This window comes from Leptopilina boulardi, unplaced genomic scaffold, assembly GCF_019393585.1.
Source record: "Leptopilina boulardi isolate dan_hultmark-lab unplaced genomic scaffold, ZJU_Lbou_2.1 LbouV2_165, whole genome shotgun sequence".
Lineage (NCBI taxonomy): Eukaryota > Metazoa > Arthropoda > Insecta > Hymenoptera > Figitidae > Leptopilina > Leptopilina boulardi.
The window spans coordinates 1166845-1453901 of NW_026137713.1; the positions used below are offsets into that span (position 1 = coordinate 1166845).

Genomic DNA, 287057 nt, shown 5'->3' on the forward strand with positions numbered 1-287057 from the left:
CATGGATATTTTGAGGGAGTGAGTGAGCGAGAGAGAGAGAGAGAGAATCGCGTATCACAATGTGGGAGTGTGTTACCGTGGCACGGCGTATAGCACATGAAACGCATGTCGATACGGCCACATAATGGGAACATAACCACTGTGTAGATACCGGAGTATTTAGGTGTCATGGTGTCACAGGTTAATTGCACATGATTGGTTATTGTCCGTCTGCTCATATCCAACAAACAGTTCCCGTACTTTCGTTTTCAATTTAGAGCAGTACCATCGCATTCAATTTATTTTTTCTTTTTGATAATTGCCTATCTATAATTATGTGTATATATACTATTTCTGACCAATGGGAAACTTATCCGATGAATTAATTAGTACCTATTCTCATTAATAATGTAAATGTGTGCATTTCTCCTCCTTTCGCAAAATCGCGTCTCTCATTTACCATGTCTGTGTGTTTGTGTGTGTGTGTGTGCAAATGTCTGTTGCGTAATTCGTTGTGGAGATATCGTCAAGAGTATATAAATTAGTTCGTTAAGAGAAACGTCACAAAGATATTATTATGTATATATCAATGTCGATTTAAATGAAAAGGAAATCAATATTCGATTTAGAATGAGTTGCCATAAATTGACAAAGTCATTTTACAATATTATTGGCCAATATTCATGTATAGTATCTTACTTTATGCGTCTGCTGACAATTATTACTGATCCAAGAGAATCTCAAACATAAATGTCAATATTAATGAAAATATTTTCTAAAACATATAATTATATATATTTATTATATATTATACGCATTTCAGAAAGGTTAAATTGGGAAAAATTAGAGCGTGTCTCGACTATTGTGAAAAATTCATTTCTATTTTTCTATAAATACAAAAATCAGTCACAAAGTGTCGGATATACTTTTCATATGGCAATAGGAGAATATCGAATAAATAATGCAATATTCGCGAAACAATTTCTAAAAGGTTGTTCGAGACAGAAAGTAAAAAAAAAAAGGAAGCAATAAATAAAAGTATCGCGAGACGACAAAAAAGGTAATTTACTTTACTTTTTAAAAAATAAAATGATAAAGAGGCAAAATTTTATTTGTGCTAAATGGCATTTCTTTTTTTTTTTTTTTTTTTTTTTTGAAACCGAAATCTGAAACAAAATATTAGGGTCGTTGGAACGATATATTATATTGATGTGGTTGTATAATGAATATAACTGGAATCCGTACTGAATCCTCTTTTGGTGGCGAGTTATGTTCGATAATCGATGATAATGCGATGATGCGCGTGAGAGGTTTGACCTTGACATTGTACCAATTAACGCGCGTCGACCCCCAATCCATCCGTGGGACATTGCTACTGTACCGACTATATACACATGAGCAACCAAAACAGTACATATACTGGGAGATCCAATCTGGAATGTGGCTCCAACGTGTTCAACATACTACCCCCGATACTGATATTAGTGTCTCAAAGATTCGACCTCGATTGAATAGTTCAAGTTCATTGACATTATTGCCTTTGGTTCGATTTTCAAAAAAAAAAAAAAAAAAAAAAAAATGACAAACACTATCTTTTGTTATTGGAAAAAAAAGTTATATTTTATCTCCAATTGTTAAATAAAGCTGCAAGCAATTAAATTCTTTTTGAAATTATTTTTCTTTTTTTATGTCAATAGGAAAATGATTCTTTTATCGAAATGATATTCAAAATTATTAACAAAATAATTAAATTAGTAAATTAGTTCACAAATCTGTATTGCTGTAGTAACAAATTTCTTTAGTAATACTAACAATATATTCTTTGGTATAACAATAGAAATCTGTAGTGAGAAACAATAAAATTTTATTTGTAAAAATTAAAATTTTGTTTGAAACAACTAAAATTTTGTTGTAGTAACAAATATATTTTTAGTGCAAACAATACAGATTTGCAAACCAAACAAAATTTATTTCCAGGTTGAAGTATAACAATTCATTTATAATTATAATCTGAAACTTTAAATCTGCAACTAAGAAATTTAGTTTGGTTACTACAACAAATCTACTGTATTGTTGCACTAAGAATATATTTATTACTACAACAAATTTTTAACTGTTACAGAAATACAAATTTGAAACAATAAAATTTTGTTTATAATAAGTAAAAATTTGTTGCAGTTACAAATATAGTTAGTGCAACAATACCAATTTGTTGTAGCGACCAAACAAAATTTATTAGTTCCAGATTTTAAGTTAAATGAATTGTTGTACTTAAATCTGGAACTAAATTTTGTTTTATCGTTACAACAAACATGTATTATTGCACTAACAATAAATTTGTTACTACCATAAATTTTTAGTAGTTACAATAAAAATTTATTATTGTAAGAAACAATTAAATTTTGTTTGTAATAACTAAAAATTTGTTGTAGTAATATATTGTTAGTGCAAACAATACAGATTTATTGTAGCATCCATTTAGTTCTTAAAAGTACAACAATTCATTTTTTTCTTCATATATTTAATAATTTCTATCAATGTTTTTTTATTCCACTTGGATAGATTCCCCGGAAAGTGTCCCATGGAGGTTCTATCAGAATTCCGCCGGAACTTCCAACGTAATTCCGTCGGAATTCCATCGGAGTTCCAAAGAATTTCCGACGGGATTCCGACAGAATTCCGATTAATTTTTTTTTTTAATTTTTAGAGTCCTAATTCCGTCAGAATTCCGTAGGAACTCCGTCGGAATCCCATCGGATATTCTTTGGAACTCGAATGGAATTCCGACGGAATTACGTTGAAAGTTCCGGCGGAATTCTGATAGAATCTCCAGAGGGCACTTTCCGTGGAATCTTTTCAAGTGGGTAATAAATCATTAAAGGATTTTTGAAATACTATTTGTTCAAAAAGATAAGACGACACTCGGTACTAATGCGACCATGAACGTGAATATTCTCGGTAACGCTATTAATGTCAATGACCGATATTATGCAAAGCTATACACTATATGTATATAGTATGACGCAATCTATTTCAGGATACATGTCCTTGTGAAATTGACAGAACAGTAACAATCTAGTTTTATCGACTGTAAACAAACCAAGACAGTAGTATTTCGACTAATCCGTCAAACGTTATAATTTAACTATAATCCACACAATTATTAATATTTCACATAATTTTTTCAAGAACTACAAAAAAGTTAGAGATAAAATGATTGAGAAACAAAAAATTATTTAAAAATTTTTTAATATGTCGATTGAAAATTCATTGAAGAAATCACAAATGAATAAAGAGACCGCGTCTCTCGTTTATGTCAGAAAAAAAAACATGTCTTGAACTTTTTCCTTCCGGAAAATTGAACGCTATACGAGAATGTAATACAGTTTGCTCATTCAGGTCGACCAGCTTCCCTATATAGGTGTCAATCCAATCAATGGTTTATTAACCGCCGTGTGAACGAGAGGGAAGAGACGAGGGACATAGGAGCTGATGTGCTCATGGAAGGGTAGATGAGAGAGAATTGGCAGGAAAAGAGAGGTCTATCGAGACAGAATGAAAAAGAAAATCAGAGAGAAAAAGAGAAAGAGAGAGGCCATTTTATTGGACAAAGAGGGACCTAAGCACGTGGTCTCGCGGTGCACATGCATCGTTTGAGTACGAGACAACAGAAAACCGATAGAGAAAGAGGAAGAAAGTGTGAAGGACCGATTCATTGGAAGAGAAAGAGTGACTGGAAAAAATCCTCTCTCTCTCTCTCTCTCACACACACACATGGCTCTGCCACATTGTTTCAGTGTCCTATGCGAGGGAGCGAGCTATCGGTTATTGGAAATCTGTATTTTTGTAGGCCATAGCTCTCTTCCAATGGGTCACCTCCTGATCGTCTCCATGGCGTAGAGGTCATGGCATAGGAACGCGCGCGTTGCAATTCCAATCGCTCGTTAGATGAATCTACTATCACTTTCATTCATTACATTCCCTCTAACAATGTCAATCAACCCTTCTGTAAACACCTCTCGCTCTCACCTTATTTGACAATTCATTTCTTATTTACTAAACCACTAATCAATTTCCCAAATTCATTACTGTAATTTATCAGCGAATCTATATAATCTATGAATTTCTCCAATTTTTATTTAACAGAATCTTTATTTTCCAAAACATTCATTTAGAAATACTGTATACTCTAAATCTGAATCAGTTAAATTTTCACTGATTTACAAATCAGTGGACAATTTTTCTTTAATTCATCAGTGGAATTTCACTGAAAATCAGTAAAAAACCACATGATTGTCATGTGAAATTCAACTGATGAATTAAAGAAAACTCGTCAACTGATTTGAAATCAGTGAAAATTTCACTGATTCAGATTTAGAGTGTAAATATTTGAAAAATCAAGACACTATACAGTAAGAAATGAAATACTATTTTTTGAACTAACAAATTTTTTTTACTCCCTAATATATATTATCAGTGCAACAAATCTGTATTGTTGTACTAACAATATAATTGTATAAAAAAAAAATTTAGTTAGAACAAAATTTTATTGTTTCTCACAAAAGATTTGCATTGTAACAACTAAAAATTTGTTGTAGTATAACAAATATTTTCTTAGTGCATAACAATACAGATTTGTTGTTGCAACCAAACAAAATTTAGTTCCATGTTTAAGTACAACGATTCATTTAAATATAACTTGGAATTTTCAAACTGCAACTAACAAATTTTGTTTGATCGCTACAACAAATCTGTATTTTTGCACTAACTATATTTGTTACTGCAACAAATTTTTACTTATTGCAAACAAAATTTTATTGTTTCAAATTTGTATTGTTGTAACAGTTAAAAATTTGTTATAGTAATAAATATATTCTTAGTGCAACAATACAGTAGATTTGTTGTAGTAACCAAACTAAATTTCTTAGTTGCAGATTTAAAGTTTCAGATTATAATTATAAATGAATTGTTATACTTCAACCTGGAAGTAAATTTTGTTTGGTTGCAAATCTGTATTGTTTGCACTAACAATATATTACTACAACAAATTTTTAGTTATTACAAACTACTAAAAATTTATGGTAGTAACAAATATATTATTAGTGCAACAATACAGGTTTGTTGTAACGATAAAACAAAATTTACTTCCAGATTTAAGTGCAACAATTCATTTAACTTAAAATCTGAAACTAATAAATTTTGTTTGGTCGCTGCAACAAATCTGTATTGTTGCACTAACTATATTTGTAACTGCAACAAATTTTTACTTATTACAAACAAAATTTTATTGTTTCAAATTTGTATTTCTGTAACAGTTAAAAATTTATTGTAGTAATAAATATATTCTTAGTGCAACTATAAATGAATTGTTATACTTAAACCTGGAAGTAAATTTTGTTTGGTTGCAAATCTGTATTGTTGCACTAAAAATATATTTGTTGCTACAACAAAATTTTAGTTGTTGCAAACAAAATTTTAGTTTTCATAAATAAAATTTTTTTGTTTCTCACAACAGATTTCTATTGTTATACCAACGAATATATTGTTAGTATTACTAAAGAAATTTGTTACTACAACAATACAGATTTGTTCCGGTGCCAGTAAAATTTAGTTTCTAAGTAAAAAAAAATTCATTTTTCTTCGTGTATTAAATAAAAATTTACATTCCAAAGTTACTTTTAGTAATAAAAGTAAAATATTTAAAAAATATGACTCACTTTTTTTTACAGTAAGTGCACGTACGAAGGTCACGTTAGTCAAAGAGGTCCAATTTCATATAGTGTTAATCGTATTCTCTTCCTATACCTTCACCTCTAAACGAAAATTCAGTTCCTGTATACCTCCTGCGACAAGACACCTATAAAAGTGTCAACTTTGAACCGACCATCACATATTATATTTATAAAAAGTATAAAAAAAAAAGTCTTTCAACTATATTCACCCACAAAAATATCTATTCTTTGCGTAATCCTCACTATAGAAAAATTTAACAAAAGTTTTTCACACAAATTTTATAATTAAAAATAAAAAAAAAAAAAAACTTGACACGTTTATATTTTATAATATACACTTCTACTGTGGTAAAAACTCCAGTGACTGACGGTTTTCATTAGACTTTCTTTCAACTAAAATAAAATTCACAATTATTTATTAAAAATTTATGACAACTTTAATTAACAATATGTGGAACTAAAATATTTAGTAACAATACTGAAAAGTAAAATCAACTTTTCCTGTGTTTTTGCACCATTGCAATAATAATAATTGAACAAAGTAAATTAAGATTGATTTAAAATAATGTATTGCATCAGAACCGAAAAACATATTAATTTATTACTTAATAAAATAAAAATTAGAAAAAGTTTTACATATTTTATAATCTAAAATGTTAATTTTATTATATTTTTAGTATTTATTTATTTAAGATAGTGGGTACAACGATCGACATTACCTTTATTATTGTACATTGAAAAATTTTATTTAATTGAAATAATTGCTTATCAAATAAATATTTATTTTTATTAAATAATTGTTATTTGATTAAAACGGTATTTTGTTTTAAATAAAGAAAATATTGCCATTTATTTAATTGAAAGAAAAATAATTTAGAATAAAAATTATTCGGTTCAAGTAAATATTTATTTGATAATAATAGTCAAGTAACCAATTATTTAAATCAAATAAATTTTATTTCAGTGTAACACAAATTTATTTACCAATTATTAATGATTCTTTAAATAGCTTTCAAAGATTCATTATAATTAATATTTATTAAAATAAAAAATTATATAGAGCTCATAAAAAATAAATAGATCATACAATTTTTTAACGATTTTTTCAACAGTATAAAATACTATTAAGAAGAAAAAAAAAGTCTCATACAAAAAAAATATTGCTTTTCTTTTACCGATAATTCACTATTCATTTGAGGAGAGAGGAAAAAAAAGGGAAAGATATACCTTCCTCTATTAGGAAGCAAAATGTATAACCTTCAAAGAAAAAAGTTTTGTCAATATATCGATTACTATTATAATATCAAAAAGTTTCAATGAGACTTGTGTATTTTTACGCTCATTAAATAGTGGATTTATAGCAGGTACTTATGTTTATCGATCGAATATAAATGTGTTTTATAAATACGCAAAATTGACATGCAGAAATTTATCCAATAATATGTAAAACGTTTTTTTTTTTTTTTTAACAAGCAAACATCTGTAAAATTAAGCGTACAAATTAATTAAATAACGTCTCTCAAAAAAAGAGATTCGATTTCCTACTGTCTAAAAGATTTTAATTAATTCAAACAAGAAAGTCGTTTATTGAATTATTATTATCTGATTCAAATGTCTCTTATATATACGGAACTTCATTTACCGGAATTCGATAAACATTTTGACACAACTTCTTTAAAAAAAAAAAATTATATATCAAAAAATTTAAATAAATTTTTTTAATACTATGAAAAAATTTTAATTTATAATTTTTTTATCATCTGAACACTAAAAAAAAAAAACAAAATATTTGATTCAAATAGTCGATTACTTGAATATTATCAATAAATATTTAGCAAATAATTTTTAAAACCAAATAATTGAATTAAATAAATTGTATTTGAACCAATAATTTCTGTATTTAAAACAAATACCATCTTAAATAAATAATTATTTGATACAAATAAATATTTATTTGTATCAAATAAATATTTATTTATAAAATATTTATTTGATAATAGTAAAGTAACTGATTACTTGAATCAAATAAAATTTTTTTTTTATTTACTTTAAAGTAATTAAAAGTCCCCCCCCACCTATGAAAAATTTAATTCATAAGAGAAATATATTTTTTCTTTCCCTCATGGGGTTCACCTATATGGAAATAATCTTAAAGAGAATGCCTCACAGAAAAGGAGATATATATATATATTTATGCAAACTCTGCGCGCAAAAACGAACTCGTTTTGCTCACGGGATTCCCATTGGTTGGTCCCGTTGAGATAGTCTTGGGTCCCACGGATACGACCTTTGCCATAAGAAGACCCCAGTTAACCTGACCCTTCGCTCACGGCAACGCGATCTTTTTTTCACTCTAATAATTAGTCTCGAGTGTCAAATATAAATAAATATATAAACAAAAAATTGAAAATAGACCATAAAAAAAATTAAAACATTCCACTAAAGAAAAAAATTTATTTGATTCAAATACTCGATTACTTTGATTATTATTAAATAAATATTTAATTGAACCAAATAATTTTTTATTTGAATTAAACTGTATTTAAATCATTTTCTGTATTTTTGAAACAAATATTTAATTGTTATTTATTTCAAACACAGTTACAAACACAATTATTGGTTTAAATAAAATTTTTTTTAATTCAAATAAAAATTATTTGTTTCAAGTAAATATTTATTTTACAAGTTAAATAAATATTTTTTAGTCAAATAACTGATTATTTTAATCAAATAAATTTATTTTCAGTGTATCTAATCAAGAAAATAAATATTAAATATTATTTATAAATAAAAAAAAAACAACTTTATAATTCAAATCTTTTTTCTCGTGAAAAAAAAAATAAATTACCAATAACGAAAAAGGGTAATTGTGTCAGTGATGAGCAACAAGTGATTTTTCGTGCGTTTCGTGAAATAACCGATAAATAAATGAAGATCATATTTTTCGAGTTTTAAACGTTCTTTTCTTTTTATTGTATTTTTTTTTGTCTGTGCACTCAACGTAAAGTTAGTTATGACTTAAATGCAGAATATTCGCGTCATCAATTTTTCCGTTCGCGTCAAGTGATTTTACGTTCATAATAAAACTATATACACGCCCTTGTTTAAAAAAAAAAAAAAAAACGATCTTATCTGCTGTGTACTAGAAAAAAATAAATCAAATTTCGATCTCGATTGCTTGTCAAATGGAAAAAAAGAATGGTAAAAAAAAGGAAAACCGCACAAACAAAAAAAAAAAAATACTGTCAATATAATCAACGGATGAAAGTGTGTCCATGGGAAAAAATTGCCCGAGATGGATAAAATTCACCTACATTTTAAAAGTGACACACAAAAAAAAATATAATAATTGTGGTATGATCGTCCCTCTCTCTCTCTCTCTCACACACACACTCTTTATCCTCTTTATAAATCGTTCTCCGCTTGTTTTTTAATCCCTATTTTTATTCGACGAGTGTATCAACGTCCACGCGTAAAAAACAATGTGACATTGAGTGTCCTTTTCCAATACCATCACCCCCTCAATTTCTCCTCTCTCTCTCTCTCACTCATTCTCTTTTTTTTTTTTTTTTTTTTTTTTTTTTTTTTCATCGAAAGCAGCATTTCACTTTCACTTTCGACCAAAACTGAATAAAGCTTAATTCTGTTCAACATGACTATTATGGGTTCACACTTGCAACAGCTGTTGTAAATAAATGTCACGTTTACATAATTCATTTTCGTTTACGCATTTCATTATTAATCGTTTCGCAAACAATGAAAATAAATATAACATGTTGCATCGATGAAATTAAATCCGAGTTTATTTCATGCGCATTTAACATCAATCGACCTAATTTTCATATTTCTTTCCAAAGATTTTAAGTTTTCAACATTTTTTTTTCTATTAGTAAAAAACAAAAATTACAAAAAAAAAGAATTTCTAAACTTTAAAAATAGTTTTATCACTGAAAAAAAATATATTTTAATTCTATTCTTCTAAATTTAAGAATATATGTCTCCTATTTAAGAATATTTCCCTTGCATTTTATTCTTAAAGTTAGAATATAATAAGAAATAAAAAACTTTTTTTTAAATTAAGAATTTTTTTTATCATTTGTCCGTATAGAATATTTCTTAATTTAAAAAGTGTTTCTTATTTTAAGAATTAATTCTAATTGTAAGAAAAAAAAGAATGGAAAATATTTTTAAATAGACGCCAAAAAGATATTCTTTATACATTAAGAAAAAGTTTATTTGATTCAAATACTTATACTTGACTATTATCAAATAAATATTTACTAGAACCAAATAATTTTTATTTGAATTAAATAAATTGTATTTAAATTATTTCCTCTATTTAAAACAAATATTTAATTGACTTAAAAATTATTTTAATAAAAATAAATTGTATTTAAATTATTTCCTCTATTTAAAACAAATATTTAATTGACTTAAAAATTATTTGGATTATGTAATATATTTATTTGATTCAAGTAAATATTTATATGATAATTAAAGAAACCGATTATTTGAATCAAATAAATTTTTCTTTTTTTAGTGTAGAATATACAATTTTTTCAATGATGAAAAAGAGTAATTTGTTATTTCATTGATAATCGTAAAGATAACAAGTGAAACAAATAAATAATTAATGGGACAATTTATTTAAAAAAAAATTTGTTACTGATTTAACAAAGGAAAATATAGATCTCGCTTGATATAAAGAAAATTACCAGGTTATTGTAAAGCAAAACTAATTTATTCTGAATGCAAACAGATTCTGAGTTTATTTTATATATAAAGCAATCTTGTTTGTAATAACAGAAAAAAAGTATATGAGATGGTAATAATAAAATGCAAGTATTTTTTAAAGGCCACATTTTTTAACCAGAGAGAGAGAGAGAGAGAACAATTTTAATATTACTCATCGCTTAATAGGATTTTCGTTTTCATTGCCTTTATATTTCAATTACCATATTTTTCATTCAAATCACTTGAACTTTTCTTTAATTAATTAAGAATTTTTAATAAGTTTTTCATATTGCTTTATTCAGTAATTTGTAATTTTCTTCTATTATTTATTCAAAACGGAAAAAAAAAATTTACCTGAAACAGCGATATTTTTCTCTAGAACATCGATATGTTTCACTAAAATAAAGAAAGTTTTCGTTATTTTAGAGAAACATATCGCTGTTTCAGATAAAGATTTTTTTTCCTAAACAAATTTTTATATTGCCTTTAAACCTTTTTTTATCATAATATTTTTGAATTCCAAACATCAGTTTTAAAACAAAATCTAAACAATTTTTTTCCAAATTATATGTTTGGGAAAAATTCAAGAAAATATTTTTTTAAGCGACGACATTACCGTCTCGCGTCGGTTGAAATCACCGAAAAAAAAATTTTAGAATCACCTTTCACCCACGACGTCGCGAAATTCCCTTTTTATACGGATTCACGCTGCTTAACAAAAACAGGAGATGGATATTGAAAAAAAAAAAAAAAAAAAAAAAATTTACACGAATTTTCAAGCTAAGGGACCAGTGGCGCACGCACACAAACGCGAAATCCTATATACCTAGAAAATCCATTAAATTTTTTATGGTGAAAAAGCGCTTGATTTTGCCAATCTGAACGCGATACACGTATATCCGGGAAAATTTTCAACAACAGGAAGGGATGTTTTGAATTTTATAACTATTCGTTTATCGAAAGATTGCAATCCTTTTTTTTTTCTATTAGTATATATACCATCTAAAACTAACTAAAGGATAAAATTAAAATTTGTTCATGATCCTCTGAGTGAACTGGAAAAAAAAATTTATTTGATTCAAATAATTGGCTACTTTATTATCAAAATAAATATTTACTTGAACCAAATAATTTTTATTTAAGTCAATTAAACATTTGTTTCAAATACAAAAATATACAAATACAATTTATTTAATTGAATTATTTGGTTTTAAAAATTATTCGGTTCAAGTAAATATTTATTTGATAATACTCAAGTAAGTATTTAAATCAAATAATTTTTTTTTTTCAGTGTGCGAATAAAATTTTAATTTTATTTTTCAAAAATTAATATTTATAACTGAAAGGTTTTTTAAACTATATATGTACTAATAAATTCATTGTAGAATATTTTACACCTATATATATTTAAAAAAAATATTTCTAAAGAAAATTAATTTCCTTCTTGTTTTCTCTTAAATTTTTGTTATTTTACAGAAAAAAAATTTTTAGAAAAAATTATAGCAATTTTAATTTCCACAACTATTCGAAATTGAAATGAAACGTTTATTATTCAAACGAAAATTCTGATAAGTTTGTTTCGCAACTATTTAGTGAAGCAGTGGTTGAAAATTCCTCTTGTTTAATAAATAACACGGTATAATTTAATTTAAAATATATAAATCCCACTATTTATACTAATTGTTAGAAATAATAAATTTTTGTAATTTTTTAAAATTACACCACTAAAAAAAAACATTTCGGAGGAAAAATTGTCTACATTAAAAAGAAATGAATTAACAAATAATTAATTTTAATTTATGTTTCAAATAAATCAATTGAAAAAGAATTGAAAATTAAATAAAATTAATAGAATTAAGAAAAAAAAATCTAAATAAATAATTTTTTATATTTTTAAGTTTTTTCAATTAAATATTATTTGTCAAATGAAAATTAATTGATATTTTACATTTTGTTTAATTGTTGTAAGTTGAAAAAATAGATTTTAAAGCATTATAATGGCTTTTTTTTCGTTGACACGCCCACTCGTGAAAAAAGCTTTCCGTCGGACGTCGCGACGACGCGTAGCAATGGCCGACGAGAAATTACGCATCCACGTTTATTCTCTAAATTTCTCAACAACTCTTTTACATTTTCTTCATTAAACATTGAATTTTTTTTATAATTTTCCATGCTATTTTATGTTTAAATAAGTATAATTATTTTATAATATTAATAAAATTCAATAATTAACTAATTTTAAATTAAAAAAATATAAAAAGAACATTTTTTTTATTTATAAACATATATGTGAAATTGAAAAAAATTCCGCTTATTAAAAAAGAAAATCATAAAAATTAATTGTACACTAAAAAAATTTATTTGATTCAAATACTCGATTACTTGACTATCAAATAAATATTTATTTGTATCAAATAATTTTTATATGAATTAAATAAACTGTATTTCAATCATTTTCCGTATTTTTGAAACAAATATTTAATTGAATCAAATAAAAATTATTTATTTTAAGTAAATATTTATTTTACAAAAGTTTAATATTTTTTAGTCAAGGAACCGATTATTTGAATTAAATAAATTTTTTTTCAGTATATCTAATCATTCCAGCTATATACAAATTTTTGGAATAGTTAAATATTTATCCACTATAACTTACAGAAAAAAATTTATTTCATTCAAATAGTTGGTTACTTGACTATTATCAAATATAAATATATTTACTTGAACGAAATAATTTTTATTTGAGTCAATTAAACATTTGTTTCAAATACAGAAAAGAATTCAAATACAGTTTATTTAATTCAAATAAAAATTATTTGATTCAAGTAAATATTTATTTGATAATAGTCAAGTAATCGAGTATTTGAATCAAATAAATTTTTTTTCAGTGTAACAAATTGCTATTTTTCTAATTTTTATATCAAGTGATAAACGAAACAATTTATAAAGGAAAAATAAAATGCTGCAATTTACTGCAATATAAAAAAAAAGAAAATATTAATATAATTTATAGATAAACAGAAAAAAGTGAAAATCTGTCGATAATATATATATATATTTATCGTTTATGACTTCTATAAGGTTTCCAATATATTAGCTATATATATATATATATATATATATTGAAGTATATGTAATAAAGTTCACCGCCATATAGAGTTCTCCGTCACTTTGACAAATTTTTGCTTATTAACTACCGACTTCGGGGACGGGCATTGAATTTCATTTATTTTTTATATCGCGCCGGCTGTCAATAGCTTCCTCTTCCAATTTTTCTACCGTTTGATTAATCGGCGTGACGCCGCCCGTGAAAATAGACCGCGTTTCAAAATTGGAAATTTATATTTTTACTTGAGCCACAGAGTTGCGTCAAGCAAAAAACCCGATTTTCACTAAATTTGTTTTTATCCAAATTGTCATATAATTTTATTATACCAAAAAGAAGAAAGACTTTTAGTTTATCAAAATAAAATTTATAATCTGTTACTTTATTATCAAATAAATATATATTACATAATCCAAATAATTTTTAAGTCAAATAATTTGTTTCAAATACAGAAAATGATTGAAAATTCAATTATTTGGTTTCAAAAATTATTTGATTCAAGTAAATATTTATTTGATCGTTTTATTTGAATTAAATAAATTTTTTTTCAACTATTACTTTTTTTCTTCTACTTGAAGATCATATCTTCTTTTCAATTTGATAAAAAATATATATCATTTGTCGCGCGCGAACAATTTGTAGGATTCTCATTATATATATATATATATTTTTTTTTTTCTATCTCTCGTAATGCGAAACCAAATTCGAAAAGCAAATTCAAAGCATAACGTTTGTCATGCACATGCGCAAATGAATTAATTACTTAAAATTGTTATCACGTTGTTTAAACCAGCTTTCGTGTGCTCTAGCGCGAGCAGAGTTTTTAATTACCTAAAACAAAGCACGAGTTTCAGATCCCTCAACCATAAACGTCGTATACGAAACCTGCCGTCTCCCCATCTTTTTGCAATAATTAATTAAAATTGAGTAAAAAATAAAAAGCTATATGCCTAAAGTGTCAGGCGCCTTGAATATAAAAATTCACTGAATCTTATCTCTATTTTTTCGCAACAATCTTCTTTAATCGTTTTATCATACATATATATATAATTAATAACGCACCTTGTCCTACAAAGTAATTTTAGGAGAGCCACTAGGGACAGTTTTTGACAATTTTGAAAAAATCTTTTAAAATAGCCTGAGTTTAATTCGTTATTAAATTATATTATCTAGTTATAAAAAGGCACGCTAAAAAAAATTACTAAAAAAATTCTATTACTTGACTCAAATAAATATATTTCCTTGAACAAAATAATTTTTATTTAAGTCAATTAAATTTTATTTGTTTCAAATACAAAAAAAAAATATTTACAATTTATTTAATTCAAATAAAAATTATTTAGAATAAAAATACTCACTCTCTAAATTTGAATCAGAGTGTGAGATTTCACTGATGATGATGCATTTCCCAATTAAATTAATTCAGTAAGATTTCACTGAAAATCAGTAGAATTATTACTTATATTTAAACAGTAAATTCTGTTTTACCGATTAATGATAATAAAGATTTGACTGTTTAAATAGTCAAATCTGCATTATCATAATTAATCGGTAAAACAGATTTATCTGTTTCAATCAGTAAAGAATTCTACTAATTTTCAGTGAAATATCACTTAATTTCTATGAATTTTTTACTTAAGTGATTCATTTTCTAAATTCCAACTATTTCATCACTGAAATTTCACTCAAATTTAGAGATTAAGTATTTTGTAAAATAGAAAATTTTTTAAATTATTTACAAAAAGATCAAGTGGGAAAATTCATACTTTTGACACGGAAAAACAATTTTTTTACCCTGTGTAGGAAAACTATATTGCAACAGGTTCGCATATCAAAACTAATCATTTTTCCCATTCGACTCCCATCTTTATGATTAACCGTATTGGAGATATCTCTTGTCACAACCGTCCCTATAGTCTCCTCCACTGACTACCACATTTTAAATAATTTTTATTATCTAGAATATTAAATATTAAAATAAATATTAAATAAATTAAATTTAATAAATATTAAATAAATTAAAATTAATAAATATTAAATAAATTAAAATTAATAAATATTAAATAAATTTAATTTAATAAATATTAAATAAATTTTTTATTTATTTTCTTGTAAACGATATGAATTCAATTTAATTTTAATAAACGAAATGTAACTAAAAAGGGAATAATATTTGATTCAACATGATAAAAGAGAACAAAAAATGTATCTAATTTAAAGAAGTATTTTATTTCAATAAACTAATTTTATCGACGAATGGTAAGCTGCTCAATACGAGTAGTTTATATATAATAGGAAGTAGAAAACTATTATAGCCCAGCTTGCAGGTTAATAATTGATCCATTATTGCCCTAGAGGGTAATAATGTTTTCTTCCCAGAAAAAAGATTATATATTTCAAAGAATGTTTCTTTAAATCAAAGAAATTTTTTGCATTATATTATAGAATGAAAGAAAAATTTCTTTCATTTAAAGAAATTATTTCTTTACTTTCCTTGTTTTGTTGCCTCAAAGAAATATATATATATATATTTCTTTCATGCAACAATTTCTTTTAATGAAAAATATAAGTGACGCGATCTAAAGAAAGGGACCTTAGAAGCAAATAAATTACAGGTTATGTTTCCTTGTTTTACTTGAACTAAAAGTTCATTTTTTTTACTTTGAAATTTCAAAACATAACCTACAATTTTTTGCTTCGAAAAATCGCATTCTTCAGATCGTACCTAAGTTCTCCTATATTTTTCCTTAGTTTAAAAGTATCATTTAAAGAAAAAATTTCTTTGATTCAAACATATTTCATTTTTGATTCAAAAAGTGATGTTTAAAAAAACGATTTCTTTATTTCAAAGAAATCTTTTTTTTTTTGGTGTGATTATACTAGTCGAACTTCAAATAATTTTTACCAAGAATTATCGGATAGGATTCTTTTATGAAAATTGTAGAATTTCAGATATTTCATTCAAAAATGAAAAACAGTATATGAGGTCGACAAAACTAGATGTCTCCAACAAATTACCTCGTCAACAGAAGAGAGCGTAGTGTCCGGCATTTAATAATTTTTTTTTTACATATATACCTAATTCACATTATCTATATGAAAATCATACTCTCTTGGCGAATAAATTCTGCCAATTCTATCTCAAGAGAGAAAAAGCGCATGTGCAATAATAAAACAAACACGAGTGTATGGAAAGAGGCAAAACAATCTAAATTACGAGTCGTATACCTTAACCCCCCCCCCCCCCCCTCACTCAATTTCCTTTACCGAAAGCCCGAAACCATTGTTAATTATAGTTGCTTGACATTCTCATTTCTTGTGAACGGAACAGCGGTTTCGAAAAAGACCCCCCAAAAGGTTCGTTATAAAATGGCCGCGCGCGGAAAAGAGGTAATCTGACCCTTGATCCTGAGGCGCATGTCCTTCACACACATATATATATATATTCAGGCTGGTTCCTTCGGATAGCGACATTTTTTCAGGCGCCCAGCGAATGTCGTCAACGAATTAATTAAAATTATACATCTGAAAAAATCGTCGACAAAGGCAAGAGAAAAGAGAATATAACGTTATGGGGAGAGAGGACACGTAGAGAGGGATGAGATGCTCGGTGCGTTATGCGCCGCGATATCTCGCATTGTTTTTGCCGGACGTAACCGACGATACGGGCCGTAGGTATAATATTTCAAAGTATCTGCCCTCTGCCTACAACCAAGCCTGCCTACTTTACAATGGTTATATACATATAGCAGCCATCTTCCGAGGGGCTGCCCAGCGGCCTATCAGAGACGCCGTTATACCGTCAGGCGAAATGTGAGAGATCATTTAGCATTTTAAGCATTCGTCGTCGTTTGGCCAAGCTCCTCTCTCTCTCTCTCTCTCACTCTCTATCTCTCTCAACATCGAAAAGGCTAAAGCGTTTTTGTAAACAAAGGAAAAGAACATTCTGCTATTCACAAAAGCGCCCAGAATCCTGATCAGGATTATGGCGTACGAGTAATGCTTATTATACCAAGTCCTGCCTCAGAGAGCTCCTCTCTCTTTCTCTCTCTTTACTCTTTTACCCCTTGCACTGTGAACCAAAAATTGCCCGACTACCAGCCCTCATCTTCTCAAGGATTAGAGGCCGCACCCTTTTTGTATTTTGCATTTTTCTGAATTAGTTCAAAACCCGCAGTCATCTCGTACTACAATCCTCTATAACTAGATCCTCTGAAAGAGATGGAATCTTCTGGCTTTGTGACTTTTTTTTTTTCATGAAAAAAATATGCGGACTTGTTTGTTCTAAGAGACAATGCTTTTTTTTTTTTCTTCAAAAGCGACAAGTTTTTTCAAGATAATTTTTTTTTTTAATTTTCATATCTTCACTGCAGATATGATATAAAGAAATATATACGCGTTGGTGAGAAATGTAAATTTTTATGTGATAACAAAAAAAAAAAAGGGTAAAAACATTATAGAAAAATTAAATTTAAATAAAGATAAAAAAAGAAAATTCTTTACGAATAATAAAATAGTGCGCGCACTAAAAACAAAATTCAAATAATCTGTTACTTGCGACTATTATCAAATAAATATTTACTTGGCCCATATAAATAATTATTTAATTTAATTAAATGGCATTTGTTTCAAATATAGAAATTATTGGTTCAAATAAAGTTTATTTAATTATAAAAATTATTTGGTTCAAGTAAATATTTATTTGATATATAAATTTTCCTTTTTTAAAAAAAAAAACATTTGAGAGCAGACTTACCAATTGTTATTAACCAAATTGTTGCAGAACCACAAACCGAGTATAAACCGAAATCTGAAATCAAAAAAAAAAAAATGCACACTTTTAAGTCTCACTTAAAAATAAATAATTAATTTCTAAAAGAGAAAAATATATATTTAAAAAATTGTTTATTTAATGTTCAGAAATTATTTCTAAATGATTTAATCTTTCCTACCAAAAAAATAGAAAGTTAAAAAAAAATTTTTATTAAATCATTACTAACATTAAGACACCATATACATGTAAGATCAGAGTCTACAATAGAAGCATCAAAAAAAATTTGAACAAACTTAATAAAAATGACTGGTATCATTGTCTTCAGAATAATTTTCCAAAAAATTGATAAATTTTCCTTCATAATACGTCAATAATGAAAAAAGAAACGACAAAATGGCGTGTCTTCGTCTACAGCGTCCGTCCGACGGCGCGCACGATTCACTCCATTTCTGATGCGTAAAATTCGCACTCTTTTTCAGCAAAAAATTTCTAAATTACAAATGTAAAAAAAATTTTAAATTAGAAAAAATTAATTCAAATGTTACAATTTACATTCTTCATTCATAAAAGTAGAGAAAATATTTTTAATTAGCGATTTATAATGAAAAACAAAGTGCCGTGCATTGGTCTAATTTTGAGTAAGACTTTATAAATACAAAAAAAATCTGTCTAAATAAATTATTTTTCTCTAATTTAAATAAAATTTGAGTACTAATATTTATTGATTATTTATTAGTAATTTTAATAAAATAATTTGCAATTATTAACATATTGGAATCATATTAATTAATTAATTTACGAGTAATTTAAAATTTTTTTTTGCATCGTCCTGTAAAATAAAATAAAACATCACAAAATCATAGAACAATGACTATTGTAAAAATAGGTCAAAAAAATTATGGAAAAATCATTCTATATATAAAAATTCTTGGAATAGTTAAATATTTATCTAAAAGCCGCTAACTTTGTATACACTACAAAAAAAATTTATTTGATTCAAATAATCGGTTACTTGACTATTATCAAATAACTATATTTACTTGAACTAAATAATTTTTATTTAAGATGGTATATTTGTTTCAAATACAGAAATTATATTGGTTCAAATAGAGAAATTATTGGTTCAGATACAGTTTATTTAATTCAAATAAAAATTATTTGGTTCAAGTAAATATTTATTTAATAATAGTCAAGTAACTTATTAATGAAATAAAATTTTTTTTTCAGTGTATTTAATCCAGTATGTGTATTTCCACTAAATCAAATGTGAATTGATGTCTGAAATAAGAAACAATAAAAACTTTAAAACAGAGATTCAAAATATAAAAATCACATTGTAAATTAAAAAACTGACTTCCAACGCATAACCTACAAATTAAATGAAAAATATTCGAACTATAAAAATTGAAAATTTCACAATTCAATTAATAAAATTTCACAAAAAAATCAAGTGTTTTGGAGACAAGAATATGATGACCATGTGTGTATTCTTCTAATTTACTCAGCATTCGGAAAAAGCTCTTACATACATATAAATTATAGAGGGTTGCAAACAAAAATTCATTTTGAATTCGTCGCAATATATATATATATATACATATACAGCGAAGAGTTGTTATTTTCGATAACATTTTTGCAAGGCGTAATACCAGGGGAAAGTAATTAGAGTAAATTCAGAGGCTTTCGAGGACCCTTCCAGCAGCACAAAATGGCGGCGCGTGTGTGGAACCGCCCTTGCGAAAAAAATTAGGTCTCCTTCCGTTACCTCGTAAAATTTACATAAAAAGCCCCGAGCTCGTTCGACCAAAAATCGGAAGCCCTTTCTTCTTTTTCCTTCCTGCTTTTTTTTAATTACAATTTTTTTTTTTTTAACAAAAAAAAGAACCAACTCCCTCGAAACCTGTTTAGAATTAATTACTTTCGAGGTAATTACCGAAGAGTTTTGCATGTTAGAAGGCTAATAAAATTGTCTCCAAGTTGTAAATTGTAGTGCGAATTTCCGCTTATTGCGAAACGAACATTGTTTATATACCAGAGCGAAAAAGAAACGAAAAAAATTGTCTTATTACCATCTAAAACCGATAATAATAATCGGAGTGCCCGAATCAATGTGGCATTGTTCAATTTTAAAAAGCCTCCATACTTAAGTGAATGTAATCCTTCCCGTCAATCCAACGAGGCATTGAGCCAATAACCTAAACAATTTTCAATTACGTCAAGAGATAAAGAGAGAACCCTGGAAAGGGAGTGAAAGGAGTAGAAAAAAAGAAAAAAAAAAAAAACGAAAATTGAGAGAACCACACACAACATTCTCGTTAAATTCACCTCCACCGACAACCAAACAGACGCTCCCATTCCTATATACACATTCTGACCAATCCTCGAGTCGCATTCGGGTACCCTTTCTACCAGTCAAAGAAGCAACCCCTTTACGTACCCTCGTAGTCGAAATATCCTTCTCGCCCTTCATTCGACCTTCCCAACGACGCAGCCAGAGAGATGGAGAATCGATAAACTAAACTCCCAACGGAGGAGTGAGAGAGGATCTGAGACAGACACCAATTCAGAGGGTCGGCCTAAAATCAATTTTCACTTTCATTGTATAGATCCTCAAACTGTCTAAAAGGTCCGCTCTCTTTATTTTTTTTTTTGCCTCACACCTATACTTGTTTAACGATATTTTTTGTTCAACCCTCGTAAATATTCCCTTCAACCAAGGCATATTAGCAACCAGTACAGTTCTTGGCAAGGAGCCGCTGCCACTGACAGGACATTCATATTAGCAAAACCAACCGCCATATACATATATGTGTGTGTGTGTGTGTATGCTCTTCCTCATTCTCCACTTCCTTTCCATATGGGTCCTAAAACTCCCAAACAGTTGACGCTAGTTTCCAACAACGACAGTTAATTGCAAAAATGCTTTCTTGTAAAGAAAAATATATTTCTTTAAAGCAGATGAGAAAATAACCGATTCCAAGACAATAGGCGAAGCCATTTTCTGTATGGTAATGTCAGCAATATAATATAGGAGAACTAACGAATTATTTCTAATCATCATGATAAATCTATTAAGAATCTCAGAAGTTATTTTTAGAGTTTTGTGGACCAGGCCCGAAGGCATTATAGTTTCGCTTTGGCGTCTAACCGTCAATCGTACAATCGTACAGTTGCCTTGGTAAAAGTTACCATAGCAAACCGTTTCTATGACAACCGCTACCATATAGCAACTGTTTCCATGACAATCGCTACCATAGCAACTGCTACCACAGTTACCGGTACCATAGTAACTGGTACCATAGTAAACGGTTCCATATAGTAACCGATATCATAGTAAACGGTACCATAGTAACAGGAACCATATAGTAACTGGTACCATAGTAATCGGTACCATAGAAATTGGTACCATAGTAATCGGTACCATAGAAATTGATACCATAGCAACCGGCACCATAGTAGCCGCTACCATAGTAATCGGTACCATGGTAAACGGTACCATATAGTAACCCGTACCACAGTTACCGGTACCATATAGTAACCGGTACCATAGTAACAGGAACCATATAGTAACCGGTACCATAGTAATCGGTACCATAGAAATTGGTACCATAGCAACCGGTACCATAGTAATCGGTACCATAGAAATTGGTACCATAGCAACCGGTACCATAGTAGCCGCTACCATAGTAATCGGTACCATAGTTACCGGTACCATATAGTAACCGGTACAATAGTAACAGGAACCATATAGTAACCGGTACCATAGTAATCGGTACCATAGTAAACGGTACTATAGTAGCCGGTACTATAGTAGCCGGTACCATAGTAGCCGGTACTATAGTAACCGGTACCATAGTAACCAGTACCATAGTAACCGGTACCATAGTAAACGGTACCATATAGTAACAGGTACCATAGTAACAGGAACCATATAGTAACCGGTACCATTGTAACCAGTACCATAGAAACCGGTACCATAGAAATTGGTACCATAGCAACCGGTACCATAGCATCCGTTTCGATGACAACAGTTACCATGACCATTTTTTTCTTAGCAACGGTAATATTAATATTGGGAGTTAACGGCACTAGGAGTTAAATTTTTCTAGTTAAATATTAACTCAAAAAGGGAGTTAATAATTAAATTAACTCCTTAAAACTAACTCCCTAGGCATAAAATGAATTCTTTAATCATTAACTCCCTTCGCTGCAACTCCAAAAGGATGGGACTTTTATAGCATCCCCTAGGGAGTTGAAATTTAACTCCTTTTTTTCACAGTGTGTCATATTTTTTTATTTATTAAAATCCTGGGTTAATTTTTAATGCGTATAAAAGGAGAGAAAAAACACAAAATTATTAATTATTATTTAAAAACAATTATATTCATAAGCATCTTTTTAGTTGTATAATTAAGACAAGACTAGTAATTTTTTTTTTTAAATAATCAATAATTAAAATTAAGAATAAGGAAAAATTTTATCAAAAAAAAAAAAAATAGAGTTGACTAATTAGAAAATAATTTCTAAAAATTCTCATGGAGTATACACAAACGAGCCTCAAGAGAACAATGATAATCTGAAGAGATAATTTAAAAAAATTCGCTTAATTAAATTTGAACGAGTCTCTTTTCACTAAAGCAATTTATGGTCCTGACAGACAATATATACAGATTCGTGATATTCTTCTTGAATATGTCGCATGAAAGGATCGTTATTAAGTGCAGGAGTTATATATTGGTGAAAGAGAATAAGTGAGAGAGGGAGAGAGAGGACTATATTTCTGATGAACCTAATTCAATCGAGAAAGCTGTTATTCCCATCACTGCGAAACATGTGCCACTTTTGGGGTAAGCTATCAATATTTTAGGCAACATGAAGGAGACAGGACAGTCGATCAGGCTTGAATTAAATGGGAGGGATTCTAGTTTGTGCCTTGGGCTATTGATGATACCAGGGTCCTCTGAAGATGGAGTTTGCAATTTACAAAGGGGAAACAAGTGTCCTGGAATCAATAAGTACATTATATATATATATATATACTATAAAACTGATTTTTTCTTCATTTTTTTTTTATTATCGTTAAAATCTGAATAAAATAAAAGAATTCAAGAAAGAAAATTTTTTCTCAGAAAAAACATGGACTCATTTTTGTTGCAGTTCAAAATGAGCCAAACAACATTAAAAGTGGCGCCACCTACGAGGCGTCAATAATTTGACTTTATAATATAATATTGTTCTTAGCGCAATTGTTACTAAATATTAAATTAATTATTTAATTAAATTAATTAAGAACGAGTGATGCGTTCACGGCTATTACTTTCAAAGAGCGAATAGCAGTGAATTATAGAACAGGATTTCACCATAATTTCTGAAATATTTCTCAAGTGCACACTTTTCCAGCGTAAGATCTACCGACCACGATGGCGAGGTCGCAGCGGTAAAAAAAACGACAGCGTGGCAGGACATTAAGGGTAACAAATGAGACTGTGAGGTCCTCCCGCAGGACTCTCTTCCGACTGAGGTACCGCGAATGAAAATAAGTGTACCCAACTCTTCTCCTTCTTCCTTTTTTTTTGGCTCCATTCCCCCTGACTCTCATTTTTTTTTATTCTTTGTCAAAAGCCTCCACCTACCACACGACATTAACTTCATCGAGGATTTACATACCAACCTCTCTAGTGTGCAACACAAGGATTTTGCCACAATGAATTTTCATATATCTAATGCAGTCATAATTCTGAAATAATATGTGAGATAAATTTTTTAAGTTTGTTTTATTGATTTCCAAGAAAGAATCTTTTAAAAAATGATTTGATACAATATAAAAACGAAAGGAAGGATGTATGAAAATAGTGCGGCGAACGCAATGACGCGTATATCCACACGTTTTTGCACTTTTATGTGCAGAAGGTGGCACTCGACTTTGATGCATACATATATATATATAGGAACACCCAGGAAAACGAATGAAACTCGTAGAGAGCGCTTTATCCAATCTGGTGGCAGCATCGAGCGTCCATTCATTTCGTATATATATATATATATATATATATTGCGCTTTGTCCAAAGGAAAAACAGGGCCAGTATTTTTGCCATTACCACATTCCTTAATCCAGAAAACTGCTAAACATTTTCCACCGACTGCGTATAACTTTTGTTGGCGCCTCGAGGCTCTGCTACTTTATTTCTTTTTCGTCATACTCCCACAACGATTTTCAACTAAAAATTTTCTGTTCCTTTATATTTAATGTAGATAAATTGTTGGTATTTCCTTTCAAATTGCTTATATATGATTTTTATGAAAATTAAATTCAATCCATATGGAAAACGGAAAAAAAATTTATTGTGGAAACGACAACTTCAATTATTAGACAAATTCGTAGCCTGCTAATGTAACGTTTACTATGGTAACACAGAAAATTAAAAGGCATTAAAATAAGCTGCAACGCTTATTATTTTAATCCAATTTTGATTATTTTAATCCTTTTTTGGTATTAAAATAAGCAAAATTGGATTAAAATAATAAGCGTTGCAGCTTATTTTAATACCTTATAAGTGACCTTATTTTAATACCCTAGCAACCATACGAGTGTACAACGGACGGACAGACGGACAGCTTGGGCCAAAAAACCTTAAAAACTGTGCTGTAAACAAAGAAAATAGTGTTTCCCAAAAACAGATTTTGGGCAAATCACAAAACAATCTGCTTTTATTCACAAAAAATTTTGTTTTGTTCACAAGTAAGATTTGTGTATTTTCCAAAATCAACTGTTTTGTATGAGAGTCTTTTTGAATATTTTCCTCAAAAATATAGTTAATAGTACAATTTTCATTCAATATTTTTTTTTTTTTTTTATTTACTCAAATCAATTTAAATTAGGAGTTTTTTTTTTGTCTCCGTGATGAGAAATTTAATATGGTGTTATTTCACTTGAGTGAAAATAAGGTAAAGCCGACAGTGAGCAAAGTTTACTTTCCTTAGTTTTTATGATACAAAAATTTTCACGGATTGCTAAATAAACAATAACACTATATTGCGGTACCATATTAGTCCAAATAGAGTGAGTTTCGTCCAATGTTATGATTGGAATAGGTTCCGACTTCTTCTCTCATTTTCTGCCAACAAAGATATACAACAGATCGGGTTTTAATATACACAGCGACACAGAGAGAGAGAGAGAGAGAAAACTGGAAACGAAGTTGGACGAAGCAACAAAAGCGAATGAATCGTTGTGTATTCAATTGGATCCGGTCGATAAATCGGAGGCGCTTAATCCATCCGCAAAAATAAACTATCGTCGATTATTCGATGCTTTCTTCTCTATATCCTTTTTGCGGCTCTTATGCTTTTTCAGTTCGACGGCTGCCAAACCTCCGATTAATACACGGCAATTTTTTTTTCCGCTTCTTTACAGCCTCTTCGTATTTATCTTATTCACATATATAGACGTTTTACATCGGAAAAAGCCAAAAAAAATTTAAATGAAAACTATTTTTCTTTTTTTGGAAAATTTGTTAAAATCAAAATGAAGAGGGAAAAAAAATTAATTTTTTTTTTTCATACAGAAAGTACGCTACTACTTGATGTGCAACAAAAATGTGACTCGTAGGTGGCGCCACTCTATGTGGCTTATTTTGAACTGCGCAAGAAAAAACAGTGTCTGTGGCAAAAATTTGGTCCAAAATATGAAAAAATTAAATAAAACGAAATAAATGATTCATTTCACGATGGCATGTATGGCATCTCTAAGAGCATTTAGCTCTGGCGCGTCGAGAGGTGGATGTTGGTGTCTCTGGGATGCCACAAGGGGTTCGAGGCGGAGGAACGGAAACTGGTTCCCGGGGTGCTTTGCAATTTTTTTTTCTTTTTTTTTAATTTTTTTTTTCCTCGAGTTTAGCAAGGGAAATGACCTACGATATATTTCTAAGGGGTTTTTGCTGGCTGGTAAGCGGGTGGAGACACCGTTATCCACCCACTATAAACCACCCAACTCCTCCACCCGTTCGCCTCTGCTCCAGGGGTTAGCCGGACAATTTGCATTTCTCAACCATTAATCTAACCTTCCAGTTCTTTTTATATGCCCGAGAAAAATTCAACTACCAACCCCTACAGAGCACACACACCTTTTCTCATGCTCCGTTTCCTCCGAGTTTTCAAAAATTTCTCTCTCACTCTCTTTCTCTTCTCTCTCTCTCTCTCTCTCAGTCAGACGAACTGAATACTTAAAATTGGTGTAACGTCTCTATCGCAGAAGCCACTCAGAACGTCCACGTCGAGAGCTTCTCATTCTGACCATTAAGTCATTTTAAAAAATTCAGAGGAACAATTCTCTATTCCAGATCATGATTTAATTTATTTGCCGCACATCGTGGGGGTTTATTTTAAGTAAAGTCACTTTTCTGAAGATTCTCCACATAAAGTGTTTCTGACAGAAATTCAATTTCATTTAAATATAAAAATCCTCGGAAATATTTTTTTATAGAAAAAAGAAGCAATAAAAGGTTTTTTTTAAAAAAATTAATATGTACGCAAAGAATTTATACGTTTAAATCAAATGTTTAAAATAAACGTATAAATAAATAAAAAACAAACAAAAAAAAAACCCGTAAAAAATAGAATTAAATCAAAAAACCACACCCATCAGAAAAATGTTTTACTTGGACCAAATAAAATATATTTGAGTTAAATAAATGTATATTTATCTTACAGCCTACTAGTCTATTTATTTGGCGTAAATAAAATTTTTTATTTAAATTCAAATAAAAATTTATTTAAATCAAATAAATATTTATTTAAATCAATTAAATATTTATTAGTCTATGAGACAAATATATCATTTCTCTGGATGCAAATTGTCCGTATTTAATTCTTGATTCTAGAAAATTTTATGTATTTATTAAATTAAAAAAATTAGTGAATTAAATAGGGACAGGTATATCATTTTCTTGAATCAATAATAATTTTTTTCAGTTTATGTATTAGTTTTACAATTTTAGTTTATGCCTTTTATTATCATCAGGTTAAAGAATGCTTTATTAGTTTGTGCATAAAAAAAGTTTTTTCCTAAAAAAAAAAAAAATGTAATCCCAAAATAGAATTTTTTTTTTTTAACTACAATAGAACCCACTGAAAAATGATTGAATAATTAATCGCAACGAATGTATAAAAGAACGTGATATAAATACGCGCATAATGTGTATTAAAAAATTGCATTTTCTACGGTGAAAAGCACGAAATGGAGGATAGGGTTGGAATAGCGAATGAGAAGAATATATATATATATATATATATATATATATATATATAAACTGTATGGGTAGGGAGGGGGGGGAGGGCGTTCGGATATCATTTTTCAACAGTTTTACTCCGCAAGCACGTCCCAGGTATAAATGAGCTCGCTATCTCCAGACAGCCTCTCCTCTCTTGACACACGTTTCAAAATTCTCGATTTTCCCAAATTACTGATTATTATTCTTTTTCTTTACAGAAAGACTAGTAAATTGTTCCCGAGAATATGTTATCAAAAAATTAATTCTTATATCTTTCTTTCATCAAAACTATTTTTTATATTTGACATTTTTAAAAATGTTTTATTACAAAAAAAAACAATATATTAAAATAAAAAAAATATCAAAAAAATATTTTAACGAAATTAAACAAATAAAGTTTAATTTGAAAAAACATTGAAACATGTATATTTTTGTAATTTTAAGGGATGAAGAAAATCGTAAAAAAAAGCGAGTGTTTTGAAAAACGCCGATGATTTGTTATCTTAGCCTAGAGCCATTGCTTTTCCCCCTTTCGATTAAGCTTCGCCCTTTCCCCCCCCCCCCCTCCTCTCACTGCTACTACCTGACCTCCCCCTATTTGAAAAACCCTCGAGGTTTAATTGCGCACACACAGTGCAGATCTTTATACGCAATAATGCTTTATCCTCGGCTATCTCTTACGGATCCCGTCGGTTTTGGCCGCATAAAACGCGAATACTCTGAACCGTTTCAAACCGCTACCAAACCCCCCCCCTCCCACCCCTCCCAACGAACCGCACCTTCAACTGCTCTATACTATATATAGTGATGCCTGCACCTCTCTCTACCTCTTTTCGCATCCACATTTATAGACGTCGTTCGGTTAAAAGCTAGCCGTGCAGTGAATATATTTCGTTAAATAGAAGCCCGAGAAATAGCATGCGAAAGAAAAGAAGAGTTAAAAGTGGAAATGGTAAATTTTTTTTTTTTTTCATCTATAACCTCCAGGCATGAGAACCATATGATAGCGATCATTCTCAATTGTTGAATTTCATTTTTTTACACAAAGGTTTCATAGTCTTTCTCGAGAGAAAAAATAATCTAGAGTAAATAAATAAAATTATATATTTTGCACAGCAAACATTACAAAAAAAAAAAAATTTTAATTCCAATACTCCATTACTTGACTATTATTAAATAAATATTAACTTGAACCAAATAATATTTTTATTTGAATTAAATAAACTGTATTTAAATCATTTCTGTATTTGAAACAAATACCATTGAAATAATAAAATATTTATTTGATAAATAAAGCGATTATTTAAATAAAATAAATTTATTTTTTCCACTAATAGATATTCAAAAAAAAATATCATTTTTTAAATATTGATTTATAAATAATTGAATAAAAATAGAAAAATAATACAAGATAATATATTACAAATGAAAAAAATGAAAAACAAATTTCTAGTTTGATAAAAAAAAATATCTAAATAGTCCTCGACAATAATCGTTATTCATTTAAAGAGAAGGTGGAGATACAAAAAAAAAAAAAGAAAAAAAAATCGTTAAACGCTATATGAAGTCGCGAATTCGTAATCGTTATCAAGTTTCAGAACGATAGCGTCCTGCCTAAGAGTGGAAACGACAGAGACATGGAGAAACATGGAAAATGATATAAGCTTCAGGTTGAGACGTGGTATAAAATGACCTGTAATTTGTTAAAGGATTGACATCTCGGAAATTGGTTATTAAACGAATTCATGTTACTCTTTATTCCTGACATTCTTCTCATGTTCTCTTTTATTTTTTCCTATCTCAAACTCACGTGGATCTTTGTCCATTACTTTACAGACTAGTAAAATTTTTAAAAATTAATAAATTTAATCACTAGTTTAATAAATAAGCAAATAAATTATTAACTTATTATTATTATTATTTACTTAATTTAAAGTATAAAATATTTTGCTTTCTGTTTGACTAACATAACTACTAAAAACTACGAAAAAATTAAAATGGAAGCATAAACATAATATGTGACACTCCAAGAGAAAAGGGACCTTAAAGGGAACAAATTTTAGGTTATGTTTAACGATAATTTTAGCTTCATTAATCCGTTTATTTTTAATAACGTAAAATCAATATCAGCTTCTATTATAAATGTATAATAAAGATCAGTGGTTTGATCCTCTTTGTGTATTTTCAATTTAAAAATTACAAACATAACCTAAAATTTTGTTTGCTTCTAAGGTACCCTTTTCTTGTGAAACGTCATTAGTAAATTATTGAAAATAATAGATTTTCTGGAATTTCATTACTGAATTCAAATGAAGAATAATAAACCCCCATCCCCTTCCCGTTTATCAAAAATAGAGAAAAATTTTAAAGTAGATAATAATATATACCATTTACATGGCGTAAGAGTGGCTAAATAATACAAGTTTAACTCTACGTGTACAATAATTTTGAATCAAATAGCTGGTAACATAATTGATTTCATCGTTAAGAGGATTTGAAGTAGATTATCTGTGCCCGCGACATAATTGTAGACAAATTGGCCAATACATCAATGAATCGCTATCCTAATAATAGTACTCTTCACTATTCAATGTCATGAGCTTGTAAACAAGTAATTTACAATACCACTGCCTCTACATGCTATTATGTTATACATATTAATCACACCAACTTTGTTATTAGTAAACAAAAATAAATTTCACATCAATTATTCAGCCTAATTATCTAAGTCCTTAAAATCTGTCTTATTTTTCCAAAATAAGTTCAATTAAAAAAAGAAAATAATCCTTTATTTTATTATTATCAAATAAATATTTACTTGAACCAAATAATTTTTAAAAACCAAATAATTAAATTTTATTTGAACCAATAATTTCTGTATTTAAAACAAATACCATCTCAAATAATAATTATTTAATAAAAATAAATCTTTATTTGACAACAGTCAAGTATACGATTTTGTTTGAATCAAATAAATTTTTTTTTCATTGCACCCAAAGAAATATTTCATTTGAATCAAATAAAAATTTATTTAACTCTGAGAGACAAATATATAATTTCTCTAGGTCTATTTGACAAGAAAAAAAAATGAGAAAAAAGAAGAAGCAAAAATGTAAAATATAGGACTGTCTATGTAACGCGCAAGGGAAACCTATTAAACAAGAAGAAAGATAAAGGGCAATCGTTCTGGACCCTTCGAGAAGCGATATTTTCGCAGAAACTCCCCCTTACACACATTGCTACGCGGGTAACTCGAGCAATGTTCGCCAAAATGGCGAGACAGCCAATCCCCGGGTCTGACAGTTCTTCCCCTTTTTACCAACACACACATATATATGTATAGCCAGGGCTAATTTATTCATTCGGTCCTTTTTACACCACACGTAGAACGTACTTTCGGAACACCCTTTGTAAAAAGCACTGGCAAATGCTTACGGCGCGTAGCAACGTGCTCTCTCTCTCTCTCTCTCTCTCTCTCGTATATACGTTGCTTGGTTTCCCGCGCCTCGCCCTCTTTTTCTCCTTTCCCAACCCTTTCCTCATCAAAATCAGCCTTTCACTCCCACAACCACCCTTTTTGCCCACTTCCCTCCTTACCCTGCAGAGCTTTTTATAAGGAGGCTAATTTTTCAACGCCAAGCCGGAGTCCCACCCTCCCCTCACAGACTGACGCCGACTACTCATTAACCCCGTCCAGGTAACGCAGACGCAAGTAAATTTCCCCTGTATATGTGAACCTGTTGGTGTGCATGCACGATTTGCCTTGTCATACCTAAATCACCTAGATATGTGCCATTGGAGTACAAAAAAATCGACTACACACAAAGGCATACAATAGTCATTTTCATTATTCGTGTATTCTTCCGCTAGTTGTTAATTTGCACTGGTGCATTTTTTTTCAGGTGAAAAAAAAACAAAACAGAAAAGAAACGAAACCGTAAAATGAGGGATGGAAAATGTTATGCTAAATAATTTTCAAATATATGTAGAAATTTTGCCATGGCTCAAACTGGAGCCAAATTTGGCGTCTATTATAAGATTGGCCCTACTCAATCTTGGCCATTTCGAATCTTCTCAGAACTGGCCCATGTCGGGTTTCATGACAATTTTAGGGACGCCAGTTTTGGCCCCTGTTTGGACCATGGCAAAATATCTACACATGTGTATATTTGAAAATTATTTAGCATATCATTTTCTCTCCCTGGCCCTGACTTGGTTGAAACAAACCAGGCCCTGCTTGGGCCCCGGTTCTGATAGGACTTTCTTCTGTCGTTCTTGAAAGGTCCCTATTCAAAATTCCTGCACGGAAAGTTTATGACATAAATATTTTATCATCTCAACAAAATTTTAAATATGCCATTTTTGAATTTGAAAACTAATTTTGGAAAAATTTTAACGTTAAATGATTTTTCATAATAAATATATTTTAAATTCAGTTGATATTTAAACTGATGTTAAACGATTTCAGAAAAAATTAAGCTTTTACTCCTGTCAAAGATATAGTGTTATAAATAACTTATTGCCAAAGGCAGAGCTTGCTTTGCAAATAACGAGTTATATTTGACAAATTTTCTCCAGTTTTTATTTGTGTTAGGATATGTGCTCTTTTTCAAAAAGAGCCAGAAGCATTGGATGTCCAAATTCTATTTACAAGTGACTAATATATTTATTCAAAATTAAATTTTCGACCTTAAAAAAGAAATTTACAATATAAAAGTAAAAATGTGATGTCTGACTATAAACAAACCTTTTCTACTTAAAATAATCTACTTATTATAAAACAACATATTGAGGAAATATATGATTGAAGAGTTAAAATCCAAGTCTGACTATAAACATACTTATACTACTTAAAATTCACTAGTTTTAAACGATTAATAATAATAATAATAATAATAATATTTTATTTTTATAAACCGACATTGAGGAAGAATATGACTGAAATTCTTTAAAACCACGTCTGACTATAAACGTACATACACTACTTAAAATTCATTAATTTTAAACGATCATCAATAATTAATTTATAATAATATTAATTTATAATAACTAATACTAACAAATTAATAATAATACTAATAATAATAATAATAATAATAATACTAATAATAATAATAATAACAATAATAATAATAATAATAATAATATTGAGGAAAAATATGATTGAAAAATTTTAAAATCCACGTCTGACTATAAACATACCTGCACTACTTAAAATCCACTATATTTTAAAACGATTAATAATAATTAATAATAATACTATTTTATTTTTATAAATTACCAATGAAGAAGAATATAATTGAAAGGTCTCAAAATCCATGTCTGACTATAAACATACCTACACTACTTAAAAACAACTAGTATTAAAGGATTAATAATAATTAATTAATAATAATACTAATACTAGGTAAATAATAATAATAATAATAATAATATTCAGGAAGAATATAATTGAAAAGTCTTAAAATCCACGTCTGACTATAAATATACCTATACTACTTAAAATTCACTAGTTTTAAACGATTAATAATAATATTATTTTATTTTTATAAACCCTAAAAAAGATAACAATAAAAAAATTATATTCTAAATTTAAGAATATTTTCTTGGCGCTTATTTAAGAATATTTCCCATGCATTTTATTCTTAAAGTTAGAATATAATATTCTTAAAATAAGAAACATTTCTTAAATTAAGAATTTTTTTTTCTTTTGCCTGGAGAATATTTCTTAATTTAAGAAATGATTCTTATTTTAAGTATATTATATTCTAACTTTAAGATTAAAAAAGCATGGCAAATATTCTTACAAAAAGCGCCAAGAAGATATTCTTAAATTTAGAATACAATGTTTTCAGTGTATAACTATTTACAAACCTATACTACTTAAATTACTTATTAATTAAAAAAATAATTAAAATATAAGATTAATTAATAAATTATCTTAATTTCATTACTACCAAATATTAAATATAATATTAAATATAAATATAATTATTCATATAATATATAAATCCTACAATGGAAAAACATACGTAAATGACATAAATACATGTCACTTACGTATGTTTATAGGACAATCGAGGTGAGAGCATTTCTTAAAGTGACATTGTTTCTGATTTGACGTCATCAGCTCTCGATCGGCGTCAAATCACATGGCGCCGCAATATTTTTCTTCTGTGGAAAAAAAAAAAAAAAAAAAAGTCCACCCAACCGGAAATCGATCGTGTCTCATCGTCGAGACAGGAGTTGCTTATCGGTCAAAGTCTGAGGCTTGTTCTTTTCTCCCCCTCTCCCTCATTCCTACTAGGAAATATTTTTTTTCCTTCCCTTCTTGTTTCCTTCAGTTCCCTCTCTTTTCATTTCCCCTCTTACGGCTCTCTTCATCCCTTTCACAACCCCTTCTTTCCCGCATACAGAGAAATAATTATTCCTCTCTTTCTCTCCCTCTTCCTCAAGTTGAGCCTATCTTTCTTCAACATTTTCGCGCCGGGAACAAGTTCTGGCACCCCTCGCAAGAGGGAGTCACCGTCTGAAAAAAAATTTCTCGGAATAATGGCGCCGCTACCAAGTGAGACTCGAGCATTGAACAGAGAATAACGTCAACTCTCTCTTTCTCTCTCTTTCTTTCTCATGGAAACGGGCAAAGGGTGTCCCACACAAATACTCATCTAAAACACACGATGGAGAAATACAAGGTTGGTAAACGTGGGACTGGGCGGGATTTTGCACAAAGTTTTCAACGAATAAGGCGTCATGACGCAGATGCGTTGCCACGCCCACGCCACCTTTCTCCAACACGCCGGAATTTTCCCTCTTTCTCGCGTAATCAATGAGAAACGTAATAGATAGGTACGGCCAGTCGGCGACGCCGCACCCATGCCTTTGCGTCGTCTCTAAATGCCAAAAGAGAGGGACAGAGAGAGACAGAGAGAGAGAGAGACTCACACACATACACATTTACAGGAAACCGGTCGTACACTCACCCTTGCCCAGCAACCCGATCGCGTCTTTGGTTGGCACCCTCTTTTTCTCAACTATCGACCTTGATATATAGAATTTCGAGGACAGGGAACTGAGCTTACCAAAGGGCTCAACTGGTTATGTATAACCTTTAAGTTGATTTAAGACTGACCCCCAATAGACACTTATAATCCCACAGTTCTCACAGCATCATTCTCCTGCAGCCACATGGAATACACGAACGGATTGTCGAGAAACCTGTCCCTCGCAGAAATCAATTTATTTCCCACTTGAAAATTAGAATTACAAAAACCACCTTGCAAATTCAAAATGAGCTAAACGAGACAATGTGGCGCCACCTGCCTGAGGTTTTTTCTAAACTTCACTCTCTAAATTTCAATTGCAATTGAAAAAAAAAATTTATTTGATTCAATAAAAACCCGGTTAGAAATTTTGTCATGGCCCAAAAACCTGGGCCAAATCTGACGTCCATAAAATTGGCATGAAACGCCTTACCCAATTGAAGCCACATTTTGACGCTTCCCAGGTCTGGCCCATATTTTTGGATGAAGCGTTTCAAGCAATTTTTGTGCCAAATATGGCAATTTCTACACGGAAAAATTAATTTTTATTCAAATACTCGATTACTTGACTGTTATCAAATAAATATTTACTTAAACCAAATAATTTTTATTATTATCACCACCGTGCAGAAATTTTGCCAGGGTCCAGATCGGGGCCAAACCATACTTCCCTATTAGGAAATGAAACGCCACGCCTGACGTGGTCCTGATTAGGAAATCCACATTTTCTGGTCGCCCTGATTTGGCCCTAATCAGCGTTTCATTCTCTACTAGGGCCCTGGTAGCGCAATTTCTACACATGCGTATGATAAGGGCACAAAGTTGTCAATTTCTAAACAAGTGTAGAGTATAATTTTTTTTTCCACCCGCTAAACAAGCACAGTATATCCCGTTTATCGTCCATGTTTAAACGAGAAATAATTTTTTTTTCATGTATTGCACAAACAGATGGATTTTTTTTTTATTCATCTCCAACGACATATTTGGTTGAAGAAGGAAAAATGAGTGAGGGATATAGACAAGGGTATGCGAGAGGGGGGGGGAGGTGAGTGCGGGTGAGAGAAGGGTGAATTTCGACTCCTATAATAATATCGCACTCGTTATACTGCAGTGCTCTAGCTTCCGGCAAAACTCCTCGTCCAAACACTGCCGTTGCAGCAGCGACGTGGCAAATGGATTTGATATATCCGTTATTAACGTTATAAACCCCACCCTTAATTCCAAGCTTCTGAAACCCAATATTCATCTATAAACCCACCTGAGAGAAAGTTCCGTGATAAAAAAAAAAAATAATAATATGATTTTTATCAAACAATTTTTTAGTTATGCGAAACAATTTTAAAAAATCTTAATTTCAAATTATGTATCATGAAAAAAAAAATTTAGAAAAATTCATTTAGTTAAATTTTATTTTGCACAATCTCTCCTCTCTAAATCTGAATTAGTTAAAAGTGAGCTACTAATTTAAATTAATTAGAATTTTCACTAATTTTTAGTCACTTTTTACTAAAACATTAGTAAAAAAAAATATTTTAAACTGCTAAATCAAATAGTAATGTTTTATACTAAAAATTAGTAAAAGTTCTTACTAATGTGAATTAGTAGCTCACTTTTCACTAATTCATATTTAGAGAGTAACTTCCTTTTTTAAACATTTCTATTAATAAACTTTTTCCCTAAATAACTACCCAATGGGAAACTGCCACGAGTAACCATTGGCGTATTAATGGCCCAATGATGGGAGCCAATGAAAAAACCATTGGCACCCAATAATGGACCATTATTGGTAAAGTCATGGGCTGTCCACGCCGATGCCAATGATTGGCAACCATCATTGGCAAATTATTGGCAACCAATAATTAGCCAATATTAAAAATTTTAATAATAATTTAAAAAATCAATAATTTAAAAAAAATTTATATTTTTATTATTTTTTAATAGTTATTATTATTATTATTTTATTTTTAATAATTAAATTAAAATAAAAAAATGGTCATCAAAGTATTAGTGAAACTATTTCTTCCAAAAAAGAGTTTGTCTCAAATCCAATTAATAGAAGAGACATCGGGCAGAAAAAAATTTCGACGAGAAAAAAATTTTAGTTCACTGCTTATATACCAATCAAGTGGCATCTCAACTGCGAGAAACAGTGATGTTCGCCCTCCCTTTGCGGCGTTGAGTGAACTAAAGTCCAGAGCTGAGCCATCAGCGCAGCGCGGGAACATTTAAAAAATTTGATTTTATTAGATATTTTATTTTATAATAATTAACGAATTATTAAGTATGACATTATGTTATTAATAATTATTAATGACATTAATTATTTATTAAGTTAATTATTTGTCATATTTAAAATAAAATAAAATATCTAATAAAATCAAATTTTTCAAATGTTCCCGCGCTGCGCTGATGGCTCAGCTCTGGACTTTAGTTCACTCAACGCCGCAAAGGGAGGGCGAACATCACTGTTTCTCGCAGTTGAGATGCCACTTGATTGGTATATAAGCAGTGATCTAAAATTTTTTTCTCGTCGAAATTTTTTTCTGCCCGATGTCTCTCCTATTAATTGGATTTGAGACAAACTCTTTTTTGGAAGAAATAGTTTCACTAATACTTTGATGACCATTTTTTTATTTTAATTTAATTATTAAAAATAAAATAATAATAATAATAACTATTAAAAAATAATAAAAATATAAATTTTTTTTTAAATTATTGATTTTTTAAATTATTATTAAAATTTTTAATATTGGCTAATTATTGGTTGCCAATAATTTGCCAATGATGGTTGCCAATCATTGGCATCGGCGTGGACAGCCCATGACTTTACCAATAATGGTCCATTATTGGGTGCCATTATTGGAATTATATTGGCATCCCTGGCTCCCATTATTGGGCCATTAATACGCCAATGGTATTTTTCCCATTGGGTATAATTAAAAATCTAAAAAAATAATTGTTTTTCAAAAGAATGACATAAAACAGAAAAAAAGCTGCATGTGACAAAAAAAAATGTGCACGAAACGATGTATTGAAAATAAATGTTCTTCATTCGGTATGCATTGTATGCAAAATAAGCGTCTGACATAATACAGCAAACTGACGCTCTCCTAAAATTTACACTGAAAGTAAAAAAAAAAAAAAAAAAAAAAAAAAAAAAAAAAAAAAAAAAAAAAAAACTAAATTTTTACAACGCTGCAAAACCTTGATATGGATAGTGCGATTCAGTGTCATGCGTACGCAAATATCTAGCACCGTTTTCCAGCGATTGATTAACGATGGATTCAAACGTAAATCGAATTAGATCAAAGAAATCCGAAAAATATGTGTAACCATTTTTTAACGTTATCCTCTGACTTACTCAGTATTAATAAAACAAATTTCTATATATTTTTCAACTTTCGACATATTCAAGTTGAAACTTCTTTTTCAAACATTATTTTCCTTAAACGCATTTTTTAAATAAATTATTAACAAAGAAATTCATGGACAGAAAATAAACATATCTAATTTTTCGAATAGACAAAAGTTGAATGCCTAATCAAGGAATATCAATTTTAAATTTTTAAATCCTCAGATATTGGAAACATTTGGAAATTATTGTTTTCATCGAAATTTCTGTTAAATTACGAGTGTCGATAAATTTTAAATTTATTAAGAGAGAGATTTTATATGCAAAAACTTAACTATTTCATTTAAACTTTTTTTTCGTTTGAATGTCGAGTGACTATAGATCGACAAATTCTCGTCAAAGTCAAGCATCTCGTTAAAATAACAATTAAAACAATTGATTTTAATATTTTCACTTCTTTTACGAAAGCAGACGAAAAAACAAATAAAATCTATCTCCTCGACGTGCATCACTAACACAAAAAAATGTGACATATTTTCAAAAAAAAAAAAAAAAAAAAAATTTCAATAGTAAAAATTGCTTTTTACTATCATTCTCTAATAAAACCAAACAAATATCTTTTTAACGTTTGAAAAAAACGAAAATATATTTTTCAAATATATAAAAAGCTCAAAAACTTTACTACTTAAGTAAAAACCCTACCAAAAATTGTCAGAGTTCACTACTGTCACGGTACTGGTACCAATATTGCGCCAATAGTTAATTTTTGATAGGGTAAAAAGATTTCACTAGTATAGCGAAAGATTTAACTGAAACAAGTAGAGTAAAAACAAACAAAAAAAAAATTACACATAGAAGTCTATAGAAAAAGTAGATATCGTCTGACTATGAGTTGGTTCGACTACTGAAAATATGCCTTCTCTTTATGTCTGACTAAAAACAACCATTGACTACTTCCAACTTTAATAAATTTACATTTTTCTCATTTTTTCAACTATATGAAACCTGTCATCAATTTTATTAACTTTTTTTTCACAAAATGGTTAAAATAAAAAAAGAAAATATATTTGAACAAGTCCTAAAGTCTATCAAGTCCTAAAATAATTGTATCTAATGTGGATTACTCTACACAAACAAAACTTATAAAAATACAAAAAAAAACATTACACCTATATATAACTATATATCTATACTGAAAAAAGAAATTTATTTAATTCAAATAATCGAATACTTGAATATTATAAAATAAATATTTAATTTTTATTAATTAATTATTATTTGAGATGATATTTGTTCCAAATACACAAGTTATTAGTGCAAGTACAGTTTATTAAATTCAAATAAAAATTATTTGGTTCAAGTTAATATTTATTTGATAATAGTCAAATAATTATTTGATTAAAAAAAAATTTGCTGCCAAAATAAAAAAAAAAAAAAACAGGAAATGCCTCATTTTTAAAGTCCTTGTCCGTAATAGTCTTAAAGTCCATATCTGACTATAAACACACCTATACTACTTGAAATGCAACACTGAACCGATTAGAATCGTATACATATATACACTATATATCGTGCTAATTCAATTAATTAATGAAACCAACTAAGCTCTCCGAAATGAATATTCAGCGATAATTTAGCAAGAGCAGCGACGTTCAATATCTTTCATCAGCAAAAAATGTCCATTAAAAATTTCACGTAGTAAATTTTTCTGTGTTAACTTTAGAAATAGCCACTGCATTTATTACCGGATATTAAATCATATTTTATGCAATAAATAGTATAATTTTCTCATATATAGTGTTTTTGTACGATGTAGACAAAATTTTATTAAATGCTTATAAAATTAATCAATTACCAATAAATAATCTCCGTAAGGGCCAATTTATACAATTAAAAAATAATAATCATTTAAATCAGTTCGAATAATGATTTAATTTTTTCATGGAAAAATGCAGACAAATAAAATTTTAATACATATGCCATATTTCTCGAACAAACATTAAACATAGTTAAAAAATTTCTGTTTGGAAAATTTATTCTAAGAAAAAAATATTTGGAAATTATTTTTTAATATATTTCAATGTCTTCTAAATTTATCATAGATCAAAAATTCACAACTGGCACAATACTGGCGCGGTACTAGTATACAGCGCGAGTAGTGATTTCTGCCAATTTTTTATAGGGAGTTTCTTTAAAAATAATAAATTAAAAAATAAGAATATATTCACTACTTTCCGATACACGGAAAAAAAGATTTACCTGAAACAGTAAAACGTTTCACTGCACTGAAAAAAAAATTTATTTGATTCAAATAATAATTATATTATTATATTATATTATTATTATTATATTATTATATTATTATATTATAATAATAATAATTAAATTTATTTGGTTCAAGTAAATATTTCTTTGATAATAGTCAAAGTAATCGATTATTTGAATCAAAAAATTTTTTTTCAGTTTATAGTAGCAAGAGTTTTACTTGTTTCAGTTAAATCTTTCGCTATTCTAGTGAAACCTTTCGTTGTTTCAGGTAAATCTTTTTTTCGTGTATTATAAATTTATTCTCAATTTCAGAATATTTTCTTAATTTTTTTTTTTTTTTTAATAAATTCAGTTAAATTTTCCATTGAAAATTCGATGTTGAAAGGTTTTGCGGTTAAATGAGATCCTTTTTTTTGGGGGGGAAGGTATAAGGGGCAAAGATCACGCGCATATCCATTGGGATATACCATTGAGAGACAGTGGTGTTCACCCCTGTATGTCTCGTCGCCTCAAAAAGAGGGATGGTATCAACGAAACGGTGCTCGGGGACAAGAGAGGTGGCAGTTTTACGTCCTAACATTTTACGTTTTATCCACGGACCGTTTCGTCCTAAGGGATGATTTTCCTGCAAGTTTTATGGAGCATAGAATGAAATGGTTCACTATATCCATTCTAGAATAAAGATGAGGTTATCGGACTCACGTCGACTAAAATTTGAATTATATCACTATACCAAGAACCAACCTGCACAAATTTTCAAAAAAGACTTTGCCTTATTTATATATTAAACTTTTCTATTATTATGAGAGATTACAAAAAAACTTTTCCTTTTCATTTTTGTTATCATTTATTCTCATGTTAAACTTTTTACTGAGTCAAACTATATAAACAGAAAATAAATGACAATAGAAAAAAAAAACAAGTTCTTCTCAACAAAAGAACAATAAATTTAGATTCTTTACTCGTCCTAGAAAAAAGCAGTTTTTCTCCAACCAAAAGGTAGAAAAAAAAATTAAAAGAAAATTAGGATGAAGATAAAAAATTTTCCAAATAGTGCAGATTAAACTTTAAAAAAAAATTGATTTACTTCTATTTTTTTAGAATAATTTCCTTCTTCCGCTATATATTGTTGGAAAAGTGAAAGTTTTAATGTATTTTTCTATGACTTCGTTTTCAACAGGGAATTTTTTTATATATATTATCAGGAGAAACTTGCATAAACCGCGAGTACAGTTGCTTAGCAGAAAAAGAGTATTGAATAAGGATAAAAGGCGATAAGCCGATATTTTCCACGGTCATTTCACATTCCAAAAGCGGGGCGCGAGTTATAAGCCGGATAAAACGAACGCTCCATTTCCTCCAGTCGATGCACTTCCTTCCTCTATTTTCAAATCTTTTACACCCCCTCTTACCCCCTTTCAACTATCTCTGTTGATCACTTTTTTTTTGATGAATCACTAATCAAGTCGATAGTCACTGTGTAAAAAAAAAAATTTTTTTTTTCTAATTGTCTAATAATTTCCAATAAAAAATAATAACAATCCTAATAATAATCTCAAATAATAATAACTTAATCCTGCACTGAAAAAAAAAATTTATTTGATTCAAATAATCTGTTACTTGACTATTATCAAATAAATATTTACTTGCGCAAAATAATTTTTATTTAAATATTCAATCAAATACGAACAGGTTTTCTTGATTCAAATAATATTTTTTTCACTTAAGATAGAAAATAACAACATAATTTACCAATCGCATACAACGAAATGTTTCGATACTATTTTATATACTTTTTTTCTTTCCAAAGAATGACTCTCGGTTGAGAAATTAATTGAAACTATTAAACGATTAAATTCTAATAAATTGAAATACGCAATAAATCAGTTTTTCATGATCAAATTATTTTGCAGTATCTAACAAATCTAACCCCCACCCCTTTGTTATCGAGCGAAACGTATAAATACAAGAAGGAACTGATTTTACCGACCCCTTAGAATCACACGAGAACGACCTTAAATTCGATGAAATGTCGAAAGGGTCGCTGAAGTCTAAAAAAAATTCAGATCGACTAAAAAAATAGTCTTTAAAAAAAATTTCTTTTTAAATTTTCTGCCAAACGAAAATTTGGTAGCTAAAAATTTTGTTATGTAAAAATTCGTATAAAAAGAAATTCTTTTAAAAATGTTAATTCGAAAATTCGTCAAAAAAATAATTATTTCTAATAGAAAAAAAAAAAAATTAAAATAAAAATTCCAATTAATGATTTTTAGGGGAAATTCACAAGTAACCGATTATTTGGATCAAATAAATTTTTTTTCAGTGTTTAGTCATATAGGACGTATACGCGAGTTCCTGACCAAATAATATTGAAAATTATTTAGGGACCATATTAATTTTCATTCTCTCATCTCTAAATCTGAATTAGTAGTTTTTTACTAATAAAAGAGTGCGTATTCGTTTATCAATTGCATTAGTAACAGTTATGACTAATTTTTAGTAAAAAAACTACTATTTGCTAGTAGAAAACTACTAATTTATGGAGTAAATCGGCTTACTAAATTGAAATAGTAAAAAAGTACGACTTACTAATTATTTAGTAGTTTCCTACTAGCAATTAGTAGTTATTTACTAAAAATCAGTCAAAACTGTTATTAATTCAATTGGTAAATGAATACGCACTCTTTTATTAGTAAAAAAAACTACTAATTCAGATTTAGAGAGTCTAAATCTGAATTAGCGAAAAGTGAGCTACTAACTGAAATTAGCAAGAATTTCCACTAATTTTTAGTCACTTCTTACTAAAACATTAGTAAAAAATTCTTACTAATGTGAATTAGTAGAGATGCCCTAATTTTGAAATACATTACAGTAATTCGAAAATGAAGTTAGTTTGAAAAAAAAATTTTATAATTTTGTTTATAAGATTTTTAAATACTAAAAAATCTTTTATAGTATCTAAAAATCTACCTTTTTTTCCAAAATAAATCTTTCGAGAAATCCAAAATTTTTTTTATATATTCTATATTCAGTCTTTTTTTTCTTAATTTAAAATACCTGTAAACAATGTGCGCATGTTAATTCCGTCATTGTAACGCCCGTACAACGTGTGCCGGTCAACATTTTTTGTCTCTTGACATTTTTTTTTTTTTTTTTTTTAATTCCTTTTTTCATGTCACACGCATGCACTTGTAGAGGCATGAAAATGTGACCGCACGCGCATCAAGTATATATACATATACAAAAGAAGGATGAAACATCCCCGTACATGTAACATATATATATATATACACAGAAAGTATCATATAACGAACGACCCTGGTTCGATATATGTATATAAACATTGACGAGTGTGTCGGCACCCGCAGAAAAGGGGCGGAAAAAAAGAGCGAGAAAGAGAATCAAAAGGAACCAAACGTGTTAGTAAGAGAAACAACCCAGAGGAATGCAAATATTGAATCATTGGCTCCATAGAGAATAGCAACAGTGAGAAAGAAAGAGAGAGAGAGGGGAGAAAAAAGAGAAGATAAATTCCCCTTATGAATGACAGAGACAACAATTAAACAGAGAGAGAGAGAGAGAGAGAGAGAGAGAGAGAGAGAGAGAGAGAGAGAGAGAATGTGGGACAGGTTTGAAAAAGAGGAACAAGAGAGAAGAATATCGAATAGAGTGAGATGGAGTAGAAGCAGTACGAGAGAGAGAGAGAGAGAAATTCTGTGTTCTGAAACAAACGTTCGATCAGAGTGCCGATTGTTGCCAATCATACGTTGCCGCGGCATGCCCCTCTGTCCGCGGCTTCAGTTCTGTGTTTTTCCGCGGTGAAGCAACGACGTATCGTAAAACCTCTCTTCTTGTCTAAATCCGCAAGGCTTCTTGAAACAACCCTTTTTACGAAGAAAAAAAAAAAAAAAAAAAAAAAAATCAAAACTGATTCATGATCCATCTATGTGAGGGTTGATGATACATCGACTAGTATTTAGTGTGCGTGTGTTCAGGTCGGTGCGTGTGTTTTTGTGGAAAATGTCGACGCTGCCGGTGGCATTCAATGATTGATGACGACGGCGCGCTAGACGCAGAGTGCGCGTGAGGCTCTAACACGCGAGCCCGCAGGGCCTGTGTCGTTGCGCTTGTTCTATCCCAAATGTATGTGTGGGTGAGTCCATTCGTTCTGATACGAGAGAAGGCAAACACGTATTATCAGCCTGTGTGAATGTCTGTATATGTGTGTGTGTGAGTCGCAGTCGAGCGATGATTTCGGAAAACACGCTAGCTAGCCTCGACCAATCCCAACACTCTGGTTCGCCGACCCGGCAACCGGCGATATACACGATGATGAAATGAGACCAAGGGATACTGATAGGGATGGGGGTATTTTAGACTAGATCCAGTCATAATTAATGTTTCCTGCCTTCGCAGATGAATTCCATTTCGGCAGGTCTACGGCGATTCTGATCATCATATTATGTTTATTTTTTTCAAATTTTCAGATGTTTCAAAAATAAAAATAATTTTAAATTTCTCTACTGTTTCAGATTACTATTAATGAAAGCATTCTTTTTTTTATCCTCTAGCACCAACAATCATCAGCGTCATCATCTATACTGTCGATGAGTTGCTAATTTCAAAGAAGAGTAAGATTACTAGATCTATGATCCAAAATTGATTCGCGATGGGTCATTAAAATTTTCATGCATAATCAGTGAAGAAAGAACAGGCAATAGATGATCCACAACCAAATATAATAGATATTAAATAACATTAAATAATTGATCGAAAATCAAATTATGAAAATTATGAATTATAAACTGAGAAAAATATGCTATTGAATCAACAGAATTTATGCCAAAGGTATAAAAAATTATTGATTCAAGAGCATATGCTATGGAATTTGTAAAATATTATACAGATTCTATAGCATATTCTTTTGAATCAATATAGTTTTTATATACCTTTGGCAAAAATTCTGTTGATGAATTTAATTGATCATATATAGATTTTAGTTTACAGATTATGAATACCATTTTAAAGAGCAATGGCATAAATTAAAAATAGAATTTTTATTTCTTTTGCCTCAATTTCAATTATGTCATATTGGATGTACCGGATATCAACTTGAGTATTCGGTGAATGGTTGATGACTGTGAAACACATGGGTACCAGACGACTTATACTATAAAGCGACATCTGCATCAAGCTTTGACTTTGAAGCCCCTCATTATCCTAATGTACGTCCTGATTTCACCATCAGCCTTCCATATATATATATATTATATACTATAATTATTTCCTCTAATCCTTTACTTCCCCCTCACAACTAACTTTTTTTATCATTCATATTTAACCTCAGCCTGAGAAACAATATCGTTCAAAAAATTAATTGTACACCTATTTGTCTAAACTTAATAAAAAAATTTATCTTTCTTATTGTCCAAATCATTTTGTTGTTTATTCAATATTGTTCAATAATTTAACCCTTTTGTCTCACTAAACCAAATTAAAAATTTCTTTCATTAATTTTCTTTACTTTCAATCGACTTCATTTCAAATAATGTATTTTCATTCATTCTTTATTTATTATTGTGGAAAAAGGAACAATGATCAAAAAGCAATAGTAGATTTAAAGTTTTCTTAAAGTTGAAAGTAAAAAAAAAAAAAAAAAACAAAAAAAACAAAAATGGAGGGAGAGTTTATGACTGGAAACGAGAAACTCTGGGAAATGTCGAATCTTTACGATGACAGTGGGGTCGTAGGTGATAGTGCGGAGGGACATAGGAGCTGGGCGCGCACGCGCTTTTTCGAAAAATCAATAAAACGAAAAGCTTACCTAATGCTATGTTACCACCAAAGTAGGGGGTTAGACTCCGCCTTTCACCTACTAGCTGAAGGGGTAGTTGATCGTCGGCTAGATAACAACGTGACTCTACCAGATAATCATCTAGATAAACACCATCTCCTACCGTCTAAATCTCAGGGTGATGCATTCATTCCTGCAGCTAACGTAAAATAAATACCAACTTTTTTTCAACAGAAAAAAAAAAAAAAAAAAAAATAGAAAAACAATTTAAAAAAAAAACCTTTTTTTCTAAACAGAAAAAATTCAAGTTATTGAAATTTTTAACTTGAAAAAAAAAATTTAGAATTTTTCCAAAAAGATTTTTTATGTCCAATTCGATTTTGAAATTTTTCTTCTTCAATTTGTAAAATTTTCTCTAGATTATTTAATTTTATAAAGTAAACCCTAATTTCCACTTGTTTTCCCAGCATCCAACTTGTAAGACACAGGACTTAGGATCTGGATGAAAATGGAGAAATGCAAATGTGGCACACCGTGATCAGATTTGCGGTTTGCTCGAAGGTGAATTTGGTCTGTGTTTAATGTTGACAAGTCCCGTTTCCTTTAGCGTTGGCGATGTCGTTTTAACAAGCTTTAGAGAACCGATTAGAGTACATTTTCCTTTCGTCGATATATATAGAAAGAGAGAGATATCCGAATAAGGTTTACGTATGAAAATTACAGTAAAATCGATTTTCTCAAATTGTATTTTCAAAATACAAAACAGAAATATATAATTATTGACCCACGAAATATTTACTTTTTTTCCAATTTCCCATCTTTAAAAGTTATTGTTTATTTCCACAATAATAAAAGAAAAAATTATTTTCCATCTACTGATGTTGACATAGGTTCGACGTTGTTTTCGCGGCAATGTCATTCGCTTTTATTACCTCCTCGGGAGCATATAAACGTAACCATTTTCGAAACTTATACCGATCCAGGACACTTTGATAAAAAAGAACTACAAAAAATGACCTCTATAGAAAGAGAAAGAGACTTCGCATTATATTTCTAAATACCATTTTCTTAATTTCAAAAAAAATTATTTATTCTCCTTTTCTAATACTTAATTTCAAAATTAACTATTCAATTCCAAAAATCTGTTTCTTATATATAGTTTTTGTTTCAATCACAAAAGTTGGGAAAAAAAATGAGAAAAACAGTTTTCATAAAAGTGTTTTTTTTTTTAAATTAAATTCTAAAACAATTAAGAGGAATTAAAGAGAAAAAAAAATAGAAGAAGGTGTTAAATGTCTAAGATATGAAAACCAATGTAAACAGCGAAGGTCACGAAAGGGAAAGCAGTGGTAAAAGCTGGTTCAAAAATGCAATATAAAGGATGGTGAATTTTTCTCAGGTGAATAAGGGGTAGTTTTTAGGATTTTGCAAGGACTGTACGCCAGTAACCCCTTCAAGTATAACCACCCCTCCCAATGGTAGTCATGACGACGCGGACGTGGTATTCCACCCCGGCCACCCTTCTCACACGACTCCCTCCCCCCCCCAACCCCCAATCCTACCTCTAAAAACAAGAGAGTAGTTGCAGGATCACGTGGTACCAGGTTTGAAAGGGGGTTAGGTGGGAGGTCGTAGAGAAGTGAGGATACAGCCAGAATAGAATAGAAGGGGTAGTTCCTAATTGCACCGGGTGGGTGGGACACTAGAGGGGCTCCAGAATTGATGCTGGAATTTTGAGGTTAGGTTAACTCGCTCTTTTCGTAACACACATGCTCACTATCTCTCTCTCTCTCTCTTTCTCTCATACATACACCTTATTCACCCTGGTAATTCTCTCCCTCGATGTATCCCGGAGAACCGGAAGAGGGGAGGGGGATTTGTACCCTAGACTAAAAAATGCTGCGGTAAACCCGCCAGCCAGGGGTCATTTTCGAAATCCTGCCGAGCAATAATGAGAACAACCTGACAGAGATTCCTTTACACCATTTTCAAACCTCAGTGACATTGGGCTGACGGCTGAGGAATCATATTTCGTTTTACCAACTTTTCAAAAATATAACCATTTTCACCAAAAGAAAAAAAAAAAAAAAAAACTTTAAGAAAAAAAATTATATCTATTTTTTTAATTTTTATAATTTTTTTTCAAAAATTTAATTTTTTTTTTTTTTTTTTTTTTTTTTTGGTAACATTTTGGACACCGCCCTGAAAGTTGAAGACAAACTAGTAGTCCCTCTTGGGCAGTCGGGATATAACGAAGAGGACACAAGCCACACGTTTGTATAAATGGCGAAGCGGAGAGGGTTATAGTTGCCGGACACTACCCCCGATCAATGAAGGCGAGGCGCGCGCAGCATCACGAATTTTTTGAAAATCCAGCCGCCAACGGGACGTCCTCTCAATTCTCCTAGAGAAACACCTAATATGTTTTGAGGATTAAATCGAAAATTGTGAAAATGCACCGCAAAAAAAAAAAATAATAAATAAAAAAAAAATACGTAAAAAATTTTTAAAAATCCAAATTTAAAAAAAATTGTCCACTTAATGTAAATTTAATATTTAGAAAAAAATTTTGAGGACATTTTTCTCCAAGGAGAATACATTTCTAATGTATATTCACATTTTTTGAGGTTTTCCAAACAATTTTCAAAAAATTGTAACTTTAATTATATAAGGACCAACAATTCTATACATAGATTATTATAAAAAAAAAAAAAAAAAAAAAAAAAAAAAAATGTTCTATTAACGAAAAAGTTTTTAAGAATTCATTTTTAACAGAATTACTGGCGCCATCTGCACATATTTTTTCATACAATCTTTTCTCATTTTAGGGGATGAAAGTGCAAGACGGTTGGGTCACCCTGTGGAAGATGGCGCCAATAGTAAAATACTAAATATCCGCAGAGTTTCATGATGAAAAGGGGTGAATCGATTTTTTTTTTCACTAAAAAATTTAAAATAGAAAAAAATGAAATTTTTTTTTTAAATATTTCGAAAAAACAAAAAAAACTATAAATAATTCATACGAATAATTATTGAAATAGAAAAAAATTTCTTTTTAATTTTACAAATTCAATTATTATGATTTTGTTTGTTTATCAAATTTATTTTTATAAATTCTTCCCAGTTTTTTTCCAAACATTTTACCCGAATTTTTACTAATTTCAAATTTACAGAATAACTACTCTAAATAGTGAATAAAGTAAAATTTATACATATTATATATTAATAATTATTATTATGCACTGAAAAAAATTTATTTGATTCAAATAATCGGTTACTTGAGTATTATCAAATAAATATTTATTTGTATTAAATAATTTTTTTTTTTGTAGTCTAATAATAAAAATAATAATAATGAGTATTATTATTATAATTTTATTATTATTATTATTCTAAAGAAGAAAGTTTATTAAGATGAAAAAAAATTTTAAATACTTTACTCTAAAAAAATAGCTTTTTGTAGTTGCAACTTTTTTAATTTTGAAACCCGTTTAAATGTGTGAAAGACAATAAAAAAAAAAGTTTAAGTATGTGACAACATTAAAAAAAAGAAGTTTTTAAGGAAAAATAATAAAATTTACTTCTTCGATCGAAATTGTGCATAGTCTAACGCTCATTTCCTGTTTAGAGTTTCTGGTCGCGTTCTTGTCCGGATTTCGAGGACGCGCGCCATGCGATAATAAATTATTCGAGATAGATGATGTTGCAACGCCACAACGGTCTGGGCTTGCTCTGCCGGGGCTCGGCACTGTTCTGCAAACCGGGTATTTATGCCGAGTCTGGCCGCCATGGTTCATACAACCAGGATAGCAACCCCCTGAGTTATGTCGACCACGTTGGTCTTGATAGATTTTACAATTTACGATCCCAGAGCGCGCGTATCACCGAAATATCAACTCGATTTGCTACCCTCTTTACACTTGAGCAGATCCATCGAATCTCAGGTGTTTCTCTCACTCGCTCAATCCAATCAAAAACATGTACCATTTTTCTTCTCTAATTCTTTCCTAAACTTTTCTCTATATATACTTTCTTTCAAAGAATATGATTATTAAAAAAATTCTCTCAATGATGTTTTTTCTAAATTATCCAATAAGAACTTAAAAGAAAATAATAATCTTAAGTATAGTATTCAAAAGGACCAAGGACAACAGAAAACGAATTTCTCTGACAGAAATCAATTATTACACCTTAAATTAACTAATAATGTAAATAATTAGAAAATCAATGAAACTTAATTTTAATAAGAAAACTTGAATTTCAAACAAACAAAAATAAACTCGAATTTGATAAACTTCTCCCCTGAGTCTGTTAAAGGAAAAGTCACTGGATACAGACAGCGATGAAATACTAATGCAATTAAATGACGCCGACAAGCCCACGCCGGTTATTGGCACTCCTCGCCCAACCAATTCTATTATCCGTCCAACTCATCCCTTCTCACTGCGAAACAAAGCAAGTATCTCGAAATCGTCCTCCGACGTTGTAAAGTCCTTGAAACTCTCTTCTCTGAACCCATTCGAGTATATTGGATCCAATTTCATTATTATTAAAAAAAAAATTCTTTTTTCCAAAAAGAAATTATATATCAACAAATAACATTGTCCCTTTGCGCTTCATGTAAACAATTTTTTCTCAGATGCTAATCTTAAACTAATCCTTTTTCTCTTTATCAAACAATTGTGAATTCAACTCGCATGATTAAACCCCAAATTTCATTCGAAATAAATCTCATATGACATAAAATCAATTTGATGTAAAATTAATTTGACATAAATCTTATGTGAAATAAATTTTATTTGACATAATTCTCAATTGACATAAAATTCATAAGGCATAAATTTCATTTAACATAAATCTCATTTGACGTAAATTTCATTTGACATAAATTTCATTTGACGTAAATCTCATTTTACATAAAATTCTTTTGAAATAAATCTCATTTATGTAAAATGAGATTTATGTTAAATGAGATTTATGTCAAATGTAATTTATGTCAAATGAAATTTACGTCAAATGAGATTTACGTCAAATGAGATTTATGTCAAATGAGATTTATAAAAAAGGATTTTATGTCAAATTAGATTTATATCAAAAGAATTTTATGTCAAATGAAATTTATGTCAAATGAGATTTATGTAAAATGAGATTTATGTTAAATGAGATTTATGTCAAATGTAATTTATGTCAAATGAAATTTACGTCAAATGAGATTTATGTCAAATGAGATTTATGAAAAAAGAATTTTATGTCAGATTAGATTTATATCAAAAGAATTTTATGTCAAATGAGATTTATGTCAAATGAGATTTATGTCAAATGAGATTTATGTAAAATGAGATTTATGTTAAATGAGATTTATGTCAAATGTAATTTATGTCAAATGAGATTTATGACAAAAGAATTTTATGTAAAATGAGATTTATGTCAAATGAGATTTATGTCAAATGAAATTTATGTCAAATGAAATTTATGTCAAATGAAATTTATGTCAAATGAGATTTATGTCAAATGAGGTTTATATAAAATGAGATTTATTTCAAAAGAATTTTATGTAAAATGAGATTTATGTCAAATGAGATTTATGTCAAATGAGGTTTATATAAAATGAGATTTATTTCAAAAGAATTTTATGTAAAATGAGATTTATGTCAAATGAATTTTATGTCATATGAGATTTATGTCAAATGAAATTTTGAGTTTGATAATTCAAGACGTAAATTGAAGGTTTTTTTTTGAAAATTCTCTGATTGGGATAAGATGAAATTGCAGATGAAAAATAGTATCTACACGGAAATGGGTTTATTCTCCCTCTCTCTTTCTCTGTTACCAAAATGTTGGATACCAACACTTTGCAAGGGATGTTTTGACGAACTAGATATGGTGTCTGTGTGTGTGTGGGAGAAAATGGATGATGACTGACCAAGGGGCTGAAGAGATGGAACCGAATTTGTCAGACTAACAAGGTGTTAGCTTCTCGCCGCGATCCACCGCGACATCTGTAATGCTCAAAGTTAATTTTCAGTCACTCCGAAGACAACTTTCCCGGAGATGTCAAATAACCCTTCCTTGACATTTCCAAACCTCCTCGTTACTGTGACTGTAAAAGGTCAACAGAAAAAATGAAAAAGACTCTATTTTCAGTTTGTAGCAACAAACTGTTTTTTTTTTCCAAAATAAATTCCAGTTTATATTGTTAGCGCGATTTATTTTAGAATGTGTCAGCGCATTAACCATCCAAATAATATTATTCGATCATTTTTGAAGAATCGACATCTTTTATATTTTAATCAAAATAGTTGTTTAGGGAAAAAATATTTTCTTTTAAGGGGTCATCCATAAACTACGTTACCTATTTTAGGGGGAAGGGGGTTAAAAAGTCTATAAAAATTGCATTTAACGCAATGGTAATGAGGGTGGAGGGGGTCTAAAGAGAATGAAAAATTGGTAACGTATGGACGGCCCCTTATCAAGATTTTTCAAATTTTGTTTATAAATGCCAAATGGAAATTGATATCATTTGGCAACTTTTTTCCGTTTGTTTCGCAGTTATAATTATTTAAAACTTTTTAATAAAAATTAAAATATTCTATACTCACAGTTAAGGCCTTTTTTCATTTCTACAGTTTTCTACCCTTTCTTTTTCTTCATTGTAGTTCTAGATTCTTTACTATTGCTTTGGCCACGGCAAAATTTTCGTCCCCCAGAGAAAAGCCTTTAAAAAAAAAAAAATAAAAAAATAATAATTAAAATATGTAGAAATGAATAATAACAATGGAAATGAACAATAATAATGGAAATAATGATAATAAACATAATAATAATAATAATAATAATAATAATAATTTTAAAAAAACTGAATAATTCATCAATCCCTCGAGAAGAGACGCATATATCTGAGAAATGGATAGAGTCAAAAGTTAACGAAGTCGATAGAGTTTATCCCCTAACTCGTCGTCAATCTCACTAAAGGTAGTGTTGCTGAGGGATATAAGAGGGTTTTTGGGAGGTAGAATGAGGAGAAGGTCTGGACACCGGGTGGAGTCGACGGCGCTGCTGGCGTCGACCAGAATATTATGGACTTATCAAGCCATCCTAATAGTCTCATCACGATGCAAGCCTGCAGATCTCATCATCCTCAGCGTCCCTGATCCACGTAGCTACCTAGAAACGACCGAGCAATGGCGTTTCCTAGCATAGATAGCATTATGAGTATGATTACGTGCTATTAGAAGAGTGAGAAGCACGATTGCGATGCAAAACCCATTCAGTTTTACACTCATCATTTTCCTAAGGAATTATCCTTTTTCCTCTCGCACTTCTTCTTATCTACTATACCAAAAACTAGATAAAAGCAAATAACTCGAATTTATATATATATTTAAATTCTAGTTTTATTTTCATTTTTCTCAAACAATTTTCACTAATTATTTTTCTCACTGTGAATATATGAGAAACCTCCGGTAAACAACATGAAAGAATATTAAGAAGAGAAAAGAAAGAAAATTCCATTTAACTTTAGTCGACGACATATGCAGCAAAGGAAAATCGAAATCCATTCGCATACCATGTTATCACGCTTTGCATAACGTGCATGTGCGAGACGGAGAATTACATAGTTTTGAGGTATGTATTGTTGTTTAGTATGGTTTAGAATTTCCATAGATAACGGAGAATTATAACGCTCCTCCATAGCACGAGACAGAGAATCAGTTCCATACTAATATCGAGAAGCAAGGTGGCTAGTATTCTTATTTTATCTCAATTTTCTCATATAAACAAAACAAATTCGATAATTAGATATATAATAATAATACCGTGTCATAAAATTCATAAATATAATAATTTCATTTTAGAATTAAAATCAATTTGGTAAATAACTTTTTAACTTTGAATTGAATCAATTCTGAATAAACAAGCATTCAGAGTCTGTTGAAAAGGTCAACGTCGTCTTTCATCCCTGTAACCCTCGGCCACTACTAATAACTCGCTTTTTCTTTTCCAACAAAGTACGAACTAATCTACAACACGCAATGCATTGCTGAAATAATATTGACCCACGTTTGAAATATCCTCCTGCGACCTTTGATACAAGAAATGAATATACATGAGGAAAACTTGTAGAAACAATTTACCAATGTCATTTTTTATGGATTAACAAGAATTTGGAGATAAAACTGAAAAATATTTAAAGAAAGTTATTAAGTAGCATTCATGATGCTTGGACCAGACTTGATCGTCCTGGCGGTGAGACCAGGTTAGGTTTAAGCAACTCTGTGAAAGTTGCGGGTAGAGTCGGGTTGGCCCGGGGGCGGACGAAACGCGGCAACTATTATAAACTGTAGCACCTCGAACTACCGCCTCCAACCACCCTATACCTCCACCTCCTCTTTTCTCTTGCTATCCTTCCTCAGACTACATTCAACACCACTACCCTCCCCCCCCCCCCCAAATAACCCAGGGGCCTGCCGAACTAACCTCGTACTCTGCAGAACTCTGCCAAGCTCGACTCGACTCTCTTCTCCGTGAACCCTCTAATCAATCAACCCCCAGGCACGTACACCAGTTGGTCTCAGAATACTCAACTTTTAGGGTATATAAGTCAATTTTAGTCAATTCGAAAGATGAGTTTCTCTCCAAGAGTATCAAAGGAAATTGGAATATTCAAAAAAAAGTATTCCTCTCTCATGGTGGGCTTGAACAAACTGTAACTGAAAGATTTCATTATTCAGAAAATAATAATATCTTAAAAGAGCCAAGATAGGCCAGTACTTTTAGATTAAAATTAGTTCAAGCGCTCTATTTCAATTAAAAATATTTTTCAAATAATTATTTCCAATAAATAAAAATATATTTTCTCTATATGCTCATAAGGAGCATCTGTAAAATCCTCTTCAACGCGATCGTCTTTGTAGATGAACTCAACTCATTTGGAAAATAATTAGCAACCTTCTTCTAAAAATACGTAAAAGATATACATATTTGCGCGCTTGTTGCCACAGAACGCAAAGTCCAACACGCTTGACTTCCCCTGGGGGGTCTGGGCGACCATTTTGAACCTTAAATGGTTTCTACAAAGGGGTAACTCGCCTTCGCAGGATCGCACCCCGCATATAACCTCATGGAAAACGGTTGAACAGGTCCCGACCTCATTTTCTGCCTTAGGCTTTATATTTCCTTCCCATCAGTCAAGTGTAAACTTGAAAATAACATTAGTACTTGAGATCAATTACTTGAGATAAAAAATCGAAAATTTTATGTATGTATATTCAAAAATTTAAATATAATAATAATAATAATAATAATAATAACTCTCGAAAAAGGAATTATCTTCCTTGCCATTGTTCGTACAATGAATGTTTTATATGACAAAACCAAGAGAACAATGCAGTTAATAGGTAATTATCCTTGTTCGATTTTGCCCAGAGGCCAATCCTGTTCATTTCCGCGATATCTTGAAGCTACTGAAGTATAGAGATGAAATGCCTTTTCCCTTTGAATATATATATATATATATATATATATATATATATATATATATATATATATATATATATATATATATATATATATATATATATATATATATATCTATATACATATTGGGTTTGTAGTTGGTACATGTGTAGTTGTAAATTCTCCAACATCGATTCTCAAGCCTCATCCGAATCTCGAAAGCATGTGAATTAGTGAGCTAGGAAATGGAGTAATTATGAGGAAATGGCGGGCGTTGCCTGGTGGTAGGAAGCAAGGAATCAGACAAGTGACTATACGTATTGCCAAAAATATTCAAAGCTTAAAACTTGATATCAACTTTTCTATTACATATCAAAAAAAAAAAATGACATTAAAAATTTAATGTATCGAAATTATTTCGACTAATTTTTTTATTTCAATCTTTTACTCTCCTACTTAATCAAAAGATTTGAAAAATTTATCTTATTATTATCTTCCTTACAGAAACCTAGTCATTTCCTGCAGTTGTTAATTCGTTACCACTAAATCGTGCACTACTGACACTTGTACTATATATATCAAATCGAGAATGAGCACAGAATGAACCAATACCTCAGTTAACAGGTCCAGAGATGCACAATGCAATTAATATAATTACTTACGATTAAACACAGTCACAAAGAGAGAAATAGACAAGGATGAGGTAAAGTAACGATTACAGTAGTCGACTGTCTCTAAGTTGAGTTTCAATTTTACTAAAAGTACCAACTATAACAATTTCTGTTATGTAAACTAAATAAAAATGTCCTTATAATTATTGCAATTATTTCGACAATTTTAATAATTTAAAGAATACATTTATATTGTTCACTGCCGAAATTTATATTATTCAATGAGTATCCCAAAAACTTTTCAGCCCCATTAACCCGACACATTCACAAATTTCAGGAAACTTTCTAAAATATTCAACACGCTGAAAGATGCTCTTCCCTCATGGAGTGAAACCACACTTTCAGGCACTTGTGTAAACTCGTGGGTTTTAGGATGCATATACTATATATATATATATATATATATATATATATATATATATATATATATATATATATATATATATATATATATATCCATGAAAATTTTCCTTCTGGTCTGACATATCAAGACATTTTATCTTTAAAATTTTCCTAAAATTCTTCTGTTAAAATATCTAAATTATTCTAAATCTATTTTAGTTTGTTTTCTGATTAAAAAATTAAAATTTTCTTAAAAATATAAACGCCATTATCTTATAGAAAATTTATCTTTACTCCTCTACTAGTATTATACATATATAGTACTTTACATATCTCTCCTTATCTTTACATTTTCTCTTAACATACATGGTTCTGGGCATGCAACTTTGACTAAATTAGCTTTGCATTATTCAGTTAATTAACTGCTCTTCCCAGTGCGTCGAGATTATTTCTCTCGAAATTACATAGTTTGTCTACAAAGTAAGTATTGTATGCTGCCAAAAAAAAAAACATGTCACTAACCAGATATCTTACTCTACCTATATCCACACCCAGAGAAATGCAACGCTAAAAAGTAAATAAATGAATTTAAAAGAAAAATTTATAGATTTCAATGAAATATATATTATCGTAAGCTCTAAAACAAAAATTGAATATCAACTTATCGATAAAATTCAATTTCAAAGAAAACTAGTGCTGTGAATGAGTCGCTGCTTGAAATGTGGAATGAGAAACTACTCTCGATATTGGAAACCGGGTGGTTATCACCATCTTCTTCAAGAGAACAATACACAATTAGAGAATCGTGTAGAGAACTGTTCTCGAGCGACGCTTTCGAAACTTTGAGAGATTCAGAGAAAGAGAAAATGAGGGAGAGAGAAAGAGAGAAGTTGAGGCAAGGTAAGAGAAGGATATAATGGAAAAGGGAGACAAGAGAGAATAGTTGAATTGAATATTATTCCTTGAGGATGAAGCTGTAGCAGCGATGTCTAGGCGTAACCGGCCAATATAGTGGAGTCATCTTTATACTCCACATGTCTAGAGGAGTGCTATATATAACCATATAGTGCACACGTTGATGAGAAGAGAGAACTTGCACTGAGAGAAACGTTTAATTGAGACTCACTCGACCGTTTCTCGTATCAATTTAACTTCCTTCTAAATATATAACGCAGCAAATAGCACAAGTCATGTTTGTTAACTATTAACTTTACTTTCTTACAAATATATCAACAGGAAAAGTAACTTTCAAAAACAAAGAAAAAAGTTACATATTCCAAAATTAAAATCTTCTTTTCCATATAGAACACAAATTATACCTAAAATTCTATCAACTTAATTACCTCCTAGTGAAAAATTTATATTTTTATCTCGAATAACAATATAGTTGTAACTAAATGAAATGTTATATATTTGCAAAACGAAATTATAAGTGGAAAATTTATGAAATTCGAGAGAACCACCTCGATCTTGTTTAGACGAATATAGAGAGTTAGTATAGTCTTCTCTCTAGGGTTAACAACCATGCTGCAAGTAGTGCGATCACGTTATATGCCAACTTGTAGGTGTAGGTAAAGGCACACCCTTGCCACCAGCCCCCCTTTCACCCCTTTTACCCTCCTTATTGCAAGTTCCACGGTTCGTGCATTAAACTATGGAGTTGCCCAGGCATCGACCCATCCCAACCACCCACCTTTGCATATATATATTTTATATATATATATATACATATATATACATATATATATATATATATAGTATGTACATTTCTAATCAAGCGATATTGTAACTGCGGTCTAACCTCCAAACACCACTGGGGTACTACCACCTCCTTTACCAAGCAGCAAAACCCCCCCATTTCATTCCATGCCGTTCCGTCTCGATTTTCCTCCTAGCAAACCATAGCCGATCAAATATTCCCGCGCCAGCACTAAATTGCAACCTTGTATAACAGACCCCTGTCTCCAGTTTGGAGCACTCGATATCTCGATAGGATCGTTTCGCGAATCGACCAAAGCCATTTCGAAAGCAAATGCTGCCTCGAGCGTCTCTCTCAGATAAGCTAGTTCAATTGAACATTTCGAAAAGGGAGCTTATGTTCTTCAGTGCTCCCTATCAATAGGATTTAATAGAGATATATACACAGATATATGGATATCCTAGTCAAAAAATTAAACTAAACACTAAAATTTCCACATTTTTTTTTTTTTCTTATTAAAGATTACTACACATATAGAAAAACACGTTAATTAAAATTAAGAATTTGGCGTCTATGTTTATATATATATGGGCTAAATTTTAAAAAAGAAGATTTTTCAAAGTGAATAATTTAAACTAAACGAATTATACCATATTGGAAACAAGCCAGAAACGACAAGCAAAGAAACAGAGAAAGATAAATCAGTCAAATTAAAATAAAAGAACGGAACCAAAATAATTATAAAAAAATTTCGATTTATTAAATAAAACCCAAATTAAAAATTTTTTAATTGAGCTGCCGGATCAAAGAAGGGCACATAACTAATGTAATTCAAATGGGTTATGTGCCCTTCTTTGATCCGACAGCTCAATTATTTTGAATAAATTTTCAAAAACTGATAAATCCATTTTTGAAAATCTTTTTTTAAACATTACTTTTAAGAATAATATGTTGTATTATATACATAAAAAATATGTTTACAAAAAAATGTTTAAAAATGGATGTATCAGATTTTAAAAAATTGCTATATATATATATATATATATATATGTAAACTAAGCGTCGGCGTGGAGAATATCGACGTCTTCAAGTCACCACCCATCCTCTAAAAGCGTAGCCAACATGATTCTGTTCTCTCTTCACTCCCTCTTTGAGGGGTGTATTGCTCCCAATCTCCTTCACTCCCCCCTCGCAATCCCCAACCCACGCAAACATGGCTGCCAGAGCAGCGCCTTACTACAGCGGAGGAGATGCTCGCGCCTACCCTAAAACGGTTCAACCCTTAAGCTCAACCGCCCTCACGACAATGCGCGATTTCGCGAGCGATGGATCCATATAATTCCCAAAGAGCCCGAGAAACAGAAAGGACGATGGTGGAAAGCAGAAAAGACGAGGGTTGCCGGAAGTTATTCAGCCATCTCGGTGTGCTTATTCAACCCTATTAAATTCAGGGTGTGACGGAATCACCGCTTGTATTTAATTATTATCGTTTCAAAGCGAACTTCATTAACGCATTAAACCTCCCTTTTTCATATTAAATTAGGTTTCAAAATATTACATATTCATATATATATTAATGTTTACATTTCTTTCTGATCATTTTCAATCGAAACGGCAAAGTTCAATGAATATGAAAGTTACGAATATTTTTCTAATAAAAACCATAATTCTAAATTATTCAATCAAAAACGACTGCCTATAACTACACAGAAAATTAAAAGGCATTAAAATAAGCTGCAACGCTTATTATTTTAATCCAATTTTGCTTATTTAAATACCAAAATGGATTAAAAGAAGCAAAATTGGATTAAAACACTGTCCGACAAAATTCAACTTTTTTTTTGACCCACAAAAAAATCCAACATTTTTGGAAACTAGGACCCCAAAAAAAAATACCCGTGTCTGGCCGTTTTGCTAGATGAAGTCGTTTGTGGTTTTTAGGGGGTGAAAACAGCCCCTAAATAAAAAGTGACAAGATATCTTTTAAAAATTATTAATATTTTATAAAACTTGGTATCTGGGGGTTTTCGGGCTCGCTGATTATTAATCTGATGTCAGATTTTCAAAATTTAAAATAGCGGTTTCAATATGCCGGTCAAAATTTTAAAAAGTTATTAAATTTTTTTTAAACCTTGGTAACTAGGGGTTTTTTGGGTCGCTGATGACGAATCTGATGTTAAATTTTCAAAATTCAAAATGGCGCATAAAAAAAAAATTAATAACTTTTTAAAAATTTGATCGCTATATTGGATCCGCCATTTTGAATTTTGAAAATCTGACATCAGATTAATAATCAGTGACCCCGAAAACCCTCAGATACCGAGGTTTTAAAAAATATTAATAATTTTTAAAAGATATCTTGTCACTTTTTATTTAGGGGCTGTTTTCACCCCCTAAAAACCACAAACGACTTCATCTAGCAAAACGGCCAGACACGGGTATTTTTTTTTTGGGTCCTAGTTTCCGAAAATGTTAAATTTTTTTGTGGATCAAAAATTGTGTCGGAAGGTGAAATAATAAGCGTTGCAGCTTATTTTAATGCCTTTTAATTTTCTGTGTAATAATGGACTAATTTTAATAAAACATTTATTGTTTGTAACAGGAATCAAAATGAAATTTAATTTTAGCCGTCTTTAAATTGTGACAGTTGGAAATTTAAATAACTTGTTCAAATTTTACCAAGAAATATAAAAGATTTAAATACTCGAGAAATTAATCGTCTTTTATCGTATAGCAATAAATATACAGAGAAATGAATAAATTTTTATAGAAACTGGTTATTTTTTTTTAAATGGATTACGAGTATGATAAATATAATAAGCTTCTATTCCCTAATGCAGATTCTTAAAAAAAAAAAAAACCAGTCTTCGAGAATGCTGTGCATATATGGACCACGAACAGTTGTTTCTCACGCTACTGACCACTGGCTATCTCGCGAGATGATGGAAGAAAATCATCCCCTCAGCGAGGAACACAAGGGCTAAAACTGGTACAGCTAGTCAGTCACAGCTCTTTAATTTCACGGAGACAAAATTTCAGCACTTGTTTATTGCAAACAGTCCACAAAAGATGTATAATTTCAAACAAAAAAAAATTATTTATTTAAAAACATTAAAATATTCTAGTACTGTATGTAAATATTTTTCACAGTTTTCATCATTCACATAGTCAATTTCATCATTTCCACATCTTATAATTATTATAATTATTATTAATAATAATAATAAATAATTAATAATATTAATAATTAATAATATGAAGATTAATTATTATTAATAATAATAATATTTATAATAATAATAATAATTATTATTATTATTAATTATTATTATATAAATTACCTTATAAATAATAGTTAATTAATAATTAATAAGAAAACTTAAAAATTTAATAAAAATATAAAACACTGTGTAACAGGCTTAATAATTTTCAGTTAGTTGTAAATAATAAAAATAATAATTTAAGGATTGACAAAGATTTCGTCTAACGTTTTGCAACCTGCAGAAAGTGAGGGGGAAGAGATAAAACTTGTAGCGCTGGATTTTTGTCTCGCTGGACCATTCAAGTGTTCTCACGCTCCCTTGTATCATCTCCGTTCTCTCACTCTCAAGAGAATCTCAAAGTAGGGTAAAAAAAGAGGGTAACGTCAGAATTATGGGGAGTATTCTAAGATGAAAAATTCATTCTAATCATACTAACTCCTGAGAACCAAAGACTGGTTTTTTAAAAATATTGCTACAACTCAAAATCGAAATATTTTGTGTCAGTACTTAGGATGCTGCGGTCCGGAAAGCATTCCTTACATTTTACGTTGAAATAAAAATAGTTTATAAGTCACTTAGAAATTTTTCAGAAAATATTCTATATATATATATATATATATATATACTTATTTCAAAATTTTTGTCAAGTGTTTATTTATTATTCTCGCATAAATATTAAAGTAAGTAAATTTTTAATTATAAAAGGACCACATTTTCTTTCCGAAACTGGAAGTAATTTAAAAATCAAATTAAATGAAAACTAATAATTACTTATTAACATATACGCACAGTAAATAGTTATTTGACAAATTTGTTAAACTATCATATTTACAAATTTAATTAACTAGATGCATCAACCGCCAATTAATTATACCTTAGAGACATCTCAAAGATCAATACACATAACTGTCCATACATAATAATTTATTGATAAAATAAATAAGGATGCTAAAATGACTAATTTCAAATTCTCATAACATCAATATCTCTTGACAAAAATTTTTATCAGCAAACATATATATATATATATATATATATAGAAAAATAATGATAGCATACTGACGATGAGTGGAAAATATATATTAAACAGAAGGTAATTAAAAGCAAGACACGAAAGTAAATTGACACTGTAAATAGTAATTAGAATCGTTTCCTTTGCCAGTGAAAATGGAAGTCACCGCACCGCCGAAATATAATATAGAGCTTGAAAGGTATAGTGTAACATCATATTGCGTTCGACGTTCGTCGTGGTTCAGTTTGAGGTTAGAATTATTGATCTAATATTCGAGGAAGCTAAGCCGGGTGTATCTTATACTTCAAACCACCCAGTTTCACCCGACGTCCTCTCTCTCTCTCTCTATCTCTCACCCTCCACCAAAGCTACACCCTGTCGAGCTCAAAGCCGAAAGCATATATATACGGCGAAAGGAGCTCGATAATTAATAGCATCCCGAGCGAAACACCCCCAACACACTGTCCGCCTGTCACGTTCTATTCCAACTTTACTTTCCTTCATGAACGAAAAAACTTTTATAAATTATGATCCTCAAAAAAGGAGAGGGGGTGAAATTTTGATTTACGGATACTAATGATAAGTGCATATATGCATTTCCTTAATTCTCCTCTTAAAAAAGAAAGTTTTTCTAATATATAACATTGCGATGCATGAATTTCATTTGTTCGAATTATTATTTGATAGAATTTCCATATAAAAGATTTTTCAAACTAAACAATTTTGTACTTAACCAAAAAATTGTTTAACAGAATTTCTAATTAATAGAATTTTTATTTATCTAAAATTTCAAAATGACCCAACAAACAATCGACAAAAAGATTTAGGCGCGATTTTTAAAATCAACTCTAATCAAAAATTATCCACAAAAAATCGAACCTAAATCTTTTTGTCGATTATTTGTTCGGTGATTTTGAAATTTCGGACAAATAAAAATTCTATTAATTAGAAATTCTGTTATAAATAATTTTTCGATTAATTATTATTATTATTATTGTGAAAAAAGTATAATGATTCACGAAAACTTTAATTTTCGAAGACAATGCAATTGCAAGGGTCGTTGAGTCGGCTATATAGTGAATGCAATTCTCTGGCCTAAATTGCCGGTATTTATCCTCACGACAAAGTTCTCGACCGTTTGCAATGATCGCGATGTTTTCCGAGCCGAGAACAACGAACAGAGAGCTTGACAGAAGTTGTAAACTTTATGGTAAACCGTGCGACGTAAACGTAGTCAGCGAAAGGGAATCGTCAACATTTAATCCAATCGTCTTCCGCTCTAAATAAAATTTCTTCTAATATATGAAAATTAAAAAATTTCTTTTCCATTAAAAAATATCCATTCTAAACAAATGTGCTCTTCTCAATACTTGAAATATTTAATGTAAATATACACGACTGTTTGTTAATGCTTAATTTCAGTATATATTGCAGGGTCTAATCTATATAAACTGAAGGTGTCTAAGGAACACGGACAGTGAAAATGAAGTAATACACAGGCGTGGAAAATCTCTATTATAGTATTCGTGTACGAGAATAGCTGACTCTATAGAGACCCACACTTGTTCTCTCACTCCATATCCTTTTCCTCGGCATTAGTATAGTGAGGCTAAGGCCTTAGGGGTCTCCTGGCAACCAAGCCTATCAAACTATCTTATGGTCTAACCCTTGCCGGTCCTTGGACCATCCCCCGTCACTTGGAGCCCTTAACGACCGACCCCACGGGAGACACCGGGAAATTGAGAAAATTATCCTATCCCGCGTTATAGAGACGATGAGTACACGCAACTATCACACTTTAGCTGCTGGCACACCACTCTAAATGAAGCCCAACATCAATGTTTGTGTGTGTGTGTGTGTGTGTGTGTGTGTATGTGTCACTCACACACTCTACAAAAGGATAGCTGCCATCTTAGTTGGGAATTAAGAAGAGGGTGGAAATACGAACCCTCGCTAATACTCTCCAAATATATACGCGCCATTTTTAACATTTCCTATACTGTTAGTCTATTTTTCTTTGTCTATAGTTAGAATTTTTATTTTCAATAATTTTATTAGATGTATAATTATAGTTTTTAAAAGCATTTTTATTTTTTAAATTCTCGCATTTAACAGAATTTCTTTTTAAACGAATTTTTACTTTACAGAATTTTTATTTCACCTCCCCTACTCTCTAAATTTGAATCAGTGAATTTCATTGCTAACCAGTTAAAGGTATACCAAACCAGTGAAATTTGACTGATTGGTTCAGTAAAATTTCACTGATTTGGTAGTCAATTTTTAATAGGATATTTATCCAACTTTTTATTTAATAGCACAGAAAATTAAAAGGCATTAAAATAAGCTGCAACGCTTATTATTTTAATCCAATTTTGCTTATTTTAATATCAAAATGGATTAAAATAAGCAAAATTGGATTAAAATAATAAGCGTTGCAGCTTATTTTAATGCCTTTTAATTTTCTGTGAGAAATCCAATAAAACCAAATTTTAATTTTGCATAATTTTCATTTAATTGAATTTTATGTGAGTCAAATTTCCAATTTATTAAAACATCATTTATCCGAATTGTTATTTGTAAATTTCCGAAAAAAAACTCCGAATTTTCATTTGTCCGAAATTGCAAATGGCCGAACAAACAATAGTCAGTAAAATTAGCGCGTTTATTAAAATTGATCAATCACGATTTTCTTGATAATTTCTGATTGGTAAATTTTATCAAAATCGCACCTAAATGGCCAATTATTTGTTCGGTCAATTAAAATTTCGTATAAATGAAAATTCGGAGTTTTAATATTTACTGGAAATTGGAAATTATGACGTTTAAAAATTAGAATCACTTAAAATTAAATTAAATTCTCCTAAAAACTAATTATTAATAAAATTCTTTGAAAATGAAAATTCTAACTAAATTATTTTTATAGAATAATCATATGCGCATGATTATTCTAATATATTTTTTATTAGGATTTTAACACGGAGAAGAAAATAACGTTAAATTTACAAGATTAATTAAACCAATTATTATTATTTGTTGATCTAATAAGAACAATTGGTAAAATTTATTAGAAAATTTTATTCATCATTTATATCTACTATATAACATTGTAAATTTAACATTTTTCTTCTCCGTCTAAGTTATGAAGGAGCTTAAAGTTGTTTGTTATTGCAAAAAACCTGTGATATTTAAAATAAATAATTTTATTTTTGTTTTAAAAAAATCTTCATCCATAACAGAAATAAATTTCACTGAAATAGTTTCGCTATTCTAGAGAAACTTTTATCTGTATAAAAATTTTATTCCGACACTATATTTTTGGTAGTAAAAATTTGTATTAACTAAAACTAATATTAATTCAGTTTTTTATACATAAAATAATAGAGTTTCATTTATTTAATTATAGAATATTTAACGAAAAATGTGAGAAAATGAAAATTGTTATAAAACAATTATCTGAATTGTGAAAAAAAAGAGTTTAATATCGAGAGATAAGCAAATACTTAGAACATGATGTTAGGAATAGGATACCAAAGGCAGAGAGATACTTGCACCACGAATGGCTGGCCGGGTATCCTGTATAGAACAGTTTTACCGATAAGAGACGTCGTGTTTAACAGCCCCCAGCTAGTCTGTGTGTATATGTTATCCGGTATGAATCCTGAAACTCAACTACTCCTAGACGAGATTCGTAGTCTCCGACAAAGAGAAAAGGGAAGTGGATTTGGTGGTTGAGACACGAGAGTACTACTTCGATTAAACTGATTGGATGAAAGATAAATAAATAAATAAATAAATAAAATATTTTATTAAATTAACTGTAAATATAATACAATCTTTTTCTTTTCTAAAAAAAAACCTAATGCTTCTGTATCTTGATTTTGGAACATGTTAAATTTTCCACTCAAATAATCTTACTACTTTGATGAAAGACAAAATATTTCAACAGTATTATGAATGATAACAAACAGGATAAGGAATTGTCAACCCTATCAAAATATCTCCATTTCTATAATATTATCAGATTTGAAAGCATCTGTAACATTCGAAAAATGTAGAAAAATGTTTACAATACAGACTTTTAAACTTAAAAAAGAAGTATCTTAAAAATTTGTAGATTTTAAAACGTTTAAAACATCATCTGTAACCATCTTACATCTTCAAAATTAATTGATATTAGAAATAACTACTTTTTGCAGTGAATCAATGAAATTTTGCTAATTCGAATTAAGAAAATATATAAAAATATTAAAAAGCTTTTACCTAAGGCAAATAATTCAGAAAAAAAACTCGACTATTCCTACTCGCAGTTGGTGAGGAAAACATTTGCCGAAAAGAAAATAAGAAAAAAAAAAACGAAGAAAAAGAAGTTTACTCGAGTGTAAGTGAGAAGGTTTGAAAAGAGAAACACTTGGCACGACAAGAAACAACCCCTTAGTCCCGGATCAATAGAAGAAGGGGATCTCATAGTGGGGGTAAGAGATACGGAAGGGGGGTTTGAAAAATCTTAGGATTCCCCGTATATAGGAGAGGGCTCAAAGCCCAGTTTTGCCACCCCAAAAAGGTAGGGGAAACCTTAGACAAGAGGCGTGGTTTCAGTTCCGTATTTTCATCCCCTTACACCTCACTCTCACACACACTCTCTTTCTTCCTTCTCCTTCCTCTCTTAGTACATCTCACCCCCTTTCCTACCCCTTCATTCCTCCCAAGCCTTTTACCACGAGAATAAACCCTTTGAGAAGATCTCCGTCCACGAGAATTATAACTAGCAAACTTTACTGAACACTGGGATGCACTCGCGAACTTTTCATTCTTCCCTCTCTCTATCTTTTTTTTTTTTTTTTTAACCCTAGCCACTTCCGTCTAGCTCAGAACAAGAGACGCTAACTTCCGTTGGACCTTTGTCTACACTTAACAACCTGACCTCTCTAGCCATCAAAAAGGCGAAACTTATGAGAAAAGAGATTTGAAACTTTTTCTCTCTAACGTTCAGGAAAGAACGAAGCTTTTTTATCGACAACGTGAAACAAGCAAGTTTCGTGGCTTGGATGACGAAGCAAGCGTTGCGAAGCTCTCTTTTTTACAGCGCGCATGCGGTTACCACATCATGAAACAACTGCGAGTGGGAGTACAATCGAATATCTGTATAGATAAACGGAGAAAGTGAAATTACAATTCGTAATTGGTAATCGAATATCAATCAGGGTCAAGATTTCACTCTATAGCCTTATTAGAGAACGAAAAAAAGAAAACCGAGAGTAACGAGGTGTATTTTTAACTCTATTTCTAAATAGAAAATAAAAAAAAATATTAAACTTTACATTCTACGATATTTAAAATAATATGAATACTATTATTTTTTTTTTCCTATTATAAAAATGTAGCGTTATGCGTAACGCTTTTTAGTAAAACTAATAAAATCAATTAGTCGAATATAATATCAACATAAAATATCATATAAAACATCATCATTATACTACTGTTTTATTAATAAAAAATAATTTAATGATTAAAAAAACAATAATCAGCGCTTTAAAGTCTCGTAATAGTAAAAAATTAATTATAAAAAAAAATCTCAAACGAACTTATCTACGCAAGTAGTATAAGTCATTTTAGGTCAGCCATTGGTATTTTCGCTAAAGGAGAGTTACGGTTATTCAGAAAATAATAATTTTCAGTAAACGATTAAAAAAAAAAAAAAACACTTTTTTATCAATACATATAAAAATGCGTGAAAGTTTATAATTCCAAGAAATTTGTTTTTGTTCCCATAACTTGCAATTTGTTTCTAGGATAAACAGACGTAAATGCAAACGAGGGAGACGCATTCATATACATTTCAGTTACATTACTGTGGACATCATCGGATGTGTTGACGGGAAATACAAGCATAATTCAACCGAGACTACCTGCTGACCGCTATTTCACGAAAGTCACCCACTCACCCTCCCCTTTCCGCGTTTCTCACCCCCTCGAAACCCTTCAAATACCAAGTTTCCGTCTCTGTCTCTCTCTCTCACTCCCTGTGTGTCATTGCTTTTCGCTCTCTCCCACATTCACCCTCTCGAACGTTGCACTGACTGATGACGTCATTTCCTACCAAGCATTATACATCTTGCAGCGTATTTCCGTCAGCCGATTAAGATTGTCTCGTCGGCAGTAAAATACAAAACCTTTCAGACAGAAACCCGTTGAAATGAAATACCAAACAAAAAAATGTATAAAGATTTGCAATTAAAAAAATTAACATTATAAAGATTCGCGGTAGGAATAATTTTCCACTCTCTAAATCTAAATTAGTAAAAATGTTTACTAATTTGAATTAGTGACTCACTTTTTGCTTCTGAATTAGTTAAATTTTACTAATTATTAGTAACTTTTACTAACAATTAGTAAAATTTAACTAATTCAGAAGCAAAAAGTGTGTCACTAATTCAAATTAGTAAACATTTTTAGTAATTCAGATTTAGAAAGCAGAAAGTATTGTATTTTTTAACCAATCATTAGTGAAAATTTGAATTAATTTAAACTATAGTGACTCACTTTTTGCTATTAAATTAGTTAAATTTTACTAATTTAATATTAAAAAAAAATTTTGTTACTACTAAATACTTAAGTTTTACTAAAAAGCAAAAAATGAGTTACTAATTCTCAAATTAGTTAAAATTTTTACTAATTTAAATTTAGAATGCAAATCTATATACAAATCTAAAAACTCGATTCATAAAAATTATTTAAAAAAAAAAATAAATAAATAAATCAAATAAAATGAAGAAAGATTAAATAATATAATTTACATGAGAAAACATTAGGAACTAATTGGTATGTATAATTAACGATACAAGACAAAAACCTGAATGGAATCCCATCTCGTAAATTACAACTCAACCCTCACATCCTATAAATGAACAAAAAGCCAACTCCTGGTAAAGCGATTTAACTTGTGTTACACGGAAATCCATGATTGTTTTCATGTTTCCTATTTAGATGTTCCTTTGGATTAATTTTCTATAGTATTGATAATCATTTTTACCGAAAGAATCAAGTCAAAAATATATTTCCTTATTTTCCAATAATTTAAATCTCTATTTATACCATTGTAAATATCAAATCTCAGTTTTGTGAATTTCTAACTAATTTTAACAACTAATTCTAACCATTTTACAGCGCATAGTTAAAAAAAAGTCTTAAATCGTTATTCCCAGACAAAAAATGGGGAATTAGAACTTATTTTTAATTATAAAAATATAATATTCAAAATTAAACAAAAAAAATGACTCCAACTTGCTATTTCTCGGTATCTCTAGTAATTGTTGAAAATGTTTTAATAAATCATTGATTTAATTGGAAGTTCTTAGTCGGCAAACACTTTAATCTGTAAACAATATAAACCGTTCTTATATCTAATCCTGAAACAATGCTTTGCTCGAATGGCGTCAGCATAGAGAAGGCGATTTCGAGTTGCTGGAGAGGGAAACCAGGAAGAAGAGAAGGGTTGGGGGTGGTTTAGAAGAGAAACCCCTTTTGTATACCCCTCCTGAGAAACCTTTAGCGACTCCGTTGAGCGGATGGTGGCGGAAGGTGTATGTATGGTTTGGGTTCGAGACTGAGAGAGTGAGGAGGGGGGGGGGGGGGTGAAGGGGGAATGAATAGGGGTTGTGGGAGGGCGGTCACTTGGCGATTAAGAACACGTACTAACCCTGCCTGGTTTTCCACCCCTGCAAGCTTGGGATCAATACAACTTAGTTCCCCGAACCACTACCCTCCACCCTTTTCACCCCTCTTTCAGACTCTGCCACCCCGCAGTGTTCTTATGTCCCGGGGCAGTCCGCCAAAGCCATGCTTCTTACCGCCCTCGTAGCGAAAGCTTATACTATATCTGAGTTCACCAACCGAGAGATACGGAGGTCTGATAAAATTCTAACGGGTTGTCCTGTATATTCACCGATTTCATTTTTTTTTTTTAATATTTTTCATCCACTTCCTCTTGTTTTATTTAAGATATTGATATCTCAATTTTATTTAATGTCGATTCGTTTCGAAAAAAACTGATTTTGTAGTAAAAAAAAACACGCATTCGATTAGTAATTTCTAAATTATATTATTAATAATGGATGTCTTATTTTGAAACACTTTTGTCCTCAGTTTAAGACATCTTATTCTCTGAATCTAAAAAATGACTACACTGAAAAAAATGTTTGGTATTAACAACCAAACATTTGGTTGGTATTTAAACAAATTTTTTTGTTGAATCAACAAAATTTTGGTTGTCCCAATCAAACTTTAGTTAGGACAACAAAAATCCTTTTTTTCTAATTTTGGTTGTGTCAAAAAAATTTTGATTGAGACAATTAAAATTTTGTTGATTCAACAAAAAAATTTCTGTTGCTTAAATACCAACCAAACGTTTGGTTGTCTTTACCAAACCCTTTTTTCAGTGTAATTATCATTGATTAGTACAACTGCTAATTTGTATATTTTACTAATTTTACTCATTTTTAATAAAAATCTAATTCATAATTATTTTGTAATTTTCATCTAAAAATTAATTTTTACAGTGAAAATCTAGATTGACAATACTATGTTTGTTTAAAAAAAAGAAATTTTTAATGAAATTATTTTATTATTATAAAATAATTACTTTCTTGTCACCCAGTATGCTTTGAGTTTTAGACTACACAGAAGTGTTATAGGTAAGCCTTCTTACGATCGATAGAGGTTAGTCGCGCCCAGCACCGCGAATGAAGCACCAACTATACCTCTTTCTCTATATGGATAGCGATGATAGTGATTCCTAAGGAGGCGATCGAGTCAAAGATCATCTTTACACACACAGAAAAAAGATATCTTTGATAAATTTTTCTTTCATATAAAGAAAATTTATTTGTTTCAAACAAATTATTTTTAATTCAAAAAAAATATCTTCTTTTCAAAGAAATAATTTATTATCCAAAAAAATGTTTCTTTCACCCTATATAAATGTTAGAATTTTTTTTTATTTAATGTACAAATTTCTTTCATTCCAAGAAATTTTCTTTAAAACTAAAAAGATTTTTCAAAGAAAATTTTCCTCCTTTCTTTATTTTTATATTATTTTAAAGTGTAAAATTATTATTATTATTATTATTATTATTATTATTATTATTATATGGACTGAGACAAATATACGTTTATTTAATTTATAAATATATTATATTCAAGTTTGATAATAAAACATTTTTTTGGGTGATGAAAAAGAATCTTGAACCAATATAAAGGTATTAGAATCGGTGAGGAGAAAAAAAGAGACTTTTTCTAAAAGAATGTCTCACAAAACGAAAGTGCCATTCAATTTGACTGCAAAACGTTTGAAGCCCAGTGACTTTTACGAAAATGATTGAGAGCTTTCAGCAGCAGAAGCGGCAAATAGAATTTCCATGTAAATAACAAGTATCCAACTAGAATCTCTCAAAGGTTTTGATTAAAAATAACGTGACGTTGAACCCAATCCAATTTTCTAATTCAATTGGCTAATTTCTTGACGAAGAAACTCATGACTCGAATAGAGTGTCTGCAATCGAAAGTCCTTGTTCCTAATCAAGCGATTAAATATACTAAAGCGATCGCTGGGAACAGGAACGTTCCACCCGGTATGGCACTCAGGTGGAAAATACCTTCGGTCGACGGAAACTATCTCCCTTTCTACCCTTCGACAACACGGATGCTTGGTGGATGTATACAGCGGCGTTACAGGAAGTCACTCTGTACCTTCGTTCAACGATGAGGTATATATATATATATGCAGAGATATACATTGAACCCTCAAGTGTTTTGCGTGTATGCGTACATTAAAACGTGTTAGCACTTCTATGACTAAAATGTGTGTCTGTGTGTATATGTCTCGCAGCAAATGTGCACAAAACGGACAGCCAGACCGACGGATGGACAGAGAGGGTGGTCAGAACAGAGAAATGAGAATAGTGTCGGTCTACGAGCTGAGTGGAGTTGGTGAGCAAATTGCTCAAAGTAATTAATCGCTTTTGCCGGGTTGGCTTGCCACGCTAGCGGCTGAACCTCATCCAAGGGGGTAGGTGCCCCAAGACTACATTTTGCTTCGATTTTGGTCATTATCAAAATGACCATTACCTAATGGTATTGCCAATTTCAATGCCTCGCAAAAATCTAATTTCTAATATTCAATAATTCAGAAAAAATTAGATATTTCTAATTTTCATATCTAAAAATTAGAAATTATAAAATCGGAAAGAATGACAAATATCTTTTTCATTTTGAATTTTAAAAACATGACAAGATGATTTTGAACGCGGGAAAGACGAGATGGAATTTGGTTATATGCCAAAGTATTAGAGAATATTGTGCGTTGTGCCCTCCAATGCAGCCTCATAATCATGTTTTTATGCTAATACGATTCTACGCTCCATAATAAAGGATTACTGAACGGGTGATTATTAAAGTACAATGCCGTTATAAGCCGACGCTTCGGCGCTATATAAGCACTCGTTGTAAACGTCTACAATTTTAAATTTAATAAACAGCAAATTTTTAATATTTATCGATAATAATTAATAGTAAACATGTTAAATGTTCAGGTCAAAATTTTTTAAATTATATCCCAATATCTGATAAAAGTAAAAATATACATATAAATATACACTTAAAAATTTTTTTTTTAAACAATTGTAAATAATAAAAAAGGATTAAATAAAAAATAATTAAATTTAAAAAAAAAAATTTCCTTTTCTGAATTCTACATCTTAGCTCCCCTCTTCTAGTTATATTATATGAACCGCGGCCATCTTGTTCCTCGCCTTTCCTTTCATCCCTTGATTTCCCCTGCTCACGTTAGACCATCCCTTACCTCGTCTTACCCTCCCTAGAAAACGTGGTCAAACATTGCCAGTTCACCCTACTCTAAAGACTTGTCCCCACCCCTCTGCCAACTAAGGAATTGTTCCTTATCCTACATGTATGTACAATGGTTGAAGGAAACCCTGCCTACATTGTTTACAGTTTTTTTTTTTTTTTAAATTATTTTTAATATTGTAAAATTGAATAACAAGCAATCAAAAAATATTTTTCATAAAATAAAACATGTTCAACTTTATAATCACTGTTAATTTACTTTAATCCCATTAAATTTATTTTTAAAAAAATTGAACTGAAAAAAAATTTATTTGATCCAAATAATTGGTTACTTCACTATTATCAAATAAATATTTACTTGGAACTAAATAATTTTTATTTGAACCAATAATTTCTGTATTTAAAGCAAATACCATTTACTTGACTCAAATAAAAATTAATTGGTTCAATTAAATATTTATTTGATAATAGTCGCAAGTAACCGATTATTTGAATCAAATAAATTATTTTCAGTGTAGGAAAAATAAATTTTTCTGTTGCTTAAATAGGTACGAAATAAAATAATCTAATTAACCTCATTTAAAAAAGCAACGAATTAATTTTATCTCATAGTGTAGTAATCGCTTAAGCTCTGAGAAAATCGTTGTTACTCATCCTAAGTAATGAGTTTAATCACTTAAAAGATTTGATCGACCTGACTTCGACCGAAAAACAAACAAAAAAGAGGTAAAAAAAAGGGGGGGGGGAGAAAGTGAGGGAGATAGAGAAGGCCAAATGAAGGGAAGAGCATTCCGACAAACGCGACGATAACACAAGCTTGGAAGGACTCTGTTATATACATATATAGACTAAACGGTTAGAGTCCAATCCGGTTGGAGAGCGGAATGTCCTCATTTCCATCCTAGTCCTTTCGCTTCCAAAGATACGTGGAATTTTGCAATAAAGATAAGAACCTTTGAGCACCAAAAGCATTCTCATTTCTCACCCTTTCCAGCTCCTATTCTCTCCACATATTCGCTGCAATTGAAATCGCAATCATCGCGTTCGATTCGATTTACGCTATCGACTTAAGTTACGCCTTCATTTCAACTGAAATTGCATTCCCACTATTCTCCAATATAGATAATTTCAAGATTCTGATGATAGAATATACTTTAATAATGAGAATTAACATTTTATGTTTTATTCATTATATAAATAATATTTTTAGTAAATAAAATATTTTCTTCACGAGAAAGCAATCAAGTGCATAGAAAATGATATTCAATTTTTATATTAGATATAAATATAAAAAAATTTCTATCAGTATTATCGAACAAAATTATTTCTAACAAAGAAAAAAAAAGAAATTGCTTAAAGATGCTAACTGATGTTTACTATCGGATCTCTCAAAATTAATAATATAACCACAGCTAAATTTTTTGCTATGACAACGAACAAGTTTATTGGAATCAACTTAAATTTTCAAATTTTTTTGTTCTCACAGCAAATTTGTTCGCTGTCTCTATATATTAGCTAACATAATTTAATGTGACAGCAAATAGTTCGCTGCCACAGCAAACTTTTTCTATGCGTGTATTTCTTCAGAAATATACTATAATAAAAAATTATTCTGTTGAATCGTTTACGGAAAAAAATATTTACCTAGAGTAGCGAAAAGTTTGACTATAACAAAAAAATAGTATTGAATCAAGAAAACCTTACTTGTCTGCGTATGTGATTAAATATTTTCTTGATCCAAGAAAATTTTACCTAAATTTTCTCGAATTAAAATTAGTGGATCAAATACGGACAAGTAAATGATTATCTCGAATCAATTTTTATTTTATTGTAGAAAATGTTTTAATTGATTCAATTAAATCTTTCATTTTCTCTGTTCCAAATGAAATTAATTTTTCCATAAAGAAATTCTAGAGAATTATACTAGGAAAATTTTCTACAATTTTTTCCAACTGGATTGAGAAACTCATGAAGCAAAAAAAAAGACAAATTTTCAACACATATATCTTATATTCTGTTAAGCATGAGCTTCTTGTATATGAAGCGTGATAAGTCCTTGCTAACAAGATAGAAAGCACGTTAGTAAAAATAAAACTATATGTGAAGAGTGAGAGAGAGAGAGAGAGAGAGAGAGAGAGAGACAGAGAGAGAGAGAGAGAGAGAGAGAGAGAGAGAGAACCGAAGCGATATCCCTTGGATGTAAAGTTAGATTCACTGCAGTAACCATGGTGAATGTGTTTGAGCGCACCGAGATAGAGATTAGACGGTGGCGGTTTACGTCAGAGGGAGTGTGTATAAGGATGTGTAAGGATGCGTTACTGCAGGTGAAGGAGAAGTAGGTAGTTCCAGCTCCAACAACGATCAATACCCACCATGCTGGCACGTACAAGTCTGTATAACTATACCCACAACGTTATTCGGAAGAGGAGTACACGGTAAAAGGGGGGTAGTTGCTAGAAATAGGGGTAGAAACATCCCCAAGGAACCGATAGTAGTCCATAGTGCTGCCAACTCATCCCAACCGCCTCCGGCAAATGGATGCTTCCAATTGCATCTCTAGATTTCCTCTCTGACTTGGACTTACAATTTACTTTGCGCAATGTTTGAATTTCCTGCCATTCTCTCTTTTCAAAATAAACACCACATTCAAAAGTCACTTTACACATTTCATAAATACAACCAAAAGTAAATATAAAACAGCATCAGTATTCGCATAATCATTTAATTATTATATCATTAATGTTTAAAATTTTAGATATATTATATTTTGCCTATTTTTGTTTTTAGATGCGATTTCAATCAAATTGGCCCAATGAAAAATAAGAAAGAAATTCGCGTGTCAAGAGTTCCATACCTAGAAAGCACGTCATATCCTGGTTTCAGGTTTATTACCAACAACCGCGAATGAATGGAAGGTGGATGATAAAGCATGTTAAAAGAGGGTTGGAGGTGTGCTGCTGGAGAAAGAAGAGGATTGGAAGGGTTTTCATTCATAAAGGTGTTTTATTGTTTTAGGCACAACGCAACCGGCGAAGAGGAGACCGGATAATAGCATCAGAGGAACCGGAAAGCATAACCACTCGCAAAAGTGGAACCTACTACTTCCACCATTTTCTGCGATGATGACCCTTTACAAATTATCAAAATAACCTTCGAGACAATACATACAAAATGAATAACAAATTTATTCTAATATACAAAAAAAGATTTCTTTAGTTATTTTATTAATTACTTAAGAATAAGATTTTATAGAGGAAAAAAAAAATAATCATAACCCACGTCGTATTTTGGTTAAAACAAGACAATGTTTCTTAAAATTTACGCCACGCCCATATACATTCAACCTCTTAACTTCCGGCACCACCTATATTATATACGATGTAAAGACCCCCCCTCCCCATTCGAGACTGAACCAACCCTCCTCGACCTCTAGAATTCCCAACTTTCAGGGTTGTAGAAAGTTTTACCCTAACATGGACAATACTTTTTCATGCCAAGTTTGTCTAAAACCAGACGCATCAGAAGCGAAACCTGTCTTAAATGAAAGGGGAATGTTTAAGTATATCTAAAACTGAATATGTTAAAAATAACCAATTTTGTTCCAATTTCGAATATTTTTCTATTACAAGTTGAATTATTTTTCCTATATTTAAACAAGATGATAAAAAATTCAGTACTCCTTACTGATTAAGGCATATCTCTTTTCTCTAACAGTCCCTAAATATTATTATTCGTTTAGTTTTTTCTCTTATTCCATTTTTGTATATATCATTATTATGTTTATTTATTTAAATTTTATTAATATTGTTCTTTAGAGGACTTAATTTTTCTTGAATAAATAAAACGCTAATTCACTCACCAATTGTAGTTGTTGTTTTAAACCTCCAAATTCTGAGAGTAATCGCCAAATATACAGAAAAAGTTCACGACGACGAGCATCTTTTCAAATTGTAGACAATTTTTCCTGAAAATAAAAAACATTTTTAATAAATCGATATGATTTTAATATATCAATATTAATTAATTACTAATATTAATAGTTATTAGTTTAATAATTAATTAATTACTAATATTACACTGAGAGAAATGATTGGTTGCGATTACTATCACAGAAAATTAAAAGGCATTAAAATAAGCTGCAACGCTTATTAATTTAATCCAATTTTGCTTATTTTAATACCAAAATGGATTGTTTTATTATTTTAATCCAATTTTACCTATTTTAATCCATTTTGGTATTAAAATAAGCAAAATTGGATTAAATTAAAAAGTGTGGCAACTTATTTTAATACCTTATAATTTTCTGTGATTTTGTTAGTAAGAGTATTTATATTAGTTACGTGTTACCATTTAATTAGTCAGCCTAACCATTTTGTTAGTAAGGTAACTAATAAAATAGTTATTCCAACAAACTAATTAGTTGAACCAACTAATAAAATAATTATGCCAACCAAAAAAAATACAACTACTAAAATTAGCAGCAGTATAGTTTAATAAAAAAATGGTAAACCCAACCCATCTTTTTTCTCAGTGGAATAGTTATTAGTTTCACAGAAAATTAAAAGGCATTAAAATAATCTGCAACGCTTCTTATTTTTATCCAATTTTGCTTATTTTAATCCATTTTGGTATTAAAATAAGCAAAATTGGATTAAAATAAGAAGCGTTGCAGCTTATTTTAATGCCTTTTAATTTTCTGTGTTATCCCAAAACAATTAGAGATTTTTTTTTTATTCTAATCTTCTGAACTAAATTAAATGAAAAATTTCTTTTGTCATATAATTATTATTGAAACTATATATGTAGTTACAGTATACATGAGAAAAGTTTTGTATAATTGTAAACATATTTTGAACGTATGTAGAAAGTAACTATATTCAAATGAAAGAACGTCTAGAAAGAGAAGTTTTTCTTTAGTTAAAAAAGTCAAGAAAGTAAAAAGTAAAGCTAAAAGCCCTGGGCTTTCCAATTAGCATTCTTGCTCGTGTGGAAGCAAACACTGGGTTTAGTTTAGAACAAGAGAAGAGAGCAACATAAACCGCGCGATAAAACGCTATACACAGACTCTCTTCTATATATTCCCTCATCTCCTCAGAGCTTCTTCTCTTTTTCCTCTTTCTTTATGTTCTGTATGTTTTCTTTTTTAATTTTATTTTATATTCATTTTGTTTTCCCACCACGAGCGGTATACCAGCGGAAAAGAGATGGTGTTAAAGTAAGAGCAGTATAGAAGCGCAGCCAAGAGAAGATGAGTTCATATATAATATTCTTTGCACACCAACTACCATTGCAGGTTCTCAAATTAGTTTCCCGTCAAAAAATTACAAAATAAAAAAATATTTCTGTTCTACCTGACAAAAAAGAACATGGATTTGAAAATTTAAATAGCAATACATAAAAACAAATGAACCACTTTCTATTTAAAAATGAACTCAGATTTTTTTCTAACTGAATTAAAATCGAAATATAAGTTAAAAAAAGGTGCTTCTAATTGTTATACCTCTCTGCTACTGGTACACGTAAAATCAATAGTGGAGAAATAAGAAAAAGCGAGATACTACTAACAGGTGTTTTGGCATAGGTTTATCATAACCACACTGAGAGAAACGATTGGTTGCGCGATTACCATTTTGTTAGTAACACAGAAAATTAAAAGGCATTAAAATAAGCTGCAACGCTTATTATTTTCATCCAATTTTGCTTATTTTAATCCATTTTGGTATTAAAATAAGCAAAATTGTATTAAAATAATAAGCGTTGCAGCTTATTTTAATGCCTTTTAATTTTCTGTGAAGAGTATTTTTGCTAATTTATATTAGTTACTGTTACCATTTAATTAGTCAGCCTAACCATTTTGTTAGTAAGGTAAGTAATTACATAGTTATTTCAACAAACTAATTAGTTGAACCAACTAATAAAATACTTATGCCAACCAAAAAAATACAACTACTAAAATTAGCAGCAGTGTAGTTTAATAACTAAAAATGGTAACCCCAACCAATCTTTTCTCTTAGTGCAGGGCAAACGAATCTTAAAAATATGTAAACTACTTTCTACCCATACGGTGATAATTGAAAGTGAAATCTATAATTTCAGTAACTAAAAACTATGAGAAACACTGGTCATACCAGAAGCAAGGTGAGAACAGTATATAGAGAAACGCACGTATCTCCTTGCAGAACAAGTATGGTCCAATTTACTTGGTTAAATTTTCCAGAGAAAAATAGTCAAAAGATATGCTATCTCTCTTTGTTTTTCACACTTTCTACCCGCACTCTATGGGTTTAAAGTTGAGGGGGGGAGGGGGCCGAGAGCCACACGACCCGACGGCAATCACCCCAACTCCTTTTCTGAGTCTCTGCGCTCTCGCTAATTATTTAATTATTTATTTACCAAGTTTATGCTCGCGGCCAGTTTAATTTTTTATTGTCTCCTATTAGCGCACATCTCATCCAAATATGTTCCAGCCGGCTGGTTTATTGTCGACTAATTGTTTACGAAATTGCCTGACCTCTAACTTTTCTTTTATTGCCAGGAAAAAGGAAAAAATTTTTAAAAAAAACGACAAACGCCAACTCCGTATGTGTTATATTATGAAACGAGCATTTAGAGGGTTTATGGATTAAGAGATTATATATACACAGAAAAATAAACTCGAGAATATTTAACCCACTTTTAAGAAATATTTCTTTCTCATTTTTTATTGTTAAGAAGTTATAAAGGTTTTTTTATAAACCTATTTTTCAAATCAAATATAATTTCATTTTCAAAATAAATAATTCCTTTTTAACAAGAGGACCAATTTTAACGAATTACGAAGAACTTTAATGTAAATGAATCTGCAAATCAATCCGAGTATAAATTTTTTTTAAATTAAGGAAATAATATTCTCAAGAAAGATTTATTTTTCTCCGATTCTATGCTTGCAAACAATATCAAACATCGTCGTCGCAGCAGCTGGACCATTGCATTAGACATCTGCTGGACCGGTTGATCATCTCATGTAATTCCAGTTTTATGAACGGTTTCACGACCGGTCATTTTCATTGTTCACAACTGGTCCATCATTGTCCAGCAGCTCTGACTTCACGAGGATGCTGCAAATCAAGCTAGAGTATACAGAGAAACTGACCAGTTTGGTCAGCGTCCGTCGCCAACTAATATACCATTCTGTATGCAAAATATAAACTGAAAGTATATACGAGGACTGGTTTCCGACACTTGTCAGGGCTGTTCTTTTTCATCTCACACAATATTTTTTATATGTCTCAAAACTCTCTAAGAATCAGTAGTGAATTGTCTGTGGTGCAACTAGCTTTTATTTTCACAAACTATAATCGAAATGAAGTTGAGTGATCGAAAAGAAACGTGAGAAACGAAAATCAGAAGAAAGACTTATTTACATCGAATCCATTCAAATAATTTTATCCAATAAGTGCATCACAAAACTTAAAAATGTTGATAACGACTATTAAAAAAATAAAATAATTAAAACCAATAATATTATAAAACAATAAATTTTCTAACATGTACAAAAATAATAAATAAAAGTACAGTTAATACCTCTTATAATTTATAAATTAATTATTCCTTAATTTTAATTAGTTTATTATCATATATATTACAAATTTTTTAATAATTGTTTTTTTATCATAAATTGTAAAATATTTTTAAAATCAATTTAAAAAAAAAAAATTATCTCCTTTTTAATTATTTTATCAAGCAGATTTCTACATGACCGATTAATACGAAATTTTGCCTAGTGTTATAACCATTCAATTTTCGCTAAAACTTACGAGGAAAGAGCGTAGGTGGCTCTGAAGAACCCAAGAGAAGTTAAAATCAATAATTTAAATAAATCTCCTCAAAATGGCATCCTACGCCATCTCTGAGATAAGTGTTGTGTGTTTGTAACAAGTCTAAATTTTCGATAATTAGATTTTCAATATAAGACAATAGCAATTTATTTTGCTATGGAACAAAAATTTAAAGGAACTTTATCATATAGTAAGTAAAAATTTTATGAAATTTGTTTTCAAATTTATCTGCAAGTTAAATTATTAGTTTCTAATAAAAAAGAAAAATTAAATAAAATTTTTAAAAAATGACTAAAAACTTTTAAAACACTGAGAAAAAAAATTTATTTTCAACTGATTCAAACCATCGGTTACTTGACTATTATTAAATAAATATTTAATTGAACCAATAATTTCTGTATTTAAAACAAATACCATTTAATTGAGTCAAATAATTATTATTTGATACGAATAAATTTTTTCAGAAACTCTTCAAAATTTAAATTAAATTAAAAATCTATCTCTAAATATGAATTAGTGAAAAGTGAGCTACTAATTTAAATTAGTAAGAATTTTCACTAATTTTTAGTCACTTTTTACTAAAAATTTAGTAAAAAAAATTTTAAACTACTAAATCAAATATTAATATTTTACTGGAAATTAGTAAAAAAAAAATTCTTATTAATGTGAAGTAGTAGCTCACTTTTCACTAATTCAAATTTAGAGAGTTCAATATTTAATATTATGAAATGTTATTAATTAATTAATTATGAATTAATTACTAAATTAATTAGCTGTCCTAATATGTACTCCCTGAATTTGAAATAGTGAAAAACGAACTACTAATTTACATTAGTACGAATTTTTACTAATTTTTAGTAAAGTATTAATATATGATTTAGTACTTTAAAATTTTGTTGACTAAAGTTTTAGTAAAAAGTGACTAAAAATTAGTAAAAATTCTTGTTAATTTAAATTAGTAGCTCACTTTTTACTAATTCATATTTAAAGAATACTCTAAATAAATTTAAAAAAATTCTCTTAAATCCGTTTTTAAATGGCCTCTTAAAAATTATATGAACCAGAAATAATTATAATAAAATTTTGTTATTAAAAACTTAAGATTTTATAAAATGAAATAATTTAATTTCCAAAAACTTTCAACACAATACATTCCAAATATAATCGGTTACTTGACTATTATCAAATAAATATTTATTTGCATTAAATAATATTTATTGGAGGCAGTTAAATGTTATTTGTTTTAAATACAGAAAATTATTGTTTCATATACGGTTTATTTACTCTCTAAATCTGAATTAGTAAAAATGTTTACTAATTTAAATTAGTGACTCACTTTTTGCTTTAGAATTAGTTAAATTTTACTAATTGTTAGTAAAAGTTACTAATAATTACTAAAATTTTACTAATTCAGAAGCAAAATGTAAGTAACTAATTTAAATTAGTAAACATTTTTACCAATTCAAATTTAGAGAGTAATTCAAATAAAAATTATTTGATTCAAGTAAATATTTATTTGATAAATAAATATTTGACTTGATAGTCAACTAACCGCAATTATTTCAATCAAAAAAATTTTTAGTTTTTACCTAAATATTTGCAGAAGGACTTCATAAAACTTAGAATATTTAAAATATTTATAATGAGATATGGAAGAAAAATTAAAGAATTTCGTCGCTTTTTAAATAATGAAGAGCTTTTGACTTTAGTGTGCTCAAGACATTTAAATTAATTTGGATAATGTCGGTCAATTTTAAGGTGACAGCTGCCGTTGAAGGAATTCATTAATAGGCTTAGAAGTTGGGCATCTTTCGCTCAGCAAAAAGGGAATCCCTTTAAGGGTAGTTTGCAAGAGCAGATCTAACCTTTTGTTCGAGATAATAAGCTACCATTGTTATATAGGATAGGTGGATCCTCACGATGACCTTATTGTCAACGTCCACCCACAGCGTTGCTTGGGATTTTAGAGATAAGAGTCTGTTCTTCAACATCATAACCACCGTCATACAGGCACCGCTATATCAACTTTTTTTTTCATTCTCAATTCTAAAAGTCCAAATAAGCAATTGTCAAAGATTTATGCTTTTTTAATTCAACCAGTTTGTAATTAAAATTTTTAAACCAACAAAACTAAGAAATCATAATACTAACAAAACCTAATATTATCCAGATTTTTAATAAGAAAACAAACTTTGAAATATTTAATGAAAAAAGTTTATACTAATTGTTTTAATTCTATATTACGTGCCTATATATATAATTTGGAATATGAGACTAAGTTTCGCATATCGTAAGTGTATCGTCTCAGGATGTGGCAGGACTATTGGAGCTGCTCGGGAAGCGGTACTACCCCCCTAGGAGCAAAGTTATATCGGCTCCTGGTGTGGGGTTGTTCCTGAGGGAGCAGCGAAGTTCGGTGATTACCTTGGATTCTCCTAGGAGTGGAGAGTTTCATACTTCGACTATACTGGCTTCAGGAACCTAACAGTCTAGCAAAGTAACTAAGGTTATTCGATGTTGAAGGAGGAGGGTAGATGGGGGGAGGGGGGGTTGAAAGAAGGGAAGGAGAACACGCTGGACACTAAGCGACTGCCAACTTATGAGTCTGGGCCGAATGATTGCCCTCAAGGGACGGAAGATCCGTGATCGAGAGGTCTTCCGATTTCACTTGTATATACTTTAAAAGAAAATAACATCTTTTCTAAATTTTCTCTAATGGCAAAAAAAAAATTTTAAATATTATTTTCTTCGATAGAAAGAAATTCTTCGATACAAAAATTTTGTTAATTAAAAGAAATAATTTATAAAACTTAATTATAAATATAAAAAATTTAAAAGGAAATTGTAACGAAAATATACTCTTCCAAAATAATTATTTTCAAAGAGATTGCGAAGGAGAATGTGGGAAATTATTAATAAAATTATCCTCAAATAATTGGTACGTAAGACGAAACATTTATGAAGGTTCAAGAGACCGTTTGACCAAAGGGAGTAAAAGGAGAGAAAGCCCTTTGGAATTGCATTTGGTCGGCCATATTTTTTACATTGGGGAGAATAATTTTGCTTTCATCATAGAAGAGCCATGGTGCGAGAGAGGCTGGAGAGATGTGGGGTCTTTCGAAAGGGGGGTCCACCCAATCAACCCCCAGCATCGCCGTCTTACCCTCACTGGAAAGTTATCTTTCTTGTCCCTTCCCTCGAAATACAGTTAGGGTTGTCGAAACTCCAAACTATTGACCCATGAACGCACGCGCGCCAATCTTTACCATCAATTTATCGTCAAAATTTATGTCTTAACACTTTTCTAAAGTCATAAATTTCATAAATATGACACCTATCGAACGAAGCAAACAATTAATAAAAAATATTATACAAGAGAATAATTAAATTAATCATTTAATTTTTAAATAAAAATATTCAATGACACTCATTGTAAGGATTACTTTCCAAAAGTTATAATTCACATATATACATACACACACATACACATATAGCTAAAAGTACCTTAATCTCGAGCACAATAAAGTTGAGAGAAGCGATTACCGTCAGGAAAATGGAAATTCGATCTATTTCCCAGAGAAGGAAACCTTGATAATGCGAGTCGGAATTTGAAGGAGGTTTTAGACATAAAAAACTTTTCTCGAATCGATTTACATTAAATGAGAATTCAATTTAATTTTGTTAAAACGCAATGCAGGGCAAAAGTATTGACAACCATTTCTGACAAAAAAAAATTGTAACAATTACAAATAATGCTGAAATAATAGAAACAGTATTATAATTAGACAAACAATTGAACATGAAGAAAAATTTACAACAAAATATAATTTACATTGAATCAATGATTTAAAGGAAAGAATAATAATAGCATCTCATCGAGGGTCGATAGTTTTTCACTTTTCTCTTCCGCCAATCAAACAAAAAGTCTCAAGTGATTTAGATAAAAGCAAAAATTTATACGTTTAAAGTTAAAATTTTCTTGTTTAAAAAAAATTGATTAAAAGGATATTCACTCATCCATAAAAATATATTATTGAGCCAACCAATGTTAATAAATCTTCACTATGGTAAAAAGAAAGTACTAAAATAGTACCGATTTTAGGTATATCAAAATAGAACCAAATAAAACTTTAGTATATATACTTAAAGTCGGTATTAAATTAATACCTTTCGTTTTAAAAGAGATATAAAAAAAATTTCGGAAATCTAATTTAATGACAACTTTTTTTTTATCATAATTGTCTATACACCCTAAAAAAAGTAATTTTCAATCTAGAGGATTCCTCTAAAATAAATGCATATTTTCCTCTTAATTTTGGCATCAAAATTATTATTCTTCATTTAAGAGGATTTTCCTCTTAAATTAAATGTCGACATCCAAACCTCGTAAAATTGTTTTTAATGTCAAAGCCATCAATAAAATATTTATAATTTCAATCAAATAATAAAATCTTTGCAGAAAATACATTTTTAAATTAAAATTAAGTAAAATTATAATAGTTCATTTCAATATAATAATAAAAATTGTTTTTTAATATAACATTAACAATGTCATGTTTTTGGTTAATTATCAACATTTTATATTGATAATTAAAATACAAAAAATAAGTTTTCATTAATCAGTTGTAATGATCAACGAGATTTTCAGCGCAAAAATAATTTTAAAACATGATGATATGTTTAAAAGTTAACATTTTTTATAGGACAGAAAAAAATTTCATATATGAAATTATTTAACGTTTTAAAACTGTTTTAAAAAAGTAAATAAAAAGATTTAAAAAATTCGAAAGATTCAAAAATGGGGTTATAGTATTTCTATTTACCTGAGTAGTAAAATTTCACAAGAAATATCCAAATTTTTTTAAATCTAAAAATAGCGTTAAAAATATTCATTTAATTTGAATTTAACTATATTTTCTGTATTTTTAATAAAGTAAATCCATTTTTTTGTCCTTTTTGTTGACATTTTACCAGAAATATTAAAACTGAAAGGTTAAAAAACAACTTCACAACTATCATACCCAGGGAAAGGGATCAAACGATTACATTATTTTTTTCCGTTTCCTTTTTTTAAATCTTCTAAATTTAAAACGGAAAATCTTAATTAAAGAGGAAAATACAAAAGGAATCCTTTTGTCATTCTTCCATTAAAATGAAGAATAAAAATATTCTACATTTCAATTGAATAATCTTGTTTTAAGAGGAAATATTTAGAGGATATTAGAAGAGGAATTTTCCTCTAAGTATAAGATTACTTTTTTTTGGGTGTACTATATAATATACATGTTGGTGTTTACCAACACATTGGCACGCATAGATGTCTCCTATATCTAATTTCCTTGATATTCGGATCGAAGGGTCCTTCCGGCCGAGCGACCTAAGGTTCCCAGGAATGCCTTGGAATCTCGAGTTTGCGGCCAAAAAGCCTTGGAAACAGGCTGGACGATAGAGTTGTATTAATTTCATATCCCTATCCTGACGTACTGAAAGGGCCGTTTCTCAATCATCTATTTATTGCCGGCGACTAATCTCGCGATGAGTCTCATCGAAATCGAGATATCGTCTAGATCCGAGGGAGTTACTTATTAATTTCGATTAGAGAACATGCTTTACGGATATAATTTCATCTATAACACTTGAAACCAAATCACTTTATTTGTACATTAAATATTTCGATTAGTATAGATAATTTTTTCTATTTCTATACTTTAAAATTTTATTAATATATAAAAATATATTTTTTAAAATTAAAACTTTTAATAAGAAAAGTTAGCAAAAAAAAAATTCTAATGGATATTTGTATTATTATTGTCGCCTTGTGAGTTTCGAGAGAACTGTATATATACGCGCAATCATCTTCCTGAATAATGCAGTGAAAATGTTTATGAGAGATGAGATTCTGGGTACTATAACTTCTGGTTTATGACTGCGGTTCATTTAATAAGTGGCTAAGAGCCAAACGAGCCAAACTCTAATTCAAGTGATTAATTTGTTTATATTTATTTAAATACTTATTATAATAGAAACATAAAAATTCTTGTATTTGATATGAAACAAAAATAAGTGATTAAGAGAAACAATGCTTCATATATTTTTCTATGAAGAATAAAAAAAAATCTTTCACTCTCGTTTTTACAGAATATATAAAATTGTGAAATATACAATTTTTGATAAGATATTGATTAAACTTGAGAAATGCATTGGTAACAAGAAACGCGAAGCTTCCTGAACACGTCTAAGGAATTTGCGGTCTAAGTTGCTTGGTTCTCGGAAATCGAGGATCTTCTTCTCCCTGTGCCAATCTATTCCCCTCACATATATATACATATATATAAGCACTACCATGGAACCCCATGAGTTTCCTTGGTCCTGATCATATCCGTGGCCCCAGTCAACCCCAAGGCTAGTTTCTCCGAAGAGCCCAAACCCTTTAAGCTCAACTATCCACACAGAAGTTGGAATAGGAAGGTATGGAGCTTTCGCGATCAGGCAGAAAACACACTCCCCACTATTCAACTTCAGAAACCAATTCGTGCCTCCCATGAATCTTGTCACGCATTCATTATAAGCAAACAGAAATGGAAAGTGCGTCAATGTTTAAAGTTCCTGTCAATAAGCTAATAAGCCAAAAATTTACTAAGCTGAGATTTTTTTTAACCCTAAACTACTAAATCATATAAATATTCTACGATAAAGCAACTAATGAAAATTATTCCAAGATTATATAATTAAAGGCAAAAAAAAAAGACATCTTTATTAAGCAGTAAACGATTATTAAAACATTGTTTCTATTTATGAAGCAAGTTCTAAAAAATTAAGTAGATTTTGAAATTAATTAACGTTAATTCCAAGAAAAGCCGGTATATGATTTGAACGGTGACGAAAATCCCTAGAGAAATTGAGGAAGAGGGATAAGTCATGCGGTGAAGTTACTACAATTCCTACGATCAAGAACCCCTAGAAACCAGCGCAAAGATAAGACGTAATTAAAGTCAGTAAACATATATATATATATATATATATATAGCTTTAAGGGAATTATTTCTTGATGAAACAAAAATGTCAACGAGAAAGAATTACTTGAACTAAATTATACAAATTCTAAAAATTATTTGTTTTCTATAAGAAAAGAATTATTCTTTTTCTCAATGTTAATATATATATATATATATATATATATATATATATATATATATATATATATATATATATATATATCTGAGGGGAATACTTAATCCGACTAATCTTACTCTGGGTCACTTACATTGCGCAATTTAGGATACGAGTCAGTATAGAAAACAATGTCCTGATGGTATTACAAATCCTACAATCAATGTAATCATTGAATTAAACGCAACAGAGCCGTTTAGTAAACCTTTGGTTTTGCATTTAATTAAATCAAAAATCTGATATATACAAAAAAAGACAAAGCCTCAAATTTATAAAATATTGCAAGTGAGAAAAAGAAAAAAGAATACGAAAAATGCGTTTATTAGAAATAAATTAAAATAAGTTCTCTAATAATCTGGTTCTTATATAAATAAAACCCAAGGGGGGAATTGACGGTTGAGAATTTTGGTTAAATTAGTATTATTCACTAAGTTAGACTGACCATAAAGTAAGGTTAATCATTTTATATAATAATGATAAGAGACCTATCATGTTTTCATTATCAGAAACTAAGTAAAGGCCAGGCTGTTTTTGTCTTCAGTTAAAGCTGCAGACGACATGGCAAATTACAGTATTAGACAAGGAGCCTCAAAGTCTACTATAGCAGAAAACAGAATTTTGAGAATTAAATTGTTTTTGTCCTATATCCCATCCATAATTAGAATATTATTTTTTTTAAAATTATTTCCTAAATATTTCATTTAAATTGATAAATAACAGTTAAGACATTTAAAACCGATAAATAATTTATTTTCTGTCTGATATCAATTTTAATTACCATTATACATTTCTTACGCATTGCAATTATCAGTTTGAACATAATATCAATTGATTTATGGCAATAAAATTTAAGAAAAAATATCATTCAAAAATGGAGAAAATTTTGTATAGATTTTTTTTAAAGATTTTTATCTCATTTTAAAATTTTTAAGCAAAATTTATTTTACACATTTTGGTAATATTGTTTGCGAAATGGTTAAAAGTTTATCTAATCATATTTTTCCAGTACGTAATTTTCACAAATATCTTTCTATTTTTATAATACGATAGTATATGCAATTTGCATAAGAAAAACTATACGGTAAACTGAATTTAGTTTTACTAAAGTAGTTGAATTAATAATAGTATAAATGCTAACATCCCTGCGAGTCATTAAGTAAAAAATTAATGATATTTATATTAATTTTTCTTTATTTTATATTTTAAATAAATATTTTTTTTCATTATAGTCAAGTAACTGATTATTTAAATCAAATAAAATTGATTATTGATAAATTTTTTGAAACGATTTACCACACTGGAAAAAAATAATATTGAATCAAGAAAAACTAATTTTCTTGTCCGTATTTGATTAAATATTTTCTTAATCCAAGAAAATTTGACTAATTTGAAATAAATTTTCTTAAATTAAGAAAATTAGTGGATCAAATAAGGCGATAAGTAAATAATTTACTTGAATTGATGATACTTTTCAGTGTATAATATAATGCAAAGCTGTGAAGCAGTAAGTCTAAAGACAGGGGCGTTTCTAAAACTAAATTCGATTTTTTAAATACTGACATCTTTAATATTTCAATAAAAAATTATTTTCATGAACTAACACTATATCTATTATTTTGAAAGAAAATTTTGTAATTATAATAAATATTACATAAAATTGATATTCAAAAGTAAATGGAAATTAATTATGTACACATGAATTTAATCCAATAATAAAAGTAACTAAAAAATTCCATGTATATATTATAATAATATGCAAATTATTATAGTTGTACCAAAGAAAACAAATATGAGTAGAAAAATTGAAATTCGTGAAAAATTAATTGAATCAGAAAATTAAAATGGAAAAATTAAAATACGGCACTGGTTTCTCACACAAATAATAAGTATTTCGTCTTGGAGATACAGTTCACAGTTCAGTTTGGATTCCCTTACTCGTCAAACGACATATAATACCAAATTTTTCTAACAAAGAATCACGTTTTATCCCCCTTCTATTCTAAAGTAAAAGTACGACCTTGTGCTGTGTATTATAAATTTTTTTTTTCTAATTCTCAAATATCTATTTTCCATTAAATTTATAATAACTGTTCATAATTTTTATTCTGTATCTATTAGAGTGTTAATCAGGAGCATGGCTACTGATGTACGTGGAGTTTTGCTTTCCGGTACTCAATTAGCAAAGTAAGTGAAAGAAAGAATTTTTTTTTTATAAGTAATCAACTCGCTTTGATTAATAAATTAATTAACAACTAACAGAGACATATTAGCCGGCAATCAACATGTATACATTGAATCAACAAGTGCTTCATGAAATTATAACAATAAAAAAGGAAAATAGAAAGAAATATTCTAACATAAAAACAATTGTTTTTCATTTTTATAAATTCTTTTTTTTTAAATTAATTCAATATAGAAAGAATAAAAATCTTATTAAATGATTTTACACACAAAAATTTGTTCACGTGGGTATCAATAAGCAGATGCTGCGTAATGAATAGAGCAGGGACTTATTTTAGTGGGGTTTTCGGAGCCCTTTAAAAACTGTCTCTAATCTTTTGCTATTCAATTTTCATAATATTATTATTTAGTCAATTAAAAAAAATTGAAACTAATTTAAATATGTTTGACAGTATAATAAAATAATTTCTTTTTTGAATTAAACATAATATTTTGTTTGATTCAAAAATATATCTTTCGTTATAATTATTATTTTAATTTGAAAACTATTTTTTTTTTTAAGGGAAATTCGAGAATCGTTAAAAAAAGATGTAGCGGAATTAAAAACAAAGTTACCAAATTTTGAACCCGGTCTTGCTATAGTGCAAGTGGGTGGACGGGAGGATTCGAATGTTTATATTCGAATGAAGATCAATGCAGCTAATGAAATTGGAATAAAAGCCACTCATATGAAACTTCCAAACACAACGACGGAAACCGAATTACTCAATAAACTCAATTATCTAAATAATGATCCCAACACTCATGGAATTATTGTTCAAATGCCATTAGATAGTATAAATACCATCAATTCACATCTAATTACTGATACAGTTTCACCAAATAAAGATGTCGATGGGTAAGAATTTTTACACTCGCGCACACGCATTTATAACATCCAAAGAAAAGATATATTTGTCTCAGAGGCAAATAAATTTTTATTTGTTTCAAATAATTATTTATTTATTGTACAAAAATTTTATTTACGTCAAAAATAAAAAAAAAGTTATTAGACTCTGAGACAAATATTTATTTAACTCAAATATATTATTATTTGTTAGAAATAAAACATTTAGTTGTAAATACACCCCCGCAAAAATTTATCATTATGCAATTAAAAATAAATGCAAAATATTGTAATCGCTAACTTCTGATAAAATGATATTTATAAATTGATATAAGCCAGATCGACCTTTGACATTGACGACCGAAAGTTATATAGAGATTCTAATTTTTATCGAGAAAAATATTACATAAGCAAAAAAATATTGCTTCATTTTTAAATTAAAAAAGAAATACCAAGAAAATGGTTAATTTGCATTTTCAATTTTTTAGTTTTTATTAATTCGAATTTTATGTAGAAGAACTATCATAATTATTATTATTATTATAAAAATTCTAAAGCAGCCAGATTGAAATTACAATAACATGAATAAAATTTTATTTAGACAGTGTGGTTTAACAATATATTATCTCTTCACAGATTGAATACAATAAACGAGGGTAGAGTCGCAATTGGTGATATGACAGGATTTTTACCTTGTACACCAAATGGATGTATTGAACTCATTAAGAAGTTTGTAATTTTTTTTCATTTACTATTAATAATAATTATAATAGTAAATTAAAAATAAACTACGCTTTTTTTGAAATTTACAGAAGTGGAGTTACCATTGCAGGAGCGCAAGCTGTTGTTTTAGGAAGAAGTAAAATTGTAGGAACTCCAGTTGCCGAATTATTAAAATGGCAAAATGCAACAGTCACAGTTTGCCATTCAAGAACAAAAGATCTACCAAAAGTTGTAAGTTTGAAATTTTTTTCTATGAGAAAAAGTAATTTATTTCTAATAATAAATTTCTAAATTATCGAATATTTAAATTTATTAGGTATCACAAGCTGATATATTGGTAGTTGGAATCGGACAACCAGAAATGGTCAAAGGATCTTGGATTAAACCAGGCGCAGTAGTTATAGACTGTGGAATTAATCCAATTCCGGGTGAGATATAAAAAAAAAAAATTATCAGTTCTTTCATGAGAGATTCTTATTACAAAACAGAAGATTGTAAAAGAATTCTAGACTTTCAGTTGCTTATTTTCTTTCTTTGAGTGAAGGCAAAAATAATTTTTTATAATATTTCGAATGTTTATTATTTAATAAATTAGTGATAAAAAAAAAAATTATTCGACTCAAGATTAAATAGCGTTTAGAAAATTGAATTATAAAAAATTGTATTAATTCAGATTCGACGAAAAAATCAGGAAGTCGTCTCGTGGGTGACGTGGCCTTTGCCGAGGCTGTTAATGTAGCATCATACATTACTCCAGTTCCCGGTGGAGTTGGACCAATGACAGTGGCAATGCTAATGAAAAATACTGTAATTTCTGCTCAACGATCGGCAAAGCAATTACTTTCTAACGAATGGAATTTAAGAATTTTAAAATTAAAATTGGAAAAACCGGTACCCAGCGACATTACAATATCAAGAAGTCATGAACCAAAAGCTGTCGCACAATTGGCGGAGGAAATTGGAATAATGTCAAATGAATTAAGCTTGTATGGCAACAAGAAAGCTAAAGTGAGCCTTAAAGTTTTACAAAGATTGGAAAATCAAAAAAATGGAAAATATATCGTTGTGGCTGGAATCACACCGACACCATTTGGAGAGGGAAAAAGTACAACGGCTATTGGATTGGTTCAAGCATTATCAGCTCATAGGGGGAAAAATTCTTTTGTTACATTAAGACAACCAAGTCAAGGACCAACTTTTGGTGTTAAAGGTGGAGCAGCCGGTGGTGGATATTCTCAGGTTCTATTTTATTCCCTATCATTCAATTAAATTATAATAAAGAAAATTTTTGAAACTTTTTTCATCGGAGAAATTAATTTAATTTTATCAAAATATAATTCATTAATTCAGGTTATTCCCATGGAAGAATTCAATCTTCATTTAACTGGCGATATTCATGCGGTGAGTGCTGCCAATAATCTCTTAGCAGCTCAGGTGGATGCTCGATATTTTCATGAATCAACACAAACTGACAAAGCCTTGTACACAAGATTAGTGCCAACTGTTAAAGGGGTTCGTCAATTTTCTAAAATTCAATTGAGACGTTTAGAAAAATTGGGCATTAACAAAACTGATCCAAATACTTTAACTGAAGAGGAGCAAAGTAAATTTGTCAGACTTGACATTGATCCCGCAAACATCACATGGACAAGAGGTGACTATTTTTATTCACCATTAAATAATTTCTCATTAATTTATATGCATAACTAAAATGTAATATTTTAAATTTATATGTGAATTTATTTACCGATTTTAGTGGTTGATTTAAATGACCGGATGCTGAGAAAAATTACAATAGGCCAAGGACCTGCAGAGCAAGGTAAAACTAGAGAAACAGCATTCCGCATTTCTGTTGGTTCGGAAATTATGGCCATACTTGCTCTTGCTACATCTCCCGAAGATTTAAAACAGAGACTTGGAAAAATTGTCATTGGATTTAGCAAAAGTGGTACTCCTTTGACTGCAGAAGATTTTGTAAGTTCATTTAATATCTTCTTTGTTTTCTGAAAGAAGAAATATTTTAACAAATTATTAATAATTTAATTATTTAATTAATATAATCGTATAAAAATAAATATTATTAACATTTTATTTAACAGAATTTCTATTTTGCCGAATGTTTATCTAAATTTCTACAGATCAAAATTTAGCAAAATCTCCTATTTACAATTTATGTACTGTAGATAAAGTAGGTGATCGAATTGCACATGAAACTGGTACACTAATCATTTTATTAATCTCCTTACCAACTGTAAGTAGCAAAGAATAAATTTTCTACGCATACCAATTGAGGAAACTGACATTCGATAAAATGGAAATTCTGATAAATATGATAATCTGTTGGGGTCTGGTAGAAATAGTGTTGAATAAAAATTCGTTACAGGAAATTTTGTTAAAAATTTAAAAACCTACAAAAATCCTATTGAGAATGCATTCGATCAATATTGCCTTAACATTCACGGAAAAGTTTTTAACTAAAACATATATATTCAATGACTTTAGAAAATGTTCAACATTCGTCTCTTTTTATTAACATATAGAGTAAATTGAATATTAATTATTCAAGTGATTTAGAAAATTTTTTTAGGGTATGACCGGAGCGATGGCAATTTTATTAAAAGACGCCATTGAACCAACTTTGATGCAAAATATCGAAGGAACGCCTGTTCTGGTACACGCTGGTCCATTTGCAAACATCGCTCATGGATGCTCGTCCATCATTGCTGATGCTATTGCCTTAAAACTTGTTGGTCCCGAGGGATTCGTGGTAACTGAAGCTGGTTTTGGTTCCGATATTGGCATGGAGAAATTCTTTAATATCAAATGTCGTACCTCGGGTCATATACCAAATGCTGTTGTCTTAGTGGCAACTGTTCGAGCTCTCAAAATGCATGGTGGCGGACCTGTAGTTACTCCAGGAGCTACACTCAAAAAAGAGTATGTCGAAGAAAATCTTGATCTCTTACGTAAAGGCATTCCAAATCTTCAAAAGCATATCAGTAATGGATGCAAATATGGTGTACCAGTTGTTGTCGCTATCAATGCACACGCGTAAGTCTTCATTTCATTAATATTAACAAAGTATTTGCAATTTTTTCTAATTTTAAAAATTGATATTTATAGAACGGACACTGAAGCAGAATTGGAATTGGTAAAGAAAGCTGCTCTTGAAAGTGGAGCTGCAGATGCCGTAGTTTGTAACCATTGGGCTGAAGGTGGTTTAGGAGCTGCAAATCTTGCTGATGCTATTATTGCAGTAACAAGTAAATCAAATGACTTTAAATTTCTCTACGATATTAATGCAAATATTGTTGAAAAAATAAATACAATTGCAAAGGAAATGTATGGAGCAGGAGAAGTCATATTAACTGATAAGGTAATTATTTTTAAAATTCTTATAGGAAATCATAAATAAAATTCCATCCCTGTGTCAAGTTTTTAACTTATACTTTCAATAAAATAAATTTTTTTTTTTGAATTTTCCAGGTAAAGGAGAAAATTACCGAATACGAAAAATTAGGATACAATAATCTACCTCTTTGCATGGCAAAAACTTCTAATTCTTTAACTGGAGATCCTAACATAAAAGGAGCGCCAACTGGTTTTAAAATTGAAATCTCTGACATTTTTGTTTCTGTTGGCGCAGGTTTTATTGTGCCAATGGTTGGTGAAGTAAGTTAAAAAATTTTTTCAAAGATTTTTTTAACTATATATAAATCATTTTTATCACTATTTAAATAATTTATCAATTTTAGATAATGATGATGCCTGGATTATCAACGAGACCAAGTATTTACGATATGGACTGGAATTGTGAAACTGACGAAATAGAGGGTTTATTCTAAAATAAAAAGTTTTTAACTTTTTGAAAACAAAAACTAATACAATAAAAGTAACCTCAGGAAAAGTTAATTTTTTTTTTTTAAACAGATTGTTGCATTTTGTATTTTTTATTACTGTTATAAAGAATATTATTTCTCTACATAATAATCTATTGTTTTATTAATCATTTAATAACAAATTATTTTAACCTAAATTTTTAAAGTCGTCAATCGTTAAATAAATTTCAGAAATTCAATTTAGAAAATTATGTTAACTAACTTTAACAATTGATCTAAATCTCGCTGATCTACTACGTGGATTACTCTCAACCTCATCAGGTTCTGGTACTAAAACATGTGGATGCAACATATGCCAATTTGATTTAGAATATTCGTTAAGTTCACTTTCTGAGAAACATGTGTTATAATTACTAAATTTTAATGGTAATTCATTTATCTGAGAACCCATTAAATTACCGGAAATATGTCGCTTAACAATTAAATCTTCGAGCGAATGAAATGAAATAGTTATTAAACGACCACCAATTTTTAAATAAGCCTGAGCAATAAATAGTCCATAATTAATTTCATTTAATTCATTATTAACGAAAATTCTAAAAGCTTGAAACGTTTTCGTTGCAGAATGCTGTGGTCGACCAATCATATCAGTGTCATTTCCTTCATTTAAAACTGATTCAACGAGCTCTGCCAATTCACATGTTGTTTCAAGTCTCTTCAATGTAAATCGTGATTCAACAAGAACACGAGCAATTTTTTTCGCCTGCTTCTCCTCGCCATAAATTTTAATAATTCGCGCCAAATCTTCTTCACTCGCCTTTGCAATGACATCAGCAACAGTTGGTTGATTTGGAAATCGATTACCATCCATTCTCATATCCAGTGGACCATTTCGCGAAATAGAAAATCCCCTCATTTTAGTATCAAATTGCATTGATGAACAACCAAAATCAAAGAGAAATCCATCGATTGTATTGCCAACAACATTTTTTTCTTTCAATAATTCAGGCAATTCGGAAAATTTGCCTAAAAGTGGAATCACCTGTCCTGGATATTCAAGTGCTAAATCTTGTGCAAATTCATAAGCCAAAGGATCACGATCTAGTGCGTATATTTTAACATTTGGTACAGTTTCGAGAATTTTTCTTGAATGTCCACCAGAACCGAATGTCATATCGACAATTGTTTCCCCATGTGACAAATTCATGTATTTGAGCACCTCATTCACCATAACTGGTGAATGAACTGGCTTTTTTGGTTTTGCATATTGTAATTGTGAACAACATCTCTTAATCTCATGATAATTAAATTTAAAATTAAAAAATTTATTTTTAAACTTACTTAACGCTTTACTAGTCATTTTTTTTTTTTTGTTTACGATCCACTGACTCTTCTCTTGATCTTTTGCAAAAAGCTAAGATCTTCTTCTTGAAATTCTGACAATAATTCTGGCGTAAGCGCTATATTACATTGATCGTGCGTGAGTCCACTTGCTGTTGATTCAAATTTACGTTTATAGCGATTTCCGTATTCGTTTAAACTCAATCGTTTCAAGCTGGCGTAATAGCGATTACATTGATCTTGATTCACCTGAGGGACATCGCCTTTTGAGAATGCAATCTGTATCTGATCGCGAATGTGTTGACTTAGATCCCTAAAAAAAAAATGAAACTTGTTAAAATATTGAAAAATTATTTCAAAATATCCTTTATTAAAGTTTGGATGATAAAATTTTTTGACATAAATATCAAATTTAAATTAATTATAAACTGTTAATCATATGTTAAATAATCATGAAAATTAATTCATTTATTGAAACTTAGGTAAATTTTTAACATTAAAAAGATGAATTTATTTATGATAATTTCTAACGCACTTTGAGGTTAGGAAACTCAAAGTGTAAATGTCACTTTCTTTTATTGTTTAAAAAAAGAAAAACTTATTGATTTAGGTAAATATAAAATAAAACGTAAAAAGCAAACTTTGAGGAAAAATAATTCGAATGAAATAATAAATATGACTCAAATATTTTTGTTTTCAAAAATTAATGTTATAAAATTAAAAAACATTGTTCAATGTTAATAGTAAGTAAAAATTGTACCTTCCAGCTTTTGAAATATCCAGTGGCCAATTTTCTAATAACTTTAGGAAATTCCTATAATTACCACTCATGATAAACTATATTTATTTTATTAAAAACACATGGATGTACATGCGGCTTTTAATATGGTGAAGGCCTAAGCAGAATTGATTCTTGAACGGGAACGCAATCGTAAACGGAAACGTAAGAATGTATAAGAGAAGGATAGCAAATATCGTTATTCTTCTCTCACTCATTCTTACGTTTCCGTTCACGATTGCGTTCCCGTTCAAGAATATATTCTGCTTAAGCCTTTAGTCGGAAAATGTCGTCTGCTTGTCTGCTACTGCGCAAATACATCTACGCACAGGTAAACATCCTCTGAAATTGAATCGATAAATTCAAAAATTATTTTCTCTTAAAATTTATTTTTAATAATCCAATAAAATTGTACTCACACAAAATCTTAATAACTCTCACTGTAAAAAAAATAAAACAGTTTGCGATTTAAACGATCGCACTGCTGATTAATAAAATTTACAACAAAACAAATATCCAAAAAATTTGCAAATAGCAGATTAATAAAAAAAAAATATGTAGTTTAAATTCAATTTAAAAAATTCTAAGTATTCTCAATATACTCAAATAATTAACATTTTGTTTAATTTAAATATTAATTTATACTAAAAGTATAAAATAATAAATTAACAAAAATTACAATGTCAACTAATTTGAGTAGAGATAGGGGCATATAATTTAATTTGTTTAAACATTAATAAAATTTTCATATATAATAAATATAGTATAATAAATAATATATAATACTTAAAACATAATATTTATAAATATAGATTAAAAATATAATAAATTAAACAATCCTGAAAAAATAAATGATTAATACAAGGGGTCATTCATAAACTACGTCACGCTATTTTATTAAAATTTTAAAATTTGAATTCCCCTTCCCCTGAGGAAGGGGGAATAATAATGTATATAATTTAGTGCCATTTTTTCTACAGGTCGTCACAAATTGTTTGACCCCCCACCCCCCTTAAAGTGTGACGTAATTTCTGAACCATCCCTAATTAAAAAGAAAAATTTCTGCTCACCACGATGATTCAACTGAAAATAATGATAAATTAAAAAAGACATTCACAAAACACTTAGAAAACATACACAAAACACTTAAACATTTACAAGACATTAACATATAAAAGACAACATAGTGACAGAAAAAATGAAAAATAGAAATAAAGCAAATTTTCACTGGTACTCCAGTTACTTGCTTATTTTACTTACATTTTTCACCCGATTTCCCTACCTATTGCTATATTTAAAACGAACACAAATGCCTATTTTTCCCGAATTTTCTACCTATATTTATATTCTAAACGAAACTATACCGCCCAGGTGCAATTACCTACACTAGGGTTAACGTCCCGGGACGCAACCGTCACCTGAGCGATCTTTTCTGAAAAGAAAATAATTAATTAGTTAATTATTAAAAAATTATCAAAAACTTTTAATTTTCAATTCCACATGCATTAAATTTTAAGAATTAAATAAAAAATTTACTTTGTAAAATTAAAAAATTGTTTAACAACATTAATTAATTAAATTATTTAAAGTTAATAAAATTTTTTAAATTTAATTTAAATTACTTTTTTAAATGGAAAATTACTTTGACTCAATAAACAAAATTACAAAACATTAAAAATATTAAACATATACAGTAAATAACATATACATATATAAACAATGAAAAGAAACATTGACAAAAATATTAATTTAGGTAGTATTAAGGTAGTAATCAATAAAACATGTAATACTTTAGGATGTGGGGAGTGTTAGAAATTTTGAGGGGCTAAATTTCCAAAAATATCACACGCTTTTTTTAGATTACCCCTAAAAAATACTACAAAATAATAAATTTTGTCAATGGTGTCACCATGTTGTCAGATTTCCTTCCCTGTTTATTTTTAAATTTAAATATTTCATTTGGATCAATTTGATATAGCTACGTTTTTTGAAAAAGGCAAGAAAATTAAAAAATTTATAAATTAATATCGAAAAAAAATCATTTTCAATTCAATTTATAAATTATTATCTAAAAAAATTTATTTTCAATTTATGAATTTATTTTAATTAAATTTATAAAAAAAATACCTATTTTAAACAGGGAAGGGGTTAATTAAAAATCGACTCACCAATCGGCGAAACATCCCTCGTCGGGACAATAACGTCATTGCCACTCTCGAGCGCTTCAGGGCCAGCTCCCGAGGATCCCTCTTTCTTGGACGCACTTCTGCGTGAGGCCGGGAGCTCAAAAAAAAATATTATAAAAAAATAAGAAAAAAGAAAAAAAAATTTTATAAAAAAAAAATGTTGCAGGGGCCACTTTTCTTCTTCCACATCCTTCCTAGTCTCTTCAGATATTTGGAAAATTGAAAAGGAGCTGAAAAAAGAAAAAAAGAAAAAAATTATTAGATTAAATTATACAATTATTTTCTCAAAACATTATGAAATGCTGAGTTATTATTTTTTAATTAATTAGTTCCAAATTAATGTTAAATTAATTAATTGAAAAAAACCCACCTATATGAGGGGATTTCTGCGTAGTTAAGAGATACGATGACAGCATATCCTTTTTATAAAAGGACTTCCTTCTTTTGGACCTGAAAAAATATAATAATTCATGATGTTATATTTGTAAAATAATATATTGAAAATGCTCAATATTATCAATTATTGTAAAAAAAACTTACCTATAAGGGAAAATTTCTGCGTTGTGTAAAAAATACGATGTCAGCATATCCTCTCTTTCAATGGACAAATTTTTCTGCTACTGGACCAACTGCCTGAAAAAAAATTCATTATACATAATACATGTGTAAAATCAAATTTTAAAAATCCTGAATATTAACAATTATTTTATTATTCTAATAATTATTATTATTATACTTTTAAATATACTGGGACTTATTTATAAATTTTCAAGTGTATTTTTAACACTAATTATTATTATTTCCAAATATTTAAACAAATTATATCTTAAAATAAACATAAATTAAGGAAAAAAAATTTATCAACTTACATTGAACTGCGACTCAGCAATGCAAGATCTCCTCCAGGAGCAGCTCCGCAACAAACACCCATCCTTCATGATTGGACACCTTTAAATTAAAAAAAAAAAAATAATGTTACATAAAACCTTAAAATAATATTTTCTGCATTAAATTAATTTCATTATTTCTTAAATTGATTTTATAAAAATTAAATATTATCTTAATGTCAGTTTTTTTTGGTTAATTTTAATTAATTTTCAAACTTTGTGTTATTAATTGAGAATAACTTTAATGTAATAAAGTAATGTATTTTAATAAGTAAAAATAATAATTTTCTATATCAAAAGAGACTCACTTATTCGAAGATTTAGTAGAAGTTGTCATTTGTCATCTCATCTATGGATAAGAATTTCATCCAATTCTTCTCCAAGTCTAAATTCTGTAAAGACAAATAATAAACAAAAATTGTCTTAATAAAAATACAGAAAACTTTATTTTAAAAAATAGTTATTAAATAATTTTATCTTAAAAAGAAATTTTAATTGTTACACTCTCTAAATCTGAATTAGTAGTTTTTCTACTAATGAAAGAGTGCGGATTCGTTTACCAATTGAATTAGTAAAAGTTTTGACTCTTTTTTTGTAGAAAACTACTAATTGCTAGTAGAAAACTACTAATTCATGGAGTAAATCGGCTTACTAATTTGAAATAGTAAAAAATACGATTTACTCCATAAATTAGTAGTTTTCTACTAGCAATTAGTAGTTTTCTACTAAAAAAGAGTCAAAAATGTTACTAATTCAATTAATAAATGAATTCGCACTCTTTTATTAGTAGAAAACTACTAATTCAGATTTAGAGAGCACATGTAAACTGTAAAAAAATATTTTGCCTGTTTCACAAAGTTTCGAATTGTAAATTTAAATAAATCTGCAATAGTATATATTTAAATGTGAATTTAAACAATTTATTGTAAACTTAATATTTTAAAAGTAACAGTTATACAACTTTTTTGTAAATTTACCACTTTTAAAGATGTAATATTACAGATTTCTGTAAATTTACAATTCGAAACTGTAAATCAGGCAAAATATTTTTTTACAGTATAAAATTGATAAGAATGTTAAAAAATTGTATAATACAAAAATTTGCTATTAAAATACAAAATAAAATTTTTAGAGAAAAGAATATTTAAAATACTGTAAAATCTTAAATTTTTATAAACAAATATATTCACCTGAGTTGAGAAGAATTGATGCCGAAAGAATTAGAATTAGTGGCCTTTTTCCGGAGACGACTATCTTTTAGCTCTGTAAATAAATAAATAAAAATTAAATAAACATAATGCGAATTCTAATAAATAAATTTTGTTTTTAAATTTTATCTCCAAAATACGGCGGACAAACATCCGAACACATGTAGGATAGAAATATGAAATTGGTTCTGCAGTAATTTTTAGGTTAAATACTAAAGCGTCATCAAAATTGACAAAATATTAAAAATTCTTATATTTACCAAGAAAAAATAGTTGAAATCTAGAAAATTTATATCACACTGAACATAATTATTGAAATATACGTTTAATTTCTATTAAAATTGAAAGATGTTTTTTGATATTCACAAAATTTTCTGTAACTTTCAACCGCTCTTTTAACAATGTCTACTATAGTGAACAGTAGTACCAACCTCAGCGAAAAAAAATACCAACCAATTTTACATTACTACCAACGTAATGAAAAATTTTTTTAACTACTTTTTTTGAATTGTAATAACCTGCCAAAAACCTTGTTTATTATTTTCAATTTTATCATGGCTGCAATGTGAAGTCACACATGCAACAAGTCACAAGTTTTAATGCCAAAATTTTTGGTTTATTTTTGTCAAAAAAATTTTACCTAAATTTCTTATTTTCCTTCCCCGCTGCCACGAAACTTTTATGTTTTTCTTATTATTTGTATAAAACAATACTTAATTATCAATAAAATATATAATTAGCGTTGCAATTAAAAAAATACTGTTAGATTCAATTTTGTCGAACACAAAAAGAATTTCCTACACTCTAACGACGCCATTCGCAATGAGCAGTAATGCCAACCCAAGATAACAAAAAATAAACTTTTTCAATTTTACCAACATGAAAATGCTTTTGACAAAAGTCTATTTTTTTTATTCATTTTTTTGCAATTCTTATATTTATTATGGATTAACAAAATAAAAATGTTATATTATTACGATTTTACTTATACATTACCTTTTTTTTGTTTAACATTTCGATGCTAAACTTTTTAAGTTAGATTCCCGTGTCAAAAAAATTTTATAGAAATATCCTAATTTTTTTTTTCCTGCCACGAAACTTTTATTATTTATCGATAATTTACCAAAATCTAAACTTAATTACTGTAGAATATATTCAATTAACGTTATGATTTAACTAATATGAAAAGATTAAATTTTCTCTAACGAAATATGGTTCTTCTCTCTCTGACGACGCCATTTGCAATGAGCTCCAGAGGCCAATGCCAACCCAAACCATGATAAAAAAAAAACTGAACTTATTCAATTCTACCAACATGAAATTAATTCCCTTTTAATAAAAGCCTAATTTTTTTTATTTATTCATTCATTTCTTCGGAAATTTTAATTATTTATTATTAATAAAATAAAAATGTTATATTATTACGATTTTACTTATACATTACCTTTTGTTTGTTTAACATTTCGATGCTAAACTTTTTAGGTTAGATTCCCGTGTCAAAAAAATTTTATAGAAATATCCTAATTTTTTTTTTCCTGCCACGAAACTTTGATTATTTATCGATAATTTACCAAAATCTAAACTTAATTACTGTAGAATATATACAATTAACGTTATGATTTAACTAATATGAAAAGATTAAATTTTCTCCAACGAAATATGGTTCTTCTCTATCTGACGACGCCATTTGCAATGAGCTCCAGAGGCCAATGCCAACCCAAACCATGATAAAAAAAAACTGAACTTATTCAATTCTACCAACATGAAATTATTTCGCTTTTAATAAAAGACATTATTATTTATTTATTCTTTTTTTTCGCGATTTTGCTATTTATTATTAATCAAATAAAAAATTTTATATTATTACGATTTTACTGATACATTACCTTTTGTTTGTTTAACATTTCGATGCTAAACTTTTTAGGTTAGATTTTCGTGTCAAAAAAATTTTATCGAAATATACTAATTTTTTTTTCCTGCCACGAAACTTTTATTATTTATCGATAATTTACTAAAATCTGAACTTAATTACTGTTAAATATATACAATTAACGTTATGATTTACCTAATATTAAAAGATTAAATTTTCTCTAACGAAATATGGTTCTTCTCTCTCTGACGACGCCATTTGCAATGAGCTCCAGTGGCGAATGCCAACCCAAACCATAATAAAAAAAAAAAACTGAACTTTTTCAGTTCTACCAACATGAAAATAATTCCCTCCTTTTTCTTTAATCTATATTATAGAGAAATTTCTTATATTTACGTCAAATATCAGCAAATTTCTTTCTATTTATTTATTAAAATGATTAAATTTTCTTTCTGGAATTTAATAATCTTTAATGTTTAAATCTAAAAGTAAATTCAAACCTTTTTGGAATAAATCCGACCAATCAGGATTGAAATAATTCGATATATCGATGAAAAACATGATTGTAAACGTAACCATAGTTAAAAAATTTTCATCGTCGAGTTTAATAATCTTTAATGTTTGTAATCAATGCCTCGAATTAGTTTTTAATCGACAAACTTCATCATCAACTTTGTGCTGTCAACAGAAAATTAAAATGCATAATTTATATGCACAGCGTTTACTTTTTCGGTAACAATTCATTTTCATAAAATATAATTGTGCAATTATGTTACCTGGAAAGTTGGACATGTCTCGCGATGAATGCAGAAAGTATTTACGAAGCTTAGGTGAGGTTATGTCTCTATGTGATTATTGCTTTATTTTTAAGAGTGAAATTGTTTTTAGAATAATATTTCAATATTTTTTATAATGAAAAAAACCATTTAGTAATTAATTTTTTTTTTTCATTAATCTATTCAGAAAATTCAAATTATATTTGTTAATAAATACTTGTTTTATTTTTATTTCACATCGAATTTATAAAACATTTTTTCAAGTTTCTTTTGTGTCTTTTTTTAATTGTGAAAATAATTAACCTTCTTCTAGTTAAGTTTTTTTTATAGGCGTTTTATTTATGTTAAAAAAGATTATTGTTTAGAACAATTTTTTCTTAGAATTATCTTTTATTGGGTGAATATTAGCTTTGTTTGTATCGTTTTTTAAGCTATGGTTTATAGACATATTGAAGTCTATTTCTTTTTTTTTTCATTTTTAAGTATCGTAATTTAAAATAGTTATTGATTATAAATTTTAATATCTGTAGAACTAGATGCCTACGCGAGCATGGTTTCCGTTTTAAGAGCTCAAGGTCCTTTTACTCATGAAAAACGAAAATTATTAGAAGAATTGGCAGGAGTTCTTCATATTTCTAATGAAAGGCATCGCGCTGAAATTCGACGAGCTGTTAACGACGATAGGTTAACTAATGTAGCGGAACAGTAAGTGGATTTTAGAAATTTTTTAAATAATATTTTTAATATAATAACATTAATTCTGAAAAGAAATATTTTTTTTTTCATTGTTATAATTGAAACAGATTAACTGGTCCAAATACTGGAACAGATTGGGCAACAGAAGGTCGTCGAATAGTTCCTTTGATACCTCGTTTAAAAGCTCGGAATGCATTTACAACTCTTGCAAATACTTTATCGCTTGTCACGGCCATGGCAAATAAGAAGCAACCACTTCCTGAAAAAATAATTAAAGATTCGAATGGTCAGTAAAAAAAAAAAAATTTAAGAATAAGAAACTTGAATACTTTGATATAATTCTAATTTTTTTATTTTGTGGTTTGTTTTTTAATTAACATTTTTTTTTTCAGTGACAATGGAAACGGATGTTGATTCTCCGCAGACATTTTTATCGGAAGAGGAAACTTCTGCTTCTTCGTCAATAGAACCTGAATTTCATGATAAAAAGCGAAAAAGATCAATAACTGAGGTAAGTAGTGTTATCGCAAAAATTATTTAATTAAATTGAAAAAATTTTCATGTACAATATTTTTTTTTCAGTCATCAGATACAGAGGGAAGTACATGTTCCAAGGAGAAAATTGCAAATAAATCTGAATCTTTAATAGTTCCTAATTTAAATCTAGATAATACGAAATTTTCTCTGTTAACAAATCCTTCTTGTAGCAAGGTAAATATTTCATTTTTTTTTAAATGTATATATTTTTCTTTTTTTTATATTTTGAATTGTATTTAATTTAATAAGCATAAAATATTAGAATAAAAAATATACAATTTTTGTTTAGAATATAGAATCACCGACTAGTTTACCATCGTCGGACGCACATAGGCATAATATCAGTAATAAAAATTCACCTAATGAAATTAATGTAGATAATTCAACAACTGTAGTTACGTCTCAAAATATTACGGTTGTTTCTGTAGGAGTCAGTAGTAATTTAGCCACTAATTCAACAGGTATGTTACCTTTGTTTTTTATTGAGAATTTTTTCTAAAAAAAAAAAAAAATGGAAAGTAAAAAGAAAATTATATTTTCAGTATCGAAGGAAACGAATACTGTTCCAACTGCTCAAACTGTTCAATATACTAGTGCCGCTGTTTCTTCTTGTATTGGATCAAAAAATAAAGTTAATTTATTACCATCGCAAGTGAAAACTGCTGTTGTTGGTCCAAGACGAATTTCCGTTACAATGCCGCCTAATATTGTTCAGCCCACAACAAGTAAAGTTGAACAAGTCAAGTTACAAAATGTACAAATAAACAGTGACAAAGGTAAACGAAAAAAATAATTTAGTTAATAAATAAAATAAATAAAAAAATTTCAATTTTTTTAGATATAAAATTAATTCCAGTGACGAATAATTTATCTAAAATAGAAATGGAAAAAATTGATGACGCAAGTACAAGTAAAACGGTATTAAAAACAATTACGCATATAGTGCCAAGCAATGTAAATACAAGTACCGGTGATCAGCAAACAATACTTGGTAATTAGAGAAATTTTCATAATTATTGAAAACAATACATTGTTCCAATAGGCTCAATTTATAACACCTATTTAAAAAAAAAAAAATTACAGATATCAATGCCCGGTTAACAAATGTAACTTCGGGAAATGCTAATTCCAGTGGTCCTGGTCCACCATGTGTTACAGCATCTCCAACAACTCTTACATGTAAAACAATGACACCCGTCAAGCCAAATAGTCATCCAACTGCTAAAATGGTTAATTTTCTAATTTTCTGATTCTTATTATTTATTATTTAAAACAAAATTTGTTTTTCGATTATTTTTTAAAACAATTTAAAAATATAAATTTTACATTCATTCTCAGATATTGAATTCGAAAGCTATAAGCATAGATCCAAAATCAAAAACGAATTTCGGGGGAAAAAGAAGTTTAATTGTTCTTCAAAAAGGAATGAAAAAAATTATGTTGTCTCATGGTGGAAAGGTGAGTAAATATTTTTTTCTTCAATTATTTAAATCACAAAAAATAAAAAATTTAGAAAAACAAGTTCCATTAAATTTGAAATTAATTTTTATTATAATAGTAATAATTTCAAAATGCACATGACATTGGAAACAAAATTGATCTAATAGAATTTTAATCGATTAAAAAGAAAATAAAACTAGAAGGATTGTATTTTAGGAAGCAAGAGGCAAAGTGATAAGTTCAGTAGCCTTGGTTCCTCGCATACCATCCAGTAATGGCGAACAAAGCGATACGGATTGCGCAAAATTAATCAACAAAGTAAAAAAACGAAAAGAAAATTAATTTTTTTATAACAAATTCAAAATTTTAGTATAATTTAAAATTCAAATGATTCAATTTAAAATTAATTACAAACTAACAAAATTAATTGAGAATTTTAAGAAATATTTTTTTCAATTAAATTTAATTTTTTGTAATTTCTTTAATTATTGTTAAGGTGAATATGTTGCAGCCTGGTAGTAAAATGGTCGTTTTGGATATTCGACAAGATGTTCTTGATAAAAATAGGATTTTTCCACAACGTTTAGAAACGCCAAATGTGATTGAAGTTGAAGCTAAAACAGCAACTTTAATACCAGCTAATAATCTTATATTAAACGATCAAGGCAATAATAGAACGACTATAGTGGAGAATGATTCTCAATTAAATAATAGTTCATTGATTAAACTTGTCAATAATGATAATGAAGAGAGGTGAGTATTTTCCATTTCTTATTTAAAATAATACAAAAAAAAGAGAAAATATTTTTAAAATTTAATTTTCTTTCAAGTCACAAAATGTCTCCCAATAATGTTTTCGAAGATACGGATTTTGCGGCAATTATCGAAAAAGCAAGTGACAAAGAACCACTTTTCATTTATAATGATAAAGAAACCGTTATCGATGGAACATTAGATCCTCAAACTGGAATTTATGAAATTCATTCGTCAGGTAATAGTTAATTATTTTAAGTTCTTTTTTCACTTTTGTTATGTTTTTTTTTGTAAATAATTTCTTTTTTTTCAATTTTATTAAAATATGTGTTTTGTTCTTTATCATCGTTGTATAATTATACGTTCGTTGTAAATAAACTTTTTTTTTTCTATCTTTAGTTTCTGTTAATTGTTTTCTTATTATTATTATTTTTTTTTTAATCAAAAATTTAATTATTGAATTAATAATTTTAATCCTTAATTCTTTTCCCCTAATTAAAAAGAATTTATTTTTATAATAAGAGGGCATTTTAAAGCCTGATATTGTTTCAGATGACGCTATCAAAAATGTTCAATGTGAGGAAACACTGTCAAGTGAAGAACTTGGTCAATTTAGTACAACTCTAGAAACAGAAATTATTAATTCCGAAAGTTCACAATGTACAGAAGGTGACAATACAAGTAGTATATCAGAAGAAGTTAACGATACAATATTAGTCGTGGAAAAATTAGATAAACTGATCAATTCTTAATTTTATAAAATATGATTTTAGTTTCTTTTAGAAAAATTTCCCAATAAATTTTAGATAGAAATGTCTCACTAATTGGAAGTAAAAAAAAGAAAAATTAATATTAATTAATTTTAAAACAAAATTAATTATTTTTATACACGATCAGTTTATTAAAAAAAAAAAAATAGTTTTAAACATTTTTTGAGATGACTATATATTTAATATTTGTAAGTTTTTTTCGCAAATATTTTTTATATGTTTTTGGAAACAATTTATCATTTTAATGACATTTTTTTACAATTTGCCTGATATTATGAAAAAATAGTAACGTGCCAAAATATTCATTTTGGTTTCTTTATTGAGACACCGGAGTCAAATAAAATTTAACGTTTTTAATGCATAATAATTGAAATTTTTTTTTGTTGCAATGGGTTAATTGATATACTTAATAGTTGTTATTTATTCAATAAAAAAAAGAGACTGAATAAGCTTTTTTTCTATAAAAAAAAAATCTCGAGTTACATTTTTCAGATAACTCAAAGGGATTTGTATAAATACTCTGTAAAACACTGAACATAAAAAGAAAACTTAGTACAAGTTCTGTAAAAAAAAAAAAATTTTAATCGAAATATTTCCTGTAAATAAAATCATTTTAAAAAAAATTCAAATTTAGAGAAAAAGTTTATCAACAAAAAATTGTAAAGTCCCTTTTTTATAAATTAAAAATAATTTTCCCAATTTTTTGTTTTTTCGTTCTAAAACAGAGTTTATTGAATACAATCTTAATTTCCTAATGAAAAAAAAAACTATCAAAAAATTTATGAAAAATATTTTGATAAAATCAAAATCGACTAATATTTAAAATTAATGTATAGCATCTGTGTTATGTTAGAAAAATCTTTGTCCCACTTTTTTTTTCTTTTTTTTTTTGGAATTGTACATTCTTTAAACATCCATATGTTGTATATAAATTTTAATTATACATTGTGAAAATGTAACAAATTTTGGATTTATTAATTTAGTGTGAAAATAAAAATTGTTGCTTTGTATAAATAATTTTTTTTATCAATATTATTCTTAATTAAGATTCTGATTTATTGGTTTGAAGAGTGAAAAAAAAAAAAATGGTTGATAATTACAATTAATAAGGTCTTGGAGGTGGTCCACCGCGCATCATTCCAGGTGGTGGTCCTCTCATTGGAGGACCCATTGGAGGTCCACCTCGACCCATTGGAGGCATTCCTGGTGGCATACCTGTTAAAAAATTGAAATAATTTTTAAAATGATTTCAAAAAAATTAATTAATTTTTGTTTTAGAATAAAAAAATTTTTTTTCTTTAAGCAATAAACTTACCCATCATGCCGGGTGGAGGTCCCATCATTCCAGGTGGTGGTCCACCGACTGGCATTCGTGGAGGAGCACCAGGATGCATTTGTGGTGGTGCTGACACTTGTCCTCTACCACCGGGTGTCATTATTTGTTGTGAAGGACCGCCAACACCACGTACCGGTCCCTGTAATCCAGCTGGTATACCAGCGACATTTGCTGGCATTCCACGACCAGCGGCTCTTCCCATTCCTGGTCCAGGTGCAGCGCCTGGAATTGGTACTCTTGGTAAACCTTCTTCGGGAGGAGGTGGTCCTTCAACAGTTAACGAGACAATATTCTCCCCACGTAATAAAACAAAACCAAGAACACGCTTCTCCTCTCTTTCCGGTTGTTTGGTATTTTTTGGTTTGATTTTACGAAATTCCTCACAATCACCAAGAATTAAATTCATATGCTTGTCAAAAGCTTTGAATGTTCCAATGAAAGTACGAGAATCTTGTAGGATAATTCGCACTCTATAGTTGATGTGCTGCAGCATCTTATTATTCTTTCCGATCGTCTAAAAATAATTTCAATTAAGGTATTTATAATAAATTTAATTTTTCCATTTTCTTTTTGCTATGCCATTTTTTTTAGATATTATAAACGTAGCATCCTAACCTTATTCTTTAAAAAAAAAATTATCGCATTACGGACAAAAATAAAATTTCTTTTACAATTATTATCCTGCAAATTTGTAAATAATATTTTACTATTAAAAATAAAGTAAATTTTGTGTATATATACATAAAATTGATAAAAACGATGTCAAAATTTATAGGTTATGTCAAAGACGCCAAAAGATCATTAATGTTTTCACTGTTTTTGTAACTATATTAGAGAAAAATAATAACTTACCATTTTTGCGGTTTCTTCTTTTTTGGTTTTTAATTTAAAAAATTAATAAATATTCTTAGATTTAAGAATATTATTCTTTTAAAAACTTTGGGCCGGTCTGATCACGCCAAAACGTTTCACTTCCGACCAGGGTTGCGTACGTAATATACTTGACGTAAATTACATGGTTTTTTACATGTATATTACGTATGTAATTTACGTGCTTAGTTTTTTACGTAATTTACTTTTTCAAAATGGCCGCTTAAACTCCGTGATCCTGAAAATAAAATTGAGTGGCACAATTGCAAATTGCGAAAAATAAAATGCGTAGAGGTGGAAGGCCGCGAAATTCTTTTTGGAAGGAATTGTCGTATGTTTTGGTGAAACTCGATGGGAAAAATGCAGCATTTTGTCCTGGGTGCAAGAGAACTATGACAAATACTCCTTTTTCATCAGTTTTCAAGCGTGAAAATTTTAAACTTTGCCAAGGAATTGCTTGGCGTTTTCGATTTTGTGGATTCATATCCATATACTTATTTTTTAAAAGTTTTAAAATAATTAATTTGTTGCTTTTCTGTGATACTAATATTTGTTTACATATTTTTTATTGATCGCCAGACCGCCGCCATATTTTTTTACATTTATTACAGGTTTTTTACGTATATTACATTTTTTACGTAATATACGTCAAAAACCTCGAGTGACGCGTCACTGTGCAACCCTGCTTCCGACCCGACATAATAGAGTTTCCGTACTCTGCATTATCAACTGATCTTAAATTATATTTTATCTGCAGATGGAAAGTTCTTCTTTATCCACATTACTAGTAAGTAGTTTTCAAATTGTCCACCAATTTCCTTTCTATTCCCGCCAAAATTGTTCTTTGTTCTTGTCTTCTTGTGTTTTCCACAGTTTTTTTTTTAGTTGCACATTTTTTTTAATTACTTCAACTAAAACATGTTGAAAACAGTAAATAATTGTGATATTTATGTAAATATACGTGTTGAGCATAGAAAAAATTCATTGCAAAAGTTTTTTTGAGAAAATATATTCTAAAATTCTAAGATTTGGAATTTTTAGGTTAGGTTTTGTTTTATTATTCATTTTTTCGGTTTTTTTTTCTTTTATATCCGGTTTTCTACCTACTTTTCATTAACTTATAATCAGAATATATTCATTTTAATTGTTTATACATATTTTTTGGAACAAAGGAAAAAAAAAAATTTGTATTTATACCCATGGCGTCATGACATCACCTTGGTCGGAATTTTTCCAATTTTTAATTGAATTTATATATTATAATTATTTTTCTTTGAATTTCAGATATTCCAAGGACACTTTTTTTCATCATCAGGAAGGAATTAATTTCAAAATTAAAAAGTAAGCGCTAAAAATTGTGAAGTAGAAGAAAATATTTAATCAATCATTATTTTAGGGAGAAAATCTTTTTTTTCAAAAAAAAAAAAAAAACGAAACTGTTTTTCGTAAATTATATTTGAGTATATCTGATAATTTTTGTTACTTTGAAGCTTGAGATATTTGTTGAGAACGCAAGGGCCACATTTTTAGGAGTCAAACGAGTTCGATGACCGAGGCCTTATACTGTACATTCGAAACGTTAGGGCCTCAATTCTTAATATTTTTTTTTTCCTTTTTTTGTTCTTAAGAGAAGCTTATTCGAGGATATATTAAGTTGAACCTTTTTTAAAGACTTACATAATTTCCTGCATTCTCATACTATAATAGTTATTATAGTTACACTAGGACTTTTTTTTTGTTGCATCATTTAATTTCTTTTTTTTTTGTTTTTGATAACTTTCATTTATTTTTTCAACTTGAATTTGTTTTTTAAATATAAAAAAAAAATCTTCAATTTCATCAGCCAAAATTGAAATGCATATATTTATTTTGGTGAATAGAATATTTAAATAAATTCATTTCGAATTAACAACGTTGTAATAGGATAATGAAAAGGATTTTTTTACAAAGGGAATATTGAATAGAATGAATGAAGAGGGGAGCAATATTTGAATTAATGTTTAGGTCTAGTTTTTGGTATGTTTATTGTTTGAAAGGTTACGTAAGGGCCAGGAAAAGGGAGTTTTGAAAAATGGAGAAAGTTTTATTATATAGAAAATTTTTGTGCACAATGATAAATACGTCCTTGGGCAATGTCCAATGCACTGTGCTTGGTATATAGTATAGAATATATAGCTGCAGTTACACGTGGTACTCGGTCAGTGGCCTTTTTTTAACTTACAGTATAACCAGCTACGCGTGCGGCTCTCTTTACATGTATATTGAGATTTCGCGTCACCCACCTCGAATCTTCACAACACTTTTTTTTTCCCCTCCCCTTACTCATTGATGAAAGCCCGAGTATTTTAATCCCTATCCCAGATAGATCAGAATACACGCGCTTCATAAAGCCTGATAAAACTTACAAGATTTTTATGTATATATGTATTAGTTATTATCATAAAATGTCGACAAAACAGAATAGAACATATATTTAAAAAATACACATCAGATGAAAATTAAAAAAAAAAAAATGTTAAAAATTTATTTGAATTTTAAATGAGTTTTTATGATTTTTCCAAACTTTTGATTTTATATTTTTTTTTTTCGCAGGAATTGGAAATAGAATTTTCAAAAAATATATTATTTTTTATCTTTTTTGATAATCTGGAAAATATGGACTGTCTATACGCATACGAAGATAGCTCTGGTGACTGATTATATTTACTTCTGTAACGACCTACATTCCAGAATTAAAATACGCTTTTGGATTCGGGATACAATTTCTCGTTTCACGATGATGAAAGGATTCATGAACATTGTTTTTAATTCAGATGGTCAAGAAACAAGAAATTTTTTAGGAAAGTAGAAATTTCATATAGTAATTGAATATTTTAAATCTATTTTTTTCTTCTAATTTGCAAAGAAATTGAAAATTTCACTCTAAATTATTCTATTGTCAATTTAAACTATATTTTTTTAATATATTATAATTCAAATTATTTTTCATGTTTTGTAAGGGATAGTTTTATTTATGATTTGATTTCTTTCAGCATTTCTAATGACTTTGGAGATTGCAAAATATTCATGCCTTTTTGGAAGGAAAGAAAAAAAAGTCCTGCGTTCGACGAGAATAGTGTGACTAACAACTAACATCAAATAAAGGGTCCAAGAAGTAGGTCAACATTTAGAGGGAAGGGAAGATCGCCCAACTAGTTCTGCATTTGATGAGAAGGGTGAGTGAAGTGTGATTATTCAAACGCACTTATCATTTATAACGACGTATATCAATACGCTTTTAAAAAGGACAAAACAATCAAGATTTTAAATACTATTAAAATAGTTTGAAATAATTTTTAAATATAAAACTAAATAATTAAAATTTAGATTTAAAAAACAATCGAAAATTCCCAAAAGAAATAAATTTCAAATTTTCTATCAAAAATATAACGAAAAATAATTATATATACATATTATTGTTTGCAAAACAGTAATTCCTGATTTTATCAAAAAAAAAATTAATCAATAGTCTGAAACAAAATAACAAATAAAAATTGTTTTCAAAACAATTTCGATTAATATTTTCGAGCAGAGGTTAACAACATATGTATTATCTTTTTCCCAGAATACTGATTTCACAACAACAAAAATTGAATGTGGGTTTTCCTGAATATTTTGTATATTTATATCAGTGTGTGAAGAAGGTAATTTATTAATATATAAAAATACAATTCGAATGAAAGGAGTAAACGATGACAGTAGAGAGAATGTGTGTGAATAACACAATCTTGTGTCCACTCTGTTATTTTCCCTTTGCCATTTCAGTTTCATCATGATTGCGACTTCTAAGGTCGTTGCGGCATAGTGTATAGCTTAAAACAAGTCGCGTTGAGATTGGTCAAGGTACGACACCGCTCTAGACAGAACCCCACTCCATGCGTCATTCTCTACCTCTTCTCTCTCCCCCCTCGTTGTTTCCTCCGACTCTAACTTCAACAGAGTTTCTATATACACGAGCTCGATTATTCTTCTTCGTGATCACATACATATTAGACAGAATTCCCCTCTCGAATAAGAAAATAAAAAAAAAATTGTATATATTATGTCCACTGAATACAAAATTAATTTTAGTTTTTATTCACTAAATTCATGATTCAATTATTGATCAATGAACTTATTGGATCGCATTTTATTTTCCTTCATTATAATTCATTGACATCTGATTTTATTCATTTGGACAAAATTCTATTTGAATTTTTATTAATTTGAATTTTCATTTGTACACATTTTTAATTGATTCAAATTTTTCATTTCGCTGAATTATTATTGATTCGAATATTAATTTGCCCGAAATTTTAATTGTAAGAATTTTTATTTGACCGAAATTCTATTTGCACGAATTTTTATTCATTCAAATTTTTTATTTAGCTGAATTATTATTGATTCGAATATTAATTTGCCCGAAATTTTAATTGTAAGAATTTTTATTTGACAGAATTTCTATTTGTACAAATTTTTATTGATTCAAATTTTTCATTTTTTTAATTTCCGAATTTTCATTTGGTTGAAATTCAATTTGCTCAGAATTTTTATTGATCCGAATTTTCATTGGATTGAAATTCAATTTGCTCAGAATTTTTATTGATCGGAATTTTTATTTGTCCGAAATTTATGTGTTTATTTGTCATCTAAATTTTAATTTGTTCAAAGTTCTATTTGTCCGAATTTGTATTGATTCGAATTTTTATTTATCTGAACAATTAATTAATTAATTAAATAGTTAATTCATTTTAAAGTGAATTTTTTTAAAAAAATAATCCCAATTTGAAAAAAATGGTTAATTTAATTAAATTGTTATAAAATTCTTGAATTGAAATTAATTCGGATAAAAAAATTTCGGATGTATTGATATATTTCTCACGATGTTTGATGGAGAATTCACTTCAAATAAGTTAGGATTAGAGTTAAAATTGTTTTCTATTTCTGTTTTTTTTTTTTAAACCCGAAAGTCCTGAGAAGATAATGCGTTTGATGAATTCTTTTTTGGGGAAAGATACAGTATTGATTGTCTCAGGCCTCTCTCTCTCTCTTTCTCTAAAGGATCGTCTCTTTGGTATTGCGCATGTATATATAGGGCTATTCCAGTAGTGTTGAATTCTCTTTGTCTTGCTCAGCTTTCAAGTTAGAATGGATCACCTGAAATATAACTCTTCTTCAGTACTCCAATTGCATCGGCAAAAATTTTACACCTGATACACAATTTTCTGCCGCGCGAGAATGTACAGGAATTTATTATTGGAAATTTTCCATTTCTCGGCCCGTTTCTGTTATTTGTTTCTCTTTTTTTTTGTAAAAAAATAATTCTATATTTAATTTTAAATTAATAATTTAATAAAAAAAATTTTTTTTAATTAATTTTTTTTCAATAAAAAATAAAAAGAGTAGTTTTAAATTAAGTTATTTAAAAAGTAATATAAAATTAAGTAAACGGTAATTTTAATTTTACTGCGATCGAAAGGCATTCATATTTTTTTTTTTTTTTTGGTACAAAATTGCCCTCTCCGTTTATCGGGCTCTCTGATAAAATTTTTCGCTGAGCCTAAAAAAAGCGATAAAATGTATCAAATGCGATGTTAATTCAATCGTTTAAAATCAAGATTTTCTTGTTTTGATTACATATATAGTCAATTATAATATAATTCCTGTTTTCGTTTCTTTTTTTTCTCAGTACTTTTACAAATATATGATATAATTTGCAGCTTGTTTACCTTAAATTTTATCAGTTTCCGGGAATATTGAGGCATTTTGAACATTTATTCTGGGTGACTGCGGGAAATTAATATTGAGAAAACAAAAGTATAAACCTCGAAAACACACGCAAGATGTCGAGAGAGATTTGGGAATTGGGTTTTTGCTGAGTCATGAAAGTATAGAAAAAAAAGAAAGAAAAATTAATTTTGATTCGAAAAATAACTGCTAATTAAAAAATGTAATAATTTTTTTATAATTTCTCTTAGTGGCCTGAATTTAAATTAGAATAAATTTTTCTCTTTTTTGTAATCGATATTTTATTGTCTAGAACTGTTTGTTTGTTTATTGATTAGAAAATTGGTAGGGAAAAAAAAAGTACTTCGTTTTACATATTTTGCCTTGAGGTTTTTCATTGTATGTATGTTGTATTGAAAGGAAAAAAAAGAGGTATATATATGTATTATATGTATCGTGACCATCGCACGCAGCGTCCAATGTTCTGTTCTGAGGCTGCAGTCGTGGTTTCTTGCCTTACACGTGCAACATACGCACTGGGTCATTGCTCTGTACTCCCTGTTATAATATTGTTACACACACACACACCACTGAACATGTTCGCTGGATCACGAAATTTCGTAGCCTTCCCCAAGCATTGCGCGCATGGTCTTTAAAAAAAAATCACCCCGTCAAATTTTGTTCCATTTTTATTTAAAAACAAATTTGCATTGTCTCGCAGAAAAAATGGTTTCTAAAAATAGATAAATTGATTCATTAAAAAGAACCGGTAATTTAATTTTTTGCTCAAATTATTACATAAATTTAAATTTTGATCTTGAAAAAAAATAATAGAAAATTTTAGAAATAATTTTTACAATTAAAATATTGAAAAACGCTTTTGGAGTTTTTTTTCTCTCAAAATAGATTTTTTTTTGTCATTGATGGAAAAATAATGTTTAATTCAAGAAAAATATTTGTTTTGATGAAGATTTATGTATTACTTTTTAATGACTTTATCAAACTTCCTGTGATATAATAATTAAACTGACGAGAACAGATAATACATATATAATATTGTTTCAATCACTGTTATTGATTTTCTTTGACATTAATAATATTTCTCTATTACAGAATAAAATAAAAAATTTAATATTTTGAAATTTTGGAGAATGTATAGTTATTTTTAAAATTTTTACCATAAATAATGTTAAATAGATTAGAACTGTAATTATTGTTTCACGTGGATGTTTCTATATTATCTTATCTTTAGTTTTTTTATTTTTGTTGTAAATATCTTAAATTTTTATGAATGTGAAAAATACACCTGTAGTTTTTAACCATAGAAAAATATTAATTTTTATCATTATTATAATACAAATGTTACTATTTTTTTTTTTCAATGAATGAATGTTAAAATATTTTTACAAATTATTTATTTTTAATCATAAAGGAGTTTAAATAAAAAAAAATAGAAATATTTCATTCATAAATGATTTAAATGGGTTGTTGTTTTTCTAATCAATTTAGATTTGAATTACAAAAAGAGAGAGAAAGAGAGACGTAGTACTTATAACATGTATATTATCTGGTCTCTACGAAAAGGTATTTCTCTACTTAAAAAAGATGATGTCATCAATGTTTACTACTTCGTGCGGAAGAAATATTCGTCTGTTTAACACGTAACTGTGTTACTGAAAGAATCGAAGGTCGTTACTACTTCGTGATTTGTACCACTTTTCTACGTCTTATATAGAAATATTTTTTTTCTCCTTCCTTTTTTTTCTATAATCATCAAATGATAGATTACTTATTTATGTTCTTTCTATATATAAAACATGTGTGTAACATATTTTTGCAAGGAAAACAATTTTTCAAAAACATTTTTTTTTATATCAAAACGGTATTTTTTTTCCTCATAAATGCGGGTTGAATGCACTACTTTGTTGTTGGAAAATTGAGATTTACAATTTTTTTTTCTGATTTCAGAATTGAGAAGGGAAATTAAAAGTTTTGCCGATGATTTAATTGACAAAAGGCGGAAGTCTTTTTTGGAAATTTACCGCATGAACCCTGAACTTTAAACAAGGAAAATTTATCATGTAAGTCATTATTTCTTAATAATTTACATTATTATTGTTTACAATTATCTTTCGTGAAATCATTTTTTTTTCTCGATATTTTTTCCAATTTTTTGTTATTTAGAAAATCTGGAGTTTAAAATCTGAAAAAATTTTTAAATTATTTTAATTGTCAATTTTTTTTGGTGTTTTTAATATTAAATTAATTGAACTAACATTTGCAGACTAATCATTTTCGATGTGATAAGACATCGTAATATTGGGTGTAGAGATATGAAAATTATCATTTTTTTTTATCAAACTAATATTTCTTATCGTCATTGTCTTAGAGCGTCAAGTGATCATCGTCGGGAACGTCAGAACTGGAAAAGCACGAGGCGGATTTTGAAGGCGCGCATACGGTGAAAGGAGAAAATGATACTTATATGTGTGAATAATGTGAGTATATATACGTATATACACGTGTGGAACTAATACAGAGAAACTTGTTGTCAGTGATAGCGAGGCTTTACTTGATATACAAGACAATCATTATAAGCCATATACATACATATATTTGTGTGTCGGTGAAATGCACGCGCAAAGTCGACTTCGTAGGTCACCACGTTCTCTCTGCAGCACTCTCTCCAAAAAAACATTCTTTTCCTCTCTGTCACGCTCTGTTTTTCTCCATCAACTCTTCCCTCACTATCGGTTTGTTTCCTTCTCTTTTTCTCTTACCTCGATATCGGCTATACCTTTTTCTCTTTCTCTCATCAACTTGCCGCACTTGGCTCTCCCTCCATTTGGTTCACTTCTACCCTCCAGAGTCTCTCAATCAGGCTCCGAATGTTGTATTCTTTAATTTTAAAAAAAAAAAAATTTTTTGATTTTTCATCAATCATCAAATCCTGTCATTGTATGCAGATTCTTTTAAATCATTCACCATATTTAAGAGAAAAAAAAACCAAAATTTATATAGGGATTATTGACCTCTTAGAATCATTCTCAAACAATAGTGATTCAAAATAATTGAATAACAGAAAAAATGTCCTTTAATTTTTACTTTTAGTAAAAAACTTTCTTTTACTTAGTTAAATTTTTTATTTAGTAATTTTTTTTAAATGTCAAATAAAAATTCTGTCCAATCAGATAAAATACTTAAATAAAAATTTGCGAGCAAAACGTACAGTAGGAAATTCGCAAAAAAAAAAATTCGCTGTTTAAAATCGAATTGAAAATCCAATCCAAAAATAGAATAAATATAAAATATATATAGAAAAGTCAAAAGAAAATTTGCTAATTTTTAAATTCTTTTTGTAAATAAAAATTCGCGGGAAAAATTTACAGTAGAAAATTAGCAAAAAAAAAAATTCGCTGTTTAAAATCGAATTGAAAATCCAATCCAAAAATAGAATAAATATAAAATATATAGAAAAGCCAAAAGAAAATTGCTAATTTTTAAATTCTTTTTGTAAATAAAAATTCGCGGGCAAAATTTACAGTAGAAAATTAGCAAAAAAATTGGGTTTTATACAATTTACTGGAAAAATAAAATAATATCAAATATAAATATTCTGCCGAAAGAAAATTCTTATAAAATTTGCAAAAAATTTATTCCCTGTTTAAAATCCAATGGAATTTGAAATTATTTTTTTTTTTTTTTTGCTAATATTTAATAATTATTAAATTTTTAATTTTGCAAAAAAAAAATCAAGCGAGGCTATACAATAATAAAGGGCAATTTGAGAGACTCTGGTGTGACATTTGTCTTTGTCGGTGGTGGATATTGTCGTGTTCTCTCTCGCCCTTGTGTGTATCATCGCACGCGCGCCGTCGATGTGAAGAAACCACGTCGGCAACCTCCACGTGCCGTTCAGGGAACATTTGGGCGCCCCAAATTGTAGGTCGTCATTGCGTTTGTAAGGTGGAGGGAGAGTTTAAGGTTTTTTGGAGAGGGGTGATCTCTTGCTCGTCGCCCCTGACTTTGCCATTCGACAACGACGAGTTTTGTTCGGTTTCATTCGACGATTCTCGTATCAACTCGTATCGAGTAGGAGGTAAACATTACACAGTATGATTGGTTGTCCCGAGGCGGGTCCTTCGGATTTCGTCGCCTTTTACTATAATATACAACAAAATATATACACGTTAAATCTCGTTGTGGATACAAGTGAATTATAACAACCGCGACCATGCTAACAAGAAATTCAATGTGACATTAGTTTACTAAAAAAAAAAAAAAAGAAGAACAAAAAAGTGTTAAAATTTCAAATGGACCACTGATTTAAAACAATTTTGTGAACTGCCTATTTATAGTGTGTAACCGGAGGAGAACTGTCAAATATTTTTTCTAAACAATTGGTGAGTTTGACAACAAATTTTTTTTTTTTTTTAATAATTGTATTTTTATGTTTCGTATTTTCAAACGGAAAATATATCCGTGGAACGTTTGAAGGCGAAATTATTTAATTTTTTCATTAATCAAAACAGAAATAATATTTTTTTACAAGAAAGAGAAAAAATTACGATAAATTCAAAAATTTACTCCAAAAAATAGTTTTTGATAAACAACTGACATTTTTTTTAATTTTACAAGTATTTATAAAGTGTAAAAAATAGTTTACTCCAAAAACAAATTTTTTAATATTCAATAGTGTAATATTTTTGTAAAATATAATTGTTTTCCATTTTATTTATTTTTTTGTAAATATTCGTTTATTTACGTCGATTTTAAAATATTTTGTTCTTCAATTTGCACTTTTAAAATTTGATAAAAAAAAATATCAATAATAGAGGCTGAATTTCAAAAATGCGAAAAAAACCGAAATTTTTTGTAAAAAACCGTTAATCATGAGCGAAAGAAAAATCGAGTGCAATATTTGATATTAGGATTTTTTTTTTTTTTTTGGAGATTAGGGCGTATTATTAGAGAGACGATGTCTTTAAGATAAGTTGCGCATCAGTTTTAGCGCAGGCCAAGTTTACCCCTCGGAATATATGAGGGGTTCCTTGATACAGAGAGAGAAACCGTTTTGTAGGTGTCCGCTCTATGGGATCAATATTTTTTTTAATTCTGATTATAAATTTAAAAAAAAAAAAAAAAAAACAATCGATATTTAATTTTTTAAAAAAATGTGTATACTATTGTAAATTTGCCTAGAGAAACCGCTAGAGGTACTCATATATTCTTGTGATGTAACTCGACGTCCTTACCGCGGGTTGAGTTGCACGAGGTCGGTGATCGCTATAAAAAAATGTGGCGAGTACACGTGGAGGCAGCCGATCATGGTTTCTCAACAAGAGCTTAATGCATTGGCTGCCATCTCATCGTCGACTGCCTCATCGCGAATAACGACGCGCGTGTAGCCTCAGTAATAACGTCGTTGCGACTTTCACGACCGTATTTGTTCTTTTATACACACACGAGTCTCATCGACACAATACTCTACGTGTGGCTAATTGTCTCTATATTCAATTAATTTTACAATTTTTTGTTTAAAAAAAAAAAAAAAATTTATTCATATCGATATAATTTCAAAAGGGTATGTTTTTTCCTCTCATTTATTTAAAAAAAAAAAAAAAAAAACAATTTTTTTTATTACCTTTGTAGAAATTAGTACTTGCAGAAATTTTTCTATTGAGGAATTTTGAAAATCAGCACTTTTGCGATTTTTTTTTTCTTTTTTTATTTCTGAGTTGAAATTGCGCTGAGTTGGAGTTTTTAAGTGATAGTTAATCTCCGACAAGTTTCTTCGTCCGAGAACTATTATGACAATTTTTTTTTTTTTACTATGCAAAATTTTAAAGAAGTTTTTGTAATAAAAATTTTTTTAAAAAATTGCTATTAACGCGACGCGTGCTCTTTAAAGAAACAGGTCGCTGACCTATTTCGTACCACATTCTGTATTGTTTACAAAAAATTCTTACAAATTTTTTGGCTAATCTTTAGAATATGGATTTTTTTTGGGGGGAATATGAATAAAATTTACGAGTGATTTTACGCACCCTTGCAAGGAAGTAGTTTTTTGGAGTATTATAACTTTTACCCTAAATTGGCAGAGGAAAAAGTTATATCTATTGAAGAGGGTCAAAAGTGGAAGTCTGCGCTCGCGCGAAGGGTGGGCGGTTTTGGGTTAAAAAAAAAACAAGATTGAGGGGGAAATAGTGTCTGCAATACGTTTGAGATTCAGGTCGGTGCGTAATCAACAAAAACGTACGACGCATTTCATAGTGCACCGGGACAAACTTTTGTTAGCCTCTATTCTTGATATTCATATTTAGAAATTATGAATTCTACCCTCGGTATAATTTTTAATTTGTCAAAATAAAAAATATAAATTTAAAAAAGATGATTTTTATTAACTTGAAAAATTATATTATTTCAGATAATATCTTCTCATCGAGAATGGTAGGCTACTATCATCAATCGGAGACAATATTAAAGCGTGAAACAACGCCAAAGCCAGTGGCAATTGTCGCTTCAAAATTGGAACCAATAAAACCAGTAAAAAGTCTTGTGTGCAGTCCTGACTTGTCAGCGTTCACATCACCTGCCGCTGAACGTTTAACAACACACAATGAAAAGCCCTATCAATGTATGTTGTGTCAAAAAATATTCGATCAAAAAAACGTTTACCAAAGTCACCTGAGAACTCATGGCAAAGAGGGCGAGGATCCATACAGGTGTAATATTTGCAGTAAAACATTTGCCGTACCAGCACGACTCACAAGGCATTATCGTACTCATACCGGTGAAAAACCCTATCAATGTGAATATTGCAATAAAGCATTTTCGGTTAAGGAAAATCTAAGTGTTCATCGACGTATTCACACCAATGAGCGTCCTTATAAATGTGACGTTTGCGAAAGAGCATTTGAGCATAGTGGCAAACTTCACAGGCACATGCGAATTCACACCGGTGAACGTCCACACAAATGTTCAGTTTGTGAAAAAACATTCATTCAAAGTGGTCAACTTGTTATTCACATGCGTACGCACACGGGTGAAAAACCATATGTATGTAAATCATGCGGCAAAGGATTTACATGCTCAAAACAACTCAAAGTTCATACACGAACTCACACTGGGGAAAAACCCTATAAATGCGAAGTATGCGGCAAATCATTTGGCTATAATCACGTTTTAAAACTTCATCAAGTCAATCATTATGGTGCAAAAGTCTATAAATGCACACTCTGCAATGAGACATTTACGAATAAAAAAAATATGGAAGCTCACATTAAAGTTCATTCCGATTCGGTTCCAACAAATCAAGAACAAGAAATTGCTCCCAATAAGGAGAATAAGACTGAGGAACAAGAACAAAGTTACAATAATACAGGAAGGGATTTCTCCTATTATGTTTATCAAAGGGATCAGTATTCACAGCCAATTGGAGGAGTGAATCCAGCATTATTAGCCGCAGCGGCAGCCGCTGCCGTTGAGGAACGATCCTTTCAGGAGCCATCAACGCAAGTTTTTCTCTATCCCGAATTATCGCCTGCCTATTCACCTTATTCATCGTACAGTGGACCGAGTAGTGATTCATTGACTGAAAATGAATCGATACTCAATTTACCCGGTAATGATGCACGTCGAAGAGTTGAAGCTGCCCTTGAAGCAGTCGAGGAACAACGTCAACGTGAATGTGGTATAAATGTTGAGAAACATCCAATTCTCACACCGCCAAGCAGTAATCCCGTGAGTCCAGCACCATCACCAGATCCACTTGATCTCGTTATACCCGTAAAAGAAACACTCATTCTCCCACCGCGTAAACGTTGTAAAATGATTCTCGAATCAATGGAACACGAACGTTCTGGTATTAATGCACAGAGACAAAATTCTGTCATTCAATTTGCTCGCGCCTCATAGTCATTCACAATTTTTAGAAAAGCCAAGGAAATAATTAATTTTTTTTCCGATTTTTTTTTTTTTTTAAATTTTAAAAAACCGGTGTTTAGCAATGCTTTATTTATTTCGTCGATCACTTTTCCCATATTCAAAAAGCTCAATAATTGAGCGAGCGATCATTAAAGACTTTAAAAACTACCAAACAATTAATATCTCTGTGATAAGAATTTTTTTTTTAAATTCGTACAAAATTTACAGAAACATATTTTTATTTTACGAAAGAAAAAAAAGTTTCGTATAGTGTTTTCTTTAAAAAAAGAAAAATTAAATTTCCAAAATGTAAATTTTTACGAAAAGTACACTAAAAAAAATAATCTTTTTTTTTTTGAAAAATAATAATTTTTGAGGTAAAATTCAAATTTCTTTCATTTCTGTAAATTTTTGCGAATTTTTTCCATGTGTGTAAAGTGAGAGGGAGCTGCGAGCCCACTGCCAGTTTTTAAAAAAAAAAAGTGTTTAGCGTAAACGTATACGCGCGGGTCACATTTTATTTAGAGCATTTTTTTTTCGCGACCTACATTTCTAATTTTTAATATGTTATTATTATCTATTTTCATTTGTAGTATTTACATTTTAAAAAAGCGAATTTTTTTTTTTTTTTTTTTTAAATGTGTATTACAAATTTTATTTCGAAACCGCAAAAAAAAGCATTTCTAAGACTTTAAAAATCTAAATAGATTCTTCACAAAAGTCGATATTATAATGAAAGAAAAAAGAAAAAAAAATACGAAGGGCTCTAATCGTTGCATTATAGCGTATATATATATATATATAACATTATTTATATTTCTCTTAAAATATTCTATAATCTAATTTTTAAGGCGTACACGGCGGTGTGACATTATTCCTGTCCCCGCAAAAAACGCATAGAACTGATTACTTATAAAGTTATCACTTCATAATGCGATTCCATTCGATTTTTCATTCATTATTTCGATTTTTTCCCTTGTCCACTTTTTTGTCACTTAAAAAATTTACTGAAAATCAAATTTTTTATCTGGATTTGATCTAAAAAAATTTGTTTTTATTTATTAGAAAATTATTTATTGAATTGATGAAATTTTGTACTTAATTGTTTGAAAATAGATATTTAATTTACACTGAATAATTTTTTTTTTTTTTTTTTTTTGGAAAAAAATAAAAGTGGACAAAGAATTTAAAAATTCATAAATCGAACACTCGTACCGGAATACGTATAATAATAAGAAGTCATTGTCTTGTCAAAGTATTTGATCGTTTATCGCTGTTATTTGGCTTTCGATATAGAATAAATAAGAAACTTAAAAAAAATTTAGGTGGTGGATTTGGATTTTACAGAGCGGGAGCTTCGTGGCGTTCCGTCATTTACGAGCGTTAAAGTCACCAAAGTTTCAAATAGATTCCTCTCCACTGCTTTCTATATAAATATATATATATATTATTATTATTATTATTCTTTTAGCCATTAATTTTTAGAATATTATCGAAAATGTTGTATGCGCCAGGAAGCAAGGTTCTGTAATTTGAAAACATTTTTAGAGAAACAAAAATCTATGAATGGAGTTTTAAATCAGTTACAAAAATTTTTCTTTTTAAAAAAACATTTTTGCTAATATTTTTTTCTTAGAGTTTATTTATTCTGAAAAATTTCAAAAATTTACAGATTATTTATGAAAAAAAAAAAAAAAATTTTATCAAATCTAATTTGATTAATATTTTGTTTTTAGTCTTCATTAAATGAAGATTTGTTTTACTTTGAATCTTTTATTAAAAAAAAAAAAAAAAAAAAATTTCTTATTTTAAAAATATTTCTTTAAAAGAATTTTTATTTCAATTTTATTTTTCATTATGGTACGATGTTCGAAATCCATTTCATATTATATTGTCATGTTATATCTAGATGAAATATTTGAAACATCTCATTCATTCATTTACATCAATGAAAAAAAAAAAAAAAAAAAAATCAAGCGCTAATATGACACAAACCGCCTGCCATTAAATTTGTATATCGTATTGTTAAAAAATAAATATTATAAAACAACCTCAGTGTGAGTGAAAAGAAAAAAAAAGAACGAGTGCATATGTAAATATTATTTATAAATTAAATATCAAGTGAAACGCATGTTACATTGTACGTCTTAAGTTTATAATCAAGTTTGAAAATTTAAAAAAAAAATGTAGACAAGTTCATGTAACAGCTAGACATTTAATATTATTATTATTATTATTATTATATTGTGAAAAAAATGAAATCCGCAATATCCAAAAAGTGGGATTCGTCGTGACTGTGTGTTGTTATTACATTGTTTTTTTGTATATAGTCTCGAAAGCATTATATATTTAAATTTAAGAGAGGTTGTCTGTTGGAATGTACAATGATTTATTTGGTAAAAAGAAGAAAAAAAAAACTGATGATTTATTATTAATTTTTCGTAAAGTGCACTATATAATTGTGACTTTCACAGTCACTTGTCCTACAAATCAATAAACATTTTCAGTTAATTAACAAATTTTGTTATTATTGTCCTTTATTCCTTTTTCTATTATTAGTAATCTAAATTTTTCGCACACAGACAAGTTTTTCAAATTTCGTTAATAATTTTTATTTAAATTACATGATATTTTTTTTTGTTTTATTGATTTTGAGAATTTTTCGTTGTTTCAGATTTCGGCATAAGGATGTATAAGAAATTCTTTGAGCTGTTATAGTAAAAAAAAAAAAAAAAAAAAAAAAATTGCTGCCATTTATCTTCTACGTCTTCGCTGGACGCAGTGGGTTTACCGAAAATCGATAAAGCTGGGTTTGGAGATTCAAGGGACGTGTTTCTTTTTCTTGTTTTTATTCTTTGAAATCAAAAATAATATCTTATTTTAATGAAAAGTGACACTTGAGAAAATTTTTAAAAAATTTAATTTCTCTATTTTGTTGTCAAAATTTGCAGAAGATATTTTTTCTCCATTTAATTGAAATTAATTTTGAATTAACATTAGAATTGAAAATAATTTTTCTAATTTTGATTTTTGATTTTTTTTTTTTTTCATGCCAGTAAACATAACTTCGCCTGAGAATTTCTTTGCCGCACTGACCAGCGACAGGTCGACGAACCTTAAGCTTAAAAAGGAATTCAAAGAGGACCAAGGTTTTAAAAGATACTTGACCCTTCATTAAAAACGAATGAAATTTTATAATTTCTCTTTCTTTAAATTTGGAAAATTGCTTCAAACAATTATTTTTTCTTAAAGAAAATGTAAGTATAGTTATTATAAATTTTTAACAGACAAAATTTATTTATCTTTGAAAATATAAACGTAATAAAAAATTTAATTTTCTAAATAATCTTTTAATGTTTAGTTTCGAAAAAAAAGAATTTTAATTTTGAAAAAAAGAGTAAAATTTTGTTTATTCACAATTATTATTGTTATTATTATTATTATTATTATTATTATTATTATTATTATTATTACAAAAGTAGATCTAATTTTGTTTGTTTCTGTTTTGGAATTCTTTTTTTGGCTACGAAACTAGGTTATACCCTATATGCCAAGATACCAAAGAAGGAGAATATTGTGGAAAATCGCAAGGGGGAAAAATGTGAAAGAAATAAAGGAGGGTTGGCGCGCCTTTCTATATATATATATATATATATATATATATATATATATATATATAAGACACGTGTAGAATCTTTTGCTACCCTTCTGAAATTTTCACCCCTAAAAAGGACATTCCCTACGATTAATGGATTCCTTTGGATGCGCATGGGGTATATTATGACGATATACACTTACACACACATTTATCTCGTATCCAGGCGTATCACGATAACATCGAAAAACATTCTTTTAAGGCCAACACGTGGAAACCGTCACAACAAGATACTGCGTAGATGAACTTACAAAAAGGGCAAGTGAGAGAGGCGATTCCAAAAAATTACTCAACGCATTTTTTCGGATTTACTTTTTCTCCCTTTCTTCAAGTAATGCTCTATTCCCCGAAGGTAACTTTCATTTTTATATATATATTATTCTCTGCTCTCTTTTTTTCAAACCCCCCCTTAAAGAATTATCCAAACTTTTCCACATAAATTTTAGGGTCAATTTTTCTCGATATAATCAGAAAGTAGTTTGTTTTTCTTTTATTTAAATATTCAATTTTGTAAGATTACTTTTTTTTCGATAATTAGTAAATGTATTTATATTTTGGAAAAAAGAAATAAATTTTCTTTTTTGTGGTGAAATCATGTTCTAAAATTAATTCTCTTGTAATTAAAAAAAAAAAAAAAAAAATGTACTTAAAATTGAAAATCTTACTGCTGCTGTCATCTTTCGACAAATTACCGAAGAGAGTAAAGCAAAAATGAATTAATGGTAATAAAATTTTTTTTAAATAGAATTTTTGATATCAAATTAAATTCACATTTGTTGAAAATAAATTCTTTTAAGTTTTCAATTAAAAAAATTATAAACAATGGAAAATATTTATAATTGAATTCCGGATGTTGCTCCCACTTCTAAATTGACAAATGAAATGCTTACAACAATTATAATTAAATTTGATTGGTAGATAAAGTTTCATTATTTAAAATAAACCAATCGCTGTCTGTTATTTCAAATTTTTCAGTTCCGAAACAAAAAAGCAGGTGGCGCTGTTTTGTTTCGCAATCGATACGTGATATCCGGTTTTGATGTGAGTGTTGAAGACGCCATTTTCGGGTAAAACGTTTCTGCAATAAGGACGTGAGTGTTTTTTTTTCCCACAATTAATATATTTAATAAATAAGAAAACAAAAATCATTTATTTCTAATGCAAATAATATTTTATGTTAATTCAGAAAAAAAATCGAAAAATAATCGTATGTGAGAAAATTTATTATTATCTAAACGAATAAACGCTCGTAATTTTTTGTTATTTGTCGTGTGCTAATGCGAGGCATTTCAGAAAGTTCACCACACACAATGGCCGAAGATTTTGATGTTGAGGCAATGCTGGAGGCGCCATATAGAAAAGGGGTAAGTTAAATTTTGATATTTTGTTTTAATTTTGTTTTTTTTTTTTGTGTTCGGTGATGAAATTCATCGTCGCAGTTTTGTAACATGGGCCTTGCGGTGTTTGTCGTTTTAAACAAAATGGCATTCATCGCGTTGTCCATCTTTATTCTATAAAAAAAAAAAAAAGTTCGTATCTTCTGTTACATACTGCCTATTGATCAATACCACCATTTTCTGTACTTATAGATCATACGTAACATGTACCCTCGCGCTCGTACGATGTTCCACAGCGAGTTCCTAGAATGCACTTAAATATGAGGTACTGCGAATGACATCATATATCATTATCAACATATTTCCATTCGTGAGAAAGTTATTATTGTTAGGAATTTTTTTTTCTTTTTTAGATAAAAAAAAATGTACGTACTTTCCATGTGAGAGTCATTTGCTAGAACATTCAACTAGGTCGATGGTTAAATATTTCTATTTTTTTTTTTTTTTTAAATATATTTGAAAATCCTTGGAAAGCAGTTTTAGGTTTATTTTTTATTTTTTAAATATATTTGAAAATCCTTGGAAAGCAGTTTTAGGTTTATTTTTATCCAGGATTATCATTGATTGAGGAAAGAAAAATGTTGGTTAATGTACTTTTAATGACTTTAATCATTGGTAATCCTGTATTTGCTTTGTTTCTTAATGTAAATTTAAAATTATGAAATAATTTGATTAATTAAATGTTTGAAATAAATTTTACAAAAAATTTCCTTGGGTTTAAAAATTAAGAATTTTTAAAGAAAATGGGTTGAAAGAATAAAAAAAAAAAAATTGCGGAATTGATTTTTTGTTTTTATAAAAGTAGAATCAACGTTTAAGGTAAAAAAAAAAGGGGGAAATTGTCCAAGGATTAGAGATAGGATTTAGGGCCATCTCGTGTTACTTTGAAAACGTTCTATTCTTTGACGAGGGCTCTCTTTTGCAGAAGAAAAAGGCTGTGTGATTTGGCCATTGGTAGAATTTAAGACCAAGGCATGCTCAACCCGAGATTGCTATGCTTTCCTAAAACCCGATAAGCGATAGAAAAAGAATTGGTAAGTTTGAGCTGTGCGTCGCATAATGCGCCTTAGCTCAATTCATCTCTCCCTTACCCGAATCGTAATTCAAAATCTAGCTGATTCGAAATTTTGAGATGTCAACCACACAATGGGAACCTCGAGTTGTCGCCGATTGATGAGAGTGCAATAATTTCTTTTTTTTGTTTAAATATGCCAGAAAAAAATTTTCATTTTGTACTCTTGAGCCTTAAAAAAAAAAAAAAAAAAAAAAATCAAATTTTTTCTCGATATATTTTTTGTTACAATTTAATTAACTTTGAATGATTTGCTTTTTGTCCCCTTGTTCGCGCGTCCCCGACACCTTGGCTGTTTGGCAATGGCATTCAACTGTTTGGCTGTTCGTAGGAGCAAGATACTACTTCCAAAGACAAGTCATCCAAGGAGAATGGAACCAGTCGCAAAACATCTGGGTGAGTAAATTTTTTCTTTATAACATTCATCAATCATCAAGTTCCAAAGGCCACAAAAAAAAAAAAAATAATAATTTTGTCTTTGGATTTATTTTTAGATGATGATTTAATTTGTTTTTCATTTCGATACAATTTGTATATAGAATTTTTTTTTTGACTCACTTTCCCGTGGAAGAATTCCTGAAATCTATCAACAAATTACGATTTTTTTTATTTTTTGCTGAGAAAAAAAAAATTCTGCATATTTGTAGACCCGATGTTAGTAGTTTCAACTTTCATACGGGGGGAAAACATATGCTAGAGGAAAAATATCATCGTTACTTATTTTACATGATTATTTTTTTCTGTAAATGTTCTGGTGATAAACATTTTACAATTATTAAAGCGAGAGCTCCAATTACAATTTAAAAACATTTTTATTCGTAATTTGTTGAGAATTTGTTTTCCTAAACAATTTTTTTTTTTAAAGATAAATCACCGGTACTCTGCCATGCTTTGTATTTTGTATTCAGCTTATTATATTTTAATAATTCATTTTTTTTTTTTGCAATTTCTCTTAAAATACAAAGTTTAAAAATTCGGTAAGTCCATTTCTTGGTAATTAAAAAGAAGAAACTGCTTTTTTAAACGATAATTATTGTGGTAAAAAAAAAACAGTACTTGAATTTTTAGTTATGGCATCTACTTGAAGTTATATTCTCTTTGTTATAGACACCATACAAATAGTGTAAATGCCGCTTATTTTGATAATTCCAAAGGTTAAACACCTCAATATGGTGAGTATATAGGCAGAATACTTGTACAAAACCTGGAATAATTTAATTTATAAAAAAATACCCAAATATTGTTCGTCGATTCATTCGAATGAGTACCGTGTAAGGAGAATTCGCTAAGTTAAAAATTTTTTTTTTAGTATTTTTTTTTTTTAACTTCTCTATAATTTCTAATTATGTATAATTAATAATAACAATTAGTTATATATAGTTGAGATCATTTTTTTAAAAACGGAAATTTATTATTGCATTTTTTTTTTAAATAGTAGCATTTGTCATAAAAAAAATAATAATAATTGGAATTCTAATTAAAGAAAACAAATTTCTATTTATTTATTTTTCAGAAAGAGTAAACATCGTTCGAGGAGTCGTTCAAGGTCTCGCGATCGTCGGGACAAAGATAGAAAAGATCGCGACAGAGACAGAGATCGTGATCGTGAAAGGGATCGAGACAGAGACAGGGACAGAGATCGGGATCGAGATCGTGAAAGAGATAGGGATCGTGATCGTGAACGTGTTCGTGATCATGACAGGGATCGAAAACGAAGAACGCGATCACGTGAAAGACGTGGTGGCGATCGAGAGAGAGATGACAAGGATCGCGATAGAAAAGAAAGGGATCGTGATCGTGATCGAGAGAGAAGAAGAAAGAGATCACTTACACCAATCACACTTCCCAGAGCTCGTCCTCCATTTGGAAGAGGTGTCAGTCCATTAGGAATGTAAGTATCTTTTTTTTTTTACTGCTGCAATCTTGTTTTTTTACAATATTCTTTTTATACAGAAGGAATGATGAATTAACACCAGAAGAACGAGACGCAAGAACTGTATTTTGCATGCAATTGAGTCAAAGGATAAGAGCACGTGATTTAGAAGAATTTTTCTCAAGTGTTGGTAAAGTTCAAGATGTGCGACTTATTACTTGTAATAAAACAAGACGTTTCAAAGGAATTTCTTATGTTGAATTCAAGGATCCTGAAAGTGTTACACTGGTGATTATGAAATCCATTTTTAATTTTATTATTTATATTAATGAGTTTGTTTTATTTTTGTTTTCTCTTTCCTAGGCATTGGGATTGTCGGGACAAAAATTATTAGGTGTTCCAATTGTTGTTCAACATACGCAGGCGGAAAAAAATCGAATGGGAAATTCAATGCCTAATTTAATGCCAAAAGGACAAACTGGTCCAATGCGATTATACGTTGGTTCATTGCATTTTAATATAACTGAAGATATGTTGCGTGGGATTTTTGAACCTTTTGGAAAAATTGACAATATTCAACTTATAATGGATCCGGAAACTGGACGAAGTAAAGGATACGGTTTTCTCACTGTGAGTATATATAGTTTAAAATAAAAAGAAAAAAATGTGGAAAGGAAATAATTTTTTTTTTCTATTTTGCAGTTTAGGAATTCGGACGATGCAAAGAAAGCTTTGGAGCAATTGAATGGTTTCGAACTTGCTGGTAGACCGATGAAAGTTGGCAACGTTACGGAGAGGACAGATTTGATGCAAGGCCCGTCTCTTCTTGATACGGATGAATTGGATCGAAGTGGCATTGATTTAGGCGCTACTGGAAGATTACAGTTAATGTTCAAATTGGCAGAAGGAACAGGTCTAGAAATTCCACAAGCTGCCGCTAATGCTTTAAATATGGCACCAACTCTGTCAACTCCACAACCTCCACCACAAGCCGCGCCACCAATTGCTACTCAGTGTTTCATGCTTTCAAATATGTTCGATCCACAAAAGTAAGTTCTTTTTTTTTTTAATTTAATTTAAAAAAGAGGCATATTTGTAGACCCGATGTTAGTAGTTTCAACTTTCATACGGGGGGAAAACATATGCCAGATTAATTGTCATTATTATTGATTTTACTCGGAAACATTGTAAATGATATTCTGATGATAAACAGTTATTTTAATTTAAAATTTATTGTATTTTTGATAAGGAAAATTGAATTTAATAACAATTCTCTTTTTCTTTTTTTTTTTTAGTGAGACAAATCCAACATGGGCGAAGGAAATTCGTGACGATGTAATTGAGGAATGTAACAAACACGGAGGAGTTTTACATGTTTATGTTGATCAGGCATCAGCTCAGGGTAATGTTTATGTTAAATGTCCATCGATTGCAACGGCAGTGGCTGCTGTTAATTCATTGCATGGTCGTTGGTTCGCTGGACGTGTTATAACTGCCGCTTATGTACCAGTTGTCAACTATCATTCACTATTCCCTGATGCAATGACTGCTCTTCAATTACTTGTTCCCAGTGCACCGAGACGAGGTAGTATATGATCATAAAAAAAAGAGAAAAACAAATAACCTCGTCTGTGATTTATCGTAGTTTGACTAATCATTGATATTCCTTTCGCTACTCTAAAAATAAAATTCTAGTGTTAATTTATTTTTTTTTTTTTTTTTTTCTTCAAAAAAAAAAAAATGGTAAATATTTTCAAAATTCATTATAGCGAAAGGATTATTTACAAATTAACGCACCATTTATAAACTTCACATAAAACGTGTATCTCACGATTTTATAGTGAAATTTATTTTTTTTTCTTTCTCTCTGAAAAAATGACGATTCTTTTGTGTTATTTTTTGAAAAATTACACTATGTGTAATATTTTTTCTTTCTTTTTTTTTCCGCTAATATCATTGAAAAGCACTGGAAATTTTTGTTGACTATAACAGTTTTTTGTTTTCCTTTTTTTTTTTTTTTTTTTTTTTTTTTTTTTTTTTTTTTTTTTAGAAGTAAGATTACAAATGGTTCGTAGTTTTGTTACATTTCTACGATGATGAATTAGAATTGAGGTCTGCAGAAAAAGAAATTATTTAATTGTTGTGCCATTTTATGATTAAAATATATTTGCGAGAATAAACTTTGAAAAAAAAAAAAAAATGAAGTCTGTAATATAAAAAAAATAAGAAAAAAAAACTCTTATTGGTGCTCAATTTTATATTTTAATTAGATTTACGAAATGTCATTTATTTCTGCAAAAAAGAAATTTAAATAATTTCGAAATGAAAAAACTTTTTTTGAAGATTAATCAAAGGAATAATAATTTCGAGAATATTTCAAAGATTTGTATATTTGAATTTTAGAAATTTTATTTTTTTTCTATATTTATTTCTTAACTTAGTGAATTTTATAAAAATAAATAAAACTTTTATGTAAATACATTGTTTTGTATTTAAATTTGTGCACGATATTGAAAGATGGTGTACTTATTTGAATTTTGATTTAAAAGAAAATTCAAAACCAAATTTAAAAATAAATCTGCAGATCTCTCGTATATGTTCTCGAAGTACTGAAGTAAACTGTATATAATTTTTGTAAATGAATAAAAATAGACGAAAAATTACTTTAGGTAATGTATCTTTTAAAAAAAACACGGATAACGTGGATGTATTCTTTTGATTCTTCTATAAATCATGTTAATGTGAATATATCGAGTTTTTCACTAAGAAAACCTTGAGCCCTTTTTGTTTCTAGTAAAGGATTTAATTTTGATTATTTAAATATTTTTTTATTGTATAATTTATGAAAATTTATTTTTATAATTTAGTTCAATTAAATTACAATTTTTTTTTAAATAATTGAAAATATTGCTGTAAATTAAATTTTTAAGGGAAAATAAAGGTAAGTTGTTAAATTTATAATTTTATTAAAATATGTAATATAAATTTACTGAATTGTGTTAAATATTTTTTAATTTTAAATCAGCGCATAAAGAAATGTGATCACTGGGAAAAACAACTGAAGGAATTGCAATGTGTAGCGCTAATTCTTCGTTACTTGGCATTGGAATAACTTGTTCTACTTCGAGACGTTCCGTTTGATAAAAAATATAATCTAAACAATCGGAAAAATCGACGGTATAATTTGTGTATTCCGGAGTGCCACATGCGCTAGCAAATTGAATATTCTGCGATAGTGAAATATTCGTCACCGCTTCCTCTGGAACTGCAAAGTAAGTATTTTTTTTTTTATTAGTAAATTAAATTATTAATTAGGCATTAAAATTACTTACAACTATTCCAGTCTTTAAAATCGTTAGGTACAAATCCCGTGGTCATTAATTGATATATACCACATTCTGGTATACTATTAAAATCGCCGCATAAAATTAAATTAACATTTAAATCTGGATTCTGAAATAATTATTTAAATTAATAATTTCAATTAATGTGAAAAAAAATTAAATTCCAGGATATTAAAATGAAAGTACCTGTTCTTTAAATTTATTGGCAATATGTTCAACATATTTTACTGCAAAGAAACCTTGCAATAATCTTATATGATCTGCATTTGGATGAAAGTATAAATGTGTATTTCCAACAATGAGAATTTCCGATGGATTTTCTTTGAATTTTAACGTTGTCACCTGTTAACAAATTAAAACTTGTGAATTAATTCAATAATTAATTATTCTATAGGCAAAAAAAAAAAATCAATTTACTTGCACTGATGTATTTCTCTCCATGAATCGAATTTTTGTTTTTTCATTTTCAATTTTCTCCCATGTGGATTTAAAATTTTCTAAATCTAAATTTTGACTTATAATAACTGAATCAAAGTCGAGTTTTTCGAATTTTTTCTTATTATAAAATGTGCAAAGTCCTTCAACAACTTCGGCACCTTTACGATTAAAAACACTGTCGTAATTTAAAATTGACAATGTTGGCTCATAATCAGAAGTGTAAATTTTTTCATCAACCTCTTGCAAGCATATTATGTCTGAATTAAATCCTTTAAAAATACAAAAATTTTGAATTAGTTTAGTAAAATTTAGGATAACAATATATTTATAAATACAAACCTATTATTTCTTTAATAATTAATTGTTTTCGATAGTCTATATGTAATGCATAAGGTGGACAATAGGGAAATAAAACTCCCCTTGAATAATCCGAATCTGCATAAGTATCAGCTAATATATTATAGGACATTACTCGAAAACTGAAAAAAAAATTCAACTTAAATATTGTTCGTTTGATTTAAATTTTGAATTTATTATACCTGTTGTTAGTTAATTTATTTTTTGCAAATTCATGTCTATCTTCAAATGGACAACGACCTGGACCAGCCTCCACTAAATTTGGTGACACTATTTCTGTACATGGTCCAATTTGTTCTTCATTTCCAGGTATACAACTCATTTTTAATTTATATCCCATATCATCTGATTTTGGTATATAAAAATATCCTTTTCCTATTTCCTTCCAAACAGGTGGTTTATTTGGTGTGCTTGATAATAAATTTTTATACCATGTAAAATTTGAATTTTGAATATTTGTGAAACTTGTTAAAAATTTCGATGGATATGTGGGAAAACCAACTAAAATACTTTGTGGCAATGAAATAACTTCAATCCATGGTACATTTTGTTTAATTGAAAATTTTGATTCACAAATTTTTAATGTCAATTGAGAAACATTTTGAAATGCTATTTCACATGGTGTATCATCATCAATTGTTATTTCATTTCGTAAAAGTGATATTTCCATTGATTTTTGAATTTCATCATCGCTATCTTCCTTGGTTTCTTGATTTTTCTTTTGTTTCTTGAATTTTTTTATCTTTTTTTTAGATATAATTTTACCAACATTAACATCAACTCTTTTTAAAAATGACGATACGGGTTCACTGGCTTTTCTTTGAAAATTAAATTGTCTATCTATTTTTAAATCTTGATCAATATATCGAAATGTAAATTCAAAGGTTTCTTGTCCTTTGCCAAAACGTAAATATGCTTCATTCATGTTATAAGTACAAGATGAATTATATTTTAAATTAATTTGTTGCACTAATCGAGTAGCTGACGTAAACAATGTTGAGGTTAGAAATTGTTTTCGTGTATACCACATTTGTAAAAATAGATCATTCAATATATAATTAATAGTCGTATAAATTACAGAAATCAGTTATTCAAATTTAATCACTAACATTCTTTTAAAAAAAACAATTTAAATTACATTATTGTTATTTGTTTATTAATTGCACACGTTTTTTTTTAACAATTCCCTTTAATCATTACTAAAAACAAAATTCTCATATAGATGAATTTTAAAAAATTTGTAGACCTAAGGCAGTGGCGCTGTCTATCGAATAATAATACAAACTAACATTATTATTGTTTGTGTCTCATCTATGTCATGTTTCATGAAGTAGCAACAATAACATTATTGTTATTAATTTTATATTAACAAAATTTTATTAAACAAATTATTATACATCCATTGTGTATAGTTATGTAATTGTGTAAATTTGTCTATTCCATTAATTGAAATTTACAAATATGTTAAATGTGTTAAAAGAATTTGTGACACAGTTTTTGTGATTGCCCTCCTGTGTTTATAACCTGTAAAAAAAAAAATGTACACAAAGTTCTATATTTTTGTGTTCATTTTATATTATCTTGTTAAAATTGAAAATGCCAATGTTTGTTATCCTAATTATTGTCAAAATAAGGTAAGATATTTCAAAAAATAATTGTAATTGTTTACAATAATTTTTCTTCTTTTACGTATGAAATTCCTTTGTTGATGTCCTGTCAAGGACGAGTATATGTTTCTTTTTTTTGATAATTGTTTATTATTTGTAAGATTTACTTTATTATTAATTTCACAAAAAAAACAACAACTAAATACTTATGTGAAGCCAAAAAACAGACAGTATGTATGAATAAGGCTTCTGAGGATTGATATTGTAATTATCAATATTGTTGTGCTTCTTTGACAGCAAATGTCAAATTCAAATTATTTATTATGTATGATACAGGTTAATAATTATTTCTAATCAATGTTTTTTTTCAGTACTTTATACGGTTTTTTAAATTTTATTCCTCAGTTTTTATTTATTATTGTTTCTTTTTTGCACAATTCTAGTTTTATTGTAAATAATTTCTAATTATCATTTCTATTTTTCTTAGACCCTGTTAAAACCAGAATTGGAAATATTGTGCCTTTTAACACCTGTAGAGAGAGGAGAAGGTACAAATATTTCTTTTATTTTCCATTTTTCGCAATTTTCCGTTTTTTTTTTTTTATTGCTATAGTAGAAATCAGCCATACATTTTGTTTCCTCATGAGTGCTGGAAAGGTTACATTTATTTTAGCTTTCTCTATAGTCTTTTTTTTGCAAAATTATTTTGCTTAAAGGCTTTTATTGAAAAAAAAATATATATATTTAAATTATTTTGTGAAATTAAATTGTTTTTTAATGCAACTAAAACAAGAATCTGGAATGCTGTGCTTTCTGGCATCTCTAGGAAAGGAGAAAGGTAGAAATTTATTTTGAAAAAGAAAAATTAAGATTTTTTTCCCCCAATTTATTTAATAATAGAAAATTTTAATATTAAATTAATATAGAGAAATTAAGAAACTAGAATACTTATTTCGATTTATTTTGAATTGATTTTATTTTTTCTTTTTTAATTTAGAATGTGTGAATCTAAAATTCGATAATTTGGGACATTTGCCACCACATGGTGTACCTTTGGTAAATTTGAAATTATCAGCCTATGTTGTTTCGGGAAATTTGAAAGATAAAGCAACTGCTTTTAATCTTTCTATATCTGACATTAATTTTCGCAGTGAGTTTAAAAATTTATACATATTTATTTTTTAATTGAAATATAAAATGTTATATTGTTTTTTGTTATTTTTTAGGGCTCGTGACAAGATATCAAAGTGCAAGTCAAGAAAAATTGTCAGCTTGTCGTCATGTTGAATTTTATGGAAATAAAACACAACAATGGCCAAAAGATTTTTTTGTTTCGTGTCCATTTTCAGATGAAACATACGAAACAACTCCATATCGTTTGGAATATTTAATTGAATCATATAATTATGAATATAGTCGAAAATTGGTATTTATCGTACCAAGACATAGATTTATTGGTAAGATATTAATTTTTTGTGGTAAAATATTTTATTTTATATTTTTAATTTCAATTTTTTTTTTTTTTTTTAATTTTCAGACGATACAGTACGTGATGTGAAAATGTTTACACCATTTGTTTATGTTGATGTTTCGGATACAGTGACGTTGACATTGTTTATACAAACTGTACCTGAGAGATTAAATGTGTCTGATTATCGTGTTTGGTTGATAAATAATAATACTGGTAAAATAATTGATTTGATTTTTCGAGAAAAACGAAATGGACATATTCAACATTCTTTTCCCGTTGATGAGGGAGTTTATTATTTTAAAGTTGCGGCTTTACATTTCGATTGCAATGAATATGGCTGTGTAAACAGTACTTCACCGTTAATTAGCATAAGTAATTTTTTTTTTGAATATTCTTTGCTATTCATTTTTTTTATATATATTTAATTGTTTTTCTTTTTTTTCTAGAACAAGTTTCTCATCGTCTTTTAATAATGATTATAAGCGTCATTTGGATACCGCCTGTTCTTTTCTATGCTATGTATCATGTCTATAAAGTCTACAAAAAGAAAGGTAAGTGGTAATTATTTTTAAACAAAAAATTATTTTCTATCTCTGTCTTTTTTTGGGGGAAAAAACAGTGATGCTAAAGAAAACGGACATAAAACCAAATTGTCTATTGGTTTATTCGCCTACACATTCCGCTCATGTAAATGTCATGATTGAATTGACAAAATATTTAAGAGGCTGCAGCATTAATGCAATGATTGATTCATTAGATATTCCTGAAACTGCAAGCAAGGTATGAATTTATTTTTAAATTTTTTATTTTAATTATATTAGAAATTTAATTTAATTTTCTTATACAGGATCCAGGTCTCTGGTGTAATGATGCATTCCACAGTGCGGATGTTGTTTTAATAGCCTCATCACCACCTCGTGATGATGTTTCAGTTCCTGTTATTTATCGTAATATGGATAAACAATCATTAAGATTGCTCAAAGAAAATTATCCTCAGGGTGATAAAAATTATTATTCTCTACAATTTCCTTATTGTGAATTGGATAGTGTTCCACAGGAAGCAAGACATTTTAAACGTTTTTTTCTACCTGACGATTTGGAAAAATTGGTGAAAACAATTCATAAAGTTGAGAGCATTGAAATATTTGGTGTCTCATCGAGAAATTTTATTGAAGCGGTGAAAATTGCTAAAATTGATGTTCTTCGCATTGATGACAAAAGTCCGAAAAATTTGGATGAGACCGGTGAGAATTTCATTTTTTACGAATATATATTTTTTTTCAAAATAATAATTAAGAAATTCTAAAAGGGAAATTTTAGTTTTTGAATTAATTTTTTAAAAAACAATTTTTTTTGCAGATAATCTTTTAATGCCTGTGAGTAAGGAAGAATTTTTCGATTTGAATCATGATAAAGAGACTGATGATAAAGATGGGGATATTACGGACGGTAGCGTGAGTCCAAAATACTTCAAAACAAATATTGAAGAGCTCAATTTACTTGGCGATAATGGCGATGGTGATCCTCTCACTTACGTGACGCCTAATGATGAATCTGAATTTCATATTGAGAAATTAGATTTGTAATCTCACTGTTTTTTTTTTAGACTGAATCTCGAAGACTTCACTTGATTTTTTTTTTAATTTTCATAATGAATGAAGAACTTATTTATTTAGGGTGAGTTTTTTTTTAGAAACATATTTTTAGTCAAAATGATTTTTTTTTTTTCATTGAAATTTTTAATGAAAAATTTTCTATATATTTTTTTATCTGTCACTATTTTTTTAATTTTGAAAATTTAATAAAACTCGAAGCATTTTGTCTTGTGAGTAAAGTAAATTATAAAAATTAACGAAAAAATTAAATTTTTTGAAATTTCTTATAATGTGATAAATGAAATGCTTTAAAAAGAGATTAAAAATTATAACTTATAATTTAATTTAATTATCATTTAAAATGTGATTAAATTAAATTTGTTCAAAAATTTAATATATATTTATTAAAAAATAAATTGTCTCTGATTAAAAATTGGAAACATATTTAAAGAGATTTTTATTGAAAATGTTTTGGACTCTGAATGGTACACAGTATTGAGTAGCCAGTAGTGTTTCTTTCACTTTTTTTTTTGCATAAGTGTGCGATTTATTATTATTTTTTTTTTTTATTACATAGTAATTACAAGCATTTAATAACGGCGAGCTAATTGGCCGTGATAGACAATCAGACATTGGTCGATAATCCGTCTTACGAATAAAAAGAAGCAAACATTTTTACTTTCCAAAAACAAAAAACCAGTTTAAAAAATTTATTCTTCAACCCGCGACAATTTCCACCAATAAGTTGATAAAATAAATTAAAAAGATTTCAAAGAATTTAGTACAAAATTTTTTTTTTTTTAATTAAATAGTTTTTGAAATCTTTTTAATTTGAAAATTTTTTACTATAATTTTTTTTTTACTTTTAACATTTTAATTTTTTTATTATTTATATTTTATCAATTGTTGAATTTTATTTTTTGTGGAATTTGTCGCGAGTAAAGAAGCATCAACTTAAAAATATAGAATAAAATGTACTTAAATAATGTGAAAGTAAAAAAGTTTAGTTTCAAATTAATCTTAAGAGAGCCGCCTTTTTGAAATTATTGTTATAATTGTTAAAGCAATGCGAGCTTTTTTTTCTATGAGGTATACGTTGAAAATATTTATCTATTTTTTTTAAATAAATAGTGATACTACTGGAATGTGATTTTTATACATAAATACAAAAAAAAAATGTTGATATATATATTATAATTAAAAACTTTGATTAGGTATGGAAAACACAGTCTTTATTTTGTTGTCATATGGATTTGAATAGAAAAAGAAAAGAAATAAAAAAAAAAATAAAAGATCTTTGCGTAATTGGCAAAGGGGCTCAATAACTGTGGCTTTTAAATAGTAATTAGAAAAGTAGGAAACTTTTATACAAAATAGATCTTAAGGAAGTAATAAAAAATATTTTCTATATAAGATTATTAATTTGGTTTTTTAAAGGAAGTTTTTTTGTGTTTGATAAAAAAAAGAAATCTTCGATTAATTGAGGAAAATTATAAATAGCAATTTAGCAGAATTTTGCTGCTTTCGATTGATTGTATAGGAAGAATTTTGAAAAAAAAACAAATGTTCGAAACTACTGTAATTAGATAATTATAAATAAATAATGTTTAAATAATTGTTGATTTTAATTTAAATTGTCAATCGACGATTTATAAAATTATATAGAAATAGAACAAATAGAATTTAACATAATTTTAACAGGTGTTAATTTGAATTTCAACAATAGATTTTCCGAATTTATAGCTTAGTGATATTTTATGAAAATGCAAAATCGCGTCGCGCACTATGATTTAGTTTCATTTTAGCTAAGACTGTAAATTCTAAGATCGACAATTATATTTTATTATATTAGTTTACTATTATTTATTTTAGATAACGATACGTTGCTTTATTTTTTACACAAAAATATTGTTATTTCGTTTTTAATGCCTTTGGTATTTTTTTTTTCCTGCGCACTTTTCTTTTATTCTTTGGTCCTATTCACTTGACTATCACGACTGATGCTTTCTTTTCTTTTTTTTCAGACTTGACTTAGATTCATCGCAAAAAATCATAACTTATTTATTTACAAAAATCTTTCGTTAGATGAACAATTTAAAATTGATTAATTTTTTTAAATTGTTCGCCTTTTAACAAAAACAATAAGTACCATTATAACATTAAGAATAACATTTTGCCAAGTACTCTTTGGCAATTTTTACGCACAAATTCTTTTTCCTTTTTTCAGTTGTGGAAAAATTCTTTCCAAAAGAATCTCGCTTTTGAAAATTTAAAAAGCGAATAACGATTTTGGAGATTTTTATATGTGTCGCGCTGTATTCAAACAGGTGATTTTTTTACAATCTCAAATGCGGTTTTTTTTTTTTTTTTTTTGCTTTTCTTTTTCAGACTAAATTTGCATTCGCTACCACTGATGATTGATGTTCAATGACATTATTGAAGAGAAGAAGATCTTGATCGACATTTTTTTTCCCCTGCATGTCAATATATGATTGTGGTCTTTCATTTGTGGGTGTTGAGAGATCATTTTCACTATTACTTGTTACACTCGAATTTCGAAATTTTATTGGACTCTCATAGTGATTGATATTCATACTCGCGGGACGATCATTAACGTATGGTGATTTTATTGGTTCCTCGGGAAACGAGGCAATGGGATTTTGCCAAAGTGTATGTAATTTATCAACCTTGTCACTTTTTGTCATAGGCTCAAAAAATGGTTTACTCAAATAATTCACTGCATTCGAGCCAATTATTTTCGATGATGTTGAACCACCATCCAAAATTCCATCGCCAGGCGATTCTTCAAAAGAAAATATTAACGGTGAGTGTAAAATAAAGATTTATATATAATTTGTTAATAAAAGTAATTGTCTTGAAACTTTAGAAAAAGAAATTAAAATATTTTTTTTTTTTTTTGGTGTAAAAATTAAATTACTACTTGTAGGACTGTCGAGAGCGTGAAGAGAAGCGAAATACGCTTGATTATGAACTGTTCTTGGATTCAGATCTAAATATTCAACTCCGTCCTCCAACATTCGTTCCCAATGGAATGTCAACTCTTTAAATGAAGGCCTCATTCCTGGTTCATCGTGCCAACAGGAAACCATCAATTTATATCTTAAAAAAGAAAATAACAGGTAATATTTTCAAAAATATTTTTTAGGTTCTGAATTTTATTTTTATTCACAAATTTTAATTAGAAAAAAAACCTTTGCTTATTTTGAAAATAAATTAATTAAAGCAAAGAGAAATATTTGTTATTATGTATTAAAAATTGTTCCATAGAAAATAATATTTAATAAAAAAAAAGAAAATTATAAATAGGTGTAGAATTTCTTACAGTTGAGGAGAACAGTTTGCGGGCCTTTCCATGCGATATCCGGCTTTGAGGAGATTATAGAGATTATGAACATCGACTCCCGGATAAGGAGAAGCTCCTAATGTGACTAATTCCCAAAGAAGAACCCCAAAACTCCAAACATCCGATTTACTCGTATAAACGTGATCAGCTAAAGATTCGGGAGCCATCCACTTAACCGGAACTGAAAATTTAAATGTTTTGAAAATTTTTTCAAAGAAAAAGAAAAGGTAATTTACTGTTTTTTTTATATATATACCTCGGCCTTTGCTTCGTTTTAAATAAGCGTCATCTTCATAGACGTCGCGTGTCAAACCAAAATCGGAAATTTTACAAACTTTTCCAGCTGCGAGTAAAACATTTCTTGCCGCAAGATCCCTATGTACCAACTGTTAAAAATTAAAAATTTCATAAATTTCAAATCTAATTTTAATTTATTTTCCATTATAATTTGATTTCTATTTGATAATAAAAAAAAAATGTTAAAAATGATTTTTTTACCTTAATATCAGCGAGATATGCCATTCCTTTGCTGATTTGCCAAGCAAAGGATAAAATATCTCGCGGTGTAATCGCATAATTTGACGGGGGATCCGTTTGTAATTCCTGAACTATGTTATTTGGAGATGACGAAAGCAAAGACGTTGAACATGGAACTCTCCCTTCCGACTCTAAATGACGACTGCGTCTTAAATAATTTCTACGAAAAAAAAAGAATTTATGTTCCCAAATTGAAAAATATTTCATTCTTATTTTTTCTTTAAAAAAAAAAATTAAATAATTAATTTTCAAATTCTTTGATTTTATTTATTAAAATTTTCTATTACAAAATCATTTTAGAATTATTTTAGTCACATGAGAATTCTTTAATCAAGAGAATAGACCATGTGTTAGTGAATAAAAAATAAAATTTAATTACTTAAAATTTGGAGCAAGTCTCCTCGGTTATTGTTCTTATGGTATGCGTGCTATTGATGTGGAATTCATTTAACTATTTCCGCATTCGCAATAACAGCCACATTCTCCAAATAAACTTGGAAGGAAATACTGTCTTTCTAAATTTGCATAGAAAGTGGTCGTTTCCCTTCAATCACTCCGTTTTTAATTTAAAATTGAAATAATTTTGAATTTTTTTGACAAACAAATAAATAAATCGATTCGTTGTGAAAGTAGAAATTTTTAAATTCAATTCTCTTTTGAGTTATTAATTATGCAAGAATTTAATTTATTATTTTCTAATTTAAATACATAAATTGTATTGGAGAGAAAGATTTAAAAAAAATAAAATGAATTGAAAAAATATTTATTTTCAAAGGCTCGATTTAAGTTGAAATTCGAAAGGAAGAAGCAAAATGATTTTCAGTTGAATGAAGTTAATGTTTAAATGGCATTTGCATTATTTTCAGGTCAGGCGAATATTATTATTGATTTTGCATCAACAAGGGGGATTTTTCTCACCTCAGTGAACCAAACTCGGCAAATTCGATTATGAGATAAACAGGTCCATCGTGAGAAGTACATGCACCCAGGAGACGAATAACATTTGGATGTTGGGCCTCTTTTAATAGTTGATATTCGGAGAGTAAATCAGCCAATTCAGAAGCACATGCATCTTCCTTGAGTGTTTTTACTGCAACTGTTGTTAAACCCGTCCATCCGCCAATTTCCAATGCTTTTGCACGTAAAACTCTGCCAAATTCACCCTCGCCCAATACTTGCTCTATCGTTAATCGAGATCTTGGAAATTCCCATTTTGGATCCGGCTAAAATTCAAAAAATTGGTATTTATAATTATTTTCACTATTTTTACTATTAAAATTAAAGAAATTCTATTTTTATCATTTAGAAATTTTCTTTAAATTTAATTATAAATAAATTATTTATAAAAATTTAATTCACAAAAAAATACAAAATAGAAATTTTTAGTATAAAAATTTTTTTAGAGTAATTAAAATTAAATCTTCAATCAAAACGAAGTAAATTAAAAGTCACCTGACAAAATGTGAAATTAAATATTAATTTAATATCTCGAATTCAATACTATAATCTAGAATGAAATTAAATGTGAAAGATTTTTATGAAGTAAAAAGAAGAAGAAGAAGAAGAATCTTAACAATTTTTCTTTTTTCATCTATGATTAATGACTTATCGTTCTTTCCATTTCAGTGAAAATGTGCTTAACTATTTATCAGTAAGAAAAACACTTTCTCGAGAATTTCCTAATGATAAACTTAATTTAAGATCACTGTTGACAAAAAAAAAACTAATTTCACAACAAAATTAAATTCAATATAAATTTAAATTAAATTTGTCACTAAAATGTAAAATAAATTTGATACACAAAAAAAAATGAAAAAGTAAAATTAAATTTGACAAGAAAAAAAAAAAGAAATTAAATAAAATGTCAAATAGTGAACTTAAATTAAATTCTTGAGAAAAAGTTTCTTGCTGACAAAAATTTATATAAATTGAATTCTTCTCAAAGAATATAAGAAATACAATATTTTCCATATTTTTGAATTGAAATTGAAGTTGACACTTGTCAGGAAAAATTTCTGACTTTTATTTAAAATTCAACAAGCATTGCTCTCGTAAAATTTTATGTATCGCATAATTTGCTTCGATCGATCTTTTGACTTTTAGAGAGAGTGCTCGTTTTGGTGGCTTATCCGTGCGTCGTAAACTAACTTCTAAGACAATTTCCGGCGACTTGAAACTAAGGGTGGTATATATAGAAGTACAACGCCTATTGCAGGGTGAATTATGCACTTGAATTCTTATCACGCCAATCTCATACAGTTGCATTGTATATATATTTGAAAATAAACGTAGAGACTCGCAGGAAATAGTTTTATCTCTTCCGCAAAACGAATGACGAATGTTTGACAATCTTGAAAAATAATTTTTCAGATTTGGGCGCAAATAAAATATATAAGATCAAAATTTTCTGTCAAGTCTCTCAATTTTTTGCCAAAAAAAAAAACAAATTAAATGGATTCATTAAAATAAGATAGTTTTTTAAAAAAGTAGAAAAAAAATATTGCTAGAGTTTAAAAGTTATTTCGAAAAATATTTTCCATAATTTTTTACAATTAATTGATAGCTATTATTGTTTAGAAATAATTATTTAAATTTATAATTAAAGTTCAGTAAACATTTGTTTGGAGCATGAAAATGATAATGGAAAGCAATATAACTGTTTGTTTTAGATAACGGAGTCAAGTTTCTGATATTACATTTGGGTGCAATAATATGCAAGAAACATTTTCCTGATAATGCATTTTCGGTGAAAGTTTCTTATGAGTGTTCAAAAGTCATCAACATTCATTTTCGAAAATTAGAATTATGAAAATGAATTATTCTATAGTTTATTTTATTTATATTTATTTTTTTTTTATAATTTATTTTATAAAATTTAATTCTTTTGTAATTTACATCTTTTTCCGAAAATTCCATAATATTTTTCCAATTTTTTTCAATTGGATAATTTTCTTTTATTAATATTGAATCAATAAAACTCACCGGAGAGCTCTTAGGAAGTAGAAAAGATCGATTTACACCTGCGAAAGAATCGAGACCAATTAAAAGTCCATCTCCTCTGTCAATATAATCGGAGGGCAAAATTCCTAAACCATTTGCTCCATTTTCTCTTCTGTGTTTACAATCACGACGAGATCCCTTTAGAATCATTCTGCAAAAAACAAAATTATTAACTTATTTTTATTATTCTATTTAATTTATTAAAATTTTAATATAAAAATATTTTTATAAATCTGAAAATAATTGAAGTTTTTAAATACTATTTTAAATGTCAACTTGAGTTTTCGATTTCAAATGAGTAATTAATGGTAATTAAATAGTGAGGACAGGCGTTACTACTAATTGAAAAGAGAAACTTTATGTACTTGAAAAAGAAAAGGTCTTTAAAAACAAATTACGTGCACTCGGTCGAGTTACGCTATATATTTTACCCCTTTTGTTTCGACCCACGTCCACGCGGAAAAAAAAAAACTTTTCTTTCTATATTGCCAAAGGTCGTTTTGCCTTCTAAAAGGAAAGGACAATCGATAAAATGTTGATTGTGATCTTTCGGGTAAATGCGTCTTGACCGGGACCTTTTATTCAAACAAATCAATTAACCCCGTCTCTCTAAAATAGAGTTTTTAATAAAAAATCAATTTTCTATTTTTATTTTAATAAATTAAATTTTTAAAATTTATTTTATTTGCCTTAATATTTAAATTTTTTTTACATCAATTTTAAAATTATTTCTTATCTGTTACAGGCATTCTTCAAAGAAAACATTTTTTTTCATCAAAAAAAAAAAAAAATCACGTGTTAATCAATGTGTACCATAAGTTAATTAATTCACGATAAGGAAAATTACTCGAAAGGAAGAAAAAAAAAAGGATCATGTTTGCCATAAAACATTGTTTACACGACCTAAATGCACAGTGTGTGTATGTGTAACAATCGAAGTCGTTAGTTGGTAAACTCACGATAAATTACCACAGCAAAGCGATTCATGTGGAAAAAAAGATATGCAAAAAAGAAACGATAAGTATTTTTTAATCTCTTTACTTATTTCAAGCCACGGTGAATTAAAATCTGTTCATCAACATGCATGATTTTCAAAACTTTCATTCATTTCCTATATATAAAAAAATAGAAATGATTTTCCTTCTTTTTTACTAAAATGATCTATTTTCATTATTTTTTGTTTTTAATTAATATTTTTAATTTAAATTTTAAACTAAATTAAAATTTTAAAAAATAGTTACCGGTATCTCCACATGACGAAAAATCCGACAATTATCAAAAGAACAAAGAAGCTGGAGCCAATGACGCCAATTAGACAAGTCGGTCCACAAGATCCATTGGATGCTGGGGAAAAAATGGTAAAATTTGTGATTTTTTTTATTAAGTAAATAAGTAAAAAGAAATATAAATAAAATAGGTAAATTTTGAATTGGAAAAATGAAGAGAATAAATCTTGTGGCAACAGATTGTGGAGCGCAGTGATCTGCAATTTGTTGTTGGGGAAATTTAATTAAAGGTTTGCAAGAGAGAGCTTGCAATATTTTATTTAAAGCTCACCTTTACGAGCGTCCGAAACTACCGGTACAAATTCACGTTCACGATCTTTTTTCCATTTAGAACCATCTTTTCCATCTTTTCTACTGGTACTTCGGTCTCGGCTCCCATTTATCTGGAAAGAGTCCAGACCACAGGTGCACTGCATCATGTCATTGCAAGTACAAATCCCTAACCCGCTTCGTATTCCTCGTCCACCCTTGTTCATTTCGCCGAAGTGCACTTCAGCTACAAAAAAAAAAAGAAAGAAAAAAATAGTTTATATTTTCCAATTCAATTCTTCCAGTTGATGAAACTTTTTATGACAGTCCACTTTCTGATCATTATTTCCTGAACTTTTACTATGATATTTTTTTTTTTACAAACAATTTACCTTTGACCCTTAATAATCATTTATAATATTCAATAATAAGTGAATTAGTCTTTGAAAAAAAAAATTCCAATAAAAAATGATTGAAATTAAATTTTTTAGTTTAACAATTTTCAATTTATGTAATTTGTAAATTTATTGATTCGTAATAAATGAATCATTTTTTTAAAAATTATTTTCTTTCCTTAAATTATCAAAAAATATTTTTCATTTTTAGAAAAAGAATTTTTGGATTTTATTTTTAAACTAAACTCACATTCAATAGTGCAATCTTGGGGACAAATTCGATGATCGAGAACCTCGAGTTCATCGCAAACATGATCTGGACAATGAGTCAAGTCTGGAGAACAAGTTTCGTATCTCTCGGTTAATCCGGATCCAGGATTATTGGCATTGTTCAATCTCCAAATACAATGGCCGTTATATCCACTATTACTGGAAAAATATTGTTATACTTTTTGTAAAATATACAAAAATTAAAAAAAAAAAAACACCAAAAATTTAGAAAAAGAAATTAAAAACTGAAATTAGATTTTAAAGATGAAAGAAGATTTCGAAATAAAGGACCAAAAGAGGCTAAAAAACACACATGAAAAAGGTGAAGAAAAGAAGTAAATAAAAAAAATTACAAATTAAGAAAAATTTGATAATTATGGAAAATTAATTATACCTAAGGAAACCACTGCCAATTCCACATCTGGCTTCACAGTCCTTTCTGGATTCTGCATTCGCACATGATCGAGAGGCCCATTGATCCAAAGCACAAGATTCATTACTTGGACCAAAAGTGTTGACCAAATGTATTGTTATTTGAGTCGAAGAAATACTATTATCAGGTGCCTTCCACTCAGCTTTTAATCTACAATAATGTTCATCATAAAAATTCAAATAATTCTTTAAATTAATAATTTAAAAAATTAATTTTTTCAATTAATTAAATTTATTATAATTTAAAAAAAAAATTAATTTATCAAAAAAAATATGGAAAATAAAGGGAAGGAAAAATATTTTCTTTTATATTATAGGTATATTTATACTCACAGAAACGGTGACGAAAGAGATGGAAGAATATCGGGATTCGAGACGAAAATTATTCCACCTTTTCGAGTGATGTTGAAAGCTTTTGATCCAGAGAGACTGAATAAAAGCTTTGGATTCGACTTAATCGAGGGTTGTGCAACACGAAAATATTGTGAGGATGTTCGTGCGATTTTTATACTTCCTGGATATGAAATCGTTTTACGAACTGGCAAGGATGTTGTCGATGTTGTCGTATGATGTTGAGGTCCGATAAAAACTATATTTATATTCACCTAAAAAATAATTCAAAAATTACAAGTTAGAAAATTTAATTTTAAATTCAAATTGAGAACATTTATTTTCAATTTTCCTAAATATTGAACATTGTAATATTTTTTAAATTAATATTGTATATTCAAATTTTCTAAATTAAAATTTTTTTCTGGAGTTTAAAATATTTTATTTTTTTTTTATTTCATTTAAATTTTCGTTGCTTTTTTAAGTGTATATATGTGTATTAAATTTCCTTTTTTGTTTGATGTTTAGTTTTTTTTTTATATTTTATTTTCAGTTTCTGGAAGAAAAAGAGTACAAAAAGAAATAATAAATAAAATACTGCGGGTTATTTTTATTCAGTTTAAATTCTGTGGCAACTAAATATCCAGCAACACTGAAGAAAAACTAAAGTGAGTAAAAGATCTATAAAGGTATGTTAGAAGACTGGTAAATCGATCTTCAAGGTTTTCTTAGAGCAAAAGCTCGTATCTTCCTTTTATATAGAAATTTATTTTCCCCTTAGTTTCATTTTTATGAGAAAAGCGATGTTTTAAATTGCTGTATTGTTCAATTTTTCAGATAATTCCACAAAAAAAAAAAAATGCTCATCATTCATTGAAAAGGATCGTTTTTTCTATATATAAAATAAAACAAAATAAAATGAAAAAAATTATAAATTTTGATTTTAAATTATAAATTAAACTAAAATTTCTTCCGACAGTTATTAGTTTTTTTTTATCATCGGCAAATTAATACTCTTTCATCTCTAAGTGATTCTTAATTACAAATCTTCTCGTTGCTTAATTACTGCCTTATTGTAGTCTCATTGGTTTATTTGCGAATTTCTCAGTTCTTGGAAATTAAGTTTTCACGATCATCGCGCGACCTAAATTCACTTTCTGAGTATTAATATCTAATTTGCATAATGCAATCTGATTTGAATCGCTAATAAAAACTGCGATAGTCTTGTTTCATAATTACATCATAATTAGGCTATTTTTACATATTTTTGTGTAAAAATAATTTAAAAATTTTTTTTTAAATATAAATCAAATCATTTTATTGTCTTCATTGTTATTAAAATTATTATTATTATTATTATTAATTATTATTTTAGAGGTAACTGTTATTTAAATATTATTCAATATTTACACAATAGTACCAAGTTTGTTATTAATATTGAAATATTTCTCTCTTTAAATGACAAAAAATAATTAAAATTTTATCCAACTTAATCTATTTCGATGGAAATAAATTCGTTATTTTAATTATAACTTTGATATTATATTTTTAATTATAAAGCTTCATTCATTTAAAAAATCTGAATTTAATTATAAATTATAATTTAATTTTTAATTATTATTTATATTTATATTTTAGTGAAAAATTTCGAGTAAATTTAATAATTTTTTTATTCAAAAATCTTAACTACCTAATTAAATAAAATAATATTATTGATTTCAGAAATAATTTTGTAGAATTTAATTTTTTTTTTTTTGCTGTGTTTAGATAAATGCAATAATTAAAAGAAAGTTAATGGTCACTTTTCTTTGAAAAAGGGGGATCAATTTGCAAAGTAATCCAACTTCCAGTTGCATAGATGCTTTTTTAGCTGTAAGGACCAGCCGCAGATATCGCTCGAGGGAAAGCCAGACATTATAGAGAGATTTATTTCCTCAGCCGGATCCAATTTAAACCACCTCGCCCACTACCAGGTACCTTTGCAACATATAGTATTCAGATTAAAAGTTTAAAGTTGGGAAGGCCTTTATTTTCTTTTCATACTTTTTTTTTCATTGTTGCTCCTTGTTACTGTCCGTGAATAAAAATAGAATAAAAAAAAAAAAAAGTAACTTGGATTTAGATTACCGTAAAACATCTAAAAAAAAAAAAGAAACTTTTAACTAAAACACAGAATTGCAGTTTTTTACTCTTCGCCTTTTTGTTTATCTAGTTTTTCTACATTCGCCAGTTTTACTTTTAAATTTGAATAATTAAAAAGTTTCTACATGTGGTAAAAATTAAGTAATTTTTTATCAATTCTTATATTTTTTTTAGTAAATAATTAACTTAATCTATTATTAAGATTATTATCGTTCCATTGTTGATAATTTAATAAAAATTTTTGCGCGAAAAAAAAAGTTGAGAAAATTTAATATAAAAGTCAAAGAGGCATAAAAGTTTGAGACAACAAATCATTCGTAGACAAATTAAATTGGAGATTTTTATCAAGAGAGAAAGAGAGAGAGAAAAAGAAGTTTCTTGTCCTCTGTGATAGGAAAAAAAAGTTCTCTGGAGGAGGCAACAATTTTTCCAATATCCACATAATATCTCCGCACGCTGTCACATGCAATGAAAACAGTTTAAGATGGTAGAGAATAAATGTGCATCCATTTGGCTAAAGTGATACAATCTCAGTGGGGGAAAAATGCCTCTGCGAAGAAAATAAGCGAAACCATAAAAGATTCAATTGCAAACGATTAAAGTCGTCGAAAATTCAATTCAATTACATCTAAATCATGAGGAAATAATTCACAAAAAAAAAAGAAACTATAAATAGAAAAATAAAATATTTGAAAATTTTTCTCAAAATTTGGATTAAAATTGGTAAAATTGCATTTAAATACGAAAAAAAAGTGATAAAAGGGGAAATATATATTTTTTTTTGAGAATTGAGTAAGAATAATCGTTTATTTAAAACGGAAATTCATCTCATCCGTTGTGGAAACTCCTAAAAACATATTTCATGATTATGGGCCAATTAAAGCCCAGGTTCAGTTAATTTCTTGGGAGTGGCATTGATTTCCCGAGCAGAATTTAATCGCAAATTTACTGCAAACTTGTCGACATGATGGACATCTGTGGGCGTCCATCAAATTCGTTTTTACACTCCAACGACCAATTTTTTTTTTGTTTTGTTTTTTTACTCTCTACCTATTCCATTGAAAGTTCCACAACGAAAATATTTAAATTTCGTGATTTATACAAAAAAAAAAAAAAGATTTATAAATCCGTCTCTATTTTTTACATAAAAAATCTCAACGATCAAATTGTTTAAATAATTGAATTTCTTACCAAATTGTTACCGTATCCGGGAAGAAGAGATTCATCTCTCACTTGAAGAACAACTCGATAGGGTGATTTTGGCAACAAAGTTGTTTTTGAATAAATTCCTGTGGGTAGAAAATTTGTTTTTAAATGAGATTTTTTTTTTTTTACAGAAAATGTTGAATAATTTATTTTAAAAAATATTTTTTATAAATTCCAAAATAGTTTTTATTTTATATAAGATTACTTAGTTTAATAAAAAAATTTAAATTCTAAATCGATTTGATTTTTTTTTTTTTTCTAGGAAAAACTAACTTGTGTAAATTACTGTCGATGAAGGGATTTCTGGACCAACTTCCACTGCGAGAGTGTCATATGTAATATTAAAGGCGTTGTAAATATCTCCCAGAATTTGGACAGAATATCGATTACTGCTTATCGCATCCGCATCCTTTACCATCAATTCATTTTTATCCAGTCTGTCGCCCTATTTAATAAATCATCAAAACAGGTAAATAATTTAAAAAACACTTTTAACCATTTATAATTAATTCAAATAGTTTCTAAAAAATTTCGAAAAACAAAATAATTTGAAAATGAAAAAATAGATTATTATAAATTTTGTAGACTATTTATTTAATACATTTATTATTTAAATAATTGTTTTATTATTTAAATATTTAAGAATTTTTTAAAATTTATTTAGATCTATTATTATTTTAGATTATTAAAATTTAGTTTTTCGTAAAAAGTAAATTAAAAAAATTTGTTTTAGAATTAGAGGATTTCTTTTTTTTTTTTACAAAAGTGTGAAATAACGAGAGGGAGCGCAAATTCTTTTTCCGATTGAAAGACAAGACATGATGTGAGGAGTTACTAGAATAGATCTTTACTTCTTTTTTTTTCTTTCTATTTCCTGAAAATTCTGGTATTTTTACTTGTGCTCGTCATTTTTGTTGTACTTGACAGTTTGTGCGAGGTAACACACAGGGAAATCAAGAAAAAGAAGGGAAATATAAAAAGCCTAGGGTTTAATCAGGATCAGGCCCTCAAGCCTCACTTCCTCTCTTTCTATATTTCCTTCTCTTTTTTTTGTGCTCATTTTTTTCGCTCTTTTAGTTTCTTTATAATTCTCGTTTCCCCCTCGTCTCTTTATTCTTAAAACAGTCTATAATACAATGCTTTAATTATAAATACAATGTCGCTTTGATTAAGAATCGTCAACTTCATTGAAAATTAAATTTAAAGGATTTTCGAATATTTTTTGATTTTTCTATATTCATGAAATTTTTAATCTATTTTCGTTTTTTTATATTTTAATTTAATTTTACTTTTAATTTTATTTATTTAATTAATTATTCAATTTTTCTTTTATTTATTAATTTTTTATTTTTTCAACTAAGTTGGAGATTTGCATTATTTTTTTTTTTTTTTACGTATTGTTGGTTTCTCTTACCAAAGTGAAATCTGTCAATTGTATTTCAAGATTGCCCTTAAGTTGGTCGACCGGAGGATTGTCATCCTGATCGAGAATGTCAATACCAATGGTTTTCTCAATAGCGTGTTGAAATCCCGTCTGTCTTTCCCAAATCACACATCGAATTTGAACATCCACGTGAGCACCTGTGCCTCTGACAGTGTCCTTCGTGTCACGATCCAAAGATTCGTTTGAGAAAATTTCATTTCCTTCCACGTGGAAAAATTGTGTACCTTTAAATATTTAAAAATAAATATAAATTATATATTTTTCAAAATTTAAAGACGGTGAAAGAAAAACGAAAAATAAAATATTTAGCTAAAAAAAAGACAGTGTATTAGAAAATAATTTAAAAAAAAGAAAAAACATCGTTAAATATTAAAATTACCATTTAACATTTCGTAGCGTGTTACATGAAAATTAGAACAAATATTTTTGTATATTTCAGGCCCAAGGATGCCAAGCATAGAAACTGGTTGATTCTCATATATTCTGTACTTGGTCTCTTGCCAAAAGCACATATCCTGTAAAAAATTAATTTCCTCATTTATTCGACATTTCTATTTGTTTCACGTATTTAAAACAAAAAAAATTCATTTATCTTTCTGACATTGAAATTTATTTGATTTTAAAAAACAATTCTTTTTCTGAATTCCTCTAATTAATATAATATTATATCTAGAAAAAGATGATAAAATTTAAGACTGTACCTCTAAAAAATCGGTACAATTTATTCGTCCATTTTCAATTGGAACTGGTTGCAATTTAATTTCCAATGATGCAACATCTCCATTTCGTTCTTTTGCTTGAACGATAAAATTGGAACTTCCTGTTTTTTAACGAAAATTTGTTTCATTATTTAAAAATTTTTAATAATTAATTTTCTTCATAAAAATAAACAAAAATTTTATTTCTTTTTTTCAGTTGCAAAAAAAAGGAATTACCTTTTTCTCCTTTGGGCAATGTGTGTAAAATGAAACTTCCATTTTTTGGATCGAGAGAGGCGATTTTTTCTCGTGGCGATACAATTTGAAATTTTAAATCTTTTGGAATTGACAAATCATTACGAAATGCCCTGATGGTAAATAATTTTATATCAGAACTCAAAGGGACACCATTTTTAGCCAAGTATGGTATTCTTAGTATAAAATCCGATTGTGGAAAATACAGCGCTGAAACAAGGTAAGAAAAAAATATTTTTACTAAATAGAAATAATTATTAATTACACTTAAAAATATTCGAATATTATATAAAATTTTGAATTTCTTGAAATTGAAATGTCAAAATTTTAATTACTTTTTTTGAAAGTGATATTTGAATTTTGATTAAAATTTCCATTGAACAATATTTCTGAAAATCGCTAGAGCGTAGAACAATGCGATAGCATAAATGCTATTCACATAAATTGGAAGCGCCTATGTTCAGAAGATTCAACATGAAATGTTGGAGGTTGGAAAATGTGTCGGAATTTCTATATAGTTCTGTGAGAGAACTCAACATCTCTCTAGTTTCAGTAAATTTAATTCATAATCCTCTACTGACTTATTTACATTAGAAAAGTTTCTTAAATTGTTCAAACAAGTTTATTGACTAAATTCCAGTTACATGATATCGAATAATATTAATAATATTAATAATTATAAATAATAATATTAATATTATTATTATTTTCAATTTATTTTCCTTTCTAAATAAAAAAAATTTTATCCAATTAATTTCAAGAATATCCAAATTCTTTTTCGATAAACGATTTAAAATAAAATAAGCTGAATGAAAAATCGAATTTAATCTGGTGTATTTCACAATGGAAAATTCAGATAACAATTTTCTAAAAACGTTGCAATGGAATAAGATTTTATGATTCTTTTTTAAGAACTTTTAAATTGAACAAAGACTCTTTAGAAAATTGAATAAAGTACAATAATTTTCAATTCAAACACATGTCAAATTTTCATAAAGAAAAAAAATATACAAAACTAAAAATTTATATAATCTGTAAATTATTTTCTTCTCTTGCAAAATATATTTTTTCTTCTTTTTTTTAGATTTATCGTCTGTTCTTTTCTCTCTCTACATTTTTTCTTTTATTACTTTTTCGAAAAAAAAAATTATTGTACCAACTTCAATTTTATTATTTTAATTTTAAAAAAGTGGTTATAAAATATTATGGAAAAAAATTTAAATTTCTCTAAATAGAATCTTTTTTATTACTCATAAAAATAAATAGTGGAAAAAATGTATTTTTTTTTTGTACTCTAATTGAGTACATTGGCCTAACATTCATCAAGGTGAGCATCAAATCGATATTTACAAGGCAGTTAATTTTAATCAAAGTTTGCGTGTCGAGTTATAAAGTCGAAAAATTTCGTATATCATGTTTTATCAGAATTTTCATTTGTTGATACACCAGCATCATAAACATTCATAATTATTAGCATAAGTCGCGGCAATTGTAAATATTGCCATTTTAATTATTACAAACATTATTTTTAATTAAAATGAAAGCTTTATTATGAAGAAAATAATTGAGAAGCAAATTACAAGAAAAAATTAGAGAGAAAAACATTTTATTTTACTTCAATTCTTTAGGGAGAATTTTATTATATAAAAGGATTATTTTTTAATTTACTTTATATAAATAATTAAAGAAATTTTCTCATACTTTTATTATTTTCATAATAAAAAAATTTGTAAGCAATTTCTCTCTCATAGAAGAAGATGCGCGCGAACTTGAATAAGTAAATTTATCTTAATTAAATCAAACTTGAGTTCTGCAATTGCATAAAATGATAATGAGAACATTAAAATAGCTCTTTAAGTGTTTAATAAATTTTACATAATATATATATATATATATATAAAGTGAATAATTAAATAATCTATTTCTTAAATGTTCGCTAATTACGAAATCCTTTTAAAGAATATTTTTCAAAAATTAGTATTATTTGTTAACTAATGTTTATAAATTTAATTATTAATTTTGTAAAATTTGAAAAAAAGAAAAGTATCGATATAGAAAAGGGAGTTTAAAAGAAATTTTAAAATAGATCTACCATATAAGTAACCACTTCATAAAAAATGTGTTCCATTTAGTTTCTAATGGCTTTGGATTGTCATTATCACCCTTCTTGAAAATTTAACGCCCTAGTAATTATCTCTAGTGCTAATTTTGGTTTTGAAAAGAAGAAATCCGTCGCAGAAGTTTAAACACGAGAAAGTGTTAATTTGACATTCAAATCCTTTCTTTTTTTTTATTAATCGAAAGAATTTTTCTTAATTAATAATATTTGCCCACTAATGAAACAAGAACCTGAAAAACGTAATTATGTATTATATTAATCTGTTTAAAATTTTAGTTACCAAAAAAACAAATGGAAACATTTTTATTGTTTTTTTTTTTAATATTAAATATAAATCCTAATAGATAGTAAAAAATTTCTAAATTATTAAACAAAATAAATAATACTTAACTTAAAGGTAAATAAAAGTTAAACAGTAGAAAATAAACAGTGTAGAGGTTATGTTTTTTACGTCAAAAGCAGAATCGTATAAAATAAAACCAGTATAATAGTATAATGATCAGGAGTACTAAATTATTAATTTCATTTCAACTGTTTTTTTTTTCTGCTTCGGAATTAAAGTTAATTATAATTATTTTGGGAAAAAAACTTGGAAAATTAAATGTAAACTTGTCAATAAACACTTTGCTCAACAATTATCAACAGTCATCAATTTGACTTTGTTAGTTTCTATGATTACTTCCGGTTTAGATGTAAAGAAATAGTTAACTTTTTATTTCAACTTTCAATATCTTTAAATTAAAATCAAAAATACTAGGAAAATTTCTAATAACTGGATTCAATATTTAATCGTACGTCTTAATAATAATTTTATAAACTTTATTATTAACAATAAATATAAGTTTTTACTAATAATTGTAAAAGAATATTTGAAATTAGCGCACAAATTCAAATTAATTGATTTAACCAATCAAAGCATTTGCAACTTTGATAATGAATTATGATTGGTTGGACAAAATTCTCAATATTCTGATTGGTTGTTCAACTCCAGCCTAGGTGGCGCTGGGAAGACGTCCTCCATTTTCCTTTCTTCCGGCGTCATTTGCACAAGTGCTTGATGTGCAGCTCCCGTATTTTGGCAATAAAAAGGTATAATTTATTCATCATATTTTTAATAAATTGTGTGATTAAGTTTGTAAATAAGACTGAGATTATTGATTTTTCGTTAAATTCAATCTATAGAATCATTTATAATTTGTTAAAATTGTTGTGCAAAATTTTTTTCTGTTGGCATGTTCTCATCATTTTTATACAATGCAATCGATTAAATTATGAAGTAATCCATATATTTATTGATGAATCGTTTATTAATTTCAACTAATTTCGTATTTTTCTATGTAAATAACCTATAAAAATGCATTATTTCGTGATTTTTGTTATAGACGCTTGGTGGGGGTATAGTACAGCCTAGATGGCGCTGGGCAGCCTTCCCTCCATTTTTCGTGCTTTCGGCGTCACTTGCACAAGTTCTTGATGTGCAGTTCCCGTATTTTGGCAAAAAAAAGGTAATTTATTCATCATATTTTTCATATATTTTGTGATTAAGTTTATAATTAGACCAAGATAATTGATTTTTCGTTAAATTCAATCTATAGAAAAATTGTCGTGAAAAATTTTTTTCATTCCTTTAGCGGTTAATTGTGTTCTCATCATTTTTACACAATGTAATCGATTAAATTATGAAGTAATCCATCTATTTTTTGATTAATCGTTTATTAATTTCGACTAATTTCGTATTTTTCTACATAAAGAACCTATAAAAATGCATTATTTCGTAATTTGTAGTTTGTAACATGGAAGCTTGATAATGGGGTGTGGTGGGGGTAGTGTACAGTCAAAAACAAAAGTTTTGTTAGTTTGTCGCTATAGAGCAAAACAAATTTTTCTTTACACTAATTAATAATTGTTAATTATTAAATAATTTTTCAATTGAAATATTAAAAATATTATTTTTAATCAAATAAGTCATGAAAAATAAATGGAATGAATATTAATATGTTTTATATTACTAAACAATTTACATACGTAACTTCTAACCTCAAAATTAAAGAAAGGTTTGATATTTACAAAATTTTTTTATTAATTGTGTGTGCAATTTTGATTTTGTTTTTTTTTCAGATGGAAAAATGGATAATAGTCGGCTAGGTTAAATGAAATAAAATAAAAGTTCAGTAATAGTTTTGCTATATTAAATAATTAAATGTAAATTCAGTGTTTTTGTGAAGATCCGAAGAAATCAAATTAAAAGGATCACAATCAGAAGTGTCTCAATATCAGAGGTTAGTTTTTTCAATATTTTATTGATTGATGATTATATATTTTGTATTTTATTTCATTTCTTTAATTAATTAAAAATTATTATTTGCATTAAAAAAAATTGCCTTACATTTTAATAGTCATTTTTATTAAATGCTTATATATATTTTTTTAATTAATTAAAATAAATAATGAAAATGTTTTTTTTTTACCATGACATTCATCATAAATTTCTGGGTAATATCCCCTGAGAATTTTATTATAAAAAATTGCATTAGTAATTTGGAAAATGGACTAGAAATATATATAAATATCGAGTTCATAAAAAAAAATAGTTCCGGTTTATTGGGAGGATTCTTTTTCTATTTATATACGCCCTAAAGGCAATATATCTTTGGCCCTTGCACGATTCAGATTCGTTACGGTTGTCTTGAATACAAGATTATTTGTCTAAATACTTGTAACAATTTGTCACTATTTGTCTTGAGCAAAAACATAACTGAAAAAATATTTTACAGGATTTAAAAATTTATTTCGTCGTTGAACAAACAAATTATAAAAATAATTCAATAGTAAAGTCAAAACTAACATTATAAAAACATGTAGGAAAACAGTTTTATTATTATTACTATTATTATAAAATTATAATATTAATAATAATAAAATTTGTATTGTTATAAATACAGAAATTTTTTTTTTAATGATTTTATTTGAAATTAAAAAATAATTAAGATTTAAAATGAAATTATGGAAAGGGATAAAATCGGAACTTGATAATTATCGCTGTTATCTGTTATAATGAGCTTAGAATTTAAAACGTCATTTTTAAAGTGAAAAAAAGTGCTTTCATTATCACCTTTGGTCCATTAAGGGTCTTTCTTTATTCTTTATTATTACTAAATTATCACTACATTCAGTTTATTATCTAGAAAAAGGTGAATTATTCCAAAAGAAAATCTTTATCGCTTCTTTAAAAAAAAAAAAATCTCTTCAACGCTTTCATGCATAAAAGATATTGGCAGAGTAGTTAATTCTTTTTTATTACTCATATTTTACATAAACTGTTCTATAAAGAAATATTTTAATTAAAATACAAAATTTAAATTTTCTATCAAAAGTTTATATAACATAATAATATTATAAATGAAATTTTTTTTTTTTATATAATTGAATTATTTTTTAATTTCAATAATATTAAAAATCCTGTGAAATATTTATTTTATTAATAAAATATATAATTAATTTTTATGAATGTTAATTAATATTCAATATAGTAATTGTAATAGAATAAATGAATTAGAAGAGAAAATAAATGAGAAATAAATTTTTGGAGAAATGTGTGCCTTAGGTGTGAAATGGTCGTCTTTATCAAAGCTCAGAGATTGAGATAAATAGATATGGGATACAAGAACGCGAGAATCTGTCGTCCAGTCAATACTTATCGTTAAAGGATCGTTGTTCCTGGAAACCCTATTTAGACATCGAGTTACAATTCCCGAAAACAGAGACCCGAATTCGATATGTGTGTGCAGCCCTATAAAAGTCCCCATAGACAGAAAACCTTACATATCACCCTATACATATATATATATGTATATATGTACTTTGAAGATCCCTCAAGAGTCATAGATATCGTCTTCAATCCCCTCAGATAGTAAAACTCTATGGGAAACTATTTTTATTACCATCGCCAACATTCTATTCACTTGAAGCATCCTAAAAAACTTCTCTTCACATTCTTTTCTTTTTCCTCTCATATATTTCTTTCTGAAACTATATAAGCAACTTTTTGCATTTTCTCGCAAATATTTTATTATACAATCGATCAGAAAAATTTCAATATTTTTTTTTATCATATCTAAAAGAATTTAAAATTATTTTAATTAATTATTTTTCTTTTAATTTTTTGAAAAAAGTGAATTTCTTACACTGAGAAAAAAAATTTAGTGTTTGCAACAAAATTGTTTGGTTCTCTCTAAATCTGAATTAGTAAAATTCTACTAATTATTAGTAAAAGTTACTAATAATTAGTAGAATTTTACTAATTGAGAAGCAAAAAGTGAGTCACTAATTCAAATTAGTAAACATTTTTACTAATTCAGATTTAGAGAGTTAGGCAATTTTGGTTCTTGTAGCCAAATTTTGGTTGGCTGAAACAAAGTCGTAGAGTTATCTCAACCAAACATTTGGTTAGTTTTAAAATAGATGTTCGATCCCAGGCGGAGATGAGATTTTTCAAAGTCCTCAAATATTGCAATTGGATAAATATAAATTCAATGTTAAATTGTTAATAAATAAATAATGAAATAAATAAAAAAGATAAAAAGAAAAGAGATAAGGTAGAATAAAATTTTTAATTTTACAAAAAAGAACTGTTTGATCAACCAAACATTTTTGTTATGCCAACAAAAAACACTCAACCAAATTTTTTGGTTAACTCAAACAAATAGTTTGGTTGCTTAAATACCAACAAAATTTTTTTGTTGGCCCAACCAAATTTTGGTTGCTCTGACTAAACATTTTTCTCAGTGTAAAAATAATAAAAAATTAATAATTAATTATTTTGTGAAAACTTTTGCAAACAGGAAATGGGGACAATTATATAAACATAAAAATTCTCGTTAATGGCTTTTAATAAAAAAAATATATATATATCACTTGAATAAATAGGAAATTGGAGCAATTTTTTTTTTCGCGCTCACATTGTGACGACACTACTGTCAGTCTCTCGGCAAATATACGATGCCAATATTTCTTGCATTTTTATAACAAAGGTCGCTGGCCAGGAAAAGAGAATAAGAGTGAGTGAGTGAGACATTAGCATACAAGAGTGAATACATATATCACAAGCTGACACACCTGCATGCACATGTCACTCGTGAATAACAAAAAAAAAGAAAAAAAATACTTCACTGTTTACTTTTCCCAGTTCTTTCTTTTTTTCTTCTTCTTCATTTATATATACATATATATATTTTTTTTACTATTTCTACTACGACCTTTTGCATTTTGCTTTTTCTTTGGATTTACGGATATATTCTTTTTTTTTTTTTTTACGAGAAGCCAAATACGAAAATAGCGATACTATATTTAGGTCTTGATAACTTGACAGACAGCGCTCGTAATTCAGCATTGATCCTAAGTGCCTTTCGAAAAAGAAGAGCTTCCTCTAGTCTTAAGATAATGTCAATTCAAAAGTAAAGAGGGGGCCAAAATTTTAATGGCAGAACTAAGTGTTTTGATAATTATCGTTCTATAATGAAAAATAATTTTTTTACGTTGACAAATAAATATAATTCATTTTTTATTAAGTACTTACAATTTTTTTTTTCTATTGAAAAGAAATGTTTCTCCAAATCATAAAAAGTATTTTAAATATTGTTGTTTTTTTTAAGAAATATTTTTTTAACGTTATTTATTTCTTCTTTTTTAAAAAAGGTTTATTTGAAAATAATGAAAATTTCATTTTAATTAATAACAGAAAACCAAAATGCAAGGGCGAAATATAAACTCGCAATTAAAATGAAATAATTCAAGAATTATGAGATTATCTTTGAAAATTTGTTGTCTAAATATAATGGGGTGAGAATTAATTAAACCGCAGTGGGCTATTGTTTCATATTGATTAAAATTATAATATAGGAAATGTAACTTTTTTTTTTTTGTTGAATTTATATTTTAATAAATACGCTTATCATGAAGCAAACAATCTTGATTAAATATCAGTTTATCGATTATACGCAACTAATTTTGTTAATTATTGACGAACAAAAAAAACAAAAAGAAAAATTCTTGAAACAGCTTTTCTTGGTAAACTTGAATCTGTTTTTTTTTCAATTATTGACTTTGAAACGGATATTGAAACACTTTTCTCATGTTTTGCGGAAATTAAATTTTCACCGAAAACAGAAATTCTATTTTTCGTATTTTAATTATAATAGAAAAATTCTTATTCGCATTTTATAATAATATTAAAATATATTTTAAAATTGGAGTAGCAAAAAATTTTTTTTATTAAGTTTTCTTTTTTACCAAAAAGGTATAAATTTTTTTTTTTTTTCTGTGCAAGTGTGAAAATATGAAAAGTCCTGCAAAGTCGTTTTTATACGAAAAAGTAAGATGAAAGTGTTAACTTTAGTGAAATATTTTTTTGAAGTACCAAAAACTATTTTTTTTGATGTATATAATAAAAATGCAGCACCTAGTCTTAAAATTTTTATCCAGAGACATGAAGACGATTACTCTAGTTTTAGCATTGCTATCAAGTCGTTAAATTTGCACGTGAAGTCTCCTCGGTTTACTCTCTCTTGAATATGAACTTTGTAGTTTCAAATAATGTCAAGTACGTGATCACGTGAATTTTCTATTGCTAAAAATTTAAATTTTCCCCTCGTATCCAAATTTGTTGTATACATATAATAAACACAATTTTTGCAGTTATTTTTTTTTTATCTTTTTTTTATTATCCAATTTTGGTGAAATATTAATAATTATAAAAATTTTTATTTGTTTTTTTGTTATTAATTATTAACTTTGTTTATTAGTTATATTTGTTTTGTTTATTTATTATTAAAATTAAAAAATTTAATTGTAATTTTTCGTTTTTATTTGTGCAATGTAATTTTAATGACACATTTCTTATATGAGTTTGTATAAAAGACTGTGGAAACTATCAGTGTTTGGAATTTACTAGCAATAAGGTGCACAAGTACCTAATCAACACTAAAGTTAACATGATCCACTTTTCGACTTTGCTTCACTTTTACTATCTTCAAACGTTTTTTTTCCCCCTTTTTTTTATGTGAAACTATCATGTCGTTAAAAAAGAAATTAGATTGTAATAAGCGAGATTAAAAATAATAAAATATAAATTAATTTCTATTATAGTAACAAAAAAAAATTATATAAAATATTGAGATAATAGAACAGAAAAAATATATTTTAATTTTCATTATAATTAACCTTTTTAGTTTGGTAAAAAAAAAACAATATGTTTTAATTTTCCACTTTTTTTTTGGAGAAAGAAATTTTTATTCAGTGTTGTATTACATACGCTAGACTGTATCAAGTTACCAGATTCTATTTTCTTATTCCATTAAAAAAAAAACACTTATTCTTCTATAGTGTTTTATACGGGGAAAAGATCAAACTTATTTTCAATTCATGGGAATTATTCAAAAAATAATGGCGCATGTTGAATGTAAACTTTTATATGAAAACCGCATACTCTGACATTTTATTTTATTGTTTTACTTCTCTTAAAGCTCTTGTTTTTATTTCTTTCTTAAGCGTGTTATATCTCGATATTTCTCTTTCTCTCTTTTGCATTATTTAAAAACAATTCAAATTGTTCTCGCATATAAAATGTGCACATTCAAAATCTATTTTATGTATAAATCATTTTTTTTTTTATTTCATTGCATTTGCTGTGTTCTGTAAAATAATTTTATACGTTTTTTCAGGATTTTTTTTTCTATAGGTTTGAGAAAAACCTATAAAAGACATAGAATTTTTTTTTTATCGAAAGTTATTGAAAAACCTGAAAGACATTTAAATTAGTGAAATATTACTGGGATGAATAATTTTGCGGGAAAAAACATTTTGATACAGTACCTAAAAAAAAATTTGTACATGGAAAAAAATCTTTATCTGGAACAGCGATATGTTTCTCTAGAATAGCGTGTATTTAAAGAAGTAAAATTTTAAACTAGCTTTTAACATTAAAAATATTGTTTATTTAAAATTTTTAAAGTTGTCTCTATCTTTTTTTTTTTGTCAAAAAATTGTTGCGAAATTGATACAAATGTTGCGCAAGTCATATTTCTTTTAATTACATATATTGTCTGCAGTACGCGTCTGACCAAAGCCAGACTTGTTTCACTGATGATATATTCTGAACACATTTTTTCGAATCTTATTTCGCAAAAACAAAACAAAAAATAGAATAAAATTAATTCAATAATTTTGTATTGAAACACCTACATTTTCTACTTAGCAGATTATATTAAATTGACAAAAAAGAAAGAGAAAGTTTTCACGTAAGGGGTACATAAAAGTTTGCGTGAGAATGAAACAACGAAAATCGATTCTGACTTTTTCAGACACACAATTTGTATAATTCAAGGAAGACACAGGGTTTTCTTAAATACATTTTATACATTTATGAAATGATTTATTGGATTAATTTTACCATCAATTAAAAGGAAAAAAAAAATTTTAACCGAAAAACGTAATTCTAATTTTAAGAATATTTCCTATGCATTTAATTCTTAAATTTAGTTTCGTTTTTTTTTTTGGTGTAGAAATAAATGAGATTTTTTTTAAATTTTGGATAATAAAAAAAAGAAAGTTTAAAATAAAAATATTAATGAAAGTAAAATATAGTATTATAGAGATAGTAATGATAGAATTATAAAGATATGACACTTTGTATAATTAGAATGTCATTGAAGTGCACACGCTACATTGTAATTATCTCCTTGATATTAAGGGGGTGGTTTCTCCCATTAAGTTGTATACGGGAGAGGAGAGAAGGTTACATTACAAAGTGATGGCGTGTTGACAGTGGAAAACCCTCTCTGTCTCTCTCTCTCTATACTTGTTCTATAACTGACGACAGGGAATGGTGTGTTTGGACAGTGTACATTTCGCGTAATGTCGCGGATGTGCTATTAAACTGACATGGTAAACAATTATTGCACATACATTCTAATCCAAACACACACACACAATTTTCTCTAATGTCATTGATTTCTCACACAATTTTAGTTTTTTAAAATGCACTTTGTTATCCAATAAATCATTTCTTTTGTATAAAAAAAAATAATTTTTACCACACGGTTTTTATGCAACTTTCTTTTTTATACTGTATCAAAATAATCTCTCTATGAGAATATTTCTTAAAAATTCGTTGAAAATTGTTTTAACAAAAGAAAAATTAAAAAGTGAATATTCTTGTTTTAAGAGGATATAATACATGGGGCTTTAATTTTCCTCTCAATGAAATTAAAATAAAAATAAATAATAATGATCGATAATTTTAAATCACTACAAAAACTGACTGTCTTAAAAGTGCAAAAAATCTCTTAAAAGAAGACGTTTTTTTTGTACTTTTAAGACGGTTAGTTTTTGCAGTGTCGTTGGTAAATTTTTTTTGTGTAGGTATTTAAAAAAAAAAGTTAGTCGCAAATTCGAAATATTCAATTATTTGTCAAATTGGAATTAATTGGGTCAAGAAAGTTACTCTGAAGAATCAGAAAATATATATATATATAAAATCGACAAGATTCAACTGTTCAAAATGAATCGCTTGAGGGTTTTGAAACATTCATGCAATCAACGTGAATGCACTTCGCTTATTTGCAATAATATAACCGCGATTCACTTTATTTGCCTTGTCTCTATTCAGAATTGTTAATTATAATATTCCTTTTAAAAATTTCTATATCAGTTCTAAAAAATAATTCTGAAATTCAATTTATTTACAAATAGAAACAATTATAAAAATGTTGAATTTATTTTTTTAAACAATTTTTCTTTTTTTAATTTTGTATTTTTAATGCAAAAAAAAGCGAATATCTGACAAAAACAGTTTTAATTGAAAGCACTTTCTTGTTATATATGAATTGTTGTTGAATTCATACTGCCGTGTTTTCTAAAAACTTAGGTAACTGCAAAAAAATCGAAAAATGAGTTTTTTATATCGTTGGAATCGTGGAAAAAAGATACACCTGTTAATGCAAATTATTTTTAAAAATTGTTAATATTATTAATAATAATTTTTGCATAAATAATTGAAAATACCGGTAACTGCAAAAATTGATGAGTGATAATTTGAGAAACTTAGGTAACTGCTATAAAAACTTGGGTGTCTTTGGGTGTTGTGACGTATTTTGTAGGTCGTGTTTTGAAGAACTTAGGTAACTGCACCAGTGCCTAAGTTTCTCAAAACACGGACCTCATTTTTCGAGCCCTCGTCGCATGGAAAACTTAGGTAACTACAGAGTGCTATCAGAGCACTGTAGTTACCTAAGTTTTCTATGCGACGAGGCCTCGAAAAAGGAGGTCCGTGTTTTGAAGGACCAAGTAACTGCAAAATCTTATACATTTCTTTAAAATTACAATGTTTTTTGTTCAATTAATAATTTATAATGACAATAAATAATGAAATAAAAAACTCCAATACTATATATATATATATATATATATATATATATATATATATATATATATATATATATATATATATATATATATATATATATATATATATAATTATACCTAAATAATAATTTATCAATTATTGAAAAATTAAGTATTAATTTTAATAAATAACATAAAAGCATTAATAAATACCTCCATGAAGTTGGCGTCGACGCTCAGCACCGAAAATTGATTTTCACAGGACCAAAAATGTCAAATTATTTTTTTTAAGATTTTCAATCCAAATAATGCCTTGAGAAATACTTTTCAAGGTATTATGTGGACCCAAAACCTTTTTAAAAATGATTTGACAATTTTGGTTCGGCGAAAAATAAATTTCGACGCTGAGCGTCGACGCCAACTTCATGGGGGTTAATAAATTAAGAAAATGAAGTTCAGTAATATGTTTATTTCATGATTAATATATAATTAATTTAGTTCAATTATTTAAAAAATTAAAATCGTTTTTAATTATTTAAATAAACGTTAATAAAGCAGCGAACTACATTACCTACAATAATTTGACTTTAATATTGTATAATTAAAATAAATTCAATCATATAGTTTAATATTTGTAAAAAATAATAATTATAATGATAACTTTCGCATCTTACTAAATAATTACACTTTATTATTTATTATTTTTTTAAATTTATTTTTATATTATTTTTATTTTATTTATGTATTTTATTTTATATTATTATTAAATATATTCTGAGTTAATACAATATTTGACTCTAATATTGTATAATTCAAATAAATTTAACCATAAAATTAAATATTTGTAAAAAACAATAATTATAGTGACAACTTTCGCAGCTTATTAAATAATTATAGTTTATTATTTAATATATTTTTACTATTTTTTGCCCAGAAAGATGAAAATTCTTATATATTCCCTGCAGTTACATAAGTTTTCTGTGCGACGAGAGGCCTAATACGGGCGCTCGTAGCACGAGGGACCAAGTAACTACCAGTTACCTAAGTTTCTCGTGCGACGACCCTCGAATCAGCATACCGGTAACTACATTTTTAATAATTTATTGAATGTTTAAACAAATACAACATTTATTTTTACATAATTAAAAAGAATAAATTTAGACGAATCGAAGGAACAAAACGGCATTTTAAAATTTTAATTAGGCTTTGCGGTACATATCAATGAAATTTAAACAGTTTTTTGCGTTTTTCTCGAAATCTTTCATTCTGCAGTTACCTAAGTTTTTAGAAAACACGGCAGCATAGAACTTTCATTGTATCTTGCACTTGACATCCTCCTATTAATTCTCTTTTGTGAAACGACCATTTCATACTGTCCCACATATTGATCTCAATTAGAATATTTTGCATAATTCGGATTTGTATTCACTAATTTATTAGCGAGAAATTAATCTTATATTAACCGCCACTAATGCCTTGTTTATTATTTTCTTTTCATGATAAATAAATTTATTTTCAAATTGTAGGAAAAATTTTTTATTTTGATTTTTTTTTTCAAAATTCAATTAAATATTGTGATAAAATTGGTTTAAAAATTCTAATGAATTAAAATGGAGAGTATGAAAACATTATTATTTTACATATATTCATTTTCATTTTTCATGAATCTAACAAGTATACGCGAATTCTCTAGAGAAATATTTTTATTGTATCTTTGTATTTGTTCAAAAGTAACAATAAGAGGAGAAAAAAGAATAGTAATAAAATGAAAGTATATTTGTAAATAAATGTAGGTGAAGAATGTATTCCCCATGGGGGGTTTTTTTTTAACCACTCCTCCATAACCTAAATATTAAATGTCACGTTTTACATAGGAGAAAACAAAATCTTTTAACGCTAATTAAATGCTCTTACATTAAAAAAAAAAATGTTTTTATTACGTAAGAGAAAAACATTACATTTTTTTATGATTAATTTTTTATAGAAGAATATTGGACATACAATCGAAACAAAAAGTTAGTCTAATTCTATATTTTGGTATTCTCTTATAAATAAGATATAATTTATTATTATATTATTATTTTTTCCCCTTTTATATAAACATGTGGATAAAAGATTACATAACAAAAGATTAAATTTAGTAAAAATTCCATACCATGAAAAATTATGAGAAAATGTCAGATTTAAAATTTTGATATAAAAGTTTTAATGTCACTGGAACAATACAAGAGATATAGGTTGAAATGAATTTTATGTAAAAAAAAAAATTAAGCATAAAATACTAAAATTATTTTTACAATGATTTTTTTTTTGTAATAACATTTTTTCTAATTGAGGGGGTGGCTTAAGCAAATTTTATACGAGGTAAAAATTATTAATTAATTAACAATTAATTATTAAACAGTCCCCCTAAACGACGTATTTAAAAAAAAACAATGAAAATTGAATTACTTTATTAATTTTCCAATAAGAAAAAAGTAATATTTTCAGGATCGTAAAATATTATTTTTATGACTCGCTTGGAGTTTTTAGTATTATATATCGCAAAATATATATATATATATAGAAAAAAAAGAATTAAGCGCGTTAAAACTATTTTATGTGGAAAGTGTTTTATGGTTCATGTTATTGACTTGAAAAATAAAATTCATTTCAACAAATAAATAATATTAAATATTTTCTAATTATATTGTGTAATATATTTTATTATAGTATTTTTTAAACTATATTGCATTGTTTTTTTTTTTTTTTTTGCAGATTCTATCCTCGATGGCTTGTGGTGTCACGAACTTCAAAGATAAGGGCAAAAGTAAAAAAGGATATCTTGCAAGACACATGATTCTCCATTTTTCATATTAATGTGAGTTTAATTTTTTCAATTTTTATCTATTATATTCTTTTAACCAACAAAAAAAAACGAATGGAATTTTTTTTCAGTTTTTCGATTTAATTATTTACAAAATTAATTTATTGATGATAAATGAAAATTTATTCTAAAAGAAGCATTTTTTTTTCTATTAATGACAAAAACAAAGGTTTTCTTTTGTTGGCTTCAAGTTTCTTATTTTGTTGGTTTCGCATGCTTCGAAGCAATAAACGTAGGTTGGATTATATACATAAATATATATATATATATATACATTAACGTAGCATGGGCAGTGAACATTGTAATATCATCGAATCGATATCGAAAGTGCGTAAATGCGTACGGTATCTACATTTACAACTATAGAGAATGTTTTTGCTTCAATGCACTTTATTTACTAACGTATATATATAGTACTGTAAATTGTTATGGAAAAATCGATTTTTCTTGAATTCATTATCGCCCTAGGGAGTTCGTGTGCACAATGCACTTCCGGTTTTGATTAAGAATCACCAGGTTTTAAGAGCCAAAACACTGCTTTTAAATCCTGATTAATGACACTTCATATAGTAAAATATAAAATTTTTTTTTAAATTATTTATTTGATAAAATTATTTCTAATTTTTGCCAATTAGTTAAATTACTATTTTATTATTGTTAAAAGTGGTACAATGATAATTAAGAAATTAGTGATTTAATAGTTATAAATTAACTGAAGAGATGATAATGAATTTCCTTATTAAAGATGGTCTTTTGTCGAAGGGAAATTCGAGCACACAAACAATAATAATAAATTAAGGAACATGTCCCTATTCCTTATATGTGGACTTGAATTTATTCCCAGGGTATTCTATTGCACCGTATATAATTGGTGCCATTAATCAGAAAGGGTTAAAAAAAGAAATCTGTAGAGATTAGTGAGCGATTCTTGTGTGGTCATTATTTATTTAGACGATCATATAGCTAAGGATTTTTTTTTCTCTTGACCTTTCGTTTGATTTTATTTCAATTTTAGAAATAGTTTCTTTAAATTGAAAAATGAAGTTTCTTTAAATAGAATAAAATTTCAATGTATTGAAGGACTTTTTATTTCTTTAATATATAATTCGGACATTTTTGTTTCTAGTACTAGTTTTCTAACCAAATAATACATACTAATTTTCAGTATTTGTTGAGAAAAACAAAAATGTCTCAAAATGAGTACCAAACTTTAGTTAAAATAGAAAAAATCCTTTTATTATTTCTAATTTTGGTTGTGTTATCAAAAATTTGATTAAGACAATCAAAATTTTGTTTAGGGAACAAAAAAAAAAATAAATACCAAATAAACGTTTTATTGTCAAAACGAAATGTAGAAAATTTTCAAATATAAGACTAAAAGAAGTTTTCTTTCCGCGACTGATATTATTAATTAATGTGACAGTTTTTTTTTTTTTTTTGTATTATTGGAAACTGCGGTAAAAGGGCATTCGATCACAGGGGGAAAAAAAGGTACTGGGTCACGTGATATTGAACGAGTTATATAGATAAGGCTACTATCGTGAATATAGACATTGATTTAAAAGCATACTTGATGTGATATACCAATCTGATTGGTCGGATAGCAAAAGGCGCGGAATGGCTTTTTAGCTTTATTTTTAAACACATTTCTTCTTCTTCTTTTGCTTCTTTTTTTTGCGACTTTTTATATATATATATGTATATATTACACAATTTTTGCTTGCCTTCTTCTTTCAATGGAGATTTTGTATCAAAATATTCTCCCTTTAATGTAAAGACAGCTCGTGGGAAGTGAATTTAGAGCAACCTACAGGCACACTCGAATAATAGAGAGATTGTACTCGATGCCATTGGCAACATCGTTATCGCCTTGTTGGAGTTCGAATCACACTTTATTCAAGGGGACAACTAACTCGTTTCCACATTGAGAGAGAGAGAAAGGTATTGATAAGAGGATTTTCAAAAGTACTAGTGTGTCGATGTCATTATCCTATGAGCAAATATTTGCTCCTGTTTCTTTGATCGATTTCTATATATTATAGAAAAATAACGATTTTTTTTCTGTTAGAATTCTTTTAATTTTTCTATTCCCTTTTTTTTATTAATCAGTTAAATATATATATATATATATGCAGCTGTCGTGGTTTGAAAACAAAACAAATTAACTGATGTAGAAATCAATATAAATATTGCAGATGTAACTCTCGTGCAATACAGTAACAGTATACGTGACCATTATAATATACAGTGAACTGTAAATGTGATAGCGTGACTGGTGCAATAAGGTGTTCAAACCCTTGTCAAAAGCCACGAGGGTAAACCATTGCTAGTGTTCCAACCTGCGGTAGGATTGGATTAACAATATGATGCACCACCCTTTCAATCAATTTGGTTTTTTTTTTTTTGGGAGAAAAAACCTTTTAGTCTAATTTTTTTTAAAATTTCAATTCATAGATTTATTTATGTATTTTATTAAGCATTTCTTAACGGAGAGCATTTTCCTAACGTATAAATAAAAAATAAAGTAACTTTTACTATTATACAAAATCAGGGTGTCTAACGGTCAGGGAAGTCAGGGAATTTTGTTGGTCAGGGAAATGTTAGGGAAAAGTCAGGGAATTTCAGAAAATTTCATTCAAAGTCAGGGAAATTTCTGTAAATTTCTACAAAAATTAAAATTTTTTGTGAATTTAAAAATTTTTAAATCTAAAAAAACTTGAATGGTTTTTATTACCATTTGTTACTACCATTAGAAATTAATTTATTGTTAAATATGTCAGTAATCATATTTTTGTCCAAAAAAAGCAGAAATAAGGTTATTTAAATGTCAGGGAGGAGTCAGGGAAAAGTCAGGGAATTTTTTTCTCAATCTTTGTTAGACACCCTAAAAATAAAACCTAAACTGGGTGTAATTTTTGCGCATTTCTGGCAACTTTTGCTCAGTAAAATAGTAAAAACTACTATTTTCGGAGCGAACTTTACTATTTTAGTAGTAATTTTTTCTATTTTTGGAGCAAAAATTGACAGAAGTTCTGGATAATTTAGTTTTACTTATAGTAAAAGTTACTTTATTATATTTTTTTAAAATAAAATTCTTAAAAAAAAAATGCTCTTTTTAAATTTTTTTTAAAGATATAAAATAAATTGATAGAGGATTAATTAAAAAAAAAACTGACACAGGATTATAATATATAAAATGTGCTTCTTTTAATTAGGTAATGATTTTAATTAACTATCTCTCTGATGATACCGCAATTTTCAACAAAGTAATCGTTTTTTTTCTATAATTAAAAAAATGAATTAAAGAATTTAAATTCCTGTTTTTTAATTAAATTAAGTTGAATGCAACAATATTAATTTAATTAAAGAAATTGTTTGCATGAATTTGCTATTTAAAAATTGTAAATATAATAATTAAATCTGAATAATTTGTGAAACAAAATAAATAATAAATTTTGTTTTATTACAAATATTGTTGACTGCAATTGAAAAGAAAATCATTATCTATTAATTGAAGAAATCTTAGTAATTAAATTTGGTAATAATTTGGTATATTGATCGTAAAAATTATTATTTGTTTCTCGACATTTAGATTAAATTCTCCTGCATTAAATATTGAAAGTAAAATTTACGACTCTTTATTATAATATTGAAACATAAATATGTGTTATAAAATTATAATTTATGAATATTAATTTTCTATTATGAATTTAATTTTTATTTTTTTGATAAATAATTAAGTGTTGATAAAAATTGGTGTTACGTTTTTAGTTTTTCCTCTTCTCGCGCATACAAAATTAATTTCTTTGTGGGTGTAAAGGAACAAGAATTTAAAATTTGCATAAAATTTTTTTATATGAACATACAACATCACCTAATTATTTTTCCCTATTTCATGGTCAATTGACACGCAATAGGGTTGTTGCAATTTTTTTTTTTTTTTTTTTTTTTTTTGAGAGAGAGAATAAGGATTTCTGGAGCGCTCGCGATAGCTTTGCATGATTACGGTCAAGTGCAGCAAATGTCATGGCTATAAGGGAGCTTTGCGTGACATTGGCTTTCGATGTGAAATTACTTCGAAAGGAATGTAAACTTTGATATATATATATATATATATATATATATATATTTGTTAAGTGACGTGTTTTGCTTACTTCTTCTTCTTCTTTTACAAACTATTATTATATCCTTATATGACGACTCGCAGGTGACGTCTCAATCGATTATTTCTTTCTTTCGACCGATATTTTTTTTTCTAATACTCTGTATATTTTATTTACTTTATTGCAAAAAAAATAATTAGATATAATTTTCGAATATTTTGAATAATATTTCTTCCAATATAATTTTTATGGCATATTATTGCAATTGAAATTTTCCATGTGATTTTCCAATTACTGTTGCAATATCCTTTCTTTAAAATTCATTAATACATCACCGCACAGACGATGAGAAATTTTATGTAAATTTTGTCGTTGACAAAGGATGTTTATAGTCTCTTTTACTCTCCGTGTCAAATGCTCGAAAAATTATCGCGCGCACTCTACAAAATTAATTAAATAACGTCAGCATTTTTGTTCCTTTGGTATTTAAAAAAAAAAAAAAAAAAATTTCTTCATATTGTAAATTACTTTTGTAATTATTATTTTCAATATTATTATAAAAAAAAAATTTTCATTTTATTTTAATTTTCATTATTTTTCTTTATTTTATTTTTATTTAATTTTATTGGGACTTGATCCAATTAGTGTATTTGTCATATAGAATGTATAAGTCAATTATATGGAATATGATTGTGAAAAATATGCTCTAAAGAAAAATATGTGATACAGCTGAACGATTTAAAAAAAAAATGAGGGGTGTTGGTTTTAATCCTTCTGGCAAATATTCTCTTGATATAAAAGTATAATATCTCGTTTATTAATGACAATCACTTTTATAAGAATTTTCTCTCTCTTGGGGATAGACTGATTTTCTTTTCTTCAAAATAAAATTGTTCAATATTCTTCATAATATAATGAGGTGTGACACTTCAATTTAATAAATTTTCTTCATTCAACATCTCTCGCAGAAAAATATACGATTTTATCTTCTTTATTGAATTCCCGTATAAATAGAATTTTTTCCTTTTATATATATAAATAATACGTGAAATTTATTTCTTATAAAAAATTTCTCTAATCAAAAAGCTTTAGAACGAATAAATTTTCATTGCAAACAAAATTTAGAATTTATTTATCATTTCTTATATAAATCTAATTTAGGTAATATTATTGATTTTCAATTAGAATTTCATTTTATTTATTTCAATGCTGAAAGAAAAAGAAAATTTATTAATTTTTCTAATGATTAAATTAATATAGGTACTCGCATTAATCATGTCGACATAAATTAGATGGATTGCAAAAGAATTTAATAAACTAAAATGGAAAAAAAAATTAATTGCACTTTGACATTTTAATTTGCAAATTGGCCTTCAATTTTTTCTTTTTAATTGAAAAATGAGAAAAAATTGTTTTGGAAATTAGGTCAATTCGAATAGATTTTTAAATAGAATTTCGTAATCTTCATAATATTATTATATGTATCTAATTTTAATAATAGAGAAAAAAAAATAATTTACCTGTGGAAATGGTGAAAAAGCAACAAATGACAAAAATGAAGAATTCCATTCTTTATCCTGTTATTTTCTCTCCAGATAATCGGCAAAAGTCACTGAACTGCATATGTAGTCATCGAATGCAAATTTCCGCCACTTGTTCCCCGCAGAAATTCACACGCTCGTTTTATCACTGCCACGCGACATCGCGTATTTTTTTTTCTCAGTTTCACACCTCACTGCACATAAATATTCAATTATAATTAGTATTTTTTTTTTCTTATAAAAAAATTAAAAAGTTGGTAAAAATTAAATTATTATGTTAGAAATTAAATTTTTTCCATTTTAATTTAATTTATAAATTAAAATTTTTTGAGAAATTATTATTTAATTATTAAATATTTTTGACAAATTCGTTATTGTCACGAAAAAAGGAAAAAAAAAAAAAATAAAAAGAATTCATTGCTCAGATCGTAAAAAATACTCTCGGTAGGAGGCGAGGCGTTTTGATAACATTATACGCAAACTCATAACTTGACATCAAGAAATATCGCAAAAAAAAAAAAAAAAAAAAATTATGCAAAAAACTTCAAAGGGGTATATTATAAACTTGCATTTTATATTAGGGGAGAATATATAAAACTATTCTATCGAATTTTTTTCCTTTCCTCCAAATTAAATCTCTCGTCATCCTTTTAGGAAAGTTTATTTATTTCTAAAAATCAATTAATTATTTTAATTAATATAATTAAAAATACAAAAATTAAATTTGTTTATAGAAAAATATTAAAAAGGTTTTTTTTTGTTATCAAAATATTTGTTTTTGTATCAAAAAAGCTGTTTTAAATTTATTTTTTATTAAAAGCTGTTTTTATTTTAAAATATTTTTTTTAAAAGCTCTTATTGCATTTAAAAAAAAATACTTTTTTTATTTTATTTTTATTATTATTTTATTTATTTATTTTTTTTTTTTTAAATGTTTTAAATACTCCTTTTTTTAAAAAATAATAAAATTATTAAAAAACAATTTTCCATGGGAAAACTTACATTGAAAATTGACAAAATTTATTCTAAAAATAAAATTTGAGTAACACTTTTGCACATTGTAAAGGAAAAAAAAAGATTTTTTTTTTTTTTAAATAAAGAAGCGTGCGCGCGCGTATTTTTTAAATATGGGGATAAGAATTGTTCACATGCATGGCGACGCTTCGGCGTTACAGCCGATACTAAAATGAGCGTCGAGACGCCCGCCGTTATCAGACAATTCACGTGTGGTTTATGCGCACGCGTTAAACTATATAACATTAGGGAAGTCCCCATAGGATTTACTATGGTTATTATGGGACGCATGGGACATAGAATACTCTATATATATATATATATATATATGTTTGTATAAGGGTGCGCCTCACACTTCTATATACCTTTGGAACGTGCCTAATCTTATTTCCAGTGGATAATTTAGCGCAAGGACTTTTACTGTCACAACATAATCTGACTGCGAAGAGAAGAGAGTCCTGCGTGAGATAGTCGCGATAAACTTTTTCCCAATAAATTAATAAACGTTTTTTTCTCATTTCTTCTTCTTCTTCTTTCAATTATTTTTACGAATGAAAATTTTTCTTCCTCTCAGAAAGAAGTTTCTTTAAATTAATAAAAAAAAAGAAATTTCCTTGCATTGAAAAATGTATACAATATTTTTAATTTAAGAATAAATAAATATTACATGGAAAAAAAGATTTACCTGAAACAGCTAAATATTTCACTAAAATAGCGAAAGATTTAACTGAAACAAGTAAAATTTTTATTACTGTAGTGAAACGTTTCGCTATTCCTGGTAAATTTTTTTTCCGTGATTGATTTAACTGAAACAATTTAAATTTTTTCTATTCTAGTGAAACCTTTTGTTGTTTCAGGTAAATCTTTTTTTCGCATTGATAATGAATTAATTACAATTAATATTATAATTAATTATTAATTAATATATTTCATTATTAATATTAAAATTATAATTAATTATTAATTAATATATTTCATTATTAATATTAAAATTATAATTAATGATTAATTTCAAATTACGGTTAAAAGTGAATAATTTTAATTCTTGCTCAGTTTGAGGTACTGTTCTTGTATTAAAAAAAAAAGAAGAATAATTGAATTTAAGGGAAGAAGAACGTTTATATAAGACGTTAATTTTTCAAGTTTTAATAGTTCGCGTGCCTCTAATGATTATGTGCTGCACTGTGTGCAATGATCCAAGATGGCAAACGTATCAAAGTTACCACCTTGATTGTCGACCACCTACCAGCACGAAATTTTGCATATATATAGGGGTGAGATTACGCTTTTATCGTAACTTTCAATAAAAAAATGAAATATTGTCCACTGGAAAACAACGTTTTTTTCTACACAATTGATTTTTGAATTGATAAGAAAAACGCGCGACAATCTTTTTTTGGGGGGGTTTTTTATTATTAATTACAGTTAAATTATTACCAATTATAGTAAATTAAATTATTTTAGTTAGTTTAGCTATTAGTTATATTTTAGTTATTTTTTGAAATGGTCTGTATTTTAAAATTGTAAAAAAAAAAAACAATTAATTTTTTTTATGAAATGTTAAATCTTAGGAATTATTTTAACATTTTGATTAATTGTCGTGACAATAGAAGATATTATTCATCACCTCAATGATATATGTGAAGATGTAATTTTCTTAGTCTGTTTTTTTTTTTTTTTTTTTTTTTTTGTGATTCCTTTGAAAGGAGTCTGCGGATGCTGTGGTACAGAATCAGAGGGGTGGCTGCTGATTCTGAGTCAGAGGCATTTCCTGCGGAATAATGGCACTTTCAGAACTGCCTGTTACACACAAAAATACCCCCAAAGCCATAACTATTGTAGACAATCCTCCCCCTCTCTCTCTCTCTTAAACAATTCGCTCTTCACGTACATATATAAATTTCAAATGACGTGACACTTTTACGCATTTCTTCTTCAACCCTTCTCTCTCTCTATATCTCTCTCTCTCTCTCTCTCTGCATATTATAATCCTTTTTGAGCATAAAGGTTTAGTATAAACTTATATATCATTTATATATATATATATATATATATATATATATATATATTATACTAGAAAAGCTCTTCTTTTCAAAAAGCGACAGTTCTTCAAAACCCCCTTCCCGCTTGAGAATTATGATTTATGTTCATTCATTATTTATATAATACAATAATACATCTCGCACTTATTTAATTCTGTCATGAAAAACAACAACAATGCATTAAATTATATATTACTTAAGGAAACTCAACTTGGAAAAATAATGTGTAAAAAAAATTTTATTTGATTCAAATAATCGTTTACATTATTAAATAAATATTTTTAAATAATTATTATTTAAGATGGTATTTATTTTACATACAGAAAATATTGGTTCAAATACAGATTTAAATAAAAATTATTTGTAAATATTTATTTGATAATCAAGTAAACGATTAGTTGAATTCAATAGATCTTTCTTTTTATAATCATTTTTGTATGATAAAAATTTGGTTTTTCAAATTTTAAAAATGTGATATATATCAAAATGATGAAATATTCTTTTTTTCTGTGGAAAATTATGAATCATTGCTTAATGTAAAAATTTGTATTCATTTCCTGATTTTTTTTTTTTTTTTTAAGGGGAGAAAATTCTAACGCCCAAGTTTAATGTCTTCATATGTACTTAGTCAATAATTTTTTACTGTTATCGTTAAAATTCACCCCTCTGAATAATGACAGTCGGGAAATACTTTTTTCTCACCCTTTGCATATTATATATTGATTACTTCCAAGAGAGATGACCTTTTGATTTATGTTAAAATCTTTTGTAATTTTCTATTTTAAAGCGATCCTTATATCAAAAATTTATATATATATATATAGGATTTATAATTTTTTTATCAGAATTCAAAATTAAATTTTGTAACATCTTTAAAAAAAAAACACAAAGCTCATTATCACTTTTCTTTAAAAATCCTAAACGGAAATCCTTTTCAACTCTTTTGAAAAAAAAATTTGAAGAGTTTATTTCTGCTTTTGAAAATGTGTATTTATAGTATGCGATAATTTGTCATCAATGAAATGTACTTTTTGACATGATCTCTAAATCTGTTAAAAATAATTCATTCAGTTCCAAATTATAAAGAATTTATTTATTAAATACACTGAAAAAAATTTATTTACTTCTAATAATCGGACTATTATCAAATAAATATTTACTTGAACAAAAAATTTGAATTAAATAAATTGTATTTGAAAACTAATTTCTTTAAACAAATACGATTTAAATAATAATTATTTTAATACAAATAAATATTTATTTGATAATAGTCCAATTATTTGAATCAAATAAATATTTTTTCATTGTTATTAAAAATAAAAATAAATAATTAATATATTGAATTAAATCGATTTTTCCACTTTTAATATTCGAAAATAATTTATCATTCCTTATTTAGAATTTCTCTTTATTGGCGGAAATTTTACCAAAAAAAAGACCGAGTAAAATATTGCATTTATTTTAATTTGCAATTCAAAGTATTTAAAATTTGAAGTAAATTTGAATTAAAAAAAAGTATACTTTTTTTTATATAAAATATATTTCTATAATGTCTTTAGAACGGTTATACTTTTTCACGGTTCTGTATAACTTTTTCTGAATGTCTGCAAAGAAGTCGATTATTTTATTCCAGACGATTGCACACTCCCTTTTCCTATACGTAGTACAAGAAACATATCGTCCACGCAATGTAAGATAAATTTGTTTTTTTTTTTCATAGAAACGCAGTTCTAAAAATGCGCACCAAAATAATTCAATGCCTAACTTATGACATGCTACGTGCATTATTATTTTTTTTTTTTCTTGAAATTAAATAATTTTTTTCTGTTAATAAAAAAAAATTGTTATTCAAAATAACAATATATATTGCTATTAATATTTATAATTTTTATTAACAAACATATTTTTTATTTTTATTAAAAAACAATTTCTTATTTTTATTAAAAAAATAATTTTATTATTTTAGAAAAAAAAAATTTTTATTATTTTTAAAAAAATAATTTTTTTATTTTTATTAACAAAAGAAAAAAAAAATGTAAATTGGAACATAACAAGCACACACGTCAATAGATGTTTATAGATACATATATCATTATATATGTTACGGCTTAAAACGTACTCTCTGACTTTTGAATATTCATTGGACATATATAACTGGTGGGTGCAAAAATGTTGCCCCTTCGGTCTGACCTATTGTTCAGATCGAAGTCAACACTTGCTATGAAAAATGATTCTAAATAATATATTTTTAAAAATAATCCTTTTGCTTTGAATTTTTATTAACTTTTCTCTTTATTTTTTTTTATTTTTTTTATTATATACAGATTGTAATAAAAATATATTTTATTAGAAAAAATTTCATTTTGAAACAATATCGTATAAATTAATATAAAATAATAATTAATAATTGATTTTAAAAGATCTCTATTAAATACTAATTTAATTAAATTTCAATGAAGATTTATTTATTTTTTTAAATTTCATTGTATAAAAAAAACATTTTGTATATATTCTATTTAAGTATCATTGATGTGTGTGTGTGTGTGCATTCTTATATGCATTTTAATGCTTCATTTAGCTCGAAATAATCGATTCTGATTTATATTTGATATTTGATTGACGTAAAAATTAAAAAGGGGGTTGGTCCACTTTTTGCAGCATCATTATTATATATAATCTTGAACCATTGACTTCTCTATACTTTTCATGGACAAGTAGATGAGAGGAGGAAAGCTCGCGTGTATATTTAAGCACCTCATCACAGATGTATGTTAATTTAACAAAAATAGATTTATGGTTCAGCATATTTTATTCCAAGGCCAATGGATAATTTATTCCTCTATATGTATATAAATAATTTATACAAAATGCGTTATTTCGGAAATGCCATTTGTTTTATATGCGGAAACAATGTTTTTTTTTTGTATATGAATTGTTTTGTTAATTTTTTTAAAAATATTTTATGCTACTAGAAAAATTGCAAATGTTGTTTTAATATAAAAAAAAAAATAATTTTTAACTAAATGGAAAGAAAAAATATTTAATGAAAATGATCAAAATATTCAATTTATTTATAAATTTATTTATATTAATTTGTCTGTTGTTGCAAAAAAATTCTGTAAGTCATAATATTTTTTTCATGCAATTAGGTAAAATTTATTTTAAAATATTTATATAATGTATATTAAGTCACCACTCCTTGGCGATGTTATAATGAAAATTAAAATTTAATGTCCATTTGGTGGGTGAGTTTGATAATTTTACCTATTAAAGGACATTTTTATTTTCGGACATAAAATTACGAAATATATTAAAATTTTTATAAATGTGCATCAGGCACGAAAAGTTAATTTCAATATTGTAAAATATGTTACAATACTTGAATTATTAATTTTTTTAATATAGTAAAATATTTTCTTTTCTTAAACTTGTTATATATAAATTTTTTTTTTGAAATGTTTTTTTATACATTTTTTTTGTTTTTCACTTTTAATTCTTGAAAAACTGTAAAAAAAATCCCTGATTCGATAAATTAGAAATTGGTTGATAAATTACCGACGACTCTTTTGATATATTATGTTTTTTAATTTCTATTATTTTCTTTTTTATTTTTATTTAAAGAAAGAATTAAAATTTTTTTTTAAACTTTTCCTTTTTTTAAATAAAAAAAAAATTTTTTTGGTTAAACTATGTATCTTTGGTAGCTAAAGGGATTCATTTATCCAACGAGTAAATCGATATTTTACTAGAAGCTTTCAGAAATGAAATATAAGAGCAGTAGACTATGGAAACTTTTTTAATTTTTCAATTATTAATAAATAATTCATTTTGTTTATAATTCAAACATTATTCTCGGTTATTTAAATTTTTTTTTTTTAATATATTTCAAAAATATTGACTTTTATGTATAAAATAAAAAAAAACTTAATTTACATTTTTTAATATGAGAAAAAATTTAAAAATTATAATAATAATTAAAAAGTAAAAAAAAAAAATTTTTTTTAAACGCAACAATTTAGAAAATAAGTTTTTATAGTAAAAAGTAAAAATAACATAATCCACTCATTTTTTTTTCATTTGAAATCGAGTCATAAACCATAAAAAAAAAGAAAGTCAAAACCGTGAGAGAACATGTTTGCAGAATCGTAAAAAAAAATCTCATCATGAACTTTTCTTTTGGTATATGGTTGTATTACCCCCGCAGTATCGGGGTCAGTTGGCAAAATGGGTCAGCGTGGCAATAACAGCTAAAGCACCATGTCCGGGTAGTAATATTTTACACAGGACGATAATATAACGAGAGTAAAGAAGCGGTGTGTAGATGTCACGTCCAGCCGATAAAACAGTAGTTCCATACCTCGACATGAAGCCAAACCCCAAATGTATTCCTTTATACTATTATATTGCCATATCGTTTTCTACTTTTATATTTCATCCCTTCTCCCCCTCCCCCTTCTCCCTTTACCCCTATTATTGCATCTATAAACCAATGGAAATAACATACAGCATTTATTTCGCTTTCTGTGTTTTTTACATTTCGTCATATTTTTCAATATTTTGATAAAAAATTTATTATATCATGTAAAAAGGAAAATTTTATATTAAAATTTTTTATTTTATTATATTGAAACAATAATTTTATATGAATTTTCTTTTATATTTTCAGATTCTTGAAACTTGTTCAAAAGAAGGGTGATGATTGGCTCTGGTGAGAAGAACAACGATCGGTGAGTCCTTTTTTTTTGTAACAGTGACAATATCTGATATTAGGTATTAATTTTTACAATAAGATTGATATTTTGAAAATACTGGAAACATTCTGGTACGTTATGCCTAGTGTCGGTCTTTTTGTCCATAGGCGTCGTGTGAAGTCTTTAAAGTTTCTTCTTCTATTCTTTTAAGTTAACATTTTTCTTGAATACAATAAAATTAATAAAATAGATTCTACTATTTTCAAAGCAAAAACTTTAGTTTTAAATACGCGTTTTTTTTTAAATTTGTTTTTCACAGTATTTTTTGTGTATAAAAGTGAATTTGTGAATTATAAAAGTGAATAAATACGGTATGTATAAAAATATATATTAAATTAAAAAAAAATATATTTTCTATATTAATATTATTATTTTCTCTAATTTCTTGAAATTAATAAATAAATACCTAACATTCACATTGTATGTAATGCATTTTATTAACGGCTAATTACTTTATTATTAGGATGCAAGTTAAACAAAAATTTTAATTAAAAACTTGTATAATGTGCTTTGTCTTTGAATGCAGAAAGCTATCATAATGGAAGCAGGCACTATTCAGAAATTTCAAATATTTGAACTCTAAATGGATTCCCCTTTTGCAAATTCGCTTTGAGAAACATAAGTATATATATATATATATATATATATATATATATATATATATATATATATATATATATTGAATGAGAGCAGCTGGCAATAACTAAAATATATATATATATATATATATATATCAAAGTTCATTCAGGGAAAGTTTTACACTAGGGTGGATAGCGTCTTTATACTCTCAAATCTCATACTACTTAAAGTAATACTATCAAAACTCCATTTAACTATGTCTTTTTGGACATTAACCAGTTAAAGAGGTTTTACTGTATCCCAAAAGTATAAATTTACAATTTTATGTATATTGGTTTCTAAATTGCAGTTTCTTGTGTATATTACTTATGTTATCGTAATATAATTACTATTTCGAGTCTAACTTATTGAGTTATAACTGTATTCTAGTTTCATTTTTACTAAAAAGGTTTATATAACTCTCTAAATGTATCTCAGTTATGCAGTTTTAACTGTAAACCAAACGTATTTTAGCTTTATTTACGAGCCTGTCTCACTTACAGAGGTGTAACTGTATCCCAGTTTTTATTGTAAACCAATTATAGAGTTATTGTATCTTAGCTGTATTTACCAGCCTGTCTAACTTATAGAGGTGCAACTGTATTCCAATTACTTAGTTTTTACCGCAAACTTACAGAGTTATAATTGTATCCCAGTTGGGCAGTTGTTAGTGTAGTATCTTAGCTGTATTTACCTGCCTGTCTCACTTACAGAGGTACAACTGTATCTCAATTACGTAGTTTTTTACTGCAAACTTACTTTATTTACCAGCCTGTCTCACTTACAGAGATACAACTGTATCCCAATTACGTAGTTTTTACTGCAAACTTACTTTATTTACCAGCCTGTCTCAGTTGTTAGTGTAGTATCTTAGCTGTATTTATCTGCCTGTCTCACTTACAGAGGTACAACTGTATCCCAATTAAGTAGTTTTTACTGCAAACTTATTTTATTTACCAGCCTGTCTCAGTTACAGAGTTATAACTGTATCCCAATAACGCAATTTTTACTGCAAACCAGTTGTAGTGTTATTATTGTATCTGTCTCAGTTACAGAGAGATAATAATTTAAATCCTATTTTCTTTTAAATTTGATTTATTCTAAAATCGTATAGCTTCTCATAAAGTACTTATATGGCATTTTCTAGTTTCTTTCTGACAATAAATTCCTGTCATTAATTCTACTGTCTTCCCAACACTTTTATCACCATTAGAGGTACACTTCGCACAATTTTTGCCAAGATGCTTGGATGAAAAAAGGAATGTAATTTTTTTTTCTTTCTTTTGAGTCCTTTATTTTTATTATAAAGAAAAATAGGTATATAATAATAAAGAGCGTGAGAAATGGAAAAAAGAAGAAAAATTAAATTGAATATATAAATTTTATTGGGAAAATTGAATGGGAAATTGAAACGATAACACTTGATGCAACAAGACCCCTCTAATGCGAAAGGACGTGGGGTAAATTGGGACATTACTGGTTGTTTACAATGTTAGTTAATTAGCTCTAGGCAGACCTTCTGGTTGTTTACAGTCAAGTTTCCTGTGAATATGCATAAGGAACGCCATATTGGAAGCTTACGAACTGGATTTAATCCACACACACATTTTCTTAGGCATAAAATATCCTGAAGCTTTATTCAAGTGTATATATTATATAATCTTAATACATAATACATTGAATCTAGTAAATTAATTTTCATTTTCAACAAAATATTATCTCTTCATCTTATAGTCGCACTGATCTTTTAAACAAAACAAATCAAAACAATAATTAATAAAAAAAAAAATATTTTTGAATTTAATTTTAATATATTTTTAAATATACATTAAACAAATTCTATTAGAACAATTAAATGTATTGTATAAAAAAAAGTCTGTATATAAAAATTTCAATAATTGAAGTAAAAATGGATAGAGATAGAGAGATTAGATATTTTATTAATTGAATAAACTTTTTTTTTTTAGTTTCTAGTGGACAATGATGAAAAAATTTCAGTGGCCACAGTAACTGGCATGAAATATTCGCATATTTTTTTTTTTTTTTTTTTTTTTTATTAAACATACTATGAATTATATCAGCTCTTTTCACAACGAGTGACACATCGCTGGCAGTATCATATTTTACGTCATTCCACATAAACCAATTTATAAAGTTTCCAATAAAAACTTTTCATTGATTTTCTATCTGCATTTACACTCTGAAATATATTGTTTCTCAAATATCATATAAAACACGGTATTGGAACGTAATTGCAAAATAACATTTTTTTTTGTCAGTTGCCATAAAAATTTGATAAAAATATATATATATATATATAATAAAAATTTATTTTTATAACAATTGCAACAAAATTGTTTACAATAGTAAACATTTTATTTTTAATAATAATTGAAGTAAATCTATAAAAGTAATTTTACTATTTTTAAATTATACTAAACTGTTTTTACAATATTGAGCTTTTAATTTGTTCGTTTTATTATAAAATTGAATTAAAAATAATAATATTAAAATATTTATCAATAGATTTTCTTTATAAAATTTAAATATAAAAAATCATCTACAATCTATAATATAAAAATTCAATTTCCTAAATCACATTTGGTTCTACATTATATATGTATATAATACTTTGCACTTTCTTTTTTTTTTTTTTACAAAATCACAATTTTTTGTCATTTATCTACTTAAAAAAAAAAAAAATTATTTTCAATATCTTTCTTCATCGGTATTTGTAGTTATTTCAGGTGGTTTCAATGGCTTTGGCAAAATGAAGACAATAGTTGCACAGGCTAAAAATATAAAAATGATTTAATTAAAATGTACAATTAAAAAAAAAAAAAAAAAAAAAAAAATGAAATAATAATAATTGATTGAATAAATCTACCAAGCATTAAACATCCCATGGACATGAATGCAGCGACGCATTCGGCATCGAGGAGGCTTGAAAATGCGAAATTGCCAACGACAGCGGCAAAATTTCCGATCAGATTGACAATGCTGACTGCGGTGGATCTGAAAGATGAAAATTTCGAAACGATCGTTTTATATGATAATGTTCAATATAGCTACTCGCTCTCAAAAACGTAGTGCCTTTATATGACTTTTGTGTGCATTATTTTATGAGTATAACATGCATGTGACTTTATAACTATTATAACACCATATATATATGCATCGTAAGTTATAAAATATTCAACAGTAAAACATCATGATGAAATATTACAATATTCCATTAGTCATTATTAATAATAATAATAACAATAATAATAATAATAAATAATAAATAAATATATTAATAATAATACAGAATAATAATAATAAATAATTTATAATTATTAATGGAAATATTCATGGATATATAAAAGAAAAGACAATTGTGTTTCTTGATTAATTAAGTAATTAGTTAATTCATTTTTTTCTACGTTATGTAGTCTAATTACCTTAATGGCACTGGTATTACTTCAGCATTTACTGCAAGAACGATGTTACCAGCAATTCTCATCGTTACAACGATAGCGGCAGATAATGTCAACATATATGGCACTAGTTGCGCCCAATTGACGCCAAAACTGCATACAATTGCGATTATAAACATCAAAACTGGAAATATCGAATATTTATTATTATTATTATTATTATTATTATTTTTATTTGTATTATTTTTATTATTGTTAGTAGTACTGTTTTTATTATTTATATTTTTATTATTTGCATTTATTTTTAAAAAAACAGTCATTAATAGATAAACTTTTGAGAAATTAACATAAATAGAAAAAGTATTTAAATTAATCAAATTTGTTAAAATTGTTTTAGTTTCTTAAAAAATAATCATTGAACGAAATAATATTGAGTTTAATTATGACTCACGAATTATAATTTCTTTCCTTGTTCGACTTGTCAGTATAAATCCAGCGAGGAAGGCAAACACCACAGTTGACATTGCAATAATTGTAGAATTAATGTATACAGCAGCTTCAATATGAGACTGTAATATAATTATAAAAAGAAATCAAGTGTTTTCAATCTTTTAATTATTAAAATTAATAAAATTAATTTTAGTAAATTGAATAAAATTTAATTTTTTAATTATAATAAAATTTACTTTATATTAATGTTTAATTTATTAATTTCCGTTTTTTTTTTTTTTTTTTAAGGAATATAATATTTACCGGTACACATGTTTGTGTGTGAATGCTGTAATTATTGATGTTATTAAACATTGGAAATCTATTTGGAACTAACATTTCACACATGGTAAATGTCTCATTTGATGATGGATATGCGTGACGTATTTTCCTGCCAAAATTGTTGAGCATGATGAAAAGTTGCGGCACCCATAATCTCATGGTATTTAACCTGTAAAGCACGACCGCGCGCGTCAGCAAATCATGCGTCGTTTCGCACGGCTAAATGTTGCGAATCTCGCTAAAATTTAATTACATATGACTAAATGTCACATGCTCAAAATTTATACTAAAATGTATATATATATATATAATATTGTTTCCAAACGACGACATTTCAGTAAACATTTTAATTAGCTTTTATATAAATACGCGAGAGAGAGAGCTATTTTATAGTATGTAATTTCATATTTAAATTAATAATTTGATTTTTGTTTACATTTTACACTGGAAATTTTCTTTCAAGATTTAATATTTTTAAAAAATTTATTTATATACACTGAAAAAAAAATTTATTTCATTCAAATACCGGTGTATTTGGTTATTATCAAATAAATATTTACTTGAATCCAATATTTCTTATTTGAATCAAATAAATGGTAATAATAAATATTTGATTCAAATAAGAAATATTTGATTCAAGTAAATATTTATTTGATAATAACCAAATACACCGGTATTTGAATGAAATAAATTTTTTTTTCAGTGTAGTTTTTAGAAATTTAGTTGAAAATTTTTTTTTTAGAAATATTTATCAAAACGTACCCAAGCATGCTTCCAAATTGAAGAAAAATGAGAATTGACAGAGGCGATAAATATGGCATTGAAAAAAGTGTTTTTGTATTGGACCACGATTTTTGAATTTGATTTTTCACTGTTAAATCATTTTCTGTTTCCACCTGTGTTTCTTTAATCCTCAGTAATTTGACCTGTTTTTTTTTTTTTTTGAAAATTTCAAAAATTAGTTATTAATAATACAGTTACACTTTGATAAGTGAGACACAGATTAAAAAAAAAAAGATGGGAAATTAACGAGAATCGACTGTATTTTTTTCTGCTTTTCTTACAAAAAGCGAAAATTATTATAATTTTAGAAATATTTAACAAGTTGTCACTTATCAAGAGTAGGGATAAAATTTTTAATTAAAATTGACAGTAATTAATTTTCCTAATTACTGTCTTTTTTTTTTTTTTGGAGGGAATAAACTTTTTGAAACTGGGAGCATTGTTCCTAATTAAACGCGCGGGCGGTAATTCAATCAGTAAATTACGAATATTACCGGATAGAATTTAGGAGACTTCCATGTATTCATGGAATAAATTCTTCTTAATGATTTCAATGCTTTTTGATAACTACCATCGGACATCAAAAGTTTTGGACTATCCGGTGTAAATGACATTGTTATTAGGCCAAGAACTGATGGAATTGAGCAAATTAAAAGATATGTTTGCCATGTTGCAAAAGCACCTCCAGAAATTTGAAATGAAAAAGGTGAACTGTATGGCAAAACGTTGAATGCAATTGCTGTAAAGAAAAAAAACAAAAATCCTTTAGAAAAAGAAAATATTCTTTTTTTTTTAAATATAAAATAAATTCTACCTGCTGGAATCATAAGAGAAATTCCGAAAACAAATCCAGCCCATCTGGTAAATTGAGATTGATATTTTGGAGCATGAAATTCTGCCAAATATGGTAACAATATTGTAAATGGTCCACCAACACTGCAACCAAATTATTTATAATCAGTATTTATTTTTCATAATAAAATATTTATTAAATATCATTTCTTGTTTTTCTTAATAAATAAAATATTTTATTTGAGGGAAATAAAATTTTTTATTTGAACCAATTAAAATTTATTTAAAATAAATATTTATTTGGTTTCCGAGAGAAATATATATCTTTGAGAAAAATATATTTTTTTAAATTTAAATATACATTATATTTGGATTCGAATAAAAAAAATGTTTATTATTTTATTTTTTTTTTTTTTGTTAAACTTGAAAAGAAATTTTGAAATTACTTTTACGATTTTTGCTACCTACTCACATTACACCGCTGATGAATTTCAGTAGAAGAAACACGAAGTAAGAGTCAACAAAAGCACTCGTTATATTACAAATTGAGTCGACCAGTAATCCTAAAAGGAGCAAATTTCGCTTTCCGAGATGATTTATCAACGACTCTTGTAGCATAAAATCCCACAGGATTCCCGACACAATTATCCCTGTGAAAATTTAGAGACAAAAAAAAAATAATTCTAATTTTTCTCTAAAAAAAAAATTTTTCTTTTGTTTTTGCTTTGAAAATAGTTGATATCGAAAAAATGTAGTTTCACGAAAAAAAAGGGAACATTTAATTTATAAATTGAGTATATTAAAACTAAAATATACACGTAATATAAAAAAATATATATATAAGAAACTTGAAAGAAAATTGCATGGCGTTTTTTTGACAGATTCACGACTTATATAATATTTTATTATATATGGAGTAGAAAATACTGAACAGAGAAAAAGAGAGAGAGAGATGAATCATGTTTATTAAAGTTGATATAACTTTTGAAAGTCGAGTTTTTACGACACACAATTTTTGATGTTCTCCAAAAAAAAAAAGCGTCAAATGAATCTACGTGAAAAAGGAACATAAATGCGCGATAGTGTATGTACGTGCTTAAATTAAGTCACACACTTTTTTTTCACGATCTTGCAGAATCTACAAAAATTTTCCGTGTCCATCACACGCAAAACACATCAAGAGAACTTTTATCATATCGTTTTTCAAAATGTGAATATATATTAATTTGGGAGAAAAGTTTTTTTCGTGACATGATGAAAAAAATAATTATAGATATTTTTTTTATTTAAAAAAAAAAGTTATATATTTACCTATGTATACAATTGATACTAGGACACCCTTTCGAAATAGTGTGAGATCAAAAACACATTCAACCGCGGGTAAAATGAATGCTGGACTTGTTGTGTCAAATACAGCTGACCATCCAGCTGGTAGAAAGGCCAATAACAGCAATATATTGTAGAGTCCATAACCTTGGAATTAGATATTAAAGATCATAAATTTTCGATAAAAAATCTAATAGAAAATAAATAAAAAAAAAAAATTTTTTTATTCGTTTTTAATTCGATGGCTTCCACGGATAATATTCTCTTTTAAATTTGAATTGGTCGGAAATTAACTAATTCAAATTAGTAGAAATTTGCACTAATTTTTTTAGTAATTTTCTACTATTTGGTTTAGTAATGTGTTTTTTTTCACTGGAATTAAAAAGTAAACTGTTTTATTCGTATAGAATCCATCGAATTGTCATTTTCCAAAAATTGATATTACATTCTTGTTCTACACGGAAAAAAAAAAATTATTTGATTCAAATAATCAGTAACTGAAAAATAAATATTTAATTATTGAGTCAATGGTATTTGTTTCAAATACAAAAATTATTGGTCCAAATACAGTATATTTAATTTAATTCAATTTAAAATATTTATTTACTAAATATTTATTTGACAATAGTTAAGGAATCGATTACTTGAATCAAATAAATTTTTTTTATTCTATTAATTTTTTCTATTTTTTTTTCTATTTTATGCAATTGTTGTATTAATTATTATTTCTCTTTTTCAGTTTCACTAATTTCGTGGACTATATTTGGCAGAAAATCCAGCTTCCGGTAAATGAGAAATTTAAGTTATTAAAACTCGGTCTCCTTGTAAGGATTATTTTTTCCAAATTTGGATTTTAACCTAGAGGAGGGATCTCCGGGGAAAAATGACTTGAAGATTATCATCTGTCCGGAGGTTGGTAGTCTTCGTTCGAGGGAATTCATTAAAATTGTAAGTTTTTATCATTTAATTTTTATTGAATTAAAATTTCTGAAAAAAAATTATCTACTTGACATTAAATGATTATTATTCTTTAATGAATTATTTGAGTATTGAAAATTTTTATTCATAATTTTATTTTTTTATAATTTTTTTCTCATGGTCAAGTATATATTTTTTTTAATTATATTCAAAATGAGGTAATAATAACTAGTTCAAGATAATAATTATTATTATCTTCTGACCTTTATTTCAAGGTTCATTTTATTTATAGTAGTTACGTTATTTTTATATTGAAAAGTGCAACAGCCTCAAGTTATATTGTCAAACAAAAAAATAGTGTTAAATGTTTTATTCAAAATTTATTTTATAAAACATATTTTATTTATTATTATTATTAAATTTTTTTAAAAATATTAATTACTTAATAAATTAATTGATTTATTAATTGAAAATTAATTTATTGAGAAAAATCACTCACCGGATTCGGAAATAGCTTTATCATAATCGTGTGATTCATCAGTTCTTCCATTTCCAGCTGTGAAAAAGAAATGTAATTTGAATAAATTTCGCGCATCAAATTTTCACAGCACGCGCACACTTTGAATTCTAAAATTATAAATGTCATATTATGTAATCTCTCACAGCCTATAAAATCACTATAATCAGTGCCTCACCAATTACCCAGGGACCATTTCCACTTTTTCCAGATACCATATTGAATAAATTGTTTTCCAAAAATGAAAAAAAAAAAATTATCAAAAAAGAATTAAATAGCTAATAATAATTATATAAAAAAACTTTAACAATAAAAATTGTTAATGTTTATCTTTTTTGATAATTAATTAATTTAAATATATAAACACTTTTGAATTTTGATTTTGTGCCAAAAATAATCCGGATGCAAGTCACAACACAAATTAGGTTCGCACTATTTTCAGATCTATTGTTTTAATTATACATTTTCGTTTGTTAAATTGATATATTTTTAGGGGGAATTAATTTTTTTTTTAAATATACAATTAATAAATGAAAAAAAGGGAAATTATAGAAAATAAAAGTAAGAAAATGAAAAATTTGCGTCGCTACCGTTTGAATGTTTAAGAAAAACTAAGGTCTTGATTGACTGGCATTTTGCAAAGCGAGAACAAGACTGTGTTCATATAAAACCTAGGCACACTGGCACATTTCCCAGACACACGAGTGACAAACTTATCAATAAACATGGGTCAAACGATTCAATTGTTGCGGTCATTTTTATTTGATTCGTCTTCTAAATGTAGAGGACGCAATTTTATTTCTAATCATTATCAATGATTTTTTTTAAAAATGCCTTTTGGAGTAGGAAAAAAAAAATTTTTTTTTGTTATCGCAAATTTTATAAATCACACCGAGAAAAAAGATTTCTTTGATTCAAAGAAAATTTATTTGTTTTAAACAAATTATCTTTGATTCAAAAAAAATTATCTTTGTTTTAAAGAAATTTGTTATTTAATTCAAATAAATGTTTCTTTGACTCTATATCAATGTTAGAATTTCTTCGATTTAATGCACAAATTTCTTTCATTTAAAAAAAATTTTTTTGAATCAAAGAAATTTTCTTTGAATGCGAAAGAAGGTTTTTTTGTTTCAAAGAAAATTTTATTTTAAATGAAAGAAAACAAATCAAAGAAACTGGTTTCTTTAAATCAAAAAAATCTTTTCTCTGGGTGGCACTTTACAATTGTTTTTCTTTCTTCGTAAATTTCTTTTCGTTAAAGAAATTGAATCCATAAAAAATGTATTTTTTCAAAAAATGCCATTGCAGAAAAATTGAAAATTTTTGATTAAAAATTTTAATTAATTAAATTACCATTAAATGATTAATTATATGAAATAATTAAATTGCATTAAATGATTAATTACATTATTAATTATATTCAATGATAATTATATTTAATGGCAATTAATTAATAAAAAATAGTTCATGGTAATTATAAATCGTAACTTTAATTACAGCAGTTTTTATAATTGGTTGTAAATTTAATCATTATTAATTATTTATTAATTAATAGTAAAAATTAATAGTCATTGGTAGATGTAGTTTTAATCGATATAGTATATATATAAGTTTAAATCGTATTTTTTTTCCCCAATCGTTGATAATTACAATTAAATAATTGATTTTCTTAATTGCTTTTTGAAAAAACGATTTCTTTAATTAGGGATATATTAACATTTTTATAAGTAATTATCCGAATTGTTCAATTAATTATTATTATCATATGTGGAGAATTGCAAACTAATTACATTGCATAAATTTTCATGATTACTTAATTTTTTTAAAAATCTTTTTCATTTTATATATTATTACGTTTGTTATATCGGAATTTATTACCTGATGATGAAATATTTTTTTAATGAAAATTTTCATAACTGGTACCTACTTTTTTTTTTTTTTTTTTTTTTTTTAATAACTCGTAATGGAAATATAATTTTCTACAATGATGATTTTTTAAGTGCAATATATTCGAATTAATTTTTCATTACAAATTTTTTTTTGTCTAGAAAATTTTTTTTTTTTCTTTAGATTATCATTTGATTTTGTATTAATTCTTCTTTTGCTTTTAAACGAATAATTCTCGTTATAAATAAACATGAAAAACCAGTTGTGAAGTAGAATTAAAAATTCATTTAATTTGAAATTAAAATTATTGTGCTCACGCATTATTAGTAGTGGTCTCAATATGATTCAATGCTATCATAATTTATTGCATATATATATATATATATATACAAAATGATTGTCAATATTTCTGTATCTCTTTCGAAATTATTCCAGTTATCCATTTTTTTATGGTACACTTTTTTTTTGATTTGTATTATAAAATTTTGCATTTGAAATATTTTTTTCGAATTGAAAAAAATAATTTGTTTTTCTTAATTATTCGTTCGAGATAATGAAAAAAAAAATAGAATAAAATTAATTTAAAAATAAAGGAGGTGATTTGGGAAAAAATGAATATTAATAATTCATTGAGATTTTAATTAGTAAATTATTAAAATTTTACATTGAACGAGTGAAATAAATATTTTAATTGTCATTTTTAGACAAGATAATTTGTTTGCACGTGCAATGATGGTAATTTTTGACCTTGATCTTCTTTTAATCACTGATATCAAAATGTATGTGCTACCGATAAGCGTATCATGATAGTTGAAACTAGTAATTATTGCATCTTCAGTCTTAGATGCTGCCAAAAGCGTATATACACACTATATATGAAGTTAGAGAGAGAGAGAGATTCACCAACGCTTTGCGGTTTGGCGCTTCGGCTCCTCCTAATTAACGGAACTCGCACAACTTTGATCGAACTTGAAATTACAGACTCTAATGCTCCTAGTCAAATAATTTTAAGTTTACTTTACCCTACTTCCTCATTTTAATTAGTACTTATCAAAAGACAATAAAAGTTTCTCTTCAAAAAAAAAATTTGTTCTTTTTTTTATTTAATAATCTCTATATTAAAGTTTTAAAATTAAAAATTTAGTTTCTATTAAAGTATAAAATTTTTGGTTATAATTTAATTGAAAGTTTTATTTATTGAATTAATATTCAAAAATAAAATTTACATATAATAAATAATTAATCAAATAATTAATTTATTATTTAATTAAATAATTAATGAACTAATAATTAATAATGTATTATTTAATTACATAATTAATTAAATAATAATTAAATAAAATTATTACTTAATTAATGTAATAAAAAATTAATTAGTAGTATAGCTATGTCACTACGAGGACATAGTTCCGGCGGCTGCCGCTAGATGGCGCCACTGTCGCATACCGTCGGTCGGTAATTACCCTCAGTCGGTAATGTAGATTCCTACTTTACCACTTGAGGTCGGTAATTAGTTCCAGTAGTTGCCGCTAGATGGCGCCACTGTCGCATATAGTCGGTTGGTAATTAGTTCCAGTAGTTGCCGCTAGATGGCGCCACTGTAGCATATAGTCGGTTGGTAATTGGTTCCAGTAATTGCCGCTAGATGGCGCCACAATCACTTGAAGTCAGTTTAAAAAGTCGGTATTGCAGATTTCTGCATTACCATCAGCCGGTAACTTACCATCAGCCGGTAAGGTAGATTCCTGACATGAATTTTGACTCAGTTGGTAAGGTAGGGATCTGTTTTACCGACCAAGTAGGGTACCCATTCCTAGGGAATACCCTTCCATGGGGACTTTTAAATCGATTGGGGGTATCGTATAATTAAATGTTTAATTATGTTCAAACTAACTAATAAGAATAAATATTGAATATTATAAATTATTATTTTATGCAACCCCCCCCCCTGCTTGTTTGTCGTGTTACATATTTATTTAGTTATACATTTTTATAATTATTATTTGTATTTAATATTTAGTTAATTTAATTCAATATTTTTTTATGTAAATAAAATAAATAAAATAAATAAAATAAATAAAATAAATAAAATAAATAAAATAAATAAAATAAATAAAATAAATAAAATAAATAAAATAAATAAAATAAAATAAATAAAATAAATAAAATAAATAAAATAAATAAAATAAATAAAATAAATAAAATAAATAAAATAAATAAAATAAATAAAATAAATAAAATAAATAAAATAAATAAAATAAATAAAATAAATAAAATAAATAAAATAAATAAATAAAATAAATAAAATAAATAAAATAAATAAATAAAATAAATAAAAAAAAATAAAATAAATATGGGGGCCTTCTTGAACCCGTTGTATATACGGCCCTGAGTGAAAAAGGTGGTGGCAATTCCTGACAGAGGGAGTCTAGGGTATATAAACGGGAGCAGTAGCCTGGCATTTCACTTCTTGAACCACTGGACGACAAGCAGAAAGATGGAGCAACCGGAGGAGAATCTAAGTCAAGCGGAAACAGTCATTATTATTTCAGACGACGACGAGAAAGAGACTCATGAACCCATCTTCATCGATTTATCGAATGTCATAGAAGATAATGCCCAGTTTTATGGTTTAGCTCTCGATGAGTTTCCGATTAATGATGCCGCCGTTGATGATGACGTAGTGGAGCCTGTCAATGTCGTCTGGGTTCGAAATGCTTCAACGCAGACGTCACAGGAGGATTTTTTAGAATTAAATAATACCGGAGAAGATATAAATGAAATGTTATTACATGTTGGAGTTACTCTAGAACAATTCCAAAACATGGAAGTTGAAAATGTAATTACTTTAAAATTTTGTGATTATTAGTAACGTAAATTAAAGTTTAAGCTAAATTTTAAAACAAAAAATTTTTTTTTTAGCCTGTTGCGTTTGAAACAATACAAGGAGAAGTGCCTTCTCCAACACCACCGACAACACCAGACGCAGCAGTTTCTGATGATGAACCATCATGTCATCGATGTTTAAGGAGAATGATTCGTTTTGACCCTTGTAGACGATGTTTATCAAGTATTCAACAGGACTTATGCAGACGATGCCAGAGAAGAGTCACTTGTCATCATCATCGACCTGATAGACATTACTACCACCATCATCGTTTACATAATTAATAACCTAAAAAACACTGCATTAACAAACGATTACTTACACATTCACAAAACAAAATTTTGTGATTAAAAAGAAAATTTTAATAAAAGATGTAAAATTTGCAATATATTTCTTTCTATTAATTTCACAAAATTTAAAAAAAATAATTAAAGTAAAATAATAGTATGGAAAAATCTCTGGCGCTACTCTAAATCTAATATGTCACTGGTCTATTTATCATGATGATCGTCCCTAGTTTTTAATTCTTTTCTAGTTTGTCTCCACGGTGGTGATGCTATTCCTTTGTTTCCCTCGCGATTTTTGACGCTAATATTGAATTTTATTAATTTACTTTATATCCAATGCGGAAAATGCTTTAGACGTAAATTTTGCAGTCGACATTGTTCGACAAGGAGAAATCGTCACCAATATGACGAAGTTGAGACAGACGATTGTCAAAATTGTCAAAAACGTAGGTTATGCCATCGACCAAGACGTCAAGATGATCCTGACTACCATCACCTAGACACCATCACTTAGACATTTTCATTCGAGGAACCATCGCTAGCATTCTTATACCAGAGAATAAAAGCAACGAAAAACAAAAAAAAATATCACATACTTTGTAACAGTTTATATCACTTTGTAACGTTTTTTCAATTATTAAAATACACTTATAAAGAAATATTTTAAAAATCTTTCAGAAATATACTTAATACTGCAACGAACATAGAAATAATATTTTTAAAACATAAATAAAAACCCAAACTAAATTCACTGGCATACAATTTCGTTCATTGGTCTCCTCATGCTGATAGTCGACTCGCATTCTCAACTTTGCTTCACCTTCTCTCCACAGCGGCGCCATTGTACCTTTTAGCTGTGACTGTACCCAAATACATTTAAGGCCAACGCACAATAGGTTCGCGAACGAGATGCATGAGATAGAAAAGGATACGAATATATCTCTGTCCTTTTTTTTTAACTCACGTGTCACGTTCGCGAAGCTATTGTGCTTAGGCCTTTATTCGTGGACAAGTTTAAGCGCATTGGTCACGTTCGCGAAGCTATTGTGCTTAGGCCTTTATTCGTGGACAAGTTTAAGCGCATTGGTGTTGTACTATTGGAAATAACCAATAAGGTTATGGATGCAACTTTACACTTATCTTACTTTGGAAACACGCTCTTGATTAGTTTAAAGTATGAAATGACTAGGAAAGTGACTGTCTCTTGAAGGAAATTCGTTTTTTTTTTGTTTTTTTATATTATTGAAAAGTAACCATGGAAGAAGACCAAAAAATCAACGAACCTGAGTATGCTGTTACTTATCGAACGGAGGTAATAAAAAGCATTTTTCTCACTGATCCACGAAAGATGAAACGGGCACCAATTGATTTAAAAGTGCTACACTATCATATACTGCCAATCGACGAAAAAACAGCAGAAATGTATGAAAAAATAGATGACCAGGTAAGATTAATAACTTTTAAAGGAATGTGATAAAAAACTTTATGTTTAACATGATCAGCATGTGATTTATACAAGCTCGTCTCTTTCTTAAACTGAAAAGCCATGTCCAACATGGTGGTTATTCCAAAATATAAAATCAGTATAAATAAGAGTAAATAAAACTTAATCTTTTATATCAAACAGATCCGTAAGAAAGAAAAAATTAGAGAAGAAATCAGACAAATGGAGATTTCTCTCTTGAAAATTCGTCAAAAAGAAAGTCTGCTCGAAGAAATGGGTGAACAGTTGCAACAAAATTGTAATACTCCACAAATCAACAAAAGATTAGCAGATACATACGAAAAAATAGATGACGAGGTAAGCTCATCATTTATATTTAATTTAATAAATTAAATATAATAATAATAATAATAATAATAATAATAATAATAATAATAATAATAATAATAATAATAAATAATTAATATAATATAATTAATATATTATTATTATTATTATATTATATTAAATTCTTCTCTATACTGTAGAAATACTAATTTAAATTGACTGATATTGTGCAGATTTGTAAACAACTGGAAATTAAATCAGAAATTAGACAAATGGAAATTGCTTTAACAAAAATTCGACAAAAAGAAAGTTTGCTCGAAGAAATAGGTAAACAGTTGCGACAAAATCATAGTGTTCCGCAAATCAACAAAATACTACCAGACAAGTATGAAAAAATAGATGCCCAGGTAAGCTTAAATATAAATATTATACATCTTACAATATATTTTATAAATCTCCATCATTATAAAAAATTCTTATAATTGCATTTTTAACAGGATGCGAATTTTCCAAATAAAACAAGAATAAGGTCAGATACGGCAACGACATCTCTTTCAACTTCAGAATACGGTAACAGTTCCAGTTCGACAGCAGCTATAATTGAAAATTTTCCAAATACATCGAGAATAAAATCAGATGTAGAAATGAAATCTCTTTCAACTTCAGAAAGCGTGAACAGTTCCTGTTCGATAAAATCAACTAATCATGGACAGGGTAATACATTAGTTGGCAATTATAAACGCAAAGTAACTGAGGTAAACAACAACAAACTCAAACAAATCAGATTATTAGAAAATCCTCCACCAATGAAAACAAAGGCACAATTACAAAACTTATTACAGCAAAAAGCAAAATCTCAGACAGGAAAACAAATGTCACAGCAAAATCAATCAACTCAAGGGACAAAAGCAAAAAAATTAAAGCAAACGAAAAATCAACCACAGAGCAAATCTACTCAAAACATGAAACCCAAAAATAAGAAAGTAACGAAACCTCAAACAGCACAAAACAAATCTACTAAAAAAATAAAACAAAAACAACTAACTCCAACAATTCATCAAATATTTGAAACAATGGCACCTACAATGATACAACCACCATTATCACCACTACCACCAACACCTCCAGAACATGCACCTGTACCAATAAAACAGCTGTCACTGTTAGAGCGCATGCAACTACCAGTACCTCCACCACCACCACTACCTTCATTAGTTGATGAACCAAACATTCCATTAGATCTATCTGTTCACCCTTTACACGTTCAATTGTACTTGTCTTCTGATGATGAAGAAAATTTTCTATGATTTCAAACACGTTTTAAGAAAACGCATTTTTTTATAAAAAAATTTTTTTTTGTTCATTAGTGTGTGCTTGATTTGTTCATAATTTATCACTTATGTTTTTATTTTCATTTTTTTTTGTTTTTTTGTGTTTCTACTTTTATTCATTATAGAAAGTTTCTGATGTGTAGTATTTTTTTTAGTTATTATTCTTCCTAACAAACAAATGTAAATTCGTAAAAATATACATTTTGTGTAACGTATCGTACATATTTGTAACAAAGATTGATAAATATATTTAAAATATATTTTTTTGTAATAAAGAAGCTTATTATTTCCCCAGTTAATATACCTTAATTAATTTATCTGTATATGTGTTACTATTTCTCTAATTTATACAGAAGAGTATTAAAGTATTTAAAAACAAGGTAAATTTTAATATATATTTAATTTTTATTAAAGTATACATATAAATACATAAAAATTTTAATCTTTATAAATAGACGTAAGATTTATACATTGATTTTAAATTCAATGTTGTTATAAACTCCTCCAATATATTTCATGGACAATTTGTTGACTGTTGCTTCCTGCATTGCCAACCAGGTGGCGCTGTCACTTTCAAAAGCCTTTGTAAATCGAGCAGGTAAGAAGACGTTGAAACTCTTCTCCAATTCGGCAACAATTCTCTCTCCATATTTGGTCTGGACCTTACGAAGTTTCGTTACGTTAAATTGACTTCCAGGAGTCAGCTCTGCCAGCGGTTTCGTCGGCAGAAATGTCTCCATCCGTCCAACGGCGTTTATTTTTTGGAGGTCCATGTTGCTTCCTGGAGATTTCAGTTGCCCTTGGAGATGATGTTTAGTCAACTTGGAAAAGGTTGAATAATCAATTCGCTGAGACGAAGCCCTTTTTTATACTTGAAATTCAACCCCCTCCCAACCTCCATTCCCACTCTAAATGCGCAAAAAGAGCTGCGCATAAAACATATGCGCAAAATAGTTGCGCAACAGTATATATCTGCAAAATAAAAAAAAATTAACAGTCGTGACGCCCACCGAACCCCTGAACCCCTCTCCCCTGCTAAAAAAAAATTCAAAAATAGTTGTTTTTCAAATTTAAAATTTTTGAATTTCTAATAGTTAGGGGATTCCCTACGACCGTTGAGAGAGAGAAGGGATTCCCACCGCGCCATACGAACCGTGTTGAATCAGAGCGCGGTCACGTCGCGTAGCGCGCATGTGGTATTAAAACCTGATGAGTATTTCCAAAACAGGAAATAAAGATTTATTCAAAACAATTTTATTTTTAAACATTAATTTAGTTTTTTTAAATAAGGGTTAATGAATAATAACATTTCTTACATTTTTATATGTACTTATTTATTTATTAAAAAATATAAATTTTTTTTTTGCAAAAAAAAAACATGTTATATTTAAAATAATCAATTTTGTGTATTATATAGTAAAAACTTATTATTGTACACTTTATTTTTTTCTGCTTTTGTTGATTAGACGATGACATCGTTGTTAAGCTTACTAAAGAATAATAAGCAAATCTTTTGATACTTCCTCAATTTATACTCTTTTGATTTTGACACATGCGCAGTTCATTTAAAATTGTTTTTTTAATTTTGTATAATACATAAAATAACTTTCAACTAATAGGATAGGATAAAATCAATAGACAGAATATTATTTTAATCTTAAAATTTTATTTGTAAAAAAGATCAGCATTTTCATAAAAATCTTTAAGTGTTTCAGTAGGGTTGACAGTAAAATATTCATTACGTTCATCAACTTCATCAATATCTTGATTTAAATTTCTTACAACACATTTATTTATAGGTTTCAAAACCCAATTTCGCAAAATCATAACATTGTTTGCTGCGCACCATTTTTTTAACAAAGAATGATAGGTACATACATGCCATGTTGTCTCTACTTTGAGTTTTTTAATTGATGGACAATTAAAATCTTCAAGGTTTTGTACATTAATTCCATATTTTTCAAGCCACTTCTTTTTTTCCAACCCCTTTACATAGATTGCTCGTGCATGGCCCAACAGCTCTTGAAGAATTGAACGTAGTTCATCATACGGCACGTCACCATTGGTCCACTTGAGTCCATGGTAGTTGTGCATCAACCATAAATTTTCACTCTTATATCGTCCAGGCAGAGAACTCCAGCTGCAGGGTGGCTCGAACAGAAATACCATCGGTTGTGCATCTTCCTCGAGAGGTAAAATGGCCAACTCCTTGAAGATGAAGTCGTTGTAGGGTCTTTTGAAGCCTTGAACGTCTACGATGAAGTCCATGGTTGTAGGAACTGAAAATTTCTGTCTGGAGACCACCTTTTTATACTTGAGATTTACCCCCACTACTTATGTTACTTTTTTAACAACACCGCTGATTGGTTTATACTGTATAATGCGATCATGAATAATCAAGCAATATGCTGCTGTATTGGCGGGAAAATTTTCACTAGATTCAAATTCCAATCGGACATCAACTGAAGCTTGTTTAAGGAATTCGTTTTGTTTTGAACAATCTATGACAGCCAATGGTGCATAGTCTTTAAAGGTAGTTCTAGAAAGTAACGGCTCAGTATCTTTTCCATAGTATGATGATTGAAAATTACAATACATATCATAAAGGAGAGAATATTTGTTTTGATTAAAATTTAAATTTAAATTACCATAAGGATAATATTGTGAGTTTAAAAAAAGTTTAACATTTATGAGATTACAGTTATCAAAAAAGTTTGCATATCTTGCATGATTATCTTTCCGATTAGTCTGAAACCCAAGTATAACATATCGAGGTTTTTCAACTTGTGTGGATGTTTTTACAGTCCAGCAATGTTTCTGAGTTGCAGGTATCAGTGGATATTCATACATTTCCCATGATCTAAAACTCATATTTATAAGTGGATCTTTTTCAATAAATTTTAATAATTCTATTCTTCGACGGTCACCAACAAATAAATATGGTATCATCCATTCCACGTTATTGAGTATAATTTTAAATCTTTCACGTTCAACGCCAGTAATGTTAACCACAGCATTAAGATCTGTACGAGATCTTGTCAAAATAAGTTCATGTTTTGCATTTACAACTATTTTTCGGTAGTCTTCAGCAAATCCAAGAATCATGCTTAAAGGTATATTCACATCAAAGTATCCAGCGTTATCTGTTATTCTACTATCATCATCAAAGTTAAGATAACCAGCATTCTCTGCGTAAATAATCTGATTAGGTGTTTGAGAAATATAAGTTTTCATGGTGGTTGTGAGGCCAACATTTTTACAACGATCAATTTCAACACCATTCAGTTCATAACGAATCTCATTAAATAGATAACAAATAGCATTACTAATCAATTTTGTATTAGTCACAACAGTATCGTCAGATTTAACTAATCTTCCATGTACATGTAACGTACTTTTACTAGGAAGAATATACAAATCCTGATGTTGAACAGCAATTCGAATCTCATCGCTATTATTAAATGCTGATGAAACATAAGGTTGATGAGTATGAATCTCAAAGTGTGCTAATGAATCATCATATTTAACTGGACTTAGAATATTCAAAGTCTCTTCCATTTTTATTACAACAAATAAAAAAAGCACGAATTATTAATTTTGTTTTTTTCTTTTTTCTTGACGACGAATTCGCAGACCGAGATGTTTCAGAAAGAGTATGTTCTGATGTGTTAAGCTCTTGCGAACTGATTGAAGACTGAATGTTTTCTGACATGTTGGCTCGTTTATATAACTTCTACCAGATTTCCTGTGAAATACAATGCCCATTATGTTGATTTTACGTGTAGACGAATTGTTATAGTTTCTCCACGGAAATTAACTAAATCTCCGTCCTGATCAACAATTTTAAGTTGAATATTATGTATTGTCTTCACGGCAACTGGAAGATAAATGACATGTGAAGGTACTTCCACAATCTTATATCCAGCAGGTACTACTGGAAAAAACTCATGAATAGTATGGACTTTTTTACCATTAATATATGCTCCAGTTGTAATACTGCATTCAACTCTAATAGAATTTACCTTTAGTATAGCTACTGGTAAATCAGATGTATGTGTTTTATTAGGTGCTAAGGGTCGCGGTGCAAAACCTAATAATTCTCCAATAGAATCTTTTGGCTTAAAACTTACTTTAAGACTACTTTTTATTTCACTCCTTAAAGTATTATTATTTGGTTTTATACTTATAACTGCTGCTTCATCAGTCATAGAGTTTTGAATAAACTTTTCAATATCTTCGATTTCATAACTACCAGGAGGTATAGTAATTATTTGATTACCAATATAAAATTTATTTTTTCCTACATCAACATTTGGAATAGAATTAAATGTTAAAAGTTCTACTAGTCCAAGAATATAATTTTTATTTGGTAACAATTCTATTGGTGGAAAATATTCAGCCTCTAATACAGATGAATTTCCAGAGATGGTTAAAGTAAACGATTCATCCATAATGATGTCTTTTGAAAAACTGACTCTTCACTTAAACTTCACTCATTTATATAGACTATCAGTCAGTTTAAGCTGTTTACACAAAAAATTTAAACATAAATGACCACAATTAAAAGTATCATAATTCTGATAATTTTCATGATTATACTTTATTAAAGTATCATTACCCAGATAATTTGCAAGTTCAAATGGTGGTTGTAGATTGCCAAAACTGTCAAAATACATTACATTTTTATTAACTTTTTTATAAGCAACCCAGTGCGTTCCAGGACCATTTTTATCATCAAGATTAATAATAGCTGATTCAATTTTTCGAGGTCCTCTTTTAGGTAATTCATTTCGCATAAAAACTCCCCGAAAATAAGGAATTTTTAATTGTTTAGCATACTTGTACAAATCATAATCAGTTAATGCTCGTTGAGGAAGTCTTACAACTTTTTTTTTTTTTAAGACATTTTCTCTTCTTCATTCCTTGACCTTTTGAATATGGTTTTAAGTGAAGTCCTGCTCCTTTGGAGAAAGGGTTTAAATGAAGTCCTAATCCTTGTCTATAAGGTTTTAAATGTAGTCCTTTACCAATTGCAACTGCTTCCATTTTTTTATTATGTCTATGAGCTTCTTTTAATTGTTCCTTAGCAGAACTCGCATCATTTACTGCTTTTGTTACTCCAGCAGCTCCTCCGGCAAGAGCTCCAAGAGCACTTAATCCAGCAAAAATTGGAATTAGTGGTAAAACACCTCCAACTTTTAAAGGTACTGGTAAAATTCTAGGAGCTAAAATTTTTTTTCTACCTCCTGCTTTTTTGATAGCTTTTCGAGCATTTTCAATAGCAGCTTTAATTGTAGATTGAGCATCATTACCTGGAATTATAGATTTTCTAGCAGAATCTACAATTTTTCTTAGTGCTGTTCGTTTCTTCGAAGTCACCTTTGTCTTCTTCTTTTTTCTTCTAACTCCCATACCAAGTTTCGACTTAACTTTCATTGTTCCTGATATTGCTAAAGCAGCAGCTTTTTCACCTACACTGGAATCGTTTGCTATCACACGTTCCCAAGCTTTTTCTGCTAATATCCTATCAGCAGCGTTTCTTGCTTCAATGTTTTCACGATTCTTTGAATATGAAATATCGTGTTCCTTACAAGCAGCATCCAACCGATTTACACCAGGATCACCTCGTGCTAAACGTTTTGCTAATTTTGTGCCTGGTCCACAATATTGATAACCAGGTAGATGGAATTCAAATGGTAACTTATTGATAACACTGTTTACTAGACCTTTACCTCGAGAGCTATGATGTATAATCATACTTTACTCAATGAAAGTTGACATTAGAATGATTCGAAAGCTATAAAAGCCTTGTATTTATATCTTTTTTGACAGTCTACTTCATGATGCGATTCAATGAACAACCTCTAAAGCTACCAGTCGTGAATCTGGACTCGATTGTTCAACAACATGAGAAGAAAGTTAAACGTCATGGTAGTTTATTATCAGGTAGCATACGAGCAGTACTTTGTGGTCCATCAAATTGTGGAAAAACTAATGTCCTTTTATCTTTAATATTACATCCTAATGGTCTTAGATTTGAAAACATTTATCTTTACTCGAAATCACTACAACAACCAAAATATAAATTTTTGGAACAAGTTGTTAGTGATGTTGATGGAGTTGAATATTTACCTTTTAGTGAGCATGAAGAAGTAATTGCTCCTCAAGATGCAAAACCAAATTCAATTTTTATATTTGATGATGTTGCTTGTGAAAAACAAGATAATATAAGAGCTTTCTTTTGTATGGGTAGACATGTCAGCGTTGATAGTTTTTATCTATGTCAGACTTATGCAAGGATTCCGAAACATTTAGTGAGAGATAATGTTAATTTGCTAGTTCTTTTTCGTCAAGATGAAAAGAATTTGAAACATGTGTATGACGATCATATTAATACAGATATGACATTTTCTCAATTTCGTGAATTATGTTCAGCTTGTTGGAATTCTGATAAGTATGGTTTTGTTGTTATTGATAAAGATAGCAACATAAATGAGGGTAGGTACAGGAAAGGTTTTGACTGTTTTGTATTGCTATAAATAAAGATACATGTTTAAATTGTCTTAGTTGAAGTTGAGATCCTGATATATCAACATGTATAGTAAAGAAAAAGAATATTTACGTCAAATTGCTAAAGCTAGTGAAGCAATTCGACGTAAACACCGCATATTTAAATTGGGAAAAGAAAACGTTGAACAAGTATTAAATGAAACTTTTAAACCTATAGTTCAACCTTTAAAAAAAATTGTTAATATATCTGACATTAAGAGTAAAGAGATAGATAGAGTTAAAATTAAAAAGAATGATGAGGAAATTGAAGAGGAAGAATATTCCAACTTTGATGAGGATATCAGTGAAACTGGAGTAAATCATGATGACAATGATGAAGATGATAGTGAAAAGTTATTAAGTAAATACATGTTCTTATTAAATCATAACAGAAAGCAATGTTTGGATACGGTGTATGGAGTACGTAAAGTCAGTGATGGGTCATTTATGATTGGAGATTCACCAATAATTTTTGACAATCAATTTATTAAAATTGGTGATAAACGTTATGTGCAAAGCGTAGGTCTATTAGAACTTTTATTTAAGAGTAAACCAAACATGCTTAAGGTAAGTAAGAATGATGAAAACAATTTTAAAGAAGTACTCCTAAATACAAATGCTCACAAAAAGAAGTATAGTTCTTCTGAATCAGTTCGAAAAGATAAAAGTTTTAAATATTTAAATATTATTTCAAATCTTTTTTCTTCTTCTTTAAATTCAACTAATAAAAAGAGACAATCAATAACTGGTTCTTCACTACCTCGTTCTATGATAGCTCGAAAAAATGTTAAAACTGATTATATTTATTGGGATGATCCGAATGAATTAGTTGACCGTTTAAGACTGCTAACGGCATCTAGATCAGCTGGTAATCCGAGTCATGACAATGAAATTATGTCTATTATTGAAGAGTTACGTGAAGCAGAAATTATATATTAATAAATGCTCAGTAGACTATAGATCAGTACAAAAATGAGCATTGATGTGTTCGGACATCCTCTTAATCGAGGAGGAAGTGTAGTAGCAAAGCGAGGACCACCTGGACCGACTGGACTTGGTTTTAAAATAAATTCACAAGGCAACTACGACGTTGAAGGTAGAAGAATTTGCAACGTTTCAAAAGCTGAAGATCAAGAGGACGCTGTTAATTTAAATCTTGCTCGACGTATGATAGAGAACGAAGTGCGATTAGTTTATCAAATTACATCTTCATTGCGATCAGACATTGACAACTTTAACGTGTTATTGAAAATTCTCGACGACTCATTAACAGAAAAATTAAACAATCTTGAAAGAGCAATAAATCCAGATTTATCTTATCAAAACTCAGAAATTATTGGTCAATTAGATGCTCGTTTGAGTGCTCTTGAAAATGGACAATGAAAAATTGACAGTTGTCAATGAACTTCATACTCAAGCTAGAAAAAATTATCATCGTCGACGAGTTGAAATGCGTGATATTGATGATACTTGGCAAGCAGATTTAGTTGAAATGTTACCTTTTTCCAAAATAAATAAAGGATTTAAATATTTACTTACAGTTGTAGATATATTTTCAAAGTATGCATGGGCTGTACCTGTAAAGAGTAAAAATGGAAAAGATGTCACTGATGCAATGAATTCCTTATTTGTAAAAGGACGTATTCCAAAAAACCTGCACACCGATAAAGGAAAAGAATTCTACAACTCAGAATTTCAAGCTTTAATGGAATTGAGAAAAATTAATTTCTATTCAACATATAGTAACTTAAAAGCATCCATTGTTGAACGATTTAATCGAACACTCAAAAGGAAAATGTGGATTCAGTTCAGTTTAAGAGGAAATTACAAGTGGTGTGATATATTACCTAATCTCATTTCTGAGTATAATAATACAAAACATCGTACAATTGGAATGAAACCCAAAGATGTTACTGCAGATCATGTTGAAATTTTGAAAGAACGAATCTCCAAACTAAGAAACATACCTTTGAGAAGAACTAAGTTTAAAATTGGAGACAAAGTTCGTGTCAGCAAATTTAAAAATGTGTTTGAGAAAAGTTACACACCGAATTGGACAACTGAAATATTCACCATTGATAAAGTCAAACCAACTCGACCGGTGACTTATATACTAAAGGACTATCAAGATCAACCAGTCAGTGGAGGATTCTATGAAGAGGAACTTCTTAAAGTAAAATATCCTGATGTATATCTTGTAGAAAAAGTTCTCAAAAGACGTGGAAATGAAATTTTTGTCAAATGGTTAGGCTTTGATAATTCTCATAACAGTTGGATAAACAAAACAGATTAATGTTGAATCAATGTTGAATCAATGTTGAATCAATGTTGAATCAATATTGAATCAATGTTGAATCAATGTTGAATCAATGTTGAATCAATGTTGAATCAATGTTGAATCAATGTTGAATCAATGTTGAATCAATATTGAATCAATGTTGAATCAATGTTGATCTTCAAAAATTTACCACTTTGATAATTGTAAATACTTTAATAATGTAAAAAGTTATACGGCAATAAATAAAAAATCAAACAAATACAATAAAACTTTCTATTTATTTTTCATTCATATTTACAAATTATTTACAACTTATAAAACAGACTTAATTTTTCTTTATTTTATAATGTCCCCAAGCAAAAGTGTCACTACTTTCAGGAAGTAAGTAGCGCTTGTCATCCATCGGACTTAAAGCTACCTTCAGTTGTTTTACTGTTTCAACTTTGTGTAATCGAGATCTGATGACATGTTGAGTTCTCGTTTGAATCGAAAAATTTCGTAGACAATCAATATAATCGTTGAAATCTATAGTTTTCTTTACAATAACCGCTCTTACACCTTTAGCTTTTTTAGTAAAATCCTGTCCATTCACACGAATACTATACATTTTACTCCGCAAGCCAACAAATTCTGTGATGATCTTACCACTACACTCATCTTTCATGAGTCCCAGAATTTTATTGTTGGCTTGCGGAATATTGTATACATTATCCTTGGGATAATCAGATGTATCAAATTTGTTGATATCATGCTTTATATCAGCATAAATGTCGTCACACTTTACTTCATAAATAAGACTATCTGTATCCGTATACATCAACTTGCAAGAATCGCCATATTTTTTTAACATATAGTCATAGTGGAAATCATAAATGAGAGACTTTGATACATCAAGAACAGCAAAACCAACATATATCGGTTTGTTCATTAAAATTTCGGTTTTTCTCAGTTCAATCGCTACCAGGTTTTCATCGAAAATTGATCGACTGTGAAAATTTGGTTTCGATATGAGAGCCTCAGCTCCATAGCGACCGCTCCATTTGTTTACAAGTTTAACGTCGACGTGTTTGCGTACATTTTCCATGGTTTTTCCGTAAACCGCGTTATTCATGAGTTTAAATAAGTTCTTTTCGAATTCATTTTTCGCATTAGCTCTCCTAGTAGTATTAAAATCGATATAAGGCTTAAGCCACGTTGATTGTTTAAATTTCATGGCTCTGTGAATTTTTACTAACTCGAGACCATTAGTCAAAACCTGTTTTAAAACTCTGTAATGGATTATGTATTTGCGTTTAGGTTCTAATGTTGTCAACAACTTCGATTGTTTTGACTCTGATGGTGGATTAGAGTGTACGGAGCAGAAAGGTAAGTCACTATGAGTGTCGTGTAATTCTTTCGGATAATTTAAATCTACTTCTAAAATGTATCCAAACGGTGAATCGTCAGGAATATTGAAATCAAAATTGTCTGTCACTTTAACCCACTCAAATCCACCATATGGTAGTGGTTGTACCATACCCCAACCGTAAAGATTATTTGCATCATAGTACATGATGTACTTGATTTCTTCGTTTTCATTGAAATTTTCCATGAAAGGATTATTCGCACAAGCATAGCGATTGCTACATTGACTGATACCTCCTCTTACACCTCGTTCGAAAAACATTAGCTTGTCAATATCAGTGAGTAATTCTAACTTCACGTTGGTATATTTCAACATCGTGTCCCACGTTAAACCCGGTGTTGTATAATAATGAGCAGGATCAAGTCGGTAAGCTTGTAAGCACTGATCACGAAAATTTTCAAAGATGTCTGCTAATAGCAACACATCCGTCTTCATGTACAAATCAACATATTCACCGAGATTAGTGCAATTAAAAGCTGACCAAACACGTTGAGCATGCTCATAATCTTCATCAGAAACCGTACTGTCATTAAGTGTACTATAAAATTTGTCTTTAACCGGTAAATCTGTTTCTTTCAATTTTTGACGAGAATCTAAGTATTCATACGGTAAAACCCCTTTTCTTGTAAGCAAACCGATTTCTTCATCGGTGAAGTTAGAAAATTCTTGATTCACAATTTTATACTCAGAAAGGTATGATGCCAATTTATCCAAAGACGAAGCCATGAATTTGAAGGAGTCAATAAATCGAAATTTGATTTCCGTTTCTTTAACATGCTTAGTGAAAGATATGTATTTTTCTTTGTTCAATGGTAAAAGATCAATCTTCCCTTCAAATTCGAGGCAAATGTCTTGAATTATAAAATGAGCATCATACCCACTTAAATTATGAAATACAACAGGCACTACTCTCGAATCTTGGTAATTTAAATTACAGCTTTCATGAGCTGCACCTCGATATTTACCTGTTAGGTGACAGTGGTCTCGAACTTTCTTCTTCTCCACGGGTGAAAATTGCCCTTCACAAATGTGACAGATTGAGGCATCCACGAAAGATTTCATCTCGTCATGCGTCAACGTGATCATTGGAATCGGATTTTTGAAGATGGAATCCATGGTCCCAGCCAACTGCTTCAACTCCTGGGCAAACCACTTGGCAGCATCTGCTCCATCAGGACAGGAATGGTATTCGGATAACGCGTCATCGTAGCTGCACTTCACGTAATAACCAATGCTGAACACTTCATGCCGTTGAATCACTTCAGTATTGCTAGTGGTTACTTCATCTTCGACAGGATTCAAGAAACACTCACAGTCGGCGTATACAACAAATGGAACTTTTTCCTTGTTCCCGAAATTTTTAAAACTGATAAAATTCTGTCCAGGTTTCGGAAGGTTGATCTTGCACTCATTAAGTGTTTTGCACTCCTCCTCATGTCGGGCTAACCTCTCCTCTGTGACAAAGTAGTGAAGACATCGATCACAGATATGTTTTTTATGCTTATTAGTTGACTTGATTTGAGAATTAACCAACCCAGACAAATTCTTGATCCACACATAATGGTAATTTTTTGGCACCGTTATATCAGCTGCAGCAGGAATGGTAACATCAACTGCAGGAGCATCTTCATCATCGCTGTCAGCCTCGTTCTCGTAGTTGCTTTCGACTCTTAACAAATTAATATGCTTCGCTTTTTTGTCTGGTGTCAGGTGCAGTGGAACAGTGACGAATTTGGTGTTCACTAGACGAAGTCCATAAAGGTTGATGGAGATGTCATTCTGCTTTTCGAATTTTGAAATATCCTTTAACGAGACAGGAAACTCGATTCCATCGAAGTTCAATTCTTTTCCGTACCTGAAGTAATGGTCAACTCGCTCTGGGTGTTGACTTTTTGGATGTAAAGCCGATAAAACTGCCCACTTGAAGCACTTTTGATCCGTATTTTTAACGTTAATGCATACCTCTTTCACTTTAATTCCATAAGGTAAATCAATGTAGGAACCAACTCGAATCGGATTGTATTTGTTGACGTTGATTTCCAATTTTGTTATCGAATGCAATGTCCACTGAGATTCCTTCTCTGCAAACTCCTCTATAAGCTTCAGTATCGGTGCCTTAACATTTTCACAAAACCAATCAGTCAAAATAGTTGTCTCGAAAATTACTTCACTCTTCACATTGAAATATTTGGATTCGACTTTCACCTCGTCGGTGGTAACTTTCTTATACTTCGCATCAAGTACAGCATACACTTTTAATGAACCATGTCTTTGTAATACAGTTTTAATATATTCTTCAAACAGCACACTTGCGTCATCCAGAAATGCACTGACATCAATATGCACCAAGTTGATAATGAAACTCGTTTGAAGACGACACTTGAAAGCACTTTGACAATTGGACCAACGAACTCGATCTGTGATGTCCTCTTTATCTACTGCAGGAATATTGACTTCAGGTTGAACTACTCCAGCTCCTTGTTTTAAAGAAACCTCCAACTTTGCATGGAGACAAACAAATTGTTGAATCAGGTTTAAACATCGCTGTCTGTGAAATGAGCAACGCAAGTCATCCAAAATATTCCGTAATAATGCCAGATTTTTGTCGCATGCAGTAATCCATCTGGTCACAAATTGAGTTCTATCGGTCTCAGTTTTCAGCAAGCCCAATAAATTCGATGCATCCTCTGTAGTTTTTAGGAGAGATTGACAATCCTCGAGAAGCGATGCATTGGATACCCTTAGCTTTCGTGGAACTTCATTATCCGATTCGTTAGTTCTCCGACGCTTACCAGGCATGCTGCAAATAATAAAATAAATGTATTATTATAAAATTTCTCATTCTCTTGAAAAAAAAATTAATTAATATAATATTCTTACATGGAAACTTTGTTCTAACAGGCTTCCTTCTACGGTGCTGCCCTCTGTGACACGCCACAGATGCCCTCTGCTGAACCTCCCTGACTTCCTCCACGCAAACCTTCTTCGTTGTTTCTGACCCTTGTCTACGAAAACCTCAGTCGTCGCTGTTGCTCTTTATCTCGAAATCTTTCTGCTTGCTCACTGCTTTTAGTTCCGTATCTCACAAGGAGTTTGGTACTTGTACCGCTCCTCTGTCCAGTACCACCTTATATACCCAACTTGACAATACATAAGATGCGCACGCAGCTAAGGGGTGGTGGTGAACTCACACACTACTACCCTACTTGGTCGGTAAAACAGATCCCTACCTTACCAACTGAGTCAAAATTCATGTCAGGAATCTACCTTACCGGCTGATGGTAAGTTACCGGCTGATGGTAATGCAGAAATCTGCAATACCGACTTTTTAAACTGACTTCAAGTGATTGTGGCGCCATCTAGCGGCAATTACTGGAACCAATTACCAACCGACTATATGCTACAGTGGCGCCATCTAGCGGCAACTACTGGAACTAATTACCAACCGACTATATGCGACAGTGGCGCCATCTAGCGGCAACTACTGGAACTAATTACCGACCTCAAGTGGTAAAGTAGGAATCTACATTACCGACTGAGGGTAATTACCGACCGACGGTATGCGACAGTGGCGCCATCTAGCGGCAGCCGCCGGAACTATGTCCTCGTAGTGACATAGCTATACTACTTTAATTGATTACAATCACGGTATTTATAAACAACGGTAATTGAAAAATTTTAATATCTATTTTATTATTTTTTTTAGAGATATATTTTTTTTTTTAAACGAGAAAAACTATATAATTAAATGATTGAACGAACTTACCTTAAGTGATGTTCAATCGCAATTGTATAAGCCGCCTCGTCCGAATAGATCAAATACGTAGTCACGTAGTACTGATTGTTCCGCCACAGTAATTTTAAAAACAAGAGTTTTTCGCGCCGCCTATAGGTGTCGTGCTTCGTGCTGCTTGCTGAACTGCCATTATATTTTAAAGTTGAACAAAATCGCTTAGGGGTTAATGAATTGGTTTACCTGTTTATTCTTTTTGGGTTGGGTGGGTGTGATCTATTCGGACGAGGCGGCTTATACAATTGCGATTGAACATCACTTAAGGTAAGTTCGTTCAATCATTTAATTGTATTACGCCGCCTCGTCCTTCTAGATCAAATACGTAGATGTTTAAAGCGTGGAGCGATTTTGTGTTATTATATTTATTATAGCAACAATATCATTCAACGAGTGATGAACAAAAGTTTAGTTTATTGGAAGAAAAACTTATAGTGCTTGAGAGAAATAAGACATTAGGAATAGAAAAATAAAAAATTCAAGGGTAATATAATTTTTCAGTTTTGAATGACGGCTGCTGCGAACGATTCTGACTGTATTAACGGACGATTGTAAAATCTTCCAAATACTGAAGAATTAGCGGTCCATCCCGCTGCTTTCCTTATAATTTCAATATTAATCCCACGTCTTGCTGCGGCTGATGTCGATGCGTGCCTAGTGCTGTAGGCTGTGAAGATGTCGGTATTGATACCACTCTTATTGAGTGTATCTTTGATCCATCGACTTATGCTTGCTGTTGTCGCGGCCTGGTGGGGTTTTTTATATGTGAGCAAGAGGTAACCCTTGGTTTTGTCGCCTTTTCTTATTTTTTCCGTTTTTTGTATATAAGTGCGAAGTACTCCTGCTGCACACAATTCCGGTTGATTTTCAAACGAGGGTATTTCAAGGAGCGGTTGGTATCTCGTTCTGCCTGTTGTCTTCAGTCGGTCTGTAATTTTGATTTGGATAGGTTCTCTCTCTAGATTAATATTTTCTAAACGGATCGCCTTCAATGTTTGGATTCTTTGAGCCGTGATGAGAGATAGAAGAGTCGTTAACTTCATGGTCAACTTTTCCAAGGTTAAGGTATCGTTTGGATACAAGGTTGACAAATATTGAAGAACAAGTTGAGGGTCCCAGGTCGCATCGTACCTAGACTGTGATGGTTTGGTCGTGTGTACGCCTTTAAAAAATCTAGTGATGCTGGGATCTTTGCCGATTTTATTGTCCATTAGCAGAGATACTGCTGATCGGTAAACGTTCAGCGTACTATATGAGCGAGTGGTTCTCGCAGTCTCAGTGAAGAATTGTAAGGCAGCTGGAGTTGAGTCGCAAAAAATGTCGAGATTATTTCTTTGGCAGAATTCCCACCAAAGTTTGATGGGTTTGCTATATTGTTGTATAGTCTTTGGTGACAGGGAATTTAACATCATTTCAGCGGCCTCCTGAGATGCTCCTTTTTTCATGAACGCTTCCCGGATAAGAGTATCGCTACCAGGGAAAGCGATTGGTGAAGCGGGTGCGTTTTCCTGTGAGGAGAAGATAAAAGACTTTTATTAGGTTTGAAAACAATGGATTTTTCGACAGCTAGTGACATTAGAAGTGGGTACCAGGGTTGAGTAGGCCAATCAGGCACCACCACAACACCTTCTGCTTTATCAATTTGAATTTTTTGTACAACTCTTAGTAATAGTGCAAAAGGAGGGAAAGCGTAGAAAAAGTGACAACCCCATTTCATGGTGAATGCGTCTATGGTAACGGAATCGGGGTCTCTTAGCCATGATACGTATTTTTTGCATTTAGCGTTAACGCTTGATGCGAATAAATCAATTTCAAATGTTCCAAATCTTTTTTCAATTTTTTTGAATGCCCAGTCAGCCAATTCCCACTCAGTCTCTTGAGGGAGGGTTCTGGATAATTCGTCAGCGTCCTTATTTTCTTTGGATGGAATGTACGAAGAAAATATCCATAGATTTCTAACTTCGCACCATTCCCAAATCTCGCGGGCAAGTTGTGTTAATCGGGGGTACTGTATTCCTCCCATTCTATTTACGTATGCTATGGATGTCGTGTTATCCATGCGTAGAAGGATCTCACAATTATTGTTTTGTTTAGCAAAACACTTCAGGCCCATAAATGCTGCTTTTAATTCCAGTGCATTTATGTGAAGTTTCTGCTCTTCGATGCTCCACAGTCCCCTAGCTTTCTCACCCTCACAGAAAGCTCCCCAGCCAGTCAAGGATGCGTCGCTAAAAATCTCTTTGGTAAATTTAAATTCGCGAATTGGGTGAGACGATTTCTTTGCTTTGTGCGCCCACCATTCTAGGTCTGACTGTATTAAATTAGAAAGAGTTATTCGAGCATTGTAATTATTGTTTGAATTATCTAATGCTAAGTATTTTTCACGCTCTAACCTCTTCGTATACAGCCAACCGTATTGAACTGCGGGACACGCAGCAACTAAAACGCCAATCAATTGTGCCAATTCCTGTATTTTACAAACTTTGTTTATTACAAATCTGTTAACTAACTGAGAGATAGACTTCCGTTTTTTTTCAGTTAGTTCTAAGCAAAAATTTTTACTGTCGATAACCAGTCCTAAAAAAATACAAGTTTGTGATGGAATTAACTGACTTTTACTTTCGCTGATTATAAAGCCAAGTGATTCCAGCAAAGTTCGAACTATGAAAATATTTTGCCTGCATTCGGCTTCGGTTTTAGCAATAATTAATACGTCGTCTAAGTATATGACTAGAATGATACCTTGGCTTCTTAGTTTTTGCACTACCGGTTTGAGGAGTTTAGTGAACACAAACGGTGCAGTGCAAAGACCAAAAGGCAAACATTTAAATTCGTAATCGACATTTCGAAATGAGAAACGGAGGAATTTTTGATGTTCGTTTGTAATAGGGACCATGAGATAAGCATCCTTCAAATCCATTACAGCCATGAAGGAGCCTCGGTTTATAAGCCGTAAGGCAGTTTTCATGTCTTCGATTTTAAAGTGGGAGGTCGTTATAAACTTGTTTAATTTTTTTAAATTAAGAATGAAGCGATCCTCGCCACTAGATTTTTCTCTTAAAAAATGTGATGACAAAAATTCTCCCTTACATGGCTTGCAAGGAGCCACCGCACTTATTTTTTGGAGTTGAAGGATAGCCTGAGCTGTCCTTGCATTTTCCTCAATCGAGAGTTCAGGCTCTGATGGACGTTGTGTTTGAGTGGGTATGTCGTCAAAGGGTATTTTGTAACCTTTAACGCATTCAAGAATTGATCGGTCGGTTGTCACTTTCCCCCACTCTTTACTAAAAAATCGCAGGCGACCTGCGGTTTTACTTACCACTAATTCTTCCCTCGTCTCGATGTCTGGCTCCGACTGCTGCGATATCCCTGGCCCCCCCTCTTCAAGCTCGAGTATGATTTTTTGGAGGGGCCCCTCCAGTTTAAATTTTTAGATGACGAATGTCCGGCAGCCTTGTCCCTGTTCTGATGACTGGCCCTTGTTGAAGTCTGTGATGCTGGATTTTTCGAAATTTCTTTTGTTGATTTTTCAACTTCTTTGGCAGATTTTAATTTTTCTGCAAAATTTTCGCCGAACAACGATGTGTCGACGTTCGATTCTTCAGCAATCTTTTTTAGTATTAGACTGAAGGAAGGTATTATAAAACTCCTGCGAGTTATTGACAGGTCGTGTTGCAAGTCGGTCATAATTTTACCTGCGTCGCAAAGAGTAGTAAAAATCAAGGCCAAAGTACCTGAATTTAGTTCCTTCTCGCCTTTATTTGCATCTAAAATTTGATGAAGTACATTTCCGAGAGCACTGATGGAAGCACTGAGTTTATTTTGAGCTAATACTTGATATGTATCTTTTTTCAGTGCGGTAGTACTCATTCCGGTTTTTATTTCCGCATTTAATCGAGGCGCACCCATCATTTGGCAATTTTCTGCGATAGGATATTTTTTAATTAGGTCTTTAATGCTTTCCTTGGGCAAACCGACTTTCAAAATTTTTGACCACATTTCCGCAATTGAATTGTGGATTGGTGCACTAAATTGAATTTCCTCTTGCGCGCCCTCTCCTAACAATTTTAGAAAGCTGTCTTCGTTTGTTACCGACTCAGCCCCGGCGTCGCTTGGGTTAACCTTTTTTGTCGCATTTTCAGGTGTTTTTGATATGGACCTAGATCGAGTTTTTTTAGAACGTGACACGTCTCTCGGATCGTGCTCATTGTTCTCACCATTTCCAGTTTTCTTGTGTAGCGTTCCTCGCGGGAGACGCTTTTCACTAATATTTCTGGAATGTCTGAATTCACGGTCGCGGTCTTGTTGATCACGACTCAGACTCCTTTCGCCTCTGACATTTGACGTGTCTCTCGGACCACGTTCATTGCGAGGACTTCGAGATAGGCTTCGGGAAAAACTTCGGGAAGGGCTTCTAGTTACCTTTTCAGTGTTGCGACTGCTGTTTGACGCTGAGCTGGAGGTAGATGCCGAGGATGACGTACTGCTTTCACGATATCGATGAGAACGCTTCAATTTTTTCATCTTTTTTTCGAGTTTTTTCATTTTTTGTCGAAATACTTTCGATGAAGAATGCTTCCTCTTTTTGCGGCGATGTTCCTGACGGTCTCTTGGTGAACTTTTCTCTGATGAAGATGACATTATCGTTTTCGTTATTTTAACGCGATGTTGCGCGGAACGCACAGAACAACATAATGGCAGTTCAGCAAGCAGCACGAAGCACGACACCTATAGGCGGCGCGAAAAACTCTTGTTTTTAAAATTACTGTGGCGGAACAATCAGTACTACGTGACTACGTATTTGATCTAGAAGGACGAGGCGGCGTAATACAATTGAGATTATTGCAATAATTTGTATATATTAAGCTTTAATTTTGAAGAGATCCGCAACGGGTGTTTCCGCATAAGAGTCAGGAGCAACTTTGAAAAGCTCGTTCTGGTTGCGAGCTACACCCGTTTGCTCGGAACAGAATCGTGGCTAGAATGAGTTTGAGGTCTGACGCAGGTGTTCAGGAAAATGGTCCGACTATACGATGTGTGCGGTTTCAGAGAGAGAGAGAGAGAGAAATATTTCCTCTCTCTCTCTATCCGGATTCATATTGGTTTCGCAATTCCCAATTCGAGAAGGGCTGATTTCATCCTCGAACGATCAACAAGATCGTCCCTTTCGGATATGAGTGTAGATAACGATTTTATTTTCTTTGAATTTTTCACCAATTTTTCCAAATATTTTTTTTCTTTATGTTTTCGATATTGATATCACTGATGATTTTTATTGGCACTACTATTTTTTTTATCAATTCGCTCTCTAAATTTGAATTAGTAGAATTTTATTATTTGAATTAATTGAAATTTTACTTAATTTGAATTAATTGAAATTTTGTCTAATTTGAATTAGTAGGAATTTTAACTAATTCAATTAGTAGAAATTTGGACTAATTTGAATTAGCAACAATTTTAACTAATTTGAAAATTAGCAACAATTTTAACTTATTTAAAAAAAGTAGAAATTTTACCTAATTTGAATTAACAAAAATTTGAACTAATTTGAAATTTGTAAAATTTGAACTAATTTGAATTAGTAGGAATTTGAACAAATTTGAGTTAGCAAAAATTTTAACTAATTTAAATTAGTAGGAATTTTAAATACTTTTCATTAGTAGTAAGTTTACCTAATTTGAATTAGCAATAATTTTAACTAATTTGAATTAGTAGAAATTTTACCTATTTTGAATTAGCAAAAATGTAAACTAATTTGAAAATTATCAACAATTTTAACTAATTTAAAAAAGTAGAAATTTTACCTAATTTGAATTAACAAAAATTTGAACTAATTTGAATTAGAAACAATTTTAACTAATTTAAATTCGTAGGAATTTAAACTAATTTGAATTAGTAGGAATTTGAACATATTTGAGTTAGCAACAATTTTAACTAATTTAAATTAGTAGGAATTTTAAATACTTTTCACTAGTAGAAAGTTTACCTAAATTGAATTAGCAATAATTTTAACTAATTTTAATTAGTAGGAATTTTAAATAATTTTAATTAGTAGAAAGTTTATCTAATTTGAATTAGAAACAATTCTAACTAATTTGAATTAGTAGGAATTTTAAATACTTTTCATTAGTAGTAAGTTTACCTAATTTGAATTAGCAATAATTTTAACTAATTTGAATTAGTAGAAATTTTACCTATTTTGAATTAGCAAAAATGTAAACTAATTTGAAAATTATCAACAATTTTAACTAATTTAAAAAAGTAGAAATTTTACCTAATTTGAATTAACAAAAATTTGAACTAATTTGAATTAGAAACAATTTTAACTAATTTAAATTCGTAGGAATTTAAACTAATTTGAATTAGTAGGAATTTGAACATATTTGAGTTAGCAACAATTTTAACTAATTTAAATTAGTAGGAATTTTAAATAATTTTAATTAGTAGAAAGTTTATCTAATTTGAATTAGAAACAATTCTAACTAATTTGAATTAGTAGGAATTTTAAATAATTTTTATTAGTGATTGACTTGTCCCTTTATAAATGAGTTAATGTATTAGTGAAAAAAAATTTCATGAATTTTAAAAAGGTCAGATAATTACATAAAATTGTTAATTAACTTATTTTTTAATTATATTGAATTTAATTATTTAGATATTAATCTTTAATTTACTTTTTACGAGTGTAGGTATAATGTGCGTTGATAAGAAAATAACTGCCTTTTCAGTGAAAATTCTTCTCTTCGTTTCAGTATATATCGACTGAGTTTATATAAGAATGTAAAAGGTTTTCTTTAGTCGCCACTTTTAGCGCTGATGGAAGAATTATAAAATTTTATTTAATTATAAATGGGAAAATTAGATAATTATATTTTTTTACAATCGAACAAAAATTAGGAAAAATTATTACATATATATGATAATTAAAAATTAATATATGGTATTATTATTCTATTTTTAAAAGGAAAAATTTATTCTGTAATTATAAATTAAAAGATGAAAAAAATGTTTAAATGAATATAAAAATGAAATATCGATATTTAAAAATCAGTTTGAAGCGCTTGTTAATTCTTATCTATATGATATAATGATATAATTAATTTAATAATTATGAATAAAAACCTTGTTAAAAATTAAATTTTTAACACTGATTTTTATATCTTAATAGTAAAGATTATAAAAAAAATTAATATTATAGAAAACTGTTATAGTATAAAAAAATAATATAATTATTAATTATTTTGTATTTTTTGTGGCGACTATTAAAAATTTTTACTGAAAAATAATTATATCAAAAATAGAAATTTCAGTCAAAAATTTTTGGTTTATTTTCAAAATTAATATATTTTTCTTTTACTTATCAAGTTATGAATCCAATTTTCCACTGATGTTTGATTTTGTTCTTCATTATAATCATCATCGATAACAAGAAAATGAGAAGATTCTTCTTGATTATCGCGATTACTTGTAGATGGTTCATTCATTTGAGAATTAAATGTTTAAAATATAGAGAGAAAATCCGAGTATTTTGTTATAACAACGTCTCAAAATAAACTGAAAATTTATTTTCTCGCGCATTAAATATGTAAGAAAAATTTACTTTCGGTATATTATCTATGACGAATGAAAACGTCATTTAGCCTTCAATATATAACAGGCAAATGGATATTAAAAAAAAAAAAATTTCCCATTATATCGTAAATGTACGCAAAAATATGTTATTAAATAAACATTTACTTCTAAGAAGATGATTAGTTTTCAATTTTCATCTTCGCGGATCGTTAGTTTTGAGTCTTGTGCGGCAATTATTATTTGCAGTTCATTTTAACAGTAATTATTATATCATTTGTTTAATATTTATAATTTATTTGCGCATACATCTCTGTTGAAGCATTATTAACTCTCAGACCGGGGATATATACTATTATACGTGTTTGTGTTTACCTTCTTATCTATCTTAGCCCTGATTTGATTCGGTTCTGAGAAATTAATAAGTTCAAAAATGTGGTTGAATGACCATAAACATAAATGTTTATATATCAATCACCCACGTTACGTAACTTTATACAAAAGAAAGAATGGCTATTGTATCAAATAATTAAATTATAAAATATAATGTCTCTTTAAATTTAGACAATAGCCATTCTTTCTTTTGTATAAAGTTACGTAACGTGGGTGATTGATATATAAACATTTATGTTTATGGTCATTCAACCACATTTTTGAACTTATTAATTTCTCAGAACCGAATCAAATCAGGGCTAAGATAGATAAGAAGGTAAACACAAACACGTATAATAGTATATATCCCCGGTCTGAGAGTTAATAATGCTTCACTGTTATTTAATTATTATATTTTTTGAGAAAAAAAAATCATTACTTTAATTTTAATTATTCCTTTGATTTGTTTAGAATAAAATTAGGTTTTTATTTATAAATAGAATTTTTTCGTATTTTAGTTAAATAACTAATAACTTGCTTTTTTCCCCCAAAATAAAAAGGATCGAATTATTTATCAAAGAAAAAATGAATTCAAATTTTATATGACGAGATTTATAAAGTAAGTTTTGGAACTATAGAAAAATAAAAAAAAATGTCTGGGAGTTTTCGATCGGTGTATATAGAAGGGTCGCCAGTCGGGTAATTTGAATAAACAGTATGCGGCGCCGCGACGCCTCCATTAGGCGTCGATATTCAAAGCGGGAACAGGATCTTAATGCTAAAGTGACACGGTTAGGTCCTTTGGGAGTCATCTCTACATCTAATGAGCGTTCAGGTCAACTTGATACACGAGTTATCAAAGTTTGAGAATATATATAAGCCTTTTTCGCATATATATATATTTTAGTTTCTGGTTAAAAGTGGTCCATTTTATTTTCAGATCATTTACTTTTTTTAATGAATCCAAGAAATATTTCATTTCAAATATTAATATAATTTGAAAATTTGTACATCTCTATTTTTGTATTGAATGTTTTTTAATTTTAGAAAATATTCAAATTAGATTTTGATATTTAATTAGAATGGCTTTGCGATTATTTTCTCTCAAAGTACATTATATTGCGGACATTTCAAAAGCAACAAGCAATTAAAATAACGATCGATGCTATGCAGTGGTTGTGACATCCCTTAATCAAATTGTTTTCCATTGATTTCGAATGGCCATCATCCACTCGGTTTGAATGACTATTATAACGATTATTTCTATATATTGAAAACTACAAAGCTCGAAATTTCCCGTCTGTTTTATCCTTTTACAGCATTTATAATTTTCTATTTTCTTTCTAATAACGATTAATTTATTTCTTCCAATTGTTTTATAAAATTGAATTTTTCAAATAATTGAATTAAAAAAAAAAAAAAAATAGAAATTCTATATTAATAATCCAAATGAAAAATTTACGATTCTAACGAGGTAAATTTTTTAAACAAAGTTTTTTTTTTTAAAAAAAAAAGTATCATGGTATCGATAAATCCAAGAGTCATGATTCAAACTACTAAGGGAAAATTGCTTGCCATAGTGGAAACTTGAATATGGAGCGCAAAACTGCTAAGTGTGCGACGTGCACGCGAAACTTTAAATTATCGAGTTTAATGACTGCAAGTTCCAGAAAGTGATTTATATATTAGGAAATGAAAATCACCCTAAAACTTCAGCTCAAAGTGGCATTTTTTTTCTACTTTGAGCTTCAGTAACTGACATTTTATGAAAAAAATGTTTATATTGTCAAAACTATTTATTCAACAAAAAAAAAAAAAATTGTGTTCGATAATAATAATCGTTAGAAACATTATATGCAGTTTCATCTCAATGTTTAATATTTTGCGAGATGATTGGGATGCTGGGGAGGAAAATTAATGGACCTTGGGTGCCAGCTGTTGTTTGCAATTCTCATGCAAGCTTAGAAACGTGCAAACGCGGTAGAATTGGTTGTTTCTATACAATGTTACTAGAGAGAGATAGAGATAAATCTAGAGCGAGAGAATTATACAGAGACAACCAGGTCGTGATCTCATTATGAGATGACCAGAGAATTCGTCGCTAAAACCCCTTCCCCCCCTTCTTCTCTTGAGATCAAATTATCCTACAAAATTTAACTCAATTATTTCGTCTTCTTCATTTCCATAATGGCTTTAACTAACCAGATTGCCAGGATATTTTTCGCCGTTTCTCTCTCCCTCTCTCTCTTTCTCTCGAATAGTATCAATATTACTCTCTAAATTTTAATTAGTAGAATTTTTATAGTTCATTACTTGCTAATAATGAATTTTTATTCCCATGAATATAATTCTTAATGCAGAGAATTTTCATTTGACCGAAATTGCAAAATGTCCGAACAAACATAATCTCTGCCGTCTGAATCTTTTTACTTTGGACGGCAGAACTGTGGAAACAATTTGGTGGTAATTTAAAAAAATTCGATTAATCGGAAATGAGAAAGTTGTGATTGGTCGAATTTTTGAAATTGGCGCCAAAGGTTATGTTTGTTCGGCCATTTTCGGTCAAATGAAAATTGGGCTATATTATTTTTTTTTTTTTTTGGAAATGAAGTGGATACTAAATAAATAGAGCAGTACAGTGGCTGGTTAACAGTTGGAATATATACTTGGAGTCAACGTTAGTCAGGGCAACTCCCTAATGAGTTTCTCGGGTATTCGATGTGGAATGCGGGCTCTATTCAAACTTGTTCTGCTTCACGTTCACTCTCTGTATATATATCGCGTATAACCAAACGGCATTACGCGAAGCGCGATATCTTGCTTAAGGGAGTTGTTTAACTCTATTCAGGGTGGTTGAAACATCCCGCATTTCTATACCATATTTTCAACTCCCCCACTAACGATACTGTTTATTATATATATATATATATATATATATATGTTTCGAATAAGCAACAATCTCACTTGGATCATTAATACATTTCTCTTCGCACTATTTTCCTATATATTACATATATGCATATGTAAAATGAAAATCCTAAAGTACATTTCAATGTAATATATGTATATTCCGCAACGATTTGAGTTCATATCTCTCACTCTATTAATAAACAAAAAATTCAGTTTAATTAGCAAAATAACATTCTGAAATTCTCCGCAACCACTTTTCCGATGGGATTATTTTAACATTCTTTTTTTTACGCGGGAAAAAAGCGCGAATACACACTGTAATTTTTTTTTTTTTTTGTATATCTATACGATGTTGAAATTTTTTTCTCTCTTTATTTTGATTAATAATAAAGTGATTTTTTTGGGGGCACTGTTTTATAAATTTTCTGCATACAATGCAGAAAAGTGTACTTTTTTGAACCGTTTTATAAATTTTCTGCATACAATGCAGAAAAGTGTACTTTTTTGAACCGTTTCATAATTTTGTTGCACGCTATGCAGAAAAGTGTACTTTTTTGCACTGTTTTATAAATTTTTTACATACAATGCAGAAAAGTGTATTTTTTTGCACTATTTTATAAATTTTCTACATACAATGCAGAAAAGTGTACTTTTTTGCACTGTTTTATAAATTTTCTACATACAATGCAGAAAAGTGTACTTTTTTGCACTGTTTTATAAATTTTCTACATACAATGAAGAAAAGTGTACTTTTTTGCATTTTGTTTTTTTTATAAATGTTGCTACATGCAATGTAGGAAATTGTACTTTTCTGCACTGTTTTATCAATTTTCTACATACAATGCAGAAAAATGTACTTTTTTGCACTGTTTTAAAAATTTTCTACATACAATGCAGAAAAGTGTACTTTTTTGCATTGGGTTTTTTTTTTATAAATTTTGCTGCATCCTATGTAGAAAATTGTACTTTTCTGCACTGTTTTATAAATTTGTTGCATGCTATGCAGAAAAGTGCACTTTTTTGCACTGTTCTATAATTTTGTTGCACTCTATGCAGAAAAGTGTATTTTTCTGCACTGTTTCATAATTTTGATGCATACTAAGCATAGTTTAGACAATATGTTTTTCCATATTACTTATATTATATATCATTTCAATTTTTTTTTATTTTTTTTTAAGACCCTGTTGTGTCGCGAAATAAAAAATTACACTTTATAAAGATTTCAACAGAAAAAAAAAACTTGAAAAAGATTTTTCTGACAAAAATATCTATAAATATAAGAAAATCGTGCGCTTTGGCTTTAAAACAAATCACATAACATAAAAAAAGGACTAAACAATAATTTTTCAAAATTTTTTTGCATGTTCCAGTTTCTAAAAACCTTGTGGAATTCTCGTGAGGAGTGAAAATATAATGCCGAGGGGGAGAGAGAGAGAGAGAGAGAGACAGAGAAAAAAACGATATTTTCGATTCGATGACGTGAGTTATTTTCTTTTTCTTCTATATTGAAAAATATTTGTTCAATCAGCGAAAATACGAAATACATCACTATTTTAATAATAATAATAATAATAATAATAATAATAATAATAATAATAATAATAATAATAATACTAAAAATACAAAGCAAGAAAAATAATAATTAGGGTGAATATTTGTATAGTAATAATTTTTACATTACTTTTTATTTTTTTATTATTTTTTTTTAAAGACGTTTTTATATATTTTCCTTTTTTTAAACAAACAAAAAAAGACAATTTTCAAATCTGTCTCTATCTATCATTTTATACAAGTTATATAAGTTTGTATGTAGCAAAGAAAGGAAAAAAAATTTAAACCACGTTTTCCAGTATAGTCTTCTTTCGCGAATACATTTTTCAAATTTTTTTTTCACTTCTTTTTTCCGATTTTTATTATTAGTATTTTTTTTTTTTTTCAAAAAACTATACACACCTCACCCTCAAGTTAGGGAAGAAAAGTTTGGACAGTTTAGTGACGAAAGGGCGTTTGGACTTTATATCATGGCAGAAGATTGCCGTCTGAAGATGAATGATCTCAGGGAAAAAGGGAATAAATAAAGAACGAGTTCACAGACGAGATGCAAATAAACCAACGAGTCAGCACAATAACCTTTTTTTTTTCTTTTTTTTAAAGAAAAGTTTTTTATACTGTTCCTCGAAATTATTATTATTATTTTTATTAATATTATTATAATTCTTACTTTATTATTATTATTAATATTATTATTATTATTACCTATTATTAATATTCTATAATAATAATTTTTATTATTATTTTTATTATTGTTATTATATTTATTATTATTATTGTTATTATTATTACTGAAATAGTAATTAATTATTGTGCCATTAGAGGCAAGGGATACATTTTGTGCAAAATTCTCGGAAACTGAATAAATTTGAATAACGCGAGAATTTCCATTAAGATAGTGGATTCAATTATAGTTTGATTCATCGAGCAGAGTGATCCATTGGTTTGGCAAATTAATTGCTCCTCGAATCAAGTGATCGACCAGCTTCTCGTATGGATCTATATATATATATACAAGGTGTTCTAAAAGTATGGAAACTTGCAAATATCTCGAAAAGTACGCATTTTCGTGATACTTCTTTTTTCACTGTTGAGTCTCGGAACCAATTTTTTGGGTTCAAAAATGTAGATCTTTTTTGGAACAACTTTTGTTTTAGATATTTTTTACGAAAATGCGTACTTTTTGAGATATTTGCAAGTTTCCATACTTTTGGAACACCCTGTATATATATATATATATATATATATATATATATATATATATATATATATATATATATGAGAGGACCCAATCGAATCCTAGATAATCTCACTGGTTGTTCACGCTTTAGTGATAAGCCCCTGAGAACAGTCGTAGGTACTAGGTATTTGTCAATTTGGCAACTGATAGATTGATACGCTCGCATTGACTGACCGTTGGAGCATAAGTTCTCGAATGCTATGCGCTTTCATCTGCAAATGAATGTGTGGTATCTGTTCTCCAGTATCTCTCTCTCTTGGAATTGATCGAATGCGATATTTAACATTGAAACACTAAATTAAAAAAAAAAAAAAACCAATACAAATTTTTTAAACCTATTAATAATTTTCTACTACATTTAAAAATTTACATGTAGATTTTTTTTTTTAAATCACGAAACTAAAATTTTTTTTTATATATCCTCAGAACATGAAATTTTCCGTAATAATTAATAAATACCATTATTTATTTGTATTTATTTATAATATAATTATTTATTTGATTATAAATAATATTAAACAAAATATGTAAAATAATTTTCGAAAAATAGTAAAATAATTTTTTTTTTATCGAGAGCAAAAGAATAAACATTGAAGTGAAAGATAAAATAAACCACATATAATAAAAGTTGACTGTAAAATAAAAAACAAAATAATTTGAGAGAGAGAGAGAGAGAGAGAGAGAGAATGAAAAAAAAACAAAATACAGTCTCGTAAATTTACAATGAATCAGTAGTAAAGATCGATTTTCGTCAGACAAGGGGTAAATTAATTTTGTCATCGAATAACAATTGAAATAAAATTAAAATAGTAGTGCAATTGTCTGTAGGATAATAAAAAGTTATTATACGCAATAAAATACCAAATGGAATTTGAAAGGCAAAGTGAATTTCACATTCTAGGGATAAATAAAACATATATACATATATACACAATGCAAATAAATATAAACTTGAAATGCAAAATAACTATAAAATAAATCTATAGACAATAAAAAAATAATAATCATAATGTTTAAAATGTTTGATTTTTATCATTTTTCATTAAAAAGTATTTTAAATAAATAATTATGACTACGTATCCCCTATTTCACCATTCGACACAATTTTTGACCCACAAAAAAATTTAACATTTTCGGAAACTAGGACCCAAAAAAAAAAAATACCCGTATCTGGCCGTTTTGCTAGATTAAGTCGTGTGTGGTTTTTAGGGGTGAAAACAACCCCTAAATGAAAAGTGACGAGATATATTTTAAAAATTATTAATATTTTATAAAACCTCGGTATCTGCGGGTTTTCGGGGTCACTGATTATTAATCTGACGTCAGATTTTCAAAATTCAAAATGTCGGATCTAATATGGCGATCAAATTTTTAAAAAGTTATTAATTTTTTATTTTATATCCGCCATTTTGAATTTTGACAATTTAACATCAGATTCGTCATCAGCGACACAAAAAACCCCTAGATATCAAGGTTAAAAAAAACTAAAATAACTTTTTAAATTTTTGAGCGCGGTATTGGATCCGCCATTTTGAATTTTGAAAATCTGACATCAGATTAATAATCAATGACCCCGAAAACCTCCAGATACCAAGTTTTATAAAATATTAATAATTTTTAAAAGATATCTTGTCACTTTTCATTTAGGGGTTGTTTTCACCCTTAAAAAACCACACACGACTTGATCTAGCAAAACGGCCAGATACGGGTATTTTTTTTGGGTCCTAGTTTCGAAAATGTTAAATTTTTTTGTGTGTCAAAAATTGTGTCTGACGGTGTTTTTATTGAATTTTAACTAATTTAGTTATTTATTAAATATTAAAAACGGACAAATTTTTACTTTACAAAAAAATCAGATCGATTTATGTAAGATTAGTATAAATATCAAAAAATAGGGAAGAAAGTAAATAAAATAAAAAATTCCCTTAGTAAAAGGAAAAAAGAATTTTATATAGGTTACTTTGAGGCATAGAAAATGAGCTCTTAGTTCATTGTTAAATCATTATAGGCACTTTTCGTATATATATAAGCCTTTGCAGTGTGATATATACAATTTGGTTTAAAGTGTGTGTAGTTGATTGTAAATCCCATCCGGTCATTGCATGGCTCTGTGAATTCAATTGGTCGAAACTGCCCTATGTATAGACCATCAGTCCGATTTTCCTCGTTTTCAATGTTACGAGCAACTCAAAACAACCGGTACTTTACCACAGTTGACTTCCCATACCTGTTATTGCATTTGCACTAATTGGAACTTTGATTTCCACTTTTAGGTCCTTTCTCTTTGTCACTCCTCCTCCCTCACAAAAAAAACCTTCTTTTTTTTACTATTAAAAGTTCTTGTTTTTAATTTAACACTATTTACAAATTTACAATGGCTGTGCAAAAAAAATTTATTTGATTCAAATAATCAGTTATATTATTAAATATAAATATTTAATTATTATTTGAGTCAAGGATATTTCTTATAAATTATTGGTTCAAATGAATTTTTATTCAATTCTTAATGCAAAGAATTTTCATTTAACCGAAATTGTAAAATTTCCGAACGAACATAATATTTGGCGCCAGTTTTAAAATTCGATCAATTAAAAATGAAAAAATTGTGATCGAGCGGATTTTTTAAATTGGCGCCAAAATCTTTCTTAAGGTTATGTTTTTTCGGACATTTTGCAATTTCGGTCAAATAAAAATTCGGCTCAATTTTTTTTTTTTGGAAATGTGTCCTAGATACTAAATAATAGAAATTATTGGTCCAAATATAGTTTATTTAATTCAATTATTGGGTTTCAAAAATTATGTTGTAAATATTTATTTGATAATATTTTAGTAATTACTTGAATCAAATAAATTTTATTTTTATACTATTAATTTTTTTCTATTTTTTTTTCTATTTTATGCAATTGTTGTATTAATTATTATTTCTCTTTTTCAGCTTCATTCATTTCGTGGACTACTTGGCAGAAAATCCAACTTCTGGTAAATGAGAAATTTAAGTCATTAAAACTCGGTCTCCTTGTTAGGGTTATTTTTCCAAATTTTCAAATTTGAATTTTAACCTAGAGGAGGGATCTCCGGGGAAAAATAACTTGAAGATTATCATCTATCCGGAGGTTGGTAGTCTTCGTTCGAGGGAATTAATTAAAATTGTGAGTAATTATTAAATTGATAATTATAATTTAAAAAAAAACTTTTACGTGATAATTATCTTATTAAAAAGTTTTCAATTTTTTCTAGAGAATTATCTGCGGATAATTCTCCTGCTAGAGAGATTATATTGAAAATTTCGAAAATTGTTTGGTCCATTGTTGCTCGGATGCTGTTGGTCCTATGATAAAGTTTCCAATTCATTTTTTGTAGAGCACTCTATTTGTCGCTTGCTATGCCCGAGAGTTTATCTCGAAAATTTTTGGTCCATCGGTGGATAATTTTTCTGTATTAGTGTGATATTGATTTTTTTTTTAGAAAATTAATTTTCATAAATGATTTTGGAATGAGATTTGATAAAATAATATTTAATTTGAGAGGATAATGTTTTTTGGTCGAACGATTGCATAATGTGTGAAATTAGTATTCTGAAGCTTAATTGCTTTCTCACAGTAGGAAGAGGGAAAATGATATCCATTTGAGTGGAGTGTTACATTGTTCAAAGTGTTAGAAAAGCAATTAGCGAGAAATTCCTTATCATTCAGTTTTCCATCCAAAAATTTTTATTTTCTTTTTCTCTATATTGTCGCATTGGAATTTAAAATATGATATAAATAATTATTATTAAATGGCTCATACTATTTAAATTTTTTTACGTATTCTAAAAATAATGAAATTAATTTATTTTACTTGAGTAATGAAATTATTATTAGATGTATTTCTCAAATTTATATAATAGATTCTTTTGTTTTCTTACTCGTATCTATATTTTAAATCTATATTAGTATAGTTAATGACTAATTGCTGTCACGAGTTTTTAGAAACATTTTTTAAAATTTATCCATTGTTATTAAAAGAAATATTAATGTCTACAATATATTATTTAAACGCGTAATTAAGAATGACAAAATATACTTTATATTTTAATAGATTACTATATAATCCAAAAAATTATTATTTTTTATTTAATATTAATACATTTTATATAAATTATAACAAATAAAGGTATATTAAAAATAAATTAAAAAATCTCTCTGAAAATAAAAAAATCTTAATTTTTAATTGTGTTTAAAAAAAAAAAATTTTTTTTATTTAAAATTTTAATGTTTTTATTAATAAATGAACCGTGGACATTAATTTTTCTTTAAAATACAATAATAAATTATTTATATAAAGGATTTATTTAAAAAAAAACAAATCATACCTGTTACTCTTGATGAAGAACAAGGAAATTTATTCAGATGCACCATTTTTTTTTTTCTTAAAATTATTTAATTAATTTTTTAAACTTGTTATTCACGTCTGTTTTACTTGTATAATGAAGTGAATTCAGTTTTTAAAAGACCTTATGTATACAATAATACCAATTTCAACACCCAGCAAACAAAAATAAAACTTATCGCTTTTCTATAACATTAAATACTTGGCCTGATAAGAAAATTGTTTATTTCTCATTAAATCAAAATATTTCTAATTTTTGAAATTACTTTTTCTAATTCATCGTCTATTAAAAAATTTTTTATTAATTAAATCATTTTTCAAATATATTTTCCATATTAGTATTTTATTAATTAATGATTTATTTAATAATACTTGTTTTAATTTAAAAAAAAAAAATTACATTGTATGAGTCAGGTTTTCGTAAAGAATTTTTTCTTTGCTTTTTTTTTTTTTTTTTTAATGGAAAACTTTCATTGTAAAATGAAACTGGAGAATGTATAGGGATGTAGAAAATGTACAGCAACGAGACCGATGAGTTATTGCATCGTCGGAATGAGCTCTGATTTGCAAGAAAAAGAAATCATGGTAGGAAAGTGGCTTCGGGAACTTTGACTCTCTCTCTCGCTCTCTCTTTTTTTTCCTCTCTCTGTGAAAACTCGGAGATTTCACTATACTCCAAAGATTGTAATCCAGAAGCAGAATTGAGATGCGAGACTGCAATTTTTTTGTTCGTTCACTAAAGTATTAATTAAAAAAAAAAAAGCTCGAAATAGTATACGAAATTCCCCTTTTTTCTTCTTCATTTTCTCTTCATATAAAAGAATAATCGTAAAAATAGAGATAATGTATTTGAAACTTTTTATTTTAAACACGTTTTGGTTATGTAAAATATAATTAAAAAATATATTTTATCTTTTTTTTTTGGTTTTTATTAAAAATATTAAAATTATAGTATAATAAACATGAATGTGATGGGCAAATAGATTTTTTTTTCTCATGCTTTTTTTTTGGATATATATTTGCGGAAATTTTGCCGTATATTTGAGGCCACCAGAGGCGCATTGTAGAGAACAAATAGACGGAAAACAAACGATATTGTCCATTAAAACAACATGAACGTACACTCCTTGTTTGCCTTTTCATATTTCTGTTTACTTCTGTTTTCATATTTTCCACTCCATTCGCGGGAGAGTTTCAATTATTAACTCGGAATTGTTACTCCACTAATTATACTAAATCTTAAAATTAATGTCATTTACGAGAATAATGAGGTTTTCATTTTTCTTAAATTATATTCCATTTGTCAAATTTTTTTTTTGTTTTCTTATCAATAATAAATTGTATTAATTAATATTAATATATTTTTTGTGAAAAAAAATATCAAGTTTTTAGACGATTAAAAAAATAGTATTTATTATGAAGTTGAGAGAAAGATTTTTCAGCTTTTCAATCAAATTTTCTTTAACGCCTGAACAATTTCTTTATCGAGCAATCTCATCGAATTCTCTCTCTCTCTCTCTCGTTCTCTCTCTTTTCTGTATTGGCCATTTTTTTTTAAAGTGTGTCCTTTTACAAGCGGAGAATCCAAGTTTCAATTTCACGGTCTCTTCTTCTAGTTAAACATCCTCTTTTCCTGAAAAGTCGATTCTTCGCCAGTCGCTTTCAGATTTTTCTTTAAACCGACAAGTAACTTTATGAACAATATAATTACACTTGCAATTGGGACTTAGTGATTAAAAAAGTAAAATGAAAGAAAGAAATGCTTTTTAATTATCTTTTTAAATTGCGCTCGCACAGTTGCGAGTAATTATAAAATAAGTGAATTTTATAAATTCTTCTGACATTGAATTTAACAATTTTGCTCACATATTTTTTTTTTGTATTTATTTTTAAAACATGTAATTTTGATATTTGCAAGTAGAAAAAAAAAAATTAGAATTTCACACTTGAATAATAAAAATATTTTGCTCTCACGTTTCTAACTGTTCATGCCCTCGAAGTTAAATGTATTCTATCCAATAAAAAGCTATACAGCAGATACTCAGGTGAAGTTAGATACCAAACTTTTATGACTTCATTTCAGAAAAAGTCGGTTATTTTCCGGAAAATAAAAAACGTGTCATCCGGAAGAATATAAATTACTGTAAAAAATTGCAAGACTTTGGAAAAAAATACACACACACACACTAGAAAAAAAAGAAATATATAAATAAAAAAAAATTTCTTTTCAATTTCTTTTTTGTACTAATTCTTTTTTTTACAAATTGCAAAATTGTAAACAAATGGATCATTTCAATTGTAATAATTTTCATTTTCCAAAAAAAATATTAAGGTTCTTTTTATTTTTAAATTTTCATGAAATTTTGTCGATGATTCGTTTTTTTTCGTGGCTTCTCACAATTTGTGTGTGTGTGTGTGTGTGTGTGGATTTTTCGCCTGAGTCTGCAGCCGCAGCGAAAAGTGACAAAAGATAAGAGAGCCATGGGGTCGTGGAAACCTACCGACTGTCTTTGGAAGGAGTAAATTTAAGAAAAGCTTTAAGAAAAGAAAAAAAATATGTGAAAGGGGTTTTTTTTTTGTCTTTAAGTAGGGAGAGAGAGAGAGAGAGAGAAAGAAAGAGAGAAAAAATGTTACTTAAAATGAAACAGATTGCAAAAAAATCTCATTAAAAATTCCTTCTTACATTATAGTAAATCTTTCTTAGTAAATTATATACTTTTATATATTTAAAACTATTTTTTCCCAATTTCTTTTCCTCTAAAAAAAGTTGCAATAAAAGTTTATTCATTTAAAAAAAAGTATTTCTTTGATTGAAACAAATATTCATCCAAATTTAAAGAAAAATTTTATCTTTGATTTAAAAATGAAAATTTCTTTCAACGATTTTTGTTTTATTTCATTTTAGTGTACAAGTTTTTCTTTGGTCTTTTATACGTATTTTTTTTTTTGTTTTCCCTTGTACTAACGTGAATCCGTATATGTTCTTACTTGACAATTATCGTAACTTTCTTTATCTGTTCCCGTTTGAACCTTTGTCGTGTAAATCTTTGTGAGTTCGTGGGCTAGGTTTTTGTAGTGTTTCTTCTTGGTTCCTGGGAAAAGGATATATATATATATATATATATATATATATTTTTTTTTTTTCTTTTTCCCTTGAGACCAACGTTCTCACCGCTCCCAACTCGGAACTGTCCCGAGGCTATGGCACCGGCTAATGTCTCTTAAAAGAGAAGAATTGCCATCCCATTTTTTCCCAGGCATATACCCACTTTGCCACCCTCACCTCACGATCACGACGAGGATGGCTGACCTCTCAAGAAATTTATTTCTCTTTTGTCCAACGAAGCACCGGGCTATTTTCTTTCGTGCAACGAAAACGCGCGCGACAAAATTCGTCGACGCGTGAAAAAAGCACTTTTCGCGCTCTCTCTCTCTTTCTTTCTTTTGCGAGAAAATTAAGATCGAGTGAGTCATTTTTTTTTAAAATACATTTTTTTCCCTTTTCGTCTCGTATAAATATTAAAATTACTGGAACAATTGATTTGATTACATCTGCTCTATTAAATTAATAAAATCTTATTTACATTTATATTGAAACCAGATAAAAACTAGATAGAAACTAGATAGAAACTATCATAGCAAGTATAATAGAAACTAGATAGAAACTAGATAGAAACTAGATAGAAACTAGATAGAAAGTAGATAGAAACTAGATAGAAACTAGATAGAAACTAGATAGAAACTAGATAGAAACTAGATAGAAACTAGATAGAAACTAGATAGAAACTAGATAGAAACTAGATAGAAACTAGATAGAAACTAGATAGAAAGTAGATAGAAACTAAATAGAAAGTAGATAGAAACTAGATAGAAACTAGATAGAAACTAGATAGAAACTAAATAGAAAATAGATAGAAACTAGATAGTATTTAAATAGTATTTAGATAGTATAACTGTATTTCTAATTAATTTCGGGATAGTTCAAATATACTACACAGAAAATAGAATAACTATACTGTAACTGTAAAGAAACGTGTACCTTCAATTTTTGAAACAAAAATTTTCTACCACGTTTGTTAAATGATATTTAAAGGAGATAAAAAAAAATGTCGATTATTATTAAAGGGAAAATCCAATACACTGCATCAATGAGTAGTAAAGCTGTAAAGTTTAAGTGAAGAAGCTTTTGAGCTTGATACAAAAAACTATTTTCAAGGAAGGAAGTAAGAAATACGACACTAGACAGTTGATCTCGATATAGTGACAGATAAAATTTAAACTCGACTTTGTCAAGAATTTTATTCTGTCACTTAAATTATATGACACAAACAAACTCTTTTATTCAATCAGAAATTATTTAATGCTTTTTTTCTTACTTTTTCAAAAAAAAAAATCCAGCTTCTGTTAAATGCAAAAATTAAGAAAATTGTTTTTCTTTATATATAAATAAAACGTGAAATTTTCGATAAAAATTTGATCAATAAAATATTTCTCGCGGATAAAACAATTCATACAACGTGAATTTACCAAGTTTCTTTGCGCTCACAGTAGTTTTCGCATCATTGGTTTGGACTGCAGTGCGAACTTAATTTTGAAACTTTACCCGAATGGGAGGTACTTCTCGCGATTCCTTAATAGCTGTTGTAAAAGGATTATCGTCAGTAAGTACCGACTTGAAATATCCACGAAAGCTAAGGTTAAGCTATATCTAAGAGAGGATTTAAGTATAAATTTTCCGCAATGAAATGTTCTATCTAATTTTCACAAAAAACTAAATCCCAAAAATCCCTTTTTTTTTTGATCGAAGAAAAAATTTTCGAAATTCAAATTTAATTATTAGGTATTTAATTAATAAAACAAAAAGGATTAATAAAAAAAAAATTATTATTAAATTAATTATTGTAAATATTTTCCGATTAATTATTTTTCATCTTTGAAGCTTGTGAGGAATTTTTTCGATTGTATATTAGAAGAAAAATTTTTTTCATTAGAAATATAAATAGATATAAAATTATTAAAAACAAGAGTATTAAAAATGCATAAACATCTAAAAGTTCCACTTGCCACCAATATAAATCTTCAGCTGGTGATTTTAATGATTTTGCACCATTTCTAATTATATATTCCACCCAAAATATTGCAGTTTTCATTGCGCTCATTGGTCGATCGCGAAATAGACGAGATTCTCGTATAGCAGCATTTCTGTATAAAATATTTCATTATTTGAAATTTTTTTTTTTTTTATAGAATTGTTTTAAATTTTCTTGATTATTTTAGGATTTTTTTTAGGATTGTTTAGAATTGTTTAGGATTATTTAGAATGATTAAAGAAAAATATTTATTTAAAAACTTACTTATAACTTGGATCCAAAAGAATTAAATTTAAAGATTCAATTAAATTTTTAGCTGTCATTGTTTCATGATTCATTTGAATTGCCATTTTTTTCTTCACTAAAATATCCACATTTATAAATTGATCAACAGTTAGTGGAAATCCTATGAAAGGTATGCTATAATAAATTGCCTCTTGACATCCCAATAGACCGCCGTGTGTTATAAAAACTTTTGTATTCTTATGTTCTGTGCAAAAAAGTCACAAAAAAAAAATTTAGCCCAAAAATACTAAATATTTCTGATTTTTAAATATCATTGAAAAAAAAAAATTATTTTTGGTACAAATAATCGAATAATACTTTACTATTATCAAGTAAATATTTATTTGAACTAAATAATTTTTATTTGTATAAAATAATAATTTATCGAATAAATTTTATCCTACTTTCTTTTTTTTAATAATATTAGAATACGTTTTTTTAGTAATCAAATATGATTCTTACTTAAAATTGGAATTTGCGGTAGCCATGAAAATAAACGCACATTTTCTGGAAGACCTGGTGGCAACATATTTTCGTTAGCTATCTTCATTAGCACTCTAATAGGTGATATTTTTGAAAATGCCTCATAAAATTCAAGGAGAATATTTTCCGATAGACTTTCAATGAGATACATTGAACCAAATGTAAAATAAATTACACCATTTGCACTGTCATCCATCCATTTTTTTAGTTCCTACAAAAAAAAAAAAATAGATAAAAATAAAATATCAAACAGAAATATTTTCAAAATTAAGAATAAAAATTTATGTAAATTTTAAATTATTTAAATAAGAAATATTTTTGATTTTCTTTTTTTTTTTAAATATTTTTAAAATTGAATTTTTTATTTCAAACTTACAAATGGAAGTACATCAGTATTTTGTTCAACATGCAAACCAGCTATGGAAATAATAGCTGGATTTTGTGGTTTTACCTGACAAATTGTATAATGACAATTTGTAAACATTAGTGCAACATTTTTTTCCACTTCACGTATATTTGGTATATTAGGACTCAAATATTTCCTCATTATTTTCGTTTGTGATTTCTCGGTGAATTTATAAAATCTATTTCTATTGTAATGAATCATTAGTGTATTTTTGAAACGATCGAAAAATGTCTCAATTATTGACGATTGAAAAAATATATTTGCGACAAATGAACTTGAATCAGGATTTCCAATTGGACTAAAAGTCCATGGGAATTCCATCATTGTTGATATTGTTATCACAGGTGCTTTAATTACATAACCCAATCCAAAATAACAATTTGCTGTGAAGGCCTGAAAAAAATGTATTAGATTTCAAAAATTAATTTTACACATACTTTTTTTATATATAAAATTTATAGCATAAATGAATTAATAAAATTTATGATTGAAATAAAAATATTAATTAAAAATAAATAAATTAATTTGTTTATTTTTTAATTAAAGAAACAGAAAAAAAATTAAAGAAACATTTTGTAATTTTTATTATTATATTTTTTTTTGTTAAATATATTGTGTTTATAAAATTTACCTCTGTGATAATGAGATCATAATTAATTGATGAGTTTTTAATAAATTTTTGCATTTTTTCCTGTGATAACAATTGACAAACATTTTCTGCCCATATGGCAAAAAAATATGGCATATCGTGTTTTACAGTTGAAATAAAATTTATTGGTAGTGCATTAGTTAATTTTGATAAATTAGTTTCATTTAAATTAATAATTATTCGATAATTATTTGGTGGATCTTTTATTTCAAAATGAGTGATGATATCAACAATATGTCCATGTTTTGCTAATCCCTTCATTAACGATTCAAACATGAGATTATGACTTTTTGAATGAAAGGGAAAGACACCCAAAATTCGGGAATTTTCCGTTTCTTTGAATATTACCAAATAATAAATAAATAAAAAGTATAGTAATTTTTTGTAAAAATTCATTGTATTTATTATTTTTATAAAATTATTGGATTAAAATTTTAATAATTAGAATTTATAATTAAAAAACTTTTTGTTTTATAAAAAAAACTATGTTAAATATAAAAAGAGACTTGTCTTTGAAAGTTAAAATACAACTAAACGTTTTTATATTTCTATTCAACTGATAATGATAAAAAAAATTTCCTAGTTATTTTTAGAATAATTGGTATTGTAGATATTGTTTACCAAAAAGTAGTGTATAAATAATTTATTAAAGATAAATTAAAATAAATATTACAAATAATAATAAATTGTAAATGTATAATTTAATATTTATTTCAAAAATTAAATGAATTTATTATTTTGAATCACTTTCTCAAAATATTTGTATATTAAAAAAAAAAAAAGAAATAAGAAAATACACAAGGATTGGAAAATATTTGAAATGAAAAAAATAATTTTTTTTCTTTCTTGATGTTGAAAATAAATGTACGACGTATGTCAATATTAAAAATATAAGGAGAGCATATAGTTCTGTATATATATAAATATTAAAAGAAGAATTTTCAGTTTCCTTCTTTTCTTAACTGCACTCGGTGGTCCTGCAAAAGTGAAAAACGATCTGAAATACTTTTTCTCAGAAGTCTCTTTCTTTAGCATAAGATATTTCAATGTCGCGTATGTTCTTTGGTTCTTCATCTTTGTGAAGTATTTTTCATCAATAAAAAAAATAAATAAATAACGACAACGTTGACCTTATTCCTTTGCAGCCAAACTGTCGTCTCTCTTTCAATTTCTTTTTCGAAAAAAAATTTTTTTAAATCTTAACTTATAAAAAATTATATAAAAAATTTGCAATATTCTTCCTTTTCACTGAATTATTATCGAATAATTATTATCAAATAGATATTTTGTTAAAAATTACAATATTTAAAAAAAAAAAAATTTTTCGAAATGTAACAATTTTTTTGTAAAAATATTTTATTGTGCAATAATCTTTTTTTGTGGCATTATAAACATAACTCTTGTCAACTCGGTAGTTTCCATTAAAAAGTTTTCATCGTAGTATAAGGTCTTACTTCAGGAAAAGAAGGGTACTTACAAGGAGAATCCTCTTCGCTTGAGGCTCCTGAAGCTCTTTTCGCCGACAACTTACATTCGTATATTTGCATATCTTCGCTCTCTTTTTTTTTTTCATTTTCGAAGAAAAAAAAAAAAAAAGTCACCTACAAATGCCGTGTAATATTTCCCCACATATATTCGATTATGATTTATATAATTATATTTTCAAATTATATAATTTAAAAAAAAATTAACTAAAAAGAAAATTAAATCTATTGACGAGGGAATAAAATTTTGTAGAAAAAAAAATTTTTTTTTAGTAAAAATTGAAAAAGCACTTTAAAAAAATGATTTTTTATCATGTCGTGTGAAGTTGCAAGCAATACTTTATATAGTCGAGACAATTTTACATAGGAATTGCCTCCCATGAGAACTATATTTCACTTGAATGGTTCTTTACTTGTTTTGCCTTTTCCTAAAAGTATATATGTATATATATATATAGTCTACACTATCTCACCGACTATATTTTGATAAACGCAATGGAATTCATTTCTCCCTTACAGCAATAGTACAAGGGACTTTTTTCCAATTTCATTTTCTTGTTTCTATTCTAAGAATACGTAATTTAAAAAGAAAAAGTTGAATTTTTTCAAATTATTTATTTTATTACTTAAAATAATAGAAAATTGAATAAGAAAAAAAGATTTATTTAAAAACAGCGAAAGATTTGACTCGAATAGTGAAATATTTAACTGAAACAATTAAAAACTTTTGCTATTTCAGTAAAATCTTTCGCTGTTCTAGGTAAATCTTTTTAGAGTTTCGTGGTCCATGCAACCGTTATCGATTACCATAGCAAACGGTACCATAGCAACTGGTACCATAGCAACTGGTACCATAGCAACTGGTACCGTAGCAACTGGTACCATAGCGACTGTACCATAGCAACTGGTACCATAGCAACTGGTACCATAGCAACTGGTACCATAGCGACTGTACCATAGCAACTGGTACCATAGCAACTGGTACCATATAGTAACCGGTACCATAGTAACCGGTACCATATAGTAACCGGTACCATATAGTAACAGGTACCATAGTAACCGGAACCACAGTTACCGGTACCATAGCAAATGGTACCATATAATAACCGGTACCATAGTAACCGGTACCATATAGTAACCGGTACCATAGTAACCGGAACCACAGTTACCGGTACCATAGTAACCGGTACCATATAGTAACCGGTACCATAGTAACCGGAACCACAGTTATTGGTACAATAGCAACTGGTACCATAGCAACTGGTACCATAGCAACTGGTACCATATAGTAACCGGTACCATAGTAACCGGTACCATATAGTAACAGGTACCATAGTAACCGGAACCACAGTTACCGGTACCATAGCAACTGGTACCATATAATAACCGGTACCATAGTAACCGGTACCATATAGTGACCGGTACCATAGTAACCGGAACCACAGTTACCGGTACCATAGTAACCGGTACCATATAGTAACCGCTACCATAATAACCGGAACCACAGTTATTGGTACAATAGCAACTGGTACCATAGCAACTGGTACCATAGCAACTGGTACCATATAGTAACCGGTACCATAGTAACCGGTACCATATAGTAACCGGTACCATATAGTAACAGGTACCATAGTAACCGGAACCACAGTTACCGGTACCATAGCAACTGGTACCATATAATAACCGGTACCATAGTAACCGGTACCATATAGTAACCTGTACCATAGTAACCGGAACCACAGTTACCGGTACCATAGTAACCGGTACCATATAGTAACCGGTACCATAGTAACCGGAACCACAGTTATTGGTACAATAGCAACTGGTACCATAGCAACTGGTACCATAGCGACTGTACCATAGCAACTGGTACCATAGCAACTGGTACCATATAGTAACCGGTACCATAGTAACCGGTACCATATAGTAACCGGTACCATATAGTAACAGGTACCATAGTAACCGGAACCACAGTTACCGGTACCATAGCAAATGGTACCATATAATAACCGGTACCATAGTAACCGGTACCATATAGTAACCGGTACCATAGTAACCGGAACCACAGTTACCGGTACCATAGTAACCGGTACCATAGTAACCGGAACCACAGTTATTGGTACAATAGCAACTGGTACCATAGCAACTGGTACCATAGCAACTGGTACCATATAGTAACCGGTACCATAGTAACCGGTACCATATAGTAACAGGTACCATAGTAACCGGAACCACAGTTACCGGTACCATAGCAACTGGTACCATATAATAACCGGTACCATAGTAACCGGTACCATATAGTGACCGGTACCATAGTAACCGGAACCACAGTTACCGGTACCATAGTAACCGGTACCATATAGTAACCGCTACCATAATAACCGGAACCACAGTTATTGGTACAATAGCAACTGGTACCATAGCAACTGGTACCATAGCAACTGGTACCATATAGTAACCGGTACCATAGTAACCGGTACCATATAGTAACCGGTACCATATAGTAACAGGTACCATAGTAACCGGAACCACAGTTACCGGTACCATAGCAACTGGTACCATATAATAACCGGTACCATAGTAACCGGTACCATATAGTAACCTGTACCATAGTAACTGGAACCACAGTTACCGGTACCATAGTAACCGGTACCATATAGTAACCGGTACCATAGTAACCGGAACCACAGTTATTGGTACAATAGCAACTGGTACCATAGCAACTGGTACCATAGCAACTGGTACCATAGCAACTGGTACCATAGCAGCTGGTACCATAGCAACCGTTACCATAACAACCGTTTCGATGACAATCGTTACCATGACCGTTTTTTTCCTTAGCAACGGTTGCTAAGAATTTGTTTCTTTAGCAACGGTAATATTAATATTCATCACGAAACCCTGCAATGGAAGCGCCATGCGCCGGCTTCTCATATTTTTTAAAAATTTTTTTTTAGGTTTATAGTTTATTAGCGATTTTTGCGCGATAAGATAAGATAAAATAAAACAAAGGGGCTTTTATAATCGTGGATGTGAGACCTGGGCGCGTTGGAAATGCTATATATATATATATATATATGTGTAGTGAGAGTGCAATTTGTCTTGGTTGGTTCATGTTGGTCCCCAGTGGTTCAGGGTGATGAATGAGTCAAGGGCCCGAGGCATTTACCACCGTCGACTAAATGGTCCAAAAACTATCAGCAGAACCATTGAAAATGCGCTTCAACTTTTGATGCCAAACGCAATTCCTTCTCTCTCTCTCTCTATCTCTTTCTCTCTTACTTAGTCGAGTCTACTCAACGACTCGTTAGACAATTTTGCTGACACGAAAATTTTCATCTGTCGACAGAAATTTTGGCAACCACAATATACCTTTTGTAAATCCCATCAACTTGCAACTTTATCCATTATTTTCTAGTGGTAAATCGAAAGTTTTCTCGTTATCTATCATTTTCACGGTTTAACAAATTTTTCATGAATTGCAACAAAGACATTTTATATATTTATAATTTGTTTGAGTAATTCTTTTTTTTTTATATTTTTTACAGTCTACTGTTGGTTGAAACAAACAAATTTTTATTCATACGAACGATTTATATTTTTTGAATTTTTAGTATATTGGTTTTTTATTTTTAGTAATTTTGTTATCACTAGTAGAAGTCAATTTCAGTGAGACACTCGTTTAAATTCTGTAAGGGTAGGACATTATTATCTCCAGACAATTAAATTAGCTGGTATTGAAATTGAATTATTTCGAGCTACAGAACCAGGAATGCTTCATACAAACTAAAGCCGACAATATGTATGTGTATAATATAAAGTACAATGTTCCACTACATCGTTAATTAGATAGGCACCATGGAACTCGATTATTATTATATGGGACTTTATAATTAAATCTCAAAATTATTTCAACGTGCTTTGTTCATTCGGTGTGGAGCACATTTATTATAAATGCTGCCCATTGTTGTCCACTCCATACACACATACAGTCGATTCTCTCGTTATTCCATTCCATTTTATCAATAATAATTCATATAAAGTTTATTGTAGATATATCCCTCATTTTTATGGAATACAATAATTGGAATTTGTTTCTGTTGCTGTTTTGCAATATTCTTTATGTATTGTACTGTTATTTTATTTATTTATTTATTTTTTTGGTAAAATATCACGAATTCCGCGATACATAATAAATACTTTTGCTAATCCGTGATCTAATTTCGCGAATATCTTGATTTAATTACGCGACCTAGTTTCACGAATATCGTGACCTAATTTTGTGAATTCCGCGACCTAGTTTCGCCAAAATCCTGATTTAATTTTGAGAATTCCGCGAACTAGTTTCGCGTATATTCTGATCTAATTTCGCGAATTCTGAGACCTAGTTTCGCTTATATCCTGATTTAATTTCGCGAATTCCGCAACCTAGTTTAACAAATATACTGATCTATTTTGGCGAATTCCGCGACCTAGTTTCACGAATATAGTGATCTAATTTCACGAATTCCGCGAACTAGTTTCGCGTATATCCTGATCTAATTTCACGAAATCCGTGGCCTTTCACGAATATCGTGACCCAATTCCGCGAACTAGTTTCGCGAATATCGTGACCTAGTTCCACTAATTCTGCGAACTAGTTTCGCGAATTTTGTGACCTAATTCCGTGAACTAGTTTCGCGCATTTCGTGACCTACTTCCGCGAAATCCGCGAACTATTTTCGCGAATATCCTGATCTAATATCGCGAATTCTGCGACCTAGTTTCATGAATACAGTGATTTAATTTCGCAAATTCCGCGAACTAGTTTCGCGAATATTGTGACCTAGTTCCACCAATTCTGCGAACTAGTTTCGCAAATTTTGTGACCTAATTTCGCGAACTAGTTTCGCGAATATCGTGACCTAGTTCCACCAATCCTGTGAACTAGTTTCGCGAATTTTGTGAACTTATTCCGCTTACTAGTTTAGCGAATTTCGTGACCTACTTCCGCGAAATCCGCGTACTATTTTTGCGAATATCCTGATCTAATATCGCGAATTCTGCGACCTAGTTTCACGAATACAGTGATTTAATTTCTCAAATTCCACGAACTAGTTTCGCGTATACCCTGATCTAATTTCACGAATATCGTGACCTAATTCTTCGAACTAGTTTCGCGTATATCCTGATCTAATTTCACGAATTCCATGACCTTTCACGAATATCGTGTCCTAATTCCGTGAACTAGTTTCGCGAATATTCTGATCTAATATCGCGAATTCCGCGACCTAATTTGACGGATATTCTGATCTAATTTTGTGAATTCCGCGAACTAGTTTCGCATATATCCTGATCTAATTTCACGATTTCCGTGACCTTTCACGAATGTCGTGACCTAATTCCGCGAACTAGTTTCGCGAATATCCTGATCTAATTCCGCGAATTCCGCGACCTAATTTAATTTCTCGAATTCCGCGACTTAGGTTTGCGAATATTTAGGATATATATATATATATATATATATTCAATTATATTTGACATTATCCTAATTTCTACGAATGGAATTTATTTTTTTTTTTGTGGCGAATTATTATTAGAGAGAAATTGTAAAATTGAAGTGAAACTTTTTGAATTTTCTTGAGTAACGAATGCATTTGAGAGTGAGCCGGACTTGTGTTCCACTGAGAATCGAGCAAAAAGCTACATCGAAGGCGGAAGTTCACCGCTTAAACTTGCTTCCGCTTATCACCAAGTTTCGTCTCATTCGAGGAAAATATTCCTAGCCAAGATCGTTAAGGAAAGTTAGCAACCTCTGTACATTTTTTTTTCTCGTTTTTGTAGAATTTTTCTTCTTTATTTTTATCTAAATAAAAAAAAAATTTTGTTTAAAACTTAATTAAAAAAGGACATAAATAATTTTTTTTTACTATTATTTTTTATATGCTAGCTAATATATATATATATATATATATATATATATATATATATATGTGATCTCAAATGGTGTAATTTTATATTTGGATTTTTTTCTTCATTGTACATAACTTGGATCTCTCTTGAGAGAGATGCAAGAGAGACAGAAATTTCTCTCTTTCTCTTTCTCTTATTGTTGTTTCGCGTTACTTCGTATTCAGACAACACAGTCTCCTTATCAAGCAGCTGACTAAGACACACCAAAGTAAGGGAATCCAAAGCAAAGTTTCCTTATACGGAGCTCCATCTAATTTTCTACATGACGAACGTGACACCACGTACCGACACTTTCAAGGTCCGAAATACACGCCTCTCTCCTCTTATCCTGTGAACAACGAAAATTTACCCATTGCAATGCTGTTGAGAATAATTTACTCTCTCAAGATGAGAGATATCACGATATTTCGCTCTCTGATGGCTACTCAGCACCTGCTTCTCAACAAAATCTAATTATAACCAAATTTTTATTTCTATTCTTTTTTTTTAAAGAATTAAAGAACCTTTTTTTATTGAAATTACATTACCTAAACTGAAAAAAACAATTATTTGATTCAAATAATCTACTTGATTATTATCAAATAATTACCTGAACCAAATAATTATTATTTGAGATGGTATTTTTTTTTAAATAGAAAAATTATTGGTTTAAATAAAAATTATTTGATTCAAGTAAATATTTATTTGATAATAAAGTAGTCGATTACTTGTAACAAATAATTTTTTTTTTCTGTCTACTATTTCAGCTTAGACGATTTTTTAAGAAAATAGAAAAAAGAGAGAAAAAGTAGGTACTTTAATTTCCTTTTTGTTGAAAACGTGATGAATTGGCTGTTTTAGGCAAGGGACTTTTGTAAAAATTAATTGAGCGAAAGATGGAGTGACTTCGTCAATGTTATATATGTAAATAAAGAGAGAGAGAGAGAGAGAGAGGGAGCTTTTGATATACCACGTCAAAAGCTAATGATACAAAGATAATTTTGTTTTCCTCTTGATCTGAGGGGTGAAGCTCATTTGCACGAAGTCTTGGCCGCAAGCATCATTTGGTACACCTGCATCCAACTTTACTCGAAATATATCTCTATACACGCTTCAGCATGTTTCACACACACATATATATGTATCAAAATCCTTATGCTAATTTCATATCCCAGCGCATAATATTCCTCACACCCATTTAGGGGATTATTATTCCAAATTTCCCCTTCTTTTTTTCTACCCTACATTATAAAAAATGTAATTTCTTATGTTCTTTCAGAGAAATTAATTTCTTGAGTTTCCATATTATATTTTTTTTTTAATACTCAAAATAAAACTTAATTTTTGTATATCTTTTACTACAATTTGAAAAAAAAAAATTAAATGCGCGTTTGATTAAAAATTGACTGATACAATTATATGAACAAATAAATTTTGTCCCGCCTTTAAGTGCCTTTTACTACTGATATCAAATTTTGATATCCGTGTCTGAGTAAAAAATTACTACAGAAAAAATTATAGAAACTTGATCCAAAATTAATTTTAATTTTGAGAATAAAATAATATTCTTTAAGTTTATGAAAATATATATATATATATATATATATATATATATATATATACATATATATATATATATATATATATATATATATATATATATATATATATATATATACATATAAATATACTTCAGGGATAATTAGTTACCACTATTACTGCTTATTGCGGTACGCAAAATCCTTGAAATGACATCAAAGGACTGCCCTAGGGTGCTAGGTACACCGCAGAGAGTTCCTACGTTGATATTTATTTGACATGCATATATATATATATATATATATATATAAAATGTTTTAAATCATACGAAAAAATACGTGTTGTAAAAAAAATTCTTAAATCTATTTTAATTAAATTATAAAGAATGATATTTATATATGAAAATTATTTTTATGACATCAATTTCCTTTATATTATTTAATTTTCAATATTTTTATCTGAATTTTTTTTTTTATTACGATTTACATATTATATTATATATATATTTTAATGAACCGCGGAAACTTTAAAAAGGACGGAAGCATATAATGGCGAACTTACGGTCGATTAAAAATCAATGCTCATCATTATATAACAAGATAGCAATTTGTTACATGTATAAAATTGTACTCCTCAAATCTACTATTTTTTTTCTGCAATTATTTCTATTCCTTTTACCAGATTGAAAATACACGATTTTTCAATATTCAATTTTAAAATTTGTAATTCAAAATCTATTTTTATCTTTTCTTTCGCGATTTTAATGTTTGGATGAGTTATTTGAAAAATTTTCATATTTCATCATTGATTAAAGAAAGAATTTTTTTTTTTTTTTTTTGCAAATATGTATAAAAAAAATTGTGGAAGAAAAAAAAAGTATAAAGTAAATATGAGAAATTGAATTTGAAATACAAGATTTTATTTTTTGAAAAAGCATCTCTGGTATCGGATGGATGAGAAAAGCAGTTTGAATTAAAATGTAAATGCGTATCTATACTGTAAAGGGAAGCCATATGGTGGATTTCATTATACTATGACGGCCTGTCTTTTGGCCCTCAAGTTTTTGCACTGGATTTCCTCATCGACGATATATATATATATATATATATATATATATATACATATTGCAATATGGCGAGCAATTTCATAATACCTCAGTTTTGCCAAGCCTTATTTTCCACCCGTTGCAAGTACTTTTATTTCCGATGTGGACAGTTCAATTATCTAACAAATATATATATATATATATATGGCTATAATCTCTCTTTAAACTGGAAAAACTATTTTTACTCTTGTCTCGTAAATTCTTTTTTTCCTTTACATTTTTTTTGCTCTCGTGATAAATCCCTTTTTGGCGATTTTTTGTTATTTCAAATATTAATTTACCTGAAATTTTAGATTAAATTTTATTATACAAATTGAAAAATTGTCCCAATTTTTTTTTTCCAATTTCCAAAACATTGAAAGCAATTATGGAAACAATAATTAATTATATCCTTTTACAAACAAACACACACACGTTATAGTGAAATTGAAATTGATTGACGCTTAAACGCAAACGTAAATTTAATTATAGCCGCATGTTAAATTAACTTTTACTAAATAATTATTACAAAATTGTATACATTTTTAAAATCATGATAATATAAATTAAAAAATATTATAAACAATTAAATTATATATCACTGAGAAAAATGTTTAGTCAGAGCAACCAAAATTCGGATGGGCCAACAAAAAAATCCAAACTATTTGTTTTGAGTCAAATTTGGTTGAGTGTTTTTTTGTTGGCATAACAAAAATGTTTGGTTAGCTCAACCAAATTTGTTTTGTTAGGTCAACAAAAATGTTTGTTTTATCAAACAAACTAACTGTTCTCTTAAGCTATGACCTGAGAGCGAATCAAATTATTTGGTTGTCGCAAGCAAATTTTGGTTAGGACAACAAACCATCATTTGGTTTTTTAGACAACAAACTATTTTGTTGTGTTAACCAAATTATTTTGTTGTCGTAACCGAATTTTGGTTGGAATTTAAAAATGTTCAACTAAATAATTTTGTTGGCCTAACCAAATGTTTATTGGTTGAGATAACTCTACGACTTTGTTTCAGCGAACCAAAATTGCCTAATCAAACAATTTTGTTGCAAATAATTTTTTTTCTCAGTGTAAATAAAATGAATGTCAATTTTTGGAAACGATAGGTAATATTTAGAGTAATATAAAGGAAATAGTATTTTTAAAAAATCCATTAATGTTTCTTTTTTTTAATCGTTTACATTATATATTATTTACAAAGTATGTATAATTCACAAGGAAAAACCAGTGTCACGTTAAGATCCCATTAAGGATCTGCGATTTTATCAGGGACACGTAGTTTGAGCAGTGGGCAGGAAATTTAACAGCCAATCTGCACTAGTGAATCAAGAAGCCGCAATAAATTGCCTACTCTCAACAGTTTATGGCGCAAACCTTGATGAGAAGATTCTATCAAGTATACTCTCCTCCAATATGCATAAAAGAAAGAAAAAAAAAATTTTTTTCTTTCATCTTTTTTTTATTTGATTCAAATAATCTGTTACTTGACTATTATCAAATAAATATTTACTTGAACCAAATAATTTGTTATTGAAATTAAATAAATTTTATATTTCAACCATTAATTTCTGTATTTGAAAGAAATAGAATCTCAAATAAATAATTATTTGATAAACACAAATATTTATTTGATAATAATCAAGTAACTGATTATTAGAATCAAATAATTTTTTTTTCCACTGTATCTACACTGTAAATAAAAGGAGTTGACTTTCAACTCCCTAGGGGATGCTGTAAAAGTCCCAATCTTTTAGAATTGAAGCGAAGGGAGTTAATGCTTTACGAGTTAATTTTATGCGTAGGAAGTTTGTTTTAAGTAGTGAATTCAATTATAACTCCCATTTTGAGTTGATTTTTAAATCGAAAAATTTAACTCCCAACACCCGGTGCCGTTAACTTCCTAATTTTTTTTACATACAGATTTTAGATTAAATATTTCCAAAGAGTAATAATTATTTAATTTTGATAATTTCTGTTTACAAGTAAAGATGATTGTTTATGTTTACAATATAATAGAGAAGGGTTTGTCATTAAAATCCGAAAAACATAACATTATAATTTCAAAGGAATATTAAATGTGTCAAAAATTTGAAAATTGTCCCTTTATACCTGCTTTTGTTTACATTAAATAAACTACAGAAGAGTGGTGATTAGAAACTAAAGGTTATAAAATCCCAAATATAATTTTATATCAGTTGCAATTTGTGTATTAACCTGTTCAGACTTTCTCAACGTAAGATATCTACTTGAATCTTTTCATTCGTGGACGAAAAATTTTTTTCTTTTTATTTGTTACTTAAAAAAAGGTTAATTTTTTTCTTCCGGGAGTGTTTGAAATTTTTAAAATCGCGATCGCTTAAATTTGTAGAAAATGTAATTTAATTTTTTTAATTTAAACAAAGTTTCAAAAATGCTCGAAATCTTATGTGTTTACAATAGATCTTTTATCGTCCGAAATCATCAGTTTCAAACGTGAGGTTAGAGATATAATTTTTACAAATAATAATAACAGGAAAATTCTTGTTAGCCACTAAAAATTATTTAATTTTGATAGTTTCAAATTGGTACAAAGAAAAAATAGTTGAAAAAAAATTATTTTTTTTTCGGTTATTTGACTATTATCAAATAAATATTTACTTGAATCAAATAAATTTTTTTTCAGTATAGTATTCGATATTGTTACGAAAAAAAAACAGTTCTGGTTTTCTTGTATATCTCATCTTTGATCTGATTACATTAGAAGTTTAATGTTTTCTTGCGTTCAGGATCGACAGATCATTATTCATTCTTTAGATCATGGCTTTGAATTTTTTTTTATCATCGATAGGATTAAATAAATCAATTTCAACTTTAAGTAGGTCCGTCTTGGTTAATGACGCGTGTCAATAACTATCGAACGAGTAACTTAACTACTATAAAGTTTATATATATATATATATATGAGATCGATTTTAACTGACAATAATTGTCACTGGCTTTAACGAAGGCGCATTGCCTTATTAGCTATTCCAACATTGCGTCATTTAATACACCTATTTAAATCAGGATTTACTCGTGACATTCAACGTGTTTCTCCTCTCCAACCATTTATTTAATTAAATTAAATTAATTTTCTTTTAATTTATTTTTTTTTTATTGTTTTTTCTTTTGTTCATCTCCTTTTATTCTTTCTTCAGTCTTTATTTTTTTATATTTCTTTACATTTTCTGGCAACAATAAAATTTAAAAGTATCAAATTAATACCAAAATCTTTCGCTATTCTAGTGAAACCTTTCGCTGTTTTAGGTAAATATTTTTTTCCGTACATGTAAGAGAAATGTAAAAAATATTTTATTTTTTAATTTAAAAATTGTTTGGTTATTTTTTTTTTAATTGTCCAAACGACAAAAGTTTTTTTTCTTGTCATTACAAAAGAATAACTTATTATAGTAATGGAAAATTTCATATAATTTACCTTTAGAGTGGAATGTTAATAGTAATTTTTTATATATACAATAACAGAACTTTTTGTTTATATGTATATGTTGCGAAATTCACATAACAATTTAGTTTTTATGAAAATCCAATTAACAGAAAACGGGTAGAAAATAAACTTTCATCATCAACAACAATAACAACAGAAGAGAATTTAGAGTTTCGTGTTTGCACAGATGTTCATGATGGGTAAGAGATGTAAATTCGTTTTTGATGGTCATAATAAAACCATATAATCGTTTTCATTTATGTCTCGCGTACTTTGTGCTCCAGATAATAAACCACTTTGATGTTCTCTCTCTCTCTCTCTCTCTCTCTCTCTCTCTCTCTCTCTAACAAGAAAGGAAAAAAATATATATTCGAATCATATTTTATATTTTAACATAAGTATAAGAATGATTCTTATACAAATTGATACGTCAATCTATTTCGCTTTGCTATTTTATCATATATATAAAAATAATAATAATAATAATAATAATAATAATAATAATAATCATCTAATAATAATAATGCAAAACTCGTTCTGAATCTTTCGTGTCGAGTAATATTTCGCACATAAGTCGCTGTCTTCGCTCCTGAATTACACGTTCACTGATAGTGAGATATTGTGTATACGATCATAAGAAAAGGAAATAGTATTTTTAATACAAAATCAAGAGCAATAAATATCATAATTAATTAGATTATAATTTTGAAAAATATTTTTTGAATCAATAAAATTTCTACAGAAATTTGAATAACTTCTTTTCCAGTTACATAGCAACCGGTACCATAGTAACAAGTTCTATAGAGTAACCGGTACCATAGTAACCGGTACCACAGTTACCGGTACCATTGAGTAACCAATACCATAGTAACCGGAACCATAAGTAACTGGTACCATAGTAACCGGAACCATATAGTAACTGGTACCATAGTAACCGGAACCATAGTAACCGGAACCATATAGTAACCGGTACCACAGTTACTGGTACCATAGAGTAACCATTACCATAGTAACCGGAACCTTATAGTAACCGGTACCACAGTTACTGGTACCATAGAGTAACCATGACCATAGTAACCGGTACCATAGTAATCGGAACCATATAGTAATCGGCACCACAGCTATTGGTACCATAGAGTAACCATTACCATAGTAACCGGTACCATAGCAACCATTACCGTAGTAACCATTTCCATGACAACCGCTACCATGACCGTTTTTTTCCTTAGCAACGGTAATATTAATATTATCCACGAAACCCTGCGATGGAGGCGCCATGCGCCTGCTTGTCTCATATTTTTTTAGGAAATATTTAATTATAAATTTAATTTTCATATTTTATAAATATAATTATTTAGGAAATTTTTAATTAAAAATTTCGAAGGTGATATTTGACATTTTATATGTGATGACAGAATGCCATCGTAGTATAATGGAAGTATTTTACGATTAAAATGCAAAAGCTCTATAATTCTCGATTTCATTTGTGATTGAAGGAATATTGTGATGTGGCATTGACGTAGAATATGAAAATCAAAAACAATTTTAATGATCTGGCTTATTTAATATATATATATATATATATATATATATATATATATATATATATATATATATATTGTTGTAAATCGGGAATTCGGACAAAGGCCCCTTGTATATGCAAAATAACTGAAATTCACCTCATTGCGGTTATGTAAATTCACCCTTCAAAATTTCTCTCTCTCTCTCTCTCTCTCTCTCTCTCTCTCTCTCTCTCTCTCTCTCTCTCTCTCTCCTGCCACAACCAACCGGATTTATGTATTCGGCATTGCGTGCGTTGAATCACTGATTCGGAATTTACACCTATATATTAAACGTAAACGTTAAAGATATCTTATTTTGTTAATATTCACTTGAGGGGAGTGATAATAATTAATTCGTTGAATAATTATCGCTATATAATTATTAACATAATAATTGAAATTTTTTATTCTGCAAGGAAAAAAAAAGTGCAACTGCTAAAGATTTCACTATAGCGAAATATTTAACTGAAACAATTAAAATTTTTGCTATCATAATGAAACTTTTCGCTGTTTCAGCTAAATCTTTTTTTCCGTATAATTATTATAGAATTTCTTTCTAAATATTTCTAATTTTTAATTAATAATAAAAATTTTTTTTGGTCAGTTAGTTTTTAAATTATTATTAATTAGTTATAAAAATTGTTTATGCCATTTTTTTTTCATAATTTTAATTAAATTTTTTTTTTGTAATTTAATTTAGTATTATATATATATAAATGAAAATATTTCAGAAATTGAGAATTAGAATAAATCAATATAATATGGAAGTTGAATAATTTTTGCTGACGAGTAAATATAATCTATTTTAATGATAAAATACAATTGCGAATAAATATTTACATGTGCTAATGAGAAAATTAATTTATTTATAAAATCAATATTTATAATTAATCCAGAAAATAATTTTTTTTTTTTATTTATATGTTATGAACATTTATTTTTTTTGTTATAAATAATTATTTTGATTAATTAATTAAAAGTTTATTTATTGTTCAATAATAATGTATTTCAGGCTACTTCATCAGTGCGGAAAGGTGCAAAGGGATGAGAATTGTATCCTGAAGTTAAAGCTCCTTTCAAAGACCAACTTTCCAACAATTGATGAAACTTTCTCGAGTGCCGGTGAGTAGTATTCTCTTTCACTAGTAAGATAATTCTCATTTTAGAACTTGATCTTTGTTTTCTGTAGCCTATTGGTGCGAACAAGTTATAATTATATAGAATTCCTTTGAAACACCAGCATCGCAGCTGACATTTAAAACAATTTCAGATTTTTCCTCCACTATTTTTTTTTACTTTTCTTTTTTGAAAAAAAAAAATTACAAAATCACAAAACTAATTTTGTTGTTTCATAATTAAGAAACAATTAATTATAATAGTATTAATAAATAAATAAATAATAATAATAATAATAATAATAATAATAATTTTATAATATAATAATTAATATATATATATATTTTTTTAAATTAAACTGAAATTAAAATTACCTTTTGCTTATAAGAAAAAATAAATGGGTAAAAAGTGAATAAAAAATAAATCGCCTGCGTAAATGTAACATTTATTTGGCAAAAATTTGACAGTGGATACATAGATTAAGTATAGTTTACAAAACGAATTGACTGTAGACAGGACTGTGAAAATACATCGATGTCTCTTCCACAACTCTCATCATTTTTTCTTTTTTTTTTTTTGGTATTTTTTTTTTTATTATTATTCGCACTTTCATCATTTTTAAAGATTCAGTCTCTGATATTTTCTGCTTTTTTTAAATTTCTTTTATGACATTCTTTGGTGTTTGAATCTCTATTTAAAACAGAAAATAACCGAGTTTGATCCCATATTAATATAATATATATATATATTTATATATATTGATCCACACTCAATTCACTCATTTTGACTCCAGTGATTATCAATTTCTTTTTTAATGTGTGTTTGTGCTTTTCCAATCTTTCGAGAAAGAAATTTAAATATTAAAATGAAAAACTAAAAATTTTTATTTAAAATAAAAAAAAAATTCAGTTTTTTGTATAATTTTAATTGATTAATATATAAAATTTGTTATTAGAAACAAGAAATTAGTATTAATTATAGAAATTGACAATATTTTCGATTTCTTTTTTAAAAAAATGGAAGATCTATGAAAAATGTAGACACTTGTAAAAAAAAAAGTTGAGTCATTTATCGAACAGAATTATTATTTATCAAAAATGGAAAAATTTTATCGAAAAAAATTTATTGTATTTTATTGTAAAAAAAGGGAAAAGGTTTTTTTTTTGTTTATTATTTATATAAATATGAAAGAAATGTTTTTATCAAATCCTTCTCGAAGTTTTGAAAAGCTTTACCTATTGTCTATATAATATAAATTAAATCAGTACATATCTTATCAACTATTTACAATTTTGATTAAGATTGTTCGAAAAAATTGCCGTTTGATTCTTTTTTTATTCACAAAAACTGTCGCTTTTTTTTTTAAATATTATATAATAAATGTATACTTTTTACATAATGACAATGATTTTCACCAATTGTTCTTATATATAATTGTTAAAAAGTATAATTTTTAAAAGTACTTACATCAATTTACTATTAATTACGTCGATGAATTATTTTTTTTTTACCACTAAACAATATTTTTTAATATCAATATAATTTTTATAATTAATTTTTTATTACAAAAAGAAGTTTTTTTTTATTAAAACGATATACAATTTTAAAAATAAAACTTGAATCATAATAGTTAACATTAATTAATGATACATGTGATATAACACTAAATAATTAATTCTCAATTTTTTGATTACGAAAAATTTATTAAAAATATAATATAAAATATCGAAAAACATGAAACGAAGATTGGAATGAGAAATTTTTAACGTAACGATTTTGAAAATATTTATATCATTTGTATAATATATATATATATATATATATTTATATATTTATTATAATAATATAATATAGCTATATATGCCTATTAACTATGTATTATAATTAGTGTCGAATGTAGTGTGAACTGCTTTACGTTTAATAATAAGGATCACAGCCGTAGCTTTGAATACGAATGTCTTGTTCGTATTTTTTAAGACCAGTGTAATTATAACGTTTATTAGTAATCATAAAACTCACTTTTTTTACTATTCGCTAATCGACTACGCACATCCACTAGATTGAATTTAAAAAAAAAAATTTTTATAGTCGTTTTATATTTTTAAAGAAATTTGAAATTCCATTGATATTTTTTAAATTGAATTTTTCATTCTTATTATTTTAAAAAAAGAGAAAAATAGAAAAAAATTACAAATAAATTTTGATAAATTTAATTTATTAATGATAAATAAAATTAATTATTTATTGCTAATTAGAAAATTATAATTGTATCAAAATTATATAATTATACATAATAATTGCAAAAAAATAATTTATTTTAATATTAATTAATTTTTGTTTTTTTTTTTTATTTCCGATTAAACGACTATCGCGATCCAATTATTATTATAATATTAATAAATATATTGTTACGAGCGATTGTAAATTTGATTACGAGTAAGCATTGAAATCACATGTCGATAATCTTTGCCCTTTACAAAAAATAAAGTTTCGTACTAAGAGAGTGTGTGATGACAAAGAATCGACCGATGATTTTTATGCACTTCGAGTAAAAAATCAAAAAAAAAAAAAAATCACAAAATTTTTTATTATTGCTCAGTTATAAATGCACAATATTTTGAGAGACAACATCGACTTTTACAGCTCTAGATTCTACTGTACGATCTATTTTCTACGTATTTCAAGGACTGAATTCACTCATTTCTTAATCATCTTTGTCAATATATGATGAAAATTTTTTGAAAAATTCAAAAATTTTTATAAAATTTAATTAATTTTTTCTTACTAAAAAATTTTTTTTTGCTAAAAGAAATTTCTTTTAAAATTGAAAAAAAATGAAATAATTAAATTAACATATGAATAATAATTTAATGGCAATTTTATTGTTTATAAATAAATAAAATTTGTAAAAGAAAAAAAAAATGATTGACTTGGGATGATGAGAAATGAGAAATAGTGAAAAAGACTAGAGACCCGCGTGCAGCTGACATAGATTGTAATTTTTATTTATTTTTATTTTTTTTTATTTTTAAATTTGAAGAGAGCGTGCATCTTTGGGTCTAAGCTACGGCTAATTAGTTAGGAGGGACCGTGATATCGGACGTTATTTCACTTAAATCATCCTAGGAGGCTAATAAAACTACTCCAAAAATTGTGGACGCGATTTTTTCTACTGTTTTTTTTTTAAATTGTATTTATTTATTTATTTATTTATTATTATTATTAGTTTACTACCAGAATCAAGCAACTATCGAGAAAAATTTGTAATTTTTTTTCACGATTAAATTCACATCAATTAGTCTATATATTTTTAGACACGAGATTAAAATTTACCAAAAAAAAAAAAATTCTGCAAATTATTAATAATTTTATTAAAAATATTTTGCAAACTAATTCATATTTATCGAAATTTTTGATTGAATATTTTGATATCGTTTTAAGATCCGGTCCTTTTAATCATTATTTTATTTCTTAATAAAATTAATTATTAATAAAATAAAAATATAATAAATAAAATTATTAATAAATATGTTCAGTAATAAAATTAATTAATAATTTTGCTAATTAATTATTGAAATATTTATAGAAATTGTTATTAATTATTTTTGACAATATTATAGTTTTCTTTTGTTATATTTATTTGTAAACGGTTTATTTTTATCGAGAGAGAATATAAAATATAATTGAAAATGACAATTAATTATAAAGATAAAATGGACGGGAAACTAAAATAATAAAGAAGTTAAGCGTGACTAATTAGTGGTTCGATATAAATATAATAATTTGGGAAAAATCGTGACTACTTTATTTGTATAGCGTTTCGTTAATTTGCCTCGCGTGACACATTTTTTTTTTTTATATAAATGCATAGTTTAAATTATTCAAAGGACGTATTATTAGCAATAAATATAAATCGCGAGCTTGGTAGCGTTAAATATATCTAATTATAAATAATTATAATAATATTAATAATAATAATAATAATAATAATAAAAATAAAAAATAATAATAATAAATTGCAATTATTAATAATTTAACAATAATAATTATTGTATATTATTAAAATTATAAATTATTTTCATTATTATTAATTATTATTTATTATTAATAATTAATAACTATATTCTATATAAACTGCCTGGATTGCAAACGAACTTATTTAATAAAAGTTTAACGATTTTTACCCTACGGGACGTAATAAAAAAAGAAAAAGAAAGACACCAAAGTATTTACGGGACAACTATAATTCTGTGTTCTCTTAAAAAAAAAAAAAAAAGATCACATTCTTCTCTCTACGACCAGGAATGTTAACGATTCAATGGTGCCCCATTATTTTTATGTCCCTTCACTTTTTTGAGATCCTCGTAAATGAAAAAAAGACTATCTTCACTATTTGTACTTTACGCTATAATAAAAAAAAAATACAATTTTGGAAAATTTAAAACAAAAACCCAAATTTTAAAAGACAAAAAAATTCACACCCTTTTTCTAGATTGTTAAAACGGAAAAATTAGTTTCGAAAACAAAAACAAACTATTATCGCAAAAAAGCAAAAAAAAATTAATTTTGAACTAGGAAAAAAGTTTTCTTTTTTTTTCAGAAAAGCGAAAAATCTACACTACACTAGACATTGAGAATTTTTTTTTTTCGAAAGATTTGTAGAATTTTTTTTTGCGACTTTTAACATCTAAAAAAAAAACGAAAGAAAGAAATCCGAGAATCGAGAGATTTTTTTTTATGTGTGAAAAATTCGAGATTCTCGAATTGAGGGAAATTGTCTATAACCCTGTCATTTTTCCACGCCACTTTAAAAATTGTTGAACCTTTTAATTGATTCTACATTATACATTTATATTTATATATGGTTATAAAATTGAATCTATTTTATATATTTCGCTTATTTTTATATATTTACATAAATGCGTTTAAAACATTGAGAAAAATTCCTTACCTATAGATGGCCACAGAATTATTTACGCGCGGTAAAAAAAGGAGATAATTTTTTTTACACACGAATTAGGCGAAAAAAAATACTTTTTATTTGAACTTCCACTCTTTTTTTTTTATTCTCATTGAGCAAAAAGCTGATTGCAATATATCAAAAAATAAATTAAAAAAAAAAATTCATAATATGAACGTATATTTACATATCTTAATTTTAGAAACTTAATTATACAAATTTAATGAGTATTGCACTGAAATTAAGCCTTATATTACAATATTTTTTTCCATATGAAACAAATTTTTTTTTCAAAAAAGAAAATTTAAAAATAAAAATTTTTTTTTGGATTTATTGGAAATTTTTTCTTTAAGTAAATAGAAATTGTAATGATCTATACTTAAGATAAAAAATAATTATTTTTTCAAGCAATTAATTACAATTGAGCACACAACCTCTCTCTCTCTTTTCTCTCACTCTCACAAACTCTTGACACGATAATTTAAGTTTCTACTACGTTTTAGCAAAAATAAATATCGTGTAACATTGCCCTATTGTTAACGAGATGATCCCGATCAAGAGGTTTCACAGTAACGCATATTTTTTTTTTTTATAATATAATTTTAATATTTCATATAATTTAAATATCTCGTACATTGACATGATGAGCATGCAAAATCGTTTATCGAAGTCTTTCACTTTTTCTTTCAATTTCTTTTTTTTTTTTCCTCTAAAATTTAAATATTTTTTCTCTGATCATTAAAAAAGAAACGAAATTAATTTATGTACTTTTTTTTTCGTCAAAATGAAGGTTTGAAAGATTTTTGAAAAATATTTTTTCATATAATAAGATTGTAATTTTTATGAGATGAATGAAAATTTTGAAAGATTTCGATATTCTTCTCGGAATGTAGAAAAAAAATTCTCGAGAGAATAATACTTTTTTTTTATACACTCCTTTTTGCTTTTTTTTTGGGGAAAAAGGAGATTTTTTAGCTTTATCACACGTACCATGAGACTTTTTTTTTTGTTAGGAAACGACGTACACGAATAATTACGGAGGAAATTTTTTTTTAAATACTTAAAAACTAGTACTTTGGTAAAGACTCGGATCACTTTTTGTATAAGATTTATTATACATCATCGCTTAGGTATCGTTTTTGTCATTATCAGCGTTTACAAGTCGATTATTTTATATATATTCTTCTCAATTTTCTTATATAATAATTATCGCAAAATTACGATCTAATTAATTCATATAATTTAAAAACTACCATGGACGTATCGCTCTTTCGTAAGGTGCCTCGTCAATTCAGTCTAAATACAGAGAGACAAGTCTTTCACATTTTTTTTTCTTAAAGATAAAAAAAAATAATAATAGTCGTTTCCTTATTAATAATTTTTCTTCATTAAATATATTAATTGTTTCTTAAAACAATTAATTATTTTAATGAATTTAATGGTAATTACTCGATTTTTTTGTTTGTAATTTGGTGTAACTTGTATGTTTATTATTATTATTTGACTAGTAAAAATTTGTTATTTTACTAAAATTTACTTTTTACAAAATTAATATCTAAAGTTTGAAAATTATTTTTTTATTTTTGCTGAATTTTTTTTTTAAATTGTCTCTTTAAAAATGTTTTACAAACATAAAAAACAGTTTATTTAATACTGATTCGATTTATCGAGTACTTTATAATTGAGTTACTAAATAATTTGTAATTAGTTAATAATTAGTTACTATTTAATTTACTACCAATTAATAATTAATTAGTTATTAATAATAACTAATTTATTACTAATTAACGTTAATATTTAATAACTAATTACTCACTAATTATAGGTTAATAATTAATTACTCATTAATATTTTTAATTAATTACTAGTGGGGTTGGTTGTTAATAATAAATTTAATAAATTATTAAATAAAAATACTCGTTTCTGATGTGTCAAGAATGTGAATGAGATGAAAAAATATTTTTTTTTAGGGTAAATTAAAAGTGGTAAAATTGATTAAAAATATAATATTCCTTGAGCAAGTTTTTCTTTTTTTTTGCGGGGACAAGTTTTCGTACATCCCTGACTTTAATGAATTCCATTCACTGACAGATTGAAGCAAGAGTTTCTGAGGTCTCAATTACAAAACTTTTCTCCTATGATTCAATTCTCGTTTCTCATTTGACCCTTTCACAGATTCATTTCAATTAGGACTTTTGAAGCTTGAAAATAATCTCTCTTTCTTCTTTTTTTTCTACCTCTCTTGTATGAAAAAAAAGAAATTGATGTTCCCAGTTATAGAAGATTTCAAAAGTAAAAAAAAATCAAGAAAAAAAAATTAGAACTTAATAAATTTTTAACATGATTATCTTAAATCTAATTTATTTAAAAAAAAAAATTCTTAATCTCAGCTTATAGACTTTCAAGTTTCAATAAGCTTTTTAGTAGAATAAAGAAATAAATTTTAAATGAAAAATTATTTTTAAAAAATGATTAAAAATTTATAAATAAATTAAATAAAAAACAATTGATAGTTGAATTTTCAAGGTATTTAATATTAAGGGTCTGTGTGAGTATTAAAAAAAAGTAGAAATAGAAAAGAGGCACCCTACGTGTAGTGTTCGTAATTCCCACATTCGGATAGTGTGGGTGTGGACGGGCACTAGGTGGGATTTGGATCCTCGTAGGCCTTCTCATAATCACGTCTTCGAATCACTGCAAAATGTGTCATTTGAAAAGAATTCGTCTTTTTACAACCACGTTCCAATGTCCCCGTCATACTGTATCCCATATTAAAGTCACTCGATGACACATTCGATGTCAGGTACAACTGAAAACAAAAAAAAAACAAATATTTTTCATTGAAATGTGATAAAATTATTATTATTGTTATTATTATTATTATTATTATTATTACTAGCAACACATAAGCGGGCAAATAAGCCCTACCAACTGTCTATCCGTCAACTTATTTATAAAAAAATTTTTAAATCATGATAATGTAATTATATAATTCAAAATAATGATAAAAGACCCAAAAAAATTCAATTTTTCTTAGGCAGACGATTTTAATACAAATTCTTGCACAAAAAATCCGTAAAAGTGTAAAAAAAATTGACAGCACGAACCGAGTAGAGGAAGACCCTTATCTCCACCATTAAAGCATTTTTTGTCATAAAAAACTACTCAAAAAAATTCAATTTTTCTTAGGCGGACTATTTTATTGCATTTTCTTCCACAAAATACACCTAAAAGTGTAGAAAAAAATTGACAGCCAAAAAAGAGTAGAGGAAGACACCTATTACCACCTAAAAGTCATCCAACCCATAAATCCAAAATTACAAAAAAGTTCCGAAAATAATTTAATTTTTCTTAGGCAGACGATTTTAATGCATTTTCTTGCACAAAATGCACCTATAATTGTAGAAAAAAATTGACAGCCAAAAAAGAGTAGAGGAAGACACCTATTACCACCTAAAAGTCATCCAACCCATAAATCCAAAATTACAAAAAAGTTCCGAAAATAATTTAATTTTTCTTAGGCAGACGATTTTAATGCATTTTCTTGCACAAAATGCACCTATAATTGTAGAAAAAAATTGACAGCCAAAAAAGAGTAGAGGAAGACACCTATTACCACCTAAAAGTCATCCAACCCATAAATCCAAAATTACAAAAAAGTTCCGAAAATAATTTAATTTTTCTTAGGCAGACGATTTTAATGCATTTTCTTGCACAAAATGCACCTATAATTGTAGAAAAAAATTGACAGCCAAAAAAGAGTAGAGGAAGACACCTATTACCACCTAAAAGTCATCCAACACATAAATCCAAAATTACAAAAAAGTTCCGAAAATAATTTAATTTTTCTTAGGCAGACGATTTTAGTGCATTTTCTTGCACAAAATGCACCTATAATTGTAGAAAAAAATTGACAGCCAAAAAAGAGTAGAGGAAGACACCTATTACCACCTAAAAGTCATCCAACCCATAAATCCAAAATTACAAAAAAGTTCCGAAAATAATTTAATTTTTCTTAGGCAGACGATTTTAATGCATTTTCTTGCACAAAATGCACCTATAATTGTAGAAAAAAATTGACAGCCAAAAAAGAGTAGAGGAAGACACCTATTACCACCTAAAAGTCATCCAACCCATAAATCCAAAATTACAAAAAAGTTCCGAAAATAATTTAATTTTTCTTAGGCAGACGATTTTAATGCATTTTCTTGCACAAAATGCACCTATAATTGTAGAAAAAAATTGACAGCCAAAAAAGAGTAGAGGAAGACACCTATTACCACCTAAAAGTCATCCAACACATAAATCCAAAATTACAAAAAAGTTCCGAAAATAATTTAATTTTTCTTAGGCAGACGATTTTAATGCATTTTCTTGCACAAAATGCACCTATAATTGTAGAAAAAAATTGACAGCCAAAAAAGAGTAGAGGAAGACACCTATTACCACCTAAAAGTCATCCAACCCATAAATCCAAAATTACAAAAAAGTTCCGAAAATAATTTAATTTTTCTTAGGCAGACGATTTTAATGCATTTTCTTGCACAAAATGCACCTATAATTGTAGAAAAAAATTGACAGCCAAAAAAGAGTAGAGGAAGACACCTATTACCACCTAAAAGTCATCCAACCCATAAATCCAAAATTATAAAAAAGTTCCCAAAATAATTTAATTTTTCTTAGGCGGACTATTTTATTGCATTTTGTTGCACAAAATGCACCTATAATTGTAGAAAAAAATTGACAGCCAAAAAAGAGTAGAGGAAGACACATATTACCACCGAAAAGTCATCCAACCCATAAATCCAAAATTATAAAAAAGTTCCCAAAATAATTTAATTTTTCTTAGGCGGACTATTTTATTGCATTTTGTTGCACAAAATGCACCTATAATTGTAGAAAAAAATTGACAGCCAAAAAAGAGTAGAGGAAGACAGCTATTACCACATAAAAGTCATCCAACCCATAAATCCAAAATTACAAAAAAGTTCCGAAAATAATTTAATTTTTCTTAGGCAGACGATTTTAATGCATTTTCTTGCACAAAATGCACCTATAATTGTAGAAAAAATATTGGCAGCCAAAAAAGAGTAGAGGAAGACACCTATTACCACCTAAAAGTCATCCAACGCATAAATCCAAAATTACAAAAAAGTTCCGAAAATAATTTAATTTTTCTTAGGCAGACGATTTTAATGCATTTTCTTGCACAAAATGCACCTATAATTGTAGGAAAAAATTGACAGCCAAAAAAGAGTAGAGGAAGACACCTATTACCACCTAAAAGTCATCCAACCCATAAATCCAAAATTACAAAAAAGTTCCAAAAATAATTTTTATTTTTCTTAGGCAGACGATTTTAATGCATTTTCTTGCACAAAATGCACCTATAATTGTAGGAAAAAATTGACAGCCAAAAAAGAGTAGAGGAAGACACCTATTACCACCTAAAAGTCATCCAACCCAGAAATCCAAAATTACAAAAAAGTTCCAAAAATAATTTTTATTTTTCTTAGGCAGACGATTTTAATGCATTTTCTTGCACAAAATGCACCTATAATTGTAGAAAAAAATTGACAGCCAAAAAAGAGTAGAGGAAGACACCTATTACCACCTAAAAGTCATCCAACCCATAAATCCAAAATTACAAAAAAGTTCAGAAAATAATTTAATTTTTCTTAGGCAGACGATTTTAATGCATTTTCTTGCACAAAATGCAACTATAATTGTAGAAAAAAATTGACAGCCAAAAAACAGTAGAGGAAGACACCTATTACAACCTAAAAGTCATCCAACCCATAAATCCAAAATTACAAAAAAGTTCCGAAAATAATTTAATTTTTCTTAGGCAGACGATTTTAATGCATTTTCTTGCACAAAATGCAACTATAATTGTAGAAAAAAATTGACAGCCAAGAAACAGTAGAGGAAGACACCTATTACAACCTAAAAGTCATCCAACCCATAAATCCAAAATTACAAAAAAGTTACGAAAATAATTTAATTTTTCTTAGGCAGACGATTTTAATGCATTTTTTTGCACAAAATGCACCTATAATTGTAGAAAAAAATTGACAGCCAAAAAAGAGTAGAGGAAGACACCTATTACCACCTAAAAGTCATCCAACCCATAAATCCGAAATTATAAAAAAGTTCCGAAAATAATTTAATTTTTCTTAGGCAGACGATTTTAATGCATTTTCTTGCACAAACTGCACCTATAATTGTAGAAAAAAATTGACAGCCAAGAAAGAGTAGAGGAAGACACCTATTACCACCTAAAAGTCATCCAACCCATAAATCCAAAATTACAAAAAAGTTCCGAAAATAATTTAATTTTTCTTAGGCAGACGATTTTAATGCATTTTCTTGCACAAAATGCACCTATAATTGTATAAAAAAATTGACAGCCAAAAAAGAGTAGAGGAAGACACCTATTACCACCTAAAAGTCATCCAACCCATAAATCCAAAATTACAAAAAAGTTCCGAAAATAATTTAATTTTTCTTAGGCAGACGATTTTAATGCATTTTCTTGCACAAAATGCACCTATAATTGTAGAAAAAAATTGACAGCCAAAAAAGAGTAGAGGAAGACACCTATTACCACCTAAAAGTCATCCAACCCATAAATCCAAAATTACAAAAAAGTTCCGAAAATAATTTAATTTTTCTTAGGCAGACGATTTTAATGCATTTTCTTGCACAAAATGCACCTATAATTGTAGAAAAAAATTGACAGCCAAAAAAGAGTAGAGGAAGACACCTATTACCACCTAAAAGTCATCCAACCCATAAATCCAAAATTATAAAAAAGTTCCGAAAATAATTTAATTTTTCTTAGGCAGACGATTTTAATGCATTTTCTTGCACAAAATGCACCTATAATTGTAGAAAAAAATTGACAGCCAAAAAAGAGTAGAGGAAGACACCTATTACCACCTAAAAGTCATCCAACCCATAAATCCAAAATTACAAAAAAGTTCCGAAAATAATTTAATTTTTCTTAGGCAGACGATTTTAATGCATTTTCTTGCACAAAATGCACCTATAATTGTAGAAAAAAATTGACAGCCAAAAAAGAGTAGAGGAAGACACCTATTACCACCTAAAAGTCATCCAACACATAAATCCAAAATTACAAAAAAGTTCCGAAAATAATTTAATTTTTCTTAGGCAGACGATTTTAATGCATTTTCTTGCACAAAATGCACCTATAATTGTAGAAAAAAATTGACAGCCAAAAAAGAGTAGAGGAAGACACCTATTACCACCTAAAAGTCATCCAACCCATAAATCCAAAATTACAAAAAAGTTCCAAAAATAATTTAATTTTTCTTAGGCAGACGATTTTAATGCATTTTCTTGCACAAAATGCACCTATAATTGTAGAAAAAAATTGACAGCCAAAAAAGAGTAGAGGAAGACACCTATTACCACCTAAAAGTCATCCAACACATAAATCCAAAATTACAAAAAAGTTCCAAAAATAATTTAATTTTTCTTAGGCAGACGATTTTAATGCATTTTCTTGCACAAAATGCACCTATAATTGTAGAAAAAAATTGACAGCCAAAAAAGAGTAGAGGAAGACACCTATTACCACCTAAAAGTCATCCAACACATAAATCCAAAATTACAAAAAAGTTACGAAAATAATTTAATTTTTCTTAGGCAGACGATTTTAATGCATTTTCTTGCACAAAATGCACCTATAATTGTAGAAAAAAATTGACAGCCAAAAAAGAGTAGAGGAAGACACCTATTACCACCTAAAAGTCATCCAACCCATAAATCCAAAATTACAAAAAAGTTCCAAAAATAATTTAATTTTTCTTAGGCAGACGATTTTAATGCATTTTCTTGCACAAAATGCACCTATAATTGTAGAAAAAAATTGACAGCCAAAAAAGAGTAGAGGAAGACACCTATTACCACCTAAAAGTCATCCAACACATAAATCCAAAATTACAAAAAAGTTACGAAAATAATTTAATTTTTCTTAGGCAGACGATTTTAATGCATTTTCTTGCACAAAATGCAACTATAATTATAGAAAAAAATTGACAGCCAAAAAAGAGTAGAGGAAGACACCTATTACCACCTAAAAGTCATCCAACCCATAAATCCAAAATTATAAAAAAGTTCCGAAAATAATTTAATTTTTTTAGGCAGACGATTTTAATGCATTTTCTTGCACAAAATGCACCTATAATTGTAGAAAAAAATTGACAGTCAAAAAAGAGTAGAGGAAGACACCTATTACCACCTAAAAGTCATCCAACCCATAAATCCAAAATTACAAAAAAGTTCCGAAAATAATTTAATTTTTCTTAGGCAGACGATTTTAATACATTTTCTTGCACAAAATGCACCTATAATTGTAGAAAAAAATTGACAGCCAAAAAAGAGTAGAGGAAGGCACCTATTACCACCTAAAAGTCATCCAACCCATAAATCCAAAATTACAAAAAAGTTCCGAAAATAATTTTTATTTTTCTTAGGCAGACGATTTTAATGCATTTTCTTGCACAAAATGCACCTATAATTGTAGAAAAAAATTGACAGACAAAAAAGAGTAGAGGAAGACACCTATTACCACCTAAAAGTCATCCAACCCATAAATCCAAAATTACAAAAAAGTTCAGAAAATAATTTAATTTTTCTTAGGCAGACGATTTTAATGCATTTTCTTGCACAAAATGCACCTATAATTGTAGAAAAAAATTGACAGCCAAAAAAGAGTAGAGGAAGACACCTATTACCACCTAAAAGTCATCCAACCTATAAATCCAAAATTACAAAAAAGTTCCGAAAATAATTTAATTTTTCTTAGGCAGACGATTTTAATGCATTTTCTTGCACAAAATGCACCTATAATTGTAGAAAAAAATTGACAGCCAAAAAAGAGTAGAGGAAGACACTTATTACCACCTAAAAGTCATCCAACCCATAAATCCAAAATTACAAAAAAGTTCCGAAAATAATTTAATTTTTCTTAGGCAGACGATTTTAATGCATTTTCTTGCACAAAATGCACCTATAATTGTAGAAAAAAATTGACAGCCAAAAAAGAGTAGAGGAAGACACCTATTACCACCTAAAAGTCATCCAACCCATAAATCCAAAATTACAAAAAAGTTCCGAAAATAATTTAATTTTTCTTAGGCAGACGATTTTAATGCATTTTCTTGCACAAAATGCACCTATAATTGTAGAAAAAAATTGACAGCCAAAAAAGAGTAGAGGAAGACACCTATTACCACCTAAAAGTCATCCAACCCATAAATCCAAAATTACAAAAAAGTTCCGAAAATAATTTAATTTTTCTTAGGCAGACGATTTTAATGCATTTTCTTGCACAAAATGCACCTATAATTGTAGAAAAAAATTGACAGCCAAAAAAGAGTAGAGGAAGACACCTATTACCACCTAAAAGTCATCCAACCCATAAATCCAAAATTACAAAAAAGTTCCGAAAATAATTTAATTTTTCTTAGGCAGACGATTTTAATGCATTTTCTTGCACAAAATGCACCTATAATTGTAGAAAAAAATTGACAGCCAAAAAAGAGTAGAGGAAGACACCTATTACCACCTAAAAGTCATCCAACCCATAAATCCAAAATTACAAAAAAGTTCCGAAAATAATTTAATTTTTCTTAGGCAGACGATTTTAATGCATTTTCTTGCACAAAATGCACCTATAATTGTAGAAAAAAATTGACAGCCAAAAAAGAGTAGAGGAAGACACCTATTACCACCTAAAAGTCATCCAACCCATAAATCCAAAATTACAAAAAAGTTCCGAAAATAATTTAATTTTTCTTAGGCAGACGATTTTAATGCATTTTCTTGCACAAAATGCACCTATAATTGTAGAAAAAAATTGACAGCCAAAAAAGAGTAGAGGAAGACACCTATTACCACCTAAAAGTCATCCAACCCATAAATCCAAAATTACAAAAAAGTTCCGAAAATAATTTAATTTTTCTTAGGCAGACGATTTTAATGCATTTTCTTGCACAAAATGCACCTATAATTGTAGAAAAAAATTGACAGCCAAAAAAGAGTAGAGGAAGACACCTATTACCACCTAAAAGTCATCCAACCCATAAATCCAAAATTACAAAAAAGTTCCGAAAATAATTTAATTTTTCTTAGGCAGACGATTTTAATGCATTTTCTTGCACAAAATGCACCTATAATTGTAGAAAAAAATTGACAGCCAAAAAAGAGTAGAGGAAGACACCTATTACCACCTAAAAGTCATCCAACCCATAAATCCAAAATTACAAAAAAGTTCCGAAAATAATTTAATTTTTCTTAGGCAGACGATTTTAATGCATTTTCTTGCACAAAATGCACCTATAATTGTAGAAAAAAATTGACAGCCAAAAAAGAGTAGAGGAAGACACCTATTACCACCTAAAAGTCATCCAACCCATAAATCCAAAATTACAAAAAAGTTCCGAAAATAATTTAATTTTTCTTAGGCAGACGATTTTAATGCATTTTCTTGCACAAAATGCACCTATAATTGTAGAAAAAAATTGACAGCCAAAAAAGAGTAGAGGAAGACACCTATTACCACCTAAAAGTCATCCAACCCATAAATCCAAAATTACAAAAAAGTTCCGAAAATAATTTAATTTTTCTTAGGCAGACGATTTTAATGCATTTTCTTGCACAAAATGCACCTATAATTGTAGAAAAAAATTGACAGCCAAAAAAGAGTAGAGGAAGACACCTATTACCACCTAAAAGTCATCCAACCCATAAATCCAAAATTACAAAAAAGTTCCGAAAATAATTTAATTTTTCTTAGGCAGACGATTTTAATGCATTTTCTTGCACAAAATGCACCTATAATTGTAGAAAAAAATTGACAGCCAAAAAAGAGTAGAGGAAGACACCTATTACCACCTAAAAGTCATCCAACCCATAAATCCAAAATTACAAAAAAGTTCCGAAAATAATTTAATTTTTCTTAGGCAGACGATTTTAATGCATTTTCTTGCACAAAATGCACCTATAATTGTAGAAAAAAATTGACAGCCAAAAAAGAGTAGAGGAAGACACCTATTACCACCTAAAAGTCATCCAACCCATAAATCCAAAATTACAAAAAAGTTCCGAAAATAATTTAATTTTTCTTAGGCAGACGATTTTAATGCATTTTCTTGCACAAAATGCACCTATAATTGTAGAAAAAAATTGACAGCCAAAAAAGAGTAGAGGAAGACACCTATTACCACCTAAAAGTCATCCAACCCATAAATCCAAAATTACAAAAAAGTTCCGAAAATAATTTAATTTTTCTTAGGCAGACGATTTTAATGCATTTTCTTGCACAAAATGCACCTATAATTGTAGAAAAAAATTGACAGCCAAAAAAGAGTAGAGGAAGACACCTATTACCACCTAAAAGTCATCCAACCCATAAATCCAAAATTACAAAAAAGTTCCGAAAATAATTTAATTTTTCTTAGGCAGACGATTTTAATGCATTTTCTTGCACAAAATGCACCTATAATTGTAGAAAAAAATTGACAGCCAAAAAAGAGTAGAGGAAGACACCTATTACCACCTAAAAGTCATCCAACCCATAAATCCAAAATTACAAAAAAGTTCCGAAAATAATTTAATTTTTCTTAGGCAGACGATTTTAATGCATTTTCTTGCACAAAATGCACCTATAATTGTAGAAAAAAATTGACAGCCAAAAAAGAGTAGAGGAAGACACCTATTACCACCTAAAAGTCATCCAACCCATAAATCCAAAATTACAAAAAAGTTCCGAAAATAATTTAATTTTTCTTAGGCAGACGATTTTAATGCATTTTCTTGCACAAAATGCACCTATAATTGTAGAAAAAAATTGACAGCCAAAAAAGAGTAGAGGAAGACACCTATTACCACCTAAAAGTCATCCAACCCATAAATCCAAAATTACAAAAAAGTTCCGAAAATAATTTAATTTTTCTTAGGCAGACGATTTTAATGCATTTTCTTGCACAAAATGCACCTATAATTGTAGAAAAAAATTGACAGCCAAAAAAGAGTAGAGGAAGACACCTATTACCACCTAAAAGTCATCCAACCCATAAATCCAAAATTACAAAAAAGTTCCGAAAATAATTTAATTTTTCTTAGGCAGACGATTTTAATGCATTTTCTTGCACAAAATGCACCTATAATTGTAGAAAAAAATTGACAGCCAAAAAAGAGTAGAGGAAGACACCTATTACCACCTAAAAGTCATCCAACCCATAAATCCAAAATTACAAAAAAGTTCCGAAAATAATTTAATTTTTCTTAGGCAGACGATTTTAATGCATTTTCTTGCACAAAATGCACCTATAATTGTAGAAAAAAATTGACAGCCAAAAAAGAGTAGAGGAAGACACCTATTACCACCTAAAAGTCATCCAACCCATAAATCCAAAATTACAAAAAAGTTCCGAAAATAATTTAATTTTTCTTAGGCAGACGATTTTAATGCATTTTCTTGCACAAAATGCACCTATAATTGTAGAAAAAAATTGACAGCCAAAAAAGAGTAGAGGAAGACACCTATTACCACCTAAAAGTCATCCAACCCATAAATCCAAAATTACAAAAAAGTTCCGAAAATAATTTAATTTTTCTTAGGCAGACGATTTTAATGCATTTTCTTGCACAAAATGCACCTATAATTGTAGAAAAAAATTGACAGCCAAAAAAGAGTAGAGGAAGACACCTATTACCACCTAAAAGTCATCCAACCCATAAATCCAAAATTACAAAAAAGTTCCGAAAATAATTTAATTTTTCTTAGGCAGACGATTTTAATGCATTTTCTTGCACAAAATGCACCTATAATTGTAGAAAAAAATTGACAGCCAAAAAAGAGTAGAGGAAGACACCTATTACCACCTAAAAGTCATCCAACCCATAAATCCAAAATTACAAAAAAGTTCCGAAAATAATTTAATTTTTCTTAGGCAGACGATTTTAATGCATTTTCTTGCACAAAATGCACCTATAATTGTAGAAAAAAATTGACAGCCAAAAAAGAGTAGAGGAAGACACCTATTACCACCTAAAAGTCATCCAACCCATAAATCCAAAATTACAAAAAAGTTCCGAAAATAATTTAATTTTTCTTAGGCAGACGATTTTAATGCATTTTCTTGCACAAAATGCACCTATAATTGTAGAAAAAAATTGACAGCCAAAAAAGAGTAGAGGAAGACACCTATTACCACCTAAAAGTCATCCAACCCATAAATCCAAAATTACAAAAAAGTTCCGAAAATAATTTAATTTTTCTTAGGCAGACGATTTTAATGCATTTTCTTGCACAAAATGCACCTATAATTGTAGAAAAAAATTGACAGCCAAAAAAGAGTAGAGGAAGACACCTATTACCACCTAAAAGTCATCCAACCCATAAATCCAAAATTACAAAAAAGTTCCGAAAATAATTTAATTTTTCTTAGGCAGACGATTTTAATGCATTTTCTTGCACAAAATGCACCTATAATTGTAGAAAAAAATTGACAGCCAAAAAAGAGTAGAGGAAGACACCTATTACCACCTAAAAGTCATCCAACCCATAAATCCAAAATTACAAAAAAGTTCCGAAAATAATTTAATTTTTCTTAGGCAGACGATTTTAATGCATTTTCTTGCACAAAATGCACCTATAATTGTAGAAAAAAATTGACAGCCAAAAAAGAGTAGAGGAAGACACCTATTACCACCTAAAAGTCATCCAACCCATAAATCCAAAATTACAAAAAAGTTCCGAAAATAATTTAATTTTTCTTAGGCAGACGATTTTAATGCATTTTCTTGCACAAAATGCACCTATAATTGTAGAAAAAAATTGACAGCCAAAAAAGAGTAGAGGAAGACACCTATTACCACCTAAAAGTCATCCAACCCATAAATCCAAAATTACAAAAAAGTTCCGAAAATAATTTAATTTTTCTTAGGCAGACGATTTTAATGCATTTTCTTGCACAAAATGCACCTATAATTGTAGAAAAAAATTGACAGCCAAAAAAGAGTAGAGGAAGACACCTATTACCACCTAAAAGTCATCCAACCCATAAATCCAAAATTACAAAAAAGTTCCGAAAATAATTTAATTTTTCTTAGGCAGACGATTTTAATGCATTTTCTTGCACAAAATGCACCTATAATTGTAGAAAAAAATTGACAGCCAAAAAAGAGTAGAGGAAGACACCTATTACCACCTAAAAGTCATCCAACCCATAAATCCAAAATTACAAAAAAGTTCCGAAAATAATTTAATTTTTCTTAGGCAGACGATTTTAATGCATTTTCTTGCACAAAATGCACCTATAATTGTAGAAAAAAATTGACAGCCAAAAAAGAGTAGAGGAAGACACCTATTACCACCTAAAAGTCATCCAACCCATAAATCCAAAATTACAAAAAAGTTCCGAAAATAATTTAATTTTTCTTAGGCAGACGATTTTAATGCATTTTCTTGCACAAAATGCACCTATAATTGTAGAAAAAAATTGACAGCCAAAAAAGAGTAGAGGAAGACACCTATTACCACCTAAAAGTCATCCAACCCATAAATCCAAAATTACAAAAAAGTTCCGAAAATAATTTAATTTTTCTTAGGCAGACGATTTTAATGCATTTTCTTGCACAAAATGCACCTATAATTGTAGAAAAAAATTGACAGCCAAAAAAGAGTAGAGGAAGACACCTATTACCACCTAAAAGTCATCCAACCCATAAATCCAAAATTACAAAAAAGTTCCGAAAATAATTTAATTTTTCTTAGGCAGACGATTTTAATGCATTTTCTTGCACAAAATGCACCTATAATTGTAGAAAAAAATTGACAGCCAAAAAAGAGTAGAGGAAGACACCTATTACCACCTAAAAGTCATCCAACCCATAAATCCAAAATTACAAAAAAGTTCCGAAAATAATTTAATTTTTCTTAGGCAGACGATTTTAATGCATTTTCTTGCACAAAATGCACCTATAATTGTAGAAAAAAATTGACAGCCAAAAAAGAGTAGAGGAAGACACCTATTACCACCTAAAAGTCATCCAACCCATAAATCCAAAATTACAAAAAAGTTCCGAAAATAATTTAATTTTTCTTAGGCAGACGATTTTAATGCATTTTCTTGCACAAAATGCACCTATAATTGTAGAAAAAAATTGACAGCCAAAAAAGAGTAGAGGAAGACACCTATTACCACCTAAAAGTCATCCAACCCATAAATCCAAAATTACAAAAAAGTTCCGAAAATAATTTAATTTTTCTTAGGCAGACGATTTTAATGCATTTTCTTGCACAAAATGCACCTATAATTGTAGAAAAAAATTGACAGCCAAAAAAGAGTAGAGGAAGACACCTATTACCACCTAAAAGTCATCCAACCCATAAATCCAAAATTACAAAAAAGTTCCGAAAATAATTTAATTTTTCTTAGGCAGACGATTTTAATGCATTTTCTTGCACAAAATGCACCTATAATTGTAGAAAAAAATTGACAGCCAAAAAAGAGTAGAGGAAGACACCTATTACCACCTAAAAGTCATCCAACCCATAAATCCAAAATTACAAAAAAGTTCCGAAAATAATTTAATTTTTCTTAGGCAGACGATTTTAATGCATTTTCTTGCACAAAATGCACCTATAATTGTAGAAAAAAATTGACAGCCAAAAAAGAGTAGAGGAAGACACCTATTACCACCTAAAAGTCATCCAACCCATAAATCCAAAATTACAAAAAAGTTCCGAAAATAATTTAATTTTTCTTAGGCAGACGATTTTAATGCATTTTCTTGCACAAAATGCACCTATAATTGTAGAAAAAAATTGACAGCCAAAAAAGAGTAGAGGAAGACACCTATTACCACCTAAAAGTCATCCAACCCATAAATCCAAAATTACAAAAAAGTTCCGAAAATAATTTAATTTTTCTTAGGCAGACGATTTTAATGCATTTTCTTGCACAAAATGCACCTATAATTGTAGAAAAAAATTGACAGCCAAAAAAGAGTAGAGGAAGACACCTATTACCACCTAAAAGTCATCCAACCCATAAATCCAAAATTACAAAAAAGTTCCGAAAATAATTTAATTTTTCTTAGGCAGACGATTTTAATGCATTTTCTTGCACAAAATGCACCTATAATTGTAGAAAAAAATTGACAGCCAAAAAAGAGTAGAGGAAGACACCTATTACCACCTAAAAGTCATCCAACCCATAAATCCAAAATTACAAAAAAGTTCCGAAAATAATTTAATTTTTCTTAGGCAGACGATTTTAATGCATTTTCTTGCACAAAATGCACCTATAATTGTAGAAAAAAATTGACAGCCAAAAAAGAGTAGAGGAAGACACCTATTACCACCTAAAAGTCATCCAACCCATAAATCCAAAATTACAAAAAAGTTCCGAAAATAATTTAATTTTTCTTAGGCAGACGATTTTAATGCATTTTCTTGCACAAAATGCACCTATAATTGTAGAAAAAAATTGACAGCCAAAAAAGAGTAGAGGAAGACACCTATTACCACCTAAAAGTCATCCAACCCATAAATCCAAAATTACAAAAAAGTTCCGAAAATAATTTAATTTTTCTTAGGCAGACGATTTTAATGCATTTTCTTGCACAAAATGCACCTATAATTGTAGAAAAAAATTGACAGCCAAAAAAGAGTAGAGGAAGACACCTATTACCACCTAAAAGTCATCCAACCCATAAATCCAAAATTACAAAAAAGTTCCGAAAATAATTTAATTTTTCTTAGGCAGACGATTTTAATGCATTTTCTTGCACAAAATGCACCTATAATTGTAGAAAAAAATTGACAGCCAAAAAAGAGTAGAGGAAGACACCTATTACCACCTAAAAGTCATCCAACCCATAAATCCAAAATTACAAAAAAGTTCCGAAAATAATTTAATTTTTCTTAGGCAGACGATTTTAATGCATTTTCTTGCACAAAATGCACCTATAATTGTAGAAAAAAATTGACAGCCAAAAAAGAGTAGAGGAAGACACCTATTACCACCTAAAAGTCATCCAACCCATAAATCCAAAATTACAAAAAAGTTCCGAAAATAATTTAATTTTTCTTAGGCAGACGATTTTAATGCATTTTCTTGCACAAAATGCACCTATAATTGTAGAAAAAAATTGACAGCCAAAAAAGAGTAGAGGAAGACACCTATTACCACCTAAAAGTCATCCAACCCATAAATCCAAAATTACAAAAAAGTTCCGAAAATAATTTAATTTTTCTTAGGCAGACGATTTTAATGCATTTTCTTGCACAAAATGCACCTATAATTGTAGAAAAAAATTGACAGCCAAAAAAGAGTAGAGGAAGACACCTATTACCACCTAAAAGTCATCCAACCCATAAATCCAAAATTACAAAAAAGTTCCGAAAATAATTTAATTTTTCTTAGGCAGACGATTTTAATGCATTTTCTTGCACAAAATGCACCTATAATTGTAGAAAAAAATTGACAGCCAAAAAAGAGTAGAGGAAGACACCTATTACCACCTAAAAGTCATCCAACCCATAAATCCAAAATTACAAAAAAGTTCCGAAAATAATTTAATTTTTCTTAGGCAGACGATTTTAATGCATTTTCTTGCACAAAATGCACCTATAATTGTAGAAAAAAATTGACAGCCAAAAAAGAGTAGAGGAAGACACCTATTACCACCTAAAAGTCATCCAACCCATAAATCCAAAATTACAAAAAAGTTCCGAAAATAATTTAATTTTTCTTAGGCAGACGATTTTAATGCATTTTCTTGCACAAAATGCACCTATAATTGTAGAAAAAAATTGACAGCCAAAAAAGAGTAGAGGAAGACACCTATTACCACCTAAAAGTCATCCAACCCATAAATCCAAAATTACAAAAAAGTTCCGAAAATAATTTAATTTTTCTTAGGCAGACGATTTTAATGCATTTTCTTGCACAAAATGCACCTATAATTGTAGAAAAAAATTGACAGCCAAAAAAGAGTAGAGGAAGACACCTATTACCACCTAAAAGTCATCCAACCCATAAATCCAAAATTACAAAAAAGTTCCGAAAATAATTTAATTTTTCTTAGGCAGACGATTTTAATGCATTTTCTTGCACAAAATGCACCTATAATTGTAGAAAAAAATTGACAGCCAAAAAAGAGTAGAGGAAGACACCTATTACCACCTAAAAGTCATCCAACCCATAAATCCAAAATTACAAAAAAGTTCCGAAAATAATTTAATTTTTCTTAGGCAGACGATTTTAATGCATTTTCTTGCACAAAATGCACCTATAATTGTAGAAAAAAATTGACAGCCAAAAAAGAGTAGAGGAAGACACCTATTACCACCTAAAAGTCATCCAACCCATAAATCCAAAATTACAAAAAAGTTCCGAAAATAATTTAATTTTTCTTAGGCAGACGATTTTAATGCATTTTCTTGCACAAAATGCACCTATAATTGTAGAAAAAAATTGACAGCCAAAAAAGAGTAGAGGAAGACACCTATTACCACCTAAAAGTCATCCAACCCATAAATCCAAAATTACAAAAAAGTTCCGAAAATAATTTAATTTTTCTTAGGCAGACGATTTTAATGCATTTTCTTGCACAAAATGCACCTATAATTGTAGAAAAAAATTGACAGCCAAAAAAGAGTAGAGGAAGACACCTATTACCACCTAAAAGTCATCCAACCCATAAATCCAAAATTACAAAAAAGTTCCGAAAATAATTTAATTTTTCTTAGGCAGACGATTTTAATGCATTTTCTTGCACAAAATGCACCTATAATTGTAGAAAAAAATTGACAGCCAAAAAAGAGTAGAGGAAGACACCTATTACCACCTAAAAGTCATCCAACCCATAAATCCAAAATTACAAAAAAGTTCCGAAAATAATTTAATTTTTCTTAGGCAGACGATTTTAATGCATTTTCTTGCACAAAATGCACCTATAATTGTAGAAAAAAATTGACAGCCAAAAAAGAGTAGAGGAAGACACCTATTACCACCTAAAAGTCATCCAACCCATAAATCCAAAATTACAAAAAAGTTCCGAAAATAATTTAATTTTTCTTAGGCAGACGATTTTAATGCATTTTCTTGCACAAAATGCACCTATAATTGTAGAAAAAAATTGACAGCCAAAAAAGAGTAGAGGAAGACACCTATTACCACCTAAAAGTCATCCAACCCATAAATCCAAAATTACAAAAAAGTTCCGAAAATAATTTAATTTTTCTTAGGCAGACGATTTTAATGCATTTTCTTGCACAAAATGCACCTATAATTGTAGAAAAAAATTGACAGCCAAAAAAGAGTAGAGGAAGACACCTATTACCACCTAAAAGTCATCCAACCCATAAATCCAAAATTACAAAAAAGTTCCGAAAATAATTTAATTTTTCTTAGGCAGACGATTTTAATGCATTTTCTTGCACAAAATGCACCTATAATTGTAGAAAAAAATTGACAGCCAAAAAAGAGTAGAGGAAGACACCTATTACCACCTAAAAGTCATCCAACCCATAAATCCAAAATTACAAAAAAGTTCCGAAAATAATTTAATTTTTCTTAGGCAGACGATTTTAATGCATTTTCTTGCACAAAATGCACCTATAATTGTAGAAAAAAATTGACAGCCAAAAAAGAGTAGAGGAAGACACCTATTACCACCTAAAAGTCATCCAACCCATAAATCCAAAATTACAAAAAAGTTCCGAAAATAATTTAATTTTTCTTAGGCAGACGATTTTAATGCATTTTCTTGCACAAAATGCACCTATAATTGTAGAAAAAAATTGACAGCCAAAAAAGAGTAGAGGAAGACACCTATTACCACCTAAAAGTCATCCAACCCATAAATCCAAAATTACAAAAAAGTTCCGAAAATAATTTAATTTTTCTTAGGCAGACGATTTTAATGCATTTTCTTGCACAAAATGCACCTATAATTGTAGAAAAAAATTGACAGCCAAAAAAGAGTAGAGGAAGACACCTATTACCACCTAAAAGTCATCCAACCCATAAATCCAAAATTACAAAAAAGTTCCGAAAATAATTTAATTTTTCTTAGGCAGACGATTTTAATGCATTTTCTTGCACAAAATGCACCTATAATTGTAGAAAAAAATTGACAGCCAAAAAAGAGTAGAGGAAGACACCTATTACCACCTAAAAGTCATCCAACCCATAAATCCAAAATTACAAAAAAGTTCCGAAAATAATTTAATTTTTCTTAGGCAGACGATTTTAATGCATTTTCTTGCACAAAATGCACCTATAATTGTAGAAAAAAATTGACAGCCAAAAAAGAGTAGAGGAAGACACCTATTACCACCTAAAAGTCATCCAACCCATAAATCCAAAATTACAAAAAAGTTCCGAAAATAATTTAATTTTTCTTAGGCAGACGATTTTAATGCATTTTCTTGCACAAAATGCACCTATAATTGTAGAAAAAAATTGACAGCCAAAAAAGAGTAGAGGAAGACACCTATTACCACCTAAAAGTCATCCAACCCATAAATCCAAAATTACAAAAAAGTTCCGAAAATAATTTAATTTTTCTTAGGCAGACGATTTTAATGCATTTTCTTGCACAAAATGCACCTATAATTGTAGAAAAAAATTGACAGCCAAAAAAGAGTAGAGGAAGACACCTATTACCACCTAAAAGTCATCCAACCCATAAATCCAAAATTACAAAAAAGTTCCGAAAATAATTTAATTTTTCTTAGGCAGACGATTTTAATGCATTTTCTTGCACAAAATGCACCTATAATTGTAGAAAAAAATTGACAGCCAAAAAAGAGTAGAGGAAGACACCTATTACCACCTAAAAGTCATCCAACCCATAAATCCAAAATTACAAAAAAGTTCCGAAAATAATTTAATTTTTCTTAGGCAGACGATTTTAATGCATTTTCTTGCACAAAATGCACCTATAATTGTAGAAAAAAATTGACAGCCAAAAAAGAGTAGAGGAAGACACCTATTACCACCTAAAAGTCATCCAACCCATAAATCCAAAATTACAAAAAAGTTCCGAAAATAATTTAATTTTTCTTAGGCAGACGATTTTAATGCATTTTCTTGCACAAAATGCACCTATAATTGTAGAAAAAAATTGACAGCCAAAAAAGAGTAGAGGAAGACACCTATTACCACCTAAAAGTCATCCAACCCATAAATCCAAAATTACAAAAAAGTTCCGAAAATAATTTAATTTTTCTTAGGCAGACGATTTTAATGCATTTTCTTGCACAAAATGCACCTATAATTGTAGAAAAAAATTGACAGCCAAAAAAGAGTAGAGGAAGACACCTATTACCACCTAAAAGTCATCCAACCCATAAATCCAAAATTACAAAAAAGTTCCGAAAATAATTTAATTTTTCTTAGGCAGACGATTTTAATGCATTTTCTTGCACAAAATGCACCTATAATTGTAGAAAAAAATTGACAGCCAAAAAAGAGTAGAGGAAGACACCTATTACCACCTAAAAGTCATCCAACCCATAAATCCAAAATTACAAAAAAGTTCCGAAAATAATTTAATTTTTCTTAGGCAGACGATTTTAATGCATTTTCTTGCACAAAATGCACCTATAATTGTAGAAAAAAATTGACAGCCAAAAAAGAGTAGAGGAAGACACCTATTACCACCTAAAAGTCATCCAACCCATAAATCCAAAATTACAAAAAAGTTCCGAAAATAATTTAATTTTTCTTAGGCAGACGATTTTAATGCATTTTCTTGCACAAAATGCACCTATAATTGTAGAAAAAAATTGACAGCCAAAAAAGAGTAGAGGAAGACACCTATTACCACCTAAAAGTCATCCAACCCATAAATCCAAAATTACAAAAAAGTTCCGAAAATAATTTAATTTTTCTTAGGCAGACGATTTTAATGCATTTTCTTGCACAAAATGCACCTATAATTGTAGAAAAAAATTGACAGCCAAAAAAGAGTAGAGGAAGACACCTATTACCACCTAAAAGTCATCCAACCCATAAATCCAAAATTACAAAAAAGTTCCGAAAATAATTTAATTTTTCTTAGGCAGACGATTTTAATGCATTTTCTTGCACAAAATGCACCTATAATTGTAGAAAAAAATTGACAGCCAAAAAAGAGTAGAGGAAGACACCTATTACCACCTAAAAGTCATCCAACCCATAAATCCAAAATTACAAAAAAGTTCCGAAAATAATTTAATTTTTCTTAGGCAGACGATTTTAATGCATTTTCTTGCACAAAATGCACCTATAATTGTAGAAAAAAATTGACAGCCAAAAAAGAGTAGAGGAAGACACCTATTACCACCTAAAAGTCATCCAACCCATAAATCCAAAATTACAAAAAAGTTCCGAAAATAATTTAATTTTTCTTAGGCAGACGATTTTAATGCATTTTCTTGCACAAAATGCACCTATAATTGTAGAAAAAAATTGACAGCCAAAAAAGAGTAGAGGAAGACACCTATTACCACCTAAAAGTCATCCAACCCATAAATCCAAAATTACAAAAAAGTTCCGAAAATAATTTAATTTTTCTTAGGCAGACGATTTTAATGCATTTTCTTGCACAAAATGCACCTATAATTGTAGAAAAAAATTGACAGCCAAAAAAGAGTAGAGGAAGACACCTATTACCACCTAAAAGTCATCCAACCCATAAATCCAAAATTACAAAAAAGTTCCGAAAATAATTTAATTTTTCTTAGGCAGACGATTTTAATGCATTTTCTTGCACAAAATGCACCTATAATTGTAGAAAAAAATTGACAGCCAAAAAAGAGTAGAGGAAGACACCTATTACCACCTAAAAGTCATCCAACCCATAAATCCAAAATTACAAAAAAGTTCCGAAAATAATTTAATTTTTCTTAGGCAGACGATTTTAATGCATTTTCTTGCACAAAATGCACCTATAATTGTAGAAAAAAATTGACAGCCAAAAAAGAGTAGAGGAAGACACCTATTACCACCTAAAAGTCATCCAACCCATAAATCCAAAATTACAAAAAAGTTCCGAAAATAATTTAATTTTTCTTAGGCAGACGATTTTAATGCATTTTCTTGCACAAAATGCACCTATAATTGTAGAAAAAAATTGACAGCCAAAAAAGAGTAGAGGAAGACACCTATTACCACCTAAAAGTCATCCAACCCATAAATCCAAAATTACAAAAAAGTTCCGAAAATAATTTAATTTTTCTTAGGCAGACGATTTTAATGCATTTTCTTGCACAAAATGCAC

General features: G+C 28.4%; 15 protein-coding genes and 5 long non-coding RNA genes across 38 annotated transcripts in view; 11 read left to right on the plus strand and 9 right to left on the minus strand.

The window, feature by feature from the left end:
• Positions 1-43702: 43702 nt before the first annotated feature.
• Positions 43703-45679, plus strand: LOC127277376 (uncharacterized). Its single transcript, XR_007842362.1, has 3 exons — positions 43703-44411; positions 44830-45106; positions 45259-45679. It is a non-coding gene; the product is annotated as an uncharacterized LOC127277376 (long non-coding RNA).
• A 16841-nt stretch (positions 45680-62520) lies between these two features.
• On the plus strand, positions 62521-77067 carry LOC127277377 (uncharacterized). Its single transcript, XR_007842363.1, has 4 exons — positions 62521-62576; positions 62646-62694; positions 76143-76304; positions 76371-77067. It is a non-coding gene; the product is annotated as an uncharacterized LOC127277377 (long non-coding RNA).
• Positions 77068-81237: 4170 nt separating this feature from the next.
• Positions 81238-83390, plus strand: LOC127277378 (uncharacterized). The gene is made up of 2 exons (XR_007842364.1): positions 81238-81362; positions 82931-83390. It is a non-coding gene; the product is annotated as an uncharacterized LOC127277378 (long non-coding RNA).
• Positions 83391-90217: 6827 nt separating this feature from the next.
• LOC127277379 (C-1-tetrahydrofolate synthase, cytoplasmic) lies at positions 90218-96122 on the plus strand. 2 transcript variants are annotated; one of them, XM_051298480.1, is made up of 13 exons: positions 90218-90352; positions 90461-90526; positions 91086-91421; positions 92046-92138; positions 92222-92363; positions 92449-92560; positions 92806-93371; positions 93483-93786; positions 93889-94106; positions 94720-95183; positions 95256-95508; positions 95619-95804; positions 95888-96122. In XM_051298480.1, the coding sequence occupies exons 2-13, from the start codon at positions 90477-90479 to the stop codon at positions 95975-95977; spliced, it is 2814 nt and encodes a 937-aa protein (XP_051154437.1). In that variant the 5' UTR covers positions 90218-90352; positions 90461-90476; the 3' UTR covers positions 95978-96122. The 2 variants fall into 2 exon arrangements, with proteins under 2 accessions (XP_051154437.1, XP_051154436.1); XM_051298479.1 differs by having other exon boundaries at positions 90240-90526.
• Positions 96064-97331, minus strand: LOC127277380 (probable methyltransferase-like protein 15 homolog). Its single transcript, XM_051298481.1, has one exon. The coding sequence runs from the start codon at positions 97329-97331 to the stop codon at positions 96225-96227; it is 1107 nt and encodes a 368-aa protein (XP_051154438.1). The 3' UTR covers positions 96064-96224.
• LOC127277381 (ubiquinol-cytochrome-c reductase complex assembly factor 2) lies at positions 97154-98359 on the minus strand. The gene is made up of 2 exons (XM_051298482.1): positions 98073-98359; positions 97154-97625 (listed from the first exon to the last, which is right to left on the minus strand). Exons 1-2 carry the CDS (start codon positions 98141-98143, stop codon positions 97346-97348), a joined length of 351 nt encoding a protein of 116 aa, XP_051154439.1. The 5' UTR covers positions 98144-98359; the 3' UTR covers positions 97154-97345.
• Positions 98360-104864: 6505 nt separating this feature from the next.
• Positions 104865-110210, plus strand: LOC127277020 (BRCA2-interacting transcriptional repressor EMSY). Of its 5 annotated transcripts, none has more exons than XM_051297807.1 (14): positions 104865-105071; positions 105548-105722; positions 105821-105999; positions 106106-106224; positions 106296-106424; positions 106540-106711; positions 106793-107026; positions 107089-107241; positions 107334-107479; positions 107589-107708; positions 107907-108008; positions 108187-108443; positions 108521-108681; positions 108996-110210. In XM_051297807.1, exons 1-14 carry the CDS (start codon positions 105011-105013, stop codon positions 109193-109195), a joined length of 2208 nt encoding a protein of 735 aa, XP_051153764.1. In that variant the 5' UTR covers positions 104865-105010; the 3' UTR covers positions 109196-110210. The 5 variants fall into 5 exon arrangements, with proteins under 5 accessions (XP_051153764.1, XP_051153766.1, XP_051153769.1 ...); XM_051297809.1 differs by having other exon boundaries at positions 108202-108443; XM_051297812.1 differs by having other exon boundaries at positions 108980-109195.
• A 35-nt stretch (positions 110211-110245) lies between these two features.
• LOC127277024 (small nuclear ribonucleoprotein-associated protein B) lies at positions 110246-111556 on the minus strand. The gene is made up of 3 exons (XM_051297818.1): positions 111402-111556; positions 110529-111063; positions 110246-110428 (listed from the first exon to the last, which is right to left on the minus strand). Exons 1-3 carry the CDS (start codon positions 111402-111404, stop codon positions 110316-110318), a joined length of 651 nt encoding a protein of 216 aa, XP_051153775.1. The 5' UTR covers positions 111405-111556; the 3' UTR covers positions 110246-110315.
• A 151-nt stretch (positions 111557-111707) lies between these two features.
• On the plus strand, positions 111708-119694 carry LOC127277025 (uncharacterized). The gene is made up of 5 exons (XR_007842306.1): positions 111708-112206; positions 112704-112760; positions 114012-114634; positions 119133-119245; positions 119554-119694. It is a non-coding gene; the product is annotated as an uncharacterized LOC127277025 (long non-coding RNA).
• A 1570-nt stretch (positions 119695-121264) lies between these two features.
• LOC127277023 (zinc finger protein ZFP2-like) lies at positions 121265-127609 on the plus strand. Of its 2 annotated transcripts, none has more exons than XM_051297816.1 (2): positions 121265-121567; positions 123592-127609. In XM_051297816.1, the coding sequence occupies exon 2, from the start codon at positions 123612-123614 to the stop codon at positions 125079-125081; it is 1470 nt and encodes a 489-aa protein (XP_051153773.1). In that variant the 5' UTR covers positions 121265-121567; positions 123592-123611; the 3' UTR covers positions 125082-127609. The 2 variants fall into 2 exon arrangements, with proteins under 2 accessions (XP_051153773.1, XP_051153774.1); XM_051297817.1 differs by lacking the exon at positions 121265-121567 and adding an exon at positions 122593-122748.
• A 1319-nt stretch (positions 127610-128928) lies between these two features.
• LOC127277022 (RNA-binding protein 39) lies at positions 128929-135833 on the plus strand. Of its 2 annotated transcripts, XM_051297815.1 has the most exons (9): positions 128948-129097; positions 129721-129836; positions 130039-130109; positions 131546-131610; positions 132728-133105; positions 133168-133375; positions 133451-133717; positions 133790-134136; positions 134383-135833. In XM_051297815.1, exons 3-9 carry the CDS (start codon positions 130056-130058, stop codon positions 134681-134683), a joined length of 1620 nt encoding a protein of 539 aa, XP_051153772.1. In that variant the 5' UTR covers positions 128948-129097; positions 129721-129836; positions 130039-130055; the 3' UTR covers positions 134684-135833. The 2 variants fall into 2 exon arrangements, with proteins under 2 accessions (XP_051153771.1, XP_051153772.1); XM_051297814.1 differs by having other exon boundaries at positions 128929-129097; positions 129721-130109.
• LOC127277021 (2',5'-phosphodiesterase 12) lies at positions 134789-138427 on the minus strand. The gene is made up of 6 exons (XM_051297813.1): positions 137409-138427; positions 137209-137348; positions 136849-137138; positions 136618-136773; positions 136420-136540; positions 134789-136352 (listed from the first exon to the last, which is right to left on the minus strand). The coding sequence occupies exons 1-6, from the start codon at positions 138254-138256 to the stop codon at positions 136087-136089; spliced, it is 1821 nt and encodes a 606-aa protein (XP_051153770.1). The 5' UTR covers positions 138257-138427; the 3' UTR covers positions 134789-136086.
• A 125-nt stretch (positions 138428-138552) lies between these two features.
• LOC127277030 (uncharacterized) lies at positions 138553-143514 on the plus strand. 4 transcript variants are annotated; one of them, XM_051297822.1, is made up of 10 exons: positions 138553-138860; positions 139321-139381; positions 139627-139671; positions 139831-139983; positions 140060-140290; positions 140371-140676; positions 140751-140855; positions 140924-141084; positions 141152-141548; positions 141664-143514. In XM_051297822.1, the coding sequence occupies exons 1-10, from the start codon at positions 138765-138767 to the stop codon at positions 141888-141890; spliced, it is 1782 nt and encodes a 593-aa protein (XP_051153779.1). In that variant the 5' UTR covers positions 138553-138764; the 3' UTR covers positions 141891-143514. The 4 variants fall into 4 exon arrangements, with proteins under 4 accessions (XP_051153779.1, XP_051153780.1, XP_051153782.1 ...); XM_051297825.1 differs by lacking the exon at positions 138553-138860 and adding an exon at positions 139028-139169; XM_051297823.1 differs by lacking the exon at positions 139627-139671 and having other exon boundaries at positions 138554-138860.
• Positions 142751-179699, minus strand: LOC127277026 (proto-oncogene tyrosine-protein kinase receptor Ret). Its single transcript, XM_051297819.1, has 20 exons — positions 179537-179699; positions 178514-178728; positions 157490-157717; positions 157256-157374; positions 156934-157069; positions 156525-156778; positions 155384-155555; positions 155096-155193; positions 151766-152037; positions 151395-151583; positions 150981-151159; positions 150358-150582; positions 150042-150144; positions 148783-148951; positions 146719-147023; positions 145762-145960; positions 145520-145649; positions 145243-145444; positions 144841-145019; positions 142751-144702 (listed from the first exon to the last, which is right to left on the minus strand). Exons 2-20 carry the CDS (start codon positions 178560-178562, stop codon positions 144284-144286), a joined length of 3627 nt encoding a protein of 1208 aa, XP_051153776.1. The 5' UTR covers positions 178563-178728; positions 179537-179699; the 3' UTR covers positions 142751-144283.
• On the plus strand, positions 151874-155495 carry LOC127277050 (uncharacterized). The gene is made up of 4 exons (XR_007842309.1): positions 151874-152009; positions 152316-152430; positions 153530-153735; positions 155373-155495. It is a non-coding gene; the product is annotated as an uncharacterized LOC127277050 (long non-coding RNA).
• Positions 179700-188878: 9179 nt separating the features above from the next.
• LOC127277033 (synaptic vesicle glycoprotein 2B-like) lies at positions 188879-235759 on the minus strand. 4 transcript variants are annotated; one of them, XM_051297829.1, is made up of 12 exons: positions 225028-225169; positions 195468-195524; positions 194036-194197; positions 193197-193374; positions 192747-192868; positions 192427-192671; positions 191912-192075; positions 191132-191318; positions 190830-190947; positions 190403-190562; positions 189847-189974; positions 188879-189751 (listed from the first exon to the last, which is right to left on the minus strand). In XM_051297829.1, the coding sequence occupies exons 1-12, from the start codon at positions 225152-225154 to the stop codon at positions 189669-189671; spliced, it is 1731 nt and encodes a 576-aa protein (XP_051153786.1). In that variant the 5' UTR covers positions 225155-225169; the 3' UTR covers positions 188879-189668. The 4 variants fall into 4 exon arrangements, with proteins under 4 accessions (XP_051153786.1, XP_051153787.1, XP_051153789.1 ...); XM_051297830.1 differs by lacking the exon at positions 225028-225169 and adding an exon at positions 235664-235759 and having other exon boundaries at positions 189473-189751; XM_051297832.1 differs by lacking the exon at positions 225028-225169 and adding an exon at positions 196076-196179 and having other exon boundaries at positions 189473-189751.
• LOC127277043 (uncharacterized) lies at positions 199656-202718 on the plus strand. Its single transcript, XM_051297860.1, has 3 exons — positions 199656-200211; positions 200295-202347; positions 202551-202718. The coding sequence occupies exons 1-2, from the start codon at positions 199870-199872 to the stop codon at positions 200541-200543; spliced, it is 591 nt and encodes a 196-aa protein (XP_051153817.1). The 5' UTR covers positions 199656-199869; the 3' UTR covers positions 200544-202347; positions 202551-202718.
• Positions 219041-222507, minus strand: LOC127277037 (uncharacterized). The gene is made up of 2 exons (XM_051297842.1): positions 220990-222507; positions 219041-219178 (listed from the first exon to the last, which is right to left on the minus strand). The coding sequence occupies exon 1, from the start codon at positions 222309-222311 to the stop codon at positions 220992-220994; it is 1320 nt and encodes a 439-aa protein (XP_051153799.1). The 5' UTR covers positions 222312-222507; the 3' UTR covers positions 219041-219178; positions 220990-220991.
• Positions 235760-240596: 4837 nt separating the features above from the next.
• LOC127277036 (UDP-glucosyltransferase 2-like) lies at positions 240597-243101 on the minus strand. The gene is made up of 5 exons (XM_051297841.1): positions 242576-243101; positions 241915-242337; positions 241518-241749; positions 241035-241260; positions 240597-240882 (listed from the first exon to the last, which is right to left on the minus strand). Exons 1-5 carry the CDS (start codon positions 242987-242989, stop codon positions 240597-240599), a joined length of 1581 nt encoding a protein of 526 aa, XP_051153798.1. The 5' UTR covers positions 242990-243101.
• A 16104-nt stretch (positions 243102-259205) lies between these two features.
• LOC127277042 (uncharacterized) overlaps positions 259206-287057 on the minus strand; it is a 229790-nt gene continuing 201938 nt past the window's right edge. For all 6 annotated transcript variants that reach the window (XM_051297854.1, XM_051297857.1, XM_051297856.1 and 3 more), the window contains one exon: positions 259206-266550. In XM_051297854.1, coding sequence (XP_051153811.1) covers positions 266383-266550 — 168 coding nt within the window. In that variant the 3' untranslated portion in view covers positions 259206-266382. The remainder of the gene's footprint in view (positions 266551-287057) is intronic.

What these genes read in the sequence shown, in the direction of transcription:
- LOC127277379 (XM_051298480.1), top strand. Translation starts at nt 90,477, where the DNA reads ATGGCTACTGATGTACGTGGAGTTTTGCTTTCCGGTACTCAATTAGCA. An exon ending in TGTATTGAACTCATTAAGAA is followed by an intron (nt 92,139 to 92,221) that starts GTTTGTAATTTT and finishes TGAAATTTACAG; the next exon opens with AAGTGGAGTTACCATTGCAG. An exon ending in AAACATCACATGGACAAGAG is followed by an intron (nt 93,787 to 93,888) that starts GTGACTATTTTT and finishes TACCGATTTTAG; the next exon opens with TGGTTGATTTAAATGACCGG.
- LOC127277380 (XM_051298481.1), bottom strand. Translation starts at nt 97,331, where the DNA reads ATGACTAGTAAAGCGTTAAGTAAGTTTAAAAATAAATTTTTTAATTTT.
- LOC127277381 (XM_051298482.1), bottom strand. Translation starts at nt 98,143, where the DNA reads ATGAGTGGTAATTATAGGAATTTCCTAAAGTTATTAGAAAATTGGCCA. An exon ending in GATATTTCAAAAGCTGGAAG is followed by an intron (nt 97,626 to 98,072) that starts GTACAATTTTTA and finishes TTTTTTTTTTAG; the next exon opens with GGATCTAAGTCAACACATTC.
- LOC127277020 (XM_051297807.1), top strand. Translation starts at nt 105,011, where the DNA reads ATGTTACCTGGAAAGTTGGACATGTCTCGCGATGAATGCAGAAAGTAT. An exon ending in AATAATTAAAGATTCGAATG is followed by an intron (nt 106,000 to 106,105) that starts GTCAGTAAAAAA and finishes TTTTTTTTTCAG; the next exon opens with TGACAATGGAAACGGATGTT. An exon ending in TTATGAAATTCATTCGTCAG is followed by an intron (nt 108,682 to 108,995) that starts GTAATAGTTAAT and finishes ATATTGTTTCAG; the next exon opens with ATGACGCTATCAAAAATGTT.
- LOC127277024 (XM_051297818.1), bottom strand. An exon ending in ACCTCCACCCGGCATGATGG is followed by an intron (nt 110,429 to 110,528) that starts GTAAGTTTATTG and finishes ATTTTTTAACAG; the next exon opens with GTATGCCACCAGGAATGCCT.
- LOC127277023 (XM_051297816.1), top strand. Translation starts at nt 123,612, where the DNA reads ATGGTAGGCTACTATCATCAATCGGAGACAATATTAAAGCGTGAAACA.
- LOC127277022 (XM_051297814.1), top strand. Translation starts at nt 130,023, where the DNA reads ATGCGAGGCATTTCAGAAAGTTCACCACACACAATGGCCGAAGATTTT. An exon ending in GGTGTCAGTCCATTAGGAAT is followed by an intron (nt 133,106 to 133,167) that starts GTAAGTATCTTT and finishes CTTTTTATACAG; the next exon opens with AAGGAATGATGAATTAACAC. An exon ending in ATCCTGAAAGTGTTACACTG is followed by an intron (nt 133,376 to 133,450) that starts GTGATTATGAAA and finishes TCTCTTTCCTAG; the next exon opens with GCATTGGGATTGTCGGGACA.
- LOC127277021 (XM_051297813.1), bottom strand. Translation starts at nt 138,256, where the DNA reads ATGTGGTATACACGAAAACAATTTCTAACCTCAACATTGTTTACGTCA. An exon ending in AATAAATTAACTAACAACAG is followed by an intron (nt 137,349 to 137,408) that starts GTATAATAAATT and finishes TTTTTTTTTCAG; the next exon opens with TTTTCGAGTAATGTCCTATA. An exon ending in CCAATAAATTTAAAGAACAG is followed by an intron (nt 136,541 to 136,617) that starts GTACTTTCATTT and finishes TAATTATTTCAG; the next exon opens with AATCCAGATTTAAATGTTAA.
- LOC127277030 (XM_051297822.1), top strand. Translation starts at nt 138,765, where the DNA reads ATGTACACAAAGTTCTATATTTTTGTGTTCATTTTATATTATCTTGTT. An exon ending in CTAATTATTGTCAAAATAAG is followed by an intron (nt 138,861 to 139,320) that starts GTAAGATATTTC and finishes TATTTTTCTTAG; the next exon opens with ACCCTGTTAAAACCAGAATT. An exon ending in ACCAAGACATAGATTTATTG is followed by an intron (nt 140,291 to 140,370) that starts GTAAGATATTAA and finishes TTTAATTTTCAG; the next exon opens with ACGATACAGTACGTGATGTG.
- LOC127277026 (XM_051297819.1), bottom strand. Translation starts at nt 178,562, where the DNA reads ATGGAATTCTTCATTTTTGTCATTTGTTGCTTTTTCACCATTTCCACA. An exon ending in ACGCTACGAAATGTTAAATG is followed by an intron (nt 156,779 to 156,933) that starts GTAATTTTAATA and finishes AAATATTTAAAG; the next exon opens with GTACACAATTTTTCCACGTG. An exon ending in ATCGACAGTAATTTACACAA is followed by an intron (nt 155,194 to 155,383) that starts GTTAGTTTTTCC and finishes TTCTACCCACAG; the next exon opens with GAATTTATTCAAAAACAACT.
- LOC127277043 (XM_051297860.1), top strand. Translation starts at nt 199,870, where the DNA reads ATGGAGCAACCGGAGGAGAATCTAAGTCAAGCGGAAACAGTCATTATT. An exon ending in AAAACATGGAAGTTGAAAAT is followed by an intron (nt 200,212 to 200,294) that starts GTAATTACTTTA and finishes TTTTTTTTTTAG; the next exon opens with CCTGTTGCGTTTGAAACAAT.
- LOC127277037 (XM_051297842.1), bottom strand. Translation starts at nt 222,311, where the DNA reads ATGTCATCTTCATCAGAGAAAAGTTCACCAAGAGACCGTCAGGAACAT.
- LOC127277033 (XM_051297829.1), bottom strand. Translation starts at nt 225,154, where the DNA reads ATGAATGAACCATCTACAAGTAATCGCGATAATCAAGAAGAATCTTCT. An exon ending in AGTATCAATTGTATACATAG is followed by an intron (nt 193,375 to 194,035) that starts GTAAATATATAA and finishes AAATTTTCACAG; the next exon opens with GGATAATTGTGTCGGGAATC. An exon ending in AAGGAAAGAAATTATAATTC is followed by an intron (nt 190,563 to 190,829) that starts GTGAGTCATAAT and finishes CGATATTTCCAG; the next exon opens with TTTTGATGTTTATAATCGCA.
- LOC127277036 (XM_051297841.1), bottom strand. Translation starts at nt 242,989, where the DNA reads ATGAATTTTTACAAAAAATTACTATACTTTTTATTTATTTATTATTTG. An exon ending in ATGATCTCATTATCACAGAG is followed by an intron (nt 242,338 to 242,575) that starts GTAAATTTTATA and finishes CATTTTTTTCAG; the next exon opens with GCCTTCACAGCAAATTGTTA. An exon ending in ATACTGATGTACTTCCATTT is followed by an intron (nt 241,750 to 241,914) that starts GTAAGTTTGAAA and finishes TTTTTTTTGTAG; the next exon opens with GAACTAAAAAAATGGATGGA.